Genomic DNA, 288,358 nt, shown 5'->3' on the forward strand with positions numbered 1-288,358 from the left:
TTCACTATTCCAAACCAACCGCCCAAAGAGAGAGAGAAAAAAAACACCGGTCGGGAAAGAAATCTTTATCATAACCGCTGCCACCACCTTCCGAAAGCGTTTTCTCCGGGCTGGCCACCAGTTTGTGGTTTTGCTTCCATCCCGCAAGGTTTTCAAACCATTTTTCGAACCATAACCATATCGTCTCATGCTGAGAAACACGCAGCAGGACACAAGCCACCAATCTCCGCCCGGACGCGTTTTACCTTTTCCTCCCTTTTAAGCACCAAACAAGCCAAGGAATATTACCCCGTCCCATTCCCTTCACCCGCGTGCCGTGGTGCGAACATCTGTGGAAAATCTGTGAAATTAATGCCACAAAAATTACCACTGAATTTAAAATTAATTAAAAATAAAATTTATTGGAAAACTTTCGCGCACCGTTTTGCCGAACGACATCGGGCGCGGGCTTCGGTGGCTAAAGTGGAGCAAGTGAGAAGGCCACGTAGGCCAATCGGTTGGGATGCTGTGAAAGCACAAATTTCTTGTAAGATCTTGTGCGAGCACCGGCCATCCCCTTGCCTAAGGTACGCGTCTGACGCGCCAATTTCCTACATCCCGAGTTTGTTGGGAGCGAGTTTGCTTATGTCTTTTTCCCAAGTCTTTTTTAGTGTCTTGCGGCTTCGGATCATTTTTTTTCTCCCCCAACATCATCCATTCCAGTAAGGTAAGCCACTGTAGGCAGCAAGTTTTCGGTTCTCAGTTCTCAACTACTACCACCCAATTTGCTCGTCCCAGGCAGGCCTCGGGGTGGTGGAAAGCGGACTTCCAGCAAAAGACCGCTTATTAGTTGGCTCACGGTATGGCGGATAAACGTTCCGAGTGGCGTAGCACAGAGTAGAAAAAAATTGTCATTTAGTTTTATGTTGAATTTTATTTTTGTTTTTGCTATTTTGCGCTTTGTGTGCTCTTCCTCAGTATCATATCTCATTATCAAAACGGGTAGATCCAGTTCGGGGTTGAAGTGTGTTGGGGTACCTGTGTGAAAAAGTGGTACTTTATGGATACCAGTTGTTGGCAAAACGAGCGAACGATGAGGATAGCCGATGAAAGAAGAATTTCGCTTCGTTGTAAAGCTGTATGCGCTTTGCAAAGGGTGTAAACCTTATTGTGACCAAGGGGCCCATCACGTGCCGGGGAAGAGGGACAGAGAGAGAGAGAGAGAGAGAGAGAGAGAGCGAGGAAAAAAGGGTGAACAAAACTGGAAAACTGGGAATAAAAATTGGTCGAAAAACACGGACAGTGGAAACGTCCACGGAACAAATGGAAAAGTTTGGAATGTAAATAAAACTATCCTTCCGAAAGTGTCGTTGGAGATTTGTGTCCGTTGTTGGGTTGCTGGTGCTGGACAATTCGTTCCTTCTTGAGGACTGTGCCATCGCTTGTTTTCTCTTATCTTATTATGTCGTCCTTCGTTTCGAAGGTTTACGCACCTTTTCTTTTTGTTCGCTTGTTGTTATTCGTTCCTTATTAGGACCAAAAAACACTTCTCTACAAATCTAGTTTGAACGGTTTTTGGACTGTGTTTTTCGCTATGGTTGTTTGTTACTGCTTGAGCTTTTCGGGTTTTTTTGTGTTGTTTGGTTCCATAAAACTGACCATAGCTTGTACTGGATGGCTAGAGTTCGCGTGGTGCGGAGTTAATCTGCCTTCAAGAAAGCATCTCAAGGAAGGTTAGAGATGGATGCCAAAATATGTAAATATTGAGGAAATAAATACAAAATGAGAACAGTTTATATACATAGAAATACAATATACCAATAAATTTGTACCTTTCTTTGTCTGATATATTTTAAAATATTTTTTTTAAACTTATTAATTTATCTTCCCCATGGGTTGCAAAAAAAGTTTTAATTTACTAAGGAAAAATGAAGAAAAAACAGTTAGAAGTTAACAAAGTACACGGATCGCTAAAGTTGTCTGAAAGAACGAATTGCGGTCGAGCTGGTGATTGAAGTCCGAGAGAACTCTAACAAAAGGTTCGTTTGATCCGTAGCGAGCTTTTTTGGAGTCTAATTAAAGGGAGGAAATGACAACCAGCTGCTCGGGTGAATCTTCGCTGCAGACTTTCCAGTTTGACTATTGCAGACAACGGACGCGTACTCCAAAGTGTATCGCGTTGAGCAACAAACCAAGCCTTCAAGCAGAGAGTGTCGATGAGTGCGAGGCAAGGTCTAACAATCAGACCCAAGGATTGGTTGAACTTGGCTGTAATATGTTCGATCCAACTACGTAGCATTAAGAAGTTGTGGTGATCATACCACCTACTGAGTATCCGTAAGGCGCTACGTTTTTGTAATCAGCACTGTATCCCCAGCACTAAAAATCCCCACGTTATCCTAGCGCCTGCTCGATGGCACCTTGTAGGAAGGATAGGGAACAGCAAGTAACGCTTAGGGCAGAATGATGACGAAGAGACCACGAATAAAGATCGCACCGAGCGATCTTCTCTTATTACTTCGACCGCCGATGTGGACAAATTCGAAGCATCCGAACAGTTGTGCGTTTTAAATCACGTGTATTAAAGGTGGTGAAAGTCCAAAACCCAGCAAAGCCTAGTAGAAGAAGAATGCTACATTTTTAAGACTACCTTTAAGGGGTCCTAAATAGAGTAATTAATTTGTTATTCATAAATCATGATTCAATTTCGCATCATAATCCTGCGATAACTTTTAATTTGAAACACACATTTTTTCACTCGGAGTTGCTTGATAACATCATTTTAATTTCGTAACCAAAATCTACCTTCCGTGGCTAAACAAAACAGCTAATCCTTTAAAATTGTTTCTCACTGGCAAAAAAATCCTTATACGGAAGCAATAAGCCAAACGGAGCAAACGAGCTACAGAGGGAGAGAGAGAGAACACAATGCCACACGCACGGAAGCTACCATGCTGTTCTTCTATATTAGTTCGAAAAAAGAAGCAAACAAAATTGAAGTATTTACTGAATTTTTATGATCATTACAATGGACCCAGCCGCCTATATTACTGTTGTGGAATGGATTTAACAAACACACAACACAGCAGCAACGAAAACTGCACAGCTACAAACACTTTGAACGATGCAGTTCGGAGGGAGTCTAGTAGTAATTTAGCTGGATGGTGCTGGTGTTATGCTGGCTTTTTGGGGTGGGATTTTTAAGACGTGGGTTGAACGATTTTTTTTCTTCCTCGCTCAATGCTTTTGTTACGAAACGGGCGAAGAAAGAAAAAAAAAACGGAACTAAAATTCTTTCCTGTACGGACGCAACGTGCATTTTAGTGCCAATATTTATCCAATGTGTGTGTGGGTTGGCGCTGACCTGCTAGCAACACCAGCAGCAAAAGATGCTGTTTGGTAAGCCAAAGCGCAGTGCTCAGTTATTACCGTTGTTTGGCGCTGTAATCTTGCACCATTGGTGGCCAACGAAATTGGGTTGTGGGGTATGCCACCGCCTTAGTCTCTCCCGTGCTCCGGAGGAGTTCATGCATTTGTCGTTTTACAGTGGAATTTTTGTACAGCTTTATTTTGGGGTGTTGTCGGTAGGACGCTGTGTTTTGATAACGATATGGTCCGGAGTTTGTGTTGTTGTAATAATCTGTATCATTCCAGTTCTGGTTCCGTTTTATGATTTTTGCATGCTCCTACCCGTTCGTTCGTTTGTTCGTTGTGCATATGTATGCGGTTATTGTTTTAGATTGCAAAGCACGATCTCTGCTATCCGCACACACTTCCACACGAAGGTTGATTCTTTCGGAGTTGATTGGTTTAAGAGAATAAAAATGTAATACTAAACCGTACCCTTACCTTGAAAGCGGGAAAATGGTTGGCAAATTGGCTGCGAGTGCGAGTGATAGAACCGGACCGGCACATAAATTCCCATCCGGGTCTGCACCTTACGTCCGGTTCGGTGTGTATGTGTGGACAAAGTGATATTATGTTGTTGATGTCATAAATTTTCTCCACCAAAACCCATCGAAGCTTCACCAACGCCGGTCAAGTTCCCGGTTCAAGTGAGAAAATGTTTGCACCGTGCACCGGGAGAAACGGGAAAAACACACACACCAAATACTTCAAAACCCAGCTTCCCAGCGGTTTCTTCACCGCAAACGAAAACCGTTCACAGCATGGGAGCGAATTCGTAAGGATTGTGTGGCGTAAATTTTATTAGTTTCCAAGTGTACACCATGACCGGGACCGGCAGAAGTGAGAAAACCACCGAGCTTGGATGTCATTTTTTTTGCTGCTACCGCTACTGCTGTTTGTTTGTGTAGCCGTACCGTTCGTCAGCCAACTTACTACTTCATCATTTGAAAGTATCCCGGTTGGTGGGGAGGTGGACGACGCGAGAAAAAAGTCAAGCACAATTTCTGAGGGTGAAAAGTACCATGCGCCTCCATTTCGTAACGGGTACGGGATACTCTTCCGGGATAGGTTTGTCGAGCTGTTTTTTTTTACCTCCTCGAATTTCACCCAGGCACTAAGATAGGTGTGTTTGTATGTGTGTGTGTATGTGTGACGATGAAACTGTGACGCCATGTCGGCTGTTGGGGTAAGGGTATGGGAGGAGCGGGAAGTTTCGTGATGGTAGGCGAAAATTGAAGCATTAAGCCGACGTGCAAAGCAGCAGCAGTAGATTGAGCGCAAAACGTGCCCTGCCCGACTGTGGCAGGACTATCAATGCGGGTGGGCTTAACCTTTTGATGAATTTGTTGTGTGTTGCAGGTGTTGGGTGGAGGTATTCTCAACAGGTTCGTCATCGTTGTGTGGTAAATGTTGATTAAAAGAGAAACAACTCAACGCGCTCGATGTGATGGTGCGGTGTGTTTTTGTGAGTGTGCACCGGTGGGACAATAAATGTAGGTTAGGAAAATAAATAGGCCATTTTTATGGTGCCAGATGGTATGGTAACACCGTGAGATGCTTGTTGTATTATGCAAAGTGTTGCTGTATTGTTTGATACTTGGTTTTTCTCCAGTGCGTAACATAATCATGCATATTAAGCTGTTTTTATTATTAAAAAATAATGGCTTAGAGATATGCTTTTCGGACATAAAAGTATGCATTTGCTAAAGCTAAAAAAATAATCTTGATTTTGCCACATTTTTGTTTGTAACCGGTAAAAAAGTTCATCTATGAATTTTCTATTCAGTTCAAAGCTTTAAACGCCTCAAGGTATGCAATGCCAGGTTGATATTTTCGTCAAACACGCCTAGTTAAGCTTTTTGTTTAACGATAGTTTTATTTAATTTTGAAAGGTTTAATACAATAAGACGTGGTAAGGATTTTGGCTTACTTTTCATATTTTACAAGGAAATGCGTTGTGGATGGAACTAGACAAATTTATTGAAAACTTTTATCTGCATCAATCGTAGTACTTTATGATACCAACGGACCCCATACTTTTCTGGGTGAAAGTAAGAGCTAAATAAAAGACACCGAAACCGTGGGCTAGATATTCCAACCCAAAGAGAGAGTTTTATGTTACTGCTTCAAAAAGTGGTGGTAAAACAAAATGCAACGTTTCAAACGCTTTTATCTCATTTAAATCTCATTGAAAACATTTAAAAACCGTTTAAAACATTTTGTCATTTTTTTAAAGAAATTACTAAAAGCATACAATTGAGCAGTCCAGATCAATAATCACATAAATAATAAATAATTTAATAATTAATACTGTCATGTGACTGCATGTTAAAAACCTATTACCAATTATTGTACATTGAATTCTAACGATCACACCAATGTTTGGTGACAACATGGAGAATGTCGCAAAATATCCCAAGCAAAGGGCAGGTGGTAAAGATGACATCGGCACCGATCTTCACATGGCAAGACCAGGGCTCAAACTCCATCCTACAGGGCAACGGTCCGCCCTGTAGTGAGGACTGAGTATCCAACTACGTGGTGTCCAATATGGTGTCTAGTATAAACCATTTGATGATTGGCGTGATCTGGGAGGTCGTTAAGCTAAAAAAAGAAGACCCAAAGAAATATAAAAATCTTTAAAAATATTACCAGACCGACAGCCACAGACACACTACACTTAAAAGTCAAACGTAAGCCGCGCCATCACCAAGAACCGTTCAAAAATTAAGTAAATATTATGCCATCATTGTACAATATGATACATGACATGTCCTGAAAACTTTCAAATAAAATCAAGAACAAATGTCCTAAGAAATATACACGGATGGACACTCAGGATAGGCAGCCGCGGGCTAGCACTCACAGCCGTGAATAAACAGTGAACAGCCGTCGCAGTTGGACGTCCTTGACTCAACCAAAAATAAAGTGTGCAATGTGTTGCATTTTAATCCGAGTACAGCAAGAATAATCACAACGCTGTGTAAGGGACCATCATAGCGATGGTGATCCTCTCCATGACAACAGATTTTTCCTATTATAGTTTTATTTTTGTAACTCATTCTACTCTTAATAACTACTACAACATAAGACACAGTAGTGTGTACGCGATGATTCACAGGGAAAAAATCTCTGCTGATGTAGGGACAAGGTTTTGCGTTCTTTGTGCGTCCTATCGTGTTTTTTTCTTCTCGCGAACCAGAACTTTACCGTCTCCTGGTGGTGAGTGATGAAATGCATACACAGATTCACTTCACAGTCTGCGCCATTGCTTGTGCCTTTTCTGCAGCGGGAAAGTAAGTCTGGATTGAGTTAATTTATGGGTCTGTTTCGCGGTTCTCGGTGGTGCGTGATAAATAATTTATCACAAACAAGGCAATGGCCGGATGGTTGAAGAATTGTTTCTAAAACGTTACCGTTGGTTAAATTGTTTTTTTTTCTCTCTCTGCAAGAAAGACCAGACTTTGCGTGGCTTATCGGCTCTTATCCTGCACAGGGAAGGTTTTCATAAGCAAAAACCCCTAACTAACGCACGCTCGATTGTATCATATTTTATCCTGCTTTTCTTACGTGAAGTTACCAAGCAAAAAAGGTGTGATTTCTTACCTGATGTCCGTACCGGGGGTTTCTCTCGTTACGTTCAGTTCAGTAAAATGACCAAACCACAATCGTCGTTAGTTGGTTTCTTATTTCTGTGTTTCGAACCGGAAGTACGGTCCAGTGGCCGAGTCAGCAACACAATCATAGTGAAACGTTGCACCAGTGCCACTCCGAAAGAGCCCAGACACAGTGAAGAAGAACCCAAAATATGACACTTTGACCAGGTACACCATGAGCACGGGCTACGGCGCGAAAATTGCCACCTTTCTCTTTTTCTGCACACGATGATGCATCAGCGTTCTTCGGTTAGCGGCCAGACCAGACGACCATTCAGGCCCCACGAAGAAATGTGCTATTTTCCCAACTGGAATGGACAAACAGGATGTTTACTGAAGAGAATGGTAAAAACGATACCGCTTTACTATATAATCTCGATGAAGGAAGGATGAAAGGATACATCCGCAGGGTGAATGGGGATGAACGAGATAGTGAGTGTGTGGCTGCATCCTTCTTAAGCGCATCCTTGACAGCAAACTGGCAATGTTCGCAAGACGCAGCACAATGGTTTGCGAAGGTCGCAAACGCTAGGATGCGAGATGCGCTTGGGTAGCCGTTTAATTAGTTTAATGGTCACCTGGAATTTTCTGCTCAAAATAAATTACTCTCGATACCAGGCGACCACGTATAGCTCATTAGGGCCAGCGGGTTCCGATGGTGGCTGCAGTTGGGCAAAGCTAACCAACGCCCATTACACCACGAGTCTAGCTGCGGTGGTAATTCTATCCGTGGTTTGGTTAGTGTCCAGTTTCGGAAGGAACTGCAACGTTAATTATTTTACTGCAACACTCACGAACAACACACACACACACACCCACAAAACACAAACCATCTAGTCGGAGGTCGAGCTGCTACGGTGGATTGAGTGGCACGTTACTTTAAGCATTTAGTTGTATGCTTTTCCGCTGTGTCTTAAGTAGATGAAACATCAGAAACCATAGCTCAGGCAACTTTGCAGCTTTGTATGTGCATTGTTTACTAGTTGAATGAAGAATATAGTAATAAAACACAGACGCTTCTTAATGAAATTACCACACCGCGTTAGACGAGAACGACAAGCCGACAGGTTATGGTACGAATCAAACGGCTCAATGAAAAGTAAAGTAAAACAGAGGAACGTTCAGTAAAACAAAAACACAAAATTTGAATACACAATGTGCGATGGTGAGCCTTTTTTCCATGTTTGCGCAGATGAGCTTTCTAATTCACTTCTCTAACATTCACGAACCGTATCGTTGGCAAGTCTTCTGGTTTCTTGTTTACGCAGGTGAGAGTTCTTATTTACTTCTGTCTTTTAAGGATTGGTAATTGGCAAAATGAACAGCGAATGACGTCAATCGTCTATGCTTCTCAAACATACGGAACAAACATTAGAATGGGAACAGCAGTTGGATGGTTTTTGGAGTTGGAGTGGAGTTAAATTTCTACAAAGAAATTTGCAAGTCCTGCGTTTCTATCGCTAGCAGCTTGGCTTATAGTTTGATTGAAAGAGTGATCCGTGGACTGATGCTGATGATCGCTCTGATGTTTAATAGTTTACTTACTTACTTCTCAGGTGCTACAACCGCTTTGTGGTTTTGGCCTGCCGCAGGAGAATCCGGAACCGCTCGCGGTCACGCGCCGTTGTCCGCCAAACCGGTTATCCCGGCCTTGATAGCGGATGATTCCACGCCATCCTCCCACCTCAATCTGGGCCTACCACGCATCCTCTGTCCGTGTGGACGGCCTAAAAGAACTTTCTGAGCTGGGTCGTCCAGTGCCATGCGTATAACATGGCCAGCCCATCAGAGCCTGGTGAGCCTAATTCGCTGCATGACGGTGAGGTCGTCATACAGTTCGTACAGCTCGTCGTTATAGCGGCTCCTCCATTGTCCTTCCACATATACATCCTTCCACTTCTGAGCATTTTCCTCTCGAGCACGACTCAGAGGGCTTCGTCTGTTTTGGACAGGGTCTATGTCTCAGAGGCGTATGTGAGTACTGGGACTATAAAGGTACAGTCCGAGCTTCGGCCTTCGTGACAGATTTTTTAGGTAAGATATTTCTTCAGAAAAATAGAAAGAACATAGTAGAAAGACCGGCTGGCCGCCAGCATCCTAGTGCGCAACTCCGTCTCTATGCTGTTTTCGGTGCTGACTTTTGACCCGAGGTGGTAGGTGGTAAAGTTTTGGACGACTTCAAATTTGCGGTCACCTATCCGTACATCACCCCCACGTAGTTCCGGATTTCTTAGTAGGGCCGCTGATGGTGTCACCATCAATTTGGTCTTTGCCTTGTTAATCTGCAACCCGAGGTTTTATGCCGGCTGCTCGATCCTTTGGTAGGCCTCTGCTACCTGGGAGAGCCGCAGACTAATGATGATATAGCAGCGTATGCCAGGATCTGGGTTGACTTATAGATCGATGTTTAATATTTACAATTGATTATGACGGTTCAGTACCATATTGTCTATCGATGTTTAATAGTTAGTGATTTTAATTCTACTACGATATGATACCTTGGCTTGGACAGAAATCATCTGATGTGATGATTGCACTTAATGTGCACTCAATGTTTAACAGTTTCTTCAAAATCTATAAATCCATGGACTTATATTGCTTTTTTTTAAAGTCAATGAACTCAATCTAGTCAGGTCAAGGAACTATCTACATTTAAAAAGAAAGTGTTTCGCACAGCTGTTACCAACTAGACTCTGCACGCTTGACAAGTGTTTAAACTCAAGCTAGGTTTTTAATTTAAAACATTGGTGAACGGCTGATAAAATAAACGAATGACGTCAACCGTTGCCTTTGTGGAAATTCCAAACTTACTACAACTGTGTAAATATTTTCCAAACATCACACAACACCACTTCGAAGTTGATCGGAGGAGGAAATCAGAACTGCGGAGTCATGAACATAGCGAACAGCGACTAGATACAACACCTGAGAAATCTGATTCACGATGTACTGTACACTCTCGTTTAGTTGTTGTGTTTTTACGTTTTACCATCAAACATTGGTAAAAAGCAACAACGAACATTTACGTCAATAACTCACAGCAGTACTACAACTGTCGCTAAACGCCTTTAGTGAGTTCTGGTCTCCGAAACATGCTGTCTTTTGGCGTTGAAAATTGTTTTGTTTAATCTTTTCGATGTATGCAAGCTTCAACTTCATCTAGACTATTTCATAAACAGACAATTTGCTATTCGTTAATTCGTTGTTGACGATCCTTCTTATAAAAACCTCCAATAGTGAGCGTAAACGTTAGGCCCATCATAGACAAAACAAAAGCTGGAATCAGTTTAAAATAAGATTTTTCTGCAATACTGCAATACTGCAGTTTCTTGAGATCCAGAAGTAAATGCAGGAACAGACTGGTTCAGCAAAAAAGACCACATATTTCGGAGCGAAGCAATAATCGCTGCAAGGGACATGTACAGGGGAATGTGATGCGAATTTCTGCGATAATTTTCAAAACGCCAGAAAGCGTAGGGATTGGAGCGTAGACATGATTGCATCAAGGTGTCATAAGCATTGAATTGGCGATGAACAAATAACAGTTTCTAAACTTTTAGCACAAGCACATGAAAAATAAATACCACAACCACAACACCATTTATTACCACGAATCGGGAACCTTTTTTTTCAAAACCTCCTACGCAGATACTGCCGGGCCTTCACTACGTATTGGCACGTTCCAGACCATTTACTGTTTGACTGATTGTGTAATACTGAGACCATCTACAGGCTGTCAATGGAAAAAAGGTTTAAAGTTTTCGGTTTTCGGAGTTGCATTCCGGAGTTTGCAGGCACACCAGAGTTTGAGGGTGTAAAGTTAGGTTCTACTGGACTTTGACTAGTCACTTATAAATAGCAGAAGAAGGTCCACTATTGCTTCTTTGAGGTACAGCTGATGTGCTGTAGAAAGGATTAATTAAAGAGTGCAAGACAATCCAACTACTACCGTTGCGTTTGCTATCCTTTTCGTTAATATTCGCACGCACAGCTGTTGATTCTATCGCTTCTCGATCGCTTCTGATTATTTCTTGTATCTTTGGCCTATTTCAGTATCGAGCACACGCATATTAACTGTATGGGTAAATAACGTTGTCTTTTGTCGCGCTTACTTATCTCTTCGTATTATATCTCCTATAGCTAAACCTATTGGAACCAAAAAACTTTGCGGCAGGGCGCCATTGCTCTTCGATCGTCGCCTACTTGCACATTTTGCTGTGTACTTTGGTTCATCCTCGGTGACGGGGTTGGCTGTCAAACGATCGGCAATGACGTTGATTTTTGTAAACAATTTTGTAATTTTATAAAATATTCATTAAAAAACAAAAAAGAGTCTTAGTTTGAAGGATCGTTTTCATACAGCTGATACTTATTCAAACTCCATTCAAGGTAGGTAGTTGGGAACTAAGGTGTATTATTTGAGAACTGTTGAGAATTCTATTGTTTTTTAATATGGTTTTATTTTGACAAAGATAATAGTTTCAATTTATTCCACCAACCAACAGGAACAACACATAAAACGTTCAACTACAATGGAATAAATTATTTTATAAAGTACATGCCACCCTCCCTTAACAAGACTTGACCAACCAGTTATGGTTTGATAGACAGTCCCGCCCGGTAAAGACCGGTGTCTTTAACTTCTTACACACAACACTTTCCAGTAAAAAAACAGAACAAATTTTTTCAACAACGAGCTACAATTGGATTACATGCTTAGATTAACATAGATATATTTGTGACAAACAGTATTAGTAAAACAAATCATGTAACAACATTTATTAACATGTAAGACAACAGTTTATTTGCTGCATTTCGCACTACAGTGTTGAAAGTTCGACACTATCCACAGGATGGGTATGCACAAACAAATCCATCGAGTTTCTTATCACACTCCGAATCGTCCCATTTACCACGCTGCTGTTCACCTTTCCAGTTGCCAACCGTCAAACATCCCTGGCGTCCACCAAGATTGTTGGGCTCTCCGGGGTAAAAGTTTGTGAAGCCTTTATCCGAAATCTTCTGGTTAAGGGCGATCCACATCCAGCGAGCTTTCCGACCAATTTCAGTGCCTCCGATGTAGTAAATGCCGTCAGGGTTGTTGGAATTGGCCAGTGCAAGCTCTAAGCGGTTTTGATCATCCAGCGACTCAACAGGAGCTAAATATCCTTCGATGGAATTGCACTCATGCCATGCTTCGAAAAAGTCAACGCTCTTCGCGATAACGACGTACCGTTTAGCATTAAAACCTCCACCTACGGATAGTAAGTTTAGCATTAGTAGTTGGATGGCATTCAATCGTCTCCTATTGCTCCCATCTTACCTTGGACGGCATTAAATGCGATCAACGCCACACACAACGACAGGAAGATAGTTTTGCACGACATGTTGTTGTTTGTGGTGAAGCAATAATGCACCAAACTGTGATGGAGAATCGCTCTTGCCGGCGCTATTTATACTCAATCTTATTCGTGCAGAAGTTCTGTTGACGCAGGTGGCTTATGATGTGGCACTCGTTGGTTTATGCGTGTACGATTCGCAATCTCGGCCAACTGGTGCTGCATTGAGTAACAACGGGACAGTAGCTACAAAATCTTTTAATTTTGATTAACAAGAAAAATTTACTTCAAATTTAAAAATGAATGTAGCTGATCCTCTGCTATTTAGCTAACTGTTGTGATCAAAGTATTTCTACATTGGAGTGCGATTCATGTCGACAATCTTATGTGTCTAATTTGTCCTTATTTACAAAAAGTAAAGCTAATGTTAAATGCATAATTTTATTCATCATTTTAACATCTCTTTTCCCTAAGACACGATTAATTCTAACGGCAGCACGTTGTCTTAGTCTGCAACACGGTTTTTAGGCATTTGAATGGCACCTGCGTCAACAGAACATCTGCGTTAAGATTGAGTATAAATAGCGCCGGCAAGAGCGATTCTCCATCACAGTTTGGTGCATTATTGCTTCACCACAAACAGCAACATGTCGTGCAAAACTATCTTCCTGTCGTTGTGTGTGGCGTTGATCGCATTTAATGCTGTCGAAGGTAAGATGGAAGCAATAGGAGACAATTGAAAACCATCTAACTATTGATGCTAAACTTATCGTCCATAGCCACTCCCAAAAGATTCGTCGTTATCACGAAAAGCTCCAGCTTTTTCCAAGCGTGGCATGATTGCAACGAACTGGGAGCCTATTTAGCTGCTATCGAGTCGCCAAGCGATCAAGCGCTTGTGGAGAAAGCGTTGGCCAGCTCTAGCAACCCGAACGGCACTTACTACATCGGAGGAACGGACATTGGCCGGGATGGTCGCTGGATGTGGATTGGATTGCACAGGCAGATTAAGAACTTGGACTACAAGAACTTCTACCCCGGAGAGCCCAACAATCTTGGTGGACGCCAGGAATGCTTGACGGTTGGCAACTGGAAAGGTGAGCAGCAGCGTGGAAAATGGGACGACGCGGAGTGCGATAAGCAGCTTGATGGATATGTGTGCACACACCCCGCATCTTGAGCAATATGCGCTACAGTAAATCGCCATTTAGGCAATAAAATGTAAAAATGTTTGTGCATTCCGTGCAAAAATTGTTTTTGGTGATTCGAAACGTATTTACGGCACTGATTGAAAGAAAAGAGCTCATATCGAGTGAAGCCTTTTGAGTAGAGATCGTCACTGTCACTTTGCTTACATGATTGAGTTTTATTTAATTACGCTAATGATGTTGATCATATTTGCAAGTTTGCTACACTACTTACACAGATTAATCAGAGACAAACGAAGAGGGGGTAAACCTGTTCATTATTTATAATTTTTGTTCCAAATTATCTTTGTGCACGTGTTTTTGCCGGTACAGTTCGTCGATTAATTGAAAAAATGATGTGTCCAAATGCATTGCATAACCATTAGGCGCATAACGTTTCTATGCGTTGCATTAACAACTCCCCCTCTCCATTGGCGGAAAATGGTGCTGTTGAGCCTCGCTAATCCATCATCCATTTAATGTGCTGATTCCATTGACACTTGCCCCAACTTACGTTATTTTGTTTATCAAAAACGAGAGCTTTATTGCAAACGTACCTTACAGCCATCTTTCAACAGTTCTTAAGATAATCCAAAATTGGCAACATTCTGTTTAAGAAAGCAAACGAGTAAGACGTGAGAATAAAATTGAAAATTATGGTTCAATCATATTTTTATTATCATTTTGAAACTACAAATGTTTTACCTAAATACATGGAACAATTAATATTTTCTAACAAGTAAGGAACAACGTCTTTACTTCTTTTAACGTCAAAATTAACTTTTAACGCCACTGATGTCTAATTGTTTACCAAAATTGCTTACAGTTATCATCATCAGCGTAATCACGATCGGAAATGCGATAGTGGAGAAAAACAAAAATGTACAAATGCTTTACCGAGGGTGGACGAACGTATAGCAGGAAGCAAATTATTCCATTCATATTGCTGCCTGTCAGTCGTTGGCCGTTTGGGTTCTGTTCCATTAGGCTCCCAGTCAAATGTGAAACTGTTACTCAATTATGTAAATGACTTTCATCACGAAACCCTCAGCTGAGCTGTGAGGCAGTTGTGAGCGTAAAAGCGGGAGTAAGAGAATAGCATATTTGTGTTTAGGGAAAGCAAGGGAAGGGAAACGCTCAAGAAGCTTGGTCCACACCACACCACTAAGAAAGTTGGCAAAAGGCCATTCAGGCTATGATATTTTAATAACCGATTACAAACACCTTCGTCCTGTGTCCTGTGGAAGGGATGGCAGGAAATAGTAACCGCGGGAACTGGGCATCCGGTACTTATCATAAACATGACGGGTGTATCATAAATCTTGCCTTACTTCTGTCATAATTATCGCCCCTTTCCTTGTAGTGGCTGGATGAGGTCTCAATAATTAGATACAGTCAAAGTTTTTGTTTGCCAAGCAATGTTTCCATCATCCTAGCACGTTTGGGATGCTCCCGCGTCTGGTTTGTGGGTGAGCTGGTAAGTGTTACTGGGTGAGCGTGTGTATGTACTTGATATATGAATATCGGCTGGATGTCGTCATCGGGTGGATGTCGTTTAGACGGTGGTAACTTTCTTTCCTAACACTTTGGACGCACTTTTAATGGCGCGAAGTTAGATCTAGCGAATCTAGTGTTATGGTCAAAAGTTTGGTTTGCATTGCCGCGGTTTATGAGTCCCTTGGTGAAAGTTGGAGGCCTATAAAAGCTACACGTGCTTTGTTACTGTAGGCGACTGTGGTTTTTTTTATATCCACATTTGAAGAGTGCAAGCTGAAGAGTGCTTACACTTGGGTGGAGGTGTCTGCCCGATGTATATATTTTATGAATACAAGATTCATCCTTGAAAACTTGAGCCGAAGTATAAAAATGAAGAGAGAAAGCTATCAAGTAGTAATAGAAAGGGAAAGATTGACAAGAACTTTCACAAAGGCTCGAAACGACAACCACTGAGATTCGTTTGTCTGTCTCGAGTAAAATAGAATAGCTTCATACTTTTATACGATCGTATGATGTAAAACCATTTCAAAAGCAAGAAAAAAAAAACTATACCTCTTCCTCGGCATCTGGGTGCCAAAGCCGACGCAAATTGATTTGGTGCAAAGTTTTATAATTTGATCAGCCTTCGTAAAGATTTATGATATTTTTATTCGAAAGTTCATAAAACACTGAACTGCTTGCTGCCTACGTACTCCAATGAACGAGATCCATTCTGATCCTGTAACGGCGACTTGCTCACGATTGCCATCCTTCTTTAGAATGGAGCCTTTTACTCAACGGTGCGTCGTTACTTGTTAGTGGTCGGGAAAAGTTTTGCCATCATTTGTGCTTGAAGTGCTGGTTACCATTTTTTTTCCCTCGAGTCCATTCGGATTTTCTCTTGGAAATTTGTGTGGAATAAATAACATGATGCACAACTAGGTGGGTTGAAGGTTAAGTTGTCTGTACCTTTGCTGCACCCGGTAAAGAGTGTAATTTTTTTAATATTCAGGAAGCGCATGAAGGAATGCAATTGGAATGTTAAATGTCTGAGGAAAGCATTCATCAGTGCGTTCAGAATGACAATAGGAATGACACGGTAGCATTTGACTATACAAAATGATGTTATCGAAGAGATTTTTTCAATTTCAATTAAGTGTTGAAGGAGGTTGGTTTTAAGTTACATAAATACATAATTTCTTCCTTTTATGCTTAATATATCGATTTTTATATGCAATTTAAAAGATGCTTAGATTTCGTTTTACAGTGTGGTGAGCTCACGAAAATATCTGCGCCTAAATGTATGCAATGGTTGTTTTACATGGTTATTTTTTCACCTCAGCTTGAACCGGTTCACGTAACGCTTCTACATCAACCCGTCGTCTATAACATAAAACTATTAATCTATGAGGAAAATAAAACAATCTCAAAGCTCTTCATTCTACAACAAGCATCATTTGAGTGTTTTCAACATTTCCTACTTCATTTTTCTTACAACCTGTGCGCCACTAAACCTTTCAGAATCGATCGGACAAAACAACGTTTCCCGCTGGCTAATTAGTACCGAAAGATGAGTTGCGAAAAACTTTTCGCTCAAATAATATTCACAACGAGTACGACAATAAATTACTAATCTCATTCGGGCCACAGGCACGGCTGCTGCTGCAAAATGCACTCGTAAGAAAAGGGCCTTTGCCATCATTATCCGCAAGCGAGGAAAAAGTTTTTGACGAAAAGTTTTATAGCTCGGACTTGGATGCGCTGTCGTGTCTTACTATGAAAGGACACAGATAAGGAAGAATTGTAGTCCGAAAGCGTTCAGTGGCCCAGGAATGCAAAAAGAATGTACATTCAAACACCAGTTTCACCAGTGAAAAGAGATCGTTGTTAATTAGACCAGTGTAAAAACAAAGATTGACGAGCGCGAGAGTTGAATTGAGACGGTCACACGGCCAGCATTTGAAGGATGTGTTTGTGTTGTTGAAGTTCCATCTAGCAAGTGTTGTATCATTCTGCTGAACTGCTTGTTAGCAAAGTTTTTGTACCGAAGCAATGCTGTGACTGCTGCACGCTCACTGAGAAGGGAAGACGTAACGGCAAGACATCACTGCATGCTGCATTGTTTTCGGTTTGTCGAGATAGCTATGAAACAGCAGCTTACGCATCGAGATGAGCTGATAAGGCTGGGGCTTGGTACGGAGAGAAAACCCACGGTCTTACACGGTTGGTCCAGAAAAGAGTTTTCCCAGCTTCACGAAAACAGAAAGCTATTGTCCACCAAATCGTAAGGCTTACGCAACTGGAAGCTTGGCGTGTGATTTGCAATGATGGATTTAGCTTTTCGGGGGTGGATTTTTCACTGCAGGGAGTGGAAATTGGGGCCTTCTATCACATTGAATCTAAGTTCGGTGGGTGTTTTTGTTTTTGCTACCCATGTGAAGTCATGTAATCAGATTTTTAGCTAATATTGTCTATTCTTATTAGTTTATTGATCGTTGAACATTGATGAAAATAAGATGAAATCGTATTTTGACTGTAAAAACTACTTGACGAGGAACCTAAGACGTTAAATAAAATGATTCAAAATATGTTTTTTTTACACAAAATATCTGTTTTATAATTCTACATCTCTTACTAGAACATCTCCTTGATTTATCTCTGCACTCGTACGAACCAAATTCTGGTGCAAAATTCCCCTGCTCTTTCCGATACAAACGAGATGGGAATGTTTTTCTCATCGGTGCGAGAAAATAATTTTTCTGCCTCAAGGAAATGTAATTGCAATGAAAAATATCTTTCTTTCTTTTTTATACTAAATCCAATTTGGAATTCAATTTTTCATTCTTTTTTTTATTGATGGTAATAAAAGTAGAGAAGATGATACTAGGTGTTCAGTCGCGGAAATTTCGCAGGTTATTGGTAATTGCAACCTGGAAGAAGCTTCTCCTGTAGCTGTAGCAATTCAGATAATGATAGGAGCTACCGAAAAAATCACACAAAATTACATAATCTTTTATTTTATCAGCTAAATAATCTGGGAGGGAAGAGAAAAACTAAAGATCAGTTGTGCATCTACTGGTATGTAATTAGCATCGGAGCATTGTACTACAGATCAACATCAAAAGTAATCTCAGAGCTTCTTAGACTTTCCCTAAGATTGTACCAATTGCAGTGATATTATAAAACAAAAATTTAAACACTGTGCCACACAGCTACTCAGAGCGCCAGATAGTTTCCGTTATCTATGATGTACTTGAGTGACAAAAATGTAAATATGACGATTAGCACCTTCACCGGGGTTTTGTTGGAAATCCATTAAACTGGGACACGCTGGGCCAAAACCTTTTCTGTCAGGTTACGAAATTTAAACTTACCGTCTTCAGTTGCCTGTCTAGATTGTGGCAATTGTTGTGGTGACTACGAACGAACAGAGTCGAGTTCTTAGGTGCTTACTTGAATTCTTTGTACAATTTACTTCCCCAACAGTAACTGGGGCTGATCATTTCCCTGTCCAAAGCTTGGGATGGTTCGGCGAATAGTGAACCGTATCTTTTGAACTTTTTTCCACCACCGAAGAGCAAGCAGGAATGCAGAAATTCTCAGTCGGGACAGTTCATAAAATGATTTCATTACCAAACTTTTCCCACTTTGTTCGTTGTTCGTGGTTTCACTAGGATGGGAAATTTGCTTTACTTACAGCTGGATCATCCGTTGATAAGATCCAGCTGTCGGACTATGGTCGAGCAGCGATAGCAGTATGGTTAATGGCTTGTTGCATTATATTGGAGCATACTTAACGAAAACAAAACCCCCTCACAATTGAAACAAGCAGTTAACGGTGCACTAGGCAAATAAAGTGTCCCTGAATGACGAAAAGGAAGCAGCAGCAGAGCACGTACTGTACACGCTAGGTGTTATGATTCACTCCGTTATGGAGTTGTTTTTTTCGCTGTAACTCCCCGAACAAACTCTCCTTGGTGGAATTAAAAAATATGGGCTTTGTACGACGGTGAATAGATTTTGTTTTGCTGTTGCTAGAAATGTATGCAAAACCAAAACAAACGAAAAGAAAAACATCCTCCGTTGACTTTCTGGAACCGGAGTTCCTACAACTCATGTTTACGTCCCACGTGGCTCGTATGAAGTGCGCAAAATAAACTATTTAGAATTGTGTTTGCTTTTCTTCGGAAGGTAAAGTTCAATCAACCGAACTATATCATTAGCACCCCTCCCCGCCTAGAGTGAACTCAAATCTTTTCACACCACCATTCTATGCTGAAAACGAGGTGATAATTTGCTAAACTTAATTTTCGGACCAATTTCTTAATGCTTACGTTACAACGCGCGCATTGGAGTCTTTCTTTGACTGTCAAATTTAATAGTTTATTCGTTTTTTACGTTCAGGGTTTTCCTCCGTCCCGTTTTTATAATAATATATATTATAATCATTAGTTTATAATCGATACCACAGCTGTTCAGTTGTTTACTTATTACCTCTGGTTAGTAACCTTTTTTTTCTCTTGTTTTTTGCACACTTTTCTAGTCCGTTTTTTTTTATCGAATTATCAGTTTTTGTTTTCAATATACCTTAGCTAAACAGTAACAACAGACTTTTATCGTTTTTTGTTTTGTTTTGTAGAGTTTTGTGTGTGTTTTTATTTTGTTTGATTCGCTTTTCAACTTTTCAATGTATTTTCCTTTTTTTTCTGGATATTCTGTTATACAAAAAGTCATGTTTACCACATGGATCGACAGATGATAATAGCGAGACGATGCGTGTGAGATAGTTTATCATTACCAACGAAAAAACCCAAGGAAGAACAGGGATTTTGCTTCTATTACTATTTGTTTTTGACACAATGATTTTAACAGTGAAATATTGCTCCTTTCCCGATGTGTTTCGATAGCTCGTTGTCTACTCATACACACACACACACACAGTAGTACAGATAATAGAATAACGAATAACGATTTGCGTGGATAACAGACAAGAAAACGTACATAAAAATTCCAATGTTTCTATGCGACTGAGGGAACGTGAACGTGTACACACACACATACACACACACACACACACATAAAAAAGGTATTTGTGAATGTGTTTGTTTGTATTTTCCATATTTTTTACAAAATGTACAATTATACTCAACGCACTTCTCATCAAAGTAACCGAAGCGATAGGTAGGAATGATTTGCTTGCTAAATCCAAATAATTTTTGCACCAGAACAATCCGGTGTAACGGGAGAACAATTCCGATATCGGATCTTCATTCCCATTCGGGTGTTAAGCAGTTGATTTGTTTGTGTATTTTTTATCCACAAAATTAACGCATCGATCCGTTAGAGGGAAGCGAGAAATTTTGGCAGTCGGATGTGGGATGGCTAACAATAGGAACCGAAACCCTAAAGTTCATCCAAAAACCTGTACAGAGCGTACACTACTCATCCAGCTTAATAAAGGTGGGAACAAAAACAAACCATCGCTCTCTCTCTCTGGTTGTTGTGGGGTGGATTTTTTACCACTGCACAGGGCACCTTATAACCCGTTCTGACAAGAAGTGGAATTTTGAATTTGTTTTTGGCAACGCATGTTTTTCCCTAAAGCTTCTTCTTCTGCCACCCGATTCAAACTGATCAATAAAGGGATGCGATTTCGGGGCGATATGTAAAAGTGAATGAAAAGCTTTGCTTTTCCCTTCTTTTTCTTCCACAGAAAACAATCAAAATAACAAAATAAAAAAAACCGTGAGCTTTGCAGACAGGTATTCTTTTGGTGTGTATTCTACTGCCTATTAGACCCCATTCATCGTATAGCGCATATTTCGTTACATTTCCATTATTATAATCGTTACTGTTATGCTGTAGCTATTTTCTCAACCATCTTATGGTTGGTTGTTTGTGTGGTATTTATTATGTGTGTTTTTTGTTTTTGAATGCTTCGTTTATTATACTCTTTAATGCGTTTCTCTTCTGCTCCATTTGCCAACTACTAGAAGCTGCTTGATGTGTGCAATGTTTAAGGGGTTTTCTTTGCTTTTCTTGTTGCTATTAACACATACACAGTACTCTTACTACATTTAAATCACTTGACGGAACTTAAAAACCTCTCTTTCTCCTCGTGCGATGCGCAATGAACCATTTAAAATAAAAACATAACTACAGAGAACAAGAAACGTACATCACAATGTGCCCGATGCGCAAATAAGTATCGATTTGGCGTGGTAGAAGCTCTCTATCTATTTCTTTTACAATTTGCTCGTGTGAAATGGTTGTGCATTACATCACTATTACTTCTTTGACTATTGTTTTGTATTTTAATATTTTAATATGTGTAGCGAAACAAGACTTCCCTGCGGCAAGATGTACATGTAGTTCTGGTTCTTGTTTTCCAATTGCTTTCATGCGCAATATAATCATTTTTTTCTTACTTTTTCCTATTTACTGGCCACTAGAATGAACTAGCGATATCTCCACATCAATATAGAAAGAAAAACCGGAAAAAGTTGTATCCTGAGGGAAGTTCTGGGAGTTCGCAAGCAGAGGGAAAAACGACGAACAGAGATAACAAATTTAAACTTAAACGCAACAACAACGGGCAAAAGTATCGCGTGGTATCATAACTGAGAGTACAAAACAATTAGATCAAACCATAACACTTCGTATGTAGTGCAGTGTCATAAAACTTTGGCCTCAAAGCTTCATCAAAAAAGGTTGGAAACGTTTCCACACCGTTGGATGAAGAACGTATTTAACTATTGTGCTAATAATGGTTTTCCTCCTATTCGCATATTGTCGCCTAACTTCCTAACAGGCAGCCGGGAATAAAGGTTAACAGTGGAAACATAACTCAAATTTTAGCTCACCCCGAAGAAGAGCAGCTTAACAGTAACAGAAGTTGTGAGTTGGTTGGTTGGGAAATGGTTCGTTATCAGAACTTTCGCCAAATTTCCGCTACGCACACGAGATGGTGTAGCTTGCCTATGAACCTCAACATTCGTTTACATTTTCGTCAGGTTTTTATTACTATTTTACAACCATATTTTACTGATCTTCGAACTCACGCCCCCATCGAGGAGCGGTGAGGATCAAGTGTATGTGTGCTGCTAGTATACTATTTTCCGCTAGATGAGTTTTGCGCTTTCTAAGCGTATCCGGGTGTTCTTAAAAAAACTTAAACTAAAAAACAAAGCCCAATCGCGATCCGCTTCTTGCTTGCATCTTATCATCCTCCTATCGGCTACAATATTTATCCTGTTTCGTTTGACACTCCGCTAGGAACCTAGGCCGTTTCGTAGGGCGTTCGTATAGTTGGCCCGTTTAACTAACTCACTTCACTCGCGCACTTTCACACCTGCATCATGCACACGCACACACACTCGACGATTCGCGTCCGTTTATACAGAAAAAAGAACTAAATTTCCTAAACCTTATTTGCCTAAGCGCTAATAGTGTCCAACTAGTCCTGGATCGCACTAACTACCACAAACACACGCACACACGCACGCATGACTATATCAATTAAACTATGTACAGAGTTCGGCTTCGGTCGAAGCGCGTCGACGAGCCTGTTCTCGGAGCACCTTGTTGCTGCTGTTGGTGGTAGTGGTGGTGGTGGTGGTGGTGTTGTTGCTGATGTTGCTGGTGATACTGAAGCGGACGGTTCGCGGGATCCCCCACCATCGAGTATCGATTAATGGCGTGCAGCCGGGCATGCCGCTCCTGCAGATCCGTCCTTCGCCGGTACGCCAGTCGCTAGGAACGGTAGAACCCATTCCTTGGCACCGTATCCGTCTCGCCGAGCACGTTCGGAACCTCGGGAATACCACCGGCCACCTCATCTTCCGTCGATTTCCTTATGCAGTCTCGCACAGCCTGCAGCACAATGGCCACGCGCCGATCCAGCGCCGTCAGATGTGGTTCCCACAGTACGGGCGCAATTGGATCGATCGCCATCGATTCACGCATCGCTTCCGACAGTGGTTTCGGACCGTTGTGGTACCGCAACAGCGTTTCTAATGTGGACGCTCGGATCAAGCAACACTGCAGTACCGGCGCCAATATGGACAACTCGTCGTGGAACGGTTTACCGAACCCACGGCCATGGTCAAGGTGTATCGGGAACGTGTCGTTACCGAAGATTTTGAACGTTTCGTAATGGTGCCGGTCCATGTTGCCGGTGAGGAAGTCAAACACGGACATGTCCATCAGGTCGAGCAGCCGGCGACCCTCGTCGTACGGTGGAATGTCACGCACCATCGTGCAGTAGTCGGAGTCCGTTTCCCACTGTGCCTTTCGGCGCTTGTGGTACGAGCGGCGCCACGGATGACGCCACACCTTGCGCTGCGTGTCGTCCTGCGTCGGCAGAAAGGCGGCAAACGAACCTTCCAGCGTGTCCGGATTGCCACAGATTGCGTGTGACGTATCGCAGTAGTACGAACACTTGCCGTGGAAGCACAGATTGCTGGACGGCGATACGAAGAACGTCTTCAGTAGAACCTCATCACCCACCTGATAGATTTCGGTGGTGATGTTAAGGATGCGCCCCGTCACCGGCATTGCTCTCCGGAAGCCGAGCAACCGGTCGAGGTGGAAGGCCGCAATTTCGGCCGTGTGTCGCTCGTAATCGGTGAAGTAGAAATGATTCGGGAGGGTTTGCTGTTCACGCGGGAATCGCATCGGTTTGAAGAGTGCGTGCACATCGTTCGGATAGTCGATGATCAGCTTCAGCTGTGTGCCACCTTCCTTCTGTACCACGTGCAGGATGGGTAGCCGGATCATGTCGTCGATTACCGCATTCACGAGCGTGTCCTCCCGGCTGTACAGTTCGCGCTTGGAGATACGCAACTGAAACCGCTCTAGGTTGGATGCATTTGGACTGGGCCGCAGGTCCAACAGTTCGCCGAGCGTTGGATTTGCTTCATCCTCATCGATTGGATCGTCCGTGTACGATTCTTCGCGTACAATAATCCGTTCGAAGGGTTGTGGGGCACGATGTTTGCTTGCACGCGGTGCCACCACTAACGCCGTTAGATCCTTAAAGCGATCGTGCGGTGGTGGAACGGTGGTAGTTGATGCCGACTTGCCGGGATATCCCGGACCGGATGTGTCGGTGTGTCCGCGGTGTTGGGCTTGCGCATTTGTCGTTAGATATTCCTTCGAGCCGGATGCATTGCTTTTCGCCAGATACTTCCGGTGAAACTCGTTGTAGATGCCGCTGCGATCCTGCTGATTCGCGTACCGGATACGGGCGTGTGACGGGATAAACTCACCCCTGGACACACCCAGATCCATCTGCAGGTCGACCACGAGCAGTAGCGTGAAGAGGACGAGCAGGGCACCGAATCCGAGCGCTAGCCGCTCGCGCAGCTTTTTCGACCGGATCCAGTACATGATGGCCACGGCGGAAGGTGCCTGATGGTGCTACACGGTCGGGGCAGAATGCTCAAAACACTGTCGTCGAACCGTTCGCCACGGTTACTGCGCACTGAGTGGCAGCTGCCGCTTGTGGGGGGATGCTAACTAGCTGCTCCACCGTATGTACGTTACTTTTAGCACCTACATACACCTTCTCCAACGTCAACACTGTCGTGGTTATGACCTCCCGTACCACGAAATACTTTATTTCCAACTCTTCACCGGAATGGTCTTGAACACACAAACACAGCACTACAGCATAGGGCACACCAAATTCAAAATAATAAGTAAAAACAACACAAGGCCCAGACCCACGTACACAAACACACACAGGCAGATTGCCGTTTCACCTTCACAAGTGGTGCCCTTCTATGGTCGCTTGGTCGCGAGAGGAAAAAAAAGGGTTTCACGCTTATCACTTTTGCCAATTGAATCACCTTCCCCCACGGCTAATCGTCCGGATGAAGGGATCACTCGTACGCGATCATCGCGCTACCGATCGCACACAAGCTTGATCTTAACTGATCGTTTCTTATCATCACACCCGTCGCGCTGATGTGAACGGACTCGGGACCCATCAATAAGTGCTGCACTGTCGCTAACGACACCATCGTCAAACGGAAGACACACTCTGGTCGCGGTTTCTGCTGCTGCTACCGTCGGCTGTTTACACTGGACGCGATCGTGTTGGATGGTTTTTTGCCAAAGTCAGCATTTCAACTGTTTTGCCATCCACCAAGGCATTCCAGACACCAGCCACACTAAAACACTTGCCCGACACCAGTATGCCACAGTTTGCCACAATGGAACGTGATGCGGTAAAAGTCAGATGGTCCCCCACTGCCGGGACGGGGAGTTTAGTTTGCGAATGACTCGTACGGTGCGCAGTTAGTTCTTGGTGCGGACGTTCGAAGCACCCGCTCGTGTTTGAGCATTATATTACGATTCGCACGCAATAGTCAACACGGGAATACACGATCACATACACAACCACTGACAAAAACGCACATCCCTCCTGTGCGAGGGATGGGGATGCTGATGTTGGCCGATGATAAGAATATGGGAGAGTTGTCCGCGGATGTCCGCTGAACAACAACGCTCTCGTGCGATCAAAGTTAGGCTTCCAGTGATTTACATAACACGTTCGTGGTACCGCTTCGTTCACGTCCCAAACAGCCCCAAACGGCGGAGCCGTAGATTGCGTTGCAGGTGGTGCTGCTACTCGCGACGCGTTTCGAGCGAAACCCGATCCAACACTGGTGCGCTGTTCGTGTGCGCGGCGACGCATTAACTATCGCGCGCCGGCTGTAACCCTTCCGAGCAGCTGTGTGTGACGTCCGAGACTGGCGCTCTGGATATATATTTTTTGGTAGGCTGCTCTCGCGAGGCTGGCTGCTCTCGTGAAGATGGTCCCCGAACGCGTGGAAGTTGCTACTACGCGGAAGCTACTAGGCCCACTCTCCGGGAGAAGCTATAATGCTGCAACCCACTAAAAGGGGAAGCTTTCGATTGGGAGGGAATGTTTTCCTTCGAGGTTGCCGCTTCGGGATGCGCTCCGACGATTGCGTTAGTTCCGAACGCTTGGCACGGTATCCGAACGAACGCTGGAACCGACGAAGACGATGATGAAGATGATGTTGGAGAGATGATGGTCACGAGTGTAGTGGTGTGTATCGAGGTTTGGGAACAGATCCACTTAGACTGACAGCAAGGGAGCTTGGTAGACCCAAAGTCCCGGTCGACAGATGCCCAATCAATATACGGTTTTTTTGTTGTTGTTGTCGGACACCTTACGCAGAGGCGTATCTGTTCGCCAAGGTGTCTATACAATGCTGAAGCGCTTAAATCGGGGTGGTAGAATCGTCTTCAGGGAGAAAGTTTTGTTCTCGATCATACTCGAAGCTGCACACGCGTCGATCACAGATCTCGATATCTCCTATTGGGTCGATTGGGTGGGACTCTGGAATTAGAACGCAAGAGAAGAGTAAAGGTACGACTTAGATACGATTCTCACAACTGCATGCAACAGATTAAATTTAATGTTTTCCTCTGCACTATGTACACGTGCGCCGTTTCTCAAGTGTAGTTAGTGTTTGCTTTGTTGGTGTAACTCTTTTTTTTTTGTTTCGGGACGTTGCAATACACCGGAGTTGATAGGGAGGGAAGGGAAATTATGATTATAAGAACAAGGCCCCACGCATGCACGCATGTGTGCATGATGATCGTTGCCTGATCGTATCGATCGCACACAGCAGCGTTCACGAGTGATGGATGCGAACAAAACATCGTGTACACAAGTTATGCGCGTTTGGCAGATAATTACTGCTTGACCCATATATGCATATTGCTCCTCCTGATTGGGCTGACGATTCGCGCTCGCGCACTCACGGAGTTTTCGCAGGTAGTTGCTGTATGCGTATACTCATGGTTGTTTTTTTTTTGTTTGATTTTCATTTGTTTGATTTGTTTCCCGAGTTGTGTAGGCTGTTTTTTTTTTGCTGTCCGTCAAGACGGCATTTATCTTCGTGCCAGTTGCATTTGTTGCAGAGAGGCATCCGTTTCGTGTGATTACGGTTATTACTGGTTATTTGTGAGTGAGATGCCCACCGAAATGTTCCCATTTCGACGAGGTGATTAGATTTAATTTGATGCACCAAGCGTTGACCCCGTTTCCCACTGTTTTAAGGTGTTTTCGCGAAAGGAAATACACACATACATATCGCTGATCAGATGGAAAGGGACCCAAAAGCACACAGCAACAACACAAAGCACCCAAAATTGGACCATTCTGTAGGTTAAGTTTTGGCATGCAAAACTAGGCGATTTCTGGATCTGGACCCCGGACGGGAAAATGGAGACGGACACATTCACACACGGTGAACCATTTCCAATCGGGAATCTTACGGAGGTTGCGTTATACTTTCAAAGGCAACAAAACATTCACACACCCAGGGGGAGAACCGATTAACGATCGCCAGAAAGGATGCTCTGGCTGATCGTGGTTGAGTGTACCGATCGCCACACATAAATCATACTCAACGGTTTTCTTCCGAGTCGGTGGGGCGTGGGGGCACGCATGTCAGTCAGTTTCGCTCCACATCGAGGGATTATGAACGTGTACCATGATGTACGGGCGGCAGTTCAAACGGATTAACGCGAAGGCATCTCACCGTGCCGATGACCGATGACTGCTTCTACCCGTACACACACACACGCACACTCTCGCGCGAGATTTACCGGATTCCCACCCTAGCGATTCAAACTGTAACGGAAACAGCGCTTGTTTGGATGAGGAAATGACCGGAAATGCAAGCACAAAACGGTTGCGCGGTGCTTACGGCCAAACCCGGCACGGTGTCGCTGAGTGATTTTTGTGTGTGTGTATGTGTGTGTATGTTTTTTATTCGTCTATTTCATTTATACTGTTTCTAAATTGATTTTTGATTGTTTTGCTCTCGCGTGTATACGACGGAACTGCGTTGCCATTTCAACGGTCAATGGTGCCTTTTTGTCACGTTGTTACTATTTGCTTTTATTGGACTTTTTTTTCTATTTCTGTTGGATTTTCCAACCGGCTTTAGCCGAAACACATAATCTATCAAACTTAATCCAATGTTCACGCAGCAATTAAAGGAGACGGAAACTGCTGCTCCCCATCTCACCGGGACCAATGCCGGCAACAAAGGAATGGGAAAGGAAATTTGGCCAATTTAAGGGTATGACAGTAATTTGTACAATTAAGCAGAAAAAGCAACAATTATCAACTCAAACCCAAAGGCCTGAATACGCGTGGTCTTGCTCTGATTGAGTTTTCTTGACTCCGCGGTTTTATCGATCCCTCGTTCCTTCTCCCGCGCGATCACCGCGCCATGCTTTTTAGCTGGTGCTTATCTCATCGATGAACAAGCATTAATCCTCTCACCCCAAAAAGGCATAGTAATTCTAGCTAACGGACCGTTTCGGAAAGCTTACCACCAGGGGTCCAGCGGTTAACAGCCGTTAGCCGTGTAGAACCGCTAGCGCGCAGCGTAAGGAAAAAGAAATAAAAATTAAACATAATAAAAGAAAGAAACATGTAGAATTATCGTTCAAATGTGGTATCAGAAAAACACGTACGGTTATCACGCGTTGATGTATCATCGTTGCATCGTCAAAGGAGCATTTGTGCCTGGGCCGACCAAGCCGGCCGGCCGGTAACATAAAATGAATCACTTTCCGTGCGGGACACAACATCAGTCCCGCAGGCCGCTGCTACCGGTTAACGATAATTAAACCCCTGCGGTGAACCCAGACGGCACGAGAAGTGGAAAAGATTTTTCTTTTCCAGAGAAGAGAAAAGCCAATCAAAAGCGAAAACTTGCTTAAGCGATAAAGATGTGAATCTTGGCCAGATCAAAGATCAGAGTGGCCTCGGAAGTTGCGCAACCACAGTTCACGTCACATCTAAAATGGGTCTTAGGATGGAGGTGGTGATGTACGGGAGAAAAAAACGGCACGTTTGGTGGGGTACTGCGGGGATGAAAATTCCCAAACTTATCGTCTCGGTGCCATCTTTATTGCAGGACGAGCGGAGGTGGTTGTTTGAGGATGTAACTGAAACCTAGAATATAAAACCACACACACCAGAGAGAGGTTAGTCCGTAAGATAGACGGTTAATCATTAACGGATTATGGCTCAGAAACGGAAAGGAACGGAGAAGTAGTGGCTTGTTGCCTCTGATCGGGATCGTACACTTGGAAGGTCTCATCATCTTACACACTGATGTGGTTATTGTTGTGGTTTTGGAACGGGTTAATCTTATTTGTTGTTGGTTGTAATGGAAAGCTTTGCATTGTTTTTTATCCATGCATCATAAACTGTAAATGTTGTTAGGAGATTTTAAAATAACTATCTCGTTAAAAAAATGTTTTACGATCGATCAGTTCTGGATCTTAGAATCACTTAGAAACACTCAATTAAAATCGTGAAAAAACTCTCAAGATTTTGATTCTTAAGATTCAGATTTTAGATTCTTCAGCATATTTTCCACAATATACAGCACTTAATAGTGCCAGGCTGCACAGAACAAAAAAAAACAAAACCAACGTTATAATTGCTCACGATCCCCTAACACAACAAGCCTCCTGATGGTGAAGCTTTAATTGCTGGCGATGAATACGATCTGGCTCTCTCCTCGATAGGCGTGTAGAAGAGTTGATCTCATTTCTTTCTGTTTTGGAAGCAAAAGCACAGTCTGCACACCGATCGATCGACTGTGGTCGACGGGAAGGTGATAATAAATCATTACCACGATCGATAAGCCACCCAGAAAGAGGAACCCCCTACAGGCGAAGAGGATTGAAACCATTTCTTTCCATTCGTATCGCTACCTTCACTGTACGGGATTAGTGGTAAACCTTCTAATTATTACATCCATGCGCGCAACGATATTCATGATGATGTATAGAGCTGTTTTTCACTTCTCCATCTCTTCTTGTAAGCTACCACACCAATATTTATGAGTAACAAGTTCTGACCAATTGGAACCACCATTCCACCCTGCAGACATTCAAAATCGTGCACTGTACCGTTTGGCCTGCTTTTACTGTCTGTGGGCTTATTCTTTATAATCATTTTCCCACTTTATTTGACGGTGTTGTATCATTTTTTTTTTTTTTACATTCTCCCCGAAACTACAAATTTTGAATAAGAATTTAATGTCGAGGCTCGTTAACAGATGCAAAGATGCGGCCGACTGTTAAATGGATAGGAAAAGGCAGCTACCGCTGTGCCGAAATGTAATAGCGAAGGCTTCAAAGGTTTGTGGGTTAATGGGTAGTGTTTTCATTAAAATTTCTTCCAAAGTTGGTTGCGCGAGTTGCGCAACAGTGTGATGTTACGGACAAAGAATTGGAAGGTGGAAGAGTAAACCGAAAGGCAAAACAACAAAAGCAGCAGGAAAAAAACCTGTTCATAAACTAAACCGGAGGCTTATGGGGGGGTTTCCGGTGGATAGTTAGCGGGAAATGTACGGAAATGTTAAAAAATTAAAGATGCTTCACATCCATGATGTATCATCAGTTTGCCACGACTTTGACCTTTTTCCAGAGTATGATTAGTATGTCGGAAAACTTGTAGCAGCAGTCGTTAGAAAAATAGTTTTAGTATGATATGAAGATCAAACTATAAATATAAGTGGCGCAAGCTACATAGTACAGCATGGAAAATGGATGTAATAACCAAAACTTCGACATCCGGGATTCGATCTTCATCTGATCCCTCCGATTCCTTGGCTTTACCAATGACATCGACATCTGCTGCGTTGTGGGAGGCGTACAGACGCGAAATCGATTGGATTGAGGACCAATACGACGAAGACAAAAAAAAAATCTGCTTGCCGGGGGCTGTTACCGTGATGGTAAAGGGGGTATAAGAGTTCTGATAACTTGGTACGATCGTAACTTAGGACAACAATGTAAGCAGCGCAATCCTAGGGCGCGTTGTCCAGGAAAATCGTGACCATTTTGATCTCTACAAACACCTGCGTTCCAGAAGTCTCCAGGAACACGCGAAATTCACGATACATCGTACCTCTACGGTTAAGAGTTATGTACGTTGCTGATGGAGGACGCCAATGCAATCGCCATTTTCGTACGGCGAGTGCTAAGGACTATCTTTGGCAGTGTGTACGGGCAGGGCGTGTACTTTCCCACACGCCCTGCCCGTACTGCACTGCATGAACCACCAGGAGGGGTCAAACCTGTAAGAGATCGGTCCTGGCAATGCCATCTAGACGTGCTCAACCCTGAGCAGACCAAGAAGAAGAAAAAAAGAACCAAAACTAAAACTAACTCCCACAACACTTGCGATCCCAGACAAGATGTTTGTTCATCTTAGTACAAAGACTAATGATACTAAGCCCTCTACACCTCTACGGGGAGTGATGTGAAAGGAGCAGCATATTTGGAGCACAAATTGCATTGACCCGCTGACAACGTCCATCGCTTACGGCATCCACGTGAAAGGAATCAACGATCGTCACCACAAAAAAAAAGTGGCGCAATTGCATAAACGCGCTGCAATTGACCTAGCCTTGACGTAGATCGGTGTTTGAACTCGTCTGCTGGGATTGTGTTTATGCTTCGTTTGTTGATTGCATTCGATAGTGATGCTTGATAAGAGAATGCAACTATCAAACCACGTTTTGCCTTGGCTTAGGACGGACAAAGGACGGTCGTTTGCTCAATGAGCGATCCGAGTTTAGAAATGAAGTGTATCACAGGTTTCATTACACAAAAACTAAAATCCATTTTATCTCGCGATTACCTGATGGTGAGATCCAGCAGCTTGTGAAACAGTGTACCATTGATTTGGACCAGGAAATCTAGTTGTAATGCCTCTCTGCTAGATTATTTGGTACAGAAAAGCAGGTATGAGTCAAATCATTTTGACTTGAGCTCAAGGTAAGTTACCTGTTGTTACTTTTGGGAATTTGTTCCTTCAAACTAATCTTATCGTACACGTTTTTATTGCCCGTTTCCATTGCCCAGAACGTTCATTAATTATCAGGTGGCTGCTAATCGCACCCCGACGACAAAGTCAGAGATTTGTAACTTAAGCCTCTAGATACAAACATAAATCAATCGGCAAAATACGTTCGGAATACGAGCGGACAACCGATTACGAATCCGAAAGCAGTCTTAGCTTTCTGCCTGCAAACCACGATCGCTAATCAATCATTAGACTGTGAATCATGAGCAAGCGAACATGGCCATCTACCAACCCCTTTCTAGCGATAAGGTGCTTGCTCTTGAGTAAGAAATCGCAGAGGAAAGAGCATCTCTGTGGTAGTGAATTCGTTATTCAATTATCATTTGTTGCTTTCAGCCTTGCAGAATACATTGTTGGAAACTCAGACAAGTATTTATTTAAATGGTAAACAAAGTTAAGCATTCAATATCACTTTCTTCAACATCAATTGCCCAGACGTGTCAAACCGCTAACGTCTGCGTTCGATATCTTAAACGCTCGTTATCATTGTGATAACAAACGTCTCACCGACTCTACGTCACAATTCTCTCATCAACGTCTAGTTTAAAGTGTGATACACATTACATAATGCCTATCAACGGTGCCACTTGCAACACGATGCTATTGCTTGATATCCTCTCCGTCAGTGCCGTGTTCGTTGTGACGCTATTTTATCTCTCCAAACAAACGCCAGCTTTTCATCAGTTGTTTCGTGCAGGCCTTACTTTACACATTTAGTGCACGACACGTACCCCAGCCGAAATAAAAACCGAACCACACGTCTGGCACGATATTTACACAGCGTGTTTTAATGAGACGATCTACTCTACTTTTCATTGTGATGGTTTTGATTAACCTTTAAAGTTCGTGCGTTTTCATCCGTTAAATCGCATTGCAAAGATGGTGGAAAAATGACGTGAACCCCGGTCCGCCGATATGCTAAAGTTTTCCACCGACTGACCTGGAAATGTCGCTCTGTTTTCGGGTACCGAACCGTTTCCCACTGGACGCTTGGCGCGTAGGTTTCTCCTTCGGCTCCAGACATTCCCGTCTAATAAAGGCTGTGGTTCTGTTTGCGCGGTGTGCTGTGCGATTGTGCAGCCGATTGCGTAGCCTAGTGGTACCGTTTTTCTCGGGTTGCGGTGACATTCAATTATAAAAGCCGGGAGTGTGTTACGCTCATCGGCCATCATCCTCCAGGCACCGAACGTTACGAAGATTATCGCGATGAACAAACGTACAAATGAGTAAGTTGGTAAGATTTTCCCACCCAGCAGACTTGCTGCACCGTTCCAGGTCAGGTCGCGGGCCTCGTTTGTGGTGAATGTTTTCCGACGTAATCGCTCGCTTAATTTCGTACCGGGTCTGTTGCGATCCACCATCGTCCAGCTGGTGGTAGCGCAGGTGTGTAAAGGTGTCGCTCGTGTCCATCGCATCGTTTTTTTTTTTTTTTTTGGTTGCCAAGCTCGTTGTTATGGTGTTAATTTCCGTTCTTCGGTTCTTCATACACCGGCCACTTCCTACGGTAAGTGGTTGTGTTTTGGCTCCAATTTTCGGCCCCATTGCTTCGTTAAGCGTCTCACGTTCACGGGGGCCACTTCGTTGCTGAGAAACGATCATCTTGTGACATCCATTACCTGCCGGCTCGACCCAAAAGAGTTGGTCGAGATTCGTGAGCCACTTTCCCGGGGCAGAGAGATGCGTCCGAAAAGAAAGGAACCGTTTTTCATGTCATTTTTTTTTTTCTGCCAGGAGGAACGCGTGTCTAATTCTTGACCCACCCATCGAGTGCGAAGAGAAAAGTCGTCGAGAGACACACGAACACAGACACACTCAACAGCGGTGAGCCTCATTATCGCAATCTTCATCATTGTCAGGCGCCGGGCATTCGCGTGCAATCAGCGTCTTTCAACGCATGCGGGTCTCTTCCGACGCGCCGACCTCGAAATCGGAAATAGAAAAATGGTGGGACGTCGGCCAAAAAACAAAACAAAAAAAACAAAAACGGCGACCAACAAAACGGGACGATAATGCGATCCCTCGTCGCTTTCCAAGCGTTCCGATGCGTAAGCGTAAAGGAAATGGATGGTCCACGCGCGTACATTACGGAGAATGAGAAGGTGGATTGCAAAAGGTGCGAACCGATTACATTATGCCACTACCCGTCGCCCACCCAGTTCCTCCTTCCCCCATCCGAAATGTGGTCGAAAAGCAAGAGTGAAGAATGTGCGTGAAAGGAAGACAGGAAGAAAGCGAACACATTTTCCGTGCCCTGTCTGATGCAAAGTGCGAAATTGACCCAATTACATCTCGACATAATTTCTTCGGCTAAGACTACGCCATTGTGGTAGCGCTCGTTTCTAAACTGGCCTCGAAAAATTGTTCAAAACCATAATGCGAATTAAAGCTTGAGGCCTCCTCGAGTTGCAGAGCCATACCGCAGCCACAAGTATCATCGGAGATCGTGATGCGTGATCTCGGCCAAGGAGGCTCTCTGTATGTGTGATAATTTGTGTGACCTTATGTGGTGGAAAAGAAAGAAAACTCTATACCCCCCAAAACGAACATTTGGATGGTGGAAAAATGAAAGAAAAGCGGACCGAGACAAACACGATGTGAAGCCCTTGCGCGACTCAGAAGCGAGACAAGGGTGTGCGCTAATGTGCCGTGTAGCTGGCGGAAGCTTTTTGGATACATTTTTTTTCTAACGAGGAAAATCGAGCGAATGAAAAAGAAATTTATCGCCAACCAAAACCAAAACAAAACGAAACGTTCCGCGCCGGGAAAACCAAGGGAGGGGGGGGGGGGAGGTTGGAAAGGAAATTCCCTGCGATTCGTAGCATGGGAAGATGGAGAAAGCGAAACTGTCGTGCAACAGCACAAAAGGGCTCGGAAAAATGCGTCGGATTTTCAAATGGGAAAAAGCATAGCAAAAATGCACCTGATCCAAACGAAACTGGCAAGAATGCGAAGTAACGGTTACGCGCCACGCAGTGACAATGGTGGTCCCGTTTGCACCCCCTGTCCGTAAAGATGCCGCAAGAGCACCCTCGAAGCTTACAGAAAGTGATCCACGGTGAATGGGGAACGATCGAAGGAAGTGCGCAAAATATTTGACGGCTCGAAAAAGAAAGTCAATACGATGAGGCGATTGCAAACTGTTTTTCCGCTATTTAGCCACACATATGCCAAAGGCGCGATTTAGGTACGTTTGTAGAAAGATAAATGGTAAAATGGGATGTTTGTTTTACTTGTTGGCGTAATCAGTTGCTATAATTTTACAGATTGGTACTTGATTTTGAATAATCCACTTTCGGGTAAATCGAACACTGATTGCCTTTAAAATGTGTTTAGGGTGCTCAAGCTAAATTTGACAGTTATTTTGCTCCTTATAATTCTACAGTGGCGCCGGACTTCTCACGGTAAGACCGGGGTTCAAATCCCTTCCGGACCGTTCCCGTAGTGAAGACTAACTATCGAACTACCGTGGAATGACCTCGGAGGTCGTTAAGCCAAGAAGAAGATCAACACAAAGCAATACATCATTCGAAAGCTAACAGTGTGTACGATCAGGCGAAAAATGACGCTTGAGGCACAGAAAAAAATATTTAGCCCACCCATATTGTGGAAAAGCGCCGGAAAGCAACACCGGGAAATCATCATGGCGTGTCCCAGGAAATGGCAGTGAAGCCTTGCATCACTAGAGTGATCGCTTGTGTTTCAGCATAAAATGGCTGGCTGACAATGTTTACGACTTCATCTCTGCAAATATGTGGCCTCCTAACTGGCCGGATCTTAATTTTCTGGGATACTTTATTTTGAGGTGCAGTTGAAGGTGGCACGAATCGATCGTGCCACCAACACCAAGGCGAAAAAAAAATTTGCGGCCTTTTCCAGGGACACGATTGCACGGGCTGCTCCAGGTTCCAGGAGTCGGATTGAAGCCGTTATCGATGCCGGTGGTGACTATTTATGATGATTCAAATAAATAGCATGATGAGCTACCGTATCTGAAGATTTCCTTTGGTAAGGCGAGTGCCGGTGTTCACACAGCAGGACCGGGATTCAAATCCCATCAGAACCGTTTTCAATAGATGGCCAACGTGAACTAAAATGTCGTTAAACCAGAAAGTGAAAAAAGACCTTTTTTTTCCCTAGGGTCAGATTTTCGAATTTGGCTTGAATTACCTACATATGTGTTCACTTTCTTAGTTAATAAATTTCATTATAACAAAGTTCAGCTGAAGGATAGTAAAGCTTGTACACAAAATTCCCACTGAAATGCACAGTCAATAAGCTATTACACCTCGGCCTGTAGTCGATTCGATTCCCCCAAACCACCAAAAGCCACACACGAGCTTAGTTGATAGATTTTAGCGTGCAAAAAAACCACAAACTCGCAAAAAAACGAATGACACTGCAAACTGTCATCATTCATGTTCACATTTTGCCTTGTGATGCATTTTTTATGCACAGCCGGGCATTATTTTGCACCTGTGGTGTATGGTTTGCGGTGTGAGTGTGTGTGTATGAGTGCATTTTTCCACTTGCTACACTCACCTCCATTGTTACCGATTTTCCACCCAACCACTCCGCCAACTTGCTACACTTTTCGTTTCCTTCGCACTAACAGCCATTCGCCGTATGCGCCTGTTTCACAGTGTAATAGCGTGAGGTGCGAATTTGATAGCGTCATCGTGTGGTGTGCGAACGGTTGCTATAGAACGTTTGCAAGAAAAGAGAAAAGCTTGGCGGCTGCAAAACGGAAGAACACACACACAAAAAAAAAGCGAAACAACAACACTAAACAACAAACCAGACCAGAGGCTTCATAAATCAATCAACCGCCAGCCGAATGGATTTATGGTTGCTGTCAAGGTGAAGGCCTCTGGGGGCCGTCATCGCACCCAGCGAGCCCTGGAGATGCCAGCTGCGGCCGGCGATGAGTAGATTCTATACAATTTCCTTCCAATAAGGCTTTTTTTTGTTGTCGCACCTTATTTCCACACCGTGCAACATAAACTACAGGCTCTTGGCCGCTCTTGCCAGTCTGAGACCTTACACTGACTATATCTTTTAAGCGTGTCTTTTCATGTGAGTAAATCTTTCTCAAACGGCTCACCACCAGCGCTTTCACTATCGATATGCGCCGGAGTACAAGCTGAAGTTATCGGTTCGGATGACGTATCTATCAGCAGACGTCTATTGTTTCACGATGGTCGTCAGAAGGTTGCTGCTGGAGCGTCGCATACCATCCAAACGATAAGGGTTAAAAAATGTTTATGGGCAAAGCCGGTTCGTCACATAAGCTGAAATATATTTCCGCTCCGTAACAATCTATCCGCTTCGAGTAGATTGAAAGCCCTAAACCGATGCAAACCTGGTGTGCAAGTGGGATGCAATTTATATCGAAAGCTACAAATAAATATTTAATTATGTTTGTACAAACTATATTGGCAGTTGCGTAGATGAAGTAGTCGCAGTACTGTAGTGTTTCTGTTTCATCCTTATCCACAGAGTTCTGTGTGCCGTTTTGTTTTTTGGTTAAAAATATTTGACGAACGACCAAACTGGTTCGATTTGATTTTTGTGTTATTTTAATCTTCTTTCTTCTACGCGTTTCACTGCACAACTTGCCGGTAGGATGCAGTGTGCTGCTTGCTGTTTGCAAAATATAAAGTAAAATAAAAATTGCATATTTATTTTCAATCGTCCCAGGGGGTCACCATTGTCAGGCCGATTGGATGGTACGAAAAGTGAATTTTTGAACGTGTTTGCACAAACGATCATACACACACACGTACACTGCGTTGGAACACTTTCACACTAATTCTACGGTACCGAGGTTATGTACATTTGGTTTTGTTGGCTTTTCGAGTGTTGAAATCAAAATCAAGCTTTTCCCAAACATGGTCAGCGTTTCAGGGATGTTTGAATGTTTCGTTTTTGTTTTGTGTGTGTGTGTGTGTGGGGTTTTTTTCTTCTTTCAATACCCACAAAACCTCACACATTGGTTTTGCGTTTTTATTCATATTTTAATGCTCTTCAATCACGGGCAGAGCAGCAGCAACAAACACGGTGTTTTCTGAACAAACATTGATTGTAATTGATTTTTCACGATTTATTCCCTGGTACGTTGTGCGCTATCGATTGGGATGGGAAAGTTAGAATCGGTTTGACCCTCTCTAGGGGTACAGTAAAACAAAAAAAAACTCCCCGGGAAAACCATGTTTCCGAGGGCCAAAAATTGAATTAGATTAAGGAACGAATCAAACGGAGCGAATGAAGAAATAATATTGTTTCGAATTTTATTTCGGTTCGTGGCGAGTATAAGCGTTTTGTTAAATTTTCTAGCAATATTACAGCCATCACTAATCGAAAATGGTTAAGCTGCTTTATAGAAAAGCGGAATTGTAGGAGAGCCATGGAAAAAAAGTTTAAAAAATAATTAGCAAGCTATTGTGCCGCTTGAAAATCTCATTGCTTAATAGTATTTGATGCGCACATCTTGTGCTCACTGGACGTTGCAATTCTGTTCTGATTTTGGAAGCTATTTTCTTATGAATTAGTTTATATTGCACCGTAATTCAGCACCTCCTTCCTTCCTGCCTTCCAGTGGGAGTTGTTTTCAACTGATTCAAAATAGAACACATAAAAATTGCCTAGAATTGTGCAAAAAGCTTCGTTTGCAGGGTGGTGCTACAATTATTTAACTCAGTGTATAAATAAATCAGAAAAAAGGAACAGAGGGACAGATAATGTGAACCTATTCTGAAATAAATCTAATGATGATGCAAAAATTAATATTCAAAACAAATATATCGATGTTGACCACAGCAATCCAAGGCTCGCAAAATTGAAAACCTTTGTACGAAAACGAAAACATATTTCGCGCAACATTATGCCCACACTGCTCCAAGCTCCTTTTGAAACCATCCTCCATTGTACTTCACAGCTTCCAGTGCGTGCGAAATGTAAAAGCAACATACTCCAACGCGATAACATACTTAACCGAAGAAGTTATTCCACTTTGTTAAACCCTAGGCAACAGGTATCATCTCCAGCAGGGAAACACATTAAGCAACCCCATCGAACCGTAACATAAACAATCGCAACGCTGTACGCCCAATCTACGGTGGGAAATCTAAAGCAGACAGTTCGGTGCAAAGTGTAGGAAAGCTGCTGGTGAAGGATTTGGGAAAGCTCAGGCCAGATAAGTTTGGGCCTCTTCAAAAGCCACCACTCATTTGAAGGTTTTCGGGAGGATGTAATTAAAAACAAATCTCGTAAGGATTTGTGTTGAATCGATGCTGAATCTATGCTGGAGTGGTTGATACGCTATTTACGGTTTACTGTGCCGTAGTTAGGATTTTGAAGTGTAGCGTCTGTAGGATGAGTGTCTGCAGTTTGCAATAGCAGTTTTTTACAGGGAGAGTTTACTGAAGACCTATTATCCCCTTACCGTGCTGCAGCTGATTTGCAGTAAACGAATCAGAGCGCTGGATTTGCCTGTAGGGTGAAGATTGGTTACGAAAGAAAACCTCCAGCCGGAAACCAGTTGTTTCCGATTATGAAGGGGATATCTCGCACGGGGTTTAAAGTTTTCCTGTATATCACACGACCGCAGACCATATTCATCCTGCCCAAAAAATGCTGCACGGTGCTGTTACCGAAACAAAGCAACAGCAAACTTAGAGAAAGTATGGATCAACCATCAAGATAGGGGTTGTATCATGCATCTTATTATGCGTTCGAGTTGAAGCGAACGAATAAATTGAAGAGCGAGAGGTTAAATCAAGTTTCTAACCAACCGAACCGGGAAGATCTGCGTGTTGGCGCGATTCGGATCGAGAGCGAGAAATATAGAGATACGTGAAATAAGTGGAGCAAACTTGTCACGAATATGAAGACATGCAAAAAAGGGTTGATGTTGTGGCAGCCACAGCACCGACAGATGAGACGATACCAAGAGCGTGGTGAAGTAGTTTTCTTTGGCACTGTTTTTCCTTGTATGAAGTGGAAGCTTTTGAAGATCCATCGCAGCGCACTCGCATTGGAGTGGCCGGGAAAGATAGCACTCTCATGTAAGCTGACCACAAACGATCTTGCGCTGGACGATTGCCTTGTTCATAACAAAAATAGTCGATTACTCTTACACAATTTACACTTGGTCGGCAAGCTAGAAAAGCATCATCAAGGGAAGAAAAGAGGTGACTTAATGGTTCAATTACGAATTGTTTTTTTTTTTTCCTACGAATGCGCTGCACCAATAGTCTGGGTGGGGAACTCTCATCACTGGAGCAGAAACGTCTTTATGTAACGATTATAACTTCATAAACGAGGCGGCACCGTGTTCGGGGACGCTTTGTAAAAGAAGACATTGTACATTGTTTGCAGCCTTGGGTCGAAAGCATCAAAAGAATTTTCCGCCTGGTCTAGATGTATCCGAGATCATTCAAGAAATGGAAGAAATTGTTCTTAAAGCCCGTACTGCACAACAAAGACGTACGCTGTTTGATCGCTTAACCGCGCAAGAGAACGTTCTTTGTTGGCGTAATGATGAGGTTAAATTAATTCGCTTTTCGTGCACGTACAAACAGTCGCTTAAACGGTTAGGAAAAAAGAACTGTAACTACGATCGTTACAAAGAATGCTTTTGAACACACATAGTTTCTTTGTTAACGATATTTACGAGAAAAATAATCGTTTCAAAATTTATCAAACAAATAATGTTTGTACGTATACACGTTCGTAAGTAAACGTACAATAAAAGAGCAGCTTTTGTAACATTCTGATAGTATTAAACCGTTACACACCTGTCCGGTGGTGTAATAAAACGAAATGATGACATTATCGTTAAGAGCATCACCGACCAAACCCATCCAATAAAGATACCAAAATAGTCTACCTTTCGAACACACACAATCGGGCATCGAATTTACAATTTCGTAACCCGTAAGTAGCTGTTCTAAGCCAACGAAGAAAAAAACACCACCTCAAAGCTGCAGGTGCTAACAAATGGTAAAACACCACAAATGTACCGGCTGCGGTTTATGTGCGACCAAAAAACCTCCATTCGTTCGGGAGGTGGGTATCCCCCGATTAGGCATCAGCCATGGCTACGGCTTTTCCAAACCAAGCCCAGCCTCTGTACCATGGCCAACCAACCAGCCTGGTCGAACCCGGCCACAGAAAGCATCATTCGCGGTTGAAGTGATTTGAAAAATTGATCAATTAATTGGACACTTTTCCGGGACGGGTGGCTACCGGCTACGTGGTGAGGCGCGAAAATTGGAATACCCGACACGGTTTGGCATTATTTTGGGTTCTCACCTGCTGGCGGCGGTGGTGGCAATGTTTAGTTGTGGCATGGTGATGCTGCAAAATGGGGCTCCGTTTGGCATTGGGCTGCTTCGCCATGGAAAAAGTGACGATCGCTTGGGTCGGAACGAGGGAGAGAGAGAGAGAGACTACATCTGTGGCAAATTGGATCGTGCCACCGGAAGCGGTGTCTTTGTAACGGTTTTCAGTACGCTTAATCGATCCAATTTCCGCTTTCGGCCTCGACCTTGAGCTGGTAAAGTTTTTTTGCATGTCAAAATCCATCAGCAGGTGCTGGGGTTGTTTATGAGAGCAATGAGATGTGCTCCAACATTAATCTTAACTCAACATTCAAGATTTTTTGAAAGTAAATTTTAATTCATCATCTTCGAGGAAAGTTGCCCTCCAGTTCTAGCACATATTTTTACTGATCATTTTCCTAAATGGCTTTCAGTTTGTTTGATATAGAACGGCTGATTTTAGCTTGTTATTGTAGAAAATTTTCGTTACTAAATTTTTGTCTGTTAAATTTAAATCTGCAATGCAGAATGGACCATACAACTTCAATTACTGCTTCTTTCTGCAATGCACATCACACTACCAGTGTATTTGCAACTTAATTTTGAACAATTTGTTTTTCATTGGCCGGAACAACAATCCCAAAATGTCCAACAATTTATTTCTCCCCAAAAAAGCACTAACCCTCTACGCGTGCATTTATGTGTGAGCGTGTCAGAAACAATTTCATGCTCACTTTGCACGTCAATGTATGGTCGCCGGAAAATTGTTTTACCACATGTTCCACAAAAACCCAGAATACACTAAACCACTTCCAAACCCATTTTTTTTCGACTACACACACCAGCGTCACATTTTCTTGTCGTCTGCCACGAAAAATTAGCTTCACATGTTTCACCGTACCGCCAGGTGTCCCATATCGGCCTCACCTGATCGCGAACGATGTAACGGCTCGATAGTTCATCGTGTAGTACATCGTGTCACTTTCCACCCCAAAAGCGAATAATGATGATGATCGTACCCCCGTATCCCAACCCCGGCAGTCCCGGAAGAGGGGCTCGCTCAACCAAGCACCCGGGAGCAGCCTGCTTTTTGATCCACGCTTTTCAAATGTCCCCATTTGACACGTGACGCACAGAAGGTACATGCAAACATTGGGCTTAGCTTAACCGCAAACTGCAACACAAACACACACACACGGTGGCTGTGGTGGTAGCACAGCATCGCTGCGGGAGAGTTCCGAATCGATCAGTTCAAGGTTGACGCGTCACGCACGATAGCACATCTCGGTGAAACCTTTGCCGAGAGCGCAAACCCTCTACACATGTACACGCGACATGGATGATGCCGATAAAGTGATGCGTTGTTCCGATATGCACAAATAGGACATGATATTCTCTCCGCCGATGGAGCCCTGCTTTGCTGGAATGCCTGTTTTTATGGTCATTTATTTTTGGAAATTGTTTCTTTTGGAATTTTTTCTTGTTTGGACATCAGAGTCGCCTACCACCCTCGCTAGTGCTAAAAATTTAAGCTTCAAGCAAGCTCACCAGCGGTGTGGAAGCTGCCAATAGTGTTGGGTAATGTTTGCTATAAAATTGCGCTTCAATGTTTACCCTTACGTCAGTGTTAAATGGCGTGGAACAGATCGCACCGAACGGGGTTTGCGCGACACTTTGCTGTCGAAGCTAACAATGTGGTACGTAATCGGATGAAGCGGCAACTTGTTGGATTTAATCATGTCCCATATTATTTTCTTGCCTTTGCACTTCATTGATATGCGCCTCCTAAGATGCAATGGCTGATGTAGGCGCTTAGAAAGAGGTTCAAGGTTGGCACAATTATACTTACAAATATGTTATACGAAGTTGGATTGACAACCCACTTTGTCGAATCGTTTTGTAAATGGTAGCTGGAAAGAAAGAAGAAAAACCTGGTTTAGTATACTATTACAGGAAATGTTGTACTAGCAGAATGAAAGAGATTCCTCTTCCCAAATATGATGTTCTCCCCAATTTGTACACGAAAGTGAGGCTTGCTCCGTAAAGATTCCCGAAAGATAGTAAACCACATTACTTTACCATAGACAATTAAACACACATTCGATGTCATTATGCTACAAAGCCATCTCACTGTGTAAACGGTTCAACTACCAAAGAAAGGGTTAACATCGAAACCTTTTGCCCCTCGAAACCGCATCACTGTGGTGCACAAACATTCATCTGTGTATCAGAGCTAATAAATCTCTCCCTGCTGGTCACTGGATCGTACAAAACTCCCCCATCCCTCCACAAGAAGAAAGCTAATTGAATCCGGAGCACCACCTTTGCGTGACGCAGTAAATTGCGCCCCGGATTGTGCCACCGGCGCACAAATCAAACACACGCTCCATCCCGCTTCCGCACACACGGGCGCGCGCAATCAAATTTACTTCCACCATCGATCGGCTCGGTTCGCGATCTGGTCCGCCTTGCCGTACACACGCAGGCCACAAATTTCGCGAGTTAGATGCCAATATTGACACAATCAACCCCGTAAGCATGCTTGCGCGGAATGCATCCGCAGTGTATTGGTACCCGTGGGGGGTGGGCAGGGATTGGAATGTCATTAGCGTCCGGCACCAGTAGACATCGGGCGACGCATAAGGTACCTGGGTACGGGCAGCAGAATAAACAATAACGCAGTTCCTCGCTTCCACATGCCACGTACTGGTGCGCTCGTACCCGAATGGTTGAATAATCAATCCCTTTCGTCCGGCTTGCAGGACCACAATTCTAATGTACATGAGTTACCCCCCACCCCGCTGGAGGCATCGCACTCGGGCAGAAGCACATCCAAAACCTGCCCAATGACGAACGTGATGATCTGACGATACGGTAACCGGCTGGGTGTGCCAAGCGCACAGAGGCACAAATCCTCTCGAGATCCTAAATCCTTCCATCCATCGCCGGGTCACGCACGGTACGGACATCCCTGCGCCGTGTCAACCGCGGAAGTGCTACACCGGAAAAGGCTAATTAAGAGCCAGTTGAAGCTCAGGCTCAGGGCGGCAGAATTTGCTCGACCATGCGCGTCACTGGTCAGTTGGCTGTTGATTGCATTAGCTCGGGCATGCATCGGAGAGTTCGGGCGTGTGTGTGTATGTGCGTGGTGTCTGTTTGTCCGCATATACATGAGACTGAACCGACATCATAACACACCAAACTTGACCCCAAACAGCATATAACTAGGGGATAGGATTGCGATTTGTTTGCAGTTCGTTTGGTTACTGCTTTTTTCGCCCCTCTCGCCCTGTTTTTTTTTTGTTTGTGCTCCATCTTGCACCTACTCGGTGGCTACTAGAGGATGCTACACAGCCGAGCTGGCAAACCGAGTGCATGGTGTGGAATAATTTGCCACTAATTCGCGTATCATTCGCACATCGCTCTAGGGATACATGATACGCAGAGCACAACACACTACAACATGCAGCACGCAGAAAGAAGTCATTTCGTTTCGTTCGCTGGCAAAATAATTGGATTTTCATGATTGATTGAGTTGTTCTCGCGGATGAACCCCGGTGCGTTCAAGCAGGCGAATTGAAACTAGCTACACATACGCTATAAGTTTCTGGGCCCTAAACGAGAAAGAGGGACGAGAGCGCGACGTAAGTGTGTGTTTGGCAATTGCCCGGTAGTGTTTGCAAAAAAGAAGCTAACAACGCTACATTGTACTGGCAAATTTGGACAGCAAATATGTGGAAACGTATTCGAAATCTTGGTAGTTGTTGTCTTTGTACGGTAGATCTACGATTGAAAAAGAATGGTTCTATTGAAATGTGTTATTTTAAAGTTTATATAAGTGAAACAGCTATCCTGTGTGACGAATTTATATTCTTATAATATAAATCGTACATCAAAGATTCGGTGCACCTTGGAAAATTCGGGTCGGGTTTATTTTATATATCGGGTTTTATCCTGGTGTTATCGTAGTTCCCTTCCCTGGTCTCTGTCCTAAAAATTCTATCCTTTTTAATCGCTCCCGCTTTCCTATTATGTTCTGCCTTGTTGTGTTCGTTCGTACTTCCTCTGCTGCAGGATTCACGTCCAACGTATTGATCGTGATCAGGAATCTTTCATCAGGTTTGCCATACGAAAATTTGCTGGAAGTTTCTCGGCCTCTGTTCTACCTTCTTATGAGTCCAGATGTCGACTGTTATTCTTACGCACTCTGCAAGATCGTCTTTTCCTTGCCCAACTCTCATTCATCGCTTTCCTTCTGCTTGATCTCCTAGATACAAATACTCTCCTCAATTCATCTCTATGTTCCATATCATTCTCTGCTCCCACTTCCTCCTCTAATTATCTTTAACAGGCGCTCTGTGGCAGGTTGCCTCCTCTGATCTGTACTATGGATAGTTTCAACCTATCGGCTCACGACTTTGACTTTCACACATCTTTATAATCCTTCCGTCTAATTCACAAAGATAGTAAACTTTTAGCTTAGCAATTTTGGTTAGGTTATCTAGTTATCAAGTTTGATTTGTGTAGCCACAAGAATACAGGAATTCTTTTGTTGTATTCCATTATTCTTCTTAACGACCTCGTCAGGTGGAATGGCTGGCTTACTAGACTAGCTTGGATAGTCAATCCTCTCTACAGTGGAACGGTCCCCGGATGGGATTTGAACACTGCTCCAGTTGTGGGAAGACCGCAGTTGGCTCTACCTCTCGGACCTCCCCATGAACTAATTATAAATTGCTCATAAAATTATTTATATTGATAAGAACCGGTAATAAACATTAGCAAATGACAATCAGAAATTGACAAGCACAAACGACGCTTACATGGTTTAAATTCTTTAGATTACAGCCTTGGCATTGATGGCTGCTACACACATGTCTTTGCATAAATAAAAGAAAAACCCCGAAGCTAACGTTAACTACGAAGTTGTAGCCAGATAAAAGTAACCTATTAAAATCGTATATAAATCAAGTTTGTAACACAAAGCGTTGAAAAGACTATATTGAAAAGAAAACAACGACTGCCAACCTACTTTTTCTCTCTACTCACTCGAGATGTGATCACCAGCTCTCGACAAGTGGGTCGGATCATAGAAGATTTTATTGCACCGCACGGGCCACAGTCAGGCCACAACAATGCAGCTGCATATTTGCATTCCGCTCGCGCAAATCCGCATTGCCGGGCGAGTTATTTTTAATGGTCAACCGTCAAACGTTTATCGTTGCCCACACGTTCCGCGTTGCGTTCACTGCTTGTGTGCTGGTAGTTATTGCAATTAAACGAAACAAATCTTTTTTTACATGTATATTAATGCCACACACAGACACACATTCAAACAATTTCATTTCCGGTTGGGTGTAAATGTTTGAGTGCGTGTGTCTTGTTACTCGACAGTATATTAGGCCAAGAGTGATACCAGGACGGGTTAAAATGAATGGCGAACGGTGTATATTTATTGCAACCGGTTTCTAATACTGTTGCCATACACGTTGCTTGGCTGGAAAAAGATATTAAAATAAGGAGCTAACGTTGAAGCTACGTGAGCCTCCTCAGGTGATAATGTGCGCAGCTTAAGCTTGCTTCTCTAGAAATTCAAAGCAAATAAATCTAACCTTGTTCAATTGTATCGCCTGATTTTTCCAATAGAAAGAGTAATCTACTCCATTTCTAACAACGTCAACGAACGAGTAATTGATTGTCCAAATTCATATCCGGCAATCCGAGTGGCATCATACCAAAAACCTTAAAAAATAAAATAAAATAAACAACTGGCTAAGACAAATGTGACCAACGATTAGAATGCTTTTCCAATGTCACCTGTGCAAAGAATTATTCACGCCAGGAAACCATGCAATCATTCTGCTGTCTGTCTTGCCTCACATAATCTGTTTCTTTTGTGATTCTCGTGTGCCTAAGCACCCGTGAGTCCGGAGGACAAATCTTGGCGGCATTGACTTAAATCACACTCTCAAATCGTTGCGACGTGACTGGATTGGAATAACAAATAGCGCCATGTGTAGACGCAGTAGCGCGCCCGGTCCCGATGGATGGTGTGTATAAATCGTCCGAAATGTCGATCATGTCGATTTATTCCCAGGCTGTAGAGAAGATGTTCACAGAAGGCCTGTTACCAAATCACTTTGGTTTTTGGGGAATGGAGTGCTGAGCGAAAGGGGAACGCTTTTAGGAATTTCTAATGCGAACCCTGGCTAGTAAATAAAATGCAAACTCATGAAACGTCAACCATCTCAAGTATCGAGAGTATCATAGAGGCCAAAATGTTCAACCGTCGCGACAAACGTTGCTATGAGAAAAATGGAACAAAAAGATGAAACTCCACTTCCGGCTTTGTCCCTTTCGTTGCATTAATGAAGCGTTCTTAAGCGACACCATTGTCCCGGCATTTTCATTAGCTCCAAACAGCTCCAAACACCGAACACGTGTGTGCTAAACCCGTTGGCGTTTGCGTTTGAAATACAAAATTCAATTCAAACCCTTCAAGGCGGATTCTTGTGCTGGAAACGGTACGCTTTCTTGCAAAATTACATTAATGCAATTCCATTAGGGGCAAACCTTTTCCACCGGTGACAACACTTTCATTTGCGAATTGAATAACCTGCCATAACGCAAAACGGACGGCGTAACAATGGACGGCCTCCGGCATTCCCGGCCAAAGGTTCGCTTTTCTCCCGAGAGCTGCCAACCGCCGGGTGGGTAGGTACCGGGCGGCATGTCTTAAGGTTGTCACAATTAATTACAACCTAACCGAGGTTTCAGTGGGCTTTTCGGAAAAACTATCGCTCATTTTGTAAGCGCCCAACCCGGTGGCCTGGTGGCGCGCGCGGTCGTAGAATCTTCTCTGGCGAGATTCGGCAGGAAGCCACCGTGTTTACCGGCGCACGGCTTCCCTCATCCTCGCATTTACGCGATGTCATTACCGAGCATTGGCAATTAATCAACCGCCACCAACAATTACCGGGGCAGATGGAAGTATGCGCGGACCTGGGCTACGCATTCCGGCAGTCGAGCTAATTAAAGCGTGTCTCTCTTTAAACAACGCTTAAACAGCGCTCGCATTGTGTAACCGTCATTCACAAATGGAGAGAAAATCACGGTCCACGGAGTACGGGCGTACCGAATTATTGAAACACATATCGTTTGTGCCGAACGCCACCCTCATGCCACACATTGTGGGAAACCGTACTGCCGGCATCAATATTTCATGTGCGGCGATTGAAAGGAGCCCGTGGGAAAAAGCTCACGGTGGTTTGGGCACTGAGCGAGCCCTCCGGTCGATCTTCTCCAATCATTTAACGTTCGATAGCCGCAAGCGGGTCCCGGGACCGTAGCTATCCCCTGATGGGATGCGATGAGGCCTACCACCGAACATGGCATAGCTCTTGTTCGGCTTCAAATCATCACGCCTCCACTTCCCCCTTACTGGTTGCAGCGGAAAGCGCAACGGGAGTTGCTTCGCTGTACCCACTGCCGCAGGTTACCGAATAGAACGCGATTTCTCACTCCCCATCCAATTATGAATATGTGCTTAAACTACCTAAATCAACTCCTTTCGAATTTCAAATCTTAAGAAAAAAATGAACCAGAATTCCATACCAATCAACTGACTGTACAGACTGGCAACGTCTGGATACGCATCAAAATATCTACATTCTTTCCCATCTTCCGTTGCGATTCCCAAAACGAGCTCGTTAACAAGCGTTACTATGCTTCTAGTGAAACGTTCCTAGGGACCTAGAATTAGTTAAGGGCCAGTGTGTTGTCGGAAGTTGTGGAATTTACCGTTTGCTCTGCTAGAGCCAAATCCACCGTCAAGTTTGCTAATCCAAGTATACAGTTCGGGTATTGATCATCGTCGACTGAGAATGGAGTTTGGCCGAGTGTCGAAAATTATGTGTCCCAACAGTTTCAGCTCCCAAAAAAAAAGGAGCCCAAACATAACCAACTCAGCATTTCGTTAGCGCCCGCTTAGAACTCGGTTCAATTTCAACGAGATTCTTAAAAACAAATGCTCTACTAGCTTTACCGACAACTTATCCTGTGATTTCCCCACAGGACGCTTCTACGGGTTTGTGGCTGATTTATCCGATTTGCATACTGCACGCAGAGTTCTCACCATCGGTACGAAAGCTACACGATTAGGGCGAATGAATTGTGCAAGGTTCGTGTTCGTTATGGTTATTAAGCCGTATCAGTTCAGTGGCAATTTAGTTTCTAGAGTGCTGTACACGTGCGTGTACACAACCAATCCCTACTAGCTTGGTCACATGGTGCCGTTCGCATGGCGATCTGCATGGGGACAATCGAACGACCCACGTACTATCTCGTCAACTGCATGTACCGTGCCTGCTCATTCAAAAACACGAACATAACAACATCAGAACATTTCAAGACTATCGGAGATGGATGACGCTCGGTGGAGACACGTCCGGTCTGGTCTGTTGGTGTCACAATTTTCCAACGAATATCTGTACAAGTGACACATATTCTACATACTTCCCTCTCTCGAATTTCTCTCTCTCTCTCTCTCTCTCCTCTATACACTCGAAATGCTTCCATCTACTGGCAAAACATGTTTGTTGACGGACGACGATTCAACTGCATGCAAACACTCGCTGTACCGAACCGCCGAAAGGTTGCCCATTTTTGGTCCGAAAGCCTCGTACGGCTTTCGGACCCCAAACGGTGACGGTAGGCACGGATTGGAGAATGAACCTGCCATACTTGCCTGGCTGCGACAGCTTCTGATTTGCACTAATAATAAACATATTTATTTTCGCCACCTCCACAGAGCGTGGGCCCCGCATTACGTGGAAAAGCCACCGGGGACGGATTAACATGAACGCAGCTGACCAGGACCATCCGTTGGTCTGGCAGCTCGCTCCCTCTGGTCAATATGCTTTGTGTGTGTGTGTGTGTGTGTGTGTGTGTGTGTGTGTGTGTATGTGCATAGTCACTGGCCGTTGATGATAAGGCAAAAAGTGAGCAAGTGAAGACGATGTGGCATGAAGTGCACTTCCACTTTTCCGGTCGTTCGCGGTTTTCTTCCATATCCGCGTCAAAACCTCTCACGTACACATAACGAACGCACACACAGACACCGTGCATTATGATGGACACTTTATCTAGCGAGCTGCAGATTGCAACTGGCTCGAACACTGGCGTAAACTGCAAATCGGGCACCAGCCTTGTAATACCACCATGCTGCTTGTTTGGTTCTTCGGGGGCTGATTAATTATATCATTGTTGTAGTAACAGCGTGCCGTGAACAGTAACATGCACTTTCGCAGCAGCAGGATGAGAATGATGTGGCCTTACAACAGGGAACCGTTGTAAGTAAATCCTCGCGTGGCATGGCATGTCCTGGGAACGGCCATTCAAAATCACACCACTGGAAGACACTGCGATAAGCGCCATTTTTCATGTGTTTTTGCAGCGGTATGGAGAATGTGAAACATTCAAAGTAAATTTCTGAAGTTGTTTAAACTTTTTATGAAATGACGATCTGGAAGGACTTAACAAACACACTTTTATGATATTGAACTGTTTGAAAATTAAATAATTTGAATTTTGAGTGTGGTAGACTTTGCGGGTGACATCATTTTTGTGGTACATGATACCACAAACAAATTGTCATGATATGTGTACACAACTTACAACGCAAACAAGAATACTCGTCACAGCACAAATTTATCAACTGTAAACAGGCTGGCTTACTAGACTTGTTGATACCACGTAGTTGGATAGTCATTCGGTGCTGCCGTGTGCCGCTGTCGCCTTACCAGCGGATCGATCCCGAATTTGCCAACACTAATTTCTTGTAATAAGTGGAAACAGGGTTTCGATCCGCATAATGAAACTTTTGAATCACTCAATATAATTTTTCAAATGGATAGTCGATCGAGATCGCATTCATTTAGGGGAAATTTGCAACTTGACTGAGAAATTTAGCAATTTTCTGTAGTTGATAAGCTGTAAAAGTTGTTCTAATTACCTTCGTTACATTATAATGAACCATCTACATAGGAAATCAACATGATTAACGACCGTATTTTTGCAACATTTATCATAAGAATCATTGCTAACTACCGAGGACAATCCACCTTTAATGATACTCCAAACAACAATAAAAAAGAACATTTCAAGTACTCAACACACAATAGTCGGTCCCCGCAGATAGAATCTGACACGCTAGCTAATGACCATTCCGTGTTACGAGCTGATTCGATTACCGATGGCTTCCGGCAAAATAACAAACCCAAACACACCGCCGACCCGGGGGTGACGGGAAGCAGAGAGCAAAACAACGACAAAAACACCCAAGAACACTATCGCAACAAACGACTGTGATGTAATCAATGCCCCAGGCGATCGGCATCTTAATGCCGATTGACCCCATATTGTACCGAAATTGTGCAAATTTGGTTTGGTGCCAATAGAAGGAAGGAGCAGCAACAACAACGGAAAAAATTTCTCACCAATCCTCCGCCGGTGAGGTGCGGATTGCGAAAACGGAAAACGTTGCAAACTGGTCTATAACGCCAGCCGAAGGCATTCCTGCAAAACGTTGGGCAAATTCAAATCAAGGCCTGGCGGTTCTGAAACCGGCTTCATTCCTGGGATTAAGGCAATATCCATAGGAAACGCTCGCATGCCGCACCGGTTCTGAGGTCGGTGGAGAGTTCTGCAAGTTTTCACATTGACACCGATTTCAGGTGCCTCAGGCAGTATCAGAACCATACGGATGAGTGGGTTTTTGGGATTTTTTTAAAATTCTTTTTCGATTGGAGTCAGCATCACCTGGAGCGTTTTATCGAGCGCTAGAGGAAAGAAGCGCCATCGATGAAATATATTGCCGTTGACGTTCGTGGGGCAAAAACCCCATAAAGAGTATTATTTCATTCACTTTTGGCTTGGTTATTATCATTCTTACGTGCAATGCTTGGTGCAAAGACAATCCGCGCGCAAGGGTCATCCACACGAGCAAAGTTCCCGTTCTCATCCATCAACCGTCATGCTGTCCAATTAAGCTAATGTGACAGGGAAATAAATGAGTTAATTTGGTCAGTAAAAGTGGGTCAAATACTTATAAGCTGACCCTTCAATGTATCTACCGTCGATCTAGGTTTGCTTTGCCAATCCAATCGTCCCTTACAATTTCGGACGACCCTATTCTGTTTCGCTGGGTTTTAAAATTTACGCACCATTTGAAAGTTGCTCTACATGGGGTTTTTATTATTTCCATTTTAAAATGCATACTTTTAACCTAGACGCTCGTGTGAGCGAGTTCAACAGCGCAAAATACGTTCAGAAAGAGGTCCGTCCGGCAGACATTCACTAGCCAATCATGCCATTTGTTGACTCTATGAAATCAAGCGGGAAAAAACCCCCCACAGACTCCATCGAAACAGGTTTCTGAGGCTCATTTACACCGAATGGCACCAAAAATACGCATCCCGTCTTCAGGTGGGATTCGGGTATCGGCTGTGGCGAGTTCAAACAGTTCACCTGCCCAATTCCAAGGTCTGTGTTGTCAAGACGCGCTAACCATTCGGGGAGCGAAGAAAAAAACATGCTCGAAAACATCGCTTGTGCAGCAGCAGTAGTAATAGTGGGGATCGTGGATGTCTTCCGTCCATCGCACTCATAATGCCACGCAAACACAATCATCGATCGGGCCGGTATACACGGCCGTGTGAGAATATGGTTCCGTCGCGCGTAAGGCCACCGAGCGGATCATTAAAGTTTCATTTGGTACAACATACGGTGTGCGGTCGGATTCCTTTACGATCGACCAACGTATCCACGCGATTCATCCAATATCCGTTCGCTCATCTCTGTTTGCCATTTTGCCCTGGCCTCGTGGAACAACGAACCCGGGGCACTTGCGTCGGGTGTAGGAGGTGGTGTGTACGCATGAAAGAGTAAAAGTTTTCCACCAGGGGTTTCTCATTTCACTCGCTTTGTGGCATTTTGTACGGGTGTAAACATTTGCTCGATCGCTTCAACTTCGCATCACGTGCCGAAGCCTGTGGTCCGGTAAGCGGACACGCACACGTTTCATGAGTGTTATTAAAACGTAGCTAATAAATCACATTTAAAAACGTATGCCGCCATTGGGATTTAGGGAAAGCTGATGGTGAGAAATTTATTCTGAGCAATGTCTGTCGACGCACAAGAAATCAAAATCAAAACTGGGATATGATTATTTAAGCTGTTTTTTTGAACCAGATTGATTGAAGATTGTGATCAGAAAATAGGAATACTTGGGCAGGTTTGCTCCATGGATGTTTTTAAGTAAAAAAGTCCTATTTGTATCTAGTTTGTGCCAGGCGGCCCGGGGGTGCTAGAGGGTGCAGCGGCGCCGATCTTCGCATGGCAAGACCAAGATTCAAATCTTATCCAGACCCGTTCTCCCGTAGTGCTACGTGGTTATAAGTTCTAGCAAGCCATTCGATCAGACAGATTCGACTTCTAAGGTCAGCGTGACCTTAGAAGTCTCTACCATTGCATCAGTTTTCGTAGAGAGTGTGCCATAAATTAAATAAAATTGTCTTCAATAAGTATACAGCAAAGCAACAATGATTTTAGAATATCCAATAGAAGAGTCATTTTCATGCACTAAGAAGACAAGCATTGTAACAAATTCACTTTCTATGATGTGAAGGTTAAGTCTATGATGAAATTGAGAAATTGTAATAGACCCCTTAAAAGCCTGGAAACCAAGTTAATGATTTTTTTGTTATATTAATAAGAAGAAAACTAGATTTTTATCCACTTTCCTGCGGTAGTGCTAAAGCAGGCAACCAATGCCATCCAAATTGATGCAAACCCATCTTCAACTTCTGCCGGCCGGGGTCAAGAGACGATCGCGAACCGCAAACTACTCGCCTTCCATCTGACTCGCCAACAGAGACCCACCATTACCGCGTGTTGCTTCTTCTTGTCTTGCAGCCATTAGCTCACCCCGAGAAGAAAAAGGAAAACAAATGGAAAACAAATCTGTGCACCAGGTTGCCACCACCATAAAATGCTCCAATGACGTAAAAGTAAGAGTGATGCAGAGTGGCACCATAAAAAGGAGACCGATTGGGTGGGTGGCAAAGCAACGAGTAAAAACAACATCTTGCCAAGACGGCGTGCCATGATCCGATGATCCGTTTTGCCATTGTGTGCGCTCGCCACTTCGCAATACACCGCACCGAGGTTAGCGTGAAGTTATGGAAAAATGTTTGGAACTCAAGCGCGCTAGAGAAAGGCCGCGTCGCTCGGAAGTTTGGCCCCCGGAAAATGCCACTAGTTGGCGGCACCGTACAGACGGTGCTGGAAAATGATCTCTTCATCTTTTCTGATACGCCCGGCAAGCAGGATTAGCGTCGCTGAGGGTAAACAAAAAAAAGGAAGGAAGGAAGAGAGATCTTTGTAGGCAGGCAGGTGAAATAATGAACCTCAAATATGATGCCACCCGTATGCCGGGGAGAAACTTTTTTGCAATGTTAAACGAATGTTTTCTTTGGGTGTGTACTTTTTTTCTCCTTCAGTACGCGCATCTTGTGGTTTTTGTTATTTTTACCTCCCCCGCCCCGTATTATGATAAAATTTGTAGCGAAATGATGAAAAGTTTGCAGCAACCTCCACACACACACAGTAAAGCAGGCGTTTTGTGCCGAATTTTGGCCGGGCAGGCAAAGTCGTAAAATCGCATCACATTCGCTTTCGGGATGCAAATCCGGCCGACACAAGGCACACGTTAATGATGGATTAAAAGTTTTGTTCTAAGGCTTTATACGGTTTATATCGCCAAAATGAGTGATTTAATGTAGACGCTGGGTAGGTACTTGAAAAAAATATATAAAAGCTTTTAAGCTTCTTAGGATGCTTTATTAAAAAAAAAAAAATTCGCTCGTAAAAAATTTTAATTATTGTAATTTTAAGAAGCAAAATTTTAAAGAATAGTATTTAAAATTGATTAATTAGGAACGAAACGAAAGAAGAATCTTACAGAATTTTGCAGGCCAATTTTAAAACATAATTTCATTAAAGGACTTTTTAAGAAGGCCATAACAAAATTATCGTGTGAAATATAAATAAGAGGATAAAAAACATTAAAAAAATATGTTAAAAATTCAGTAAAATTCACATTAAAATGCGATTTACGTTCGGAAAATGCTAGCATAACACTATAATATAAGCTTTAAAATAAGTAAATTATTTAAATGTAAAGAAAAATATGTAGATTGCTTTTATTTGATGTTAGGACTAGCTCAATATGTTTTTAGCGTTCTTAAAAATAAATAATGAACCAATCAGTGTTTAGGTAACTGCTTGAGCGTACTTTAAAGCGTACATTTATTTATTTACTTATTTTATTTACTTTAAGTATGACGACTTGCGCCGTATTTCGACACCACATGTGATGACTTTGTATATAAACAAGATTATCGGGGATTTCCTCCCAGTTTTTTTTTTGTTGCCTTATCCCGACCATGCTCGGTTTAAACCGTAAATTTATTCTACATTATTCAACACGAGCTACGTAGAAACAAACTGCCTAGAATCATGCATTGCAATGGAAAGAAACATTGTTTAAATATCTGTTACAGCAGATTTACGTTTAGATGCAATCAATCTTGTGCTGCATGCCCTCTTCAACAAGCCTCAACAAAATGCTTCATGAATATTGGACGAGCTATGCTCGGTTCTAAGGCAAAAAAAGAAATAGGACGCGTTGCCATTCAAACTCAATCGACCCCCACCACCACCACCACCACAAGAATGGGAGAAAAGTCGTGAATCAGCATTTGGCGGTGGGAAAACTGGAAAAAATTGATTCAATGGCAGACTAGCAGCTCGACCCAGCGCACACTGGGGGATGTACACCTCCCGCAATGCAACGAGCCGTGCAAAACGAAGAAACGAATGCAGCCCAACGAGCGCAAAAGCCCCACACAGTGTGCATCGCAGTTTGTAAGATTGGTTCGTTTTGTGTTTCCTTTCCCGGCCCCTCCTCCCACGACTGGGTCTGCGCACCGTCTCTTTGCAGACCACACGGACACTGACCGCGATCATGGCTGACTGCACATGAATGCACTTTTCACGCTACTCTCGGGTGCGAGCACCGAATAGGCTCGGTAGGGTCGTGTACTTTTCGGGGACTCTGGGTCAGTGGGTTTTGAATGTTTACGACGGTGCACATGACCGACGATGCACGTTGCCTAGGTTGCAGGCGAAGGAGGGAAATGCTTGTGGGAGTAATGTGCGTTTCCCTGCGCCAGGTTGACAAGTTCGTTAGGATTGGCAGAGAAAAACTTGCCGCTCGTTCGACTGACCCACTTTCTCGTCCATTTTTCCTTTCGGCACGCTATTATCCTCGTCGTGGGTAAATTGGATGAAAGTGAACTGAATGGCATTCTCCTTGGGGTTCACACAATTGTGCGCTCGCAGCTAGGGACAATAGAAGTGTGATCGGCAGACCGTTCAATACAATCAATCCTCGGCACTTGGCCAACCACAAACATAGAAATGTAGCTTCTTTTTTCTTTCAAACTACGATGTCAAAAAGTCAACCGAGAATGTGACTCAAAAATTGTACCAAATTAATCAGTGTAATTGAGCACGATGCATATTCAATTGTGTTGCATGTGTCGCATGTTTATGCTTTTCCCCTTTTTGGGGGTTTCGCTTTCGTATCTTCCACACGGCGCGCTCTATCGGTTGGTATTTCAGGAGGTCTGAGCAAGAGATCGAGATAGATTTCACTTCTCACACACTCGTCGTTCACTGCTCACCGCCGTGCGTTTGCTTTCTCCTCACAGCACTCCTCTCCGGGTGGGGACTGCTGCCGTATCCAACACAATGCACCACTACACCGGGTGATTCGGATCCACCGGAATGCAAACGCATGCCAGTGCACCGATACGGAACGGAATTGGAGGTAGTGGCAGAAAATAAACAAAAAGTGAAATCCTACCACCAGGCTCACCGGGGAACGAGATGTCTCATCTCATCTCACTGTGATGCAGCTTTGATCGAGCAGTGAGTTGTGTTGCGTTCGGTAGACACCGATCGAAGAAACAGGTTTTACTCATTTTTTCGAATGAGGAAGAACATGTTTGAATAAAAATAGAGAGCAAGAAATATTCGTTTTTTTTTTGCTAAAATAAAAGCTGAATGCGAATGCGGATGCGATTTTTATATCAGATTTTTTTATTGCTTCAAAAAAGCCTGCAACTGGATGTGAAATTGATATAATTTTCTTATCCCAGTTTCATACGTATTATTAACGACTGCATTTTAAAATTTATTAGTAAGGAATACAATTAAAATAGTTCGTAAATCAACAAAACATTCAATGTTATGTTTATCTCACATGCTAATTTTATTAGAACTAAGGGAATGAAGTACTTTTATGCTACAGTACAGATGCTGATGCTGCGTGAGCGACAAATGCGAGAGAATCGAAGAGAGCAACCATACCATGATTTCTCTACCTACATCCGACAGGGTTGGGCAATCTAGCATACTATGGGAGCAGAATATTATATGGGTGATTGGTAAAACAATAAGAAAAGTTGGACATCTTTTTGTGAACTTAGCAGAATGTTTACAAAATTAAACTTAAACAAACAGCGAATAAACTCGATGAACTTATTGCGAAAATTTTATTCACAAAATACAACCATGATTCTGTCCAGTCGTGCGTCCAGACCCGTTTCCCATTACTTCTGTGAAATTAAATTAATTTTAAAATACACAACGCCAGGGTTGCGCGACCCTGGACGTAGGGTACCGTTGTTTCGAACTGACACAAAATCAATATACCCACTGCTCTCACCTGTTTTCCTTGCATCCACAAACACGTCTGGGCAATTTGATCAATCTTTACATGAATGAAGTTTTCGTAATAATTTTTCGCGTTTCACAATCTAGCAGAGATGCTCACCACTCGCATTTGACCCTAAAAACACCGCATGACCTTCTCAATATCCCACATAGAACGTCTCACTTCTCACGCACTGTGTAGTTCGATATTTTCACGTCTGCACCAAACGTCAAAACAATGCGCACCACACCATCGCCACCACCATCATCACTACACACACACACAAAGCAACCACTGCATCAACCGAGACGATACGAGCGATGTTGATAGAGGGATTTCTTAAACAAATCACATTCTGACACTGGATTGAGGGTTGGAATAAAACGGAAATAACATTGAAAACTACGTCGCGCACAGCGAATCGATGACGTACGGCAGCAACAGCAACACTCCGCGATTGGGTTATTTGTGCCCGTCTGAAACAGCAGTCCGGCCGATTCGATCACGTTCGGAATTGAATTGTACAGCCAAGATGGATTTTGGCCAAAGTACAAATAAGGATGTAGGAAAGCTGTACGTCGTCGTCGTTTCCTACCCAGTTTCCAAAAAGCTTTCTTACACAAAGATGCACCTTGAGCTGATAACGCACAGACAAACTCGCGGACTGATAGCGTGTGAAATGCGTGTGAGTGCGCTGAAGATGAGCTCGCACAGCAATTCGGGTGAATTTGCGCACGCCAACCGATGGTGCGTTCGAGCTCTCACATGTGGTCCAGTCGTGTAAATCCTGGAGTATGGGAGGATAACATTTCGCGTTTGTTTTTTCTTAATTTTTATTGTTGGACAAAGCGCAAAACACACACGGATCGTTTCGTCGCGGAACACAACACAACACAGTCAACAAAACACAGCGGTTGCTTTCAGTGCGAACAAACAGCAGTTGACGACGGGCATGAGAGAGAGCGAATGAGCGAGAGTGAGAGAATGGGTTTTGTGAGTAAATGTGGAGTGCATGTAAATTTGAAACCGAAAACTGATGGGCTATGCGTGGCGTGGGATTTAAATTTGGGCTTTCGAAAAAATTTCTTTTGGTGTACATTTAACTTAAAATCATTATGGATCAACAAAACTGTTTGTAAATAAACAACAATTTAATGAAAAAAATATATAAAAAAGGACGATCTCCAAGCCATTCATACAGCGGTTTTATTTTTACACACTTTCCAAACCCAAGAGAGACTTCAAAAGAGAAATCGAAAAACCATGCGAGAGAGCAAATGCTCAGCATAATTTTATTGAATTTTCTCTTTATTATTTTTTAATTTGCACACTGGGAACATAACATGCGTTAAGGGGTAAAAATTTGTTTGTTAATGAACAATTTTCTATTCTCGATCGATAATAATAAGTTTGCGATCGATTACTTCCGTACCTAAAGGCAATATTCAAGACGCGTTCATTCAAACAAATTCAAAAAGTAATTTTTGTGTATAAATACTAAAACACTATAACATAACCTATAGTTCATGTGATAAGCATTAACAAGAAATTATAAATTTATTTTTCATCTGAAATGCGTTTATGTAAAACAATAGTAATCTCCAAAATTGTCAACAGCGATAGAGCTTTCTTGTGCTCATGATCGTATGCTACAAAGACAATGCACATGTCTCATATCTTACGATGGCTAGGCTAACCACAAGGAATGTTTCCACGACCAGAGCTAAATGTCAACAGTTAACAGCAAACCCCCTCACTGGATAGTGTGAGCTTGGCAATGGAGTTCCCGCCCGCCCAACAATCATCTGTTAACGGGTGCAACATAACGGCGCGAAACGACTAGGAGGTAGTAGTACGTGCGCTGTAAAACCGAGGTGCAGCCCAGCAAACTGGAGGGCTGGGAAACTTACTTGGCGAATTATCTTGCCCGTTGATAAACTCGATTCTATTGCCCATGGTCAGGGTGCGCGTGTTGGTCGACGACACAAGGGAACATTGAGAACGCGTTCTGACTAACCCTTAGACTAACGGAGAGCCCTTCGTTCTGATGCGTGGGAAGTAGCGTCTTTAACACCGTTCTTAGCTTTCTAAGAAACCGAAGGAACTACTCTCTGTGCTCCAATCACGTCAGATCGTGACTGTGTTCTTTCTGCTGTTCTATTTTCATACCTTTTTCTTCCGGGTTCCTGCCGAGTGTGGCGGTATCAAGATGGACTTTTTGCACTTTCCTTTCTTCGCGTGCATCACGTTCGTCCGAGGGCGATATGCAAAAGATTGTGTGTGTGTGTGTGTGTGTGTTGCAATAGTAAGAAAATAATGCACCTGTCACTTGGCTTTTTTCTTACTTCTCCGCGCCACTCGAGAGCGTTCGGTTGCGGACAAAATAAGCAGGATAAAAGTGGACAGAGAGCATCAAGTTGGGGGAAGCTACTTGAACGGAATGGTACGTTTTGCTACAGTTTTTAAAAAGAAGCACGTTTTTCTAGTGGGTATTTATTTTAAACTTCTTCGTTGCACTATTTTGATTCGACTCTAGTCTTAGTGCTTCACTGTCTAATGCAGCTGATTATTGTACGATGCTCTGAGTGACAGAGAATCGTCGCAAGGCGTTCCTTTTACGACGTACCACCGTTCTGACCAGCATCGGTTTCGGTCATCTTAGCATTGCATCGTCTTGTCAAGGAGTTGCCTGTCGTTATTTTTCTGTCCCCAGCGTACACTCGCTTCCAGTCCACTCGCATTAGAACGACGACGACCACGACGACGACGCTGACGATGATGATGAGTTAACTCATCGTACTCAATTGCTGTGAACTGGCGGGGCGGTCTTCTGTTCGTCGTGTCCACAGCTGTTCCATCTTCAATGTACCTCGAGCACCGGGCTGAAGTGCGTGACGTGGGACCGGGCTCTATGCTGGAAACGCTGGACGGCACACATTCCTCATTGAAGCAATAACAATTTCCTGTGCAAATTTAAATTAAATCGTTCCAGCGGTAAGTGATGTCCGGGGCTCCTGTACGACTGTTTCTTCTGTTTTCTTTCCCTACTGCCATTTTACCATCCTTACCTCACCTGCTCCAAACATCCCAAAAACCTAACTGAGGCTCAGTTTACTTTGAACTTGCCGCTCAGTAGTCAAGCGTTTATAAAACCGTTTTGAAGCGTTTCAAATGAAAGGCTCGGCTTTAGAGGAGCGTTCTGATGCGCAGAATATTACCTCGCACGAGTGGCAAACGTAACTTGGTAACGGGTTCTTTAGGAGCTTCAGTTAAACGAATGAAGATAAAGAAGCTTCTTGCTCAGTGGACAGTGGTTATGAGAATTTATTCGAATTTTATTGCTCTACTTAGTTAGTGATTTGTTTTCAGCGCTGTTACTATAATGTTTGATTAAATTGGGCTCTCTGGTGTACACTTCTTGCTGCTAACAATATTATTATTTTTATATTCATGAACAGCCGCCTCTGAAAGGCTCTATTTCCAAATTTTACGTTTTTATTTATTTCACCATATCGCAAAATAGGAATTCAATACAACCCGTATCAAATTTCACTTTTCTTTCGCTATTGAATCGCTAAATAATTCCACCGTTCGCCAATTTGAAGCACTGTTTAATTTTACTGGTTTTCTCCCAATCCATATGCATAACCTGGGCAGTCTAATTGCTAACAGGTACGCACGCATTAATATTACCGATTTCAACCATCTACCCTGCGGTTTATAATTGCATCTGACGATAGCAAAATGTATCCATATCTTGACACCGGACGGTAAGGAGTTAATCAATTTGCAAAAAGATTTATTACCACCAGACAGGCGTTATGAAGCGTAAATTTTTCTCTCCCCTTTAGCATTATTTTCACTTGATGCCCACTTCATTGTTTTAGCCGAAGCGTTGCACGGCGCTTAACAGTGAAAGCACCGAATGACCTAAAATCCGTAACGCATGCGATAGAACCTCGAGGAAATGTGTCAGTTTTTCCCTCACTTTTCAATGCATCACGATCTGCAACGAGATACGGGATGCGTTTAACCGCATGTTCGTAACGATCGGTCCCCTTGTGGTCGGTGTCGGTGTGGATGGGTTACGGTTTTACAAATTATGGAAGAAAAAAACATATTGAAGGTTTTATTCGTCACGTCAACGCACAGCACCGGCACGTGCTGATCTCTATCTCTTCTGGCGGTAATGTTTTGTCGGAGTATGTTTAGGGTTGCGCGGTAATAGCGTTAAGGAACACAGTTGTGATACACCCACCAGCCATGCAGGAAGGCTCTTCTATAGAGGCCGCAGGGAATCAACAATGTGAGCATCAGTTTTGCCACTAATTAAATTACCATTAGCGCACACTTGGTCACGCGATTAATGCTTTTTCGTGTAAAGCTTTGCATTCAAAAGAGCGACTTTCTTCTTTTTATCTTTTTCTTTGTATTTTTTTCGTCATCTTCTTCAATAGAAAAAAAAAAAACAAATTATGGTTAATTAGATAAAATGATTATTTATGAGAATCGATGCGTAAATGAGCGAAAATTTTCGTGATATTTTGCTTCAAACAGAAAATAGATGTGTAGATTACTGATGAGCATAACACCATTTTTGAAGGAATCAATTCACTCTTACTCCTTCAATATTCGTATTAAATTCTTTTAATAAATCTTTCGAGAGTCGTTATAGTAAAGATCACTCTGAAGGAGTTGATAGTCGAGGGATTCGAATCGAAAAAAAGGTAAATTCTAGTAAAAAAAAAAAAAAAAAAGAATCAACTTAAGAAACCTCACATCAGCACTGTGGAATAAATTCAGCTGTAGCCATTTAAAGCTCATTTTTCTTTTGTGTCGACAAGCGAACAAACTCTCAAGCCATTTAAGAAAAGATGTTTAACATTAATTTGTTTTGCAGTATGGTAACAAACGTTAAACATTAGCATTTTCCTCGCTAGAACACAACTGTTTCAGCTCTATTCATGAAACCCATGCTCGCCAGCCTTTTTTACAGCATCCAACACTAAACGAATTACAAACATCACGGCACTTGGGGGAGGGTGCCTTAGCATCCATCCACCCAAACTGGCCCATCCAACACATACACCTTCAAAATGCGCACGATCCGCGGCTGTTTGCTTATTATTTTTCGCGTCTCGATCTCTCGGTCTCGCTCTCTCGGTCTCGGTCTCTGTATCTGCACATTGTGCCGGTGTCTTCGAAATTATTCATCTTGCGAAACAATCCACCTTCGTGGCCGTAGCAGTGCCGTGCGAGATCTGCCCACCCCAAAAAACCTCGGAACCTAGAGCGCGATCATCCTTTGCACGAAACTGCAACCCTTGTACCGTGCACACCGCTTCGTCAGACCATCGAAACCCCTGCCTTTGCGTGCACCGGCGAACCACTGTACGCCGACCAGAACCGAACATAAAATTGTGGGAACATTGCATAATACGTTTCATTTCCACCTCGCATCGGGCCCAACGGCACACCAAACCATCGGTCGATGGTACTATTCGGTACCAGTTTGGGGCGCCGAAAACAAACTCGCGTGGTGGGAAAGGTTCACTCGTGAGAAGCTCTGCACCGGGGTTCGTGCCGGGGGTGCCAGGTTCCGTGAATCTTCCAAAAATACCACTACCAACATCGAGAGTGGCAAAAACCACACAAAAACGCGAACACCGATGGAGTTCGCGATGGAGTGACCGAAAGCACAAAGTTCATCGGATAGGAACCGGCGCAGAGACTCCTCCGGGGTTGGACAACCGAGCAGCAGGGAAATTAAAGGGTGGCACCGAAATTGGGTAGCTGACGCAAAATGGAGTGTGTATATCAATTAGACACCAGTAACAGATGAGCGTGTACGATATGGATCAACCAGGTAGTTCATTTTCGCATCACACATCTGCTTGAAAACGGAAGAATTGGTAAGCTGTCGTTGCGTCAGGTTAACCCGCGAGTGGCACAAAAAGGAGCTTTAGAATTGTACTAAGTTCACTAAGGTACGTACACTCGCTTTATCAACAGAAGACGTTTCTGGGGAATAGCACCACCGCCTTATACGCCTTATAATGAACTTCTTGTGGTTAGCGGTTACACAATTGTACTGTGATTTTCGGAAACTATTTCGGAAGGAGTTGCAATTAACAGAATAAAATTCAAACTTTCTAAGAATTAATTTCAATCACAACTGAAGAGCTACATTTGCCATCATACAAGGAATCAATTTAATTCGGTTTTAGAGGAACCGGAAAACTGAGTTGGAATGGTGTATTGGAGGGCATTATTAACATAATTCAGCAAAGGCTAGTAATTGGCACAGGCGACAGTCCATTCGAAATAATAAAAAAACAGTTCTTTCAAATAATATTAAATATCACATATATCTGAGAAACCGTCAAAAGCATGGGACAGCGTCAATAATCCTCGGGTTACCCGGTAATACAGCAAATATTTCAATAACAGAAATAAATAAGCCGTGTAAAAATTAATAAAGATAAAAATACCAACCTAATTAGCAACAACTTTGTGTTACAATTTACCGTTTACCCGTCCGAACTCCTTCAGACTGTGGTTGATTGATTTTTCAGTAAATTAATAACCATTCCTAGCAAAGGTTGTAACATTTTTACTTGGAACAGAATGCAACAAAATCCCGCATGGCGAGAGACAACTTGTCCTCTCCATTGAATGCATTTCGTTCAATCCATCAGCATACCAACGGGAAAGGCATTGGAAAACGATATACTTTCGCCGTCGGCCAGCAGCTAACACTGTTGAAGCACTGATTGGATCTCCCACCGGTTGGTGTGGTTCAACTGAGCAGTGCCATCGATAAAACGCGACCAGTCGATTACACGGTCGGTACGGTACGTGAAATGCAACAGTGACACTGCAAGCCCGCGCGAGCTGCACTCGATTGTACTTCATTTAGGGGTACTGGTAAGCCTCAAGTGTCGGGTTTTACGACGCATGTAAAGTGGCCGTGTGTGCAGGTTCGTCGCCCATTCCTTAAACCCGTGTTCGCGTGTATGCCGGCATATGTAGAAGCATTTTCATTCCAACCCTTTCGCATGCTCACGGTGCATGGATCGTTGCCCTATCGTTGCCCTTTTGTTCGCCCTTCCTGTCAATTTGCGTCCAATTTCGAAACTGTTTTGTGTACGAGTGTGTCGAGATGCAAGCAATCAAAACTAATTCCTATTTGTCTCCCCGGCTCTGGCCTTTATCTCATCGCCAATGTTTTGGAGCGAGAGCGAGCCCTGTGGAATGCACAACGATGCACATCGGGAAGCGTTACAGCCAGCGTGAAGGAAGAGTTTTGCGCTCAGTGCGTTCGGGCTTTGCCCCGTTCATTTTGTAACATTATTCCCAACGTCTAGTTTGGTAATTAGTTGGGAGTAGTTTCGGGCATTGTTTCCTGAACAGATTGATATGTTTTTAGCACATTAAATTAGCGCTTGAAGAGGTGCAAGTAATCAGCAGCTTTTTCTGCACAAAACGCTGCAAGAAGTTTACGATACAATCCTGTGCTAAAACCCCTTTTGTTTTTCAACACCCTTTCGTATCACCTGCTCGACTCTAAAACACTTTGCGCTTCACTTCAATAAGGTTACTGCAAGAGTAAACGATTTCATTCACTAATTAAACAAGCAGCAGCGTCCGATGAGGAATCTGTTGCTGATGGTTGATGATGAATCCTTTGCAGTAGATTTCGAAATTAAGATGCACTGGTTTGCATAGCTTGCCACACACGTGAACAGTTTCATGAGCAAATTTATACGGAAGCCTTGTACAAATCAAGAGAAACGAGAAGGAAGTTGCATCGTTTCATAGAATTTGTAGTCCAGTGTAGTGAACTATTCAATCCTGGAAATCCTGGTACGAGAACAAGGTGCATTACTTACAACAACTTACAGAAATACTGTCTTATTTTTAGTAGTAAAATAATAAGAGGGAAAAATATAGATTTTTTAAACCCTTGCAGGTTGATTGACAATTTGGGGCTGTACCGTCATAATTAATTTTAAATAAAATAAAACCCGGACACAATTGTCAAGCCAACAACTTTGTTACATAGCAATACAGACCGTATGACCGGACGTTCTTCATTAATTCAAAAAAACTTTGTTATATTAAATGAAATTGTATCGCGTTATTTTATTTGCTCCGGAAATTTATTAGCTCTAATTCATCCAAAACAAATAAAATCGGAATTTAAATTTAGTGAAACCGGACAGCATGAAGGAAATATTTGCATTACGAATTTAACAATTTCAAGCTAGCTAAGCTCATCGATACCGACGTGTCCTACTGAATGCTTTAACGCAACGCCACCTACCGGGGAATGGGCAATTAGCATTTTGATTTACCACATGAGTAAAGCTCAACTCGTTACTTACTGATTAAATCCGTTACGCGAATAAAGCGGGATTATGGTTGATTTTGAGTACATCGCATCGAAGATAGAACGTTCATTGCTGTAATCTGATGATCAGTTTTATTTGCCCTTCTTTGTTTTTTCTTTACCCAAACAAGAAGATTCTTATCGTTCGTTCGTGTGCCTGTGTGTGTCTGTTTTGTAGGCAGCTAATCAAACAAATCTACCAATTAGTTTTTATTACAGAAAAAAAATGGAATCACTTGTAGAAAACATAAATGCACAAGTGCTCGTACCTTAACCATTCAATCCATCCAATCCACCTTCAATCCGCACAGTCGGTGGCTTCAGGCCGGTGGAATCGGTGTAGCTGATAACTTTGTGCCCTCGATTCGGCACCACACCACACTCGAACTCGTAAACATCGATGCGACAGCGTGCGGGCCTAAGAAGGTCTGATAAGAGGATCGAGTACCGCGCGAGCCCCAAGATGCAAGCGCCTGGAGAGCCCCATCGTACGCGCGAGGTCGATCGTTTGTTTTTACATTCGTCGTTTTTCCTATTATATCAGCCAGTTTTGTCTGTGTGTTTGCTGTTCCTTCTTCTACCGGTCCTGCGATGCGCGAGCCTTGCGGCTGGACCTTTTCCTGATACCCTTGATCGGTGTGTGACATTAGTACGTAATACTTGCTGGTCAGTAATCAGTTCACTTGCGTCCGTGTAACGTTCCGGTAGTTGCTGTGGGGAATTTTTTCGAGGAACTGTTTGTTCTGTCAGTGAAACCGAGTGTCGGTAGTTACTGCTGATTGTTCCGGGTGTAATAGTGGATAAAACTGAAACAGATTTGCTAAAACAAAGACCTGTTAGTGAAGTTCCTGACTGCATATTTCTGAGCTGTTTATAGTGATAACTACAGAGGTTTAGTTGCTAATCGCAGAAAAACAGTGCTTCAATTGATCTTCACTTCTTAAGGAATACTTTTCCTGCTCACTGGCTATTTAGAGGTGAGTTTTATCTTCGTATTCGCCCTCTTCCCCAACGTTGCTCATACAGTTAAAACGGTTCTCCACACATGCTACCCTTTCACTATTCTATAATTCGTGGTTTGATTGAAGCTCGGCAATAAAACAAACAGCCCCCTCCACATGCAATGCTTCCGATTTCATACAATGTATCAACGAAAAAACTCGCTTACAATCGAAGAAGTCAGCCAGCTATAACAGAATGCCGTGATGTGGCTCACCACGTGGAGCTTAGAGCGGCCAAGTTAGCGGATGTTCTTTTCGACTTTCTCCACACCCGTCACAGCTAATGCTTGATCCTCTGCTAACGTGTGCCGGAACACACTTGCAGGTATCATAACGTTTGTATGATTTTCGTTAGAATCGAATCAAACGGGGTGAACGAAGACAAAGACCGGGCGGACGACGGGTGGCAACATTCGGTTTGACCGAGTTTTATTTTCCATCCCCGTACGGCACGCTAATGGGCCTGGCCCTCTACGGCAAACGGAATGCAATCACCATCGGATTGTTTTGCTTGATGATTTACTACACCCCAGGAAGCTGTTTGGTAGCTTTCTGAAGGAGTCGTACTTTTACGATTGGATTGAAGCTATTCAAAATCGTAAAACGAAAACCTTTAATGGCTTCTTCGGGAGGAGTGTTTTCTGCTTGCTTTTCCTGCTAAGTGTGAAGAAGTATCGTTGCTTTTTTTTTTCCTCTCCTCTGGTTTTATGTGTAAGTAATTCCGTTCTTCAGCACACTCTCAAGACAAAACTTTTATCTATTGCAATTGAAGTGAGCGAACTGCACTACTTCCACGTTACATTCGTGACAATATTTTACTCTCTGTGCTTCGCCTCCATCTGCCTGGGGCAGAGAATTGTTTGCAAAACATGCAGCGGTGCTGGTTAAATTAAAAATTAAGCAAAAGTGCAAAAGCACCACAAGTTTCGCCAGTTCGGAGGAGAGACAAACAGAAAACAAAAGCAGATGCAAATGAATTATTTACCGACGGGCTAAAATTGAAATCACTCAGCAAAACCGTCCCGAGCAGTTCCGCGCAGTGGACAGTGGGAAAAAGTGGGACCCCAAAAGCACCCCAAGTGTTCGTATCCCCGCCATCTATTGCTGTGCAACACGGAAATGCAGCACCGAAGGGATGCAACGCTTGTTACAAATTGGGACGGACCAAGGAACAGAGATGCGAAAAGGGTTTTGTAGCATTTAATTATTCTTCGTCAAGAGCTTTTTTTTGTTGTAGCTGATTCGCTGTTCGCTCTGTCTTTTCATTTGGGGAGGTTTTTTTTTCTTTTTGTTCGTTGGCTTATAAAAGTTCGTTCTGGTCGTCTCGTCTATTTGAATGTTCCCTGTTCGGTATGTCTTTATTTATTACCATGAATATTCACAGCCACAGCGCTTTAGCTCGTCGTGATGCGAAAGTCATGCTGAAGTAAAGAAATGTAAAATATAATGAACAGATTAAATATGCGCGTATGACAATTTGCCGAAACCCTCCACAGCGTTAGGGAATGGTTTTTAATGGGGAAGTTTTTAAACCTAAACTACAGAAACGTGGAAAGCAATCCAGCTGTGTATCGTGCTCACCAAAATAAAATCACATCCGGACGAATGGACGCACGAGTGAGACTTCCAGACATCATTATGCTGTTGTGTCTTGTTTAGCAGTGTTCCTTTGCTCTTAGGCGGTAAATCGTGTACCGAGACCAACCGCTGGAAGGAATTAAATCATAATTACAACAAGACACTAATTAAGTGCGCCCACCGGTACACGGGCACACTTGCTAGTTGCACTTGTGCAGCTAATTGAGCCGGAAAGCACGTTAAAGAACACAGAATTCTGGCCACATGCTGGAGTAGACGAGACATCAGAAGAGGTACAACACTAGTGATGATTTGGCGACTGTTAGACAAAGGAAAGTTTGGACATGAGTGATGTGATGGAGAAGATTCCATCTTTTTTTTCATAATTAGGGAACCAAAATTTAATCGACACACCAAAATGAAACTTCCCACACGGTGCATTCGTAAAAAGGATTCCTCGAATACAAGGAGCAAAACAGCTTAAGCCTTCCATGCTGGAATTATGCAATCAAGCGAAATTGTGTTTTTCCTAATTGTTCTTTTCAATTGAAACAATACTTCACAATTCACTGCCGCCTGTCCTGCTAGTTACGAGTGATTTGTAGCAATTATACTTCAACAAACTACGGTGCCCATCTTGCAATGGAAGCTTTTTCTTTTCCTTGACTATTTCTCATTACAACTACCTCATCAGCCACCGGCCCGAACCAAACGCGTAGGGTGTTTGAATGCAATCAGGGAGCCAGGGATCGCTAATGGATTATACACTCAATGGCTGTCGAGAAACAAATGAAACTAAATTTGTTGCCTTCATTCGTCCCTTGGGATGCTGCTGGTACCGATCGATTATCATCCCTAATGGGTTTATCGATGGTACCTGTTCGTGTGAAGTGAATACAAAATAAAAACAAGCAACGAAAGCAACAAACTAATTCCACCGTTGAGCGCAACCATGAGAGCAAGATTGGCAAATTTTCAACCCACTAAAAGTCTACTACTAATTGATATCTATTGACAATCAACAGAATGAAGCTTCTCGAGCGGTTAGGTACGAGCTGTCTGAAAGGGTGCTATTAAATTACTTCTACCGCGTTGGTCTACCGTGCATACGATCTTTCGTACTTTCGTGTACGTAAAGATGTGCGGAACTACCGCGGGAAAAGGCTCTCACACATGCAGGAGCATCGACGTGGGGTCCTATGTTGCCTAATAGATTAATAATAGCAATAGAGAGCTAATTCGCGCTGATTGTATGTTTTCGATCGTGGGGCAACTGATTGAGGTGGGTGTTTTCTTTACCTCCTTCGTTTATCACGTGAGATTCTGTTGTGTGTTTGAGTGTGTGCATTTATCTTCTTTTTTTAATATAATGCCTAGGAGAGACTGTTAGGCGGATGCCCTAATTATTAGTAGGAACCTTTTGACAAGATCTAGCCCTATGCAAGGTGATCGGTAGGTTAAGCAGAAGAGTTAAACGATAGTCAAAAAGTGTAAACTCAGCATGACTTGGCAAAGCGAAAATGTTGGTTGAATAATATTTGGTCAGCAGGATAAATGGGAGCGACTATTTTCGCTCCCTTTATATGGTAAGAGGAAATGGAAAAAAGATACTGTAACTAATTGAATTGCAGTTTTTTCATTGGGAAATAGATAGTTAAAAAAATATTTCTATACTTGGTCTTGAGCTATTTATTAGATGCAGCAGCCACGCCAATCTTCAAGCGCTAGGACCGATGTTCAAACCCCATTCCACACCTGTCTTGTGAATACCGGCGGCGTAGTCGCATGACCTACGGCTAGGTTGGCTCATCAAGAGGCTCTTTGTGCTATGAATATTGTTGAGTTCTGAAGAGAAGAATGTGACATAGTTTTCTCTGATTGTGAAACACAGTTTTAGAGGAATGGTAGGACAGCAAAACCCTGGTTTCCACTCGATCGACTTTGCTTTTCCGGAATTTCTATAATCTTACAGATGTTTGCATGACCGAAAAAACTATAGCGAAGTTCGTTCAATGTTCTCGTCGTAACTACCGTAAATAAACTGATGAAGCTCTTAACTTTTGGCAGTCCAACCACTGACCGATGCACCAACAACCAGGTGGCAAAATAATCGCATGAATAATCGGAACATTTTTGTCGATTTTGTTATGCATACGCTACTTGGGGGTAGAGACGATAGCGGCACCATTCTCCATACTACAGAACAGAGTATCGAATCCACTCCGGATTAACAAGTCTATTAAGCCACTCGATGGCCGGCATGACGTAGTAGATCACTTCGCCAAAAAGAAAAAGCAGTAGATCACTACTCCCTGCCACGTCGCTTTGACAATTGACAGTTTTTGTCCCATTAAATTTTTACCTATTTTATCAATTTTCGAAATGCTCAGCTTATTTAGATATATTTTCCGCTTCAACTTCGCACAGATTTCCATGATTAAGGGGCACTTTGATCTCCGAGTGACATTGAGAGTGACACCGTAAGTCAACTGATGAAGCTTTCAAATTTTGACAGTACGTAATCAACTAGGATACAATGAACTGACCACACCGTGACAGCGTTATCGCTTGAAAAAATGGAACATTTTGTCGCTTTTATGATTGTTTACCATATTAGCTTTTAATGCACTACTTCAATGTAACGGAAATTCAAAAATATAACCATCATTGGTTACATTTTCTATTATAAATAAATACGACAGTTTTTTCAAACAAATGATAAATCAATACAAAACCATTTCAACAATACATAATTTTAATATCAATAATGTATTGCTTCTAGCAGTAGAATATATAAACTTATTACTTATTTATACTTATTTTTATAATCAACAAAGACTTGAGCATGCTTGTCTAGCTATATATGTATACTAGTACAGGATACTTTTTAGCATATTCTTGTAACGTTTAACCGCTTAATGATGTTTTACCGCAAAACCAATCTAAGAAGCGTACCATTAGGATGAGTAATTGCAATAACGATGACTCACACGCATACGCACCGTCATATGCATATAGTGCAATGCATCTGCATTTGCACTAACGCCGGGTCAACATACAAAAAACTACCCTTTGAAATACTACCACCAGCAGCAGCAGCAGAAAGATTAGCGGTTGTGAAATTCTAAAAACAAAACGGTAAGAAAATAATTTACACGCTCCGTGTACACGCGTGTATGCGGTGTCGTAATTTGCTGTGCCGTGGTTTCGAAGACACTTGACGGTCGGTCGCCAGGTTTTAAATACTTCTAACGGATGTTTGCGTTCACCTGCATAAAGGGTTTTCTTACGAGCCGCCTGCCACTACAAAACTAAGCCCTCGGCTCGACAAGATGCGATGGTGGACGCTTCGCACAGCAAGGGAACCGAAAGGGGATTGCTTACAGTGCCAATGAAAATGCCTCACTCACCTGTGGCCGTTGCAGGAAGTAGGAAGTCTCACCGGTGGACTCTGTGCGTGTAGCCGGTGCTGGGTTGTCGTTGGGCAAACGATGGGCCGGTTGGGCAAAAGTTAAGCTTCTATCGCGGCCAGCTCTTCAGTAATTATCAGCGGCAGCTTTCAACACGATTTAGTTAGAATTTCACCACCCATACGCTCACCACCCGGTCCCTGCACGGCCCCGTATGGCTTCCTAGCGTGCAAAGTTTCCATCCATTTCGATAGGAGGGGGCCCCTCCTACTGCTGTGGGTAAAGATTGCGATCGATCCCGGCACGGCAGCTAGGATGGCCAGATGGTGTGAGCGGGTGTACTGAAGAGATGTAATGAATGCTTAAGCTCAACACCTCTTACGCCGGGCGAAGAGAATGATGCGCTTTCCGGGTGCAAAGATTTCAATTAAGAAATCTCCCAGCATAGCGAAGCATTCGGCTGCTGGCAGCGGGGTTTCGCTCGTTTCGTCGATTTTCTCGCTCGAAGGAATGCTTGGTGAAATAGCTTTTCCAAGCGGGCGTGTAGAAATGGTTCTTCACGTCGAGTTTGTCTTGCGCTGGAGCGTTTGTTTCACACGAGCAACAACATCACAACACAACACCGAAGCTAGCACACTTTGGAACGACACTTGATGCAATTGTGATTGCGTTCAAACTTGAGCACTGTGATAAGGGAAAAAGCTCGTTGGCCGCTTCATCGTGAGTTAGCACCACTAATTCCACCAACTGTCACTCGCTCACTAATTCAAACTCACCGATCGAACGCACACACGCCGCCAACGGATAACGAAACCTGTCTCACAGGTCAAACACGCTCCGTTTGCCTGATCGAACAGCACAATTTCCTCACGATCACTCGGAACGTGACGGAATTGACGCAAACATTCACGCACTCACGCCCCGTAGGTGCACCAATACTTGGCCCCGGGGATCTATTGCATCTGAACCGTTGCTCTAGCTCTTTCTCTCGTATCGAGGCCGTCCATACTCTCGCTCTACACCTTTATGTTATTTGATCTGTCTCTTGAATGCATTGGCGCATTTGTGTAACAATATGTCTTTTTTGTTGTTGCATCCCCCCCTTAAACACATGTGTGTGATGATGTGTGGCCCACCCCTGTGAAGATTTGCAACGGGCACGGCAAGTGGTAACGTTTAATCCTCCCCGAATTTCGTTCGCCAACCCGAACGAACAAAACGACGAGATCGGCGAAGATAAGGCGCCAAACCGCACGAAAACATGGAGAGTTGGAGAGTTTGGGGGCTCTCCCCGGGCGAGTGCTGCTCGCTGTGAAAAGATGAGCTCTCACAAAGGAGTGAAGATTTATTTGGTGGCCGTAAATTAATTAAGAAGCCGTTACGAGAGCATTTGTGGCCACCACCAACCAACCGGGCTATGCGTCTAATAGCGGGCAAAGGCCGTGCAGGTCGCCTACGGCGATGGTCTAATGGCGGTCGGACTCGGGGCACTGATGCGTAATGTGTGCTTGTTAGTGTTTGTTGCGAAGATCGCGCCGAGAGGGTGCGAATTTTTGTTGGGATAGTAGAATTGAGCTCAGTTTTAAAACCTATCCTATCAAACTGAGTTGTTCCAATGGCACTGAGGGTGTCAATTTTAATTGCCAATTACAGCTGCATTCGTTTGTTGGTTGAATGAATAATATTGTGTTGTCAGTTCGTATAAAGCTACAGCAAGAGTAGATCTTCAATATTGATGAGGTTTTCCGATGACTTAAAATTCGCCTCTATTCCCTGTTCGTAAAAACAGCTTCTAAGCAAAAGTTTGTATTGTCAACAAGAACTAGCAAATACTCCAAACATGCTCAACCCCAGGCAAATGCCCTTGTTAGGTTAATAACTGATCGTTGCCATGTAGATACAGCGATCACGAAGTTCATTTAATGCATCGTTTTTAGAATTAGAAACACCTGTTTCGTATTCCAGTGACGTCTTTCGATCGTCAATAAACGGCAAGTGCAATCGTCTATCAAGTGAGCTGGCAATGCCGTCCATTGCATGCTGAATTAAGTGCAATCAATTTATTTTTCCAACAAGCTACAGGTTGTAGTCAACAGGGGATCAAAAGCGTTTGATATCGCACTATCCCCACGGAAGTAGTATGCCCGCTACCGCTTTAGTCAACCATCCAGTTTGATGGGTAATGATCTCTCACTTAACCTTCCTAAGTTCCGACGCATTCATCTGGCCTATCGCACAATCGATCGATAGGAGAGATGATGTTCCTTTTTTTTAAATATTATTATAACCGTGCGAGGAAAAAAGAACCCACAACCATCTCAGTAGAGGTTATTCGAAAGGTCACACTTAACGGGAAAGTAAACAATCACACGTTGACAGGTCAGGCGAACGAAAACGTCAACACCGATTCCGTTGACAGGTCCACTAGAGGGCCTAGTAGAAACTGGCAAAAAAAAACGCGACTCTTAATACTCTCCGATCGCTGAGAGGTACGGACCCGTGCGAAGTGATGCATTTTCGCACCACCATCTTCTGCTCATGTGCGGGCACGTGCGAAATACTAAGCGACCGCGTATGGCGACCGGCGATAGCCGAGTTTGACGTTACGCGTGAAAAACCCGGTCACAGGGCTAGCTGCTGCGTGGACAGCGGGGCGTGGAGAATTTGTTGCAAATAGTGCAGTTTAAGGTTGCTGTTCACTACGCTCACGCGCACCGGTTAGTGGAACCGGTACCCGATACGTACGTACGTGCCCTTGAGAGTTGGTTTCCTTTGCAGCGTTTGGTTGTTTGGAACCGAGTACACTCATATACACATACACAGGAATCTTGACCACGGGAAAGGGTGTGGTCCGGTTGAGCGTTTTTATCCCTTCCCTCTTGCTACGCGCGGCCGGTAGAGCATCGCGTCACCGGTACACCGAAATGCCAATGGTAGGGCGGAACGGTGTGATGTGTGCATGCCTTACTAGCGCACAACACTGGTATAACCTGTTCCGAGTACGAGCGAGTGGTGCAGACTGGGTGCTGCCACATGACATGCATTTGTACACCACCTTGCTTCGGTATTGAACTTCACCGTACGCCAAGGATCAATCTGCTCCGGTCGTTCGTTTCCAGAGGTCGTTCGGAGTTCCGGTTTCGCTTTCGTCGTACGGTCGTCGGGTGAATCGTTTACATTCCTTTTGAACGGGGAGTCGATTGGAGATTGCCTACTTTGGCCGACTTATGACACGGACACGGTACCACATGTTATTGGTTCGAGCGTAGCAGAACGGATATCACACTGGATGACTTCCGATGCTTGTTGGCAGGAATGGCGTTACAGAGCGTCAAGTTTTATTCGGGTAGGTTTACAAATCGAACTGAGAATAATGGAGTTTTACAGTGTACACTAAATATGTGTTTATGGTGAAGTGAAGTTCAATAGAGAAGGAAATGAATGAATGTTTTTATCCGAGGACTCCTCGTGGATATAAAGAAGCAAGAATTGTATGTACTACTATCAGTTTGTCATCATGGCGTCTAATTTAAAATATCTTTTCAGAAGTATGCTCCATTCAGCGCGAAACGATTCTGCCTCTCAACCTTGCGATGGAAGCTGTTGCTTCACCTGAAAAGCCACAAGATTCACGATCATCGTACGGCTTTGTTTCTAAATCTAAAACCATCACAAATCTCACCCACTGCCATGACAGCATGTTGTTTCGGGAGCAATACGCGTCGCACACTTTTGTCTCATTTATCTTTTGGCCCGGTTTGGCCAAACACAAAAGGCAAACCCAAACAACGTCTGGAAAGAACCTTGCAAATATGGAACCCAAGCGTTCCAGGAAGGTGCGCAACGAGATGATGCAGTAGATTAGATAAAGAGCGTTAGTAAAACAGTGCCAGTAGTAAAACCAGAAACACATAAGTAACCAATTCGGGCTTTATAAATACGCGTCTGGGATGGGACTGGTTCTGTGTGTTTGGCAAAATCAACAGCACGTCCCAGCACACAGTACACAGTGGTTTCGTTGTAATAGAGACGGAAATTAAGCTTTCGATGATACACAAGAATGTAACCCTTTCGCCCTTTCGCATCACTTTCATAGCGTAGACAACTCGTGATGTCGTGCACTCCGAAAAGCACTCCTTCGTTTGAAGTAGCTTCAACAGCCAATTCCACCGAATATTTGTCCATACTTGCGCGTTATCATTTCGGCCTAAACTTCGAAATGGAAGCTCACTAACGCAGGTATTTCATGGTAAAATATTTTCCGCTATTACCAATGATAGGGCCACCCATCTCCCGGGCGACGAATGCCACCCGAAAGGACATCACCATTTGAATAAAGTCCAAAAAAGGAATGGTTCCATCCACCACTATACGCACGTGTTTCACCGTCGTTGGGGTTTCGGGAGGTTGTTGCCTGGCTGCCATGGAGAATAAATAAATCATTTTTATGCCAAATACGCACTGAAAATTGGTCGCCAAAGCCGTGACCTCCGCGGATCGCCGTGGTGTAAGTGCGCGGAAAAGGCGGTCCGAAATAGGGCAAGAAAAAAAAACTTCATACAATCAAGCAGACGCGAAACAAACACGAAGCGAAAGCAACACATCATCATACGGCGAAGGATGGCAACAGTGGTTGGGGGCGCGCCTGCTGTCCGAAATTGGGGAAAATGAAATTGAATATAAATTACAGGATTTACGACCGGAACGTACGCAGCGATGAGGAGCTAGGAGGACACACAGGAAGCAGGAGCAATGGTTCCGTCCGCTAAATTGAGGATTAGTATTTTTCGTTCACTAGTTCCCATTTTTTTGTTTCTTTCGACTGTCTCCATTCTCTGCTCGGTCCTTCTGTGCCTGATCATTGTGTTTGGTAAAAAAAAGAAGAAGAAAAAGTATAGAAATAACCCGCGGTTCGTGTGCAAAGTGTAGCCTTTGTCGTGCACAATATTTCTATTTCTGATTCACAACTCATCTCCCCATCTCCGGTTCACTTCCAGCAGATTGAAGATTGTTCGTGATTGAATATTTTTGTGCGAAATGGTAACGATCGAACACCGGGAATGGTTGCGTGTCTGTGTGTGCCCTGTCCGCTGGAATCCGGGAAACATGCCCACCTCTAATAGGATTCGAATCGTTATTTTCCACGTTCGATTGAGAAGGGAATCGCTTTTCGAACGGGCAACAGTTGGTAACGCTTCGTTTTGATGAAATGTTTGCCAATCCGCACGCGTCCGAGCCTAGAGCTTCCGTTTGATTTCCTTCACTCAACCGAACCGACCGACCCGGTTCACAAATTAGACACTAAATATGCGAATAATTGGTCCAAAAACCCGGGACTGGGTAAATCGTGGATTCCGTCCATTAGAGGGACTGTTTTGAGATATTTTTTTTCGACATAGTGTTGCTTCTGCGAGGACACACGATGGGGAAGAGTGTCGGTTGCTGGGCTGTTTGGTGTGTAATGTGCGGAGGGGGGTTTTTTGTTGTTGTTGGTATCCTGAGCGACAGCTAGACAAATCATTTGAAAGAACAGTAAATAATGGATGTATGGATGTTATTAAAGCTCCAGCTTCACGCAGGACAACGGCGATGCCTTGGTTACCAATTATCGAAATTTTCCAATATCGATTCTCCTGCAGACGGTTGTTAGATTGGGGATGAATAACCGGGCTGAAAACAAAGCATAATAGGTTGGGTTCGATTGAATAGGAATGTTTCCTCTTCATTAGCGAATGAATTTAACTTCAGAAGCGAATGAAAGGGACATATTGTGTTGGGCTGTAGTATTCTAGTTTAACTTGAAGGACAAACTATTTTGTTCAGTGCAGAATAGATGCAACTAATTAATTGCAAGCAAAACAATATTTTAGCATGAAATACTAGTAACAGGATGGTCTTGACTGAAAGAATAATAAAACAGGTCTGGAAAATGTATATATTTGTTGTAATTAATTAATAAAAGTTCAATAAATTGAATTGCACGCGTTACGTAGATTTTACCGGTTCAGGAAGCGTTATTGTTGAAGATGTCGTGTCGCTAGCCTACATTTAGGCGTATACTTTTTGTTTGAGCGCAGCTTACCATACCCAACGTGCGTTTTTTCCGCTCATGAATATTATTATCTCTTGTCGTTCAAAATAATCAATTTTTAATGAACATATGGTCACTTACAAAACATTTAAAACATATTGAATGTGTGACATACAGAAAATAGTACGCTATCTTATGATTCCTTTCGTCAACGTGTATTCGCTTCAGTAATCAATCGAACCACTTGACAAGTAATGTGATAGCGCAAGGGTTACTGTAACCCAATATATCAGCGTTATGCCGGTAGTTAGGGCCGCTGGGTATGCTGGGTGCTGTTATCGGATGATTTTTACGCAAAGTAGTACGCTCACTAACCGGCCACTCTTCACTCGGCACGATACAATAATGTTGTTTGTTGTTGGATGCTTATGATGGTGTTCGTGGCCTGTGTTATCTTGGCTTAATTCAGCGACCAAACCGTACACGGCAGTGATGGGTTTTGCACTAATCGTACGCACCACCAACAAAAAGGGTCGTGTGTGAGTGTGTGTGTTAGTACGTGTCAGTTGAGCTATAATTGAGCTGCAACGATATGCTGGATGTGTTGATTTCTTCACTTGAACCGACGGATCTCGGTCGATCGCACGCGCTTGTGTTGCTACCATCAGTTGATATCTGTTAACCAAACGCGAAGCGCCACCGTGGTGTAGTTGGTTGGTTTTTCGTGTGATTGTGCTGCATTTGCAAACAAACAATTAGCTTAACTGTGTTACACAGCGTACGAGTACGAGCAGTTGCGTCTGGAACTAAGTACAATGTGCGTGGTATAAGTGTTAATTTTATTTTATCCACACGGCGCATCCGCTGGCTTGCCTGACTGTACAGTTTAAAGCTTTCCTACCAAAAAAAAAAAAAAAAAACATTCTCGAACAGCTGTATGAACTGTTACAACATGCATTATGGTTCCTCGCTGTGTGTTTCGTTGGAATTGGAAAATATTAATTAACCGCCGCTGAAGGGTTTTGTTACAATAACCGCATTTGGTGATTGTTTTAGCCTTTCAAATTATTTTCCACTCCCTTTTTTTCTTTTAAATGAAAACAAAAGGATCATAAGAACCGGAAGGAAAAAAATGTGCTGGGTTGTTTACTTGCCTTGATTGATTGTGTTATGTTTACTGTTACTTTATGAAAAAAATTAAAGCAAAAAAGTGATCATTGGATTGTTTTGCAACCTTTTTTCTGCCTGTTTGTTATTCATTTGTTTGGTGTAGGGTGGATTCATTTTCAAGAGGATTTTATCATTTTTATAATTTCAGTGTGCATTACAAGAATAGAAATAAATTTTCACAATAAAAATAGGCTGTAAATGTTCCTTCTTGGTTAAACTATTCTTTTCCGTTATGTTATTACTTTGCCAAAATGAATGCCTTTGCTAAACATTCACTACAAGTTGCAACACTAACGTAAAAAAAAAGCACATTTTGTAAAAACAAGGAGCTATTTATTCCTGCTTCAAATTAACCTGAATCGACCTACTCCCACAGGTCATTAGTACAGCTTCACGCTTGCTCCCGAAGTTTTTCGCCTATTGAACGCGCCCACCCTGCTAACCCTTGTGCGACCTGTGCATCCATTTATTTCGCAGGAATTCTGAAGAGGACATCGAGATGCTGTCGAGAGTAATTAGTTTTGATGAGGTTGTTAAAACATCAATCGAAACATTCCGCAACACGTTCGGTGCCGAGCCGGACCTGGCCGCTTGTGCCCCGGGCCGGGTCAACCTGATCGGCGAGCACATCGACTACAACGATGGTTTCGTCCTACCGATGGTAAGTATGTGCATGGATGGGTGGTGTGCGTGTGTGCATGACTGAGTCAAGCGAAATTCCTGGTACGCTCGGGGAAAAGTATCTGTATTCAAATTCACCCCGTTGGCCTCCCGGGACATGCAGACGAGAAGTGCAGGCGTCGGTGTGATGGAGGAGGGAGAGTAGCATGTAAAACATTAGAAAAACCCTTGTTCCATTCGTCGTGCTGATCGTCGAGGGTCCAGCCACCCAGCCCAGCATTCCTTTTCGCCCGGCAAAAGCACGTCCAAATCGTTTCGTTTGGAAGCGCGTTGATGAGTTTGGTGCCGGAGTCTGGATGTGCAACAGGACGGTCTGTCACAGCATTACGAGTGTTTCATCCCCATCCCGAGAATAACGACAGCGTGTGTCATTTGAGACAGGCAGCCGAGAATCAAACTCGGGGTGAACTGTGGTGATGCTTCAAATTGGTTTTTGTGGCATATTTATTTGCATTGGGAATATAGGGTTCAGCGTAGGTTCGTGATTAAACATAAATTGACATCAATCAGTTTTGTCAGAGCTGCTGTTCAGAAGCAATTAGTTGCCGATAAAAGGTTGAGGAGGTTCTTTTATCGTTTTGATTGAGATGCTGGTGGGAAATGTGTCATTATAATTCGAACTCCATAATGATCCCTAATGATCTGAGATATGGGGCGGTGGTAGTGGCGATAACGACGCAGCAGGACCTGGGTTCAAATCCCATTTGAAATGTTCCTTGAACTGGACTATCCCTCTATGTAGTATTATAGATAGCCTAAGTACGCCATTCGATGGTCGCTGAGACCTAGCGAAAATGAAGGACAAGAAAAGGTGAAAAGGTTAAGTTGAAAATTAGATAAATAATAGAAAATAATATTAGATTACACGTAGTTCTTTTCTTCAACCTCATCTTCCAATATGAGCTCAAATTCTGATACTATTGAATTGCTCCGAACAATACTTCAAAGGTTAATAAATTTTATAGCAAACCAATATTGGGGGCCACAAATCCACCCGCTGAGTGGGGGAAATTATGTCAACAAGGAAGCGTGCAAAGCACTTTACTTTCCCGACTCATAAAAAGTCTGCTTGCCCGGGAAAAAAAAAACAAGAAACAAGTGGAAATTGAATAGACAATAGTAATAAACCATTTCCAGCCGGTGGGGTATCGCTCACCAAACATGTGCTGTAAAGGAATCAGGATCATCTGAAGGGGCAGACAGGCAGGCACGTCACGAGCGGAACTTCGATCATATAGCCAACGGTGCTATTAACGCATCCACTCTATTTGAATCGATTTATCAACCCAATCCAACCGCGTTGACGCGTTATCAGCATGAGGTCGCATTTATCTCCGCCACACACCAGACGCTTGGTAGGCTCGCTGATGAAAGAATAACACTTGTTGGCATTTTTATCACCACGGCGGCCCACACGATGATAGGTGAGACAAGGGACAGGAAGGCAAGGTACAAGGAAGTAGCAAAGAGCAGTGCTATAAAACATCACTTGTTCCGCTCACCTGTTGATGATACATGTGGCATAGAAAAGGTACGACATTCAATGCGTAAATGCCCAGCTTCACGGTTCAGGGAAAAATGGACAAAATAATGATAGGAAAATTGGTTGAATTACCTCATTTTCTTTGATGGTATGGTTTATCGTATTCGGTTCCAATCTTGTAGCCCATAATGATCAAGGAGTTACGAGCCCCGCTCAGGAAGAAAAGCTCCTTTACGAACTTATATCCTGCTTGAGAGCAACTTCAATTAGTGGTGCAGTAACAGCAGATGGAAAGGTGCTTTGCCTGCTCATCGGTGGTGGCTTACACTTACACGCATCGAATACTATAATCCGATTCATTCGAGAGGGGTAGAAAAAGGGGGGATGAAAGATACAGAGCAGTATGATGGTTACGGAATCGAATCCTTGTTGGTGAGTTTGTTTAATCGATCGAGTGTTTATTAGCCACTCAAGAAATCATCAGCTGACGGGTTATTGATACTTTCCGGAAGTAGTTCGTGCAAATTTATGTAAGTCAAGAAGGACTATAAAATAATATTTAGAAAGCTTTAGTCTAGGCTTTAGTTTAGATAAGAGAAAAGCTTGTTGTACCGAGCGGTGTTAAGTAGGACATGTATGACAGTCCAAGGATATGTTGATTGATAGGCTTAGCTGATGATGTCACCTTTTCATGCTGCCATTCTTCCCTTGGGTAAGATTGACTAGCCAGTTACGGGTATAATGAAGTCAAGGAGACCTTTGCCAGCAATTCAGACCTCTTGAAGTTGGAGAGCCTAAGAATAAATATCGAAGAATAAAATATCGATTACTCCTTAAAATGGAACAAATGCCTCTAGACAAAGCATTGGATAATACGACACACATTTTTTTTGAATTAGAAAACGTATTGGAAATAAGCAAAAATCATTTAAAAAAGTTGTTGTAATGAATGCCTCAAGAACAGTTTAACGCTACAAAAACAATATTTAACACAATTTCAAAATGTAAACACTACTTCGAAAACTTTAAACGATTCACTACTCACTACTCGACACGATAGACATTCTGAAGACAACACATGCCCAACACACTAATTTCCACGCGAGAAGTCACGGCGACCGTACATCACCATACATGTGGTCCCAGTCAACAACCAAACTAATTGTTTACTCCCATTAATTTCTTCTTCGCGCTGCCTGGCGTCTCGCACCGTGCTTCATCATCCGCGGACATAACCCAACACCGAACAGGCGCTCCAGCTGGGTACGGTGATTGTTGGACGGCGTAACGGAACCGACACGACCTGCGACGTCGTTACCTGCTCCGACAGCATCAAGGAGGGTACGAAGCGGGCCCAATTCGACAGCAGCACCATCGCGAAAGGATCGCCCAAGTAAGGCTAGCCATGCTTCTCCACCCATTCCGTCTACCGCAACTGTCCATCTCCCTGTCATCCCCTCGCCATACATTCGATGCTTTCCACTAGTTAATTAATTAGACACCGTTTTACGGATTGCGGCCTCGCGCACGCATAATTTGCATTTGCACACGCGTCCTTAAACGGACGAGGCGACCGAGCGCCATCGTGGCGCAGGTGGGCTTTGCAATTGGCAATGATAGCAAAACATATAGAGCCAATCGCACCCAGCGTTGGCCAAGCGAAGGATGCGTAGAAGGGATAGAGAGAGAGAGAGAGAGGAAGAGGGACAGGGACAACGAGACTACCAGTTGCCGGTACATGTACGGTGCGTGAAATTCCGCACTGCAGCAAGCGACCGCGATCTCGAACATATACAAACATACCGGTCCCCCCCCCCCCCACAACATGGACACCTACGGTGATGCTGAAACGGAGCGCGGAGCGAAAGCAGATCCTTGTTCGGTATTCTTTAAAATGGGTTTGGGACCGGCCGGCTCCGTTCCGTGGATCAGTGGGAGGTTTGTCGTTCGTGTGTTTTTACACCTCGCACTATTTCGGCATCGGACGCTATTTCTGAGAATTGATACGTAGGGCACAGTGGGCAAGTCATTGTTGGGATGCAGTCATTATGTGACTATTTGTGAAGGATAACGTGACACTTCCCATGTTGTTTTAAGCCATATATAGTGACGGACAAGCAGGACCTAGGGCCTGATTAGGCCACCGGCAAGTGTGAGGAATTATAGGGGGCACAAAAAGGAGGCATAAGGGGCGACACCGTTAGAAAACCGCAAATGAACTACACTCCTGTTATTTTTCACGAAGATGAAAGGAACTTGCTGTCTGCCAATCCTGCTATGCCCAAAACTATTCAACTAATAGCCTTATTTGGCTAATGAGCTTTATGAAATCTTGATTTAAGCAATGATGTTTTTGTTTTCAAAAGATTAATACCAACAGAAATGAACTAGATTCGTAGAAAATTGGCTAATTTAATGCCAATTTTTATTCTTTAACAAAATTTTCTAATCCTACATCCCGGAGATTTTTAACGCATTCCCGAGTATTTCCCAGTTTTTTAAATTTATAAACACATATTTTCAATTTTCAATAAAAAATGGATTGTGTTCTATTATTTTATTCTATTATTAAAAATGGATTATATTCTATATCATGCTCGTAACGTAACTTAACTTTGATATAACATTAATTAATTTTTTTGTTATTTATTTATTTATATTTGAATATGATGGCTCTCTGCCTTACAAAGAATTTGTCTGTGATAAAATGTTTAAATATCAATAATATCTGGAAAAAATATTTAAGCTTTCCTTCAGAAAGAATTAAGGGGGAATGCGTCAATAACCCTTGGGTGGGTGGAAATGCAATTCTACAGACAAAGTGTAGAACGGTGACAAAGAAAAACCATCGTTTAAAACACAACTGTTAGAAAAAACTATTTAAAATCTAAAAAAATATCCAAAATAAAATTAAAATTTAAATGACCGATATTAATCGCCACAAAAGCTCACTGTTAGCCACGGATGGCCATTTTTCATAGGCACACGGTGCAACATCGCTCGTGTGTTTGTGTGTATGTGCTCCCCTTCTTCACATCGCACTCCAATTTCCATTCTCTCCGGCAACCGTGGACATGCGGAAAAGAAAATGGCGCGTTCATTTTCATATTCATGTATTTAAATTAAATAATACGACATCAAAACTCGCGGAAAATTCGCGCGCATAATGAATGTGCAAACGTGTACATAATTCATGCAAACTTTTGGCGCTCACCCGTGCGTATCACGTGGCCGTGGAGGGCTCGCTGGCTGGCTGGCTGGCTTGGGCAAGGTTGTGCTACTGCAGGCCGAAGCGAAGAAACGTGTTGTCGTGTATGTTTCCCGTGGGAGCGCTCGGTTTCTTTTCTCATTTTTTTCCCTCGGCTGTTGGTTGGGTTGATATTATTGGTGCCTTTCCTGGTTCGTGGAAGACTAAAACTAATCGGCTCACATCGTCCGGCTCAACTGTCCCGTGTGTGTCCTTATATTTGTCGATGCGGGAGGTTTTATTTATGCCGAGGATGTTTTTTTGTTTGTTTGTTTGCTTCTCACTTCTCGCTCACTCTCGTTCCGTTTTGAACTTTTCCCATTTCTCCATTGAAAGCACCCCACAAAGCTAAAAGTGGGGCGCTAACACCTCGGCAAATACGGGGGATTTTGTTGCTCTGTTTAGAAAAGTGCCCCGAAACACGGCTGCTGGTGGGATTTAGTGATTTTTCCGCCCCTGCCAACAGCAACGGCAACGAAAATTGATTAATTTCCCACACTTTCACCGCAGTGAGAATGACAGCGTGTGTTTGGTGTGTTTTGTTTCTTGGAAAGGGTAAAAAGGATTTTGCGAAAAAGGGTATCCCACTTTTTCCGGAAAACCACCATGACCACCAAAGCCATTTCCCAGGGTAGAAAATGCTTTAACGGCAACCAAAAAGGGTTCGTGAAAAAAAAACCGCTCATCCAGACTCATCCAGAGCTCGAATCCATCTGTAGCCGAAAAGTGCACCGGTGCATGCGTGGGAAAGGTTGGCGAAAACATGTGTCATTCCGGTTGTGCCCGCAGTGCTGGAAGATAAAATTTGATTAAGGTTCTGGCGAATCCTCGCGATCCGTGCACGGTTCGGAATGCTCGCTGGCCGACTGGTGGCAGAGACAGTAGTAGAGAGCGCTGTGTACATACGAGTCGCCGCTGGAACCGTTTGTTGTCAAATTAACCGAGAATTATTTCACTCGGCCACTAGACATTGCGGGACGGGAGGGTGGGTGGAAAAATTAAGCATACTTTCGCTCCCTCGAACGCAATGCACTGACACGTGTGTGAACAAATAAGCGTTTTTAAGAGACAGCACAGCGCACAGCATTGCCATGAGTAGCATCAGCATCGGATGAAAGTATACTTTAGCGGGTGACCAGTTAGACGGTAACATAACGCACACACGTGCAAACATATGCCACACCACCCTCGGGTGGATTACTAGGTGGATTCGCCAGGGATACGCATCCGAAGGGTGATTATCTGCGATTAAGCCACTGATAGAATCCGCTTGCCGGATGCTGAATGCGCGATTTAAACCGTTCCTGGTATTGCTTTCTATTGAATTTGTGACTGATGTGTTGCAGGAAGAGGATTTTCTCCATGCGACAGGTGGTTGTTGGGCGTGTTTCTGTCGAAAACGTTGTGCTAGATTAATAAACTTTTGTTTTTCGGGAGACCTCTGCGGGTAGTGTTCTAAATAGCTTGATAAGCAATCTAAAAATAAATCTATTCATAGAAGTAGTGTCTCGCTCATTCAATGTTGAGTTATGAGGAAAAATTATATCATTTACTTTGTTCTTTAATTAATTGTTTATTTATTCTAAGTAGGACGGCTTGCGACGTACTGTAATTTATTGTTTATGTTGGTTTCTTAATTGAAAAAATGTCTTTCATCAGCATAATTATTCCCCAAAGACCCTTCTGCACCTGAATGTAGGATTATAGTAATTATTTTTGGTACGACGATTTCTGTAACATTTATTACCTCTTTTCAGGCAATTCGTCTCACCTGAAAATTAATTGTTTTGTCGATATTGCTAACAACGTTCCAAATTTCGTATTTCTTTGGCGATCAAGAGTATTGAACTTGTGACTAGTAATTCTTTATCTTCATCCTTTGGCTAGATTCTACTGTAACCTGCTTAGATCTGTACAGCTGAACTGACCCCAAAAGAAGAAATGTTAAGACTTAATCGTTTACTGACAAGATTATTTTCACTTAAGCTGGTTGAAGTTTCTTCCTTCAGATCGTTCCTGGGTCGATCGTCAGACGCTTCATTGTCGATCGTTAGGTAGTGCTTAAGATAAGCCTTTCCATAGAGAGGGTCTATATCAAAACCCGATGTACCACAGCTCGGAGCTTTTAGTGAGACCCCTTTGTTTTTTATACTGACAGTGTTTGTTTTGTAACAATTTCTTCGCTCTTCGCAACATTTTTCTCAGGTAAGCCTCGTCTGCGTCTGCCTACAGGAACTGTACCAAAATGTTCGGAAGCTTTCCAATGCCCTGAACTAGGCGGTTCAATTTTGAGACAATCTGAGATACGCTGGTTCGAAGCCTTGGTTCCAATCCATGTTTCCATGCCCATCCATGTTTTCCATCACCTAGAAATAGGCTAAAAAGAGTTATTGTGGTTTGCTTCCTACAGATTCACTACGCCTTAAGAGTCATTGAAGAAATCAGCTATGATGCTAACATTTCAAACTGGTGGGAATTGCTATACTTTGTGTCGTTTTTCAGATTCAATGATTAAAGTTTTTTTTTTATCGATATCAATATAACTATCAGTGGGTGTATGTATCTGTGAGTATGTCAGCAAGAAAATGAGTCTCTGTTGGTACACATTTTAATTTGTAAACCAGATCAATTATTGAAAGCAATTATTTAAAGCCTCACAAGCGCACCTTCAATCCATTTCACTCTTAAGCAACTAATGGCCCGCGCAGGAAAGAGACACATTGATCACTCTTGTGTTTTAAAAATGCTCATAATTTAATGCATTATAAGGTCTTTTTCATCCTTACGCCCGTCCATTGGCAAGCTTTTTGTTTATCTTTCACCATAAGCCTAGTGCTGGCTCCCGTTCTTGGCCCCCCGGCCGGTTCTTCCCCTACAACTCCATATACCAATTGGAACTCATTTGAGCGAATCGAGTTAATTGCATTTATAATTAGCAAACTTCAACCTGTAGCATCCTCCGCTGCCGAGTCCCGAGTCCCGTGTGCCACGCCACATTGTTCAATGTTCACGCCCGCGCTCTATGTAATCAATGTTTCGGCACCGCGGAACGTACAGCACGTCCAGCAGCAAAATGAAACATTTTTGCAAACGTAATCATTATAATTGCAATCATCCGTTCGGCGGGCGATGATTTGCTGCTGTTTTGTTGTTATTTTCGTGCCCGATTTTAAGGCTCGCAGCAAAAGCACCAACAAGCGCCCGGGACGGTGTTCCCTGGGTTCATGATTGTTTAACGATACACGCACGCACACATACACACCGTTTTCGTAACCGTAAAAAACCCGGCAAAAGAAAAGCGGAAACGGGGAAATGTATCGGGATGCTGTAACAATGCTGTTCACGCTGCTGATCATATTTCAAGCAAACAAACAGACGGACGGAAGATCAAAAACGAGTCCCTGGGAATCGGAACCGGAACCGAGTTAAACGGGTTGGAAAGCTAATTTCGGGCTGTAAATGTAATTGAAATCGAACCGTCGAGATTGAATTTTCGGCACGCCTGTACTGCAGCGCTGACGACTGATTAGCCCAAACTTTGGTCAATTTAATTAAAGTTTCAAATAATAGTAGCCCTCGAGCGTGGGCTCGCGCGCCCCTCGAACAAAAGCGGCAACAATTACGATTCATTTGTATCGTGTTTGATCATTCAGGCCGAATTGGTGTAATAATTAGTTGCAAAAGTGTTGCATTTCTCACACCCTGCAACAGCGAAATCGTGCACAGTGTAACGCGACGAATGGGAAATAGATTTATATTGTGTGCTTGGTTTGTTTCCAGATGGCTAAACTACGTCAAAGGTGTGATGTTTCATTTCCGCCAACCAGTGCCCGGATTCAATGCGGTTATCCACACGAACGTGCCCGTTGGCAGTGGGCTTTCCAGTTCGGCTGCACTTGAGGTGGCTACGTTAACGTTCTTGGAGCTGCTGACAGGGAAGAAAGTGCCAAGGTAAATGTTTTGTAGTCATTTTTTTCCGATACCTCGATACCGGTTGATGTTGATTGATTTTGTGTTGCTATTTCTAGTGCGGCCGATGGTGCCAAGATGTGTCAGAGGGCTGAGCATACGTTTGCGAATGTGCCATGCGGCATAATGGATCAGCTGATAGCGATTGGTGGTCGTGCTGATCATGCGTTGTTGATCGATTGTCGGTGAGTATGAAACTTGATCCTTGTATTTATTCTTTTTTTTAGATAAGGTTAAACCTCCAGGTGTCTTGGGATATTATTTCTGGATTCCTTTTTTTTCGGTTACAAGAAATCTTTATTTTAAGCCCTGGGTACTGCCGATTAGCAAGGATTAAGGAACTTTACTTCAGTAAACAGACGCGCCCAAAGAATCGTTCAAAGGGTTACGATCTTGACCCTGATGTCAGCTCGTTTTATAGCCTGCCAGCAAAGGCTCGATTCCTGGATTTTTATTCAGTCTAGGTATAATCTGCCACGTTGGTAGAATCTCTTCATCAGTGTAAAATCCTTTGACCCACCGACATCTGCCAACAACCTCTGCTATCCACCTTCGTTAGATGCGTCATCCAAAACTTCCTTGCTCTGGCACATCAGGCGTAGATTGTCCTTATGAATGGGCGTCGTAGCGGCTACTCCAAAGTTCTGTCTTTCTGTCGCAAATATCTGGCACTCAAGGGAAAGAAAGACATTCTGACTCTGATTGATTGACGCATGCTGAGCAGTGGGCCGAAGGTGTCCGAGGCTGGATTTTGTGTAATACGAAGAGGTCATGGCCAGTTAGTAATTACTAGCCTGCTTATTTCCTTGACGGACAGTCAAGACATACGTACAAGGTGTACGGTTCGCATGAAATTTGATACTTGGTTCAATTTAGTAAAGACTGGCACCGTTATCGGCACGGCTACTGGAGCATTCTAGTTACTAGGACTGTTACTTTTAATTTCTTACTGTCTGTAAAGGTCTATTGTTTCGCATCAACCAATTATGAAGCTTTAGTTGTCTAATTTTCACTCGCTGACACTTGGACTACCGAAGGTTTGAAGGTTTTCTATTTTAATCTCTTGGAATGCTTAGCGCCAGAACTGACTGAGCTACTACTGATAAAATCAATTCAAATGCTGTTTATTTTTATTTTTGTTTATTAATGGAGGCTTCATCTTCGAAATCGCCGGATTCGAAATCAAATCAAGCCAGAAATGACAGGACAAGAACTCTTTTAGCTTAAGTGTAAAAAATAGAAGTAATTTATTTGTTATGCTATTAGCAAATTCTAGCACAAAAGTACATGTGGGAACGAGAATATAAAATGATCGTCGCAATACATTGCAAATTCCGCTTGTTAGTTTGTCACTTTGTAGTGCAGATAGATGATGTATTTAAATTTAATAATAAAAAACCATTTACCTTAGTTTTGCCAACCATAACTAGATATATTTCCAAAGTATCGTCTCCAAAGTTGTCCAAAGTACTTTGACGACACACAAAAGCGCTTTTACCGATTTACCGAAAAGAAAAGCTACTTTATCTACAACATTACAGCTGCAAGAGGTTCTGAGCAATGGATTTCATGAAACATGACAACTTTGAACAACACTCGGCAACAATAGCCACCATTCTATCTGCTCTCCTCTCGGAACTATTATTTCATTCATCGAAGGATTATTTAATACCACTCGAAAGATCCAGCTGCAGCGGCGTCTTGTACACCGGTGAACAATCTTTTGCATGCACCGGTTCCAGTGCAGCTACAAAAGAACTTCACTCCACCGCTTGCTGGCCAATATTGCTTTCACACACACACACACACACACACTGCTTCCAGCCCGGTTCCGGAACCTGGGCTGGGGCTAGCAACACGTGTTGCCAGTACCAGGAAACGAGAGTTTTGTGATTTTAAAGCATTATCCCAACGGTGACACGGTCCACGGAGCACTGTGGTTCAGTTGTGGCAAGCTGGGGAAGCGATCGAGTGTCATTTCGAGTGGATCGAGTGAGCTGGCTCTTAATCCTTAATCGCTACGGTTTTCCCGGAATTTTGCACGAACTGGCCATTTTGAGTAGCAGTTCAAAAACCCGGCGTCACTTGACGTAATGTTCGTCGAAAAAGGCGACTGCTTGATGCTTGATGCGTGAGGTGAAGCTAACATCGGGACGAAAACATATCGTGTGTACGTGCCCTTAGAGGGACAAGAGGCGCAAGGAAGGGGGAAAACGGGGTGATGCAAGCCGGTCCGGACACATGGCAAAGGTGGGATAACGCTTTACCCGGATGCATATCTCTTTAATTAAGGTGCACAAATGAAACACCCCCGTGACAGCTATCCGTCTCTAATCCTAAAGGAGCATGGAGATTCGCCGGAAACCAACGGGGAACGGATGGAGTGCTTAATTCTGGGCTAATATATTCGCAGATGTGTTTCGAAGAATTTTCTCTGCCCAGATGGTCGGTAGTGTTTCGACGGGGTATTTCGATATCGCTTCGGGGGGTTTCTCTTCGAACACAGACAATGCTTCAACTTGCTGGACAATGCTGTGGGATACGGTTGGAACGATTTGGTTCGTTGAATACTGAGAAAATTGGCTAAAATAAAATCCAGGAACCGGAAATGCAGGTAAGAACTGGTTGTCCACACTCTTAATCCTGGCTCTATCATCGGCAGCTAAGCAGCATGCATTTAGCAACGAACGGAAATTGCTTGCAGTGAGATTAGATTGCATTTTCCTTCACTTTATTTGCTCTGGGAGTGGTTGCAATTTTTAACTAACAATTTATAATACTTTACGAGAACGGTTTTAACAGACAAGAAGCAACAATTTTCCGCCCTTTGCATCTAGTGAGATAGAGAAAGAGAGTTCGCATTTCTTTCGTCGGTTGTAATTAATTCAAGACATGCAAATGTCCCTGTTTCCTTAAAGTGTGCAGCGTCCATGTGCAATGTTACCGTACCGGATATCCTGTACGCCTTTGTTTACTTATCCACCCGATGTACACAGGCGCAGAAGGCAGAAAATCCGACATGTCAAGACACAATTTGTCAAACCGGTCTTATCTGTCTTCCGGGGGGGCAAAAGGGTTCGAGAACGCCCTTCATTACCCTGACCCTGCTACATCACTAGCCCACCAAAGGTGTCGGCTTATCGGGTAGAGCGAGTGAGAGAGTCATCATCGAAAACTTTGGGCGTGTGTAGCAACCGAAATGCCATCGCTCGGACTGAAGCGATACGTTTTGCAACCGGCAAACAAAACCGGACATAAGGGTGAAATACACAGGAAGACATTCATTACGCCATGCTTGCCGTTGCTACTGTTGCTACTGGTTGAACGGAGAACCGGATCGGAAGCGGATCGAATGCACCGGAAAACCATTGCACACGATATGCACACTGTGGCCGGTGGGATGTGAGGGAAGGAAGAGAATGTGACGGAAAGCGGGGGGGGGGGGGATCTAAAAGGCCAATGCGTGTTAACATGGGAAGCGGAAATATGAAACATGCCATCGGTAGAAGTGCCATGCAGCATTTACTTTGTACTTGCGAAGCCAGAGTTCCACACGGGCTCCGGTGGTTTCTAATCAGTTGCGTGATCCGAGTGCCAGCTGAGCGTATTATGCGAGCTCGAAGCACGTTTGACATTTGAGTGAACAGAACTTACATCATTTCTGCAAAACGGCAAGCAAATTACAAGGCACAGCGCGAGCAGAGGACACTGAATGGGATCCATTTTTCCTGCACGAGATACAATCGTGCGGTGCTTTGGTAGGACAATTTCTACTGTTAGAGGCGGACAAAAGGGCTTACAATAGGCGAGCAATTCCTATCTAGTGGCAGGCAGCTATAAACATTTCGGATTGATTAGTTGGATTCGCTGAGAGTTGGGAATTTATTTCTTATGCTTATCCGTACACATTGCTAAATATAATTCAGTTAAAAGTACAATTCATTCTTGTGTCGAATGTGTATGCAGATTGTCTAACTTGCAGGCGCAAACAGATAGCTTATTTTATTTGCACTGTACCTGAAACTATCCAATTATTAAACTAAAATTGCACATTTTTCTTAAACCTTTCATGTTCATACTGTCATTTGAAATTGTTTTATCGTGCAATAAAATTTCAATCGAAAAAATATCCTTAATGAGAGAAGAAAATACACCATTTTTAATTTGAATTATTAAATTTCAAATTCAAAATTTAAATTTAAATTTGAAAATCATGCCAGTTACGATACCAGTAACCTTGTCCATAGGATGCTTTCCTGTTACTAACAGTCGCTCCCAGTGGAAAATTGGCTCCGAATAGCCGAGATATTGGCGATTTTCCACGGGTATGTTTTGGTTTTTCGTTTTGAGGTGTTCGACAAAAAGTGGCGTGACTCAAAGACGCATCCAACGGTATGTAGGGCGCCAGGATCGGAACAGGAATGGCCGAGTTATCGCCGATTTTCCACGGGAATGTTTTGGTTTTTCTGCAATAGCTGCGCGGGGTGAGGAGGGATCGTTTTGAGGTGTTCGACAAAAATGTGCGCGGCTCAATGACGCATCCAACGGTATGCCGGGCGCCAGGATCGGACAAGGAATGGCCGAGTTATCGCCGATTTTCCACGGGAATGTTTTGGTTTTTCAGCAATAGCTGCGCGGGGTGAGGAGGGATCGTTTTGAGGTGTTCGACAAAAATGTGCGCGGCTCAATGACGCATCCAACGGTATGCCGGGCGCCAGGATCGGACGAGGAATGGCCGAGTTATCGCCGATTTTCCACGGGAATGTTTTGGGTTTTCCGCAATCGCTGCGCGGGGTGAGAAGGGATTGTTTTGAAGTGTTCGACAAAAAGGTGCGTGGCCCAAAGACGCATCCATCAGTGTGTCGGATGCCAGGATCGGATCAGGAATGGCCGAGGTATCGTCGATTTTCCACGGGAATGTTTTGGTTTTTCTGCGATAGCTGCGCGGGGTGAGGAGGAATCGTTTTGAGGTGTTCGACAAAAAGGTGCGTGGCTCAAAGACGCATCCATCAGTGTGTCGCATGCCAGGATCGGACAAGGAATGGCCGAGTTATCGCCGATTTTCCACGGGAATGTTTTGGGTTTTCCGCAATAGCTGCGCGGGGTGAGGAGGGATCGTTTTGAGGTGTTCGGCAAAAAGGTGCGTGGCCCAAAGACGCATCCATCAGTGTGTCGGATGCCAGGATCGGATCAGGAATGGCCGAGGTATCGCCGATTTTCCACGGGAATGTTTTGATTTTTCCGCAATAGCTGCGCGGAATGAGGAGGGATCGGGTTGAAGTGTTCGACAAAAATGTGCGCGGCTCAATGACGCATCCAACGGTATGCCGGAAATCATGATCGGACCAGGAATGACCGAGTTATCGCCGATTTTCCACGGGAATGTTTTGGGTTTTCCGCAATAGCTGCGCGGGGTGAGTAGGGATCGTTTTGAAGTGTTCGGCGAAAAGGTGCGTGACTCAATGACGCATCCAACGGTATGCCGGTCGCCAGGATTGGAGCAGGAATGGCCGAGTTATCGCCGATTTTCCACGGGAATGTTTTGGTTTTTCTGCAATAGCTGCGCGGGGTGAGGAGGGATCGTTTTGAGGTGTTCGGCGAAAAGGTGCGTGACTCAATGACGCATCCAACGGTATGCCGGTCGCCAGGATTGGAGCAGGAATGGCCGAGTTATCGCCGATTTTCCACGGGAATGTTTTGGTTTTTCTGCAATAGCTGCGCGAGGTGAGGAGGGATCGTTTTGAGGTGTTCGACAAAAATGTGCGCGGCTCAAAGACGCATCCATCAGTGTGTCGCATGCCAGGATCGGAGCAGGAACGGCCGAGTTATCGCCGATTTTCCACGGGAATGTTTTGGTTTTTCTGCAATAGCTGCGCGGGGTGAGAAGGGATCGTTTTGAGGTGTTCGACAAAAATGTGCGCGGCTCAATGACGCATCCAACGGTATGCCGGGCGCCAGGATCGGACAAGGAATGGCCGAGTTATCGCCGATTTTCCACGGGAATGTTTTGGGTTTTCCGCAATAGCTGCGCGGGGTGAGGAGGGATCGTTTTGAGGTGTTCGGCAAAAAGGTGCGTGACTCAATGACGCATCCAACGGTATGCCGGTCGCCAGGATTGGAGCAGGAATGGCCGAGTTATCGCCGATTTTCCACGGGAATGTTTTGGTTTTTCTGCAATAGCTGCGCGGGGTGAGGAGGGATCGTTTTGAGGTGTTCGGCAAAAAGGTGCGTGACTCAATGACGCATCCAACGGTATGCCGGACGCCAGGAACGGACAAAGAATGACCGAGTTATCGCCGATTTTCCACGGGAATGTTTTGTTTTTTCCGCAATAGCTGCGCGGGGTGAGGAGGGATCGGGTTGGAGTGTTCGACGAAAAGCTGCGTGACTCAAAGACGCATCCAACGTTATGCCGGAAATCATGATCGGATCAGGAATGACCGAGTTATCGCCGATTTTCCACGGGAATGTTTTGGTTTTTCCGCAATAGCTGCGCGGGGTGAGGAGGGATCGTTTTGAAGTGTTCGGCAAAAAGGTGCGTGACTCAAAGACGCATCTAACGGTATGCCGGTCGCCAGGATCGGACAAGGAATGACCGAGTTATCGTCGATTTTCCACGGGAATGTTTTGGTTTTTCCGCAATAGCTGCGCAGGGTGAGGAGGGATCGTTTTGAGGTGTTCGGCAAAAAGGTGCGTGACTCAAAGACGCATCTAACGGTATGCCGGACGCCAGGATCGGACAAGGAATGACCGAGTTATCGCCGATTTTCCACGGGAATGTTTTGGTTTTTCCGCAATAGCTGCGCGGGGTGAAGTGGGATCGGGTTGGAGTGTTCGACGAAAAGGTGCGTGACTCAAAGACGTATCCAACGTTATGCCGGAAATCATGATCGGATAAGGAATGACCGAGTTATCGTCGATTTTCCACGGGAATGTTTTGGTTTTTCCGCAATAGCTGCGCGGGGTGAGTAGGGATCGTTTTGAGGTGTTCGGCAAAAAGGTGCGTGACTCAAAGACGCATCTAACGGTATGCCGGACGCCAGGAACGGACAAAGAATGACCGAGTTATCGCCGATTTTCCACGGGAATGTTTTGTTTTTTCCGCAATAGCTGCGCGGGGTGAGGAGGGATCGGGTTGGAGTGTTCGACGAAAAGCTGCGTGACTCAAAGCTGCATCCAACGTTATGCCGGAAATCATGATCGGATCAGGAATGACCGAGTTATCGCCGATTTTCCACGGGAATGTTTTGATTTTTCCGCAATAGCTGCTCGGGATGAGGAGGGATAGTTTTGAGATGTTCGACAAAAAGGTGCGTGACTCAAAGACGCATCCAACGGTATGTAGGGCGCCAGGATCGGACAAGGAATGACCGAGTTATCGCCGATTTTCCACGGGAATGTTTTGGTTTTTCCGCAATAGCTGCGCGGGGTAAGGAGGGATCGTTTTGAGGTGTTGGGCAAAAAGGTGCGTGACTCAAAGACGCATCTAACGGTATGCCGGTCGCCAGGATCGGACAAGGAATGACCGAGTTATCGTCGATTTTCCACGGGAATGTTTTGGTTTTTCCGCAATAGCTGCGCAGGGTGAGGAGGGATCGTTTTGAGGTGTTCGGCAAAAAGGTGCGTGACTCAAAGACGCATCTAACGGTATGCCGGACGCCAGGATCGGACAAGGAATGACCGAGTTATCGCCGATTTTCCACGGGAATGTTTTGGTTTTTCCGCAATAGCTGCGCGGGGTGAAGTGGGATCGGGTTGGAGTGTTCGACGAAAAGGTGCGTGACTCAAAGACGTATCCAACGTTATGCCGGAAATCATGATCGGATAAGGAATGACCGAGTTATCGTCGATTTTCCACGGGAATGTTTTGGTTTTTCCGCAATAGCTGCGCAGGGTGAGGAGGGATCGTTTTGAGGTGTTCGGCAAAAAGGTGCGTGACTCAAAGACGCATCCAACGGTATGTAGGGCGCCAGGATCGGACAAGGAATGACCGAGTTATCGCCGATTTTCCACGGGAATGTTTTGGTTTTTCCGCAATAGCTGCGCGGGGTAAGGAGGGATCGTTTTGAGGTGTTGGGCAAAAAGGTGCGTGACTCAAAGACGCATCTAACGGTATGTAGGGCGCCAGGATCGGACAAGGAATGACCGAGTTATCGCCGATTTTCCACGGGAATGTTTTGTTTTTTCCGCAATAGCTGCGCGGGGTGAAGAGGGATCGTTTTGAGGTGTTCGGCAAAAAGGTGCGTGACTCAAAGACGCATCTAACGGTATGCCGGTCGCCAGGATCGGACAAGGAATGACCGAGTTATCGTCGATTTTCCACGGGAATGTTTTGGTTTTTCCGCAATAGCTGCGCAGGGTGGGGAGGGATCGTTTTGAGGTGTTCGGCAAAAAGGTGCGTGACTCAAAGACGCATCTAACGGTATGCCGGACGCCAGGATCGGACAAGGAATGACCGAGTTATCGCCGATTTTCCACGGGAATGTTTTGGTTTTTCCGCAATAGCTGCGCGGGGTGAAGAGGGATCGGGTTGGAGTGTTCGACAAAAAGGTGCGCGGCTCAATGACGCATCCAACGGTATGCCAGACGCCAGGATCGGACAAGGAATGACCGAGTTATCGTCGATTTTCCACGGGAATGTTTTGGTTTTTCCGCAATAGCTGCGCGGGGTGAGGAGGGATCGTTTTGAGGTGTTCGGCAAAAAGGTGCGTGACTCAAAGACGCATCTAACGGTATGCCGGACGCCAGGAACGGACAAAGAATGACCGAGTTATCGCCGATTTTCCACGGGAATGTTTTGGGTTTTCCGCAATAGCTGCGCGGGGTGAGGAGGGATCGGGTTGGAGTGTTCGACGAAAAGCTGCGTGACTCAAAGACGCATCCAACGTTATGCCGGAAATCATGATCGGATCAGGAATGACCGAGTTATCGCCGATTTTCCACGGGAATGTTTTGATTTTTCCGCAATAGCTGCGCGGGATGAGGAGGGATAGTTTTGAGATGTTCGACAAAAAGGTGCGTGACTCAAAGACGCATCCAACGGTATGTAGGGCGCCAGGATCGGACAAGGAATGACCGAGTTATCGCCGATTTTCCACGGGAATGTTTTGGTTTTTCCGCAATAGCTGCGCGGGGTAAGGAGGGATCGTTTTGAGGTGTTGGGCAAAAAGGTGCGTGACTCAAAGACGCATCTAACGGTATGTAGGGCGCCAGGATCGGACAAGGAATGACCGAGTTATCGCCGATTTTCCACGGGAATGTTTTGTTTTTTCCGCAATAGCTGCGCAGGGTGAGGAGGGATCGTTTTGAAGTGTTCGGCAAAAAGCTGCGTGACTCAAAGACGCATCTAACGGTATGCCGGACGCCAGGATCGGACAAGGAATGACCGAGTTATCGCCGATTTTCCACGGGAATGTTTTGGTTTTTCCGCAATAGCTGCGCGGGGTGAAGTGGGATCGGGTTGGAGTGTTCGACGAAAAGGTGCGTGACTCAAAGACGTATCCAACGTTATGCCGGAAATCATGATCGGATCAGGAATGACCGAGTTATCGCCGATTTTCCACGGGAATGTTTTGATTTTTCCGCAATAGCTGCGCGGGATGAGGAGGGATAGTTTTGAGGTGTTCGACGAAAAGGTGCGTGACTCAAAGACGCATCCAACGGTATGTAGGGCGCCAGGATCGGACAAGGAATGACCGAGGTATCGCCGATTTTCCATGGGAATGTTTTGTTTTTTCCGCAATAGCGGCGCGGGGTGAGGAGGGATCGTTTTGAGGTGTTGGGCAAAAAGGTGCGTGACTCAAAGACGCATCTAACGGTTTGTAGGGCGCCAGGATCGGACAAGGAATGACCGAGTTATCGTCGATTTTCCACGGGAATGTTTTGGTTTTTCCGCAATAGCAGCGCGGGGTGAAGAGGGATCGGGTTGGAGTGTTCGACGAAAAGCTGCGTGACTCAAAGACGCATCCAACGGTATGCCGGACGCCAGGATCGGACAAGGAATGACCGAGGTATCGCCGATTTTCCACGGGAATGTTTTGGTTTTTCCGCAATAGCTGCGCGGGGTGAGGAGGGATCGTTTTGAGGTGTTCGGCAAAAAGGTGCGTGACTCAAAGACGCATCTAACGGCATGCCGGACGCCAGGATCGGACAAGGAATGACTGAGTTATCGCCGATTTTCCACGGGAATGTTTTGATTTTTCCGCAATAGCTGCGCGGGATGAGGAGGGATAGTTTTGAGGTGTTCGACGAAAAGGTGCGTGACTCAAAGACGCATCCAACGGTATGTAGGGCGCCAGGATCGGACAAGGAATGACCGAGTTATCGCCGATTTTCCATGGGAATGTTTTGTTTTTTCCGCAATAGCTGCGCGGGGTGAGGAGGGATCGTTTTGAGGTGTTCGGCAAAAAGGTGCGTGACTCAAAGACGCATCTAACGGCATGCCGGACGCCAGGATCGGACAAGGAATGACTGAGTTATCGCCGATTTTCCACGGGAATGTTTTGATTTTTCCGCAATAGCTGCGCGGGATGAGGAGGGATAGTTTTGAGGTGTTCGACGAAAAGGTGCGCGGCTCAATGACGCATCCAACGGTATGCCAGACGCCAGGATCGGACAAGGAATGACCGAGTTATCGTCGATTTTCCACGGGAATGTTTTGGTTTTTCCGCAATAGCTGCGCGGGGTGAGGAGGGATCGTTTTGAGGTGTTCGGCAAAAAGGTGCGCGGCTCAATGACGCATCCAACGGTATGCCAGACGCCAGGATCGGACAAGGAATGACCGAGTTATCGTCGATTTTCCACGGGAATGTTTTGGTTTTTCCGCAATAGCTGCGCGGGGTGAGGAGGGATCGTTTTGAGGTGTTCGACAAAAAGGTGCGTGACTCAAAGACGCATCTAACGGTTTGTAGGGCGCCAGGATCGAACAAGGAATGACCGAGTTATCGTCGATTTTCCACGGGAATGTTTTGGTTTTTCCGCAATAGCAGCGCGGGGTGAAGAGGGATCGGGTTGGAGTGTTCGACAAAAAGGTGCGCGGCTCAATGACGCATCCAACGGTATGCCAGACGCCAGGATCGGACAAGGAATGACCGAGTTATCGTCGATTTTCCACGGGAATGTTTTGGTTTTTCCGCAATAGCTGCGCGGGGTGAGGAGGGATCGTTTTGAGGTGTTCGACAAAAAGGTGCGCGGCTCAATGACGCATCCAACGGTATGCCAGACGCCAGGATCGGACAAGGAATGACCGAGTTATCGTCGATTTTCCACGGGAATGTTTTGATTTTTCCGCAATAGCTGCGTGGGGTGAAGAGGGATCGGGTTGGAGTGTTTGACAAAAAGGTGCGCGGCTCAAAGACGTATCCAACGGTATGCCGAACGCCAGGATCGGACAAGGAATGACCGAGTTATCGTCGAATTTCCACGGGAATGCTGCTGGTGGAATTTCCCGGTAGTTTGTGGAAAATCGCCTTAGTTCCCTTCAATATTAAAAATCACGTTTTGGAGTGCTTTCTAAACGGTATTTAAAGAAAGAAACAAAAATGAGATCGAATGAATTAAAATTGAAGAAAAAGTTTAAATTATGCCGGAAAATATTTGTCTTGTCGGAAAGAAATTATTTTTCAATCCGTTTTTAAATTTTCCATTTTCTTCCTCCTCGGATTCATGCTCTCCTGTTACTCCTGGTCGAATTTTGCCGCATCGAAATTGGCTCGGTTTTGACCGAAAATCTGCCACTGGCAGCGACTCGTAGTAACAGGAGAGCATGATTTTGAGGAGGTAGCTCGGGTCGGCCGAAAAATCGAAAATCCAATCTTAAAATCCAAAGTCAGTTTTAAAAGTTGTGTCGGAACTTTTAATTTGGGAATCAACTTTTAAAACTGACTTTGGATTTCAAAACTAATTTTCGAAATTTTCAACCGATACCAGCTACCTCCTCGAAATCATGCTCTCCTGTTACTACGAGTCGCGCCTGGTGGCAGATTTTCGGCCAAAATCTAGCCAATTTCGATGCGGTAAAATCCGACCAGGAGTAACAGGAGAGCATGAATCCGAGGAGGATGAAAATGGAAATTTTAAAAACGGATTGAAAAATAATTTCTTTTCGTCATGACAAATATTTTTCGGATCGATTTTAAGTTTGTCTTTCAGTTTTGAGAGTTTTATTGTCATTTTTGTTTCTTTCTTCAAATATCGTTTAAAAATACCTCCACAACGTGATTTTTGGAAATTTAAGGCAACTAAGGCGGATTTTCGAGAATCTATCGGAAAATTCCGCCAGCAGCATTCCCGTGGAAAATTGGCGATAACTCGGTCATTCCTTGTCCGATCTTGGCGCCCGGCATACCGTTGGATGCGTCTTTGAGTCGCGCACCTTTTTGCCCAACATCCTAAAACGATCCCTCCTCACCCCGCGCAGCTATTGCGGAAAAACCAAAACATTCCCGTGGAAAATAGGCGATAACTCGGTCATTCCTTGTCCGATCCTGGCGTCCGGCACACCGTTGGATGCGTCTTTGGGCCGCACACCTTTTTGTAGAACACCTCAACCCGATCCCACCACCCCTTCGTCCAGTTATTGTGGAAAAACCAAAACATTCCCGTGGAAAATCGGCGATAACTCGGCCATTCCTGGTCCGATCTTGGCGTCCGGCATACCGTTGGATGCGTCTTTGAGCCACGCACCTTTTTGCCGAACACCTCAAAACAATCCCTCCTCACCCCGCGCAGCTATTGCAGAAAAACCAAAACATTCCCGTGGAAAATCGGCGATACCTCGGCCATTCGTGATCCGATCCTGGCATCCGACACACTGATGGATGCGTCTTTGGGCCGCGCACCTTTTCGGCGAATCCAAAAACAGAGCACAACTTGGCTAAGCAAGAAAACAGATCAAAATATGCATGAAATTTTTGTTTAGAATGTAATTCGTCAGTTGTTTCCCATCCATTCCTGTTATTAAATTTCCCAACGAAGCTTCCGAATCCGTGCTTGTAAATAATGCCTTGCCTTCTGCAAGCAAATTGACTGCCAGCTCAACTACCACTAAGGTGTAAATGAAGGCGCTTTTAAATTTTACCACATCAAACCAACCGTACAGAAAGCACCTGGTGAGCTGCAGAATCGTCCGCAAGCTTGACGCGATTACATGGTCGCTTCTGCCTGGTGTATGTGTGTGCCTGTGTGTTTGAAGATCGAAAGTGTATGTGTGTGCAAGCTCTTCTAGGTGTAACTACACCTCACAGCCAGGCGTAGCTGTAGCAAACTTATGGCGAACGGAATGTTAGGAATGGAAAAAGAGAGCTAAATGCTTCTTGTTTCAAGGCATTTGGCCCTTCAAACCACATAGCCATAGCGATGAGTGGTTAAAGGGAAGGGACACGGAGAGAATGCGGAAGCGTCTAGAAAGATGAACTCGATGTGATTATAAAATTGCTTCTACCTTCCTTTACACAAGCTCCCGGAATGCTCAGTACTCTGTGTATTGTTGTGTTCTGTGTTAGACATTCGTAGAATCTTTGACGATCGAAGAAAGGCAATAGTTGTAACTTGGTGCTGGGAAGTCAGTCACCGATCTGCTCTTCTTCGGCGAAATACGATAGTTTTACGTTGGAAGGAAATTGCTTCACACACATGCACATGTAGAACGTCGATTTCACTACATTTCTTGCAATTGTGTGATAATGCAGACAGAATTATATCAAGGAAATTGCATCAATTTTGCTCTCCAAAAATAAAAGTAATGAATCACATCGGAGCAGGAAGACTGAGTGATTCTGATATGAAAAACTTTGTAAAGTTGTAGGCATTATAAACCCGAGAGCCCATTGTTGGCTTTCTTCATTTATATTTTGACACCCAACCGTCGTTTTCAACCAAATTATGTTACAGCAATACTGTCACTAAGCAGAAATCTCTCAGAAAATGACGTGACACTGCTTTTAAATCAATATTTGATACATGGTCCCTACTGTGCACCGTACATACATTGTACTGCTATTACAAAGAATGGCTCTTTTCAGTTATCTTTGTTCCACGTATAGCACTTTTCACTTGTAGTTTGCCATCATTACTTGCTAATGTTATTAAAACTTATTTATTTGATCGTTCACCTCTCAGCAACCTCGACACGGAACCGATTCCATTCGATGCACCCGACCTCGCAATTCTCATCTGCAACTCTAACGTGAAGCATGAGCTGTCCTCGAGCGAATACCCGGTAAGACGAAAGCAATGCCAGGAAGCGTTGGAGCTGATGGGACTAGAAAGCTACCGGGATGCAACGCTGGACCATTTAAAGGGTGAGCAGTGCATAAGCGAGCGTAATTAAAATTTTTCAACAAACTAGGCGTTTCGCGAAACTGTGTAAAAGATTAAAGAATTTCACAACTAACATACGCACACGTGTTTTTAATCACTTTCTCCGGATGTTTTCTGCGTGCCTTTGATTTGATTATTGCACCGTGAGCAGCACTGGAGAGCACGAACGAGCTGCTGGTGCGTCGAGCCCGGCACGTCATTACGGAAATTCAACGCACGAAGCAGGCAGTCGAAGCACTCAAGGCAAAGAACTTCATTAAGGTAACGTTGTAATGTTAATTTCTCACCTGCTAACCATTAACCACGGTGCGCCGGGTTGTTTGGAAATTGTGATAGCAATTACGAGCTTAATCCGTCGTGGATGTGAGCAGATCGATTGATATTGCTTCACAGCTACAGGTGTGAAATAATGGATTAATAGAGAAGCATTAAAGCAATAATGTTAAGGCGTGACAATTGGGCATATTGCGCGCGGTTAATTGGGAGGCAATTGGAAGTTGTGCGATTTATTTAGCATAATTTGCCGATTATATCGTTTATTAAGGTCAAACGGCTTCATGATTTAGAGTTCTGAGATCCTCCGAGAGAACAAACGCGTTACTGTTGCTGCGTCTTGATTTTGGGAGGAATGAATAATTAAAATAATTAATAATAAGCGCTACGATCGACGCAATGCGGATCGCCATTGTTGTGCCGATCGCAGCTAGAGTTTTGAACAAAAATTAAACAACGCTTTCTCTCCCTCTCTCTCTCTCTACCCATTTTTTCTTTGCACACCAGATGGGCCAGCTGATGAAGGAATCGCACCAATCCCTGAGCGAAGACTTTGAAGTATCCTGCTACGAGCTGGACCAGCTGGTCGAGGCCACGATCGCTATACCCGGTGTGCTAGGATCGCGTATGACCGGCGGTGGTTTCGGTGGCTGTACCGTGACGCTGGTCGAACGTGCCACCCTGGCCGATGTGGTGAAACAGATGGACACGATTTATTCGCGCAAAACGGGTGGCAAATATCGGGCACGCTTTTATCTTGCCCAACCCGGCAACGGGGCACGAACGATCGAGCTGGCCGATTATCTGCGGTAGATGCGCCTTTTTTTCCGCAACGGAGAACGAGGTGGAATTTTTTCCAGTCGACATTCCATGATTTTGTGCTAATAAAATAACAGTTTTGCTATACCTTACCTGTAATAGGTTTCTTGTTTTATTTTCTTGCTTTACTATATTACTAAAGAAATACATGAGAATACATAAAGAAAAGGCCAAATTTTGATTGGTTTGTTTCCATTTTATTCATTCTCTTTTTTTTACAAAAACAAGTTGAACATTTTGTCACCATCCGTCTCCTTTTTTGTTGCAGTGTTGTGTGCTTTCTTTGTTGCCTGCATCGCTTTTCTGGCTGCTTTTGAGTGTTTGTATGTGTGTATGTATGTATGTGTGAAGGGCATGCAGTTCGGCTTATGTATAATGGTTCTGGATGCAATTTTCTTCACTTCACTCCACCATTGTTTGTTTAGCACTTTTTTCTTTTCCTTCCTCTCTTCAATTGGCTTTCCAATTTTCTTTCATTTCGTTAACAAGTGTGCCTCGCGCTTTCTGAGTTTTCCATCCATTTTGATTTTTGTGTTGTTATGTTTTGTGTTGCGTTGTTCGGTTTTCTATGTTCAACTCTTTCAACATCTGTGTGCAAGAGAGTGTTTGGAGTTTTTGTTGTGCCGAGTTTTGTTTGATTTCGTTTAATCTCAGGCAACCAACGCCATTTTGTCGAGCATTTTTTTTTTGTTCATCAGTATTAGCTTTGTTTTGTTTCGTGTTTTACGTTTTAGTTTATTTGTTTGACTTAAAAAATAATTAAATTTACCTAGTATAACACCATATCACCCCTGTTTTCCATTGTTTTTGTGTTTGTTTCCCCCTTCCTTCCTTCCTTCGCTCCCTGTGTGTGCTTCGTGTATGTGTGTGTGTGTGTGTGTGTTGAGTTTGTGAGTTTAATGCGAGTGTATTCACGTTGCTACAACGATGTTCATCTCGGGCCACACTTTTACTTTTCGAAGGAAAACAAAATATCACCCCTCATGTAGCCCATTATCTTCTTATCGGTTGGGGTTTCATTGCTTCCTTCTCCCCTTCCTTTTTGTTTTTTGTTCACCTTTACACGCTTACCGACCGAAGATGGGGCTTGTTTTTCCTTTTAATAATGATTTTTTTTTCGTTCTATACACAATGCTCAACAGCTTTTTCTTTGCAGCAGGGAGCAGGGTTGTTCAAAAGTGTTTGATTTCTGCTATTTTCTTGTGTTGTTTTATCTACTTTCACTTTTTTCCCTTTCTTCCCGTTCCGGTTAGGCGTGGTTGTTTTTTTTTTTTTGCTTTGCCGTGCTGCTTTAGACGGCTTTGTTTTGTTTAAAATAAAAAAAAGTATGTATAGTTCAATATATATCTATTTTAAAGTATGTATGTATATGGATATATATAATATTTCCTAGCTTCTTCCATCGCCGTTTGTTTTGCCCTTTCGTTTTGTTTCTCCCTTTTTTCGGCAGCAATTTTCATCATACGGCATTTGGGGTCTTTTTCTTTAAGTCCCATTATGTTTCCCATTTGACCACTTTCTTATACCATTTTGTTCGCAAGAGTTTGATTTAAAAGAGTGGGTTTTGATTTTTTTGCGTTTACCAATCCTTTTGCTTTCTTGCTGTTCTTGTGTTCTTTAAGCACAAAACGCACCACTTTCTGTTAACCATGTTGTTCGTCACACAAATGCACGCCAGTTACACAAAGGCTAATTGAGCTCAATGTTTGAAAAGAAAAAAAAAACGTAGAAAACGTTTATTAACGTTTAAGAACGAGTGAAAATAATTATACAAAGAATTTTTTATACAAAACATAGCAAAACAAGAGAAGAAAACGGGAAAAGAAACAAAAAAAAAAAACAAAACATGTAAGTTAAAAATGAAAGGAAAAACAATTAAATAAATTTACTAATATAAAAAAGAACTAAACAAACCTAGACTGTTTAGGAAAAATACAATAAATGAGTCAATTCTAGCTTAAAAAAGAATAAAAGAAAACCACTCATATACGCATACGCACACAAACACACTAAAATAATGCACAAAACCTCAAATGCAAGGAAAAGAAGGCTTTCCACGGAAAAATTTTCCCACAAAAAGAGAGCAAAAGGATAAGAAAACTCACCATTACTCATACAGCCACAGGACACGGAACGGAACGAGCGTTTGCCACAACTATATTTCTAGCAAAGCCAGTGAACCAAAATGATGAATTCTCTGTCACGTGTGGGCAGGGCTGTGCGTGTATTGTTCCGAAGGGATGCCGCCCTATGCTGGCCTGTGAATGGTCGTGGTTTATTATCCACGTGGCTTCGGCCCTGACCAGTACCGGGTTTCGTGATCCGCGCTTGATGTCCTATTTCTTTTACCTTTCATGGGAAAGTTTTTCATAACCACACATACACACACACACACATGCACACACACACACATACACTCGAGCAATCATTCAGGGTAAACACGCTGACTGTGTATGTGTGTGTATTCACACCAACAGTGCACCCCGTTTCCAGTCTTGTCAGACCTCGTGTAGCGCCTATGACACTGATGAAGTTGATGACGAAGGAAAGGATGAGAGAGACGGGGGGGGGGGGGGGGGGAAGTGTAAAATTATGTTCATTTCGCTTCTAAATACAGGGACGGCCCCCTCCACCGGTTTGCCTAGGTCCGGGTGGCGGTGGTCGCATAGCGGAACGTCCTTTTCCCTCGTGCGGCTGCCATCGTGGTCGCCGCCATTGCTGCGGTTGACCTCCGGCTGTCAAAACGTCCGCCACGTTGCTGCTGCTGCTGCTCATCCTCATCCTCATCCCGGCTGCCCGAGATTTCGCCACCATCGTACGCGTCATCGTCCTCGTCGTCATCCTCCTCGTCCTCCTCCTCGTTACCATTATTTACAATTGGTTCCAGTAAATCATCGCCATCGGCCGGTATCGATATCCTGGTGGTACGGCTACCGCCCGACGGTGGTTTCTTGCCTAATTTATTATACTTAATTCCAGTGTACATCGTTTGGCTACGCTTCTGCTCGGTGTTTCGATGCGTTGAGGGAGAGCGCGTTGCGGTTTTGTTTGAAGCAATTTTGTTTGATTTGATGGGATCGTTCGTTTTTATCGATTAATCGGCCGGTGATGGAACGAGAAAGAAAGAAAGAAAGAGAGAGAGAAAATAGAAAATATACATTAATATTGTTTGGAATTGTAGTACAAGTTTGAGTTCGATTTAAATTGAAGAATCAATTTGTGATGATTAAGGGGATTTAAAAAGATTCCTTTAATAGAATTTAGAATACAAATTAAGGACAAATTGCCGAAACTCTGGAAAGAGTGGCTTTCATCAGTTGCGAAACAGCCTTTTGAGATTGAGTGGGCATAGCAAAATATTAATTATTTTGTGATTGCATATTGTCAGGTGAGATATTTAAAAAAAAAGGTTTCGAGACTTTTATTGATAGCTTTGTCAATAGAAGGCGCCAGAAGCTTGGGGATTCTGTCATCCCTGATACAATAGGTACCAGGCGTCTCCATTGGACTTCCTTATTATTCGCAGAGTTACATAGTTAATGTTGAGAATGCGATAAAAAGACTATCAATTATCACAAACAGTAACGCAAGAACCTTGTAACAGTTGTTTTGGGTAAATTCTTAGCAATCACTTGTAAACTTATGAACAACATTCAATAAGAAATCAAACATGTGTTAAGAGAAAAACAGCAATTTTTCTCAATATTAACGTGTTTCGTTTTACAGTAGAACCACCGGGCTTCTCAACCTTTCTAGAACCGCCATATGGTACAATTTTGTCCTATACGTTATGCTAACATATTTTTACATGTTTATTATTACCTAAGGGTTTCTTGTGGTAAAATAATGCATAAACATAATAATTGGGTACAATAAAGCTTAGTTAGTAACTCAATCAATAATTTAGAAAAGTCGAATTGAGGAAACCGTATAATCGAATACAGGGTTACCTAACAAAGGATATCAAGGCCAGTTTTCTTTACACTAATATAAAATTATAGGACTTTTAGTGATAAACGTTTATAATTATTCGTTACAGGGTTGAACGACAGTAAATCTAGGCTTAGAGCTGTAAATCAATACAGCTCAGTACAGCTTTAAACTACCAAAAGAAAAGGACAACGCTGCTAAAGCAAAAGGAATGCCTAGATTATTTCAAGCATCTAACACATCTTTGGGTTTCAAAATATTACATTGCTTCATCAGAACCTGGCTCACATGTAACGCATACGTACGAAACACTTTTAGTACTTTGTTTGTATACTGATCTATTGCATGTGAAGCATTCGTTAGCTCATTTGCCCTCGTGGCAAGACATTTGGACCTAGCAGCGCCGAAGAGAACCTTTAGCACCTGACACAGGCAAGTTAGCGTTGGTGCTATTATTTTTTTTAGCGTACTGTTTGGCAAGTCCTTCGCCTAGCTTGAAAAGAAAATTGCGTTTAGATATCTTTTATTTTGTTAGTTTTTTGTACAAGGCCCAAGCATCGATTCCCGCCAAATCCAGACTATTAAAATATGAATAAATAGCAATAGGCCGTCCTTTATAAATAAAAAAAATGGGATACACAATTTTATATGGGTGCATTCGAAATATCGTTAAAAATAAATAAAAATTTCAATGAGGTGTCATGACGGCAATCAGAATAACACACGTTTTTCAAGTGCCATGAGACAAAAAAGGACGGTACAAGTGGCTGTCGTCGCTGAGTACGATAAGGAAAACTCTGTACGGCTCAAAGCCCTAAGCTGAAATCGGCGATCGTGCAAAGTGCCGTTAAAAATCAAAAACATAATGTTAAGCCGTATCTGATCAGTAGAAACCGAGCTAGACAAGCATATTTGCATCCGGTAAGGGAATCACAACGATAAAGGACAGGAAATAATCGAAATAGCATATGCCAATTAGGGGGACATAGGCATTTGAGGTTGCTTGAGGATAAGTCTACATAGGCGGCGGTCTTCAAACGGCAAGACCGAGGTTTAAATTCCCCCGTAGTGTGATTGCTGACATTCCAACTATGTGATATCGGCAAGTCTAGTAAGCCATTTGATGACCGGCGTGACCTAGACAGGTCGTTATACCAAGACAAAGAAGGCGATTGCTGAGCGATCGCACTATGAAAAAATAAAAGGAATCACCAAAACATCTTCAAAAAAACATCGCTTGTTCGCAAATAAGGAAAGAAATTGATAAATAAACTTCAATTGCATTCAAAGACGTAGCTAGGTAGCTTGTATCTAGCGATCTTGAAAAACCCATCGTCCTGAAAAGCGTCGACAGTGAAAACAAAGATCCTTCGATAGAAACTGATCCTGGTTTATCCAGGAAAAGGCCCAACGTCCGATCTTAGCTGATCTGATACGCACCAAGAAGGCTAACGGAAGAGTTTCAGGATTAACTAATCTTCTTTTGATGAATCTGCCAATGGCGAACCCCGTCGTATTTCCCGGAATACATTTCTCAGAGAGAAAGCGCTAACACGTGTCAAAACAGTCTCTCAGTACTTAATATGAAGGGTATGTCTTGGAGCCTGATTACAGGCAACATTCTCTTCCAAAAATTAATCACTAAACGTACTTAGACTCTTACTTAAAAATCCCTTTTTTAGGTGGAAAGGTTACAGCATTTGGGGTGCTTTTAACCCAGATATACTATACACCGGGCGTCCCCATGGGTAATTAGATCTCTCCCAGCATTATTGGCAAATCCTTTTCGTAAATCAAACCTCGATCCTTCGTAGAAGATTCAATTTTTCTCTGTTTCAAATTTATGCCTCTAGCAACAAGTTCAGCTTTTTCTTTAATCTTGCTCCATACGTATGCAGGGAAGTAAATGAAATAAAACATTAAAGTTTTTAGTTAAGTACTTGACTGCTTCTTGCCTAATGCCTAATAAATCTTTTTTTTATTGAAGCATTCAGTACAGTAATTACTTTCTGCAATGGCGGAGAGGTCACCCTTTTAGAACATTTTCCTTTCTACCTGTTTGAATGATGAAAAGCCATTCGAGACAAGAGGTTAATCTTGTCTACGCATTTGCAAATTAGTTAATAATTGGTAGTACTTGCTATTAGAAAATTCCTAAGCTCTTATACATGGTGGTAGAATAGTTCTTGTGTAAACAAAAAGAAATTAGGATTTGATGTTGCCTGTTGTTAACTCCTACAGACAGGATAGGGAAGCTCATTTTATAAAGAGTTTAAGAACTAAGTGAAGCTTATGATTTTAAAAATTCAATCAAGAGTCCACCCTATCTGAGATTTCTAAGAACCTCGCTCGTTTGCAATATGATGCTCCACACGCGCAGCATGCTGGTAGTATATTTCTCCACACGCAAGGCTAGTTTGCAATATGATACTCCGCACGCGCATCTGACATGGCTCAACTACGTGGCTTATGGAACGTTTGAACTGTCCAAAAATGTTTGAAAGACCGAAAGATTTGAAAACAGTCCCCAATATCAGTTTTTAACAGTATTATTTACATGGTGATTGCAGATTTTAAGACTTTGTTTTTCCAACGTGGAATAGCTTGATGGTTACACACTACCCCAATGACCTGTTGGTCATCCCTGGCAATCCTTTCAGTATCGCAATCTGGTACGTTAAATTCAAACGAATAGCATAAGCTCCCTTTAAAGCGCACAACACATGACTATTGACTGTTCAATTCTTCATCATCCCTTTGACATTAAAGTATTCTTTGGGAGCTATTGCTTGCTTGTGTGCCGCATAAAATAGGGAGCTCCGAAATTTGATCATTCGCCCCAATGTACCGACAGGATGCCATAAACAAGGCACCAATTTCAGTTTGCGGAAGAGCAAACTGGCCGAAGGGTTCCAAACGTTCGATCCCACTACCGGCCTTCTTGCTCCAACCGAACACTTGTCAACGTTGGTTCGATTATCTTGCACTCCCGGCATTCGCTTCGGAAGAAAGACATTACGGGGGATTGGGAAAGCTACGACCGCCCGAAGGTTTCAAATAAAGGCAAGGGGCTCGGATCAAGGACTCTCGGTGGAATTGATGATGGTTTTGCTGTACAACAACGACCACTTGGGGGGAGGTGGCAAACATTACGGCGCCGTCCAAAATCGGCCTGCAGGGAAAACGCACCCGGGGTAAACCACCGCCGCCGTAAACCGGAAGCGACGATGTTGGCTTAGCGCGACAAATTGATTTGTGGCTTGTTGGCCGCGAGCGCTAAGGTGAGCGTTGGGTGGGGTACGATATGCGAGCATCCTGTGAAACTTTCCACCATTTTCCTTTTGCGCCATCGGTGATGGTGGAGGTGGTTTTTGGCGGCTGTGGTTTACGCTGTAAAGGGTGGTGCGCCGACAAATATCTTGCTCGGTGTGGTTTTTCTATTTCCTTCGGCTTGCCATCCGTTTTGTATCGTAAATCAAAGCCGAAAATTGCGGTCGCCCATAGCATAGCAGTTCCCTTTTCGGGAACCCATTGACGTAAACTTCGCTTCAAGAGCGTCAATAGCTTCGAAACCCATCGGCCCTGCCCTTGAAGGATACAGGTGGTGGAGCAACGGTGCAAATCCTTTAACATTGTTCACTTCTTACCGGCGGACAAGAGGAAGAGAAACGGAGCGGGCGAGCTCATCGCATCAGATTTAATCATATTTCCGATTAAACATCTTCTCCGCACCGTACCGAGCCCGGTAACCGTCGGAGTGGATGGATAATTGGAATTCCCTTTCTCCAGCGCGCCAGTATCCGATTTTGATCGAAGCTTCGCTTTGATTTAGCTGCTACTCTTAGAAACCAGTCATCTTGAGCACTTTTGGATGGTGATTTATCGACGCAGGGCACGGTATTATCGTGTACCGAAGACACATCACGAGGTTGAAAGGTTTGCGATCCGTTTGTGGAGATAGAAATGGAGCGGAAATTGCGAGAAGCGTCTTACATTCGTTCAATCTTTCCAGTTTACCCTCTCAATTCAAAGATTGCATCTTAAAGCACAGCAAACGCCACACGTGGCAGGAATGTTTGTGAATGTTGAGGGGTTATATGCTTGGATCGACGAAATGAACTTCATGCAGTACACGTGATAGCTATGAAGTGGTAGCAGGGTGAATGTTAATTAACGACTGATGATTAATAAATTGAGCAAACTGAATTTACTATTACACCTCCCGATGGAGTGCAGCAGTACAGTGATCAGGATGGCATATTGGATTAATTTTGCCGAGGCGAATAAAATTGAATGCTTGATTTAGATTCAGTTAAAAAATGTGATCTTATCATACGCGGGAACTCACCTGTAAAACGGTAAATATCACTACAAACAGGGTAACAATTAGCAGACAGCCGGACACGGCGACCACCATCAGCGTCGGCGTGGACGTGCTTGTTAGGAACTGCTGCCAGACGCGACGCGACTGGCCGGCTTCTGCGCCCTCGCCGGGAACGTTCGCAGCACCACTGTTGCTCTCCTCGCCGAACTGCAGCAACTGTTGCTCGGCTCCGATGCGTCGTTTGCCGGCGGGTGATGCATTAATGCAACCACCTGCAAAAGCAACGAAGCAAACAGACACGTACAGCGACGCATTAAAGAGGCGCGGTTTATTGCATATCGACAGTGGCACACTTACCGGTCGCTTTGTCACAGTGGCAGCAGCTCTGATCATCGGGCGATGCGTCCGCCGCACAGCAAGGCACACATTGATGGTTGAGTCGGTCGAGGTGCAGCGGGAAGGGGCAGGTGAGGCAGGAGAACTGTCCAGGACCGCTGCACGTCCGGCACGACTCGTGGCACGTTTTGCATGTTTGCGTCGGTGGATCGTAGTACTGCGAGGCGAGACAATCGATGCACAGTCCGTTCTGCAGCATGCTGTGGGCTGGACAGGACGTACAAGCCACTGGACCCGCTCCTAAAACCAGACAAAGAGGAAGAAAAAGGATTGATTTTAGCAAACAAAAGCCACCTTTTGGAAAATTGCATACGTTAAGGCTATTTTTCAAATTTCATTTAAAACTTACCGTTGCAAGTCTTGCAGTAATGATGGCAACGCTGACATCCGAACTTTGTCTTAAAGAACCCTTCCGGACATTCGGGGAAACATTCACCACCCGCCAGCTGCCACCCTTCCGGACACTGTACGCACTGGTTTCGTCGGGGACCACTGCACGTGTGACAGCTTAGATAGCATTTAGCACACGTTCCACGATCGCTGTAATAGCTGCAGAAGGGCAAGAAAACATACGGCAAAAACCGCACCTTTACAATGTATTCTTCGGCGCGTTTCGAGACGGTGCTGCTACTAACTTACCCATCGGCACACGTCGTGCGACACTCGCCGCTCTGTAGCTGCAAACCCTTCATGCAGGCGGTACAGTTCATGCGCGAGACACACTGGGTGCAGGTGTGCAAACACTTCGCACACACGCCAACCTCCATGTAGTATCCTTCGTCGCACACATTTACGCACCGTTGGCCCTGGAGCAGCAGATTCGAGGCACAGGTCAAACACTCATTCTCCGTCGGTCCGGTGCAGGTTTCGCACGTCGAGTGGCACGGATGGCAGTGGCCGTTTTCAAAGTATTCAGCTACAAAATGAAAACACAGAAAAAAAAGGAAATGACAGCACAGTGTTAATTAATTAGCATGAGATAATTAAATTTGATTTAACGAAACACGTTGATATGGTCAAATCGATATGGATTGTTATTTTTACATAATAAAACTGGTTTCCCGATACGAAGAAATACGTTCAAAAATTTGCCGCCAACATTTTTAATTGAAACCACTACATTTGCTATTGTTTTCTTTGGTTGAGCAAAAAATGCTAATTACAAGTTATGTTTCGTCAGAATTTCACAATTTAATATTCAATAAAAGCGAGCCACAAAGAAATTAATCATTTTTCAGTGTTTGACCGTTGTCGGCGGTCAATTGCGCGCACATGCACACATTTGCAGAGGCTGACATATACATTACATATCAACTATTTTGTTTGATCGTTCGTCATATTGCAACTTATTGCCACTATTAAAATCAAACAATTCATCTTACATTGTGCTTGTGGTGGCCCCGTTTTAATTTGCTTCCCTACACGCTTTCGGTGCGCCCAAAAAGGAGATAGTGCGTTTATTTGAGCGATAAAATTAATCATCAGAAAAGTGTACACATTCATCGAACTCGCGCTGAATGGACAAACGAAGCGACCTTTTACATTACGAGCCAATGCGCTCATAACTTGTACTCGTATCGGATCGCTACAAGCGTACGATTATGATGATGAGCGTAAAAAGTCATCCCTGCACCGTCATCATGGCAACAGTCGGAGCTTCTTTCAGCAGGCTCACAAAAGCTCACTCGTGCAGCTCTCTCACAGCACAGCATGACAGTTTTGAAATCCCGCGTTGCATGTTCGTTGTGTGAGCGTAATGTGTTTTGGGTTTTATTTTTCTACCGATGGTAACCATCATCAGTCCTGTCTGCTGTTTTTCCACGCCTGCCGTATTCCCAATCACGGTGCTCCTGTTGGAGATGTTATCATCGATTAGATGCAAAGCAGCATGCAATCGTCACAATATGGTGAAGGTTTGCATTCGTTTCAATTACGGTGATATGCATCGTTGCACACACGGAGATGCATCGGTAACGATGAGGGCAGTCTCGCATTTTAACGAGCACAAAATTTACACCCGGACGCATTAATCGAAACCGGGGCGCCGTACAAGGGTGTGTACTGTTGACGTGTGGTGGAGTATTTCCACCCGTATTTAAGCATTATTAGAAGCACAATGCAATGCTCTAGCTAGAGCCGCGGTCCGTGGAAAGGAAAATCATGCTTATTATGGAGACGCCTGGTAGCTCGTAAAGATTTGAACGTCCATTTACAAGCGCACGGTTTAGTGAGGTGGATGGAATTGGTAACAAATTAGTGCGCACTGTGAAAATGTTGAAAAAGAAAATCATGCACCATGTGCACCGGGAAAGAGATTCATTGGACTAGAGAATTGGAGTTCATTTCGATGGTGGACCTTTTTGTTACTGCTGGATTGAATGCGCTTATTTGACGTGCAAGATGAAAGTAATGCATTTGTGTGGTGCATGTAGGCTGATAGTAGCAGATGATACAATCATTTTCATAATTTTACTACCATATAGCTAAAGCCAAATATGGAAGTAAAAGCACTCCTTACTGCGCGCACCATGTGCAAAATGTAATCGAGATTCAAAGTGCAACGGAGCACAAGATGCGACGCACGACAAGACATTCCATTTTCCACCCAAATGGACCGAGAAGAGAGATCACCATTGAGTTTTATCACGAGAAATAAAATTGCCATTACACTTCGCTTTGCTCGTGCAGGTCAATCGCAGCCTCGGCAGAGTGTTGAGTAGTGCAAAAAGAATACTGAGGCTGTTTTTTTGTATCATTTTGCATCCATTATTGCTTCCATTGAATCGTACTGTACGGCGTTTAATGAATGTAAAAAATGGCAATTTTTTTTTCCGGACACGTTTTACCCTTCGCAATTTTTCTGCCAGCTTGCGTGCGAATGTGACAATCGTTGGTCAATCGCGTGAAAGTACGTTTTATCGTGGCTAAACGGTTTCACCTTTATAATTGTGCATAAGATTTTCCACCACCTAGCCCACTCACCAACACACACGTAAAACGTTTGAAAGGCACTTACATTCGTCACAGTTGTTATTGCCGTTCGCGATGCATTTCCCCTTCCGGTTCATGGTCCAGTTGTCGTTGCACGTCAGACAAACGGCCCCATTGCCACAGGTGGCACAAACATGCGGGCAGGCAATGCATTCGTGGCGCTTCTTGTCCCCATAGTAACCGTTCGGGCAGGCGTTCAGGCAGCGACCTTCGTGCGCGAACCGGCCGGCCCGGCACAGGATGCACTGGCTCTCGGATGATCCGTTACAGGTGGCACAGGACGGATGGCAATCGGCACAGCTGGAAATGGAAATCGAGAGACAGAAATTGAGGATAAATTATTGTAGTAAATTTATAATGTAATATAATTTTAAGAGGACAGTGTGGTTATAATTCAACTTATCTCTGCTCTATGGTATATGAGATAATATAAAAATTTTCCATGTTACAGTTTATACTTTTCTTTTATCCATTTTAATTCCGAAAAGATATGAACGCTTGTAAAATTTATAAAAAAAAAAAAAACACTGACCATTGAAAAGCTCTCGATGAAAAAGCAGATCTGAACATTTTGAACTGCTTGAAAAACAATCATACAATGTAGCAATATTTTCACTTCGTAACCGATGCAAAAAGAGCAATTCAAAAAAGAATTATAAATGAAGTGACTCTTTTAATCTTTTCGGCGGATATATTCACTCATCTGAAATAAACTTTAGCCACCAGCATTTAATTATATTTATTGATATGGAAACCGCATTCGATACGATTTAGCACAAAATAATGAAAATAGTGACTGCGGTTCTGTTAATCCTCCCATTTATAACTATCATCACAATGGATCAGAAAAGCGACAGCCCGACTAATTGATCATTAGATGGATCTGCTAAAAAGGATAGATCACTACCGTTTAGCTGTAGTGTTTGATGAATATTTATGACTGCAATGAGCTAGCAATCTATTTTATTTTCCTAAAATTAACAGATAGAATATCGCTTCCGACAATCGTACACAATGGCAAAATGGATATTAAATCTAAAGGTAAACGTTACAGGCAACCAGACAAGCGTAACAGTGGTACGAACGTAACAGTTACGAAGAAACCAGGGCATGCGGTTTTGGCAGCAGCACTCAGCACTTTTACGATCGCCAGATGTGGGCAATAAAATTTAACAACGAAACAAAGCACAAATGCACAAGACAGGGCGGTGTTCTGGTGCGCTTTTCGAGAGGCTACCGGTAGATGCAATATTCGTAATACAGCAGCAGGGCCAGCCGGAGCTAGCAAAAGGAAACGAATGCTTTTTGAGAAACACACACACTGAGAGGGCCATGGGAATGTAGTGCTTCTTTTGGAACAGTAACGTACGAGAGTTTCCTTCCGGAGCTTTCCAACACACGGCCGACAGCCGAATAAAAACAGTAGGAAGCACTTAAATACAGATAGAATTTTTATGTACACCTCAAGCAGCATAAATTATGCACACACGTTCTTCCCCCAATTCCTCCGGCATGGCGTGCATTCGGTCCAGGATCTGGCCGGTTTTTGACTGGAAACAACAGAACTCCTACCGGGTGTGTGTGTGTGTGGGCTGGTATGCAGGGCGTTCCGCATGTATGAGTTATGTTCCGCTAACCATCCGGTACTGAGGCACCTGAAATTGACTTTTCACCACGCTAGACCACCCACACATTCACATGACTCGGTGCACGTCACTACATTACCGCCACCACCGATGGTAAGTTTTCTTCCCAACTCCAAGGAAATAGCTGCCCGGTTGGGTGCAAGTTTGTCTCAGAAAATGTTCTCCAGCTCGAGAGCACGGGTTAAAAGACATAGAGCAGCGTCATATTCGCATTCATGTGTCGCTAGCTGCTTCGGTGCCCGTTTAGCTTCCTTCCGTCGCCAAGGATCACACCGGCGCACGTAATTGCCACTTTCGCCACCACGACTTTCGCTTCCTTCCGTTGGAGCGCGGACACAGTGGTTCCGACGCAGCACACGACACACCTTCGTGTCCTCGCATAGCCATTCGTTCCAGCATGTGTCATATGATAATGAAATAAGGGAAAATATGAGACCGGTTCGTATTGCCAGGAAGGTTTTTGGGGTAGTCGAAGCGAGCGCGCACATTTCTAGCATTTTAACCGTTCCCGAAGCAAAGGGGTAACTTTAATCGGAAGCCAAACCCGGCACAGCGCTGTCACAGTCGCACGCCTAAAGATGTGTCGCGGCACACAGCAGGGACGTCGCAAAAGATATGTGTCGGAAGGGCGCACTAAGGCGAAACGCGACAGCAAATTGCGATAAATAATCGTAAAAAAATATGAAGTGACAGATAATATTTGCTACCGTCACTGTTGCTCCCGGAACGCTGACCGTAACCGGGTCAACTGTAGCACTGGGGGTGCGGTGAAGCTTCGGGATGCTGCGTTCGTGTGTAGGTAACAGCTTCAGCAGACGTCAACAGGAGCGATGGCTAGTGTGTATATTGCGGTGTATGTGCTCAAGACGGCATGAAATTTTATTTTCAATTTTTATGACCCACTGTCGTGCGGGTGCAAACTTCCCCCTAGAGCAGCTTTTCTCTCCAGTAACCAGGAAAAAAAATAAATAAAGCAAGTTGACACTGGAGGACACACGTCCATTAGCTCGGTGGCGGACGCGACAAGGCGCAAGCAAACAAAAGCGCACCTTGCCGTGACGCTTCCGAAGAGGAAGAAGTACCGTTCGTATGCGCAACATTAGTGTCAGCTGGCGCAACGAGCTTTCAACGGGCCGGAGGTAGGTCTTCTAGGGTAGATGGAAGGATAAGGTCGTTCGAAGTGAAGAAGATTTTAACGAGCGATAGCATAATGCGCGAAACACTAGCATCAGCAGGGATGCCTGTTAGGAACGATGGCAGCGAGTGAAGTGTCACCCGTGTCTGAAAGTCATTGGATGTTGTGAAAAGCTGGAAGCTTGGCGAAAAACGGGAAGTTAAATAATGTTGTTACGGGCGAACTGCTGCTTCACGGATGCAGCAGAAATGATTTTGCTGTTGCTGTTGTTCATGTACGATGCACTGTGCACCACTGCATTACATCATTCTTGCATTCGCTGACGCTCACGGTGGCATTAAGATGTGATGGGATAAAGTAAAGTTATTTATTGTGGGGTTAGAGAGTGGGTCCGCATAAAACAAAGGGACCAAAGGGACAGAACCATTTCAAAGTAATCAGTGCAATGGAGAGATTTTGTTGATGATACAGTTGATGAATCTTTACAATTACGTAGAAAAGTGTAAATGCACAACACAGAGCGGAGAAGAAATAATGATAAAAAAGGACAAAGTAACTATTGTAGTTAGCGATTTAATTAAATATTTACAATAGAGTATTGTGAAACAATGACGGCTACAGGTCGGCAATTGCCAAGGTTTAAATAACATTTTAAAGTAACTCGCATACTCGTTCTCGCACTCCTTGCCTCTGTCCTAATGTGCTGAACCATGCACAAGTCAACCGTTTTTCGATAGCCAAGGGCTTAGGCGTATGGTTCGATAGTGGCCTTTACTCCACGTTCCACATTGATTTATGGTTCCTAGAGCCTGGGAAACAATGGATATCCCAAAACGTATTATTTGTGACTTTTTTGACCCACTGTCTTTGAAAGCGTTGTTGATTGCTGAAGTATTTCTCAGTAATCTGATCAACCACAGCACGGATCCATATGAACCGAATCAAATGGTCGATCTTGACCCTCTTGATCGATTGAAAAGATGCTTCGTCTCTATTTGGCTCCACCCCGTTCCTTGTCTCTAATCTGCCCGTTCGAATCCGTCTCCCTCTAACTATCCCTAGGCGTCGTACCTCTGTCGGTCGTAATGATCCTTTTTTTATGAGTACTCCTTTTGTTTAACTCATTGTCTCATGTATTTGATTTCCTCTTTTCGTTTCCATCCTTCCGCTTCTGCTTACGATCTTCTTCTTAGCACTTAGCCATTTTTTGGCAATGTATCTATTTTCAGGTACAGAGCAAGCTAAACAAAATATATAACACAGCCAGATATTAGTACATGCTACACACATCTGTGATTTCAGATCAATTTTCAAGCGACGTCAAAATCGGTCAGTTTGATTACAAAAATGGGTCAACCGAGAACACTCGCAAGTGCTATTTTCGATTCGGAGAAAGAAATCCAAATCGAGATTGGCACTATATTAGCACTGGCGCTAAACCAGGTGAAAAGCGTTTTATTTGTAAATTATTTGTAAGTAATACGATAATACGATGTAAGTAATACGAACTGTGACGAAAATGGGAAACATGAAATTAATTAGTACTTTGATTTAATTAATTACACCTTTTACATTGTTTAATTTTTATAAAACAATGTTGGAATTTTTATGAATAATTCTTTGAAAATTACAGGAAACTTTAAACTTGTTGTTATGTCATGCCAGCCTATCTAATGCTTATTGCTACCAAGCAACTGGATCACAGTCAGTTCTCATTAAGGAGTAATGGTCCGGATAAAATTTAGTTTACGGTCCAGCTGTGGTAGGACTAGCGCCGCAGAAACCCGTTGACAAAATATATTAAAAAACTCTGCAACAATTCGTATTTTAGGCTGAATTTGGCGCATTTTGGTCTACCGAAAAGTGGTACAGTTACCATACTATTAGACTAATGAAACTAAATAAAATTGCTTCTGATGAATATGAAAGCGATTTGATTGAGAAAAGTTTTGTAATCAATGATGAATATAGTACTCATTGATCATTCCATTTTAAACTAATTTTTCTCCGAAGAAATTATAAAATATTTACATTTTAGAATGCCAATGAATGCTTGTACAATCATCATAATGAGATCAATTGAACAATCAAACATTAAGCAATACAGAAAAAAATGATTTAAATTTTTCAAAAAAATAGTGAATGATCCGTAACATATCGAACACATAGTAACAACTTGTGCTAAATAATAGCAAAAGAAACCAAAAAATCATTTACACAGCCCAAATCAAGATAAACCGATTGCTGTCATTATGAAATTATTCATTCCATTTTGCAATCTCATTACCAATCGCTTGAATCGTGCACGACAAAAGACTCCTCACTTTTCTTTCGCAACATTGAAAGTCGTTTGCAACATGATAAGTAATGCTGCAAGGGAAGATGATGAAGAGCTAAAAGCAACAGGAAAGGAAACAACGAAAGAGAACAAAAAAAAAAAACACACACAACAAAACCGAAACAATTGTAAATTTCAACAATCGATCGAAGACGTTAACCGCAACATTCAAAGTACGAATCAACCAACGAAGCATATTCTTATTCAGCGCTTATTTGGCGCAGCATTATTTGTTCCGTCGAGAAGGAAAGATTCACCCGTTCCGAGCGGGGTTTTTCTTTTTTCTTCCCACCAATAGAATTATACGCTTCATTCGTCGATCGAGTACCGCGTCGTTTGGAGGAACTTTTACTACAAATTTGTGTTTTACTCTCTTTTGGTCCCTCATCCTCTCCCTTTTTCTTCGATCCCCCCTAACTAGTCATTCTGTACGGTTCGTTACGCTGAACGAATTTAGCGAACGATTTTCCTGTGGCGTTACTTTGTGCGTTTTTAACCCACGGGGTTTCTTACGATCGAATTTTTGTTTTGCTTTTCATCAAAAAAAAAAAGAAGAGAGAAAGGAAAAGACCTAGAAAATAAAAAGCAGAAAATCAGAAAAAAATGTCCTCTTGGTGGAGAAGGGATTCGTTGGAATAATATTGTTTTGCCACTTTTGTTGAGCTGTGTCTTTTTGTTTGTTGGCTCCTTTCGTTCTCGTTACACGACAGAACCTTACCGATTGCCAACTGGCGGCATAAAGGAAATCCGTCGTCAACAGAAACGCTTTTGCCGCAAAAATATACTGCTGCCTGGCGCACAAACGACAAATTGGGTAGGAAATGTTTGCTCAAGAATGGAAGTGAATAGTGCAAGATCGTTCCAATCGTTTGGTTTGAATCGCTATTGAGCGTACTCTTGCGATGCTTGCGGTTTACGAAAGGGGGCTGGCAGGGAGACCAATGCTCGAAAGCTATCGATAAGTGACCCCTCGGGGGAGAACAATGACCATAACGCGAAAGGGACGCGGTCGTACTCAATATCCGTCGAGTCAAAACAGCATTTGGCACGGTGACAAACAGTTCGTTTTGTGGGAGAGATTCGCCCGTTTTCGCCAACCTTCCATCAAACCAGCTATAGTTTGTTGGTAACTGTCAACAGGAAGAGTGTTGTAAATTTAGCAGAAAAGAATTTCACAAACTTTGGTGCAGTGTAAACTTTTACTTCACTATCTGTGAAAATGTATTACTTTTAAAATCTTTTGTATCTTAAACTTGACTGCGCTTGATCCGCAACCGACAGTAATGAATGGGAAGGATCTATTCACACCACAACGTGGGAAGGATCTATTCTGTGCAACGTGCATTTAGGCTCGCAACCATCCCAGGAAGACCAAATTATGGCGGGTTCAATCGAGCACATAATAATGGAATATCCGAAACGGAAATAATCTGCTCGCTGATGCACAGCGGGAGCTTGAAGAGACGGAGATTGTCGAATGGAAATCAATAGAATTACAGCCAACGGGATCATAATCGAAAATTGGCAGCAAAATGGCACACCACTTTAGCATAACACACAGTCAGAGCGTGAAGAGCATGGAGTAAAATCCGGGGCTTAGCGAATTCTTTTGCATCGCTCGATAGAACATGGGACAGAAAGTGAAAAGCTTTTATAATTTTTTTTCATCCTTACATAGGACACTCAAAGGACACCGGATGGGGGCACAAGATTTGCTACCAATAGTTTAATGTAAGCCCTTTTTTTTTTTGTTCGACTATGCCCGTAGCGACCGTAAGCAAATTTAGACCCATCCGTAAAATTACGCAAATCTTTATTTTCTACACCCCTCCACAAAAAGGAAGGAGTAGAGATTTTCAAGCTTGCAAAAAAAACGAAAGCACACACACACACCTCACAACCGGAGGTCTGCACATAAAAAAAAAAACACAGGACGTAATCCGATGCCGGACAGGATTAGGTGCTGGTACCCTCTCCCGGTGACGTTATGGAATTTAAATTAATTTTGTGTTGGCGCATATTTTTTCCTACTCTTCTTGGCTGCGTTTAGAATTAGATTTCTTTCCTCCAGCACTGGTTGGGACGAGTGTTGTATGTGTATGTGTGTGTGTGTGTGGGGACCAGTTTTTTTTGTTCCGTGTTGGTTTCTTCATCACCTTGCAAAACACTCGGCAGGCTAATCAATTATGCTTGATGAGAGTTTGCTTTTGTGCTATCTTTTCCATTTTCTGGCTCACGAACCTCATCACAAATGCATTGGCAAACGAAATCTGCACAGCTAATCCATCATCCGGCCACACAACAGCTAGCCTAAGCTTTCCCCTTTAAACGGGCTCGAGGCGGGAAAAAGGTCTACACGATTAAAGAACGTGTAGAAGTGGGCAGCACAAGCAAAAGGAAAAAAAAAAAACACTCGGGTTTAGTGTTCCAAGAAACAATCGAAACAATCGATCCAATTTTTTGTACAACCTAGCCAGGAGCATCGGTTCGCAGTAGATGTTCCCTTCCCTAAAGGAAGTGGGTTCCCATCGTTTGGAAGGGAAGGGAAGCATTAAACGTAAAACGACACACCGTTTATTGTGCAGCATAAGCATTATTTTTACAATCGTCACTTTAAAACTGGGCGAGCGAACCCCCCCCCCCCCCCCCCCACCCCAAAATGTGACGATCCCGGGAACGGGGTGTGAAATGAGGTGCAAAAATACACATACTCGTTACGCAGGACGACACCGTGACAAAACCCCCCGAGGGGTAGGTGTTCCGAGTGTGGGTGGAAACCGGAGAGTCTGAGTGAGTTTTGTCACGTTTGCTCACTTTCCTCCGGAGGAACGAGATGTAATAAAATTTTATTCATAAAATAACCGACATTTTTTTGTTGCTGTGTTGCTTCTTTACCAAAAACCGACTCGATGCTCCAATGGTGATGAAGATGCGGAAAAGTGAAAGAGGGTGAAGAGGGAGGGTGAGTGTGTGCTGCGGGGTAAGAACGGTTCGTGACGCTTTCGATGTTTCCAACTCGCACATTCAATATGGTACCGATGTGGTGTAATATTTTGCAAAGCGAAAGGAAAAAAAAAGGGACAAAATGGCAAAACACAACGTCAAGGGAAAATGGGAAAATTTCATCAAAAGCAAATTTTCTATTCGACAGCAAACCGATAGACAACCTACCCGGGAGCACTCTGCCCTCCGGTACTGCTACTACCACCTTTGCTTGGACTGCTGCTAATTCAACGTGTGGCGTATCGTGTGCGATACGGTCCAATTTTCTCCATTTTGTTTCCATTGCGAACGATAAAGAAATGGTAGCGAATCGACCACCGTGGCGTGGTGCTTGGGCTGTGTGTCCAAGGACATCTTCAATGGAATATTAAATGATTGCTTATCTTGTTTTCAATTTGCCCTGGCACGATACGGTAACGTTGAGCACCTGCCTCGACGGTCAACCTCCTATCCTAACCGCGCCGGTGGAAAACTGACATCCAGAGTCGAGTCTTCTTGGTGGTACGTATTGTAATGCAGATCGACAACTGTCAGCACCAGCACCACCACGGGTAAGTGTGTGCAAATTTATAAGAATAATCTTTGCTTGTCCACTTTGCTTGTCCGCTAGCGTCCATAGCCGACACAGTAAGACGAACGAACGAAACGGCCAACGGAAATGGACAACCTGTTACCGTTTGTTTACAAGAAGTTTAACACCCCGTGGAGCTACCGTGAAGGGAAGATGTTTCTTTGTCGGTGTTCTTTTGTGTGTTCTTGAAGAGGGGAGGCGAAAATAATCAATAGGGAATGGAATCGATTTTACCGCAGCCGAGAAGTTAAGACACTGGCCGTAGCGAATGGTGGTCCGCTCTGGCAATTGAATACCTGCAGATTACTTTGTGCTGTCATTGCGGAGGATGTGTTGAGAAGTCAACTATAGGAAAAGGGAAGGGCAGTTGTTGTTCGATAGACTTTGTCGACCATAAAACGTTGGCAATGGGCTGCACAAAAGGACACCCTGTTACGTAGTGGGATTATATTGGATTGGTTCTAGTGATGCTGCTGTTGGTCGACGGGTGCTCTACACCCGGGCATGGTCTTACCTTCATGTGAACAACAGTTGCACCACACTCTGTGGCTTGTGTGGCAATTTTTGTTTACATTCAGATAAAGACATTTCGCTTCAGTAGTTCACACTCGCAGCAGGCGGCTAGCCAGGTGGTCCAGCACACTTGAAACCACTCGGTCAAGCATGTTAATGCCCTAAAATAATACTTCCGTATCAAAGGTGCTTCAGGACGGATTCTAATGGTACGAACTGGCTACGAGGACACTGCCCTTCTAATGGTTCTTTCTTTAGCCCTCAAGGCCGTAACCTACACATGTTTCCCGGCGATGGTATAGACTTATGGAGATTATACATCCTCTTCCGGTGAAGCGATCACACCCGTTCCGACAATATTATTATAGTCACAGTGTTTTACTCCTCTTCATACGGTAGTCTTCGGAGTAGTTTGGGATTCGTACGATTTTTGGACCCGCTTCCGAAAGCCTTACTCAAACTGAAGCGCACAGACAGGGGAGAGTCACATAGTGGATATGGTTTTTGTTTTTGCAACTATGTCGCTCGACGATGTTAACGGAGACTTAAACCTACGCCGAACCAAGAAAACTGTAACACAAGGACACCTTGGGCCCAATAGTACTTACTTGTAATCCTCCGTTTCGTAGGTGTTTTTCGGGCAGGCGGCGTAACAGCGGTGCTCATGCATAACTAAATGATGATCACAGCTTGTACAGTAATCGGGCCGGTCCTGGCAGGAGGCACAGTTTGCCTCGCACGGTACACACGTTCGATTATCGTAATCTGAGAAGGAGTGAGTGAAACAAACAAACAAAAAATCGGTTAGTTACCATCGTTGAAAATCGTTTCTTCGGTAGTATTCAGCACAAGTTGACCCCCGGAATTGCCTACACACAAGCGTTAGGAGTGCCGATGAAAGGGGCAAACTAAAGTAAACAGAATTAAATTAAAGTAAATGACCGGCTTGTCTTTGACCACCATAGTGTGATGGTGAGGAGCCCTCGGCTGGCCCACTATACTATGATTGCCAACAAGTTGAACGTTGCAAAATCCCAACTTTCCACTATGCGATGTACTTTTCTTGTGAAGTTACGCAAACATCAGCATCTTTGCTGGATGGGTTTGTTTCCATCAAAAAACGCGTGCTCTTATGCTCCTATCGTTAGGACATGCAAAAAGGTTACACAATGGTTCCCACTATTGGGTCAGACCGGGAGAGAACATTGTGTTTACTGTAATGGGAACGAGAAGCGAGCAAAACGAGTGGAGACCATCGCATGCACTTAATCTACACAATCACATTCTTTCGGAAATAAATTCCTGTTTTCGTGTTGGTCGTGTCGCCCACAACGGCACGCTTTTCCTCGAACCGATTAGTCTGAAGATAATTGAATTTACGTTTGCCACAAACACTGCTAGCATGCATATACGTATCGAGAAGGCTAGAAGAGTCGGCACGCTCACGGGTCGGATTTTTGCTAGTTACCACCGTTCCGTTCCACATGCTAGAGTTCCAACGCGCGTCATTGTTTGTTCCACAGTGAGGCAACATCCAGTGCGAAAGATCAAAGACAACTTTCGCAGCCCAATTTCCTTCGCTGTCATTAGCACACATTTGTCAGGTTGCTGATGGTTGGGGCTGTGGGGATGCTGTCTTCACCATGCAAATGTCTTGCAGTTTACAACCACAAATTAACACACCCTCGCTCGCTGATGGTACAACCCACAGTTCGCGACCTTGTGCAGGGAGCAGCAAGGAACTAAACGCCTGGTTACGGGATAAAAGTTGGACGATAAATAGTTCCGCAGGGAATTATTAACAAGCTGCCGGATAGCACGATGTTTTCGAATGAGTATAAACCGAAATTTATAGTATGATTTGTCTTTCGGTTTGCCAACCTTTCGTATGCCTTTGTGTATGCAAAATCGAACGAAATTATGCCGATAAAATAAAAAAAAACTAAAGTTAATTTCCTTTCTATACTCACAAGCAAGAATGCAACAAGTCTCACGATGATTCTTGTCCACAGTAAACTAACCTCGTAAGCTAAACCACACAAACCCACATGTAATCTTCCTTAGCATAGCGATATTCAAACGAAGCACCTTTTGCGTCGGAAATGTCTTAACGGACTGTTAAACGTTCAGATATACACGGCTCCTCGAACACCATCTGCTGAGTGGTGCTGTAATGAATGTGAGAATTTTTGCAAATAACGCCTTGGGGTGCCGCGAGCACATTCCAATCGACAAACATTGCGTGAAATACGGACAGCAAGCAGACCTGAAGTCAAGCATGCGAACGGCAAACAAACAGAACAAAATTCCGACCGCCAACCCCCGCCTCACCATAGCCAAATTTGGCGCCTCAACACGGTACGGAAAACGTGTCCTCCGGTTGGCATTAAAATTAATAATTATAAATGACAAACAAACATAATTAAAACAAATTACAGCAGTGCTCATCCGAGTGATCATCATCGTCGTCGTGCTGGTGGCGCGCTCCGGTGCTTGTGACATCGGATCGTGCGCGATGGGAGTGAAATTACAATTTCCCCAGTTGTAATGCCGACCACCGATGTACCCACGCTTGATGGGTATCCAGCCGCGGCACCATCCGTACCAGGACGCCAAAACGAAACACACATTTCTCCTACCATCCAATCACGTTTCAGCGACGGGTTGGGGGCATTCTTTGCCTTGCGGCCACCTTTCCCATTCTTCCACCAAAACGAATGGAATGGAATGAATCCACGTCCGGGGCTTGCGTTCCGAAATCGAAAAGCGAAAGATATTGTAGCACAAAGTACGGATTAAATTCATACACTCGGCAGCCACGACGACTTTCGGCCGGCGGCGACGACAGAATCTGTGTTTTCTGTGCTTTATGTTATCACAGCCAGGCCGCAACGGCCACACATACACACTCACAGTGCTTAACGCCACTTCCGCCACGGACGGTATGCGTTTGTATAGCACACGTTTATGACACTCTGGCACAAGCGGAAATGGAGTTAATAATATAAAATCTGTACCATGTACATGCGATGGGGGGGATGAAATTGGTATGCCGTTTTCTAACACTATAGCGCACACTTACTTTCATAGTATCCTTCGGGGCAGACCTGCAGACAGACGGCCAAATCGGTAACGTACAAATGGGCTGGGGCGCACGTCAAGCAGCTGTCCTGGCCGGCGCCGGCACACGTTTCACACGACTCGTGACAAGGCCAGCAGACACCGCCCTGGTTCGGGAAGCTCCTTGGGGGACACCGACTTACGCAGGTACTGCAAACGTGAGCAAATGGAAGCATACATCGTTAGTAAAGTTTTGAACAACCTGCGTGCCGGACGCACTTCACTTACTTGTCCAACCGGTAATGTTTGCAGGCGACGCACTGCGTTGGTCCCTTCCCGTAGCATCCCTGTTGATCACACTCGGGGTCACAGTCGTGCAACACCACAAGCTTGTTGTTCGAGTCAGCCATCACGTTCTCACGCTGTGCCGTTGGAATGTTGTGGCCGTTCAGCGTTGCCACCGTCTTATCGATCCCACTGCCAGCCGCACTGTACAGGTTCGGGTAGTTCATGAAGTTGTTGTACAGATCCGACTGATAGTAAGCGGCACCGGCACCACCGAGCGAACCTGCCTGCTGGTTAATATCCGTTTCGGTCGGAAACACGAACGGATTCAACCCGGAGTATCCAGGCGCTCCGGTACGCGTGCCCTCCGACTTGAGCCGGATCGGGTCGGTCTGTGTGCCGTAAAAGATAAGCTGCCACTTGGACAGGATGCCAGGCTGGCTGACGCGGCGTGGCCCACCGTTCAGAATCTGTAGCGTCCAGCGACCCTCCGCCCGTTCGCCCCAGAAATGGACGCTCAGGAACGGCCAATCGTCAAAGTTGGACTTGGTGATATCACGCGGTCGCTCGAACAGCAGCGTTGACGTCGTACCCATGGGTGACGTGAGCAAGATGCGCAGATTTCCCCGTGGGAAGAATCGTAACGTGATCTTGCACTGGACGTGCTCCAGATAGCGCACTTCGTTCACCGTACCGGCACACCCATTCACATCCATGTGCGTCTGGAGCGTGTAGCCTACGGACACTTCGATCGGACGATCCTCGTTGATCTCGCGTGACTTGCAGATATGCTGCGAGGGCACCGCGGTCCACTGTTCGGCCAGACTTACCATTGCGCCCGCATCCATCAGTCCGTAGCCGAATTTGTGACTCACCTTACGCTTGACACCGTTCAGTATCCAGCCCGGCTCTTTCTCGAGCGGATCTGACCGTGACGTCAGCACGACGAGATATTGCATATCACGCCAGGTAAGGGCCGGGTTAGCTTCAAGGGCAAGTGCCGCTATGCCGGCAGCCAACGGGGCCGAGGCCGATGTTCCTGTGTGTTCTACGGTACAGATCCTATCAGGACGCAGCGAACCGTCCATGTCGACGGTAGCGACACTCTTGTCATGTCCGGGCGTACCAGAACTGTAGGTGGTTGCAAGTGTTGACGAACATTCCTCCAGATACCACGGTTTGTAGCTGCTCGAAACGAAACGGCGTGCATCAGCAAACGGAATACAATAAAGCATTGATGTAATGAGCAAACTTACCCGCCCTGAGTGGCGCTCGAGATCGATAGGGTGAAGATGGAGTTGGTGTAGCCATCGCAGTTGCAGCTGTCCGTATAGCGACCACCGTTGCCCGAGGCCCAGATGAAAATCGAACCCTTACCCTGCCGGCCACTGGTGACACCGAAGATGAAAGCACGCCGTGCCAACGGTCCCGGTCCATCCACCGTTGAACCGTCGTCTTCCGGGCCCCAGGAAGCGCTGTAGATATCGATGTGGTCCGGATTCAGACCGAGCGCTTTGGCTTCCACCGCATCGTTTACCGTACCATCCAGCATGCGTACGCCTGTAGCAAACGAAAAAAAGAAACGATACACAACGTGATAAGACGTATTACTCTTGCAACACAAGAAGCCAACTCCCGCTCCGACTGCAGCTAAATGTTTTACGAGCAAAATTCTAACGAAATGACGTATGCACCGTTTTTCCTAGGAAAATGTTTGCGCTAGTTGTGTAAGTAGATCATGTTTATCGAAAACATTCCACCAAATCCCACCGTCAAGCCAATGAGGAGATAAAAATAAATTCGCTTACGAATTATGACATCTCCTTGGTTTATGTTGCTGTCCCGCGAGAAATTCACGGCGACAGTCGGAGAGCGTTTGTGCCACCAAAAAAATAGGTTCCACTCGGGGCGCTCATGGGTTTTCATATCCTTTGCAGCAAACAAAGAATAGAAGAAAGGTGATTAGATGCGGTTGTGTGATCTTCGTTTGGCGAGGAGAAACCCGATACGGTTATCGGTACACCAACGCCATCAAGAGATGTATGCAAACGTGATAGCAACAGTGCACAGTGGGACAGTTCAGAACAAACATGAATTGATATAAGTTTAAGAATGAATCTTTTTCCTTTTCTTGGCTTAACAACCCACTGTAAGTCCTGCCTGCTGGCCATCTGATTGGCTTACTGATACCACGGTAGTTAGAAAGTCAACTACGGGAGAACAGTCTGGATGGGATTTAAACCGCGATTATGTTGTGCTAAAACTTGTGCCTCTACCACCGGCCTCAAAGACAACCTGAAGGCGCCACTTTATATTATAAAAAAAATGAAAAATAAATCCTTCATGAAGTAAAACGATACTTAGTATACAGCTCGTATTCAACTTTAATCCAGATCGATTAAGCCACAGGGGCGGATCATAGTACAAGCTTACTAAGCAGATGCTTGGGGCCCAAAACTTTCCATTTTTGTCGAAAGGATAATATAAATTAAAGTTTAATGTGTTTTGTTACTGACTACAAAGTACCAACCGAATGATTTTAAATATGGAATTAAATAAAATACAACAATATAAAGAAAATCGAGCACCTTTCAATTTTTTTTTCCAATAAAATGTAACTCACCCTTTCAATATATTAGGCTGAACATTTGGATTCTCCTTAGCCAACTATCTGACTATCAAAACATGTAACTAACTTTACAATTCTAAAAATTTATTTTTCCGAAATGTCCGCACTCAGTCCTAACGTGCAGCGGTGAGTTAGGAAAGCGAACAAAAAAAAAACCTCCATTCGATCCCAGCGGCACCGACAACCAACAACAGCGGGGTGTCGAACAAATTGGAAGAAATATTACGACGCATCCCTCCCCGAATGTGGGTGAAAATATGCGCCATGCTAAAGAAAAATGTGGTACCATAAAATATGTAATCTTCTCGTGATAGGGAATTTCGTCGCAGGGTGTTTGCATTTGATCGGTGTGTTTTGTGTTGTTTAAACAATGTATGCTGCTTCCATTTTAGATTTTGGCTCGCTCTTTATACTAGAATTCGTTCTAATAATCTTTAGCTTCTTTCTTAGAAGCTTAGAATAGGAATTTCCGCTTTGCATGCACTTTTTCGTATAGAAGAAGTACGCTTAAAAATAGCATTTTGAGCTTCAGAAATACTCACTGTAGGCAGCATGGATGAACGCACGCACGCAAGTCGCAACTTCATCTTTCACTTACACAACCTGATATATTGAATTTTATCGCACATTTTATTTCCGCAAGCTTTATGCTTTTAACGGACCAATATTGTTGCTAAACCCCCGGAAAGATAATCAAGGATCCTCAAATATAGGATGGGAAAGAGAACAAAAAAATAAATCCAATCAAATCCATTTAAAATTGATCAATAGTGATTGATACGGTCGATTTACCGGGAATAATCCTAGGCACATTCGCACGCCCATTGCCGGGGCAGATTTTTTCAAGGGTATAAAAAAGGGAAGCAAAATCTACAACTGCCCACAGGTATTAAGAATAGGACCCATTTGTTCCAGCTGCTTAAAGGTAATCTGATCTTAGTTTGATAAATCGTTCAGCCGGCCAGCAACATTTCTCCGGAAAATTGATAATGGAAACAAAATGAGTTGCTTTTCGCGTCCAGCAAAGTTGCCTTGTGCGTGTTTCCCTTTCTGCCGCTTATCCAACATGATGCGTGAACATTTCATCGAATTTTTATTGCAAAAAAATACACGCTTTGCGACACGTCGACGGAGCGAATAGGAGAAAAATGGTTCGCGTGCCCTTGTACGATGGGTTGGCATTTACAGGAAAACGCGCACACACGCGCCATAAAATGAACTGCGTTCGCATGAAACAACTGAAGATATTTAATCAAAATGCCTATTACACCCATGTTTTCTGTGCTTTACAAGTGTGCTGGAATGCTTCGTTTAGCAGGAGCAGCAAAAACCCCGTAATACAATCCATATACTTAAAGGGACCACTTTCCCTAACGCACAGGATGCTTCCTTTCTTGCCCAAGATTGCTTCATCAATGATGAATGAGTACGGAGGCAGCAGGAAATAAGGGAAACACAGCAAATTAAATTGACTGCTCTACTTTTGATTTATTTTTAACCAATATTTTCTCCACTATACTCTTTGTTTCTAAAATAAGAAAACGAAGCAAAACTTTAGTATCTACCTTTGTCAAACTTTAGGACACCCTCCGGTGTCAGGGCATTCATCTTTATTGTACTATTACAGATATGTGATGGGATTTTTGCTTTCTAGAATCAAGCGTGATGAATGGACCAAAATTTGTTTCGCACAATAAGTTACTGTAAAGTTTCACACGCAAGGACTGTTAACGTTTCTTTAGTCCCATTGACCGGTACGTTCACGGTGGGAAGCATGTAATGTAATGATCGATCACGAATGGCACAAAACCTGTGTGCCAACGGACGATGAGGAAACGTGCATAAAACAAAACGCAAAAAAAAAAAAACGGGCCCAAAAATTAATCTCACCCTTGATGGATGTGCAACAATACACTGCTTTTATGGTGTTAATAGATCGTGCGGGCCGAGAATAATGTTGAAAATTTAATAGAAAGTTGAATACGCTTTTTTTACGGCACGCTTCATCCCACTCACCGGGGGCCTACTGTTGACATGTGTCAACAAAATTTCCACAACCTCACCATTTATCGCACACGCAGGCTTGTCGGTGCCAGAAGCCTTCTGCATTCTGGTGCAGGAACTAGGAATCATGATTGACGGATCGGGTGGAAAAAGTAAACGTTGGCACCGGCGGCATATGCAAACACTTGACCAACCGAGGCGCCATTGTGTTCCAAAAAAAAAAAAGCTCGATAATGGACACACATTTTCTCAACCCCATAAAATAATGGCGTAAAATGGTCGGTTTTCCTTTGCTTTCATTAGACTATGTTTATCGCTCAATTTTACTTTGTGCATGAAAAGAGCCAGCAAAAAAACAATGCCTTTCAGGATCTACCAAATGCGTGCACAGACACATACAGTCAAGGGTGGAAGCTTTTGTGTGCGGGAGTTTTTTTTTTGTTGCTTTCGCAGGGTTGATCGTTACATTAGGCAGGTTGTTGGACCACTTACCACCGATGCTAGCGTTGTATGCCACACCGACCCCGCAGTACTGGTTGAAGGCGACGGCCGCTACTTCGCCGGCGCAGCGCGTTCCATGCTTGTTGTCACCGTTATCGCGCGGCATCGGGTCCGAGTCGTTGCCGTTAATGTCGTACGAAGCGTCCGGATCCTGGGAAGAAAGATAGCAGAATATAAAGAAAGCCAACGGTTAGAATCTGGCGGCATCCGACGGGACAGAGAATGTGCTTGTAACAAGCGTCGATGAACAATTGTTACCGTTACCCAAAAAGACAATCGACGTCGAGATAACGAATTGAAAGGGCAACTATGGAATGATTGGCAAGTTATCAGGCAACCCATTTAACAGCTTTTTTGTACGAACAATTCCTGACCAGGTCGAGCAATAGCAACAATGGATCGATTTTTGCACATCCTTTTGAGCCGGTAAGTTTTGACGTAACGCGTTGTGTGCGTAATATTGTATTCAATCGATCGGAACCGACCGACAACAAAAACTTCCTACCGGTTCCGGTTGGCATAGATTACATTCGAATAAGCAAGAGGATTTGGCTACGGTCAGTGTAGCGAGTCATTGTATTCTTTCCAGAAGTAGTTTCGCTTAATTTCCCTTTCCCGTGTGATTCGCCAGGCGAGCTCGGAATTGCAATAAATGTATAGTTAATGCGACGGACTATCGCTTCTAGTGATTATTAATGAGTATTGGACGTTGAGTGGCTACGCTGAACGATAATGCCCCACCGAGCAGCGGAACAAGAAGGATTATGCGCACGAAAGCAATCGATACACCAGAAATGGAATGTAAATCCGGACTGTATGGAGAGGAGGGTTCACCGAAGGACTAAAGTGGATAATATGCTTAAGTTCCGAAAAAATATAGCTTGGTATTCTGAAAAGCTTTTCGTACCGGTATTGTAGCTTTCTGCTCATATTATATTGAAACGTTTTTGACAAAAAAAAAGTATTATGTGCATGATTATTGCTTCTTTGACAGGCATGTAGCAGTAATTGTTTCCTTAAAAAAGATTCCGGTTCTCTAGCCAGATTAAATTCGACAACACATCTTTTCAGGTATAGGCTTATCGCTTAACCCAGCAGCTTATCCTACTCTGCAGAGTACATTTCTCCAAATACTTATCCATACCCTGACTTTGTATTGAAGAACATATGAGTTTGAAGATTTGTAGAATTTCTCACGATACCATCCCCACCAAGAACTTCCTACAGACGAATTTCCCCGTTGAAAGGAATCGAGCTCTAAAAGCGATGCATGCACATTCCCATTTGTTAGCTGGCTACCAACGCAAAACACATGGTAATAGACACATTGCTTGAGGTTTTGGGCGTAATTACCCACCCTGATCCCTTCGCCGAAACATCCGGCTTGAGGTAGAACGTACGGCGTACAACTGTGGCCACAGCCGGAAATGGTGGCTATCACACGTAAACGTCTTCCTTTTGCACGGTATGCTTGAGACTAACTACCCGTGTACCATCGGCATCGATAGCTCAACCGAATATTAGTCTCACTAGCGCTATTAATTTTCATAATTACGACCTTAGCACCCGGAGGTGCTTTTGGTGGCCGAAACACCTTATACCATTGCGTGGGATAAGGCGAAACACACCTAACCCGACCCATTTCCGATGCCTGTTAGGGTGATATGATGATAATAGTGAATGTTGGTGCGGTCAGAAACAATGTTGGTCGAAAATGCGACGATACGACGGTGAGCCTCCCCGGTTTGTCAATGTATCGCCCGGCATTCTACGCCCTGAGAGCTCCTAGGGCGGCCAGAAGGTGCCTATTAGAGGCCATCACTCTTGCTGACGATGCGTCCAGTAGCGCCACCTCACACGGCTAGCTGCTGGTGGTGGTGGGGGTGATGATGATTCAAGCAAGACCGGTTCGCAATGGCCGGAACCGAACCGCAGACCGGAAGGCACTGCATCGTTCGCTCGGGTGTTGATTTATGAAACGTAATAATGTATTATTTGAAACGATCGTTCGTACAACATGCTGCCACGTGACCTCGTGGCCATATTGTTACGGTGGATTTGGAGCGGGGTGGCTTTTTCGTTCGCAGGATTTGTTTCTGCCCGCTGGAGGTTGTGCGCGCACATTCCAGCTGTCTCGCGCGTCTCACAAGCTTCACAAAGACAAGGATAATGAACTAGAAATTTGGCATATTTTATTTATCCAGCTTGTGCTCGTTTTCAATCGCAAATAGCACCGCCCCTGGGGTTTCTTTCTTCACTTTCGAATGTGTTTTGCCCTTTTGCCGAACCCTGCAACTGCACAATATTGGAAATGCTTAATATTGTATGCAAATTTTCGCTGGCACCGAAAAGAAAATCATCCGCGTTTTTGTGTCTGATACAGCAAGGATGGTATAAAATTCCACTACGGGCAGAGTCGGAAGGAAGTGAATTCCGCCACGGTTGTATCGAAAATATGCAAACCGTGTCCTGCTTGGTTGCGGTATTTAGGTTCTGCTTTTTTCCCCCTGTTTCTTTCGCCCTCCGTTACAGTCTGATTGCGTTTTGCAAGCGTCGATAAAAAGAATCGTTTAAACCGAAAACGAACGAGAAGCGTTTCACGGGAACCAATTCCGCGTCGGATTTTATGCTCCGTTCTTCTCTACTAGGTTCTTCACCTCCTGACGGCAGGTGAAAGTGATTTTCTATATTATTTGAACGCTGGTAAAACTTTTCCCCTGCCCGACCAACATGACGACGGGTGATGCAGACGATAAAAAAGCTTCACATTTGGACGGCAAACCGGTAGCCGGGCCGATAGAAAGGCGTCTCGGGAGGAGCGCGTATAAGGAGAAAATTCGAAACGATAAAATAACAGCCACTCGTGGAAATGAAGTGGGCCAGTGTTTGCTTTTAAAGGAAAGTTTTCATACATGAAACACTTTGCAGGTAGGTTGCAAAAGCGTGCGAGGGAACGAGCTTGGTTGCCGGCAACATAAATGGGTGTAAATTAAAAAATACTTTTCGTGTTTTGCGAAATTTTTTGGCATAATTTTTCGCTTGCCGTACTGCGTACGTTATTGATTGTAACGATTGATTTTTATCGTGCAGCAATTTGCTGTTGAAATGTCGTGGTAATAGCTGTGTACATGATTTGCATACATGTTGAGCGAAATTAAGTAATCGAAAGTTCCGGCATTTTATCGTGAGCGTAGAGTAGCCCGTGGGAAATGGAAAATATGGTTTCTCATCCCCTTTTGCGGGGATGAGAAATATTATGAATTCATTCGTGCTTAAGTGCGGAAACTCTGAAGAGCAAGTTTTATCAACCCTGTTCCATTTATGTACCGAAACATGCGCAATAATTTGATTAGATTATCTGTTCAATCAATAAAAATAAAAACTTAACATTCAATACTCAAAAAAAAAAAAACCTAAAAAACGAATATTTAACCTTTTGGATGTCTTGAGCGGAGAAGATGTTAGGGTCCGTTATCCAGTGACGGATTCAATTCTTCGGTGGTCCTATACGCCATATGCAGATGTGAGAGAGGACGAATGAGGGACGGTTTTGACTTAGGTAACCTCATCGCAAAATTCTTTTCTTCACCTACGAATTTTCGGAACGTTTTGAGAGATTTCAGGGCTCGTAACACATGACTCCCGGCCAAAAATACCATAATAAGGCTAATAAGCCTAATATCCTCCTGCTAACATGGGGCCTCCCGTGCGAGACCCTGACTACGCACTCACCTACTGCCAATCTGTTTGAATCTGCAAACCGGCGAGGTGAATTTACCAATCTGTTTACTGTTAAAATTGTTAAACTGGCTTGAACATAAAAGAATGACGACACAGTGCATATTTATACATAAGTTATTGAATACAAATATTGACGCCCAGGGGTTTAACGGTGGTGAAGCGGCAACGGCGCGGGTCTTTCCACGGAATAAGTGGGATGAAACTGCCATCCGGACCGTTCCCCCGTAGTGAGGAATGACAATCTAACTGAGTCGTTGACCGGCGTTATCAAGCAGGTCGTTAAATCGCGAAGAATGAAAAGAAGGATAAGCAGAGTGACGTCCCGTCAATCCTAGAAAAGATCAACTTTGAGGTTCCCTCTTATGACACTCTAATGACCCTATAATGAATTGAATGATATAAGACTTCTCTTTTCACTTTCAGAGCAGACTTTCCACATTTCTGTGCAGTTTAGTTTAGTGTTTCCTCTTTATTTCCTTACGTTGGCATATACTGAAAATAGTCTGAGGCGAATGAAGTCTGAAAGACCCAAAGCATCTCTAAAATAAATTTAAAAAAAGTTGGCAAACCGTTAATAAGCTTAATGAGCGATCTTTTTGCGTAGTGCTTTTTAAAAATTATGATAAAATGGGATGCAGTTGTGTAGGATTACAACAAGGTTGCATAACTTGGTAATAATAAATGTAACTTCAAATGTACAAGAACCAGAGATAGAAACGGACATTTAACCGTAGAAGATAATTGTGTAATATTAGACCTAGATAAAAGTGCACTCTGAATGTCCTCCTATCCAACCGTTGTTCAAAGCACGAACAACGCAAGGTTCACTGCTACATTGCTAGTTGTTTTCAATAAAGGTTCTAATTAAAAGCACAATCATCCATCAATCGTTCTGACGCAACATAGAATGTGAACCCGGTGAAACATAAAATGTAATGAAACATCATCTCTACCGTACAACAACGACAAACCTTACCGCCTCCAGTTGGTGGAAACGTGTGGAAAATTAAAGCAATTTTCACCTTCAACAACGATCGCTTACAACAAAGCCCGGTCAATGGCTCAATCAACCGGAGTCGTCGTTGCAACATCTGCAACTGCGAATCGTTCTGAAACAAACAAATAACCCCTCACATACACACACAACCCTCGCTGTGCACTCCGAACGCCGTGGAACAATAACTAATAATAGATTGGTTCTAATGTGAGCCATTTAGCACACAAACACACACGAGCGGTAATGTGAAGCAGGGATGGAGAAAAAGAGTCCTTTCAGTAGGTACTATTAAACATTAATTTGATGCGGAGGGCAGCATGATTTGCCCCAACTTGATTCAGAGACCGGCGAGGTAGCATGGTTCAGTTGTTTCAATGAAATGTAGCGCTATACACTACCCGTGCAAGATTTGTAACCATTTTGGAACAGGGGTAAGTAAACATGGAAGGTCAACTGCCAGCGCTCCAGGGGAGTAAAAAGGCTACAATAGAGGGATGCTGCATATGTGCAAAAAAAAAGCATACCAGAGGCATGATTGAAAAGAACGGGTGCGATTTAGAGGGAGAGAGAGAAAGAGAGAAACAAGAAAGCAAACAGGAAAATAAATTATAAACAATCTATCATACTTTACACACGACACATCCGTTTTCAACAAAACGAATCGTAGCGCAGAGAGCAGCATAGCTTTTAGCAATCGTCCTGCCGCTTTCTCGTTCGCACATATCTACACAAAAAAAAGGGAGAAGCAGGACCTTGATGGTCCTGCAGCAACCAGCAAACTATTCAGCACAATATTCAACAGTGCACCGGCGAGTCACAGCCGGTTTTTGCATTTCCAAATGACAGAAACAAATTGAGATGACCAAAAGAGTGCTGTTTGCCTTTGCCCGTTACAAATTCGGTTTCTGTTTTTGTTTCTCTTTTTTCGTTACGTTCGTTACTGGGTCGGGAAACTATCGCTCGGCAGTGTGTTTCAGCTTTCGTATCCAGCAATGGAAAAGCTGCTTTACCAACCATCCAAACACGTTATGCTATGCGGGCGTTGTATTGGGTCGGTTATTGGGGAGCAACAGTATAAGCATAAAAAAATAAAGCCAAAGAAAATAAAGAAATTGAATGCATCCGTGCAAGCGCAAGAATATTAATGCTTTTTAAACAAATTATATCGCTCACGTAACTTCTCGTTTTCCGGAGCGAGCGCCAATTTTTCAACCCGTTTTCTCCTACAGCGCTGAATCATCATCAGCATCAGCATCACAGAATGACTCGAAAGTGCAGTACAGTTCTTAACATAAATATAGGAACACTTGGTTTTTTTAAAGAAGAAAGCAATGTTCTAGCGATGTACACATACTTTAAAATGGTGTATGTAAATTTCCTCCTTATAAAATGACTAAGCGAACATTTTTTTAAAGAAGGAAACAATGTTCCATTTATGCTGATAGAATAGTAAGTTGTAGAAAGTAATAAAACATATATTTTGTTATATATATTTTAAATTTAACTATGGCAATGGCAATGGCAAGTAAAATTCTTCCTTATGACTTCACGAATACGTGCGAAAATTATTTTTCTTTGAAAATGAAATGGTGTAAAAAATCTTCCTAAAATATCAACGGCATTAGACAACCTTTTTTAAAGTTAATATATTTTCGAACTGTTTTATTGAATGTTTTTGGTTTGCTGTCATGCAGTTTATGACTGCATACAATGTACAAACAAATAAATTCAAAAAATACAAGCAGCGTAAGACGACCTTTCTTAAGGAATATATATTTTCGAACCGTTTCATGATACCTTTTTGGTTTCCTGCCATGCAGTTTATGACTTTATACTGTATAACAAAAACTAGATACGCTTTTATCATGTGTTTAAATTTTTAGTATTTTGACTATTGTCTGCTTTTATTCTATTTTTTCCGTATTGCTTTTTCATAACCTTTCAAAAAGCATAATTGTATCGAAGATCAGACACTCATAAGATGTTCAATGCATGAATAAGTGTAGGGAAAACTAGCTAAAAATTCGATTTACATCACTTCCCATACTTAAAAATATTCAAAATTTACCGCAAAATTAAACTAAAAAATTTTTTACTGCTCACAAATATTAACTGTTAGCAGATGTTAGAAAAAAACATATCAAAATTTATGATACTACCTGCTCGGCTCGTCATAACTGTCATAGTCGTATAGTTATGTTAAGAACTGTATTGTTTTGTTGCATTTTCTGTTTCACCCACGACACGCCAAAGGCCTTGGGTATGATCAATAGTAAAAACAAGACCAAACGGAGGGACTACCGAAAAGCATCCACACAGAGTTGAAACATTATTTTCCCTTTTTTTCCTACAGATGTGTGTGATGGCGTGATGATAAATGATACTGCAGTCAGAACTGGACGCTTCCAATGCGGGCCTATTGTTTCGTAAACAGTAATAAACATTCATTCAATTCACGGTCCGGTACGGTTCCAGCGCATGACGGTATTTTGAAAAATTAGATACCCTAACGATATTAATTTTGTCAATTAATATCAATTTGTTGTGCCAAACGCTTGGTATGTTCGTTCTAACGCCATATTGGGAGTGATAAGTAAGTTTTACCTGAACAATCCACAACGGAATGGAATGGCATCCAATTGCAGCCGGATGCCCTTTTATGTCACACTATTCACCCTTTTCTCAAGCTTTTTTCCAGCCCTTTTCCAGCACTGGATCAGTAAGAAAGCTGGCAGGGCTCACGGAATACATTTGAGTACAGCGTTTAACCTGCATTCTAATGTGCTCGACTTATCCGGCTGCCTTCAGCCAGGGGAACTGTTTTCCTTCAGCGTACGAAACTACGGAACTTACCCATTGGTGGTGGAAAACCGATCTAACCTGGCCTAAGGATATCTTCTGACACTCTATTCTTTACGGCTGCGTTATAACCCAAGCCCTAGCCATGATGGCAAACCTGCAGCAAAAACTGGCACACCAGCATACCCGTAAAGGATCATTCTATCCTTGAAACGAGTGGAGAAAGTGCCCGGCCAAAGGAATCCTTCCCCGGGCAAATTTGTCGGCATGCACGTTCTTCTGCATAGTTATGCCGTCCTTACCTGGAGCGGAAACTTGAAGCAGTTTGCCGGCCAGCCGACAGAAGCTGTCGTTTCGCACATCGATAGAGCGCATAAAAAGCGGTCGTTTTCTGTGCAACCTTTTAAAGTCGGTATTTGATCTTCACGTGCCACGATCTTTTTCAAAAGTGTGGCCCTGCGGAAATGGGTGCTTAAACTAACCTTATGTTTTCTTGTGCTACCACAATCAGCACCACATGTGAGTGTGTGAGTGTGTTTGAAAATGGGCAACCCACAGCAACAGTGATGAGTGAAGCGGGGGGGTTTGTGGATGTGAAACGGAATGAACGGAGGGAAGCAATAGGTATGCATCGTTTACCGTACCCAGTTCAGTTACGGTAATGATGATGTGAGGATAGCAGTTCGTTTCTTGATGTTTCCTGACGGAACGGTTCCTCGAGATGATGATGAAACATACAGCGAATGGTTCCAACAAATGCACATCCACATCAGCTGCGTTGAGCTGAACAGAACGGTGGAGTGAGATGTTCTTGATCATGAACTTTATCCTTTTACTTCCTTTCATGTCACATGATAACGTCACCAGAGCTCCACAACACAATATGTCCGATTCAATGCAAACCGTATTAAAGAAGGCAAATGTTTTAATCACAATCAAGACTTTAAATAAATCTCTTCCGAAAAGTACAGATTGCAAGAGAAGCAGTAGCTCTTGGCCTCCGTTTTCCATATCGTTTTTGTTGCACCTTCAACCTTAACAGTCACTCAAAGTACCTATTCAATCAGTCACAACATTAAAATAAGAAACTACTTCTGTGATTGTATACACCCGTCTTGCGGGTGAGCAACCACAAAAAAAGATCCATTTTCTCTACCCACACCAGTACCACTTATCCAACGTGCAACAAAGTATGGTCCAACTTTCGGCAAAAAAAAAACACGCTATTCAATCTATTCAATCTGTGCGCACCGCCTCCTGAACGATGTGGAAAAATGTACACAGAAAGCATCTGACCTTGCGAGTAGGAACAAATTTACGATACCAATTTAAGACGAGGTTACCGGTGTGTTTTGTAGAAAATCCGTGCACACGCCCACACGCTACCGGATGCAATTGGCTAACGATATGCAACTGTTGAGGATGCAATTGCGCCACCGATACATTCTAACAAGCAGTGCCCGGCTGTGTTGCCGATGTTTATCGTGGCGCGATGTGTACGCCACACAAAGCTACACTTCAGCCGTAGGAAAAGCAAAACGATTGGAACGATGGTTGCCCAGACACACTTTATTCGCATCACAGCTAAACGACTCCTGAGGGCTACATTGAGGTTAGATGAGCTTTGAGCCACTGGTGAACTCTTACCACCAACAGCAGCAGGAACGGGACTGGCAAACTGAGATGTAAGAAGCGGAAACAATCTTTTATGCAGCGAAAAAAAAAAACGAGAAGAGCTAAACCTTTGCGAAAGGATAACTCCCGAGTGCAGGAAAGGATATATTGTATGCTTTTACCGCGTTCGGTTCACTTGCGCCAAAATAACAACAATTCGCAATCAAAGCAAACAAATCCACCCACCGTGGAATGGAGCGAGTCTGAGGGGGGTGACTGCAGGCTGACAACGATCGTTGCATACCGAATCAGACGAAATCAGTGTACGTTCATGCGGCGGGTCTACAATAACCTTTTCGTTTTGCCTCCGGAACGGGTTTCCCTTCAAAACCCGAAAGTCGAAACAAACCGCTGGCGCTACACAGAGACATGGGTAACGGAAAAGTATGGTTAGGCGGAAAGGATAGGAATTGGAGTTCAAGCAAATCAAACCCACAACCTTCCCCTCCCCGCCAACTGGTTCCAACATCGTGAAGCACGCTGATTCGATTTTCGCCGGTGGCTCGTCTTCATTTTCCTAACAATGCAACATTACCGAATGGTTTGCCGTTGAAGTTGCTTTGATCGGTTGAATGAATTTGGCCCGATTTTCATCATTCGCGTTGCCATTGACGTGCGGCACAGGGAGTGGGTAGCAGGACCTCGACGATGCTTGATGATGGATGCCATCAGCGACGGAATTGTTACGATTTGTTGGCAAGGAACACTACTTCGGACGCACGGCGTATAAAACATATCATTTGCGTGGTGTGTGTTATTTTTCTTTTGCGGAGGGATGTGGAGACGCCAAACATTGTGGAAAGGTACTGTCAACGTGTACTTAGAATTTTTGATTGAATCGGATTTCTTCACTATTTTTCCACATGACTGACGGAGTGTACTCGTACCTATATTGATAGAACGATCTAAGTTCGGAGTACGAGTTGAAGGAAGAAAGATATTCTATGGTAATGATGATTTGTGTTCAATTATTGGACGTGAATTAAAAAGCACGATAATTTTAGTTATAACGGGTTGCCAAGCTAAATGTTAACATATTTCGGAACGATGTTACGCACGCTGAATAGTTTTATACTCACTAATTGCGCGTTAAAACATTATTGAAGCATTGATCATCAATCATAACTTGCGGCAGAAGAAAACAAAGTTGAAATGAAACATTCAACATGTACAAATCGATTGGTACATATCGAGATTTCCCAACTGCCATTACCATCCGGGGCCAGGAACAATGATGAAAAGCAGAATTAGTATTGCAACTGCCATCGGTCATGAGTATGGCGAACCAAATCATGTATAAAACCCGTACGTGATTTGGTCGCTGCCGTTCTCCAGTTCTCCAGGCCAAAAATGCCATTCGAAGAAAAAGTGTCTGAAAAACAGCCCTCAATTGCCCATGATTGATACAGGTTAATCGGAATCCATCCAGATGGTTGGACGGTTTGGTTTGCGGTTTATTATTCTTCCGAACCCCATCATCCCAACCTATCATAATTCACGAGCTCATCAACGAAGGTGCCATATGTAGCGTGTAGTAGGAACATGAAGCTGCTATTGACCACATTATACCACCTTTGACCTCACGCGTCCAGTTTTTGGCTTTCCCACACAGTTCCGGGGAAAACAAGCAACATGCGACTGACGGTGGATAGCATTAATGTATTCCAAATATCGCATCTACTTCAAGGATCCGAACCTTTCGGCTCCTGTTGCTGATACGTTCACCCGCCAAACCACGAACGTCGTCAGGATCAAGTGGCAATCCAAAGTTCGGCCGGGATTGGTCCCGCGGGAGGATGAGCGGGTGCGAGGCCTTGCCAAATCGTATCGACATATGGAGTGAAATAATGCTTTTCCTAGATTGCAGATGGTGGTTCGGAAGGGTCAGGAGAAGACGGCAAAGAATGGCGAGGTAATGGACCAAAGCAGCTGTAGCAACTTCGTGGGATATCTGTTTGATGAAGCTCGGACCTGACTCCCCGTTCGGAAGTGACCTGCTTCGCATAAACAACACCGGAGCCAACAGAATTATGATTGATGGAAAAGGAGAGCTTTTTTTTGGGGAGGTGGAATGAGGAGTGAGTTTGGCATCGAAAGCATCTGGAGCATAGATTAGGAAGAAGCTGAAAAGAGCACCAAAGACATGCGCTCGAATATCAGGGAGCGTGTGGTGAAGTGTGTGTGTGTGTGCACTAAACACAGGCACGTTTTGCTGATGTGTGGCCGAAGTCGAAAGGCAAACAAATAGCACTAACTAACGTTACCTCTACCAGACCGCGCCCGGTACAATGGAAGTGCTGGAAGAGTGAAGCCCTGTTGAAATCTAAAAGCCTTCGGACAAGGGCAAGCACCAAACGGTGGAACATCGGGGTACAGAACGGGAAAGAAAACATCCATCTTGGCCGGCAAAAACAGAGACGTATCCCACAGGGCAGCAAGGGCACATTCTCAGGCGTTCCCTCTGGCATACACAAGGATCAAAACCGTACCAAAAACCAGAGCCCTCCTCCAACGCTAGCTGTCTGTCAAAGTTTGGCCTGTCGACATTTTGGAAGGAACCGCTACCAGTGTATGCGGACGTACACATGTGTCGGATGTGGGATGCGGCTCCCGAAAAGGCTACACTACACACACACACAAACACACTAGAGCCAGACCAGGACCGACAGTTTTCCCAACACGCTTTTGCGCTCAATTTTCTCCCACCTGATTTCCGTACCGACAACGGAACCGGAACGGATGGACATTAGAGTGGCGGATGGACGGGGGATGACCGAGGAGGCCAAGCTGCAGCCTGGAAAAAGTGCTGGAAAAGCACCGGAAAAGCACCGGAAAAACGTGCCTCACTTGGGCAACGAAGAAGAAGGTTCGATTATAGTTAGCGAGAGGTCAACGATGTTGAAACGGTTCATGGCGGCTGACGGTGAAGCTAATTTGATAGTTTCGTTTACAGGACTTTTTGGTAGTTTCATTGATTGACTGGCGAAACCATCGTGGCAAGTGTGTCAAGTGGTGGAATGATGAAGTGCACTAGCGAAAAAGCAGGCAGATCCCCACGGCCAGTCAGCACCGGCAAAGCATCGTTATGGGGTTTACGGTATGTTTGCAGACAGGTCTAAAAACTATCGAACGAAGTTTTTGGGATGAGCAGTCATAACTTAAAATGATGCTTATCATATTTTATTGATTCCATCCATTACCATCCATTTAGGGTGCGAGGATACGTTGAACGGTGTATTGGTGAGAGTAGGTTTTAAATAAGCACTCAAGTCTTTTACAAGGAGAGTGTCAATTTGGTAACATTTGAAGGAGCACGTCCGGAGCAATGTTGAATGTAATTTAATTATAGCAAACGGTTTAATATTGGCGTCATTTTCACCTTTGTAAAGAAGCTTACGGAGGTCACCGTGTGACTTACTAGAATCCCTGATGCCACGTAGTTGGATAGTCAGTCTTCACTACGGGAGAACGGTCTGGAAGAGATTTAAACCCCGGCCCAGCCGTGTTTAAATACCGACGCCGTTCCCTAAGCCTTACATTATTACTCGCTTTATTGACTTTGACTACCCTTTGCTAGATAATCAGTCTCGCATGGGCAGCTGACGGTCCGGACGAGGTTCGGTATTCAGTCCTTTCTTGTGAAAATAGGCATTGTTGAAGCTACTACTACCGAATGACCCTTGCGGTTTTAACATTAAATAATATAAATATGACATACATACTGTAGAATTTCGAAGAATTGATAATCATCTACAGGTATTACACTATTCTCACGACCACCAAATGCTGTGAATTCTCAACTCATAGCTTTAAAAGCCTCGTACAACAAAAGCAGCATCCTGACGGCGTTATCTTCAATGGTTATTGAGCATTCATTTGGAAATGCCGATGACAAAGGTGTCAACAAACACACGGATGTCAAACCCCGCTAGCTGCCGGCTCTCATCTAACAAAATTAAGCGGAATTCAATAACATTCCACCGTTTGTACATCCGCACATCTCAGGTACGCCGGTACCGTACGCCATCATACAGCACATAAGAGTTTCATTTATCTAAATCGGAACTTTTCTCATCGAACTTTGAGCACGTGTCATCATCACATTCTCATTTGCTTATGGAAACACACACACACACACAAACACATCTCATCTGTCGAGTGGTAAAGCTTGATTCCTATCTCGAGCGGCTGGTATGGTACCAGCATTTGTTAGCTCATGGGTGCTAGAAGTTTCGTGACTTACAGCAGCCTCGAGTCACCACTCGAGCAAACAGCTGTCAATGATGAGCAGCAGTAATGAGCATAAATTGAGCTGATATCGAACTTGGACCGCACTGTTTAACTAAGCGGGATGGCGCCAGATGACGCGTGTGTATTGATTTGAAAGTGGGTGATGAACAACCATCAAACAAGGGTACAACATTTTAAAGTAAAGCAAACCGGAAAGCAGTACAGCAGTCGGTAATGATTTCGGGTTTCTCGTTTGAAGCACTTTTTCCGAATACTATCAACTCCAGGGCGAAGTTCTATCCGTTGGATAAACTCTCTTAACGAACGTCTTGGAAAGGTCTTTCATGTATTGATTGAAAAGGTTCAAATATATTTACCAGTCCTTCGAAGGTAGTCTTTGTTGGGTAAAGCTGCCGTGAAGTTTTTCCATGTATTATCCAAGGAAGGTAAAAGTATTCGATTTCAAAGAAAATCAACCATCTTCCACAACTGACAGTACATGGAAAACGATGACTTCCGCTTCAATATCGCATATGGAGATATCGCATGTGATGTGTTTTTGTTTATATTTTCCTTAAACAAAAATGCTTTCGAGAGTACTGTTTAATCTACCGAAAGCCAAGCACATCCAAGGTGCTGCCGCTTGTCTTTTGCAGCAAGCAACGGATGAAATATTTAAAGCATGTTTGACGTAGTACACAGGAGCAAATGTGTAACTCTTTGATACGAATACTTGCTCTTTATTGTTGTTTGCTGACGATGTCTCCATACCGAAGAGGAAAAAAGTGGGAAGAACAACACGAGTAATGCTGATGTCAATGTAAAGATACTACTGTTTCAATCGTTTTGTTGCTTGTAATCCGATTAGCATCGGCAGCAGAAAGGTGAATATTGCGCACAGATGAATAGGCTGAAGAACTTTGCATACAAGTTGCCCGCTTTATCAGCAGCAACTCGTTACGCTGAGTTACAAACTCAGTACGAGTACAAACAAGGACCTCGATAAAAACGTACCATTTGTGTGGTGATGGTAAACTAAAAAGCAAACTGTCAGCATCTTAGAACGTTTCCCTATTTTTCACCCGTTTCACCATGTGGTTCTACCTGCAGTACTCGGTGCTATAATGGGAACAAGAAATTTAATCGCATAGTAACACAGAACACGCTTTGCTCGCAAAGTAACAGTGGCCAGCGCTGGAGACAACGAAGTAGCACCGAATGCATTGTATCGTGTATGGACCAACTTGCACAAATGACAAGAGCGTGCATAGCTTAACCTAAATGGCACTCAGGGGACCACTAGAAGAATGTGAACACCATTAGAAAGTCAATGTGATGCAATTTTTCTGCACAATTTTTAGCGTGTGCACAATTTGTATAGTTGCAGAGCAATAAAAACAAGATACATTTTTGACTAAATATTTATGATATTACTTAATATTCTATGAAACTCCTTTAAGGTGCTTGTGCTAGCGTGTCACTTTAGTTTAAAAATGTTATCCAAAAATAGTTACTCTTATTTTATGCACCACTCTCAACACATTAGTATTGTCGACAACTGAATAAACGTAACGAAACACAGCCACTTTAATGAACTGTTTCCATAAATAATCATCCGTTTTACTACCGCTCATAAAACCCTCCGTTCGCAACTAAATCTACCAGTTGCTTCTAGGCTGTTGTCTTCACGAGGCGAAAATCAATTCCCAGAAAACAAATTGAAAAGTCATTTAGAAAGAATTACGGCTTTGCCCAAGTGATGCATTACCAATTTACACAACATTCACCTATTACCGCTCCGAGCACAGCACAATTCGTTACACCCAAACCTCGGAAACATTCGCTGAAGAATCGGGCGACAGATAAACGGGCGGCATGCTTTTGCTAATGAAATGGATTCCATCGTTAATCCGATTCGATCCGCGCGCGCGTACGGTGGAACGCCGTAGCAGCAGAGTGTGAAAACATTCCAACCCTTGGTGGGTGTCGAGCATCGATAAATCATCGCTTTGTGAGCTTTTGTTGCCCTTTTGTCCGCCCCGTAAAATGTACAGCAATTGTTTATTCGTGTCGCAGATATTGTATTGTTTAGCGAGCCTGAGCTTAAGACAATTGGCAACGCTGAGCTAGCAAAAATCGTTGCGGCTCTAAGCTTTAACATTGCATCGCGCGAAAATTGAAAGCAAATTTAATGGCACCAGCTGACGTGTATAGATCGGAATCCACGGAATCGGATTTCGTTATCTCGAGCACGATTTTTCTTGAGAGACACTCAGTCCCGACCAACCTGAGATGGGATACTTCGTCCTTTCGGACGAAAACGAGATGTGAAATGAATAAAAATCGCAAGGAAATCGTTGGGTAGTTGAATAAATTTGCCTAGACTTAGGTTGCCAGCGGAAGGAGAATCAGTTCGATTGGTTTTGTCGCCTTATCTGTTTGAACATGTACCACAGCAGCAGCCACCAAAAAGCTGGGTCGAAGCCCTTCTACGAAGCGAACGAGCGCGTGCGCTCGTAACCCGCGTAGATGAGTTGATCCCATTTTCATCAATTCAAGACTATTTCGCGCCATTGGTCATGAATGGGTTCGGGTGAAGATTGGTGAACACACAGGGTGGGCCGTTTTCTCATTTCGCCAGCCTTTTATCATCTCGCCCAAAACACGACTAGCGACACGACTTCAAAGCGTATATCCTGTAGCATATCCTACGGACGGGCTTACAAAAGGACGTGGATGGAACAGGGACTTCATGTGCCGCCGCTGCCACGAACACCGCCAAACCCTGTGGGAATGTGGCGTTTACATGGATCTTAATTTGACAAGTATCGGATGATGGAGGAATGAGTGTAGGAATGCGTACGATCGGTATGCTGCCGTTGGGTGAAGGAATGGGAGCTATTTGGCAAATGCCGCCCGGACACGATTTCAAACGCGCCAACCAACGATTCGCATCCGCGGAGAAAATACGGTGGAAACGGATGGGAAGGTTAATTTGAATAATGAGTTTTAGAGCTTTTATCGAGTTTGATGCCTGTTTTTTTTTTCGCCATGCGATGAGAATCGACTACGCGCGGGATTAAGAATGAGAGTTCGAGATACATTTGTTATGGAACCATTCGGGCGCTGATGATGAATGGAATTTGTTCGTTTGTCGTGATTTGTCATGGTAAGTTGGTCGTGGTAAGTTACTGGAATTGTGGTGCGGAATGTTGCAGATATGCATTTATTGATAAGAATAAATTCGATACAAAATTACACAAATCTGGATTTAAAAAGTGCACTCGAAATACGTATAAAAAAATTAGATGAATAACTGGATTGAGACAGTAATGAGATTCTTATTTTTGTTTTAACGACCTACCAGGTTACGGTCGGCCATCGCAAAAGACCTGCTACCGAGACTTCTTATTGACAACCACCCAACACAACACACGTTGGATAGTCAAGTACTCACGACGAGAGAAAGGCCCGAATGAAATTTGGACTCAGGCTGCTGTGGCCTCTGCCACCAGACCATTAAAGTATGATTATGATGTATGTTTAATATAAACAATATGTTGAAGAGTTCAAGAATTAAATCTTCATCAAGTACCAAAGTTCAACCACAGATCCACTACCGAGCCTACCCGGGATACGGCAACGAGTAAGGAGTATATGCCTTCATATTAATGTTCATTGTTTCAGTCACAAAAGGTGTTGACAATACGGCAACGTGTCGTCATAGTTAATAATAAATCAATCAAGTAGCAAAGTTGATGATAATTCAAAGAAAATTTAGCTATGCTTTGAGCCCTATAAAAACACCTTTGTTTGAGTATTCATGTCGTTCACGAAACTCTCATCAATTTTAGTACAAAACCAAACTAAACTCGTTGGGATTCTGTGCTTTCAATACTCAGCCACACGTTATGTTAGAACTCATTTTACACCACACCGTGAGTTGTACACAAACTTTGGAAAACGGAATATTCTACAAATATAATCAATTTATATTTACGCTTCCACAATCAATGGACGACTAGGTGAGGCAGGATTGATTAGTATCGATTTCACTCGATTCTACCATCACATTGGCGCACACAAGCGCATCCTCGCTAGTGGCGGAAGTGAACACAATTGGCGTCCGATGGGCATGCACGCATGCATCGAACGGAACGGAAACCACACGCTCTTCATCTTTATCATCTCAACCGGAATCATACGAGGAAGTGCGACTTCCGGTGTGGACAGGCGCGTTTTAATAGTGATCTATCTGGTCTACGGGCAGCAGGCGCACCTGAAGCTGGGTACTTCATTTTCATAATTAACTCAACCATTGCAACCAGCAGAACGAGTGCGATGCTTAGGGAATCAAGTGCGTTCCGGAACCGGAAGGTGGTACAGTAGTACCGTAGGCGTGTGATTGTGTGTGTATGTGCGTAAATGAGCAAAAGCGTTTTGCTTATGAATGTAGGCCACAACTAATGATCAATTGTACTTTGGTAGAAGAGAACTAAGTACATACGAATATTTGTACCATAATATATAGGAATGTACTATGAAGTTTTATTTTTCTTACTGCTCCTATACTAGGTATTTTGCTTGACCAGATAGTGTATCGGAATACACATTCCGTATACTATAAATATTTATTGCTTAGTATCAATGCTGAGAAGTGCTAGTTGCTGATTGGCTATTTCACGAATCAGAAAACGAACGAAAAGTGAGAACACACACACAGCCCCAATACTGTTATTAAAACTGATGCGTGTTTTTAAAAGGTTTCAGAACCGGATCGTCCGGACCGCAGTCTCTTGATGAAGAATAGTACAATAAATTCGGAGCATAGATTTTGAGAACGTCCACCAGAGAGGGTCATGGTTTGCGCTGGTTCAATTTGGCAAGCCGTGTGTCCGTCCGATGAATGATATATAATCTCGTGAGTCATCGTTTCGTGAAGCTGCACACGGCATGGCTGCATGTCGCATCACACGGCAGGACACTCTCGAAAGCGAAACGATACCGATAATGTACACAATGCAGCCCGAAGCGGAAACCTCTAAATCCCAAAGTCGTGCCGGGGCCAATGCGTACCGATGGTCAGTGCTGGAAACTTCCAAGTCATCTCTGCCCTTGGTGTCCGGCGATAGTTATGCACGTGACGATTAACCAAGCGAGAAGCTTTCTGTAGTGTAGCATATTTGCAAACGAAATACACACGGGACAAGCGTAACGTTTTGGGGGTGCTTGATTATGATAGGAATATAGCACAAACGTGCGCATGTCATCGGCTATTTGTTTACGGTGCCGGAATTGTGTCCGCTTGTTCGTTTGTGGAGTCTTTGTTCGTCATGGCTAGGCGACCGATAGTCATCACCAAAATGGCTACGATATTGGACCGGAAATCGATCAGACAATCTGAGCGATTGGAGCGCTCAGAGTGACGCGCATCGAGTAGATTTCCTACGGTGGATCAAATATTTATCCATCAGAAGAAATTATTTCCAAGAATGAATTTTTTCTCTCTGTTCAAAGATATCATTGCTGTTCGAAGTATTCGGCAATCCAAATAATCTGCCCTAAATGCTGTTTAGTATGTGCAATTGCTTTACAACTCAAATGTGCTCAATGCAAAAACGGATGATTAAATTTGTAAGGGCTAAAATGCAAATAATCTTTACTTACGTAGTTGAGTGCCAGATCCGGATGGTTGCGCTGGATGCCGTCGTCGAGAATTGACACCACGACACCCTTGCCAGTGTAGCCCTTCTGCCAGGCCGGCCCAACGTTCATGTCCGGTCCATCTTTGGCGCCACCGTTCTGTAAGGGGAAAGAGATAGAACACCACACATATGAGTAAACCGTTGTCCATCGTGACCGTCGGCAGATGTGGAAGCGGATGAAGCGGGAAGGAAAAGGGATATTGGACGCTTAAGTTGTCATTAGCTAAAAGAAGACTTGTCCGGAAAACAAATTTCCCACTAACGGCCGGAAGGCAAACAATATCAATGTGAGCGCTAGGGAGCGCACCAGAAGAGCGGAGTCGTTGAAAAGTGGACTTGTTCGTATGAATTAACAGTACAAGTAAAGACAGGGATATTGAGGACACAACATAATGTTCGTTCTTGGGAGCGAATCTGTGTCGGATGGAGATACACTTTTCCGATGCTTAAGCTTATTCGAAAGGGTCAAACTCCAGGGTGACCGCTCATGTGAATGCGTAATGTAAGGGCCGTTACATTTTAATTTAGTTAAAAACACACACATGCACACACGTCTACAGGCAAAGGCTTTGTGAGCGAAACTCCAGTTCATGCCGGAAGGATCATTACCATGCTGATTCTGGTTTTTGAAAGGGAGAAACCGAAGTGGTCGGACGAAAAGAAACAGGCCCAATGCCATTGTCTCGTACGGGGTATTCTGATTAAATCTGTCGACAAGCACCGCCTTTGCCGCCTTGCCGAAAATCATCTTGCACTCTTTCAGACGCTTTGCAAGCGTCCCGGGCTACGTTTAAATATTTCTAACCACCATCAAATCAGTGCCGGATGGAAAATGATACTACCAACTCGATGCTCCTTCGCTCGCTCGGTAGGCGTACAATTTACGCCAATGAATTTACATTATCCTTAAGAGCAATCTAATGGAACTTTTATGATACCGTATGGCTACTGGTTATGAGGTTATGGAATACTTTTGACAACAGACTCGTGTGATTATGACTCTAGTGATTAGAATTGGGTTATGATAGTAGTTTTTATTTTTGTTTAATTTAAGTTTAAGTATTACGAAACGGTGACGTATTCTGCTATGATAGTATTTCTCTTCGCGTATTGTTGTTTGGAAGACAAGTTGAATAAGGTTTTTAGTATTTCGTGAAGCATAAAAAGAAAGGAAATAAAAAGGGTAAAATTAGAAAGCAAATTACTGATAAGATACTGTACTATAACGCGAGAAATAATGTCTAGTGCTATTACCACAATTAACACTTGGTTAATAACGAAACGTTATTAACATTAGAACTGGTGGTTACCAAACAACTAATTTTTATGATCTGACTAACATTTTCACATAACCGAGTATGCCCGGTATAAGGCAAAATACAAGGAGGAAATGCCAATGGATTCCAATGGAAACGGAAATGAAATATATGTAATTTGTCAACAAATGCGGCGTGACCATACGGCAAAGAGCCGTCACACTGGAAATAAATAAAAATGAAAAATAAAATTTACAAATTTCTTTGAGTTCGTATACTTATCTCAATATACAATGGATTGGTTGTTTCTTACATCAACATTAAAAAACCATCAAATAGAACAAGTCAATAATTTTTCCTGTTGTTTTGCAACCTCGACGATTCAAATCGTTTAGAGCATAATGATAAAAGCATAATTTTACTGCAGCCATTGTCCTCCGGCTTGTACTAATAAAGTTGTTAAATTATGCTTTATTTCTTATGTTTATAAATTATTTTCTAGTTATATTGCAAGGACTACGTCTGTCGGATATATGTAATCTAATTTTTTGTAACAATTTTGCATTGAAATACACTATTCATCGTTCTACAAACCACCAGTCAAATGACCGGTTAAGGTAGAACTGTCCATGACGTAAGTTAATATCAATATTAGATTAGGTTTAAAAAAACTAAATTCATAGAAATGAGCATCCAATTGAATGTGTAAAAGTCATGCATCAACATCGGCAGAATTGTTTGACTATGAAACATAAATCCACTTTTTTTTAACATAAAAAAGTAAAAAAGTAAGATACTCCTTTAATCTTTGCTGGGAGACATTCGCTGCTCCAAGCCGTGAAAGGGCACCCTATCCCGGGTGTGCTCAATTAAATAAATCCAGTTGAAACGTATGAAACCAGTCAAAATGTCCTGTCTGGTAGTTCTAAGGTTAAATAGTAATTATCTCTAGCTGTTTATCACTCTCCTTACAATATTTTTCATATTTTATTTTTATAAATTTTTTTTTGGCAACGTGCAATTTTTTTCGGCGGTAAGTCGTATTAGTGTGATATAAAAAAAATATTTTTTTTATTTGTTGACTTTCACAAGTGAATATTTGATAGATTGTTGTTTATACTCTTATTGAATCAAACCATCAATGGGGACTGAACAAAAAAGTTCATAGCAAAATTCTTTACATCAGGCTTGCTGCCCCTTCTTCTTGGCTTAACGACCCTTAAAGTGATGCTGGCCATCAAAAAGGCTTACTAGACTGCCGCTACCACGTAGTTGGTTAGTCGGTCCTCACTACGCTTGCTGCTTATGAAATTCTAAAACGATGGTTTTGGTTTCTTTTTTATAAAAAATACATTACATTGTAACGGGAACGCCTATTCACTATCAATGTTAACCTTCGTTATGAGTGATTTACACTGATACATGTTGTTCATCATTCGACAAAGCACCAATTCAAATTAATGGTCAAAGTAGAAAAGCCCATGACGCAACCTTATATCGTTCGGGTGTATGAAGACTTGAGCCGGTTTTTTTATATATCTCTTGTCGTTTCGAGGCTTGAGTGCTGCTTGTTCCCTTTGAGTATTAATGTACTTATAATCAAAACATAATTGTTGCTGAAAGGTAAGGAACCTGTCAAGACGACTGATCTGGGAGTTCAAGTTTTAAAACTGAATCTTATTGCTTTTGAGTGTGTATTTTCACGTGTCTTACATGTCGTACGATAATTCAATCCAGCAATGACGATCTAAATATTTGACATCCGAATGCGGGGCATAAACTCGTATAACAATTATTTATTATTTAATCCTATCTCACAAGCTACTAAATCCGAGAAAAGATTGCCAAGAGCTCTACTTACAAAATGAAACGAAATCAACCTTCTTATGTGCTCTTAAGTAACCTGGGTGAGTGTAAAGAAACAAAATAAAAACATTCTTTATTTTTCCTACCTCCTTCCATGAGTATAATTGTGATTGCGTTTATCTGGATGTCGTTTGGATTGGAGCAAACTCAAGATAGGCGTTGCCCACACGATTGCCTCATGTCTGCTCCATGTTCCTCCACAACTTGTTTGCAACATTCAAACATTTTACCCCTTTTTTGCGCTTTACCGAACCCCCTCGCCGAAAACCTGTACGCGGAAAATATTTCTCGACTGAGCTTTTCGCTAATCGGCTTTCCTGTACTGTTGTTCTTGTGTCACTGCAAACAATTTTCCTTTCCCGCAGCGTGCCGTCTTACGCTGGTGTACGGGGGCACACATAAAGTGGGACATTTTAGTGATGACTTTTCACCGAGATAGTCATCGTCTTGCACTAGGCCGGTCGGGCTGGCAGATCCACATGACACACGGTCCCGTTCTGGAACGTGGAAGAAGCTCGCGCAAAAGTATGTGGCACACCGTTGCCTGTTGGACAGGGACATTCGGGTTTGCTCAGTATGCAAATGTTGAAGCAAATTCCATTTTCGTTAGTTTGACTTCGGTGGAAAACGTTCACCGCTTGTTGTTTGTGACAGGAGCAACTTTTCTCGCCTAAGACACAACGCCGTATATGTGTGTGTGCTGCACAAACAGGACCAACCCAGCAACAGCTTATGAATGTTGCAAAATTCGTGTCGCGCTGATAGTTTGAAAATCAAGTTTATGCTCATGAATGTACAAATTTTCCCGCTTTTTCAAGCCTCACACACTAATGCCGGAAAGTGGAGTGAAGTTTTACACGGTACACACACACACACATACAGCACATACATGGATAGGGTTGAGAAAACAATTTCACTTACGGGACTGACGATGACTGAGGAAGGTAGTTTGAAGCAGGGATGACAGAAAGTCGCGGAATGTACAAATAACATGTAAGAGAGTGTATGCTTGTCCGGACCATGAGCATTCTATATCATTAGTTTTTTTTTTCATTGCGCAACTTGTACGCTACGAAACGATTGCACACTTCGTTTTTCATTAGGCTTAAGCATTGCTGAAAAACGAAAATTTTCGTGATGAATTTATGTTGCAACACACACTAAAAGACACTAGCGTAGTTATACAAACATCCGCTACACAGGAAAAAAAGTCTACCAACGAATAGAATTATGGGCGAAGTTGCTTAATGAGTTTTCGGGATCACATTTTAAAGCTATAAATCATATTCATTCGTGGATGAAAAGTTTTAAGGCGCAACGCAGAGCAAAAAAAAAAAACTATGAAAAAATAGCGTAAGAGAATTTGGCACAACATCTTCGCTTCCACCAACAATTTTTCCTTATTTCCCACTGCAGTTTTGCACGCTGGTGGTGGGTTTGCATTTAGATTGTTTCGCCTTGCTGTTATTGCTCAAAATAAAACTCAAATTAATTTCTCCTTCCAATATTCCTATGGCCATTTCCGTGGGGCAATTTCGTTAAATTTCTGGTAGAAAACAATACAAAAAATACCCCTTAACGTAATCATAGCACGAAGAAACAACAACACCAAAAACGCCAGTTAACGATCAAATTGCTGGCAGGAAAAAGAGTCGCTTAGTAAAAGGGCCCGAACTACGTGGCTCTCTGTTTCTTTTTTTCTCTCTCTTTCCCTGCTTGTAAAAGAGTTCGAGGGAAAACCGCGGAAGCTAATTACCGTTTATGGGTCGCGGGACAAATGAAAAATGAATTAATTGAGAATGTCAGCGAAATGCATGTTTAATAAATTTATTGAGCCACGACACGGAACACAGAACCCCAAACGCTAACCACACGCACGGCGGACCAGCAAGACCCCGTGACCAGTGTGGTGTACCGAACAAGGAAGGGAAATTGAGCTGTTATTTGAATGGTCGTATCACTGGCCCCTCCACCCCCCCGGCCTGAGCCCCGGGACACATGCAGTTTGTGGTTGTGTTGGTTTAAGAGAATGATCGTTCAACTTCAGAACACGGGCCAATTTAAGGATCCTTGAAATGGGGACACACAGATGAACTTACCGGAGCACACACAGCACAGCCCCATTTCTGCCTCAGGAAGTGTGCGTATCGGTACCGCGTTTGATGTTTCAAATGTCGTTTCTGGCTTCCCTTCTCTCGAACAGCGGTAATATGCATAAACTTCACATTAATTATGTACCGAATTCAATTCACCCACTGCACCCTCTCGTTCCCAGCTTTAGGCCTGCCACGGAAACGCACATTATTTCGCAATTATAGTGCAGTTTGTTTCACGTTCGATTCATGAACGCTCATTCGCTTCCCACCGGGCGGATTTTATTGATGGTAATGTGAAATTCGTTCACGCAAAACACATCACGCTGTGATTGTGACCAATGGATACTTGCGAGGAGAAGTTCGTGGGAAATTCTGCCACTTTATTACCACAGAGTACAAGTAGCAAACAGAAGTTACGTACTGCTTTCGAACCGCCCACCATCCCCACCACCACCAGTTACTGGCGAGCGAGCGGGCAGAAAATGCAGATAATTTCGATGTAAATCGAACTTGCAACACTGACTTCCAGATTGATGGGTGGGATTTCCACCCAGGCGCACCCAGTTTTGTTTTTAATCCCACCATGGAATATGATTTACATGAAAGGACATGCCTATTGGGTAGGACAGCGACATGTGGCACGCGATGTCAAACAAAAGCCTCCAAAGCATTACACTGTCTGCCCTTGGTTCTCGGCTCGGTGCTCGCCGTTTGATAAATCGTAGGATTTAACGGCTTTATTGGCGGTATCACTATTAGATTTGATCAAGCTTTGCTTTCACGAAGATGATCTGCTTCCCGTTTCACTCCAGCACCCCCTTGCACGCAACCCAAAACGCCTAATCAAACACTGGCAGGGGACAGTTTGGGTGAAAGATGCCCTGCTTAATGCTTACCACCGGAGGTTGGGGTAGGATTTAAATAAATCATGAGTGTGTGGTTCGATTTATGCCACAAGCCACCAGCCACCCGGTACGCCAAGTTATAGCTTCATCAAGCGGTAAATACCCATCGTCCTAATGTATTGCTTTGTGCGAGGTTAATTGTCACCGCTGGGATGTATGCGGGGAATGACTCTTCGTGAATTAAAGCGCGCAGGTTGCACGGTCATTTGCTGCAGAGGTTCAGCGGGTTGTAAATTCCGACGAGCATAATTAGCTGCGATACGTGGGTGTGTAAATTGGTAAAGCACTCCCCCGTAGGCGATTGAGACGATTAATAAACATACGGAGGGAATCGAGGTGTTCATTTCAATTGTTGCTCAATTTATGGGCAACTGTATTTGCATTAGTATGTAGTGCAAATTGACCAACAAAAGTGACACACAACGTGAGTTGATTTGGTTTCAATTGGAGCTTCTCAATTGCTGAAAGTTACTTATTTAGTTTTTTTAGTTACCAAAAATGTTAAAAAGAAGTAATTAATAAGATTTCCAATATTTCACAGTACCCAAGCCTCAAGGCTAAAAAAAACAAACTTTTTAAGGTAAGAATATCACAGAGTTTTAAAAAAGCGTAAGAATCCTTGAGATGGTATCAGCTATTTAATTTGTCATAAATCAAAGCTGTCCCGACAATTGAGAGTAGGAGGAGAACGGCAGTTTTAGCCAGCAAAAAAAAAGACGAAATCCGAACCGGAATTGACACTAATGCTTGGCTCCAATCTAAACATTTCTACAGCCAAACCGAGAATAAGACGCTGCAAAAACGTCTTAATGTAACGTTCTGTAAATTTATTGATGTGTGAATGAGCCTTGCAAGAAAAAATAAAGCGAGATATGTGTAGAATGGAAACCCAATCTTCCCTGCGTTCAGAAGGACCGAGTTCTTACCAGCAAGGATTGAAAGGGCAATGGTAAACTAACTGGAAAATTTATGTTACTTTTTGTGTCGAATCCAGTACGAATGCCAGGGGGAGCAGCGGTGCCTCGTTCGGTTGGGTTGGGTACGAACCGAGCGAGAGGCTGTTGATGACACTTTCAAACAAGCAAGTTATCTCTTTGCCAATTTCGCAACATCAAACGCGAATAGAAGGAAGCAACTTTTCTGTGGGTTCAGTTTTCTTCGGGTGCTAATATTTACGACCTTCCGAAAGCGGAACGATTACTTCAGTGAGAAGGCTGGAGAAGGAACAAAAAAAAAAAAAAGGATGGAAACCAAGACATCCTAAAGAAATGAAGAGCGAGTCGAAATTTATGATATACGACCAACGACCGAAATGGGAAACCGAAACGTACGCGGCACCCGAGAGCAGCAAAAATCAGGAAAAAGGATTCCATCCCTTCGGTGAAATGTATTTAACAACGCTTTTCACCGAGCGGTTTGAAAAACAGGCAAACAAAAGGGAAAATCTATCGATAACGAGCAGCCTATTTTCTATCTTTGTGTAACTTGTGACAACCCCACACACCAGGGAGGTTGGGCATTACTTTACAGCACTGTGCGAAAAACCTTCCGAAAGCGACCGTGGCCAACCGAACGCAATGAAACCGAAAGTGGTAGACGTTTGGGCGGGTATGGGGAAACGCGCAGGATACAGTGGAAAGTCTAAAAACCGAAAAGGAATACAGCGCTAGGAAAATGGGGCACTTGTGCGTTAAAAAAGTTGACTGCGAAAATCTCGTTTTCAAAAAGTAATTAAATTCAAACCGTTAAGCTGCGCCGGTGCGAGTTGTTGGTTTTGCGTATCGGTATTCAATTTCGTCCACCCTATTAGAAACTCTTTTACCCCATAGGCTTGTGGATGGTGGTGGTGGTGGTGCGAAGAAGTGCTTCCATGGAGAAGCCTTGGTTTCGACTCATCCCAGTGCCACTTACGCGATGGTTTGAAATTTATTTTCACGCGACTTCCTGTGTCGAGGAGTAGCAGGGTCATTAGTCTGGCGGATTTGTTGAGCCGGCTAGAAAATGTATTCCGTTTTTTTTTTGCTGCCTCTCCTTCATGAAGCTGAAACACACACACAGCCATATCCATGCAATGCATTCCATCCGGCGGAAGCTTTCGAATGCCTTCTTCCGGTAGCGTTTACACCCGAAACAGATGTGTGTCGCAAAGGGAAGAAGAAACCAAGAAGGATGCTTTGAGGCAGCATGTTGGAACGTAACGACAGCGAAGGATATCACATTTCAAGCGAACGGGAAAGAAAAACTCCCACCGTTTACAAACGCTGCTAGCTGAGCTGGGAGGGAAATACATAAATCAAAAATGCTCTCGAGCAAAAGTCAAACATCGCAAACCATTTTCGAAAGGATTAGCGAAGGTCGCACTGGCAAAAGCTTTACGGTCGTACACGTTGGTGTCGTGGAAGTAGTAGCTGCCAGCAGCCGGACGTGAGTGCTGAGGATGTGAAAAGATGTGTGAAAAGTAGCGTAAAAAGACAAGAAAATGCTCCAAACACATCATACACGTGCGTCGTTATCAAATACGTTCGCTGTTTAGTGAGCAATGGTAGAGCTGTCCGTAAGCTTTAGAGTTGCTGGAGTAAAATTTTCAAGCGACTTTCTTGCGCAACAAAAACGCGAGACTTGAAACAAAAAAACACGCCAAAAACCTGCCGACGAATACAAACATAAAGCTGCTCATCAACGAGTGCCGAAAAGTCGTGATTTTGCTCTTGTTGGAGTTCGTGAAACTGGGGTCTACAGAAGAACAATATTTGTGCTAAATATTTCTTGTTGAATTTCTAGATGATTATATTTTCCACCCGTTCTGTATATTTTCCTTTTTTGGAACAATAATGCACGCATACTTGCACAAAAGCTTCCGAGCGCGAGAAAGTTCACACAAAGTGACGCGATTTTCACTAAACACGCATGCAGACTTCTACGCGCATTATCTAACTGGTGATCTTTTTGGATCATTTTTTTGATTTGGGGCTCACCCACCCTCTTCGTCAGTGGTACGGTCACCTTCACCGTGCAAGACAATTTTCTTCCGGCGGTGTACGCCTTGGTTGTTTTCCTTTCTAAGCCAACACACGGTTGACTGAAAATTCGGCACGGTGCGTGTTTACTTTGATACGCACATGAAACATGGCTCCTGGGGTTGACTCAACCTGCGGCTGGATACGCAAAAATGGGGTAAACAAATTACTTCTCAACCTTGGCGTGCACAAGTGATAAGAACGTTTGCTTGGCAAACGCAAACGAGCCAAGCAAAAAAAAAAAAATTGCATTAGGAATGAGAAATTGATACACAGCTGATTGTGACTTGAAGAGGCGAATATTGCTGGAACTGTGCAAGGAAAGAAATTTTTGCTCGTAAGATGTACTTTAATTACAAGGAGCAATTGCATAGCATTTGGTCGATTATTTCTGTTTTTTTTTTTTTGTTTAAGGGGAATAAAAATTCATTTTCAGTCTAGATTAATGCAATCATGGGTTGGTAAAAGCATCCTTGAAAAGCGTTAAATTAAGATGCGCGAAAAATCAAAAGCTCAAACAACACAATATTAGTAAAAAAAAGGGAAACAGCTTGCACACACACATCCACAAACACACACTCAAAACAATGAGATGAACGTAATGGAGAAGAACACCTACTGCACTCACCAGGTACCACTGTTCCTTGAATAGTGGATCGGGAAAGATGTTGTGGGTGCTCGTGTCACGGTAGGCCATCCTCGCACCGGACACGAGTGAGCGGAACCCTGGAAATCGCACAAAGTCCTGATCGAACGTGCTATAATCACGCTTGTATCGGGGCTTCTCGTGCTGCTGCTGTACCCATCGGACCTGCAACGGGGAAACGTAGGAAAAATATTAACAAAAAGGATTAAACCGATCAATTTCTGCATGAGTGCATGGCACTGCAACGTTCACATACCTCCGGCTCAGTATTGAGAGCATTGTGATGCACATCGCTACGATCGAGCGAACGTTTGCGGACGTGATTGTGATGAAACAGATAGTAGCCTTTCAAGGGACCGATCTGAAAATGCAAGAAAAGAAAGAACGTTTGTATCGTTAGAACATTTACTACTGTTTAATTTTTATCAATTTCGTCCCCATCTCTTAATGTCACATTTTAATCAGCAAGAAAATCGTCTCCCTTCAGGGTGGTTCGCTTTACGCAACTTTAATACGAGTAGCCGTTGCCGCTGTGCTCCTTTTCTTCAACAATTCCTGTCTTGCTTCAATGGAAAAGCTTGAAGCGGAAAAGCACGTACGAAGCGCACGTGAATGATGCTAGGACATCTTACACGCTGCAACTATTTCAAGAAAACGATGCCTGCCTGCACAAATGGAAGCATCAGAAATTGGATGCAGCATGAGAAAATAGTAGCTACCGTAGTGTCGGCCTTCTACAGCAGAGGTCAGGAAATTGGCAAAGCAGCAAAGGAAAAAGCCCTTCTTCCTCGATGAGAGGAAAAGGACATGAAGAAGATAACAATCTCTTGCCGAGAATGTGTGCTGGGCTGAAAAGGATGTGCTGGAACCGATCCCTGATCGGTGTGTGAGCAGTGTACAGCGAAAGGATTTTCACTCTGCCGCACGGAACTCAAACCGCTGGGATGTGTGCGATTCTCCGGAAATCTCGAGCTATTTGATTTATTTTCCAATATATCAAGTAATTTAAACGATACACGTCCCTGCATGGACCAATATTTATGGTAGCGAAGAAGATTGCTACAATTTCACTGTTGGCAGGTTTGTTCGCCGAGGGAACGAGCGATTGGTTCGTGTTTTCGATTCGATGCTCCAACCGCATGCCGTTTCACACTGCCAGGTCTTTGGGTTTCTATTAGCAAATCAAGTGCGCTTCCGAGTAGCAGGGAAAGTGTGTGTATTCTCTATTCACATCTGACACCTTGGTACTAGACATGGGAGGGAGGCTTTTGGGTCTGGCAGTAAGTACTTGTTCTCTAGATGAATATCCCAGGGTGCATAAAGTTGGTGTTTGAAGCAGTTTCTGTACCGAGAACGTTGAGATAGGTCAAGGTATCGAGCGCAATAGTGCTGATTAAATGATTGAGTGATGATCGATTGAAGCAAAACGTACCTGTTTTACAGTAAATAAAAACAGCAAAAAAGTTTCGATAATATACACAAAGAGAGCAACCAAATTCACTCATATATCAATCAATAATAATTTCCTTCGCCAAGACACTTCACCGGTTGGTTGCTCAAGCATAATTCATTTACCGGATTAAATCAACTTCAGAAGTGGTTAAACATTTACGACCCATTGCACCAGACGCAAGCACACGCGGGCTACAGATGCAGTTTTCCTCTCCCCCTTTTTTTTTTTTGCTGCATCGGATCGTTATTTAACACTGTGCCAGCCAATGAACCAATGCGCATACGGTGTTGCAGTTGATGCAACATTGCAATCAGCTGCATCGGTCAGATCACGTTATGGTTGTGGTGCAGTAGCAACTTTCAGTTTCAGACCAGTGGGGCTGAAAAGAAAACCAGCAAACCGGTTCTCAGCTTAACTCTCGCCCGGCACAGCAGTAGAGTAGCGCGTGTAACGATGCCGATGTTTTAATACGTGTTGCAATGCAGTTCCGCAAAACGTACTAAATTATGCTCATGGACGAACATTTATTGGTGAGAGTTTGGGAAGAACGCTGGTTTTTTTTTTTTGTGAGATTCAATTAAACAATAAAGAGATGCTACAGAATAATAGATATAGTTCTGGATGCTGAACTCATCAATCCATTTCTATTATAAGCACGAAAAATTGTATTGATGCAATCGTTTACTTCTTGTCAGGAAGATGAATCATCATCTAAATGTATCGTTAGACTCGGAAGCAAACGATTAAAGCTTCAGGTTTATGCCTTATCGTAGTTAATATTGATCCAGATCCATCGCCCCACGGGTGGCTTCCACGGCCATTTGCACACCATTGACTTAATTTCTGTAAGGGGCATCATCAGACCAGTTTACAACTGATTGCGTTCGTCGTGTAACAAGTTTTATGTAAAGATGATGAAAAAAATGTCTCAATCTCGATGGCTACGAAGGTAACGTTAAGGCAAGATGGACAATTAGTTTCGCCCGCTGTCCTGGACAATTGTCGAACGAAGAAAGGTCTCCGCTGGTAACCGGAAGCGATCGTTAAACGACATTCGATCCAGTTATGGTCACGGAAGTTTGCAAAAGTAAAGCTCGATGTTGCTGTGATGTTTGATGACGACTGGTAGCTGCGGTTTTTACGTGTGTTATAGCCTAATGAATTTTTTATGGGACACGGAAACGATTGCTAAAAGAGCATTTGAGATTGTTATTTCTTAAAGTATTGATGAGTTTGAACCAGTTCCCACAGACTTATTTATTAAATCGCAACAAACATTGGAAATTAAAATCACCAACTACAAATGCCGGACACAAAATAAACCATTAAAATAAAGCTTAAAAATAATTATGAAATCATATTTCTTGCCCTTCGTGTTGTGTAACAAAACGAACTACGAAAACAACCCGATGTTACTTCGCTCGCCCTGAACCTATTATTTATGACTACGGGCAAAAGGTCAGCAATCAAAGTGCAATATTTCAACTGAAGATGATTCCCCCGGTGCGTACGGGACCAAAATGTGAACGGAAATACTACCTAAAGCCACGTGATAATACCACGCCAAAGTACCGACCACCACTTTTTCATTTTGTATCGCACAACCGAGATAGTTCGACGGCCAAGAGATACTAATGGAAAGCATTTTTTGCAGGTTTCGTACAATGTTTTATGGTGTATTTTAAGGTACATGCGAAATAAAAGAAACAAAACATGGCTCTGTAGTAACAAAAAGCTTTACAAAATCGAGTGATTCAATACTTTTTGAAAAGTTGGAAATTGGCCCAAACCGTGTAGATTTTTTTTGTTCGTGCTGTTCGTGCGAATAATGCTCTCAAAAATCGTGCGTTTCGGGGAGAAAAATGAGTTCGAGCTTGGATGTATACCACATCCACAATAACACCTTCCCTGTTTTGTAGTGTACCTCCAACAACAAAAACACTTAGCCAAACAGCCGCCACCAGCATCACGATCATACTTGGGCAGAAGGCAGAGAAATTGCAACCTATCTCTCAGTACCGAGAAATGGCAAAAAGTTGGGGCCCAACAAAAAATCCGAAACAGTAGTCGGAAATGTGCAATCGAAGTCTCACAATCAGTCGCCCGATAGCACTGGTGTTCGGTGCAAAGAGCGAGCGCTATGGGGGGGGGCTTCAGCTCGTAAATTGTGGATTAATTTGATGATGGATTGCGCGTGTATGCGCGTGGTGCACGGTGCAAACGACGGTGTTCGGTCTATAATAGCTACCAAAATGCGCGGAAAGGTTTCAAAGGATCAATCCCACGTTGGGAGTGGTGAAACAACAAGGTACCGCGCGTACGTCAGCAACGTAGGTACCACACATGATCCTACTACACATCATCCAATGAAAACCAACAAATTATTGCCTTTGCCGGCTGTGCCCCTGTAATCCCGATGATAAGAAGTCGTTTTATATATTTTTTTTTCCGCGGCTTTTGGCATTATGGATTGGGTCTGCCGGATGGGTTTCGAGACAAAAAGTATGAACAAACGAAAACCGATTTTATTTATTGGTGTATTGTAGAAAAAAGTGTGATTTTTGCTAAATAAATATAAATACAAATGCCAAACTTATGCTTACTGGGTAGTATCATTGTGTCACTGTACTTTTGCTATTCAGTTTTATTTCTAAACGTGTTTGCTATTTTTACTTTTTCCTCCAGTTCAGTTGATCGACAAAAAAGCTCAGACAAAATTTCGGAAAATGGCGGAATATTTTTTTTTTTAGTTTAATATTGTTCTTGCCAGTAGGTCACTCTCGAAAATTTCCATGATGCAACCACATCAGGAAACAAAAACTATTAAACTGCATACTAATTAATATTTTCCCTGCTTTGCTTCGCATTAGGCGTACGAACGAATTGTCTTCATACCCTCACACTGTAGTTTTGGTCTCACTAAAGCTCACTTGTTCATCAATTTGCTGCCTATCGATAGCGCCGCGTACCTCTATCATAATGGCGGAACGAAATTCAATTAAAAAGTTTTCCTCCTTGACCGTAACATGGCGGCGTGTATGGGGCAGACCCAGCAACCCACCCTTCCGGACAGATAAACTGATAAAGCTCGAATTTCCTGCCAATATGCGCTGCCGCTGCCCATGCTCCGCCACGCTCTGCCATTGGTTGCGATTTAATCTTACCCTCGCTTTCAGGATCCCAAGATTCTTAGAACAACAAAACAGACAAAACTGTCAAGACTGCGATAATATTAAGATATCAATATCTTGGTCCCTTCCAATCGTGCCATCTGATAACGGACAAGACCCTTCAGCTTTGTTGACATCACTCTGCTTCTATTTTTTTTTGTTCCGTTTTTTTCTTCGTTTCGCTCGCACAAAAGCACAGAGCTTTAAGGGTTCACGTTTCTAAGACAACGCAGCGTGTCTGTCGGGCAGAAAAAAACGTAATAACGCGGCCCTGAAGCTTCGCACGGACTATCAGAAGAGGGGAAAAAAATGTGCAAAGCAGAAACGGCACCAGCTCGATTGGCCATAGGCGCGAAGCATCAGCAAACGTCTCCGTCAGCCATTTTGCCCGACAGGCCTTTAACAGTCAGGAACAATGAACAGCAAAAAGGGCGATATCTCATCCTCACCGGCAGTGAGGCATGTCTTCTTGTCGATGGACGGGTAGGGTAAGAGAGACAGAGCTGGAGGGAAGTGGGGAAGCAGAAAAAATACTTTATTGTCTTCGGTTGTGGGAGCAAAACACGCCAAGCAAGGACCAGTAGCGGACAATTTTACGCAGCAACATTCGCACCGGGCGCACACCCTTCCATACTAGATCCTTTTCTTCCGTGCGTCGGTCGCGGGTCTCGGGCGTTAGCATGTCATTTTGCGAAAAGTGTTCCCGGGGAAGGCTGCCAAGACGCAAGATGCTGCTGTTGCCGTTGCGAAGGGCAAGGTGGGGCGGTACACTGGCAGAGTGGGAATGGTTTACGGTTGGATGAATTTGAAGAAAATTATTTCCCGCTCATCGTTAGCGATGTCTGGTGCGACTGCGAATGGTGAATCGTTTGTCGCAACAGTTGTTACTGACGTATTTATTCCGTCCCAACGTATTATTTGTGTAGTTTCTTTTCTAAGCATCGTTGGCCGTATTATTATAGCGTAGTTGATAATGTGCGACATCGGTTGAAAAACGGATGCGCTGTTGGCGTCAATTTTAAATTACGTTAAATGGCAGCATAAGCGAAAGAGAAAAAAAAACTATAAATTCGAATCAAATAAGGACTTTTAAATATATTTTGAAAATTGTATGTTCCCCTGTTGGATTTGAATTTTTAGACAAAACATTAAAAATAAAATAAAAGAGGCACAAACAAGAACTATCTAACAGTGTATGTTAAAATGATCTATAAATCAACAGAAAAACACAAATACTTCTTTTACATCTTCGTCTTCCTCTTGGCTTAACGACTTACTAGGTCACGTCGGTCATCGATTGGTTTACTGGACTTGCTGATGCCACTTAGTTCTCACTATGAGGGAACGGTCCGGATAGGATTTAAACTCCAGTCCTGACATGTGAATTGCCTTGTGGGCTGACATACATCTTATTTGTCTTGGCTTAACGACCCTAAAGTCACGCCGGCCATCAGATGACTTACTGGATCTGGTATCCCACGTAGTTGGGTGGGTCACCGTCAAACATTTATATACATCTGACATACATCTAGGCATCAAATTAATGTTTCCCCTTTAACTCTTTTGATAGATCCTTTGATACACCCCATTATCATTATCAGTTAATTCATCATAGACTATGAGGACAGCAAACGAACATTTGTTTCTTTGTAGTCAAAACTATGGTACACTTCATCAGAATTTATCTTAAAGAATCATCAGAGTGAAATACTGCCAGTGGTGAAGTGTCATACATCATGAAGTTTTTCATTTGTTTCAAAAGTCCCCATGAACTGGCGAATTCTCGATATGCATATCCGCATCTCAACTGAAACGTATCACATCGGTGGTGCAAACTAGAATTTTCTAAAGAAATGAAGCGCAAAAAGAGCATGTATCTTTTTAAAGTGGTTTACATTGATAAACACAAGATACGCAGCAGCTTTCCAGCTGTGGTAAATTTATGTTCATCCTCATCGCATATAAAACACGCCACTGAAAAGGTAGTTTGTCGTTGTGGTGCGAATTATGACTTCTAATTAAAACCGCAAAACATTTCCACGATGTTGAACATCATCACATTTGCTCACTCATTTCGCCCTAGTTTCGCAACCCGTACGTAAGAGGGTCCTTAAATCCACCGGTGTTGCGACATTGATAGAGGAAGCTTGGGAAAGAGGTGGAAAAAAGAAGCTTTCGAGAAGTACAGGATCACAGTCCTAAAAACCATCGCCACAGCACTTGCGTGGTAACGGTGACATCACATTACCCAAGCGCGCCACAATATCTCGTCTTAATTATCCACCAAACTTGAAAACGTTAAGCATCACCAGCGGTAGAAAAGAATACAACGGAAGACGGCATAACCAGGACTACGGTGCGTGTACACCGTTCAAACTAGCACAAGGACATGCGAGACGTATGAGACACCCGACGACGACGTCTTCCCGATGTGTGTAGTGCCCTGTCACAGCGAACGTCAGGTAGCATCATATAATTAGACGTAATTTCCAGCACCCATTCAACGGGCCGTCACGCCTGACTCGATCTGGTGTGCAAATTTTCCACTAACAAGTAACGTAGTCGTCGTCTTTTGTGCTCGAAAAAGGAAACCGGCGCCACCCGGCGTCACATATGTTTTGCAGCAGTAGCAGTCCTTTGTATCTGTGCCCCCAAACACGAGTGAAAATTCAACCGGTTGAAGCGCGCTTCATTCGTCCGCCAACCCATCGAACACACGGCCTCGGGAGACAAAAACCGCGAGCCACCATAACGAGCCGGTTGTAGCAGACTTGGCGCACTGTGTGTGCGCCACAGAGCGTAATGATTTGCCGTCGGATTTAAAATGCAAATTAATGTAATACATTTTATCGTTTGCCGCCACGGGAGGAGACACTTCGACATGTCTTCGGCGAAAGTGGCGAACAACTAGTGAATGACGAAATGAAGTGGGCGGCAACGAGTACGAATGAACGAGGGCAGTGTGTGTTGTGGTTTTCAAGAAGCCTTACTTTGTAATTGTGTGAGGCAATTGTGTGAGGTTTGTTACGACACGGCGACGGTGCAGGAAAAGCCTTGCCTCTGCTTCCCATAAGGCGATTGTGGTGCGGTGGAGTGAAACCAAACGAGTGTGAATACAAATCAGAGTTAATTCGCAAACAATTTTGAAGTACGTGCAACATGCCGCGAAGGAAAAAACTGTCGAATCTTTACCGTCGGAATGATGTAGACGGCTTAGGCTGGTTAATAATTAACTTGCGAAGAACAAAAGCATCATGCGAGTCCTTCAAGGTTCTGCTTCCAAGGTTCTTAAAGTAATCCCTCTCTGGTTTAGTGATAAGACCTTTAAGGTCTAAACAGCATTGCTTATATTGAAGTTGAGGGCATAGGAAAAATAATACTCCCTAACCATTCCCACCAGCGATTCAATTAATTTGAGTTCAATCTTCAATAGACTCTCGCTCAAAAAGTTCAACTCATTTAAAATAGTTTGCATCGTACACGGTCATTCTATTCATCTTCTGCTTCGCTTTAAAGCTAAAGAAAAAAAAACAAAACACAAAAACATTGTGCTGCTGTACGACACGTCTACTTTAGCAACACTTCAGACTGTTCAGGATGTAAAAGAGTTGAAAAAATAACACTTCTAGCGTTTGTGAGGAACAAAAAAAAAAGAAGCAGAGATGAAAAACATGTCACCACACTTTATTCGCTACGATTCACCAAGAAAGACATTCCCTAAACCTGGAGCTATTTTGCTAAATCGCACGCTTCCTCCTTGCGAGCTGCCACACAATCCAGCATCCCTGACCTGGAGCTGGTTCTTTAGTCGCCTGAACTCATCGCCCAAGCACTTTCAACTGCGACCCACGAAGGGTAGTGGTTTGCAGCACGTTTACAGATGTGGAAAACTGCATTCCTGTCCTCCGCACACCTGCACATTCCACACATCCAGACCGGATGGTATTTCAGTCGGATGCAAAAGGATTCGCCAGTCAAGAAAAAGGAATGATCGTCTCTTCTGCCAACATCAACCCACATGCCGCAATTTGCCGGAGAAAATCTTCTCGAAGAATGCTGTGCGGAATGTCCTGGAGCAGTGACGAGTGAGCTAGAGCACGTTGACTGTGACGGGGAATGTGCATCGCCTGCCCTTGGGACGGTTTTGTAACTACTGCTCGTTTTCTTACGGTTTTCCTGCATGTGATCGACCTGTTTTTGCTGTTGCTAATATTCTGCTCAACGACACACTCATCTCGAAAAGCCACGGGTGGGTTTCCTTTAATACGATAGAGTACGCTTTACCACAGGTACCCGGGTGCAGTGGTAGCAACTTTACAGCATCTTCACCTGTGGCTGGTCGGTCGGATACTTCACCAACAAGGTTTATCTTGTTCGTAAGGTAAACCATTAAAATATGGCAGATAAGGAGGTGGAGCATCTGATGCGGAAAAGGTTTCCGCATCATCCTTTTAAATTGTTCCAGTGCTTTTCTTAAAACTAGGCTAGAATCACGGTAGAAGAAAAAGGACAAAGTACTAATATTCGTTACGAGGAACCGCTTTGGAGTAACACTTCAAGCGCTGCTTCTGGAGAGTTTTGGCCCTGGAATAAATGGGAACGAAATCTAACTAACCGAGAGTGAAGCAGCGTTATTAGAGCGAAGCAAAGAGCTTCCCGGGTGCCGGGGTCATTAGGGAAGATTTCATTAGTTTCTTCAAAGGCTGTACCATGAGAGCATTAAAAGCAAACCCATTACTTATATTCACAGCAAACTACAAAAAGTTGTTTTATATGTGTGGATCGTGCAAGTACATACATACAAGTTTTGCAATATTTTTCCACTTTCCAATACAATCATCCGTCAGTTCGTGTTATTTTGCCATTATTCTGCCTTTTTCCGAATTTCTGACTTGACAGTGCTCTTGTCCAATTGTTAATGGACTTTTATGTTTTTGTCCTCGCCGTGCTCAGACTGAAGTTTCTTATCTTCAACAAACGTTAAAGCATTCTGTGCCTCAAGCTCTGTTTTAAGACTCGCAATGACTTCATCGACCACTTTCTGTGCACCGACACATGGACAGCGTATCCTTGAGTTGCATGAGTGTGTGATTTTGCGCCGTAAATTCGGTGCTCCCGCGTCCGCTAGAGGCGGGCGCGGTTCGATGAAGATGATAAATAAATGTGATATTTCCGTCCCGGGCCCGGAAGCGATGCAAAATGAGTGGCACGTGGTTGACCGGTTTCGATTTTCATCTGTCGCTGGGCAAACGACCGGGCGGCACTGTGGCGATGGTAGTGTAAGGGGCAAGATTAATGTGATCGCTACTCGCGAACTCTTCGGCATCACGAGCCATCTTAAATTACTGCTCATAATCGCACGTTCGCAAAAGAAAATAGCCAAATCCACACTGGCACTGTGCAGGAGCCACTAAAGAAGCACGTTAGAAGGCTCGAAAATCGGCTCGAGCTGCGTTACGCTTGGCAGAGGGTTACGGTAGGTTGAGTTGTGGCAGGATATGGTGAGCAAAGTGATAAATGGTTGTGGCAAGCCGCGCGAATGATGTTTGATGGACGTGTTTTGGGTAAATGGATGTCGAAGAATGTCAATCGGTGGATCATTTATTATGAATGCAACGGTTAGTGACCTTCGGGTTGGTTCGTTGCTGCTGGCTGATCAGGATTGTTCGGCAGGGTTTCAGTTTTCCATAAGAATGTCTGGTGATTGAGGTCATCGTTGGAAAATATTTTTTTGGAAGAACCTTGAGCAGATTCGTTAAAAATATTTCTAAACTTTTAAATAAAAAAACATTCCTAATTCGTCGAAAAAGGACGAATCACACATTAAAATATTAGCCGAAAACCATCTATATTGATAATCCTATCCTCTCTTGTTCCCTCGTTAGTCTGAAGTTGGTCGATCGTAATCGGTTATAATAATGATCGAAACATCACTGTTATTAACCAACACAACTGTTGTGTTGTGGTACCCATAAGCACCGTTAAGGAACGTCATTATACCTCATTCAACCCATTTCTGGCTAAATCTTACGTGACCGTAATTGCCGGATGTATCGTTTCAGCTCCGTACCGAGCGTCTAACATCCGCTTCCATGCCGATTGGGTTTAGTTTCAAGAAGTTTTCTCTCGAGTCATTCCAAACGTACATTCGACAGCATTCAACGGGATGATAATCCCATTTGAAGGGGCCTTCTTTTTTCGGGCGCTTGCCTGGAAGCCTCCTTTCAAAACCCTACTTCCGAGAAAATGCGACGTAGCGAGGCTTAATATTTTGTCACTTTCCTTTCATTGGCTCTCGCGACGAGAAAAAAAAGGTCAATCTCCAGAGACCCGGAAGCGGACAAATGTCTTACGCTTTTCAGCCGATTCGGATGCCGAATCGGTTTGCTTGTGCGCCATCTTTTCTCATTTCATTATCCCTTTTTTCGGCACAATAATGCGAGCAAACTAGCGCAACATTAGCGGGGGAAAATGAGTTCGGCTGGCCGAGTTCGAAGCCGGAAACAGCCGTTAAGATGGTGTCATTGTCGCATCATAGTTGTTGTGCCCATTCCGTGGCCTGGAGGGGTTATTTCTGGACGGCAAATCACGCCCGCACGATGAGCGTGAAAGGACAATCACCGGGCAGCAAGATGGAGTAGACATTCCTTCTGCTTTGTGTCTATAATGAGAAGGAATGAAAAGCAGAGAAGCGACAACGAGGGAGCAAGCCGAAAGCCACTTCAATCGTTTTGCTACATCGACCTAAAACAGGGAAGCTGATCGTGTCTCACCATTTTTTTATTTTTTTTTTTGGTATTGCTTGGCTAAATTGCTGAGCGAGTATCACTTGGAAAATGTTCACATTTTTTCTAATTCCTCCGAGTTTCTCCTCCCTTAAAGAACGATCTTCAAAAGGGAAAACAAACTACGAAAGAGCTGGTACCAAATAAACACCATCGAAGGAATCAAGGGCGGAACCTTAGAATCCCTGCTGGCTATAAAAGCGAATGCGAGGTGATGAAATTTGGCACGAGCATTAGCAAACGGATAATGTTATTAATAAGTGAAGGCAGTGGCGATTCCAGCTGACCGGATGCGGAAAGAGGACTCAAACATTTTTAAATCTTTCAGCAGAGCGGAATAAACCCAAATGTTGGAAAGCATGAGCATAATAACAATAATGAATATTGCTTTCAAGCTGTTGACTGGGGTTGCCAAAGAAACCTTTTCGGTTTTATCAATTTAAAAAAAAATCTCTACAGCAAGGGTTTGTTACGTGTTTCCTTTTTTTGCAGAATTGAATATGAAGATGACATCTGTGCGAGAACAAATGGATTACATATAAATTGATCTAGAAGTTTTCAAAGACTGCTTCAAAACAGACAAAATTTACCTTTTTCATTAAACAACAGAGTCTAAATCGGGAACTAATCCAACTAATCCAACTATCGCTAGACTGTTGGAAATAGATTTAAAAGATTCCAAAATAATGATATCTAACAAGCCATTTCTGCTATCAGTTGTCCCGAGCTATCCTACATCGCTCGACCTGTCCTTATCATAATGCACTGCCATCTTGTCGATCCCATTGACAGCGAACGTTCAACCCGTCTAGATTCACTGTAGACGGGACTTATTTCGTCTACACCCCGTGTAAGAGTTGCCATTGAAATTTGAAGGAAATTTGGTTCAGATCAACCCCAATGGATCCTCTTGAGCATTGGGCAGGAGGGTCGAAACAAGAAAAACCCCTTTTAGTGTTAATAGGATTCTAACGCACCATCAAACCAAACCTAAGCTAAATAGTCTAGCAAGGTTGGACAAGGAATCAAGGACGAAATTGAAAATTGAATGTTGTTCAGAGAATATCCTTCAAAGCGGCTTGCATGCCAACTGACTCGCGTAAGACAAGCTTTTGCAAAAAAAAGAGCCTGATTCGCAATGTCCGTGTCCAAATATGGGACGAACGACGATGTTCAGTTTCACTAACTCACTTACCACACATCCTGCTCGAAACGTGCGACGGCGGGAAAGTCCTGCTTAAAGGATCCCTTCCCTTTTTTGCACTTGTGCTATTGGATTAAGGAAGGAAAGTGTTGTCACTGGCCGCATCAGCCGAAGCCCACTTTAATGCAAAGGAAAATCATTCACCAAGAGAACGGGAGTAATAGAGAGAGAAAGACACACACACCAGAATGTTTTAACGGGAATGGATGTATTCACAGGGCGGTTAGATAAGCTTCGTACCACGAACAGAAGAAAGGAAAAAACTATCACTAAATCTAGGTCCTCGACAGCATATCGTTGCCTCATGTAGTCGAAGTGAAACGAAATGATGGGAATTGGACATCGAGTTGAATTTTCGTATATGTGTACATGAGTCTAGCCATGGTACATCGCCAAAATCGTCGTCGTCGTATGTCGGTCGCCGACTTGGACGTAGCCCACTTCCGTATTCGTCTTGAATCCACCACCCTACGGAGCAGTCGAAGAAATTTGGCGCGAACAACCGGAGCATACGACATCCAACCGATCACTACAGCTGCAACACCAACCCCATTCGGGAACCCCAAATTTACCAAATCCAACGAATTTTCCAAGCCACCCAACTCCGTCTCTTCCTCCCTCCACATCCGTTCGCTTCGCTTGAGGGATAATGCAATTTTTGTCGAAATTGGATTTTGGAGAAGTTCTCTTATTATCCTGCTCCACCCAGCACCGGGCAGAGGATGCTTTCGGGTTCCTTCGTGCACACGACAACAACACCAGCGAATCCAATGATGATGATCCGGAAATGAGGAGGTTTGCAGCGAAATTTGTTTCACTTCCTTCCGCCATACGGCTGTAGCAAACCGCGACGTCCTCTTTCGGTTATTCCGAATTTCTGTTCACTCTGGCCGTGCCGTGAGCTTCTGATTTTCCCGTTTACCACTTTCAACTGGCTTTTCTAAAGACGTCTCATCGCTTGCGCTTCGATCGTGCAAGCTCTCGTTCCCGTTCCTGTCGACCATCATCCATTTTCACACTTCGTTTGCTGCCAATAGTTTTGGTGCCCACACCACACACACACAAAACCCGTTGCAAAACGTCGAAGAAAGAGGTTGCATAAAAATTTAAATGAGGCTAAATAGACTCCGCCAATCGTTTACGGTGAGGGAGGATAACTTGCGGCAGGAACGTCACTGTAGCTTTGCACCGAAATGCCACGGTCAGTAGCTTAAGCGGTACCGGTTCATTGAATTGTATTTAATCGCACCGGTTAGCAGTCGACTCTTTAAAGCAGGAGATGGTTTTTGAAGCAGAAAAGAGAAAAAAATGGATCTCTATTCTGTACTTCGAATGAAAGTATCGCACACGACTACACTTGCAAAAAAGGTAGGTACCAACAAATGGCAAAGCACTGCCAATAATCGATGAAGTGGATTCGTAAGCTTGCCCTTTTTGTTAAACCATTTTCGTAGAAAAAGGGAAAAATAAAGATGCGTTTGCGAAACGGCTGAAATGAGCTGAAGGAAAATGTGCCAATGAGCTATTTAATTTGATGTTTGACACTGATTAAGGCGTGACACGACCACAAAACGTAACGACCGTAAAAGCAAAGTAACAGCAACCGGTCGGTCGTTACGGTCGATGTGTTTTCGAAAAAAAACGGATTAACGCTTAAGGGTTTAATATTTGTGTGAAAGGTTTTTGCAATCATGATCGAGGTGAAGATCTGGCGAAGAATACCTTTTTTGCTTAATCCATTGTGTGGGATGATCTGAATGATTTTAAACTGTGATTGAGTGCCATAAATGGCTAAAGAAAATTTGTCCGATTTTAAAACCTAAATTTTAAAATAAAATAACAAGCTGAGTCAACCGAAAAAGAACGCACCAAGGGTAAAAAAATTAGGAAAATGGTACCGTTTTACTACACTTTTGCAAGTCTGCAGAACAAGTTCCTAGTATTTAGCGCCGCGAATAGTTTGGTTGTTTCTCCAACGATACAGTCCAGCTTATGCTGCACGAAAAGCACACTGAGGTTCCGTGTGCTTTCGGTTGTTCGCAATTTAGTGGCTACGGCTAAACATCTTTTCGACAAAAGAACTAGCGAGACGATCCGGATCCGCACAAGGTACACCGGGTAGTTGTAGGCTTGCCTGCTTCCGGTTACAACACTTTCAGTCGCCCATTAATCAAGCGCCAGCGTTAATGTTTTATGACCACCGTACACACTACGTACAATAGCAATCGCACGAGAACAGGATCGCGCGAGAGTGGTGTAACGTAACTTTTCCGTGACAGCCTCCCAGCGGCGGCCCCAGTGAAATCAACAAAGAAGATTGTCCAAGATAGAACGTGAAAGTTCATAGCAAATTGTTGCTTCCCGTCAGCACCGAGTAATGTGCTAATTAATTCATTAGTTTGCTCGTACCGTCAGCGACTAGCCCGCAGCACTTCACGAGTCAAAATCACTATTTCGAGGTATCTTCGCGTTTCATTGATCTAGAGATTTTGGTACCATTTAAAAGAAAAATACTAGTTTCACATTCACATTTATGAAAAGCAGAGAAATGTATGCTTATAAACGAAAACCAAATTTAAATCATTTTTGCTTGTAAACTGCCAAAAATGATTTTAATTCTTTAATTCTGAGTAGCGGTATACTCAGCCAGGTGTTCAGCAAACACAACGCACAACAGCAACGCCATCAAAAAGGTGTGCTTTAAGGCGCAATGAAATAAATTCATTAGAAATGCTAATCATTCAATTTGTGCGTCAAGTTCTAGGTAAAATTTAACTTAATTTGATGTGATTTTCACACTACACCGTGTACACCGTGTGCCTTGCCTCAAGTGCCACATTGATACCACATTGACAGCACCGATGCGCGACTGCTCGTGATGCTTACCGTGTTGGTTGGATGCCACGGTACAGCAAACAAACGATCGTTGATTGGATTGGATTTCCATCAACCGATAGACACACACACACAGCCGCACACGTGTACGCCTCCACTTCCGGCACGATTGTTTTTATGACATTACGGTTTCCGGCGAAATCTAATCATGAAACTGCAATCAACAGAAAAACGCTTACAGCGACAGTAAGTGAGAATGCATTTACGTTTATCACCCCAACAACACCCTAAACTCTCTGTCTCTTTCTCTCTCTCTCTCTCTCGCTCTCCCTCTCTCTCTCTCTCTCTGTCTCTCTCTGTCTCTCTCTCTCTCTCTGTGTGCTTTTATCTCTTTTTCTCCTTCATTCTTCAATGCAGCATTTCCGGGTACTAGCTGATTGCCAAATTTGGTGCAACCTGCTGCAAACGTTGCAAGTCTTTATTCACACATGCTGCCGTCGTTGAGAAATAAGGCTGTCGAAACAGAACCGTTTGCAAGGATAATGCAATCAGATGCTGTGGGGAAGGAAACCACATTACGACCTGGCGCATGAGAAGGTAGATCGGGGTGCATCACTTTAAATGCAGGGCTTGGTGCAACAATTTTTCTATCGATTTTGCTTACATTCGGGTTTGAATTTTAATGATAGTTTTTCTTGCCTTACCAGTACTTAGTTGTTTGTTAAATAAAACTCGTTTTTCTTGTGGTTCTGTACAGTTGCGTTAATGCGGGAGTTAAAATAAAGAATTACCAGGAATAAAACGTTCCCGGAAGATGTTTCAGAGAGGGTTAGTCAACATCTTCTGGCAGAGCGCAAAGTGAAACGAGAAACAACGGCTTTGTCCGGAGCATACTGAACATGTCTCGTTGCCGTTGTGAGAACGCAGACCAACGTGAAAGTGAACGAGGACGGGGGATGTTCCATTTTCCGTAGTCGTCACATGCTGTTATGATTATAGGGAATACCAAGATAAACCTCATCTTGTTTGCCCGGTCGTATTTTTCTTTCCCCAGCCAACTCCATTTTCCCGCACTCACAAACACTCCCCCATTATCCTTGGCTGGTAATGCTGGGTGGAATCGACGGGAATGCTTCCTTCCTATGGACGTACGGTTGCAGTAGGTTAGCGCGTACCCGGAGTGTTAAGGTTCGTAACTTTCAACCCGTCTTTGTTTGGCGCACGTTTTGTCCAAAGACACAGCAAACAGCAGCTATTGAGGAAGTGAAGCTAGCCGACTTCTCGCGTTACCAAACCGGAAACCATCGGAAAGGAAGCCGTCGAAAATCATTGCACCGTAGACAGCCTGATGCTCTCCGCTCAGTTAGCTGCGGCAACATTCTTCGGAAAGGCACGAAACCATCGGAACAGCACGGCTTGGGGCACCACCGTTCGTCGCTCCCTTTCGCACAAACACTTGTCACTAATATTATCTATCTCACACTCCTGCACTTCGCCCACGGACGGCACGCAACGACGGAAACGAGCGTCCGGGAATGGAGAGAGGGTAAATTGCTGAGGGTATAAAATTCCGATCACGTTTTTATTGTCTTCGCATTTTCGTATGACCTAAACTATTAGGAGCGAAGAGATTTTCTCACTCTCCCACGCTCATTGACGGAGGGGGGCAAACACGAGGACGGGATAGAAACATCTACGCCCAAGATTTGCGGTCCTGAGGACTCTTTTTGCCGTCCGGCGAGCGCTACAATCTCACATGCCGGAACCAAAGGATGCGGGTTTACGGTTCCACCCTTGAGCGTATTATTGGTTGCATAACACAGCTATGTTCTGTTTCTGCTAGCGTGCACATTCACACTCGTGTGACGGTGGGACCGGCGGAATGAAACAAACTATCGACTCCTGTTGGAAGGAAACTAGCAACTAGCTGAGGGGCTATGAAACGGTTCAATGAATAGCTCATTTCAGCAAATGAAGATGTAAATAATAAAGAGCGAAAAATTCGACTCTTCAGCTATAGACACGGGCTCACGCAAAAAAACACCGCCGTGACTTGAGAAACAGAGGGGCCTGTCTATGATTGGTAGATCAAGGCTAGTAGTCGATCATTTGAAAAACTATAATAGAAGATTTTTTAAAGTTTAGTTATCAAATGTTGAAGAAAGAGTATAATAATTTAATTGTTTGTATTGAAAATCAAACCATCCAAACTATGAAAAAGAATTTGATGCTCAAAAATTTATCAATTTCCGTTTCATGTCACACAGTTACAGTCAACACAGATATAGAAACGACCCCAAAACAACACAAAAATCACCCTTAAAATTGAATCATGGAAAAAATCACATAAAGCCATCGACCCGAATCGATCTCAAACGATGTTTCATCACAACGAATCAGTAGAAAAAGAAACTGTTTATTTATTCATTCTCTATGAAACATACACACATACGGAAACGAATGACAGAAGATACACGCTATAAATAAATTGGTAACGGATCATTTCCCCTCGGTAACTGCACAAAAAATAAAATACTTGTGAGGTTTAAAGGCGGAAGCACCACGTAAATTCTGAACAGGGCGCCAAAAAAACCTTCCTAGGAATTCATGACAGAAAAGTTTCACGGCCGAATAGAAAAAGGAAGAAAAAAAAAATGCCAGAAATATGTTCCGAGACCATCTGTGGTGGAGACGCCTTGCCATTTGTGTGAAAATGGAGACGCCTCATCCTTCGCACACAAACAAACCAAACTGACTCGCGTATCGAGTGCGTCAACTGATGTCGTCATCCACCCACAGTTTTGTGTCGTTTGTGTCAATTTTGTTAGCGTATGTTGCAAGAAAGATCGCTGATCGAGTGAATTATACACAATAACAGACGGCATGAGCAATTCCAGCCAAAGTGAAACAAATCATGCAGTTGGACAATATGATTAAGCAGCAACCGGTTTTCTATCACTTAGAATACTTCATGCAGTTGAAATAATCATCAGAGTTCTCGCTTAATGTGATCCTATATGCACGCAGTTTTCTATAAAATCAACAGTAAATAAGTCAGCAAACCATGGAAAACTAACCGAACGGATGCAGCTTAATGACACTGGGTTTAATTATTTAGTGCAAACAACAGAAACTTTGCCGCCAGTGCGGCATCCGGCAACCGACAGAAGGTTCTGTTTGTTCAGCTGGCGTTACTTGGCACCATTTTGCTCACCCACCCTGGGTTTTAGAGGACGGAGGACAGAAGAAAGTCTAATGAGAGATGGTAACGAATTACAATGGCTATGGATGAGCGTTTCATAGAATTTAAGCATCAGTCATACTGTGCTGTTCTATGCAAATTCAGCACCCACTGAAAAAAGCTGTTCAGTGTTAATGAACTGATTATTCCTACACTGTACGATACAGTTACGAATTTGACTTTAACCATTTCATCGGGAACAATAAAAATCGAGCGACTGCTTATTTGAAATTAAACCAAAAATGTCATCAGTATAAGTTTGAAATTTGAAAACTCTCAGCTATTAAATACGATGTTTCGTAAAGCAATGATTAAATTTTTGGATCAATAAATTTAGTATCATTTAAACATATCATCAGCATGGCGGCGTGCATACGACAGCTGATAAAGCAAGAAATATTCAATGTTAAGCATCAAGTTCCCCATTTACCCTTCATTGTGCATTGGAGCGTGATAAAATAAATCGCATAAACTTTGTAAACAAACCCAGCCTAATTAATTTATGAGCTTTGTTCCACGACACTGCACAACATCAAAGAATGCCACACTTGTTCGTGGAACTCCCTTTTAAATACTGCCAAACACCCACACACTACAGCCAATTACAACACCCAGACCGTGTACGTGGCTATCAAATGTGACACAGAAATTAATTACATAATGTGCGACTTTCGTATCGCCAGTTAATATCGGGCTACAATGCAAGGTGGCATTGTTTAAGGTCAAGAGAGTTTTCCTCGCTTGCAGCATAAAATCCGCCCTAAATCATAAAAGAGCACCGGAACACAGCGAAGTGTGGATAAGCTGCTGTAAAATGTTTGGCACGGCTCAAACGCAAACGATGTGATAGGAAAAACGGTTTTACCAACTGGCCGGAAAAATAACACACGCACAGAAGGAAAAAAAATACGACGGAATGGTAAATTGTTGACACCTTTGCCACAAACAGACACGATCATACCGTGATGAGTCTGACTCGTTGACACTGTGTTTGTTCGCCCGCGCTGTATGGTGTCGAGATGTCTTTCACTTCGGTGAATAAATATTCTGCACATGACATCGGTGACCGGATTCTGTTTGGTTGGACAACTTTTTGTTTTGCATTGTTTTTTTTTGTACTGTTATTTTTTATATATATAAACGGATAGTAATGTGCCTGAGTACTGATTTTAACGGCTGCCATCAAACGCTTTCGTTGAATGCTGGGGGCACATTTTAATCACATGAAATATTGTGGAGCTTTCATTCAATCCTTCACTACCAATAGTACATCAAAGCCCAAGCACAAATGGATGCCATGACAATGGTTGTGCAGAACAAAAGCTTTAACTGCATGAATGGCTGAAGCACGGATATTGTATAACTGCAGTGGAAATCAGAAAATCACTGTAACAACGGATTAAATCAATGGCAGAATATTGAATTGTGGTGAACGCTCGATGTAGTTACAGCTCATCCAAGGCGGTTAAAACGTCTTAATACTTATCTTTAGTATACGTTGGTAAATTCACTTCTCTAGTGAATGTTTCTGTCTATTGTTTAATGATTACCTGTAAAGATAAGAAAAGAGTAGTGTTTTAGTAAATTAGTGTTTCCAGTTATCACTAAGAAGATAAAAGAGATACAAGGTAATGTTTCCCTTCCCACAGTAAGTGAATATTAGGTAAAATGAGTGCCTCAATGAATTTCACCACCCCGTAGAGCCATCCGAAAATAGCCCTCTTAACGAAAACATTTCACAAATGGAGCATTAAAAAGTTTCACCATTACAAAATTCCATTAGAGCTTTTATAGGAACGCATTTGCTTTGTAAAGAGCTTCGGAAGGAGCCATTTTCACAAGCAAATGCTACCAATTTTGGCTAGGTGACTAGTTAAAAAAGGTGCGACAGGGCAGGACACTCCATTTTCTTCCAAAGCCTTACCATTCTATGTTTCTTCACGTAAAAGTTTCAAGACATAAAACGATACCTAGCCATCAATGGACACACGAACACAAATGAATATAGACAGAAATGATCAGGTTCCGGTTTGCCCGTTTTGTTCTTAAGAAATAGTTTTCAAATTCAAATAATCTCTATAAAAGCTTCTCGGCGGTTAGCATTACGCTGTTGTCTGAAACTGATGGAAAAAGAAAGAAATCAAAGGAAAGAAAACTCCGGAACGTAGATACTTGTTGACAACCGAGCAGCAGGAAGATGTAAGAGTCCCCTATTCCACATTTGTTGACAGCGTCAAACGGAACCTCGGGAGAAAAATAAAATGATGCAAACCTTCCCGCTCCTGTTCTCGGAAGAGACCATAGCTACGGTCAATAGGGATTGCTTGCTAGGGTGGCGCCACCGGAAGACGGAAGCGAAACGGGAAAATAATGACATGTTCGTGACCGTGAGAGGAAGAGCCTGGGCAGAAAGGATGAGCAAGGGACGTACCTAGACAGACACCCTTGTGACCCGGTTTGCGGCGCGAAGGAATAATCTACGATGGCGGTCGTTAGTTACGGTTTCACAAACATTCGAAACCGAACTCAACAAACCATCCGGGCGACGGGTGGAAGTGCTAGTTGGCGAACGCCCCGGTGAGAAACACCAACGACCAATCCTGGGTGTAAAACCGAGGCCAAGAAAATAGAAGCGGAGAAGAAGAAAAGGTAAACTCTCTCTCTCTCTCTTTTCCTCTCGACTCTCGATGGAGTCAACCTACGTCGGTGAACTAAGCCAAGGGGATCGGATATCGCCGTTGTAATGGCAAGAATAACTCGAAGGATAATAATGAACTGTCATAAAAGACTTTTCATACACTCCCTTCCCACCGTGGTTCGACTGCTCGAAACTTTGCCCAAGCCCAAACCCATGTCAGCGGCAGCTCGACGGTGGCCTTATGGCGTTCGCTCACGCACACGTGAAGTTCCAACTTTGCCCAAGCTCGCAGCCGTGCAGCAGCTGCCGGCAGAAGATTTCCATGCACCCGAGGGAAAAGATTTTTGTTGCGTGAAGATGGCTTCCGCTTTTTTCTGCTTCTATTTTTTGTTTTAGTTCTATTAAAAAAAACGCCAGAATCGAGGCTCACAAGGGCGAGCATCATATCGTGTTTTGGTTTTTGATTTTATTCGTGCCCTCTGTAAAAAGAGACATAGTTCAGGTTATTTTTTTTCCTTCCGAGCATTCGCACTGACAGCAGAAACAAAGTAAGAGATGATGGTTTTCTTTTTGCCTTCATAAAAGCGTTGGTTTAACAAAGAAAGACCAACTAGAGAAGCATTCGCTGGAGGAAGCTTACACAACACAAGTGATGGAAATGGTTCTGGTGTAATGTGGTAATGTACAGGATGGTGTTTCGTATAAAATGTGAGAACCAAATGATGAAGCCGTCAGCTTGCAACAGCTAGCAAGCAAAAGTGTGCGCTGTTTACAAAGACGAAATAACTTTCGTTGTTTGACAGGAACGATGGAAGCAAGAGTAGCGGTAAGAACGGAGTAACAATCCGTTTATACGATTAGAGTCATCTGTTTGTTTTGTTTTCGCGAAAGGTATGGATTAGTATTATTTTATTATTACATGTTTCGTAATTATATCTAGGCCAAATTTCTTATTATATGGTATAAATTTACATTTTTTAAACTGCAATCAAGAACATTGAAACATTGCATTGTCTCCCACAATTATGATTTCGATAGCTGACATGATCAAGTGGATAGTTAAGCCTAAAGGAAGAAGATATGGACCTATCTTGAAAGACCGCCAGTGCTGTCGCATTTACCACTGAACTCTCCAAACCCGGTGATCGATCACAAAGCATTTGAGTATCGTTCCTATGGGTGGAAGAGATCATCCTATTCCAGCCATTGTTCTGAGAACTAGTTCATGTGACTCTGTGTGCCAAACCCAACATGTCATTCTCCAACGTTCCACAATGTCAGCATCCTTGGGTATGCTTAACGTATGTAACGTATGTAAAAAAAATTAATGTTAGAGTAAATATAGCCGGATTTGTACGATTATTGGAAAAAAGCTCTCAATTATTCTATTATTATTTTAGGTCCCGAGTGTCTTATCATACTTCCAAATCTAACTAAAGTAAAGCTCGCGTTTTTCGATAACAAAACCGCATAGCAAATCAAATACTGTGTCGTTTAGTAATTAAGAATTGAATTGAAGCCTTTGAAAATTAAAATTGATTTTTTTATACGCAAACACATTTTTTCGTAATTGTTATAAGTAAGTTACGTATAAGAAGTTATCATGAAAAAATACGGCGCCGAACCGTAATGCTCTTGCTTAACAAAACGTATTTTTCCATCCGTCAACTTGTCCGTAGCGAAAGAAATATCAGAAACCTCCTTAAATGTTACAGTGTTAAGAATCCTGTTTTGTAGTTAAATCATAGTTTTTGATCAATAGTTTTGTTTTTTTTTAAACACAAAATCAACAACAACAAAAATAAAAAACAAACAAGCTTTAGAGTTCTATGAACAATGGCAGGTTGTGAACAAAGTATTTTAGTACCAAATTAAGATAAAACAGCTCGAATAACTTTTCAAACTCACTAAAAACGAGTAGATCATGGTCAACACACTCCCTCTGATATTCTGATATTTTCCCTCCCGTGACCCAATGCAATCTTGAACATCTTTTGTGCGACAGACAGCGGATTACATTTGTTTCTCTCGTATCAGTTGAATAACCGAAACGTTCGATAGCACCCGACAAACCTAGAGTTGTCCTTTTGCAACGCGAACTAATTCCATCGGTTGTCCTCTGCGCAAAAGTAATCAGAACACACTAATAGGATGTTCAACAACTTCCTATAATGGTTTCTATCCTACATATCTATCGTGCGTTTGATCGTTGTTAATGATATTTGTTTCCACCAGGAAAAGTTTTTCTGCCCTTCGCAAAGAAAATATTATCACTGCAGTAATCAACAGCCTGCCAGACGTCATCAAGTCGACAAAGTATGTGACTCGGCCTGATCCCCTCATTGCTCTCGGACGTGATCGGAGTGACACACTTTTCCGGTGCAAGTAAGTTAAAAAGTAAGCCTTCGTTCAGACAAGGGCCTCGGGAATGAAATTTTCCCAATATCCCGCAATTAATTTCTTTAGTCAATTTCTTCCCAAAACCTTCCTTCGTAAGCGTGAAGGGAACTGAGATAAAAAAAAGTTCTTTCCACTCACAGTCACACCATCAATGACGAAAAGAGACAGGAGCTGTAAAAGTTTGATAAGATCTTTTGATTGAATTATTAATCATGTTTTATTAGATTGAAAGATGGTTAAGGTCGATCGGCGCCCTGCTTCCAACAGCACGCAACCTATTGCTTCGTCCGTGCAGCGAAATCTTGCCCTCAGGGAGGGTTAACACCAGTGACAGGAAGCCGTAACAAGAGGCACCCGGCAGTGTACGGTGGGCCGGTAGAAAAGTTTTTCGTCACGTCCACGAGAAATCGAGAGAGCGTGCGTATATACAATATATAAACCTAGGTAAGTGTGTTTGTAAGAGCTAAAGTTGACTTTTTACTTTCACCGCTGCCCCAACCGAAGCTGTTAGGATCATATCAGGATGGATGGAGACTGTTTGCTTCAACTCGCACCATCCCTGAAACCCTGCACAAACCTAACGAATTGGCGTTGAAAGTTTGACTGACTTCCAATCGCCAGATTGTCGTCGACTTTGGAAGGATTTAAAGAACGCCAAGCGGATTAGGGAATCCGTTTTTGTGGATAGAAGTTCTGTTTCTGGAAGGCAAAGGAAGCAGACATCAATTCGCCATTTTTTTTTTTAAAGGCTGAACTTCTGGAAGCCTACGGTGTCAAAGGATCCTGATTGGGGTGATGACTTTTTAATTGATTTATTGGTTCCTGGCCAAAAAAAAGGCCTCAATTTACACAGCACTGGAGCCGGTGAGCGATTGCGGGAAGATGGACAAGGTTTGTTGATTTGCGGCGTTGAAAAGGAAGAGGAAAAGATCCGGAAGGAGAGAGAGAGAGAGAGAGAGAGAGAGAGAGAGAGAGAGGAAGAGAGGTGTGAGTGACCCGAGGATTATAAGTTTTCCACGGGTTCATAATGTGTAAATTTGATAATGTCATCATCGCCGGATAAGCAGCAATATTTTTTTGTTTAAAAAACGAACCATATTCCATACCGTGCTCTTAATCCAGTGATAAATTACTTAACGAAGGGTACATTTATCAAGTTAATTTATTTTTGCCCATCTCATTATTTAGACGGTCCGCTTTATCGAGACACATTGCGTTTATTTATGGTCAACAGTGGAAGGCGTACGAAAAGGATTCAGTTAGAAAAAATGTAACAATTCACGGTTTTGTTGTTCTGGAAATAGCTTAAACTTCCCAAGAAATACAAAACTACAGACAACGATAAACGACGCATTAGTAGAGCAAACAAAACATTGAAAATGAATCTATTTATCGCAATGCTTGATGTAACAGAGATGTAAACCACATTAAATCCATCTATTTTGGGCAACTGTCACTAAATGATTTTCTATGACGTCAAAGTGTTTCTTGTTCCGATCCACACAGAACACAGGAATAACATTGACAAAAGAAAAACCATCGAAATAAAACGAAACAAACCAATCTCTAATAACAACCATCAGAAACGCGAACGGTTCGGTGGCAATGATTAATAATCTAAAGCCAGCCAACGGTCAGCTCGTTGAAGCTACCCACAACCTTTCGTAAGCCGTTTGACCGAAGCGTCCAGTTCCTGCAGTATCACCACCACCATTCACTAATGTGTAACATGACTGTGTCTGCCTTAACGGGGAAACTTGTTGACTGAGTTTAGTGACTCGGCGAACGTGTCACTGTTTTAGCTTTTATTTCTTGATTTTCTTTGCGTTTCGTTCAGTTCCATACGCCCGATGCTCATTAATGAATGCGTCATTACGCAACAAACACAAAAGTTTGCATCCAAACAGGTATCGTTTCCAGGGAGATATAGCGTCAGCCGTTGACTGTTTGAATAAAACATGCTTAAGCAGGTGATGCTTTGGCTTCTCTCAATACCGGTTGCAGGTTGATCCGGGTGAAACCGAAATGGACCAATTGGCCCTGAACTATCACGAGTTTAAAATTCGGAACGGCAGTTGTTGTCCTTGATCTGCAACATAAGTTTTATCCAAAGAGAGCTTCAAGACACGGAATGTAGTTCAACCGAGCAGGCATAATAGATTTTCGTTTCAATCTCTTGCTGGACAATTCAAAACAAAAATTAAGTGTTTCTATATTTTTCGTTCTATTTTTTGTGATAGCCAGACATTAAGTCAATGGTACATGTGAGGACGGTCCCAAAGATTTTCGACACACTACCTTCGGTGCACAAGATCGAATGCTGTGACACATCTGGAGATAAGGAAAGTTTGCAAAAAAAAAAACAACCTCAAGACGCCTCATCATTTCTGCTATCGATTGATGACATGGCTCTCTCAACATGCAATCATCGGTAGCGCTCATCAGCAGCCATGCCTAACATCGATAAGGACGTCACGGTAGAACCAGCTGGTCCCTTTTGCTAACGACCCTCTAGAGGAGGGCTGATTATTACGCACATCGGAGGCGACATCCTACATCCTGTCGAACGATTTGCGACAGTACGGACGAAATCTTATCCTGCCCATCAAAAACCAACACGAACCACGGAACGAATCTTTCACGCACACTGGCATGCATCCCAAACCAATCCTCGCCCATCGCCCGGAGACAATACACTGCAAAAGAAGCAACGCACCATTTCTTTATCGCCGTCGCCCGAAAATCTACCCTGCATTTTCCCATCCGTAACGACGAACAGAGAGGCTGGCTGGTGTTCTCGATACCGGATCATTAATAAACATGTGCCGATCTCCTGTTCTTCCTGTATTCCGTGCGGCCATCGATTGCCCAGACACCAAAAGGCGGCGCCATCCAAGGACTGGGGAGGATTGGCGTTTCGTCTGTACTCCGTTTCGCACCAGCCTCGCTAGAGCTGGGCAAGCGCTAAACAACGCATAAATCCGTCGATGACCTCTTTTCTCGGTGGTTGACAGCGGAGAGACACGAACAAAACGCAAAAAAAAAAATGAAAACAAAACAGAACACAAAGACCGGAAGACAGATGTGTCTTTAAGACTTTGGCTGTGTATTCGTTTTCTATTGCGCTTCTTCCTGACTCGCCGCTGGTGAATTCCACCAATGCGGGAAAATGCCTAACGAACGAACGAGCGAGTGTGCAAAATGAAAGATGATTGTGATGAAAATGGTCATCAGTTTTCGATTACGCACCCAGTGCTTACCGGGAACCATGTCGATTGCGTTGACAACGAGCGAAACGAAGCGAACGGTTATCGGAGTACCGAGAACTACCGGCACTAATGAACAACAAATCGACGCTGCGCCGTGATCGGATATGCACTTTTGTTGTTTCTTGAGAAAAAGTACATTAGGTAGTTTGTTATTTTACCGTTTTTTTTTGTTAAATGGCATCAAGGATAATGATTTTTTAACACGGATTTGAATTAATTGTTCGACAAATAATAGCACATAAACGTACATTTAAATCGTATAGCAAGCTTTTTAAAATAACTTTCATTTTACCCTTCACCTCGTTTAGAAATTATTTTCAATACTTATTTATGAAGGTATCGTCAGGCGATACGGTACATGTCAAGTGCAGTGAAATAAGCAATAGTTATCTCAGTATACTCAACAGACTCCTTCTCCAAGTGCACACTTTGTGCGCTGCTGCTTCAACCATCAATCACTAAACATCTAGAGCCAAAATAAGTCAATGGGGACCCTCTTCATTGCGACTTCACCAGTTCATCTCTGCCAGCTACCGATCCCAATGGATTGCAACAATCTGCAACATTGCCACTTATGTGCCGCTTGCCACCATTCCACCCCCGTTGGAAATACACCCGTGAGGGTAAACGGCGCACTGCCATTCGGGGTTCAGGTTTATATGTTTTCAATCCCACTATCACTCATGACATCATTCAATCCGTTCGACACCTGACATCTGCTTGCGATTTATTTCCCTTCTTTTTACTGCTTTGTTTCTGGCTCTTTCTGCACTTCTGGATGGTTTTCGTTTCATTTGCAAAACGTATACTATGTACACAATGCTCTGTTTGCCGTGCCTCTTGGCACAGTTCTGCTCGAAAAAGTTTGCTCCGATACAGCACTGGGGATTGTTGTACGCTTTTCTTCACATCCGTCAAGGTATGCTTTGCTGGTTTAACCTTGCTCTTCCTTTGCGAGCTGCTTTCGAGAAGCCTCGTATCGGTTATTGATGGGACGGGTGAGATTGATTTTGTGCTTCTAAGATTTTGCACCAAACCAGCTCATGAATGGCAGTGAAGAAACAGTGCTATTCATGCATTGTTGAGCTAACAGTACATGCCAGGTTTTCCAATGCGATACTGTCAGCGAAAGTGTGATGCAACGGTCCCTGATGAAAACATTCATTACATTTTTCTTTTCGAAACTTGAAATCGTAAGTTAAGGAGACGTAACGAAGGAAAAGAGATACCTTTTCTTGCACCATTTCTTTACACTTTTCGTCATTCGTCAAGAACGATGATCCTTCACTGTCACGAAACTTTGCTTAACATTTCGTTTTATTTTTTAGGCGTGTTTTAGGAATCTAATGTCAAAAAACTAATGTTTTAGGGAAACTGGCACAAACCAAATAGACAAAATTATCTGCAAAGTAAAATGAAGAAAGAATGGACTAGCATTTTAAAAGATTTTCAACAACAAAACAGATCATTTGAGCAATAAAAATGACACATACACAAAAGGTAAATCACCGTATCATCAGTCCGACAGTAACATGTGTACACGATGCTACATCCTTTAAAGGATTATGATTTGTTTGCCAGTTTTTCCACGCCACATTCGATTACTGCATCGCTTCCCACAGCACCACTTACAACCCCGACTACTACTGAAGAAGGACTATTTTTGAACCGAACCGGTACGACAAAAAAAAACCATCAAAATGTCATGACGTGATGTTTTGCCGCCTCTATTCGTAGGAAAAGCCTTCCAGCGTTCCAGAGCCACTGCTTGGCAAACGATTCGTCGCCAAGTGAAGGTGGCTACAATGAAGTCAACGCGATACGGTAGATACCGCCCGGAATTCAGCATACCGTTTTAACCGCTTATGGATCACTGTGTTGCTAGGTGTGGTTTGATGAAAAAGAAGCACTTTTACCGGTACTGGACTGGTTGGTGTATCCGTTGTGCAGGGCTCAAACATCACTTATCAATCAAAAACAAATTTCACCCATCAGCGTTGGTGCGGCAGAATTGTCAGACGACCGGCTTGGCGGTGGAAGAAATACGTATGGTGATTGAAGTATTTCCTTCTGCGTTTGCATGACTGCAGGCGGTTTATGAAGACGTTTTTTTTTTCTTATTCTCTTTCTTCTGTCACCATACCAGTGCTTCATTTTGCATGGATGCTGTGTCATCGAGCGTTGCCGTACCAAAGCCGACCAAATACGTAAATAGCATGATCATGTACAGTGTACAGCGAGGGCAGCATCGTGATGTTTACTGTAGAAGTCTTCTTGTAACGGAGCTGCTTCTGAGAAGTGATTTTTTTGTTGTGTGTTAGTCTGGAAATCATTACTTCGTTTTTTCTTAGGTTGAAAAGTAGAAGCAAAATATGAATAGTATGAAATGTCTGTGCAATAGGAAGAAGATTCAATGAGCGATTCAGCTGCTATCACATCAAAGTACAAAAATCGTATGGTAGAATCTAATCAGTCTTGAGTTCTTTGTGCCCTTAAAGCAGCTGTTGTAAATCTTTTTTAAAGAGGTTCTTGAAAAAGTTAGCTTGTACACTGATCAAAATAAGAATAGCAGCACCATGTGTTGTGCCAAATCTTCGGAATTTATGATTCGATTTTGCTTTTTCAACTTTAGAATATCATGTCAATCGATGTGAATCTTTTTGAATCAATGTGTTTTGTTAATTTGTTGATTTATTTATAAATTTAATCGATCTCATCGATCTCAACAGACCCCATCAGGTTCCTTGGAGTCCACGCCAATGGACACTCTTCTTGAAGAGAAAAAGCTCCCAAAATTATCAGTGAACTATAATCCATGTTACAACGCGTCTACGATTATACAGGGTTTACCGTCTAAGTTTGGACTGGCTGCCCACATTTTTTGACTTGCCGCATTCGGTTTTTGACTCTTCAACCTTCGGTTTATTACTTGCCGCGTTCGGGGTTTGACTGGCTGTGTATGTTTTTGAATGCAAGCATCGGATTTTTGATAGGGAGCATTAATTTTCATCCAAATGATTTACGACATTAAGAAAGATTTTCTTAATATTATTGTGCCATTTCAAGATGTCATTGCTTGACCTTTGTGGCACATCTGTTGCGCTCACTGCAATCTTACTCGAAATTGATATTCTTATCTCTTCACTAATATTGTACAAAAATAAGCTAATATTGGGGCGATCCGGTGAAAGAGGTGACAGTCATCTACCCTTTCTCATAGCTTAAGATGCTGCATTCAAAACCAAAAACGGTAAACAAAGGATTTTTTGCGACTTTTTATGTAAAACTTCACCTTTTGCAAACATTACCGTCCAATGAATCAAAAACCGAACCTTAAACTTTGCCAAACACTTTGCAGGAACTAGCTACACTGGAGCTAATTTTTATCATTACTTTTTTTGCAAAAACGCACAAAAATCTCAAACTCAAAATGAAAAAAAGAACAACTTCGTTACAGCAAACAATTTATGCTTAAAGTTTAATCGTTATGATAACAAAATTCTACACACAGCTTTTCTCTTTGCCTTTTGTTGAAATATTTCCTGCGAACCGGGCGATCTATAAATAACTCAACAATATCAGTTAACTTTCCCTTGAAGCCAAACCGAACCGAGAGAAACTCATCAAAAACACATAATCCTATGAATATCATTATGATCCTAAATTATCTTCGTATCCAAGCTGCTGCTCCCCTCACACCGGTAAGGCGGCTTCAATATAAACTCATCGAAAATATTGCTTCGGATAATTACACCACCAAATACATATGCAAGATTCACTCGAGCAGTGGAGGAAAACCGAAACCACCGATCGTTTGGTAAGCAGTTTTTGCTCCACTTTTTCGAAAAACGCAAAGGCAAAAATTCTGCGGCCCGAGCTGGAGTCCTGAACGGTGGGATTCTTTTTGTTTTTGTTCGCATTCTCCGGACGCTTGCTCCGTAACCGCGATGGCGTTGGCCTTTCTTCCCTAAACAAAGTATTCCTATCACATAAAGCAAATATAGTATGATAATGTACAACACCATCAGATTAGATTGGAAATTCCGTCTAGCTACTTCGCGAGAACGAACAGTACCGAGCAGTAGCAGCGAACGCTTCCAATCTCTACAGCAGAAACCCGAACAGAAGAAAACAGTGGCCAACAAACAAAAACAAATCCGATGCACAGAAAAAGTAGAACCATTGCTTATACAAGAGAACGCCATAATTCTCGCGCCATACATAAGAAGCAAGCGTGTGGTGATTCCAGAAGGTGAGCAAAAAATCTTGAGAGAACAAAAATTGGAACAGCAAGAAAAACGAAACGGACGCAGATCACGAAGCTTATGACCCAATCGTTGCTTAAAAGTTAAGCACTGAGCTGCAGAACGGACGGCGACGAACTGAGCAAAGCTTGGAAAAAAGGGAGCGACACTGGATGTCTGAAACGCCAGAGAATGAGGTACACTTAATCTATGGCCAACTTTAGCGCTACCATCATTGTCCGCACAAAGTTAAGGATTGCAGGAGTAGAGCAGAAGAAGCAGCAAACATTTTCGCAAAACAGAAACAGCACCGTCATCTCCAACAGGCAGTGCCATGAGCCCAGCCCAAAAATCGAACCACCAAAGCAGCAACATGGTGGCCGGGTTTCGCCATCCCAGGGTGATGATGACGCTGTAGTCCGGGACTATTAATTTTGTGCCATGTATCGATCATAATTTCCCGTACCGTGCCACTGTCGCGAACTTAAACCTTAGATAGGTTTCGATTCCAGGATAGCTAAAACGTGCATTATTCTTCGTTTTGCGCGAGCGAGTAAGTGAGTGTGTGTTATTAGTTTCTCCCAACACGCTAGAGTACGGGAACAATAACAACAAATGGATGAATTTGTGCGCTTACTTGCTGTTGTGTGGAGTTGATTTTGCTTTTTTTTTATTCACGTTGATCAAAGAACTTGCTTATCCATCAATCCATTTGGAAGGCTGACGAAGCAAAAACGCAAAAACGCAAAACCTTTCCGATAACTAAAGGCTTCGGTAAGGGTAAGGAACCCGTAAGGAAAAAAAGGCGACATTTACTGAAAATACAATTACTTTGTTTTATGACGATTAGCTCTCTTGCACCGAAATCACACGACCAGTCAAATTCACCGAGCGTGACCGATGTACGACGTACCAAAGCTGATAAAAGAACCTTACACTAACAAAGCGCGATACTATTTATGCTGCTGGCTAGTCCATTCCCGGAATGGGGAAACTCCAGGACACGTCGTGCTGCAGAAAAATGATCCAAAGTTTAGCTGACTTCAGTATCCGTCGGCACCCGAGGGAGAAGTAACTCTACTGATGACAATATGTTTCATTAGATCGCCTGACATGGTGATACACGGTACCTATTCCGAAGAATCCTTCGCCATCGTGTGTTACGTGCTACAATTTCCTGGCGGGGTGGGGGGTTTTTTTTTACGACACACCAAGCGAACGCTACAGCGAATGCGCTTTCGGCGTTTGTCATCTAGGCCATACTCGAAGGATATCCTTGCCGTTGTTTTAAGTCTACATCAGCAGGTTCCAGCGGATGAGCGTTTGACATTGGCTTCCAGACCAACACCCACTCTAAGCCATTATCGACCATAAAGCGATTGATTGATGACCGTGTCCGTTTTATGCGCCATTACGACACGCTGGAGTGGCAACGAATTTCCATCTTGCTTCGTTCAATTTTTCGCTTCCTATGCTAGGGCTGTGTATAAAAGGCAACAACCGGGTATCTTTACTGTAGCGGCAGGCCTAAAAGATTATAACGTAACTACTACCAATATAACAATGTATTTTTGGGTGGGTATTTGTCCGTAAATAGTAAGTCCTATCAAGAAGATCACCCGAAGATACAAGGAAATGGATTGTGGTTGCACAACAGCGGCGCATAGCTCGATGAGCTTATCCTTGATATGTTCAAAATTATAGTAAGATAGCTTTAAGCATAAAAACGAATAGTGTTTACCAAGTATTTCCTATATAAATGGGCAAAATTCCATTTTCCGATAACTACTTTCTGTATAAATTTTGTCCGTATCTCTTCTCTTCAACTATAGCTCACTCCCGCTCCCTCTCCACCCATGTCTACGTCTGTTTTCGTACTTGACCAACTGTAGGTACACTATTCTACCTCTTTAAATACATAAATAAGCTTCAGAAGTATACTATGCCTTATGGCTAAACCCCGTCTTCTGCTGCTAGCACACCATATGTACAAGTTTTACGATTACTTATTAATCCCCAGCCACGTGGGAGCAGGGGAAAACGGTTCACCGGCACTGGGTGTGCCGTAATCAAGAGATCGTATATCGAAAAAGTTGCACGATGTACACACGTGCACAAACACAATTCTACATATTTACGCAAATAACCACAATCCCCAACAGCGGAGAGTGCAGCTTCATCAAAACTATCGAAAATCGGTATAAGCTTGCATGGTTGCGGTGGCGCAAGGTGTGGTATCTGCAGGGAGTGTCTCCAAGTGCCTGGAGCGGGTTGGAAAACCATAAGGGAAGGATAGAACTAAATTTTAGATACTTCGAAGGACGCAGTCAACTGGGTAGAGATGAGCTACTCATACGAGCAGACTTAAGCACAAACTTGCAACGTTCGGTAGTTATTATTTGAATAATGGCCAGCAGAAGGCCATACATTATAGAACGGGAAATCGAAATCGGCTTCATCTTAACGTGTTGCACTAAGATCTTCATTACGATTATGCACAGTGTGATTGGTTGGTTTGGAATAGATCACACACAGTCTCAAATGTACAACCATATGCGTGATGAGGTATGCGTTTGATGCATGGATTATTAAAAGCAGGAAATAATTACTACACAACTATTGCATAAAATAATACTTTAGGTAAACAATTCTTCAAATATAGAAGAATATCTTTCAAGAGCATAAATCACATATTGTAGTCAAAATGACTGTTGAAAATCACAGCGAATACCGTCACAGATTGAAAGGATAGAAACATTCCCGCAAAGCAGTCCGGAAGATAAATGTTTCTTATTTTATTTTAAAAAACTTTTTTTTTTCAAAACCCTTCACAAAACGGGACTGCTTACCAAATTGAAATTAAACACAACAGCACGAAACGAAATAATCCTCGTCTTTTGCACGGCACACACGTTTACGATCGATATGCACAGAAGCAAACGGGAGTTTGGGAATGTACGGAATGAACCAGGAAGAATGGGTGAAAATGAGATTTTCCACAACGCTAACTACAAAACCTTCCGGGAAATCCAACACGAGAGAACTAGTTGCCACTTGTTTCTGTGGAGCATGTGTGTGCTATTTGTGTGGTAAAATCCACAAAAATTGCGCCAACACTGAAATGCTTTCATCCCAAGCTGTAAGGGTGCAATGTGTGTGTGTGTGTGTGTATGTGTTTTGTTTGTTTCTCATTAGGTATTTCGAATTTGTATTTTTGTTTCTTGTGTATGCTAACTACTCCACCAACAGCATCGTAATGGTCACAATCTCTCTTTGTGGTTCTATTAAAGCTTATAGTTGTTGGGGAAATACATATCAGAGTTGTACCATTACTATGGAAAGGGAAGAAATTCTATGGGATGGAAGAATTATAATGAACGCAGCAGACAGCAGCCTTCGGTGGTAGAGTGTGAACGAAACACGCCGTTAAAATGGTATTTGTATGTGTTTTTATGGATTTTAAATTAGCTTATGTCTTTATTCTGTTATTACTATGCCCACGGTTCTTTCTTGTCTTGTGTTTCTAGTTGCGCTCGCTGTCATACAAGAAATGTGGTAGAAAGTGTGCGGATGAGAGCTTTCTCAAGCTCTAAATACACATTAACCCTGGAACGTATCCAAATCTACCAGGTATATATTTTGGTACGTGTTTTTAAAACAGAAACTGCTGAACCTATCTTCTCGGTTTAGCCAGAGCAGCTGAAAGAAATGTTGACGAAGCGCGTTCCTCGAATGGGAACCCGGAACGCAAATGTTGTCTGCTGCCAGATAGAAGGATAAAGAAGTCAAAAAGTTCATGAACACCCTCGCCATATGATCTTGTTGGAGACGCTGTTAAAGGGTGCTAATTTGATGTCTGATTCTACTACACGCTCCCACCGGATAGGACATTACTGGATGGAAAGCCCTTGCCTAGTATGCCAAACCCAAAAGTTCGCCCGAATCCCGGGCATATGATCGAGTAATTTTCAACTTATATCACACACCCGCTTTACATTCATCGGTAAAGGATGTGCGCGGGAAGCCTGTGCCGAAAAGTGACTCTAATTTGAATAAATTTATTTGCCTGTTTTTATACGTCGGTTCCAGTCACGTAACTTGCCAACATATTCGCTCATCGCTGGCGCACACCGGAAGTGGCGCAGTTTTGCTGCGAACGAACACCAACCCATAGTTCCGGATGTGTGTGTCTGTGTGTGTGTGTGTCTGTTGAATAAGCAGCAGCACGTACCAACACACAACACCGTCTGGGCAAGTGGAGCATCGGAGCACAACTTCCGGCGCGAAGGGAGAGAAAACTCGCACCGGAAACGTCAAGGTCCCACCCGTCTAGCTGTAAGACATGTTCGTTTTTTTTTTTATTTAGTTATGATGGTAGTAGTGCTTGTAGTTTGCGTCGTTGTCGCTGCCGAACCGGGCAAGGGATGGCAATTTTTAGTGGGTTCGTAAGGGTTAAATGGTAACGGCGCCATTTATGCACGAAGCCTCCGAGCACCCTTTGGTGTTGGTGTGATGAATTTACTTACGACCTGTATTGCTCCATTAAACGTGTTTGGATGTGGCACTTAAGCATGCCCCTACCGATCGCCAGGCCGGATGCAATGGTGTTTTTCGCTCAGCGGACGGGCGGTGACGGGTTAAGTTTGATTTTTATAACCCCTTTTCGCTTAGATAGGGACGAGCCGAGGTAGCCATCATAGCTGGGTAAGTTTATGAAAAGATTATGTGAAGGGCGTTTTGTAAAATGGGTTAATAAACATAAATAATTGGTAAAGCGCCACAAGTTCTTACAACACCTTAGAGTATAGCTTGAAGTGTGTGAGAGATGCTCCAAAAGAAAGTTATCAGTGATCTAGCAAAAGGCAAATTTAAAGATAACTTCAAGACGCTTTTACATATAAGCACAATTTTACTGCTGATTGATGAAAGCCAAGCATCTCATTCGAAAAAGTATAGATTTAGGAAACATTGCTGTATTCTTTTGTTTTCGTTTATCAATTTTATACCAAAAAATTAAACTAAACTAAGGTAGACTAATTTTATTCGACGATACTTATTCATAACCTCAGATGCGTCGTTAACGATACATATAAACTCTGGAAACTTGTTCCTCTAACGGATAATTGATATACGCAATAAGCTCAAGTGTTTCCAGAACGAATCCCATCACCAAAAGAAACTGCTTATCAAAACAGTCAAAGTTGTTCATTATCATGCAGATTCAGATGTGCTTCAAGTATATTTCCTTCCAACCAATCCAAACACCGTGAACGGACGGCGACCAACTCAGCCCCTTTCGGCACAAAATCGCACACTTCACCAGCCCGACGCCGAACTTCTTCAGCTGAAATAGTCTGAAGTAGTGGAATTTGCTTCGCTCGAGTGCTGTTGCCATTTTCCAGTGTCAATCTCGCCGGCATCGGATGAATCCGGAAAAGGATACCGTCGAGTGGAAGCTGAAAGCAAGTCCCGACAATCACGAGCCCCGCTTCCACAGGAAGCTACCAGGGTGGCTTGGTGGTTTGGTTTGCCTTTCCGAAAACGGTTTAATTGGTATGGCACAAGTTTTTCCACCATCAGCATCCATTGTCTCGGCGACGAAGATACTTGCGGCTGTGTTAACACAGCGCATCGGGTCTGCTCATCCTTTTTCGTACCGCTCGACGGTTTCGAAGGCCGTTCGATGGTTTGGGTGGTACAAGCGTGCCAGTTCTGCCACAGAACGCAGTTTTCCGAATTCAACTCTTCCAACCAACGGCAACCCGAACACTGGCTAACGAAGAAAACACGCGTAGGATGGAACTTTCCCCCATCGAGCTTTTCTTTTGAGCTGTGTTTTTTGTTATTGTTTTCGTTCTGGGCAAAATTTCGTCAACCGAGTCGAAGATTTTCAACGTTTGCTTCCGTTTCGTACCCAATGATCTCTACAGCAATGGCTTTCCTTTCGAGGGTCAGTAATTAGCAGTCAATCGATTTTGCATTCAAATGAGATTCAATACTGTGTTCGATTCAACATTCATGACAACGGAAAGCGGCAAATCTTGGAAAACTCCCACCCTTAGAACAAAAGGACTTTCGATTGAATGGAGATGGATTTTAATTCCATCATCGTGGCATTTTCTTTATCGTCCTCTTCTTTTACCATCGCTCTTCTTGCCCAGCTCTGCTGCAGGGATTCAATCAGCGCCACCGTTCGGGTGCCGTTGTCTTCAAAACAGCTAGCCCGAATATTTGATCAGCGATCCCGCTACGGTTGAATTAACTTTAAATTAACGGACCCTTCTTTTTTTTTACTTCAAGCTAATTTTTATTCTCTATAACCGTATCTTTACTTCTAGCGCAGCAAAAGTAGATGGCTCAGCAGATAACCGAAAAATGCCATTTGCGACAAAGAAGACGCCGTAATCTCTGGCAGCGCAAGAACAAAAACCTGCGGTAATAGTAATTTGTCACTAATTAAAGAAGCCTCGGCTCTGTTTGATCAGTGTGGATTAGAGATGCAAAAATTATGCAAATTGTATTTCACCATCAGACCACCAGGTTCTTAATTGGCTAGGTGACTTTCCTTTAAAAGAAAAAATACCCCCAGCTACTTGTGGCCAACCACATAATGTGTTCCACAGAGTGTTTACTTAGGAAGGAACGGTGTATAGGTTTCAAAAACCAATTGATTGTGTTTCAAAATTACTACCAGAAACCAAATTGATTTTTGTCTAAATTACTTAACGCAAAGATTAACAAGCTCTTAAATATATTCGCCTTCTAACGACGCACACTCGTAAGATACTGAAGCAGACGAAAAGCAGTTTCCCTACCAACGAAACGTCTATCAACAAATATCCTAAACTTCTAGAAAAATGTGAAGGCGTTGAACGATGCTGACAAATTGAAGTACGTGCCAAGAATGGAGTGTACAAACAGAGCCTACACCCCAGTCCGAACGGCTTCTTGTTGTCGGATAAACAAACCGACACTCAGCACTTTCGAAAGCACTGTCGGCTAAGTGCATGGGTAAGTTTGCTTGAGCGGAGCGAAGGAGTTTCGGTTGGGCTTATACGCAAGAGACAACATTCTCACTTTTTTCTCTTTCTTTCTCCGGGGAGCACCTAAAGGGTCGTTCCGGGATTCTTTTAGCAATTCAATCTTGGTACACCTCGAATCAAAAATGCACGAAGGCCGTTTAGATAAACTAGGGACCTTTTAATAATAGCACAAACGTGCCCTGGTTGACCAGATTACCGACACCAGGAACAAGTTGTACATGATTTTGATATGTTGTATTTTAAATATCCAACAAATAACAACGCTGTTTTGCCCGAAAGCATTCTCGATTATGTCAAAATTTAATGCAAAACCGTGTACCGGGTCGCTTTGGTCGCTTTACCAAAAACCTGCATCAGACTGTGTCTGAATAAATGATAAATCAGCATCAATTTATCAGCTAACCATCGGGACCAACGCAACGGCGCGGCCAAGGAGGAGCAGAATTTACTTTACGAACATCGATTTATCGTCGGAGAACGCATCCCATCCGGTCGCACACACACAAAAAACAAATCTGAAAATTGCCATCGCTCATACCCCGCACGTTTGTAGACTTTTATTCGCCGGTTTTATTTCTTCTCTTTTGCGCCCGAAAGGACGAAACCAGCCCGAGGCGAAATGTTCGCTCTCTCAATCAAAATCCTATTAAACGATTAGCCCGCTCTAAACGGTTTATGATTATACATTTTAATATTCATTTGCCTATCAGCCGTCCCATCCGAGTCATACCCGTGTGGCAGGGCGTGCTGGCAAATGGTTGAGGCTTGACAAATTGTAGCAACGATAAACTAGCGCATAAAATGCTCACATGCATCGTGCTAGAGCATGCTCTAGCGACAATCGGGAATGAAGTTGTGGGCTTCGGACGTGTGTGCGCGGTTCCCGGCCCTTTCTAAACAACTATGCAGCAAAATGCATTCCCCTTTTTTGCTCCCCAAACGCTGCCAATAATGGATGTCTAATGGTGTTGTAATTTTGTCACATCCGCATCATTGTCGCATGATGATTTTCCGGCCAGCGGTCACTGTATGACATTTCGCTGACCTTAGCCGACCTGGAAAACCATTTCGAAAGAGCATTAAATGCATCACCAGTGTCACCTACCTGTCCCATATTGCTGAACCCGTACTTGTGTGCGATGGAGTCAGCAACATCACCACCCCGCGGAATATAAACAGCGAACTCGTTCATGTAGATGGCGGCTGGCCGCGCATTTTCTCTCTTCGGTTTGGCTGCATCGATCGCTGCGAGTGGTAGCGGACCGGCTACATACTCCAGCAGCCCAGCATTGATCTCAGCCGGCGTAATTAGATCATCGCTGCTAACGTTGTAATTGGGCTGCACCGAAATCGGCCCATTAACGCTTCCATTAGCGATGGTTGCGTTCGGTGAGGCGTCAACCGCGTGCAGTGTGATTGCTAGCAGCGCTACCAATGCCACATATATCCACCGGGCAGCCATATTCCTTCCACTGCTAGCGTGCGGTTCCGGATAAAGGCTGTGCACTGGTTGACGTGCTGATCGTCTTTGACTCACAATCGACGAGATTATGCATGATCGCTGTTGTGCTTGTGGTGGTGACAGTGCCGCCATGTTGTGCGCGTCGCAGGTCCTAGCTGGTGTCTGCGGTCGGGTCGCAGCGCTGACAGCAGCAACACCGTTTGCGGCGGAATAGCGATGGGCAGTTGCTTTTGAAGTCGTGCACACTTGGCGCGCTCATAAACGCTGGCTTTTTCTTCGCGGACTACACACTTCACTCCAGAAACACACACGATCACGATCGGCACGCAGATCAGATAACAAATATACCTACGGTTTGAGGAAAACGTGAGACAGGAGTCACAAGGAAAATGTACGCGATAGGGATTTTGAGTGAGGAGAAGATCTGGAGGTGAGGGAAAAAACGAGGATCAGTAGAAGGTGACAAGTGCTGTTTCTAGGAAATGCGCACTATCCAACAAATGGCACGCACTGCGTTTTGTAGCAACTCGTTTCATCCGAACATCATTTTTACATGTGCGGAAGCGTAGAACGTGGGACGTTTACTTTCAATTCATCATTTTGAACAAACTTTATTTTCTTGTGCACGATCACTGTTACGCTGATGGACATTCAGTAGCTTCGATCTGAAAGAGGAAATAGAAAAGAGAAAATAGAAGAGTTAATTATACCGTCAGAGACTTTAAGTTAAACTTTAAATCGAAAACTTCGGACATGCATTTATTTATATTATTAAAAATAAACGAAATTTGTTGTCATCAGGGACTTAAACTTAAGGCTTCATAGAGGGTAAACCAAGAACGACTTTCACGTCCAACCGGACTTCTTTTGATGCATAACAGAGCCACCAGCAGTACGCAAACATTTATACTTCAGCAACCGTGACCTACCAACCTGATCTCAGCTCGAATGAGCGACAACATCAAATTAAGTTACCCCCAGTAGTAGCAACGGCTACCGCAAACCATCGCGACAGGTCAACCATAATCCTCCGATTTTCCGAAACGAAGAAAATGGAAAATTTAGATGCTCGCGTCACATTGTTGCATTTCGCCTTCACCAGCTGCAACCCGCTGAGCGGTGGTTAATCAAAATGTAAATCACAAACGCAGCATCACCCGGGCTCCATTAGTGCTGCCCCGTGGTTAGACTTCTCGCTAGCGCCCGCTACCCAAACCATTATTATCTTTATGGCTCGCGGGCTAGCTTAATGCCACCGCCCGATAAGCCTGTACCGTAGCTCTCACCTACGAAATGGTGCCGGATGGAAGGTGAATCCTGTCGTAGTCTTAGCGGGCTTGCTCACTGTGAAAAGCGAGCAAAAAAAAAGAGAGACATTCTTCTTTTCCATCTGCTTCTTTGTACGGTGCTTGATCACGCAAGCAAACAATTCGCTCAAGCCTGCGCTCACACAAAATTCCTAGTACGTGTAGTTTTGCACCGTTCTGGCTGGATACGGGATACCGTGCAATCCCTGCCTGTGCCTCAGTTGGTTGCTGCTGTTGTTGCTTAAAGTCTCACGGCATGCCCAACCATGGTATACCTTAACATGATTTGCGTTGGTTGTGCTTTGTGAGGGTAGATCCGTACATTTCCATTATGACGCTATCAGTGTCCACGGTAACACTGCTCCATGCCCGATGGCTATCTTGCAAAGTAATAAGATGTAATCAACATGGCCGAGGCGCGTACACTTGCTCGATGTTTCTTTGTCTATGCCTACGGTTGTGGCAATGTTTGCAGCGTCCAAGGCAAATCTCGGCGACATCATTTGCACTTGCTTAGGTACTGTTGGGATAGGATCCCCGGAGGGATTTCTTTATCCACTGTGACTCACTACTGCTCTCTGTGTTTGCGATTGCAATGACCCCATGCACGGGAAATAGATATCAGATTTAACAACAATTACGGCGCAGCTATTTTTAGTGGACTGCTTTCAATGAAATTTGTTCAAAATAGCACTTTGGGCGAGCTATATTTAAGTAGAATTTTGTTATTGTAAATAAATAATTAACTACAATACGCTCGAAACACATTTACAACGTTCAGTAAGATGTATATAGATATTATGTTCAAATTATTGCAAAATTTCAAAGTTGTGAAACAAATGTCAGACGCTGTTAAAGTTAAGGGTTGTTTTTGTGCGACAACCCAATTATTTGTCCCCAAGGCAATAACATCCCAACATCTCAATGTCACTACCAACATCTTTGCAGTGGTTGAACTTTTTAATTATAAATATTTAAATGTTAATTAATCCACTGAACACACGACACGTACTTCTGACGCACACGAGCGCACGTCACAACAAAACACGGATTGGCGGAAAAGCATCCAAATTTTGGCCTTCACATTACGGCGTAACGAACATGTTTCTTTCATTCCTACATCTTAAAAGAACCACCAATTCAGTTGATTTACAAAACCGTCACTTTGCATCACTGCCGGGTGGATTCGGAAAGCGACTGCCTTTACCCTCGTACACTCTCTGTCCCTCTCTCTTTCTCTTTCCATCAAGAACATTACCACCGATTCGCTCACACTCGCGTGGCATGGGATAGCCATTATTGCCCCGCCAAAAAACCTCCCCGACGCTCGTTCTAATATTTAAAACATAATCAACATTTGTCAGGTTGATTGTGCCACCGGGCGCCGGAAGGCTCCCCAGTACTTCTCCAGACACCGACCCAGATTTTCGTCGTTCCACTCGAAAGCTGTTACGCGCGCAGGGAATTACTGTACGAGTGTGTGTGTGTGCATCTTTTACCGTTTTCCATTCCTTTCCGGTGTACCCAAAAACCGTTTGGTACTAGTTCTTACATTCATTTGCGTTTCCTTTGGTATAACATTTTACCTGGTGCTGGCGTACCTTTCCATCTCTTGTAAAATGCGTGTTGTTATGCCGAAAGCTGTTAAAAACGAGAAGAAAAAAATCACGTTCCCCGCTTGATTTTCTTTTCTGCCTCTATTTGCCACTACTTCTTGTAGCTTTTTTCTTTGCTTTCTCTTCAATCGTTCTAATATTTGACAAAAAAAAAAAAACACGCCGAGGAAAAACAACCATAACGTGGGTCCGCCCAACAGGTTTTTGGGGAATGGTGGCAGATACGCGGGAGGTTTTGTCGGAACAGCTCACAACCATAATCCAATTAAGAAGAATGAACGATGGCGGCAGGCTGTAGGCAGACCTGCTGTAGGGTGAGCAGGCACGGTTCTGTTTTCTGTTGCACGCAAAACGCACGGAACGTGTTTTTCGTGATTTAATGTAGCAAAGCTGGATCGTTGCCCAGGTGGATGGGCTGAATAAATCTTGCGAGAAAGTGGCATAGAATTTAAGAAGTTCCGATCTCCATTTCCTGATTCCAAGGCAACTGAAAAGGTGACCAGCGGCAGATGAATGCGTACTAAAAACACCTGCCAAGGACGAGAACGAGAAACATAACGCGCCAACACAAATCTAATCGTCAGTACACCAACGATTCTCGGTGGGCTTCCGTTCCTTTGGGGCAAACTTCTGCGCCTGATCTAATGGTAATTAATGGTAGCTTAGGGTATGGCAAGAAGATGGCGACCTCGGTCAAGAAGGAAAAAAAAAGAAATCCAAAATAAAAGCTTTGAATAGTACCGAAAAAAAAACACACACACACAAACACATGCACACACCAGCACAATTATAACGATGAGCTGCAATGACTGTTTCTGGCAGGTAATTTACCGTTTTTCTGCGAATGAATAACATTTTTCCCCAAAAAAAACGTGGTCACATCCACGTGAATAATTCTTAGTGCATTAATTGTTTTTAAATACCTTTCAAAAGTTGTGTTGATCATATGTGTGATTAAGAAAACATGTTTGTTGAGAAATATCAAACATGCTTGACGGAAAATATAGCAGTCTGTATCGAATCGTTGAAGTACCATGCGCCTCCATGAGTTACTAATATTTTCTTCCCGTTTATCAAAGATTTTTTTTTTCATGTAACATAATCCATCAACAGTAAGAACATTGATTACTATAAGTAAAGTTCTTCTTTTCTATCGATTTTTTTTTTTAATTTTACGCTTCACAAACTTGAGGCGTGATCTACAATAATTTCTTGAATATGATCCGTTCTATCTTTATAGTTTATTTCATTCATACAATCAATTTGCAGCATGTAGAAAAAATTATATTATTTTATGCACTTCAACAATTTCTTTCGGTAAAACAGCCAGGTTGTTCTATCGGAATAAAAAAATCCACAATGGACCAAAACATCCTTTGCAGGATGATAGGGTAATCTTAATTGACAAGGTTAAACAATTTGGGAGCCTCTCCTAGTTCAACAGCACTAGTCAATGACTTTTACGTCTGATAAGTGCGTATAAAATTTTTCTAGCACTTTAAACAACTCAAATGTGTGCACTCTTCTGTAAAACAATGTCACAAAAGCGTTTATTCAAAATTTTCACCGGCTGAACTGCAAATATCGTACAATAAATCCAATAGTAATTCTCCATCAGTTTTGGCTGCTTACTGCTTGCTCAAAACCTCACTTCACAATACATATCTTACCTAGATTTAATGTGATTTGTAAATAAAAAAAAGTCTTCTCTGACAACATTTAAGTGACATTATGAGCGACCCTTTTAATACTTTGCATTACTTAGCATTCGGTAATCTGTTTTGATCCGGCCCCTACACCACTTATAGTCGGCCCAATAGTCGGCCCAGGTTCGGGACCCTTTTTACACACCTTTATTGCCCCTTTTGGGTGACAGCTTAACCCCGGGTCCCTTTTTGCGCTCACTTCTACGCTTGGAACGAATGTTCAGTTTGAAAAAGTAACACTGGAGACAAATCCAGAGACCATCGGAAAGACGTATCAATTATTAGTCCATTTCTCGGAAACACTCTTTCGAAATGCTGAAAATATTTGTGTTTTTGATGTATATTTACTACAGCAGCTAGAACAACAGTAGCACACACAAAAAAAAACCAAACCTCCAGACACAAACACATTTTTCCTTTTCACATACAGAAAAGTCGAAAAAACACGTTCGCATGAAAGCATCCTTTTTCGCCCGGGACGTGCAAGAAGTGCTGGCGCATTAGAAAACGGTCCACTCTGACGCTGATGTACCGGAGCGGCAACCAGGTTTAGATAAGCTGGGATGTTAAAATAACAAAACCATCCGCTCATTTTCCCAAAAACCAGCCCACATTATTACCATTCCTCGTATTGACATGAGCAGAGCGTGAAAAAGTCCGTGTCAGGCATGGTCCACTCCGACCAATCTCGACACAAACCTATCCGGCCAATAAAATCCGAAAAAGCTACCATTCGCTACGGAATGGTGCAGCAAAAAAAAATAAAGGACAGCAGTGGGATAAGTGAAGAGCGCACACACACAAACAATGGCGTTTTTCACCTGTGGAAGCCGAACTCAAACCGACCGTTGAAAAGCAGCAAGCCATTTACTGCCCTTTCTTGGAACAATAGGGAAAACTCACGGACCGTATGATTGAAGCGGATTGCTGGGAAGGGACAAAATGGGTAAGCGAGAGAGAGAGAGAGGGATAGAGAAAGGAAAGAACCCTACAGTCCGTTCGATGTTGTGCCAAGTAACGACTTACTTTCTTTTGGGTGGTAAGGTGAAACGAAAAAAAAAAGGCCCAACCAACATCGCATTGTCTTCCATTTTGGTCAAACGAATGGGGCGGGGGAGAAAACGTGAGTAGTACATAGCGAGCTGTGGAAAAAGAAAATGCCACTTTGAATGATTAATCAAGGGCAAAAGGGCAGAAGTAAAAATCACTTCAACTATGCAGGATCCCGATTTCCGACTCCGGCAAACAGGCGAGAGAGTTTTATACCCGTCAACAGTGGCAACCGGGGCAGGCTAACTTATGCGCCGACGGGGATAAAGCAAACATATGGCCAGGCGACCATTTTCCATTTTGGCCTTTCGACCCACCGCTACCGAAAGGCAGCAGAAGCAGCGAGCTGGCTGTCGTGATAGATGATCTGCAGCGTGCTTTTGCCTGTGGGGCAGAAAAAAAAGTCACTTACGCCTTAAATGCAGAATGGGTTTCCTTTTGTGTGTGTGTGTGTGCGCGCGCTTTCTGCACGTGAAATGAAAGGTTGCGGCGCAGCTTGAAGAATGTAGCTGGAGGCGTTTTTTTCCTGCTTTGGTTGTCGATTTGCTCACTTACGACCATTGCTACGCCCCATAAAGCACATGAAGTGATGTCCTCCTTTCCTACGTGACCCCATGTGTCATCAGCTTGTGAAGCTTTGGTCTTAGAGGGCGCAGGATAAAAAAATAGATAATGTTCATCAGTGTGACCTACACAACCGACCGATGTTTGGCCCGGCTACGGTCAGACAGCAGTCATTCGACCGTGTGCACGAGCGTAAGGCGAAAATCCTTCGAAGAAACGGGATAAATAAACGGGTAGGTATAGGAGAGACTTCATGAACGCAACTCACAGATGCACACACCGTTCCCATGAAAGCAGCAGGTGTTTTTTGCTAGTGTAACGACAATTTGTAATAGTGCAAAGTACCTTTTTTTAACGTTCAACATAACCACATTAGGAGGAGCTTTCGTTAACGGTAAGCTGCAGTTTGGTGGAGATGTTGGTGGATTTCTAAAGACAAACAGTTTATTTTTAAGCAAGAAGCAGTGTAGATATTTAGACATTTTTGTACCGAAAATTTTAACTAAATTTTAAGCATTTAAGCAACTGTTGTCTCCAAAGCCAGAAAAATGAACAATCAAAAAACACCCCACAATGGATTTTTTCCCCAATTCGTTCATATTTATCCGACAGAAATAATTTATTCAATCGGTTGCGCTGGATCACTCACTCTCGTGACAGCAAACAAACCAACCGATGCATATCCAAATCCTCGGCACCAGCCATCCATACACCATCCGGACGTAAGAGTGATTTATTCAAAAGCATTATCACTCACCATACACGACCAGGGGCCCCGGGTTCGATTGTTTGCCATTTAATTTCCGTTCCCGTTGAATGTCACTGCTGCCATCACGATTTTGATGGAGTTGTGCTTTTGGCACTATCTTCAGCCAGTACCTACCGACAGGCTTCATATTTAATGTCAAATGCATGCAAAACGTAGACACGTAGATAAGGACGTAGAAATCACACGACGGAGATAGCTGCTGCTCCTGCTAATGCTGTCATCTTTTCTTACCGTATGTCTACGTTCATGCTTCCCGTTTCGAACGGGATAATCGGGGGACTTGAACGACAAACAACAAACACCAGCAAGAACACCTATCGAACATGGGGTTAATTTTGCAATTTTCAAACACTGCACCGTCTGATAAAAGATGACTGTGTCAGCACACAGCCCTAAAGTATTTTGCACCTCCAAAAGACACTCCAAAGCACAGCTGCAGCTGGCTTTCTCCGGATGAAAGGTGATACTACCGAAAAGGGAGATCCATCCATCGGTAGCTTGCGTACTGAAGATGTTTCCGTGCCACAAAAACATGTCAAGCAAATCGATAAAAACAAGATATTGATACGACAACACCCTAATGCACCCCGGGAATGGCTTGGAAAGGGAAAAAAGTGAATGGCGCTGGTTAGGTTACCTCTTGTTTGACATCAAATATTGAAGACGCAACCCGTTCAAACGTTTTGACGTTCGTACGAAGTGGTAGTCAGGGGTAATGTATTCAAGCACCCTAAAGAGACATACTGAACGTTGAGTACAGCGCAGAGTCATTGAGACTCCATGTTGACACAAATTTCTATATACACTTTCAATAACTCTTTACCACTTCATCTTACGCCTCTATGTTTTGCTTAAGGATTTCTTTAATTATCGAAAATAGTATGGAAAAGGACTAACAAAAGACAATGAAAATGACAATAATAAAATTGCATACACATGCATAACATCATGATAGCAAATTTATTTCCCATTAATGGCCATTCACCATCATTCTATTCTTCAGAAATGTCACTATTATTTTAGCACTATCCCCGTCAATGGAACTCTTTCTTCGTATGTTTATTTTTCACATATCTGTCTCCACACGTGCCACATTCTTACAGCACTATAACCTTCCAATCGTACGCGCGGCCCGCCGGCATCCAGGGACAGAAAGTAAATATTAATAAACTTCCCACTCGACGGTAATTGACAGTTTGACGGAAATCAACTGTCCAATTACATAACAAATGACCGGCCGTCTCGAAGTTGCCGCAGTAGCAGCAAACTGGACTGGTCACCTTCCGGCACACGGCATTTTCATCATAACGATACTGGCATGTGTGTGTGTGTGTGTGCACAAAACGAGCGGAACGAGAAGAAAGCGGCCGAGAAGTGGTTCAAACATCTGGCGCAGCGGATGCATATGCGGGGAGAGTAGGCATCCGTCTTGCTGTGGTCAACCGACATGACGGAAAGTCAACAAACCGGGGACACTTCCTACATCTTGCCCGTATTCGATCATCAAATCATCTCTATTATTCTTCACACATTACACACAGGACCGGGCGTACCGGACGGAAGGTAAAACTCCCGTTTTTCCGGCCAAAGAACATTATTCATACGTAGATGCACCATCTGGTACCGTCCGATATGGTAGACCGTATGGGTGGGGATGGTTGTATGTGTGAGTTTAGGTACAAACTCTTCCCCATTTCCCATTGATGTATATGTGTTTCCTTTACCTTTTTTTTAACAAGCACGTGTGTACGTGCGCTGCCATAGTAGATCCATTAGATTCATCATGGTTTTTCTTTTTTCGGAACGAAAGGTGACAGGAACTGGATAGTGGAGAGGACGAACCAACGAAAAAAAAAGCACACAACGCTTCCTGCAAGACATTCGCGTAAATCTACCTATTGCCTTGGTTATGTGTTTCGTCCATCATTCTCCCATCCCATCCTTCAGGATATTCCTGCATACATCGTACTGCACACCGCCGGTACAGATAGATGAGACATCTTTCTACCATTAGTCATCGTTAGATGATTGATAGTGGCCTTTTGCGGTCGGTAACCACCTCTAAGATGGGAACGAATGTGTCTTGGCCGGATGCTCTAGTAGCATTATGACGGCGAAGCTCTGGCAGCTTTATCATAATATTTTACTTTTTTGCTTCCACCAACCAACACGCTGCTTGGTGTGTGCTGAAAACATTCCAGAATATTCATAAAAATACGTCTACAAAAAAACATCTCGATTCAAGTTTCATTTAAATTTGAACACGCTGGTTTGGACTGCCAAGTGAGAAACGATGCTTGAAGTAGGAAAAGTGAGCAAAATGCATTACTGCGCAGCGATATATCACTATCAGGAAAAGAGTTTTGACGAACTGTGAGCATGTTATCATGCGATAAAAATGGTTCGTGGTTTCTTGTCAAAGGAAGTTTCCTTTTTTTTTACAAAAAAAAGTCTTGTAATGACGACACCTCACTTATAACAATGATGGTTGGAAAACACTTAATCCCTTTCTGAAGAAAAAAAAAAAACACCCATTTAATGAGCTTAGTTGACACTCTGTGTGCAGACACACAGCACGGACGACGGATGACAGTGGTTTCAAAAACACTTGACAGTAAAAAAAAAAAAAGGTACGATAGAATCATCTACCGGACGTGGTTTCAAACGTCAGGCGATTTTTTGAACTCTCAATTCAATCAATGTCTCACTCTAATGTGTGTACGAGTTTGTGCGTCAGGCAAACAATTTTATTTCCCACTTCGCTTCTTGGAAGTGTCCCATCCCCCTAGCGCCCGTATACCATCTACGACGTGTTTGTGGCTGTCTGGTGATGTCGATTCGACCGAACAGCAAGCCACCACCGACCGTCCGCAGACGTTTGCGTTCGCGTGAGTTCTCAGAGCATCCCTTCACAACAGACAAGCACTTCGGAAAGCTGTCATTTGAGCCTGACGTTGCTTCGTTTGGATTGAATGTTATGATGTGTGTATTATATTGACATTGTACCGTACTTTTTGGCCGGGAAGTGGATTCTTGCGAGCCCTGTCGGTGGTTTTGTTTCGTTACCAGAAGTCCCATACCACGGACGCTTTTTGTCCGCTAGAAAATTTTTGCTCTCAATTGTCAAAAATTGTACCAGCTGTGACGCGTTGTACGTTAAAGCGCAGCACTATCTTTAAAGATTGCTAGCTAACACAATCATACAATCGACTCGCGTTTCAGAAAATCAATCCGTTACAAACAATTTCTACCACGGGCGAATTTTTCAACCCGCTAGACGGGTGTCAAACATCCATAGAAAATCAAATTGGATACGTCTTCCAACTTCGACGGGAACGCAGCAATAATGTTGGATATCTTTCCAGGGGTGAACGTGAATGATGGGTTCGGCCGAACGCGCCTGAGACGAACCCCGTGAGACGAATATCTTGTCGAAGACTCCAACCAAACACCAACGCTTCCCAGTCAAACCCACCGGCTCTTAGCCGTAAAGCTGATTTCTTGTAACGCCATCCATGTCAATCGAGCTGCGAATGAATTGGAAAGAATTGGCCTGGGATTTCGTCCGAAATGTCATCCGTTTGCCACCTGCCAAACTAACGTTGAGTGGTTTGTATGCTTTTTTACACTTTGGAACATTTTTTTCCCCTTCTTGGTGATGGTGAGTTGGCAGAACAAAACCGAAAAAAAAATCGGTACGTGTTTGATTCGAATCACAAATCCTTTCGATAAAGTACAACAGACCACTACATCGCATCACATACACGTACAAACTACACGGTGGGATGTGCGGTCGAGCTACAGAAAAGGGGAGAAACCAGATTTCGTTCCGGCCTGATCCCGTACCTTCGTCAAGGATTTGCCAGGATGGGATTTGGCAAAGGATTTTCCCTATTATTTAGTCGAAATCTGCTCGAATATTTCTATAAAAAAGCAGGGAAAAAACACATATACATCCTCAAATGAAAATGCTACCGGTACGTCAGACCAATGGATGGAGAGGACTTGCGTTGTGTGTACCAATCGGCAATGCTAGAAATAACTGAAGCAACTAGGAAATCCATCATTGCTTATCACACCGCACAGGCGCCAACGAGGGCACTGCTCGTTTGGTAGAATATAGTTAGAAAATACGCAAAACTTTCACCAGAAACTATTCTAAAACTAGAAATCGAACGTACACGCTGTTAGGGTGAAATGTACACTTTCACCAGATATCGACGGGCCAAACACTGCATGCATATTGCTCGATCCCGCGCTCACCGTTCACCTCCATTCGGATTGCACTCGAAAGGTGCCTTATACGGTCGCGATCGGCGAAAGTTTGATTGGATAAAGTTTCTAATCGGCAAAAGGATTGACTGCAGCAGCAGCTTCGGTGTCGCACGGTACAGGGAATGACCCTTTTACGGTTCGATCTCCGATACGCAGTGCACTGCGAGTCTGTGGCAGAGCCAATTTTCCTGTCACAACGTGTCCGGTGGCGCAGAACGATATACGAAAAGTTTCGCCATAACCTGATGCAAAGCGTGTTGTTTTGCGAGACCTGTGCACTAAGGTGTGGCCGATATGCTTAAAGTTTTATCCGTAGCGTGCCGGTGACATGCGGGGTTGAGTTTATGCTACTTATGAGAAAGTCAACAGAAACTACAGCTACTGTATAGCTTAAGGAGAGCGGTGTGTAATCCAGTTTGTGAAATGAGCAAGTACAGAATACCATACCACAGAATACCGTTCAAGCGATCCAACAAATAAATCAATCGTTAAATTATTGGCAGCTAACAGAGAAATAATTGCTAGAAATCAGCAATAAAAAGTTCTACTAACTTTTTATCGCCATTTCGAATTCATTTAACTACAACGTTTTACAAGTTTTTTTTTACAGAGCACAAAACAATAATACCGGTCTTCACGTGGCAAGACCAGACCCGTAACGAAGACTGACTATTCAACTACTTAGTTTCAATAAGTCTAGTAAGCTATTCGCTGACTAACTAGATCTAGAAGGTCTTTAGTTCAATCGTAAAAAGAATCTGAAGCACATATTTATATGTGTATATATCCGAAAGCTCCACTTCAAACGACCTCAAACGGCCTTCAACAGCATATCGCATGATATACTCTTGAAGAAGCTTAACAGGCTTCGTTTTCCGAATATTATGATGAAGTGGCTGCAGTCTTATATAAGAATATTATGATGAAGTGGCTGCATGACCGTACATACCAAGTAAAATACCGGGTATGCTTATCTAGCCACTTCACGAGCAGTTCTGGAGTCTCACAGAGAAGTACCTTGCTGTTCCTGTTATATGTAACCGATGTGTGTAAAGTCCTATAAAATAAAATAAATGATAAATGCTATCTTAAGCATACGGACGATATGAAAATACTCACACCAGTGAAGGCAATTGAGTGTAGTGACAATGTAGTGTTAGATAAAAAACTGACATTTGTGCCTCACCTCGAAAAAATTATTGGTCGCGGGAACAAAACACTAGGGTTGATATTTAAGATGACGAAAGACTTTGACGATCTCGTATGGGTGAAAACACTGGTCTGCAGTTTAGTTAAGCCCGTTTTTGGGTATGGTTCGATCGTTTGGTGCCCTGATGCCGCAACATGGGTAAATCGATTAAAGGCCTTTCAACGCAAATTTTCCGGATACACCATTTCAAAATTAAATTGGAGGGAATGTACCAATCTGCCGCGCTACAACGAACGCCTGTTACAGTTAGATTTACAAGCGCTAGAAAAACGACGAAAGATCGCACAGGCCACATTTATAGCAAGCTTGATTCTAGAGACAATTGATCCACCATCACTACTTAACAAGATCAGTCTGTTAGTCCCTCGCTTATGTTACATGGTTTTAAATGTATAAGGTTTTAAAGAAGGTTATCTAATTTTTTTTCTGATTTATTTCATAAGATATTATTGTCACGTTTAAATAGAAAATTACTTGTATTCACGTGGCTTGGAACCCTGAAGGAACATTTGACAGTGTATTAAAACCCTGTCGACCATTTGACAGAGTATTAAAATGACTAGACAACATAGAACATTTTCTCCATGAATTCATAATTTTATAGGATTTTTATACGGTTGGACACCTTCGCCGAATTACAATACGTTGTTGCGCGTTGAAAAAAATTACCAAAAAGGGTCGAAAGGGATTTTATTTTTGATTCAAATAGTTCAAGAAAGTGGATTAAATAGTTGTGGTCCTATTTATAACATTTAATAAGTGTCATTCAAGCGCTACACATTTTATTTGACCCACTATTCAATACTTACTTGACGAAACTACCTTTCATCATGTTTTCCCTTCGACATCAATGCGTCAACAGCGGCGTACATTTACAAATAATGATAATTAAATATAAAAAATCCCTAATGAATTTAAATAATGTTTTTACAAAAATGTTGACATGAAAAATCTCTATAAATTCAAACTAATGCCACGATCCACGAAAAGGCTTTAGTTCACAAGTCACAAATAGCTTTTACTGTTTTTTTCGCATTTGATCTTTTGCCACTCTCTTCCAACTAAATCGCGGCGCGGAAATAATGAGACAACAAAAGAAAACAGAACAAGCCAAAGCATCTACCACCACAAATCAATCGTTATCCAAAGCAGGTCAAGAAAGAATCGATTTTAAATTATCCTCATCTAGGGCCGGACTGCTCTAGCCAGCCCAAGCAATTTAAAATGCTTTTCATTTCGCACATTTTTGCCAACATTTGCTGCTGCATCATCATCTTGCGGCGAGAGCGTACCGACTAAAAAGGGAAAGTCAGTCAATCACTGTGTGTTTGACTTCATCATCCTTACCAGGATAATCGGAAGTGGAAAATCAATTCCGAGCAAAATGGCAAGCATCACTTTGGGGAAACACTCTCGCAACATGGCCATTCCTTGGTCGGGAATGATTTTCCAACCTGCGTAATGGCTGTTGGTGTCCGACACCCTGCCGCCAGTTGAGAAAAAAAGGACATCAATCATGTTGTGTAGCAATTCCTTGTGCCTTCCCAAAAACAGACGCTATCATGTTACGATTTGCTTTTACAAATTTTAGGCCCAACGCGAATTACGCTTCGACCGTTTTGTGTTCTGTGCTGTGTAGCGTGGTACGTTAAACAGCTTCAAACCGTGGCTCGTTGTTGCAAATATCGAATTCGAGCTTTTATTTGTGCAAACCATAACCTTTTATTGACATTTCATAACAATACTTCAAAAGTCTAGAGCTAGAGCAAGAGAGCACATGGACATGGATGCTCTTTTAATGATCGGCATGAAAGTTGTTCATCGCAGTCGAAGCAGCGATATGTAATAAGAACTGAATTTCGTAATGTAATCTACTGACTAAACTGCCCGCATGCGGAACAATATTTGCTCTGACTGCACAAAGTCAGGAGTGCAAACCAACCACCGAGAAGTGCGCTAGTCGAACGACCCATGAAGGTAACTGATCTACCAGCTAGTGAGATCGCTTTTCATTACGGTCCGGCTGTGGTAGGGATGCTTTTTCAATCCGCTTACAGAACATAAACTTTCTCCATGAGTTGGTTTCGCTTGCTAACCGTACGACCAGATTGCCGATTGTGGTCGATTCTTTACGTACCATGTACCAAGTGTGTGTCTATTCTAACTGTTAAGGGAGGAGGTTAGAAAACTGTGTGATAAAGTGATTTTTCATACAGAGAACACTGTTCATGAACTGTTACTAAACCAATGTGTCTATAAATCAAAGCAGAAATTAAACATATATCATTAAATACATATAAAATCTTTGCTTCATTTCGTGTTCCAGCTAGCGTGAATAACGTCACTGTATCTACTGACAAAAAACCAATTTAATTTTATAAAAATGACAATTTATATTTTAATCTTAATTCTAACACCTATTTATGCCCTGCAAAACGTCAAACACATAATAAAATCAACGAAGAAATTAAAGTTTCTACTCATCGGACATGTTTAACGTTGCTAAAATGTAAGTAAATTTATTATCAATTTGTCTCTCTGTCTCAGCTCAACAAAACCTAAATTAACTAAAACCTAGCGTTCCCTATCTTGTTACCTGTTGGCCACAGCCAAGTTCAGTATGGATTTTCTCGATGAAAAACTGCCGAAAAGCGACAAAAAAAAAAAAACGCTCCGTAACCGACCGTAGACAAAATAGTGATGATGAGTCCAAACGTCTACAAAAGATGGAACACGCAAAAAAATACCCTTATCGCAAATTAAGCTAACGCTTCTCTGAGGTTGCTCCTATTCTTTCGCCTGAATTGCTTCCAATTTATCCTTTGTAGCTAACACACCACCGTACTACGAATTGCTGCTCGCAAGACACTTAAAATGCACTATCCTTCGCTGTCAATGTGTCCTATTTTTTGTGCGCTTTTTCCTCACTCTCACTCCTGGAGATGAAGATTAGCCACCTAGTGGAAGCACCGATGGACACACCCGGTCCACAGTGATCATGCACAGTGCTGGAAACTGAGAGCTGGAAGCATCAATTTGTACATCCCATTTTCGGTTGTCTCGTTAAAAGATCTGCATAGTGTTTATTTTTTTTTTGCTCTGTCGGTTTTTACCTTTGTTTCCTCCCTTTCTCTGTCGCCCCTTTTGCAGTTGCTTTTGCTTCAGGTACGGATCAGTAGTATGAAATAAAGACAAACGAGAAAAAAAAACACCACAAACCCGTCCAACACAACCAGCAGCAGTCGCCCACCACTTGAGCATTTTCTTCAGAAGGGAAGTACGAAGCCTTACCGGGGTTTTGCTTCGGTGTGGCCACCATTTTGCTCAATATAAATACAAACGAGCTAACGGGCGATGGTTCATTTTTTTGACCTTTGTTTTATTCAATTTCCATCTACCTACACACTACTATCTGCACTCGAACAGGTTTTGGCATTGTTGAAATTAAAAACAAACTCGCCCGGCCATGCACTCTACCGGCAGGAAAACGGAATGGTACAAAACTCTCGTCTAGAACACACTTTTCTTATTCGATCTTTCCAGGGTCTCTAACGCCTCCAACCGAAACTTTTGTCTCACCTTTTTAGGAAATGTTTTGCGTACGAAGAATGCTCTCGAGAGAGAGACATCTAGACGGCGGGCCAGCAAAAAAAAAAACACATCAGCCCTTCTTTATTTGAAGGATTCTTCAAACCTTCTAAGGTACCTTTCATACACTTCATTGAGCCGCCTTGTATTTGTCTAGTGCATCTGCATTTGCTCCCGGCAACCGACTTTTATGTGAAATTTCCACTTCATTTGTCGGATGGTGCACTTTTCTGCTGATCTCTTGTACAAACCACCCTCACCTCACTCCCCTTCCAAAGGCCGCCCATTGTTATGCGAAAGGGTGCAAAAGACCTGAATGGAGTTTTGCGTTTCGTTGTTTTTCCTATCGAGTGATACACTGCGAGGCTTGTGCAGAACAGAGCAGTGTGCTTCCAGCACCGAAAGCAACCTATTAATTTGCCTTCAATCATCAAAGGGAAAACTGAATCAATGGGAGAGAAAATTGAAAATACCATTTTGCTTCTTTCAACAGCTTCAAGTTGGCTCTTTTCGATCCTCTTCAGACTGTCGCGCTGACGGGCGTTTTCTGGAGCGTCTTATTGGTAAAAGGGAAAACAAATTTTGTTCGAGACAGTTTAAGACTTCTTGAAGAAGATTTGAAGATTTCTAGTAGGACGAATCAAGGTAAGCAAAAGTGTTTAAAGAACTCATCGAAACTTGTAGAGAGGCCTAAAAAATAAGAAATTCATTACGGCATCAGAGATTGGCAGTTTGACTATTATATCCGTTTTAAGAACTACATAAATGCCTCCATTGGACTCCATCATAACAGCGTTATCAACTTCTAGGATTTTCGATTGAGGAACTCTAGAATTAATTTACAAACTGACTCGTGACTTGGACGACACATGATGTTTAAAAGCTCTGTACAGTTCCATCGTAAAATCGCTTCTCGCACATACTCCATCGCAACACGCTGTGCGTAAGCTTAGTTGGATCGACATATTTTTCAGCGCTTCCTTCGTCGAGCATTGTCAACTCATATGCCTCGCGAGCCTTTAGAACATCGACGCTATGTGCATTAGCAGCGCCAGATTTAAAAGCAGGACTACTCTTAGGCAATATCGATAATCCTTATTCATTTCGTTTTCGCTTTTCCACTGGACCTCTGTACAATTTTATGTATACTTATGGCTTTTTGAACCATTACCGGCGGACTTGCAATAAACAACAATCATAATAATATTCGAATTCATTAAATCATTCGAACCATAATCATAGCCAGAAGGATAAGAGGTACAATGGAGCCAAATAACATAAATTCCAGAAAATAGAACATAAATTCCACAAATTCTTTTACAATCAGCTCCAATATGTCAATGCAATTCCCACCATCATTGCCTATGGAATATTGTTCCTTACATACGTCAGAAGTGGTAGGCAACAAAATGCAGTTGTAGAAGAAATTCATGTGTTAGAGTATTGAAAAAAAGAACACATCATTCTACTATCCACATCCCTACCGTTTCTACCGAGCACAAACATCACCACAGAAACGGTACACACGAGCACAAAAAAAGTAGATAGAAAATGAACAAATTTTATTAGATTTTCAACATGAAGACGCGAACGTACTGGCCCTGCCGAAGCATATGTTTGTGAGTGCTAGTGCGAGAGCACAACGAAAGGAACGGCACCCTGCTCGCTTGGAAACAGAATACGTACCGGAGGGATGATCTACGTTTGAAAAACTTCTTCCCGCAGAATCATTCACCGCTGGCAGTGAGGCGCGCATTGAAGCAAAAAAGTGCCTCTCGATCATGTTGCTAATAGTGAAATGCTTTCCGGCATCTCTCGGTCGGTCGGGTACGTTCCCCCGCGACCGGGCAAACCAGCGATTGAAATGTAGCGAAAAGGGTACGTACCGACGGCAGCTTCAGCACAGCATCAATATCGATAGTGATGATGGAAAATCGCATTCGAATGTACGCGTTGAACCTATGGACACAAGCAACAGAAGCAGCAACGAAAAAAAAAACCCACCTACGAGCTCCGGATACAGGCGAATAAATTCTGCTCACCGTCATCGCCTTTCCACAAACATGCTCAGACACCCTGATGCGCTTATGCACGTGTGTGTTCACGCTCACGGACGAAGACAGCTCTTGAGCCCATCGGGATGAGCTTTGCCGCGCCGCCACACGATTGACCCACTTTCTGGTATGTACGTACGATTCCACATACATACGTACATACACACACCGACACATGCCAGCATACCGCACCAGTCTTGCACAGTAAATGGCGATAGCAACTTCCACACAAGAGCGTTTCGGATGCATAGCTTTTTTACCTTTTTTTTGGGGGGGGGAGCAAAAATTTCTACCCAACTACTCTTCCGGCCGAGAATGTTGCTTTTCTTGCAGTGGCCTCGATCCCTATTTTTTCAAACTATTTTTTGTGTTGCTCCAACTACTATTCCCTAGCACTACCGATGCACCAGGCACACGCTGGTGCACTGGTGTAGATGTGTGAGTACAGGTTTTGTTGCCTTCCGTTCCGTTTTCAGTCGCTTTTTCTATCCTTTTTTTTCATTTGCTTCCTCTAGGCTTCTGCACGCTCTTATCGGGCCACAAGTTAGATGGTGAGTGCATCCTGCCGGAATTGGAAAAGCAAGGGCGCACGGGTCTCCCACCGGAAGCTTTCATAGATGATACATGGGAGAGAAAAAGAGTGAAAAAAAAACGCCAGCAGCCGGAAGGTATGGGATACGAGCCTAGTTTGCATCGTTAGGTGAACGATTAAGGAACGAACCGGGACCTGACAATATTTACTATTTTGGGAAATATATTAAAACCGATACAATATCCAAAACTACATCAGACGTAAGGCGTCCGGGGAAAAAGTTCAAAATATGCGCATGGTATCAAGCTTTCCATTACATTAAACTGCGAAATAATGTTCATCCAGCATGGCCAGAATCCGGGAGCATCTGCTGCTTTTGTTCAATCGAACCACCGCGCCATAATATCACGAGGGCGAATATTTTATCCCAAAACAGGGGGTAAAAAACAACTCCGTCTCGTCCTAGATGCTTCATGCCGCTTTTTTTTCCCCCAAGAAATCATAGATCACATCACCACACAATTTTTTTTTTGATTTTTCGATGCTATAGAAAAACCTCAGCCTTACGGCAGTGCTTAGAGAATCGATTGGACCAGCTTATTGACGGCAAGGGCAACTCGAAATACATGGAAAGCATTAGTTTTCGTGCCTCGTTAGAAAATTTGGCATTCATGTCTATTGCTCTAAATTAAGCACCGTGTCGCAAAAACACGGTCACTTCTTTCAATGTGTACGCTGTTGCATATCGTTTTATGGTGGTTTTTCACCACACCGAAGTAATAGTTTTTTCCCAAGCAAAATGATCAAAGCAAATCAAAGATGAGTCTAGTTTTCGTGTTGCTTCCATCGTTTATCATCTTACTCATATTTGTTTCGATAAAGCGTTGCAAAAAGCGTTGTAAGCTTTGGAAATTTAAATAGAACGTAACGATGTTACATTATCCATGAAATAAAATCGATGATTTTCATTTCTAAGAATACTTTTACTGCTCTTTTTTTTTCAGAATAAGCGAATGAAGTTAATAAGATTAATGGAACATGTTAAATTTATCAGAAAAACTTATTTTAATTTTTTAAACAGCATTTCCATGGAAATCGACTCCAATTATAGCATTGATTGATAAAATAATTCCCAACATTTCAAATCCAATTTTCCAACCGGCTCTGCAAATAAAGCCCTACGTGGAGTGTTTTTTTAACCACAAACCTTTCACAAACCGTGCGTCAAATCCAATAAATCACTTGATTAAAAAATTTGTCCCCATCCCCACCCGGGGTCCGGAGCATGATAAAATGTCCCTTCAACCGAACAATCTCACCAGGGAAATTCCACACACTCGGTGCCTCAGCAAACACAAATAGCTCAAGGAACTGTTGCTTAGCGTTGACCATGTACACAGCGGCAACGAAAAAGGTCACTGTGTGAACCGGAAAACAAAAGGAAAGAATTCTCACTGCAACTACCGCAGGACACCCTGAAGGCGCCCGCCGGTTCGACAAAAGCGCTGAGGCCACTGAGGTAATTTTTCCGGCACCCATCGGTCTTCGGGGAAATCTAGGACTCGGTTCGGTTGTCATACAGAAGGTCGGACATCGGGCGCCATCGGATGTTACCATTAAGCATACGTACACACACATATACATACATACGCAACTGTGCAGCTTCACATCCGCTGGGTGTTCTTGCTTGCCCAGTAGAGATCTCTCTTCTGGTGCCGCTGATAAATGTATGTTAATTAAATTTATCATACATTTTTCCACTTCCGCTTGAGGCCAGTTTGAGCCGTGGCAGCAGCAGCAATTCAGCCACAATCACACACAAACACACAATGGGAGAGAAATGTCTCCCCAGGGTTGGTTTGGGGCGTGATGAGCTGTAGATGTTGAAACGGACCGCGACACAGGGACATTTTCGAGCTCGGCATCTAGCAAAAATGAAGGGCGGACGGCTCGTACAGAGTGGAGGGGGGGGGGGGGGGGAGGGGCACCCAACCAACCGTAAAGTAGACTTGCACCATTTGTCCTTGCAGAGTAGGAAATAAGATTACGGCACCGGGATTCGGCTTCGCTTATCTCCAGGAATTGGGTCCAACGGTTCCGGCATTTGATTTTTATTTGCACTCTTGCACAAGCAAAAGGACTGTGGCCTAAGGCACGGAACCGAGGCGTCTTGTAAATTAGGTAATATTTATTTCCATTTCGTATCAAGGACATGGCAAGGTAATGGCAATCTGGGCCCCCCCGGCCCAAGTCGTCTTTTGGGGTAATCCGCTCCCAGGTGGTTCCTGGAAAAGGAATGAACCAACTTAATTAGCACGCGTTCAATTATTACGCTGGCTCAGTCAGCACTAGCAGCAAACTAGGATGCAAGGGTAAAGAACAAATATTTGTCCCATTGATGGTGCTGATGAGCAAGCGATAACTAGAACAAATCGAACACAAAGTATAGTTTGTTCCGCGTTTGAAGCTTAACACTTTGACAATATTTTTTTGCTGAGTGCCTTGCGTTGAATACACAATAATCCACACTTCATCTAATGCCAAGAAGAGATGTCCCGATGGGCGACCTCCTGTTAGCTTAATGTGATTTAATGTCATAATTTAGATAAAGATAGTAATTAAATTTTAGCCTCCTCGAAAGGACGGAATCAGACGTTGGTCTTATCGAATATGGTGGACGCGGTTTAGATGACATTTTGGAATTGCTCGCAGGGGCCACACAACAACACAGACACGGCTAAAGAAAGATGATGTTTGCAGTATTGCCGAACGCACGGAAAGTTTGGTTAATTAATATCGCCTTGAGATATCAGTGTGCAGCACCACCACGCCAACAAAATTGCACACTGGAAGGGATCAAGGGATTGTGGAGGTAACACGTGAGGAACGAGCAACAAACGAAAGGAAAGAAAACACAGAAAGCATCCACTCCGATTCGCTTGGAAAAGTGGCCGCACTGGGTCGGAAAAGCAGCGGCTTAATTATGTTTTCTCCTTCGGCAAACAGGCAAGCAGCAAGGGCCTGAAGGGCTGCTTCTTTTCACCCTCTGATTCTTTCGCACATACACACACACAAATACACGCCAACACACGTGCACCGCATCCACCAAAAAGGACAATACACAGCGAGCATTTTTGGCGGAAGACACAATAGCGCCTCGGTTGCGTTTCAGCAATTACCACGAAACCGAAAAAAAAAGAAGAAGATAAGAAGAATAATTAGATTTTTGCGATTTTACGGCCCGTCAGCATAAGTATGTGTTTTCTCAGGGGTTTATTCCCGGCGCGAATGCGAGATTCGGTCGGTGTTGTGGTGTGCGGCAGCGGCAGTTCGTTTGGGAAAAGATGTGCAATAAATAGAGTGTTGATGAACAGTCGCCTTAATGTACTTATGCCGGCAGCGGAGTGTGCCGAACCTTGCACGAGTTCGGAAAGGTGAACATTTATTTTCACATTCACATGCCGTTTATTATGGGGCTCGAGCTTTTGATTACATTTAAAGGAATTAAAATACGATGTTTGATTACTTTTTAAATAAAAAATCCTTTTCTTATTTTTCAAGGAATCTTATTTAATGCGAAATCCATAGACGAGTTTACCCTTAATTCTGTTTTCTCACATCAAAATCAATTAAAGTGCAGCCAAGTTGTTACGATATGATACTGCTTCTTAACGCGATCACGACTTCGCAATAAACAAAACAGCATGAATTGATCTGTTGTTGGAGATGTGCACATTGCGCCGTGAGAATATGTTAACAAGCTCATTAGAATTCCGCTGGTAGGATAAACACGTCTGAGAGATAACTACAATATCGAACAAGCGTCTCATCTAAACACGATAGTAGCGAAATACAGCCAAGCAGCTTTTGAACTGGTTTTTTTTTTTACTTAAGTGTTAATCGATGAACAACTTGAAACTGATCAGTATTATCATTAGTTAGTTAATTAATTATTAAGGTGCGAACATCTTGCACCATTGTTAAAATGCATTGATATGAATGCGAATCGAAAAATTGATTTTCAAACAAAGTGGTTCGATCAACTGCATGGTGACAATGCAAAAGGGACACTCATGAAATCCCTCAGAACATCCTCATCACTGATAAAATTCAAATTCAAGTTTTTATTTCTCTTCGGTATCGATTTCAACAAAATATGTGGTAAGTGAAATTACACTGTGCATAATTGAGTTCAATTTTCTCTCCCTTGTATTTGATAACGACCAACAGACGCTTTTCGAAGTCATTGCAAACCTGCTCGCACAACTTAATTCGATATTTCATCCCGAATCTTTACCAAACACTTGTTTCATATTCCTAGCTTGTAGCCTCAAATACCGAAGTCCAACGAGTTCAACACCAGACAAGCCACAGGCCATTCGGATGAACTAATGAAGCAAGGCCCGGTGGTAGAGGCGACAGCGGCGCCGTTCTTCAAACGGCAGTACCGGGGTTCAAATCCCATCCGGACCGTCCCCCCGTAGGGCCGAGTGACTATCCAACTACGTGGTATCCGAGAGTCTAGTAAGCTATTTGATGGCCGGCGTGACCTTAGATGGCCGTTCAGTCAAGAAAAAGAAGAATGAAGCAAGGCGAATTCTCCTAACACCATTCCTTCAACGAATGATACTTTGTGAGCTGGAGCGGATTCCTGTAGAAAATAAAAAAAATGTTTTTTTACAAACAGTATTTTAGTGCCACGGTTCCCTTGATGTCGGCTTTTAAGTAGTTCTCATTGTTAAGTTTTTCCTCCTGTCAATGAATAAGAGTGGCAATTTCCCTTTTCACAATTACAGCTAATGCATTTTGGTATCGTTGGGTTTCCGTTTTATCGACTGGCATGACAGGCAATACAAGTTCTATTTACACGATCATTTTGCTAGTTCAAGGATGACTCCAGAGTTAATAACTTTTCATCAGAAAGAATAAAATAATCAGAAAATACTCATAATTTTGATAGACGGTGACGATACAGAGTCACTTGAATACTTGTATCATTGCTTTGTAACCACCCTTGTTATAATTCTAACGTTAACATTTTATTTCGTTGGATCCGTCATACTCAAATACAAAGAAAAAACAACATTATTTTGTTGTTCGAAACAAAGCCAATAAACTTATGTGATCATAATGACTAATTCCATGCGCAGTAACAATCTGGTCTGCTCATTACCACTGATTGCGCACGGATATTCAAGTCATCAGAACAAGTCATTGATTTCCAGTCTCAATGGCATTCATGTCTTAATATTTTAGAAGATGGTTCGAAACAATTATGAGAAAAAAGTTCAACTCTATCAGGTTACAATAATATAAGATTACAGGCTGGCAAGCGTATGACCAATTTATTCGTTGAATTAGTTGATTGTTATTCTATCAAACATCTTGACTTATTTTTCAACAATAAACCAGAAGATATGCAAAGCGACAAAGGAGACAGGCTCGTTGTCGTATTTTCTAAGCATACCATTTCCTAGCGCATAAAGAAAAACTTCACATGCTCTAAAACAAATGGATATCATACGATTTCAAACACTCGTAAAAGCAGTAAATAAAAGTGAAAAAAAATAAAAACATAAAAAACTGCACCGCTAAATCGTTTACACTGCGTACAGCACACAAACAAAACGTGAGGAATGCAAATTAGCTATACCCCATCTGATTGCTGCATTGTTTCAGAGCGCCACCGGAATACATATTCACGCTTGTGGACGTACGCGAACAACCCATTTTTCAGTGAGTAAGAAAACGAATTCTGTAGCATTTTTTTCTGCAAACTATTGAAGAATTCTACGTAAAATGGTAACTGAAGTGTGTTTCAATTTGAGCACCATAAACGAATACTAGAATTTTTTTTTATCTACCTTGCGGAAAGCTCTAGGATATATTGAAGTATTTCGGGCAGGAATAAAAATTGAAATTAATCTTCACCATTCTTTTGCTGTTGCGCTACAAACATAGCGCATCATGTGCTTCCGGAATTTAATTGAAGAATTTTTCCTATCTCTTGTCCACGGATGACAAATTACTCTGCCACCTACCCAATCAGATTATTGATCCAAAGCAATGAAAAGCTGCAATTCCAAGGCAACAAAAACAAGCAAACTTTATGGAGTAATTCCATTTAAATATGGAACAACATTCGAACCAGCGACCGAATGAACCAGTGTTGGATTTTCACTTCATTGGTGTTAATTGAATTACGAATGATGAACCAACATTTCAGCGAGATTGTAACAATTTTGACACATTTTTCTCGTTCCGACCCGTGCTGTTTCGTTTTCGTTTTCAATTGTCTTCCTGTTGCAGTGAAGGACAGAAGTGTGTCATGGTTGTGTTTGTCAATTGACATCGTAACATTTTACGAATTGAGGAGAGTTTGGTCGCCCCACATTGAACCAGGCGATGAGTAGGCAGGTATAGCGCAAAATGTGATAATTGTTTTTACATGAAATGTTCCATTTTCCTGTTAATTGTTTGATAATATCAACATCTAATATTAAAGGTATTTCAACTTCAAGGTCGTGTTTTTATAGTGATTAATTGCACAATTTTTTTCTTTCAAGATATTTACACATAAATGTGCTTTATAATCTGATATCGATACAAATCGTTGAACACTAAAATAAAGAACCACACCACTAGCCTATCAATCTCAAAACCGCAAGAAGTGATACACAATACCAAAGATATCATACAAATCAGCGCTTTAACGAATTCCGTCGCTATTTGCCTTCAATATACACACGCAGGACTGCACTGTGGACGATGATCAGTGCCGAGCATTGTGCAGAAATTGTCTGCACCGAATGGTTGCTGGCTTTACCCGTATTAGACGGCGGCACACCAATTCCCAATCTAATCTATATTTGCAAACGAATTTTCGCTCGTTTAGTGCTATTGCATGGTCTGACGGTTCGACTTAACCTAGCGCCACTGGAACTCGAGATCACACTGCCCAGTTATGCTGCTCGCAAAAGGTAGGACCACATACATGCTACGTTCATCACATGGAAGCAAATTTAGACGCAATGCTTTTTGTACCATTCCTAGCCACTAGGGAAATAAACAGTACGGTCAACGGTGGTCCACGTAGTCTGCACGCAAATCACAGAGCAATGGCGATGGTTCTGTTCATTTACGTCTGCGGTACCGTGGAATGTATACATTTTTCATCATCACCATCGTCATCAAGTTGACCGGTTTGATGCTGTTTGCTCATCATTCCCGATCGAAAGGTATCTTTAGCGCCACGGTACACAGCCCGTGCATTGTGGCCGGATTGCAGGCCACCAAACTACACATCAGCGATGGAAATTGGATCATGCTTTAAATGAGCAGCATTCGAGTGGAGGCCAAAGTCTTCGGAAGCGGATAGACAATCAAACGGTAACCGTATGCTAAAATAGGTAAAAATGGACTGCCGACTTTCGATCGTCAACGATTGATAGTGATGTTGTGAGAACAGCTGTGGAGAAGTTGAATGCTAACCACGTCACGTTATGGAACGCAAATCTCACCAAGGCTCAATAACGATTTTAGCGTGGGCCACACTTTGATACAGCTTGTTTGACGTGCTGCGTTTGAGATTGATTGTCCACTGAGCTGATCTAGTGTTGGACGAATGTCTGTCACGATGGTACATTCGGATTGTGCAAATGAATTGGATTATTCTAATGCCATGGTGACGCTTCAGTACGGGCGAGCCATTTTTATGCGGAATAGTATGAGTAAGTTAGGGCGGTTCGGCGTTAAAGGCGACCACGGCGTCGGACTCCAGGACAGCAGATACATCAGGACCGGGGTGCAACGCTCATTCGAACAGTTTCCTCGCAGTGAGGAATAACTATCGAAATATGTGCTATCAACAAGTCTAAAAAGCCTTCGAAGACGCCTGGGCTCAGTTTCCTAATGTATATTTCAGGACAACAAGGACAATAAATTCTATTTGATAAAGAATTCATAAGATATTTAATCAATTACTATAGTTCATAACAATTCTTTCTAAACTAACATTTATAAAACACTTTTACAATACAGCCAATTCTTATTCCATTACAGTATAGTTATAAACTTCCAATGTTGCCATCTTCCCAAAGAAAATACAATTATGCGCCTCAGACCACTTCAAGCTTCTAGCATTGATATTTTTTATCTAAGTGCTATAGTTAATATTGCTAATTACAGTCAAAGGGTCCAATTATGTTCACCACTGACCCTCACTACTTGCTGCATAAGTCTTCTTGCGTAACTGAAATCTGTCAATTGCTTCTTTTTTTTTTCTTTGAAAAGATTGATCAAGTATCATGCCGGCTTCTTTCGGTTGATTACAAATCGACGAGCGTGTCACGTGCATTGCAAGGAAATAAAGTCATTTCCATTCCATGTCAACAGCAAAAAAAAAAAAACATAAAAACCTTCCCGATGACCAATCGAATGCATAACATGGTGCACCGGGCTAGTATAGGGGGAACACCATGGGAACACCATGGATAGGGACCTTCGTACAGATGATTGTTTCACTTAGGGCCGACATCACATTTTTCAACGCAATCCAACCGATCGGTGTGCTGCAATGTGCAACGCATGCCAACACCATACGGTAAACGCAACCACCTCTACTTGTCTACGTCGCAACGATCGCCACTCATTGCCTAGTCACATTTAAGCGGTTGTGTTTGTATGTGTAAAATTGTAAGGTAGGTCATGGAATACTCTGCAGTCGATAAAAACCCCCAACGCTGGTGGAGCCGAGAAATCAAAGCGGTCGCAATGAAGGGAGAGTTGAAAAAGCGTTACACCTTCCTTACTGCAATCGTGATGCAAATCGTGTCGTCCTGTGTTAATCACAGAGCGTAAGCTTAAGCGGGCTCAACGGTCAAGTATACATGAGTACATTGCTTTCAATAGCACGTGCAGAGAGACATCTTCACCGTACTGTTCGTCCATTGAATGCGAACAAGCAAGCAGTACAACATTGTAATGCACCTGCAAGCTGCTAATGAAGCACAATCTGTTTATTCAATTTTTGCAAGTTGCTTGCTCTGCAAGGAAGATCATTCAATTAAAATCATCAGGTCCATTCGATAGAAAGTGTAATGATAAATCAAGGATTATCTAAATTTGTTGTACCCAGTCAGGTGCAAATTATTTAAACAGTAATACAAAACCAGACAAAACAAATGTTGAATTGAAACCAAATTCTACAACTACCCTTGCCCATCCGATTCTTCCAAACGCCGTCCTACACTAGACAAAAAACATACCTACTGTCAAGCACATATTGCATAACGACAGGGTGGCCTTGCGACAATCGAGCGACATTGTTGGCCTCGATTTTGCACCGTATCTTGTGATTTGACTCGGTCGTACGTACTAACCCCATCGTCACAATGTCACCGTTCGCGTGCTAAAATGCATCGCAACACAACAACTCTCGCAACGCGCGCTTACCGCAACAGCTAAGGGTTGCCACACAAGCGGTGAGGGGAGGAATAGGTGACAACGCAGGTATAGCTTAGTAGCGGTGGCTACAGAGGGGGGGGGGGGGGGGGTCCATGGTATATGCATTCGCTGCAGTTTCGCTTTCACGACTAACGAGTGTACGAGTCGGCAAGCTTTTCACTATTTTATCCGACCAGTTCCAGCGTACCTAGAAACAACGTGTAGTTAGACGAGATACAGAAGTCTTGTGGCTTTCTTAGCCTTGCCGTTGAAAGCCCCTTCTTAAGTTGCGATGGGGCGGGCGGGGGGGGGGGGGGGGGATAAAAAATTTCGGTCTGCGGTTTGTCGTATTAAAACAACTGCGGCAACCGTTCCTGCTAGGCGCCTTCATTTATGCATCCATTATGTTTGATTTACGTTACGTTTCGAAGCCATGGTTTAGCCGATGAGCAGCACGCGATCGCGACGAATTGAACAAAAACCATCAAGCACAATGGGAAGCGTGTTCGCATAAGTCAAGAATGGGAGTGTGAATAAAAGTTATGACCCGTTTTGGAAGCATTAGTTATTTTGTTTGCCCATGCAAAGCGACTTGTTTGCACAAATAGATTTAGATTTTACTATGATTAAGTGCCGGCGAGAGAGATAATTTTGTGCAACAGGAATAATGAAAATAACATTGAATAATCATTTTATTTTTATATTCAATGACTACGGGCTGTCCGCAGTTTGGGGAATATTTCCTCTCTATTACCAATATTACCAATAAAACATACTTAAGTTAATTTCGAATTGAAATATCAATAAACGAGAAAGTATCTGAATATCCAACTACGTAGCAATCAGCAAGTTTTGTAAGCCATTAGAAGGCCGGCATGACCTAGAAGGTTGTTAAGCCAAGAAGAGCGAGTGATCCTCCCACAGTTTTTGTTTTGTTTTATGTGAGTAATAATTAATGCTCAGAAGGTAACAGTTACAAAACTGCTTGAAGAATTTATGAAATCCAGCGCATCCATTCGTATGAATAGTTAACACTCGAGAAAATCATCCCTGCCATAGCAATAACAAGCCTTAAACTATCTCTTAAACAAACATTCTTCTTCGAAGAAACGCAACAATTTAATCAGTTGTTTGGAGCTACGGGCAGGAACTTCGAAGTAAAAGCATGTTGATAGTTCATTGTTCAAAATCAATGCAAGTAACAACAAAAAAACTATTGAATTCTACTTAATCTATGATTATACATTCAAAAATTCGCAGAAAAACAAAGTATGCAAAAGGGGTTTTCAAGAAACAACAAGTTGTGTAAGATTCGGAATCAACACAAACGCTTTGTTTGATTCATAGGAGTGCATTCATTGCTACTATGACGAATGCACTCCACTATCAGATACTTACAGCAATCAAAAACAATTTCCAATTCTACGAAAAGCGATTTTTCCACGTACAAATTTCTTTCGAACATTACCAAAAATGGCAAGCAAGATTTAAAGTTATGCATGTATTTAATGTTCAGAGATGTTGAACACATTCATTTCATTATGCCTCAGCTTCAAATTTGTGTGATGTATACAATAATACTATTTAAACCAAGAACCAACAGCTTCCTAAAACTTTAGCACCGAAACATTCCTTAACAGATCATATTTTAACCGATGAATCTGCCCCATTCAATAAGCGTACAAAAGTGTCAGAGTTGTCCACTTTGTTTAAACATTCTACGGAAAAAAACAACAGCCTCACACAGACACACATACTGTCAAACGTAAAACCGAAACCGAAAGGGAAAACTGATGGAATATATAAGGACAAACTTTACCCGCCGATCGTAAAACACTCTGACGGAAGTAACTATCATCTCGTCCTGTGCTCGCTCTGCTTTCGTAAAATTTCGTAAAAGTGTTGCGAAGAAAAAAGGCAGACGATAGAAAGAAAGGTCGTATATCCTTTTTTTTATCGACAGTTTGTTCCATTTTTTTTTTTTTTTTGCTCTCTTGGCGGTAAATCATCAAATGATCGGTACGTTTCCTGTCCGTCGTAGCCTGTCCGGTTGGTGGCTTCGTTGGCTACAGATGATGGAAACTTGCGAAAGATGGAGTCATAAAATAAATTTCCCCAATCGTACTACTTCTGGGAAACCGGCGAAATGGAGAACCCAGGGGCGACATTTTATGACACCGTTTGGTAGAGCGCCGACAATGGCGTTGTGGCGCAACTGCAACAGTGGTAGTGTTTCCTAGTAGTTGTGGAAAATTCAATAGTGTAATAGTAAAACTGGTGATAGTTAAAGAAGTAGAACTAACAGTAGTAGCCGTGGTGGTAGTAGTAGTAGTAGTTGTAATAGTACCATTCTATAAGCGAGTTTTATTGAACCGGAACGCAGCCCTATCACCATCTAGCTGGAAAGTTGGTTGCGTTATCGATTTCCGGTTCAATGCCAGAGGTTTCTGCTATTATTCCCTCGTTCTTGGCTTTTCCCATAAAAGATGGAGTGTCTATGAGCTTCACTAGCAACAACACAACTGTTTGGTGGGTGTAAGTGGATCAGGCTTAACTTTATTTACAGTTCTGCTTAGGTCTATCTTTAACCACTCAGGAAGTTCGGATGCGTCTCTACAAATCTTGGATACTAAAACGGTATGTTCTGCAACACATGCACATATTAATTGAATTAACATATTTCTCGTTGGTTGTTTACTGTTACTCTTTGCCTTTTTCGTCATTCTTTCTCATTTATGTGGTTTGTTGAATTTGCTACTTTTAATATTTTTTTTTCTTTTTTGCTTTATGCCTGCTTATAATGTTCCTTTAAAATAAATGGATGGATAGGCATGGATAAACAAACTATAAATATATAAATCTATGCTTAATATAATTTATACCCTAGTTTTTATGTATCTATCCAATCTTACTCAATTTTTATTCGAGTTATTATCTTTTTGAAGTCGGTAGTATTGTATTGGTTTACGAAAACTCAGGTTTTTTAAACGGTGTGGGTTTCGGGGCAGGTAAAGCGTGGGAAATATGGGAATAAAACAGATGTATGCTCCAAAACATTTCACAGTATGTTTTTGACATTTTGAATAAGTTGTGTATTGTTTTGTGTATTTTGCATTTGAAAAGAAACTCAGAACAGATATTGGAAAGCTTCAAGTGGCCTCGGAATAGCAACAGTGAGTATTTGGAATTCTGGACAATATTGACTAAAACCAGACAAAAGTCTGGTTGATTAGTAGACAAGAGCTTTGCTTTCCAATGCCGATATATCTGAGCTTTTACTAAATTATAATTGTCGTCTACTCATTCCTCAAAAATGTTTTATTTTCTTATAAAGATTCACAGCAATCGCCTGCAACAGTTGCTGAACTAATAAATGCAAAATCAGTCAGGCAGGTATTGAAAATTGTCATTTCTGAAGGGGGTATCAAATCCTTCTTCAAAGCGTCTTTAATTTATTAAAATAATAGAAAAAAGGATGTTCATCGTTTGCCTCCGGTGTAAAATATTCCTTCAAAATTCTCACTATCTCTTCATACCATGCGTTTGAATGCGAAATCAGTACGGTTAATTACAATGTGTGCATTTCACCATGCACATTCCTTCACTAGCCAATTTACCAACTCCAGCAATCTCGACACGATTCTTAACGAGTGTGGCTAAGGAAGCCAATTACAAATTCACATTTCTATCATCATTCCCATATATCTCATGCAAATTAACATACTTATCAGATCGTCTCCTCTAGCTTTACCCACTCGCCAATAGGATCATTCGCTCCGGCTACGGCTCAACTTGGCTCAACCTTCCGATTTCGGTTTTCAATGTGTTCAACCGAGTGTAAACAACTATTCCTACTACGGTGCCATGCTGCACCGAGCAACGTAGGGCAAAGTCTTACATTTCCGTTCGAATGCATCCCATTCGACTTGCCAATAGCAGCAGTCGCTTCCAATTAATCGAAATTCCCTCAGTACTCGACAGATGCGGTACTTCGAAAAGATGCTTCCTACCGTAGGCACAAGTGTGCCTGTTGCATCTTTCCAGAATTTTCAATCCCGTGTACAGTACCCGTTGGTATGCTTCTGCACAATGGCAACACGCACGCACACGTACATTACCATGGGAAGTAAGAAATTGCAATTTCATTTGCCAAACTACAATCCCCCTTCATCCCCCAAGCATGAATTGGGATTACATTGTACTTTTCCTAAATGATGAGTCTTGTCGTCGAACTCTGCCAGCAGAAGTGCTTTTCGGAAGTTTAGTTGCAGTTGAAACATACACCCCCTTCAACCGGTACTCGGTATGACAATTTCGCTGCTCAACGATTCGCTCACAAGCGGCCCGGTTAGAAGAACATATCAATCCACTATTGGAAAAATTCATTCTACCGGTTCCCCAATTACATTGCAGATTGAATAAAAAATTCGAATCCGAATCCAGCCAGATTTTAGTTTGCAACCAATTTGCATACATTCCCTGGCTGTTGGTTATAAACCTAGCAAATTGGGGACAAGCAATAGTCCCAAAGCAGTACCTCCGTACACCGCATATTTCGGGTGGTCCCAGGATAAAAAAAGTGACCCCAGAATGGTAGATTATTGAACACGTCGTCGTTCATTCGAATGCTCGTCCAAGCTAGTGGAGTGGATTCAATATGTTTCCAATCAAATCTGTTCTTCGATGTGCAAAGCAATTCGTAAGATTGAACATTCAGTCAACCACAAACCTTTATTTGGGAGAATCTTTCATCAATTATAATTTTGAGGATGGATGAGAACGTATGACTGATATTGGAAATAAGACTTCTGTCAATATATTTATCACATTGATGCGTTGCATTTATTGTTATCCGCAATTACCAACAATCGTTTACAGCACAGTTTATGCATTATTTACAAATTCTAGGCTATGTTGAGGCATGTTTCTTAAAGGATGAAATAAAAGCATGAACCTTTTGTTCTAAATAGCAACATGAAATCAATCAAAATGTTTTTCTCTTAAGTCCAACCCCAACTGCCCACTCGTAAGTGATGCTTTTACACTGCCCTCGACCAACCGCATGATTGTAAAGATCTGCCAGCATTTGCATACGTTAGTCAGTTTATATTGTGCTCACCAGCGTACCTTCCCCCGTCCTTTACAGCTGTGGATGTCCTACCATTAGTACCGAAAACAACACTGTTCAAGAATGATTGCACGGAAATGGTATTGTAGTTTTCTTCTGCTCTTGAACGATATCTACATCCACACAAAAACAGCATGGAAATACTTTCGAACACATCCTCTTGCAGGATCAACCCGCAACAACATGCAACTCACTTTCTTGCCCATTGACCTACACAGGAAGGAAGGAACAAATTGATAGCTTCTATTTCCCGCTTCCGAGCCATACGTCGCGCCCAAGCCGACTGGACGTAAAGAGGCTACGGTCCGTACTGTGTCCGTTACCCATACCACTGCGCCACTATCGCCTTGCCGGTGTGACGAATCGCAAGTTATGCTAATTATGTCGAACTGATTCGTTATGTAAATTGATTTGAATTTATATTCATTCGATGGCTCACCGACGACAATTTGCTACCGGTATTTCATATTGACAAGCTCTTTCCAACGTGCCGTGCGAATTGGTTGCTGATGCGGGCCCCACCAGCAGCAGGAGATATCAGTCGGGGCACTGGTTGGAGGAACCTTTGCTGCAACATTGCGACAAACGTGAATGCATCGTGCTGTGGAACGGAGCAGAACGGGACGGTTAACAAGGGTGAACAGTAGTATAGTGTGCCAGATCAACTTGACAACATCGATACTGACTTCCAATTGCTATTCAACGGAGAATGATACGTTACATGCGGGGCCAAAGAAATATGAACTCTCGTTCAGGCGCCCGCACGCATACTCTTGGAGGAAAATATGTTTTCTTCTCGAGCACATAAATGATGTGACAACGAAGCGACAAATTATGACAAACAGAATGTTAATAAAATGGATGTCATTTCAAAAGCAGCATATCCGTTACAGATAATTTAAAAGTATAATGAGTACGAATAATATTTTCCAAAGAAACTTTTCATGTTTTCAGAGGTACGTTCAAACTATCGAAAATTATACAGAAATCATTTAAGGTTAAAATAACTCCATCCCACTCGTATTCTTGTTTGATACGCAAAAGTACATAGCAAGACATAAAAAATAATAAAAAAAGAACAGATCAAGTTGAACACAAAGCAAGAACGAAATCCATTCCCGTAGATGATTCTAATTGTTTGCGAGAAACGCTCGTCTTACATCCTAAACGCCCACCGTCGTTAGACAGGATTCAACTCGATCGAAGGGTTCCGCAAAGGCGAAACAATGAAATTAATTTCTACGATTCACCGACTTTCGTTACGCCATCAACCGCCCCGGCTGAAGAGGAACAAAAAACAACGCAATGCTTTCAAGCGATTGCTTCAACGAACAGACAAGTTTGTCTGTCGTTAAAGCGTGAAGTAGACATTGCTGATTGCATTGCAAAAATAAACGAGAATTTTCAGTGCTTCATCCGAAGTTGATTTTACAAGGATTTAAAAAAAAGTGCTACTCAAAACACAGGAGAGAAATCTTACCCAAAACAGTAAAACTAAACCACTAAAAGCAGAACAAAATGTAACTTCAAAATTTGACGGTTTGTTCTCCTTAAAGTGGTAAACTTTTCAACAATCCTCGATTCTAGTAAAAGGAAGACTTACTCATTCTATTCAACAAACGATATGCCGCTTGATGAAATGCCAAAACTGCCAAACCGAAATCTCTCATCGGAAATACAGTTTTTTTTTTTTGCTGTTATTATAGCTTTTCCCACGCTCCATCTAACGTTTCCCTACCTGTTTCGAAATGATCATAATCACGACACAATAAAAAGGGTCCGGACACGGAACTCTTGAGTAGAACCATCAGAACCGCGAACAATGCGAACCCAAATCAAGCTCCACTGCTCTAGCCCACACGTTTTCAATCGTAACTGACCAAAGTAAATCACAGGGCACGAAAAATGTCAATTAGGTAGGATAAAAGGGCTGACTGCCGGCCGGACCGGGCAGGCGGAAAAGTATCGCACATTTTCCAGCCTGGTATTTCCACTCCATTCACGAGTGCGCTGCCGGTTAATGCTGTGGCATTACCTGATTGCTTTAACGAGATCGTCCTTCGGTTCGTTAAGTGAAACAACTCAATTAATGGGTTCGCGTAACGCGGACGCACGCATGCCGGTAACAATCGGGAGAACATATTATCAACGCCCAGGCATCATCATCATCAGCATTATCATCAACGCTCATTTCTGTCGGGCAGCATCACACCCCCGGTGGGGTGCATTGTCCGAAAAGCTGCCATACGGCGAACGGGAAAGCTGACTCCGTTAATGATAACATCAACGCCTACAGTGAAGCTATCCTCCTGTCCCCGTGGTACTTCTGCACCTGATGCGTTCGATGTAATGTGTTCGCTTGCAAACGCACTGTGTCCCAGTCGTTGCAATTAGTCACATTATTTGGGATGAAACAGTTCTGCGATCAGGATAACAGCATGATGCTGTAACGAGCGTTCGGGAAGGTTAAATAGCTAGCCGCTAGGTGTGTGTGTGTGTGATAATAATGATGGCTGGTCAAACTACCGATTTGGGCCGATTTATGACCGCACTGTACATTCGTGCATGGCGGTTCTTACATGGCACGCGTGTTACCTTATTTTACCATAATATGAATATTCCTGTGCTTTTAGGGAATTTGATGAAGCTATTCTTCATTTCACTTGTGATTTCATTTAATTACTATATTTAAATGCATTATTACTATTGCAAATTATAGTACAATTTAATGCTACTGCTCCCTGGTTCGATCTCTGATAGAGTATGCGAGCACAGTGTGATCAAGACTTTCTTCACCGGATCCTTGGTGCGGCACGAGTCCATTCAACGTAGAGCCACGCGATCTGCCAAGCATTTCAGAGATCGTAGCCTGGACTAAAGGGACAGGTGTCTGGTTGCTTCAGTTTGACGGATACGTGCCAAATGCTTCTAAAATACCGTAAATTGCCTGTCGCCGGCTACACCGAGACAGCTATTCAGTAAATCGATTTTAAATATTTAAACAAACAAACCATAATTTTAATTTCATAGTCTCATAGTACGTTGAAGATGATTCCTTGGAAAACTGAGTTAAACACAAACAAAAGCCGAATAAATTTGCAATAGCTCTTGTCTGTAATTTTTCTACCTCAAAATGAAAGACCCTTTCAGAAATTTGACAAGCATCTTTCGGTGCTTATTTGAATGAAATATTTATTTTACGTAAGCTGTTCAACTGACTGCTCTCGATAACCTCTCTAATAAAACTTTTTAATCAATCTTTTCAGAGTATAAATTTTTTATCGCCTTTTAAATATCATTTGAAGGAGAGAAAATCCAACAAACATGATTACATAAATTGTAATAAACCATCGGTTACAGAACGTCGTGACAAAGAAAATATTTAGCAAGCTGTCATGCAATGCGAACGGAAGCCAATGAAGTACTTCATTGGAATGTTACAATACAATCATCGGTACATCCCGCACAACATACAGCCAGCACAAGCTAAACCGGTACCATCGCACGGAAAACTCTCATTCCTGCACCATTGATAACACATCCAACGAAACCCCAAACGCAAGGCAGCTTCTTCCGTCTAACGACTATTAGCAGGAGCATGAAGCAAACAGCATCGGTACGGTACTCGATTGAGCGCCGTATCTCGTAAATTGATGGGGACAATAATGTATGCAATGGAAACGATGACAGCTCATCTCTACCCTGCCTTCCTGTACTTGCTCTAGTTATGCTCCATTCTTGGCATTAGCATGCGCTCATGCTAGGACGCCGCTGCATGCGGATGAATGTCGCCGCCTACGAGAACGTTGCAACACACATCTACCGAACGGATAAAGGATACCACATATCAACTACGCTGTCTCTAGCTTAGTACACACATACATACACAACCCACTCTAGGTTTCGTGACCGGAAAATGCAAGAACTCGATCGACCGATTCTCGATATCTTCCGGCTGTCAAATTCACAGACGACGTGGGCGGATCCACCACCCTCCGCGCCAGTCTTCGCGTCACCACCACCGGATAGAAAATACGCTGTTCCTTAACGTTTCTAGTTGTGTGAGGTACTGTCGATCGAAGGAAGGGAGCCGGGTGCACTATACACACTTTTTGCCGTGCCCCACGAGAACGTAACGAAGTAGATAATGTGTTATGAAAACACTTCACCGTGAAGCTGTCAGCTTCGGATTGACGTCTCTGTTGGTTGGGAAAAACAAAGCCAAACGAATGAAACCAGCCCGGTCCTGTCGGAGTTGCATCCGGCGAGCAGGAAATTAAAGTGTGGGAAGAAAAACACAAACAAAAGCGGGTCGACAGTGGTATTCGTAATAGTTTAATCAAACGAAACAAAACCTTAGAGTTGTCGTTATTTATGATTTTCTTTTAAAAAAATAGCAGGATTGTTTGAAAGAAGTGGAATGGTTTGAAAAAAGCGGAATGGTTTGAGAACATTGCTGTTGTAATTCCAGTGAGAGGGGAGAAACGATTTTGAGAAATGAATTTCTGAAACTATTTCAAAAATGAGTAGATTGTTCACTAATTACTGGATCAAGAAATTCTTAGCTTCAAGCAAGCATTAAGCAGAACATGACCATGTTCAAGCGTACCTAACAGTACATCAAAATGGCGCTTATGCGCTATATTTTGCGCGTTCTCCATTAATATACCAATTAAAAGCGATACTACAAACCTTCATCACAATTCAGCATCAAACCTAAATTGTCTTCATCCCCTGTTTAGTGCTCCATTTCGTCCAACCTGTTCGAAGGTATTGATCCTACCAATCCACCCGATAAGCGCTCATTGACCTGAAATGAGAAACGATAATTTCATTAGCAAAGCAACAACTACAACTGCCGGCGCGACGTTGATGATGATACACTGAAAGCAGCAGATTGGCGAGCAGTACAACCTTTTGCTGCATCGCAGGACAAGACATTCGCCGTTGTTTTACAAAGGCCTGGATCAGATCACAAGCGCACTTAATAGGGTCGGCCAATTTCATTACAAACAATATTGGATCATTCTTCTCGTTTGCAAGTGATTATCATGCTGTCCCGACACGGTGTCGAAAAACGAGCAACAACAGCTAGAACGTGTAGCAGTTGAAACAAATTTTCACTCCTTACACCACAGTGATCCGCTTGTGTCTGCGCTTTGAAGGCAGAACTGATGGCAGCAAAAACTTTCATCATACTTTGCACACCATTCGCGGCGACACGAGCCCCGGTGTTCGATTGAGCGATGTGATTTGAACAACTTGCTCTGCGGACGAAATTCTCACTACCATCGTTCCCAATTCCCTGAACAATATTTCTCTGCACGCTGAATGAACCCTAATTGAAAGTGACATAATTTAACATTCACTGATGCGAGCACGGTCGTGTTTGTGCTGGAAAGTACAACGAACGAGATTTCCCGGTGCTCATTTTAAGTTGGCTTTTCCGTTCCCGAGGGATCGTACTGGCTGACGGACATTTGGCTGCCGATCCCGCAATTCGTTGAGCAGATTTTCCTTGAAATGCATCACAACAATCTGCGCTTGGTAGCAATTAATTTGCATCCGTATTTTTTTTTTGCTAACTGCTTGACCATGAACTTATTTCAATGCTGTTTTGCATATAGCATTAAAAATGGAGTTGAAAATTTCGTTCCGAAAAACGGTTCCCAGATTAAAATCTAGGGTGGAAGAACACACTGAACTTCCTTTCCACAACCTAGCAGCTATAATTCAACTTAATGCGTTCGATTATTCTACAACGACCTCTCCTGGCGATGACTTCCACACATGCCTATCGAAAACGATGTTAGAAATTTCCGTACATGTTTTATCTTTTGCACTGATGCTCCATTACATACGACCAGAAGTACAAGAAAATCAAATAAACGAGAAAAATTACACCACCACCGTACAGCTGCAAAAAAGCGAACCAAGCACGGAGCTGATGACATCATTCCAAAACGACGAAGGTGGCATGCAACAGGATGTGGGCCTCTGTGTCTGCGTGTGTGTATATTAACTGTAAGCCCGTAGAAAAAGATAACACTGCTACCGATTCCGTTTCCGCTCCCTAAAGTATCAAGCACAGTTTTACACCCTTGCAAGAACCGCCTGCAAAAAGGACAGTCAAATGAAGAAAAAACGTTAACGTCGCTGCAGAACTGCCGCGAATACTCTGGCTAGCAAGTGAGCGTGAGAAAGAATGAGAAATACCAAGAGCAGACTAACAATCTAGTAAAGTGGCAAAGAAGAGCAACATCACCAAGAAGAGGGATCCTACGAAAAAAAGGTAAAACCATGCAACTTCCGTTTTTTTTCGCCTCTCCATCGTGCATTTGTAAAACGATGGATAGAAACGCGCACTAAGTACGGTAATATTACACAATTCTTCTGTTGCTATTGCACACCATCCGTCTGTGGAGGCGATAGTGGGCCGAATTCGAAATGCGCAGCGAACTTCAACCACAGCAGCAACAACAACAAAAAGCGCCAGTAAGCACACCGAATGACACAAAAACAACGGCCACGAAAATACTTTGAGCTAAGATAAAACGGTTCACTCTACCGGACGATGTTTCACCGACAAGCAAACCCGGAAGAGGAAGAAAAAAAAGCGTGCGAGCAACTGTGAATCGGTGACAAACCGGGAACCTGAAAGCACAAGATCTAGAAAAACATCCGAGACGAGGAGTCGCTGAGAGAGAAAAGATTTCGTTCTATCATCACATGCTTTTCTCATCGACATAAGTTTACAGTCGTTTCATGTATTTGGCGTTCCTTCGAATATCTATGACTTTTTAAACGTTTTCTTTACTGTCAACCACTGTGTGAGAAGAAACTTTCGACACTGCTAACAGGAGGTAAACTTTCACGATTATATACTCTGCTGATAGTAGGTGTTTTTGGCTTCAATTGTGTTTTGTTTTAGTTGCCTAGCCGTTACAGATCAAGCCACATTTTTAACACGACAAAGTGTGCTATAAAGGGGATGAAAGCAGGCAGCACATAACTTGTCCTTGCGGGTGTTCGATGGAATAACATCTCAGACTACATTGTATGGATCTGTTTGCATTCATTTTCAGGTGGTTTGGTTTTTTAGTGCTTTGCGTTCTTTAAAGCTTTGAGCCAACAAATTTCATGTTTTACACTGGAGATATTTAAGATTTAATAAATCGGCAATACGGCGCAAGTCGTCATTTTTTATATAAATAAATAAAATGTTTGAGAATTTGAATAGTAGAATAACAAAAATTTGTGGGATAACTCTGTGGGATGTGAGCAAACTGAGCAAACTGAGGGATGGCGATTTATCTTGTGGAGGCTCATAGCTAGCAATGGGATCATCAGACCACTGAGTACGCTTAAGGTATGAAGCTCAACAGCAAGAATATCAAAATTGTTGATTCTAACAAAAATGGCAACAGCCTTCATCAACATCATCATCATCATCAACAGCGTTGGGAACAAGCAGAAGGAAAAAAAGGACGACCCAAAATGACGCTCTTCTACTCCACATCAATCTAAAGAAAATTCAGTTCTAGCTTTACTCTTGCATGCATTGCATTGCATGCATTAAATTCCCAAAATATGATACTCTTAAACTTAAAAACTATCTGAACCTTAACAGAACACCACCCATTTTGCAATTGCTGATCATCAGCTTTATTATTTCCACCAATTCAGGAAGGAAAATGCATTAAATTCCCAAAATATGATGCTCTTAAACTTAAAAACTATCTGAACCTTAACAGAACACCACCCATTTTGCAATTGCTGATCATCAGCTTTATTATTTCCACCAATTCAGGAAGCTTCATGTGTTCATGTTGCAGTAAAAATAACTTAAGCTACAGCACAAGAAAAGTGCTTCATTCGATTGAACGTGAAAAACTACTAGCAACCTGCAAAGTTCGTTAGGAAAACCTTAAACTTCCTTGAGCGAGATTTTTCCCTCCCATTGTATGTATACTTTCAAATGTATACGCAACGTGCCAGAACGCAGACAGTTAGAAATTCAGCAAAAAAAAGCACAAAATTTCACTTTACACTTTTCTCCACGTTTACCCATCCCGCTCCATTTAAACCTTGGCCCATGAAGCTAATTATAATAATTTTTATTCCACCACGTGTTTCCCAACGCGCACAAGGTTTGGCTCGTTTTGGAAAGGCGTTTCTTTGCACTAGCACCTAGGCTTCATGGCGAAAGAGAATACGCCATGAAGACGCCACGAGATAAAATTTTCCGTCCACATCGCGAACACATCAGCGTAGTGAGAGGAAACTTTGCCCCACTGCTCCAGGACCGGGCGCCTCCATTGCTCGACCCAACCCGGAGAGCAAATTAACTACCGCACGATAACGTGGCTTCAAACGGTTGCAGTTTAGTACAGTTCCTAACCGAAAACCTCTTGCAAAACCCGAGACTTTTCAACCTAGCGCAATGGGAAATGATGATTTTACTCACGCAGCTGGCCTCGGCGAAAGAGAGAGAGAGGGAGAGAAGGTTACGTGTTTTGGAAGTTTTTCACCAAACCGACCTTTTTTTTTTTGCCACAACCCTTACCATTTCGGCAGAATGGAATGAAATTATCCACCTTCACATATTCCGGCGCTCGGCAAAGACTCAACAATAGTAAATAATATAAATTCTCATTTAAAAGTTAGAAATTTCGAATTTATTCCCTTCTCCGTTCGGTTGGGACGTGTGAGAAAAACTTTCACTCGGAAGGCCACCGAGGCACACCAAAAAGAGCCAAGGGTTGGTAAACCGGGAAATGGGCACACGTTGCTCTACCATTCCCGTAGCCAAGTAAAATGTGCATACGTTTTTCCTCTAATTTAATTCATCCTATTTGTTCCTCTTTTTCCCCTTTTCATTCTTAACATAATTTCAGCGAAAACCAGCGCTTATATCCTGCTGATAGAATTTCAGCTGTGAAGTGAAACATTCTGTTAGCCAACTGACGACGCTAAGGCTCAATCTACTCAAATTGAGTTTCAATTTGCTAAAAATTTCTAGAATAAATATTACTGCTATGCTCGGCGAGCTCTGCTTCCCCGTTTGGTGCAATACAAGGTGCATACTGATGTATGATGGATGATGGAGAAGCACGTAGCAATGTAACGGTGGCCACGCTTATTTAATATGACGAAAAGTTTTTCACTGAACAAAACACAGTTTGCGTAATAATAAAGGAAAAGCTTTTCAAATAAGCGTCACAAATCCGGCAGGTTTACACACATGGAATGCTCTAAAGAAATTTGATGAGTTTTTTTCGATATTTTAAATCAAAGAAAATTGTTTAACACTACCAAATTTTTCAGTTTCAAATATAACTGAAAATTGTCTAAAACTTTCGAATCAAGGTAACAAAAAACAAAAATTATCAATCTATCGTGCCATAACGGTCTACGACATCTCTGAGCACTTGTCACCACGTCACAGCGCATACCATATGTGCCTTAAACTAGCGTTACAAACGTAGTTTTTGTAACGCTTTTTACCGCTTCCTGAGCACCTATCGACGCATCAATCTGAAAATTTAATTCCATTTGCGGGCATCAGAGCTAACGATAAACAATCTCAACCAACGGCGACGCACTCGCTCGGTATGTTACTCCCGGTCTGGCCAACCGGGACTAGAGTACAGTGACAATGGTTACCAGACGATTGCCAATTTACAGACAGAAGATAGGATGATGCTAGCCTACGGGCTTCCCCGGCCAGGATTCGAAAGCGGAAACGATATCTGTAGATCCACAACCTCCCGCTCACTCCCGTCGCAGGTGCAGGCGGTACACAAAAACGCTTCCCACTCACGAAACCCGGTACGAAGGTTGACCGATGGGTGGTGGGGTTGGATTGTAATTAAATTTTGGAGCTCTCTAATAGTCTTCGTGAAATTTCATTATCAGATAAGGTGCCCATGAGGGAGTTTCGCAAGCCAGCAAACATTAAACTCTCCAACTAAATGAATAGCGAAGCGAAGCGTGTATGAGAATAGCGTGCAAAGGAGTTGCTTTATCTGCTAATCAACCACGGTTAGTTTTATGATTTTTGAGCTTTATACGGATACGCAAAGGTCCGGTGGATAGGAATAAGTATGAAAAAAAAATCAAGCGAACCATACAAACCAGCACTCCAGTAAAATATAAGAGGATTGCGAAATTCGCTGCTACACATGGGAGCATAAGCCTTTTCCGCCCCAAAAAATAGCCCCATTACCGTTTGTCCACTTGATAAGCATAGGAAAGGAAATTATATTTGTTTCCGGCGTGCAAACCGTAGCACACTTTCCTCTAGTACTGTGCAAATGAAGCATACATCGCACACTAGTAAGAAGCTGTAGAGAATGTCAATAACTATCGATAGAATATTTACAAAGGATTGCATAAGCAAACAAGACACACTCAATCCATTTACATTCTGGCTTCATGAGAGCAAAATCCACTTCACATGGTGCTTCTAAAACAAATCACCAAAATGTCAATATTCAATGACGGTAATGTATATTCTGGTTAGTTGTTCCATAAAATATATTTTACCCGTGCAAAGATTAAATTAAAACTCTTTCAAACCTTTCATGCAAAATAACAACATGAATAGTGTGCAAATAAATAAACAACTGTTGAACAAGTTAATAAGCCGATCCGGACGCTGACGAGTGGAATTCTGGCAATGCTTTTATTTGACATTTATCTGTTTTTATTTATCTTTGTATGCCGTCGTTTCGCTGCTCTCCCGACCCGAAGTGCTATTCAATTTCATTCGACTCAATCGTTACCAGCCAGCGAAGCGTACATGTCCGCTCCTCCAAAAACTGGTTGCATTCTATTAGCCACAGCCCTCTTGACCGGCATCTTGCAACGAGCATATTACAACACTTAACTTCATTTTGGAGCTTCCTCTTCCGTACTCCCGTAGGCAATCGCTCACAAATCTTACCCTAACATTCTCACAACTATCCGATAGTGCTTCGTTCCGTTTTGCGAGATGATCTGTTTATTTGACAAACAAATAATCAAACTTCAGCTCCTCGTATCGTAGACATTCTGCCCGGGCAACGTTTCGATCTGTCTAGAACATAAATATACGCTACACACACACGGTTCAAGGATATGAGCATCTATATTTAACCATCCTTACATCGAAATTCCTTCCCGAGGACCAACACAGCTTACCCACGGAACCGGTGGATGGAAAAAAAAGCAGAACGGGACATAAATTTCCGCCCCATTCTTACGACAACATTGCTTGCTTCGTACTTGCCAGTTGAAGAGTCTGTGCAACGTAGGAAAAGTTTTTCGAAGTAAATTTTAACAGAAAAAAATCATGTAGTTGAGCTTTCGAGGAATGTTGTCGGTTGAAAAATATAATAAGATTCTTGAAAACTAAGAAAACCGAACGATAGGAGTGTAATGGCCATTGAATTGCTACTTCAAATAGTACAAATCTTGATTTTTTTTATAAACCTAAATGTACCTTACGATATGTTCTTCTTTCTCAACAAATACTAACGCTTCAGTCATCGGAATGCTCCCCATTAAAAAGAGCCAGAGCATCAACTTTTTACTGCTATCAATACATGGATGACCACTGGACCGTCATAATTAATTATAAATAAATAAATACATGGATGACCACAAGGCTACCAGAAGAAGCTTTTTATTAGCATTTCATACTATGCCAAATTCATCACTTCCCATTTTCGATCGAACGGTAGGCGATGTGTCTCAAGAGCACGCCATTACTTTCAAGTGTTAACACGAACATGGGGATCATGAGCCATCTTCCATGTTCGTGTCATTTTCTTCCGCATGGTAAAAGAAAACGGTGCACCGTTTTGCCGATATTTTGTAGAGTAGCCTGCGAAGCGAAGCTGCAAAATGACGACTGTTTATGTCATTTTGCCAGCTTTTCAACCAGACCCATTATGGGAGCAAATTTATGGTTCGATCATGTGAAGCAACATCCTTCCGGGGATGAATCGTTTCAATAAAGCCGACAAGTTATGGGACAACGGAACTTTCACTTTTTTTTTAAACGTATTGTTGTGACTGGACTGTTGACTGAACTTAATCTCATGGACACAATTTGTTAGAAATTCAATAGATATACTCTAAATCGTAGAACTTCATATCCCACCATTGGGTGCAATCAATAAAATCAATTTCTATTCAAACGACTCGACGCAACTACAAACTGTTACTAGTGTTCGTTGGGCATCCGTTTCACACAGGAGCTTTCCTCATTGCAAGTGCAAGCATTCTATCGATTGCATTATTATCAGTGAACAAGAAACATTTTACACCAATCATGTTGCACCTACGCTTCCGATCGAGCCCAACGCAGATCTTCGGTGACGATGACACATCGGCTTCTGGGGCTATTTTATAGAGAAAAGCAAATTTACAGCTCCTCTACACGCGTACGTTCCAACCGTACCGGCAAAACCCTGCCAACGCATAGCTGCTACTGAAGCCGCCCACTGTTCTTGAGTGATCTGTGGAGAGTACTTTAATTAAATTTCCATCCAGACACCACTACCGATCCGGCAGTTTGCTACGGACACCAACTGCAGAATTGCATCACAATCTCGTTCCGGCAAAGCGAAAAGCGTCAGCTACTGCCTGCCCGGCCATATAACAAATAGAACAGTGGCTTCGCAGAGCGTACCGAGTGTCATTCTGTGTCTGCACAACTCAAGAGACGTCTTCTTTGTTTTGAATGTCTATCTGCAGAAGGAAAGAAGGTTTAATTTCGGTGCCCAAGCAAGCCGCTGGTTGCGAGATGTTGTAATGTCTGGTGCTCAAGCGTCATCCCTTGACGGAAGCATACATAACCATGAATGGCAGTAGCAGCAGCAGCAGCAGCAGCAGCAGCAGTAAAACCCGGAGCCCAGGATACCAAATTCATTTCGTATCCGGTTAACTGCTACACCGGGACACGGAAGAACTATCGGGCAAGTTACGACTGGTTGGAATGTGTTTCATTGCACACGACAGACACCATATCGTACCGGCGCTGAGTGGCGCACCGCATCTCCGGTGCCTTTTGGGGGCCAATGATGTTCGACGGTTATGCTCGTTTGCTGCAGAGTTTGTTTGATACACCGACGGATAATCGGTACGGTGCTTGCGTAACGAACCGAAAGCCTATATTTTTAACCGAGCGTGTTAAGCGACCGATCATTCACTTATTTGATCGTTTAAACGTGAATTAGTGTCATTAAAAGTTAAGATAAAAATGTCTGGAGATATATAAATAAAAATGAAGCAAACAGTAAAGAAAAACCAAAAATTCTCAAATAAAAAAAAACAAAACAAACAAATCAAAGTACTGTTCAACACTTGTAAAACACATTTAACGTAATGGGAGTCAAAATTGTGTGCAAATTTAGTATATACCATATGTTTCAAAAACTCACGCAACAAACGCATACACAATCAAATCATAAGCGTTAGCTACCGAGCCCCAATGCAGACCTTAGCACCGATTTGCTTTTTCTAGGTTATGATCGTTTCTCACCGCACCCACTACACAGTCCCGATCAGTCGTGTGAAGTATTTCTTCAGTTAATAATTGCAAACGACCTTTCGTGCGGCTAAATATGCAGCCCTCGGCATCCGAACAGATCTTGACCTTTTGAGGGAGCATTTTCTGTGAGCCATTGCTGTGCAACCGGTGGCCGATTCTAAACGCAGCTTCAAAGAAACAGCGTTAATCCATGCCAAGGGGAATAATCTGAGTTTTTAACACACTGCCTGTTTTTTCGACTTTCCACCAAAGTTTTGCACAACCGTAACATACGGCAGTCATCGAAAGTAAAGCATATGTTGTACGTTAATGAGTTTCACGTTACCTACCATCGTACGGTTGACTGCATTGTGGTGAACGTTTTGCCGGGAAGACCTTCACGCGGGTGCAGAGTGTGGCGACGACGAAACGCTACCGTGACATAATCCGCTACGCTAACACCAAGCATCAACATAAACATGCACCCATCAGCACAGGGTTTTTCGCTGGTAAAGCAACGGCATTCGGAGCTTTCGGGGCCGGTCGTGGCATTAACGAACACCGACGCATGGCCTCGGCGGCAGGCGAGATGGCCCGTTACTCTACAAAGCAGGACAAATATTTACTTCTAATGACGATTATTAAGCACTTTTGGTGTTCAACAGCGCAACACTCCACTGGGTGTACGGTAACCCAACACTCAGCGGTTATGGAAAAACCAAAACAAGCTTTACCATGCAACGTATGCTAAAGAACACGACACGTTGAGAAAGTGATAGACACATTTAACTTTTTTTTCCAAAAGGAAAGTGAACAGATCCAACCGGAAACTGACGTGTGTTAATACTTTAATGAATTCGTTGGACTTTCTTTATTTTTCGGGTAATTTTTCATACCCAAAAAAAGCTTTTAATTTCAAGAACACAAAACGTGGGTATCCGGAAGTTTTCTTACGCTTTCTCAGGTATTTTTATTTTCGTTCAAAGGTTCCTGTCCCGAATACTCTTCAGCTGACTTGTGACCCTTGCTACAGATTTCGTCGGAAGCTACCAAACTGGATTTGTTGGAGGCAAATCGACAACCGACCAAATCTTCACTCTACGGCAGATCCTCCAAAAATGCCGGAAGCACCAGATCCCTACGCACCACCTGTTCATTGACTTCAAGGCGGTCTACGATACCATAGATCGGACTGAACTATGGAAGACCATGCAGCAGTACGGATTCCCTAGAAAGCTGGTAAGGCTGCTAAATGCCACTATGGACGGGGTACAGTGCAATGTGAGAGTTTCGAGCATGCTGTCGGAATTGTTCGAATCTTACCGGGGTCTGAGGCAAGGGGACGGACTCTCCTGTTTGTTGTTCAACATTGCTCTGGAGGATGTCATGCGAAGCGCGGGCTTCGACATCCGGAGCACGATTTTCACCCGATCTCTTCAATTCCTTGGCTTCGGGGATGACATTGACATCATCGGACGGACATCTGCGGCAGAGTGCGAGGTGATCGAGCCCGATTCGGAAGCAGAGTATCAGTTGACGGCGACGATCTCGAGGTGGTAGAGGAGTTCTGCTACCTTGGTACGATCGTAACTTCAGACAACAACGTAAGCAGCGAAATCCGAAGGCGCATTGTGCAGGGGAATCGTGCCTTCTACGGATTCCACAAACTCCTGCGATCCAGAAGGCTGCAACAACACACGAAATGCACGATTTACTGCACCATGATACTGCGAAGGAGACTGAACCACGGGCTAGCTGAGCTGTTTGGCGGTGCTGATATGCTGACGGTAATCAAAGCCGGAATGATATGTTGGCTGGGGCACGTGATGAGGATGCCGGACTCATGCCCTACCAAGAAGGTGCTCGTCAGCGACCCGTTCGGCACGAGGCGTAGAGGAGCATAGCGAGCTCGCTAGCTGGATCAAGTGGAGTCTAACCTGTCGGAGATAGGATACAGCCGTGGATGAAGGACTGCAGGCCTAGACCGAGTTTCCTGGAAACAGATTGGTGACCTGGCCATGTCGACGCGACGTGCTCAATCCTGAGCAGGCCAAACAGAAAAATAGTATTTCCTACTTGCAACTTGACTTTGAACTTACATTGAGTCAAATTTTTATTGCATTTCGTTACAAAAACATTGCTTACAAAATTTTACGAAAAAGAATAATATTACTTAAAAGCATGTTCCAGCATTAAAAACATTGCCCTAAAATGGCCAAAAATTGAGAAGAAAACCTCGCGAAAAAATCAATCATAATTGGGCTATCGTCAATAATGCTCGGGGCATAATGTATTCAACGATTTATTTATCTACTTTGTTAAAATTCTAATGGCTCATGAGAACGCATTGGCACAGAGTGACAAACATACAGATTAAACTTCAATTCCCTACATTTACTAACACGAAAAAACGCGTTTGTTTCCCTGCAACCAATCACCAAGCTTTGCGACTGTCTGACGTGGTACTTATGCTTCCAATTCACATTTTCCACAACGGTGTTGGACAGGCACAGTATCGCAACACACAACCCCATTCATTGCCTTTCGGACAAAACCGAGCCGACCAAAGAGACCAAATTCATAAATTTAGCACCGTTCGCATCAGCAATGCAATTCCATCTCGTCGTTACAACTACTAACCTTGCACACCGACAAAAAAACCATACCTTCGTCATGTGGAATGGATTGCATGTTAACCCGTACCAGTGACGCAGCACGTGCACGTATCGTATGAATTACGTACGCATGATACATTTTCGAGAGGACACACGACACGACAAAAAACCCGCCATAAAACAACGCGTTTCTAAGTGATAAAAAAAAACGAACCAGCACACAGTGCAAAACCCGAAACGCAACACAAGAAGCTCAATCCATCTTGCCAATCCTCATGACACACACGCACGACACGCTAAACGAACGAAGTGTGTTACACGCAGATGTAACACAGCAACAGGTGAGTCGTTCACGCAATAATACTTCGTTTTACGCTCCCTTCCTCCACGGCTCGATTGCAATCATATGACATCGAGATGGTTTGTGAATCGCAAAAATCAAACAAAAAATTGAAGTGGAAAGGCCTAAGCGTGCGTAAACGTTTCCAGCACGGGTTGACTCGAACAGTTCGAACGCCCTCGGTCAGGAGGTGCGCAATGAAGGAGCTAGGTCAGCTGTAACCTATAGACGTAAGTAATTGTGTGCTCTAGTTTTCATGCTAAGCCCGTGCAAAAACCTGTTGAACCGAGATTCGAACCAATAACGATAAATCAGGTCGCGGCGTAACATGGGACTCGTGTACGCCATTTGTAACGTCGACTGATCTATCTTGCACGATGCAAAGAAGCAGGAGCAAAACGATTTTTTTTTTATTTCAATTTTACGAAATCAAACTAACAGCCAACAGGGATCAAATAATGAAACTCATCCTAACAGGAATCATTGCACAAGATCGTTAACGGTGGAACGATGGAAACAGAAAACGATTTATTGATTATACACCCACAAACACCATTACTGGCCTGCTCGGTCGGCATACGAGCACGGTTCGCCACCTTGCACCATGCATGACGTCGTTGGTGCGCTAGCCACCTGTTAGCATCTTCGGTTTCGCATTCCCCCAATGATTTTGGCGATTTCGAATCATTTTTCTTTCGCCGAACAGCATAGAACAGCAACCAAGGAATACACCGAATCGCCACTGAACCTTGGTACAAGAGCACAAGAGGCATGAGGGCGTCAGAATCAAATCTAAACTCACACGGGTACGATTTCGACGGGAGCTTGATGGGTAGCAGACGATACAACCATAAAAGTACCTAAGAAAATTCACCATTGCAACCTTACACACCATTCAACCAGGAGCGGCGAGCGTGCTAGGACATAATAATGCTAATCAATCGATCCAGTGTTGGATTCACTCTTTTCCTAACTTCTTCCTACAGTGGCTTGATTACAGTTTCTTGATGAACAGCGTTCAGCTAGCAATCGGAAGTAGTTTATCCCCTCACTCAAAAGCATCCAGTTTAGTAGCGATTGCTTGAATTACAATATCATCATAAGCTCGGGTATCTTTTTTCTCTCACTAATTAATATTAACACATGCTTGCTTTTATGGCATGTGTAATTTTAACCAACTCACTTACTTATCTCCCACAGAAAAAGAAATTACACTTGTCAGGCAACCATCTCTCAATGTTAATTTACGAAACCAGACCCCATTCCGAAGGAAAGTTCCGTCAAAAGGCAACCAAACCCCCGGTTGAAAACCCTGGCTTTGGGCCCAATTTGTTTTGGCCTACCACACCGTTTGATACGATTTTGTCATTAGTGACTCTCACGGTACTAATCAATACAACGCATCCCACAGGCAGTGCTAATGGCTCCGCGCAAAGGGTTTGGGAAATGGTAGAAAATTATATGTTTATCAGTTCATTGTGAAGCTGGGGAATCTATCGAAGAGGGGTTACATTGAACCGCCCTGCTTCAATCGGTACCGAAAGGGGAGTATAATTAAAGGAAATGAATTAAGTGCGCTCATGTGAAATAGAACCTAATTGGTCTCATTTATTGAACACCTCCACAGGGCCGGGATGTGATGAAGTGTTGGAGTCGTCGTCGCCTACTCTATTTCATCGTGCCATGGTTACCATCTTTAATTAAAATGAACTCGATGATGGCACAATTCTTTTACACCAAGATCAGTTTGTAATAATAACATTATTTTTCATTTTATGTTTGGAAATCTCTTGCACCAACGCATATTCTTCTAATTTTAGGGACTGAAAAGGCGGAATGTTCTATTATAATGTATCGTATGTCCATTTGAATGAGGTTGTCCGGTGGTCGAGACGATAGCAGTGCAGGGTCTACACACGGTAGAAGAGCAGTTAAAATCCCATCCGGATCGTTCTCCAGCAGTGAGGACTGATTATACAACTATGCAGTTATCAATCAAGTCTAGTTTCCGGCATGACCTTAAGAAGCTTAACAATAATTTTCTTGTTTGTTTTTAATAATAATACTACTATGTCCGAAGAGGTGACATTGGATGTAAATTTCGCGCACCAAAAGAAGCCTCTTGTTTTTATTTTTCGTTTGTCAATATGTATGGTTTCGACAGTTCTGCCACGTTTCAATTCACAAAATCAACCCGGATAAGAGTGACAATTTGTTTTCGGAGCTGCGCCAAGTGTTTTTGTCCATATTGACCATGTCCAAGTTTGTGGAGCAGCGTGCATGTGTCAAATTTTGTTTGCGCAATGAAATAAACGCGTCGGAAACATTGCGGATGGTTCAAAAGCCTTCGGAGAACAATCTATGTCGATGAAAAATGTGTACAAATGGTACAGTGATTTCAAGAATGGCCATGAGAAGATCGAAGACGAGGACCGTCCGGGGGGACAATCCACCTCGACCGACGACGCCCACGTCGTCCTAATCAAGGATTTGGTGGTCAAACAAGACCAAGGCCTTTCGGAAAGTATTGTGATTTCCAAAGCCTCAGTCAACAAGATCCTGAAAGATGTTTTGGGGTGATTTCGCCTGGTGCCGAAATGCCTGAACCTGCTCGAAAAGCGGAATCGCGTCGAAGTCTGCAAAACGATGCTAGCAGACTACGCTGGAAAGTTGAAACGTGGATTTACGCATACGATCCGGAAACAACGGACCAGTCCAGCGAGTACCATTCCCCGAGCGAGCCAAGGCCCAAGCAGTCGCACCAGAGCCGATCGAAAATCAAGATAATGCTGACAGTATCCTTTGATTAGCGTGGTTCACAAGGAATTTCTTCCGAAGGGCCAAACGGTGAACGAATAGTACTATCTAAGCGTAATGCGGCGGTTGTGGACCTCCATTCGGCGAAAGCGGCCGGATTTGTGCAAAAACAACAGCTGGTTTTTGCACCACGATAATGCGTCCTCCCATATGGCCATCATTCTGAGTGAGTTTTTCCCAACAACTGGCATCCATATTGTTCCGCAACCGCCGTATCCGCCAGATTTGGCACCAGCCGCCTTCTGGCTGTTCACAGCCGCTTCAGAGACAGCGTTTTGACACTATCGAGGAGATAGAAGTCGCAGCGACGGCAAAACTAAAGGACATCCCAGCATCCGCGTTTTCCACCTTGTGGAAGATGTGCGTTGCATCAGAAGGGGATTACTTCAAAGGTTGACTTGACCTTGATAAGGCCTAATAAAAAAACATTTAAGAAAAATAAGTTTTCTTTGGGGTCGAAAACTTATTACATTTAAGTCATATTTATTCGCAGCAAGTATTTTTTTAAATACAAGCTCAACACAAGCACAAATAATTAACTTGTGATTAACTTGATTGCAGCCAAGAATGCAACCGGTTTGTTATGATTGTACTGCTTCGTACCTTACTGAACGAGACGCATTCAGTAGCACAAAAACTGTCCCACTGACTACCAGTTCCAACACAAAAGAGAAAGAACAGTTGCGAACAAGACAAAAAGTGAAGGTGAAATACACCGTAAACCTTACAGTAGCTTAAAGAATACTTACAAGTTATCAAGGTAATGGAGTAAAAAAAAGGGGTTGAATACCGTCGCCATCAGGTTCCGACTTGACCTTTCCGATACTGATGTTCAAGAGAGTAAATTAAGACGATGTAATTCATGACTGCGAAGGCAAAGCCAAAAATAGCAGAAAAACGACAACGTGCACTGCTTCATTGCTCAACTAAGGCAAGCAAATTCGTACGGACAGATGCTAAAAAACTTCTCCAAAGTCTTAAGTAAATGACGGTGAACTCAAACAATACTAATGTATGTGTTTCAACTAGCAGAACACTCCAATTATTTGTCCACCAACAATACTTCTCAAAAACATCGATCGATCGTGCATACAGAAGAACTCGAACAACAACAAAAACCCGTGCACGTCCACAAAATCAATCCCATCTGAACAGCTGAAGGCGGACACAAAAGGCATTAAATTGGCAAATGATAACCTTGACAGCAGATTTCATGTTCAGCTTCACCCTTCGCGCGTAAAACCAATACCTTCTCTTCGGAGCGTGATCATCCCTTATCTGACCGTCGATCTAGAGCCCCGAGCGCGAATTGAAGTCCGCACGCGCAAAGTACATGTGTTCACTTAGCGCAAAAAGCCAAGCGTTCAACTTCAATCGCAAAACTTCAGCCATTCCCTTTCCTGTGCCTTGCGTACTCTCCCGTTCCGCGCTCCTGGTGCTGAGGGGTAATATAATTAGCCGTGCCTTTCTGTATGTCATCCCGCTCCATCTGCCAACCCTCGGGCCATCCATGCTGGGACAATGTGAGATCAATCGCGAATCTGCTCAGCCATCGTACGCTGTGCTTTTGTGGCTCCGAACAATTCCGTAAACCGGAAACGATTATCGCTCGATTGTTTCGATTGGTCAGCCGGGTTGGTAATGATGGCGGTGTCTAGCATCGAGACATACACACTGATCTGTTCTGCGTACCGTACCGCCATCATTACTCACACCACTTCCCATCCTCCTCCCCTCCCCCCCCCCCCCCCCTCCGGATTGCTAGTAATGCATTAGTGCGGCATGTTATTCGAAACGGCGGTTTTCGCAGTTTCTCGTTCGAAATGTCGCGTGTTCGTGTCCATCTACCGTGTTCGGTGGGCTAACGCCGGTCAGAAAAGCCCTCCCCCTCCTCGGTAGCGCTTTTGCAAGCGCGACATTTGCAAACACGAGACAAGCTAACCAGCTGAAAGCGTCTAGCTTCACCGACGCCTGGTTTGATCGTGAAAATGTCCGGAAAACAATTACTGCAAAATCTCAACCCTTCGGCCTTCGCACCCCCACAACGAAGAGAAATCTCTGCGCTCGCATTCGATCAACCGTGTGCACACACACAGTGAAATAAAATCTTGTTCCATCGAAAAGCTGCAAAGGTCGTCTATTATTGCAGAGCGCACAGAAGAGGCCGGATGATGCTCCCCGGTGAATGGAGCCACAACGCAACGACATTGATCGACAGTACAATGGCGATGAGCATAGCGATCCACCCGCCCTTTACACTAGAGTTCGCTCGCCCTCCATCCATCAGCAAGGCCACGGAAAATGGACGCAAATTGGCACATCGCGGCACATTTGCACCGGCAGCCCACCGGGAGGGGAGCGTGTGTGTGTCGGTAACGCAAGCTATGTTTTGACAAATCTTGCTACGAAAACAACAGAAGCTAATCCATTCATCTTCGACATTTTCCGGACCAACAGCTTCGTTTCGTGGAATCACTTCCGAACACGCCACATTACGGGATCGACCATCGTCGTTCCGGGAAAGCTGCCAAGCTCCGTTTCGTTGTAAATCGATCTAGTGGGGCGTCGGCGAGAAGATGGCGCTTCAGGGGCTGTTTGTTTGTTCGCCAAACGGTAAACAGAATCGTGGTGCAGGATGGCTGTACGGTTAGAAGTCAGCTAGCAAATCGCCTACAATTCATCCTCATAATCAATGCAATGGGTGATTTATGTGCCCAGTAGGTATCCGAAGGTTTCTACAAGATTTACAAATATTCTCCCTGTAACTTCGGGTGGAACGCATGTACTCGAACAATATCCTGTAAAAGTATTATTTTATTGAAGATTTTTCCTTACGTTTCTTACGGTGACTTTAAAAATAAATATTTAGAGCGAATGACAACAATTCTGCTTCTGTCTAATGGCCGAGAAAGCTTAAGCAGTTGAACCGAACCATGTGAACAAATCCCGAAGCGTTTGACAATTGATGTGCTAATCTTACAAATTGTTTGTTAATCGCACCATGAACGAGACACTTCAAGAATGATTTGAGTTACTCCCCAGCTTTCATGGGGCCAGACACATATGAATCTTCATTTAAGAAGGATTCTGATCATTGAAGCCTCGGGCATTTAATTTAAGCCTCGAATATTGTAAGAAGACTCGACTCGGCTCGAAACTGAGCCGGTGGAAGGATATGTTCTATCGGAGGCAGTGAAATCATGATCAAACAACTTATATCACATCCCTTTCCCGATCTGCTTCCCTTCCTTCTGCGATCAAACGTTATAAATCAACATGGACGCGCTCTCAACTGCGCTTTAGATAATTTCATTGTTATATTCAAAAGAGTCATCTGGCACGGCCAAAATAGCCCATATAAACGCCCACAATCACAAAAAAATCATATTCCGGATAAACTTTTAGACACCCTACTTCGATAGTCACCTAATTCGATGTGATAGGGGCCTCGACTTACGTTTGTTTGAAGGTTTCTCGAATTTAATTTAATTTCAAGTGTTTTGTTCGACCAATACCTTATGAATTTTGATTCAGTCCAATTCTGGCAGTAGTGCCTTTAGGTTTAAATGGCCTAGAGCACAACTGAACACCGTTTCAGTGTGAAAAGAGAACAAAGAGCAAAACTACTCACCAATAAATCGAACACATACTATATAAAAATATATATACAAACACTGAACATTGATTAAGTATAATTTGCTTGTTGTGCTGTAACATTTCAACCGGAAGCCGAGAAGATTTTCAAATTTCGAAAATCAAGTCAAACGACTGCTTAATTTAAGAAAACACCTACAGTTTTTCAAACTTTACAATTGCAGTAGCCGATTACAATCATTCGGGATAGAATTCTTCATCACTAGCTATGAAATGCTAATGAAAGAAGAATCATGATTCAATAAATACTGAAATAATGTCTAAAGTCATCGAGCCATGTCTTGCGCGATAAAAAAATTGATTCTATTTGTTTAGATTTTTCTTTTCTTGGGGCTATAAAATGCGCTGTTCGACGAACACTTGGGCAAAAGCAAAATATATCATAGCCTCATCCATGGGCAATACTGCTACGGGAACGATCACAAGCGAACATAATCCAAAAAAAATCCGAGTCCTTGCTGTTGATCCATTGATGCTCCTTTAACTGCTCGCCATGGATACGGTTTAGGAATAATCTCTTACCCGCTTTTATCGAACCAAATCTCAACATCACTGCAACCGTACCTGTGAAGTAGAACAAAAAAACACACAAAACAGAGAAAAACACATTAGAATAAATATTAGAACGATCAACTTTATAAAAACAACTTGCGCTTAAAAAACACACACACAAAAACAAAATTACTCAACACCCAAAAATGGACGCTTTAATCCACCGCTCCACATCAGAAATCCACCAGAAAATCAAAGGATCACATCTCATTTCAAGCTCGGACATCCATTTTCACTCGGTCCGGTTTTTTTATACTTTCCTCCCTCTTCCAAACAGTAATCACACCCCACGCCCGCTTGCCACACAGTGTACAAGAAAAGGTACGCGCGGTGTGTTGATCCGCCCTACAAAAATAAATACCGGAAACAGCCGTGTAATGAAATGCGAGCAAAGAGAGCTGTAAAAATTGCGGATACCAAGGATGCTTTCCTTTTTTATACGGTGTGTGTGTGTGTTTCCTTGGCCTCCTCCCTTGTACGTTCCCTTAGGTTTAAACCCAATTCTATCCATCAAGGCAAGTACGTTGAGAAGGTCGACACGATGGGTAAATGGTAACCACATAAAACGAAATGACTTTTAAAGGGGTTTGGGAAATAAAATTCAACGGATAGCCAAGCGTTAAAACAACGTAATCTACTGAACCTGGCAATCCGAGTAACTGTCATGTTTCTTTTTTCGAAAATATAAACCTGCAAATGAACGAACTCGAGCGTACATCGCTGCACAGCGATTCATTTGTGTAGCTAATTTTAATCATCAAGGATATAAGGATATGGATAAGGATAAGGCATGGATGTTAGAATTTATATTTAATATGAGCACAACTTGATAAATAAATTAATAAAAATAGACCATATTTAATGATTTCATCGTCTAATCATCTTTTCCGGTTTATAGATCATTCAAAGAACATAGATCATAGATCATAGTTCATAGATCTTTTTTCTTATAGAAACATTAATTAAATAAGCTCATGAAACATATTCTTTAAAAAAAAGCAACAATATGTCTGATGTGTAAAGTAACTTGCGTTCACTTTTAGTCTTGTTTATGCCAGTCAACACACACTATTAGCACCATGAAAAATTCATAATAGAAATACTCATCATTTCCCCAACTATAAATTAAATTTTAATTTCAAAAAACGATGAAAGTAATTACTAATTGATAGCACCACGGTCCCCCGGGAACTCATCGACTTCCGGCGGAAATTTTTCAAATTATCACAAAAACACTTTCGATTAGGTTTAGCTTTTAGGTATCATCCTTTCAGGGCATCCATTACGAAAATTGAGTCATAAATGCGTGATTTAAGCGAATGGTCGCGATCAAATTGATACGTTTTATTTAAACACATGCACACAAACGCACGCACCTGCTCCAATTCCACGGATAAAACAAAACCCGAGCAATAGGAGGCGGACACAGGTGGAACCAGTCCATTAATTTGGCCACCGGTTAAATGAAGGTACACCACCGCATCATGCCAATAACATGAAACATATCCTTCCCAAAACCCCATTCCGCAGGACACACATACATTCATACCCCCGACCGTCTCCGTACGCGTCGATCCGTTTCGTTCTTTCCCCGCAGACGGCATGAAGAACCAGAATGTCCTAGCGAAACAGCGAATGCAAACAGTAGGCAACAGCAACAACAATATTTGCAATTGAGCACCACGCGTTCCACGTGAGGTCAGGCCGTGTTTGGTCAGCATTTTTATGTTGCACCGGACAGGATATGCCTGCTTGCTGTGTGACCACCCACCCACTGGTGGTGGTCACACGCAGCCCCACACTGGCAGCAATCCATTTCGCATGTTTATGCGCGCCAGGCCAGCTGAGCAATCGTTGGTTGGTGTGTGTCGGTTTTTCTTTTTTCTGTTTTGTGTATCACATTTTCCAGGACACAACCAACACTGCTGGCCCTGCAATCTAGCACCATTGGTACACTGGTGTATCACACAAAACGCACACAACGAACGCGCGTTTCTGTTAGTGGAAATGAAATTTAATTAAATTAATTATTCACTTGAAACAATTTATTTTACTATCCACCGTCCGAAACATGGGCCACCATTTTATTTGGTACCGGTTTCAGGCTTCCACGCACAAAAAAGCGAAATACAACCTGGCTCACGCACCCACTGACGCTCGCAATTCGCCCTGTTTTACGATCACTTTACGCCAAAATTGCCCTGGACTTCCGTGGCTTTGGTGGTTTACGATTTCGGTGGTCCGTACTGTCCACCCAGTCCGGACCGGGCAATGCCGGACTACCTGATAGGGAACAATTTCTTCAGGATATGGCAGGGCACACGGAAGCTACCCAAGGCAGGCTTCCGGTAGCAGGAAAAGGACCAGTGCATTAAACGAAGCAGAGCATATACGAGATATAAGGGTTGCATGTATGAAAGCAAAAGCATAGATTTGATCTGCAAAGCTTCCTTCTTCAGGAACCTTTTTTTCAGGAATATCATAAACTGTACAACGCATATTAACTATAATCTGTATCATAAGAGTAAAAAGAAAAATGAAATATATGCTTCCCATGACTAACAAATAGCTAGTTGTATTGCATGTTAGTCGTATCACCAAAAAAAGCATCCTGTGTCATTCAGAGCACAGACCAATTCGACTAGACCGCTACTACTCTGTTCTCCTTTTCAAATGTATGTGTACACTCTGCCCACAGGATCCTATGACAACCAACGACAACTTCCCCAAAACTAATAACGAACTTAAATACATACCAATGATAAATATTGTTTCACCTCCAGCACGCTTCTGCTCGGGCACAAAATGTCTCAAGAAGTGTTTCACTCCGAAAAACATTCACAAATTTCCACTGTCCGGGCCGTCGGTTTCTGTCCGTGCCAAATGAAATCAACCAGGTGCTGATGATTCTCTGGAGACGGATTCACATTGTCTACGTGTACGTGATGTTACCATATCCTCAACACACCAGGCACACACTATCCTTTGGACCGTTTGTTTGACTATTCATCCGACAGAAGATGGCACAACAAAAAAAAACCCTTGCTGTATCTCTACCACCGCAAGCCCAACAAACCGTAATGAGATTCTCGTACAGTGTGCTTCCAACTGTCCCTATGCAAGGCACGCGATCCATACCTCTCTAGAGAAATACGCCTCCCGGCGGAACCTGTCGTGTTGGGTAATCTCTCCCCGAAAAAAAAAACCCCCGCCCCGAACCAAACCGAAAGTCCAACACGAAAGTAGATTTTAACAAGCCCAACGTGCGATGTTGTGGTCACGAAATGGTTTCATTTTGCCATCCCCTTTCCCGACCAACTTCCGGAAAAAAGAACCAACGGGTAGATTATGCAACTGAGGGTTGCTGCTGGTGCTGAAGCTATATAATTATCAGCCCTTTTATCACTCGGACGGATCTGGGGCAGCTTTTCGTGCACTAACGATCCCTAAATGAGCATTAAAATGAAACAAAATGCACCTTCCAGAGCGGACTACACATACCAAAAAAAAGGAGGGGGGGAGGGAGCGAAAAACTATCACACTAACGTTTCGAAATTCGAAAACGAAAAAAGAATCGCAAGTAAAACGATTGCTCAGACACTGGGATTTGCCGGAAGATTTGTCAATGTGGAAGTCTTTAATTTTCAAATACAATGTCGACCGCTTCGGCCCCGGGAAATGGTCTACATTCGTACGCTTCACTTCCGAAACCAATTAATATACCTTACAGCGGTATCCAATCGAGTGAAACCGGGTCGAAAGACAGCTGGCAGCATGCGTCCACAATTGGAAGGACCTTCGGCTGCAGTATTTGCCCCAATTGGAACTAATTAACGATCGACCAATTCTCATCGATTGTGCACAGTCAAGGTACTATGTTTGGCACCCCGTTTCACTTTCATTCGATTTCTTTTTGATCTATAGTGGTGTCGAGATGGAGGTCGTCTTCGTGCGCACTTTCAAGGTGGAACCGTTTGCTACTTGGATTGGTTCCTTGCGGTATTAGATCAATGTGGTACTTTCAATTGTTGCTTGAATTCGCTTGAACACTCGAAGAACACTTGAAATCATTACGAAATTGGGTAGAACATGTTCTTCCTAACGAAGAGAATCCATTCAAGAAATCCAGCGAATCAAACTTCGCCGTATTATCTCGTTTGTCGAAACTCCCAAGCAGGAAAGCTTTAACTTTATGTTCGTGGTAACATGAAAGAAACTCTGTTTCTCGCAAAACTTTATTTGACGACTCTCCAACAGCAGCAGCAGCAGCATCAGCAGCAGCAGACCACCTTCTACCACCGGGACAGGTGGTTAGATAAGTGACTACCGAAAGGAAACCTAGTCCCAACACACAAAACGAAACAATTTGAAAATTAAATTTTGACTCCAAGCCCAATCCCACACCGTGTGGCGCTGCAGCGCCGTGTCCTTCGCAAAAAGTTAGCATTCCCAAACTAGCCAAACAAAAATTTTAAAAAACTTTCCTCCAACAACTAAGAAGCCACAAAGGCGTCACTGTGCGGTTCCGAAACTTTCCCGACCAAACCGAAACCCGCCAAACCGGCGACTAACCGGTTTTGGTTGCGAGCGGTATATATGTGCGCTCCCTCGTGGCACATAGTTTCACGGAAGTCATGCGGAAAAGGCGACGACTCCTCACCGATTGCTTCATCCACTCGTGCGCCCGTGATTGAACTGAACCGCTACGATTGGATGATGTCGCCAAACAAAGGCCCAACCTTTGCCAGGATCCAAATCTTGTTAAAGAACTCCCTTTGAAATGTCCCTTTCACTTCACTCGGCAAAACTGCACTCAAGTCGGTCCCGCACTCGTGACTCATGTGTTTGCGGAAGTTGCGAAACGCTAAACTCTAGTCTGGTGCAAGTAACCGGACGAGCATCACGGACGGATTCGTTTACGGCCGTCCGCATTCGCTTCAGGAGCGGCGGGGGATGATGATCTTCAGAAAGTTTGTATGCGCGTCCTTTCGTACGATGTCGTCAAATACTTTTAGCGTCAGGCGCCAAGTAAATACTATCTCCTTTCATCAGTGTGACCACTTTACAGGATGCCCCAGAGGAAAAACGTAATCCTTTTCTTGTGCAAAAATTATACGTCTTATGTGATATGAAACAACTTTAAAGAGGTTTCAACTTTTCTGAGTTAGTTCCAAATTTCAAAATGTCCAATAAGTAAAATCAGCTTCAAAAGAATTCCAAACTAATTTCCTTAACAAAACTTACCTAAACCAAAAAAGACCATTCGTCTACACAAATAATCATACTGGTGGTGATGGCGTAACTTTGACAGAATAGATAGATGTTGGTGATAATACGAATTTATTGCTATCCTTCAGTCGAAGCGCCACAAAACCTAAAGCAGGTCCATCGAAAAAATCAGCCCAAGATAAGAAACATCTAAGGGCGCGCATCTGCCAATTGAATGTCAACCAATTTTCCACCTCACTAGCTTCTAGGTTGCTAGTGTATGCCCTTTTTTCCTTGTAGAAAAAAAAAGAAACAGTCCGGAACAAACTGTCACAAAATTCGCAAACAAAGTGTATTAAGCTAACTAAACCGGATGACGGTACGGAGAAAAACGAGCACATCCACGGGCACTTTCTTCGCCGAAAGCACGACGTACGTAAAACAGTTTCTGCTGCGAAGAAGCGAAAGTAAGGCCGGAAACTTAAGCATTTCTTCTTCTTCCGCTCACGCTGCATCCTTTACAACCACAAATCAAGGATTCGCACATACAGACACAACAAAAAAAAAAAAAACACCGCAACACTCCCACACAAAACGCGTGCGCTTCTTTCGGGAGTGCAAACATATTCGCCCTATCTTTACGCCCAACACCAAACAAAACAAACAATACTCTCGCTTGCAAGCCAAACAAACAAACACGCACATATCCATGAGGTAAGAAGCGAAATATTACACAAAGCATAACTATTTCATTTCTTCCGCCGATACAACTTGCCACGATTCGGCAAACCCTTCCCCTGAAGCCAGCTTCCCTGTTGGGGCCTATCCTATCCGTTTGGGGCTTTGCTGTGGAATAAATGTTTGCTTTTCCCACCGTATATAGTGATGGTATTTTTTGCTTTCTTTTGCCCTTTTTTCCATACCTATCCAAAAGAATTCACCCAATCCTCACGCTTCCCCTTCCTCGAGCCACACCTATCCACACCCCATAGGAATGCTGCGTTGAAGATTGATTTTCGGTCGCTCCCGTCTTCGGTTCGACCGTTGTAAACTCCAGGGGAAAAAAAGGGAAAGATAAATCAGATGAGCCTGGGTCTAATAAATAAAGGATCGAAAGGAAAAGTGGAACCCATCGACTCTCGGCCCATGTTTTCGAGAACCCCCCAAAAAAAAATGGACACACACGCACATGCCATGTGACCGAAGGGCATCTTTGTATTGGTTGCCCACCACAGAGGAGATAAATTTCTCTCCCATTGTCGGAACAAAGGCCAGCCAGCATCCTCGGCATATGTGTTTTCGGTGTAAAAGCTTGCGGGACGTTAGTGTTAGTCGGTCCATGTGTATGTGTTTACCAAAAGATGATGTCCTTTATCGACAGCTATCTGTTCGCTCTCTCCCACTCTTTTTCACATGGGAAGTGATACTGCTTTGAGGCTGAGCGTTGGGGATGAGGAAAAATCCCTACCTAAAGCTAAGAAAACCCCTTCCCCGTATAAGAATTTCACATCCTTTAACGTCCTTTCGCGCTCAGCAAACCGGCGAAACGAGGTGTCCTGCACCGGAATGGTTTGTTTATTGAAGGGTAAATAATCGGGCAATAATTCATGGTTTAAATATGGGCAGCGTGAGGCGCACAAGCATCCACGAATGTCGTTGTGTGCCGGATACATATTTCAGACCGTATAAATATCCTTCGATTCTGACGATATCTTCCTGAGCGCAATATTTAAGGTTAGGTTTTCTTTTGAACCTGTACCCTCCAACTGGTCGCACACTCGGAATCTCCTTTTTTTATTTATCCAGCAAAAAGGTCTGCGACTCTGTATCTGCTTATGCAAACATATTCATGCTGGCTGACTAAATTGGCACCTAGATTGGCCTGGCGAATGGCTTTTGAAATATCCTTCTCGGGGAAGGTAGTATCGGTATCTTTTTTCCCCTCCACTCACGCACACAGATTTCGACTCACAGGCAGGAAATTCATACAACTTTTAAGTGGTTGCATCACATTCCTTTCGGATGAAACAGAAAATCTTTCTTCAAAGACGGAGAACTTCTTCCTGCGTATGATAGCTTCCTTCCTTCCTTCCCTGTGGCTTCCGTCTTTTGTGCATGCTTATACTATTCGACAAATACTACAAACACATTCAAAACGCTTCTGCGGTTCATCATGCGGAATAGTAGTAGCCTGTGGTTGTTTGTATTCAGCAGGGTCACACACCGTTTACCTTTTTTGTATCGATTGACCATTAGACCGTGCCTGCTGTGCATCACTTTTCCTACCCAACTTCTTCCCTTTTTGTAGATAATAACACAAATTCACTACCGGTTCCCGTTGATCCTAGTGTAGTTTTCTACCAAAGCGAAAATTCCGTTCCCAAAAACACGAATGCCTCCGTTGACCGGCAGATAAGAAAATATGACTATTTTCGAGAGCGTCCTACGCATCCGGTTTGGGAATTATGGCGGTGAGTTGCCCCGTTCGAGCCCGGAGGTTAAATCCGAACCCCGGAAAGGATAATGGAAAACAAATTTGCTCCACTTTGCTGCAGCACGCTATTAACAATGCACGCCTTTAAGGCAATCTGGGTGGTCTTAGCGCTAGCGTTTTTGAAAGCGACCTTATACCCTCGAAACTTGCGCCCGAAAACTAGCCACCTAAAAACCAAACATGATTTACCTAATTGGGTATGCCTAATTTGGGGATTAAGCTTTCCGGGAAATTCACGCAACTGTTTAAGATGTTTCTTAATGTCTCTCAACCGTCCATCTTGATAGATTTGCGAAAGGATCAAATCGTAATGATAGTGGTAACACAAATTCAATCACATTAAAGGCGTTTAAAGTTGCAATCCGGCTCATGACACCGCAGGACAGGGGTTCAAGTTCCATCCGGGATCCGGTAGTGAGAACGGACTATCCATCTACTTGATATCAGCTAGTCTAGTAAGAGGCCATTCGATGACCAGTGTGACCTAGAAATTGGTCGTTAAACCAAGAATACGAAGAAAAAAGTAGCAATGCGAACAGGCCGTCCTTCAGGAAATTAAAAAAAGCCTTTAAATGTGTACTAAAAGGGAACAGTATTAAAGCTAAACATTACAAATTTTGTATAGAAAGACTCAAAATACAATAGAGCAAATAGAGCCAAAAGTCACTCTCTGTTCTGCTGTCACTCTCTACATTTGTTTTCTTGGGCTTTGGGCCTGTTTTCAGCCCATTTCTGCTTGTTTTCACTCAATAAATTATATCCTCTATTAGCTTTCCTTTAGACGTAGGTTTTTTCTTGCCCGTTGAGTGCTTTTCTCTTTTCATTGAGTTGTTTTGCTGCTACAAAAAGACACATTCAATCGGACTCTTGTTTTTAATTTTTAATTCCTTTTCGCCATTTTACGCCCTTCTTGGTTTTTGCAAAATCAGAACCTTACCGGAACCAAACGAGAAAGTTGCTTGATGGAGAAGAAACCTACACACGCACACACAAAAAACACAAACATATTTTTCTAGAAAGAGACCCACAGCCCACGATTGGACCGATGTTTCTTAATTGGTTCCATGGATCATTCGTAAACTGTCTCTAACGCGCACAGTTTCTTTGTGGTCAATTCATTTTCTTCATTAAACAAACCGTAACCAGCAGTCGAGATCGCGAAAAGCTGAGAATTGAAAACGAAAAGTAAAGGCGGCCAAAGTATACATCAGATCGCAAGTTAACGGTCCCCTATCCCCATTTCGTGAAGTAATTCGGCCTTGTGCACAGGAAAGTTTTTCCACCAGCTTCAAGAGCGAGAGAGAGAGAGTGCTCAAGAGTGTCGACCATCACTTCGCCGGCTGGTTGGGTGCATAATTAGGCCCACCAGGACTGATGGTGAGCAGACGAAGCTGAACGAAAGTAATTATTCGTTTCACACTCTGACCTCGGAGCAAAATAAAGAAGACGGCCTAAAAAAATAAAAAAACAAGCACATAATGTGAAGGCAAATCTTCTCATCCTCGGACAGGCACGGGCGGCCGTACTTGCTGATGCTCTTAGCATAATAACTCATTTTCTTCTCTGTTTTCCAAAACTTCCAACCGGCGACAAATTAGCCTGACCCTTAAGTCAGTCGCCAAAAGGCTACCGCCACCACCACCTGCCCCAACCGAAGGGCATTTGCTTATCGAACGTCGAACGTTGGCCGGTAAGGTTCCAAAAAAACACGACAACGAAAAGCGTTCACTTCACAGTGTCGGAAGGTCGCTTGCCAGTTCGTTCGCTTGAAGTTGGAAGCAGCTTCACAGTTTGCACGGCGCAGAAGATGTTAATGCAGTCAAGTGGACTTGAAAATATTGAGTGCTGTTGCGTCCTTTTGGGCTTCCTGGTTTCCCATTTGGTCTTTCAACCAGCGCTCAACAACTGACCGCTCGCTGTCTGGTGGTTTGGCGGGAAGGTGGGCTTTACTTCCATGGCAGCGTACTTATAAGAACCTTTTAAGTTTGGGGGGCAACATCTGATTGCATCAATTTGTGTAGGTCTTCTCCCGAGGCCAAGTTATTGCCTGTGTTTTTACTGAATCTGACGATCCGACTGACTGAGTGGCTTTATTTTGCATTGGTTAAAAATTATAAGGCGCCCGGTGACGGGGAGTTGGGAGATTTTTTAAGTGCTTTTTGAAATGAAAAACCACCCTCGACGAGTGAACTATTCGATATAGGTTCTTGATGAAAATAACACATTAAGTCAGTCTTGAAATTGAAATATTAGAATCCGAAAACACGGTTTGGCATATACTTTGTCATGAAGTTTGGTTAGAATCCAATCTTAGGCACGAAGAAGGGACAATGCATGGTTTGTGAAAATTCTTGATATTTTTATGGATTTTTTGTCTACTAAAACTATTGTTACATGTATCCTTCATTATTTTAACCCTAATCCACTTTAACCATAACGTAAAACAAACAATAACAAGGAAAAATTCAGCTCCACCTGATGTTATACACAAACAAGACATGTTCTTTACATTTGCTCTTAGAACGAAACGAAACCCTAGCAGCATCCATCAACAAACTAAAGAGCACGATGCAAAAACACACACGTAATGTATAAACACTGAACCAGTAGATAATAGCAAACAGTTTCTTGGAAACTTCATTACAATCCCACCGGCAATTGCAGCGAGGAACATCGGATAAGCTGAGCAAGCTGGCTCATAAACAATTCCCAGCGATATCGTATGTTTTTAGATTCGACTACCAATGACTACCTTTATGCTCACTTTTACCCACATATACACCTTATTTCCGGCCACCAGCACAGTGCGAAAGTCAAGCGTAGTGCCCGCCAGCCCCGTCCGGAACACGCATCCCGATGGGTAAGGTAAATGTTGATCTTTCACCCATCCGTTGTCGTAATGTTCTTACACATCCAGCACACAGTTACGAGAATACGCGCCCGTACCTGGAGGCTGCAACTTCCAGTGAACCTCGCGGATGAGAAGGTTACATGAGCGGGACGGGAGAAAAACCCAGGAAACATATTCTATGAGCACCATCCGGTTTTAGCTGACGCTTATGGCAGAGGTTCACTGCTCGATGTTGTGATAGCAAAAGCTTCGTGACTGATACGAAGTGTTCGCGTACCGCCTACTGATACTGCTTGCTGCATTTAAGTCGGTGATGCTGTCTAGCGAAGGATTAGACCGGAGCAAATTCTTTGCAGCAACGAAATAACAGGATTTCGTCGTCGGGGAGTTATTTTTTCTTTCTTTTCCTTTTCCGCATCTTCCCTCACCCGCCAAGGTACGTTCTAACGCTCATCATTACAATCCTTGTCGACCAGGCTCAGTCACCCGGATTTACATCCCGCCAAGCCCGCCAAGAGAAAGTAAAACACGGACCGCAACCAAAGTATTCGCGTGAGAGTACTGTGCAAACACAGCGTAACGAATGTCGTCATAACGAAGGGGCTACAGTTACATGGCAAATGAAGAAATCGTGCGTGTTTTCAAGGCCGCAGGTGGTTTGAAGGGAAAGATTGAACCCCTTTTTGTAACACTTAAGGCAAGCAAATCAAATGTAAACACGGAAGGTATAGTTTTGTCAATAAGGCATCATACTTTACCACATGCTCAAGTAACATTTCTTTAGATTGTTCGGTACAACGCTCGTCTAAACCGATAGAAACAAATGTTCAACAAATTCCAAACCGTAATAGACCAAAGTATTATACAATTGAACAACCTTTTCATGACTAATGACCTTCCAGCTTCAACGGAAATGCCCTAAAAACATTCCATTTAAAGTAAATTCCAAAACAAAACAACAAAGCTGCTGAACGTGTTATAATCAACGCCGAGATTACAAAACACTATCGTCACACCTGAGACTAGCTGCTGTTATTGTACACGTTATAAATTTAACATAAACACCTAGCTTACAAAACACGATGCGAAAATACACCCCACCAAACAATAGGTATCGAGTACAGTTTCTCACCACAATGCAGACATGGGCGTAGGAAGCGGGCCGATTTTACACCGGTCGGACACATTTGTTACAATCCACTTGAACGTACCATTTTCCTTACCGACGCCAGACACCGTCTGCACAAACGATAACGAAAGCAAACCACAAGAAAATTGAGCAAAAACTCAAGGTTTAAGCGGAACCACGACGGCGAAACCCTCCCTCCCAAGACTCATTTTACACCTTAACCGTCTAATGCTGGGAATGCAGTTTTGCATCATTCGCACCATTAAACGAGCGAGCTAGTGCACAACAACAATTGCCCTTGGTTTTAAACTAATCAAAGCATATTTAATCGGATAATTTTTCACGGACTTACCTTCGGCCAGCCGGAATAGCCGATTGTCCGGTGCAAACTGCTTTGGGAACTTTCGTTCGCTCGATTGCAAAACGGTTCGACCGTGGAAAACCCAAACCAGAAAAAAACTTTATTATCTTAACTAACGAATGTTTCCCTTTCTTTGGCTGCGGTCGAATCATGGCACTGCTTGAAAATCAAGTGATTTTATTATCATTTGTTTACCGCTGAGCAGAGCGTTATGAAATTTGCAATCGAAAATAGTGACAAATTTCACCAATGCATTCATTATATTCTGTTTCATGAGATAAAGTCTGTTGGTAGAAATTGACACAGCTGTTGTGAAAAACATGTGAAGATATTTAAAGACATAATATTAAATGTTAAATGTTATAATTTGAACACATCAAAGCGTGAAAGACCATTAATTTATACAAAAAATACTGAATATTCAAAGCTCTTTGTTTAATAAAGCTTTCCGAATATCGCTTATTTGGTTGTCTTCTCATTGCGGGATCCCCGGCAATCAAAAAGGAGACTCCTTGGTCAAATGTGGTGCCTCCAATGGCCATTTTTTTAGAGGTCTATTTCCTCTCACGAGTTTCTTCGCACCCCACAACAGCTGTGCATGGCCCGCTGGCAAAGCACGTGGGATGAGGACGAACTCGGGAGGTTCCTGCACTCCATCTCGCCACAGGTTTCCCACAGGTATAGGTAGCGCAGACTCCAAGGTTTGTAGCTGTAGCAACGGATACCACGACATTGACCACATCCTCTTGTCATGTGTGGAGTTCGATACGGCTAGACCCGGACTCTTAGCAGCCGTTCGGGCTTCAGGAAGATCCCCAGCAGTACCGATGCGCGATACCCTGAGACAGAAGGGCTACGAATATGCGAATATGATTCTGTTTGACTTCGCCAACGAGATGGTAATCGCCCTTTGATTCCTTCTCTTTTGCCTTCCCAGTTGCCAGTCGCTATTTCAGCCCCAGAGTCGATAAAAATTGGTTTAGGAGATCTGGCGTCGTAACTGGTGACCTTGTCGCTGGCGGAATGTCTGGATTCGATTTTGCAGTAACCTTACAAGGTTATTGTGACTGTCGGGTCCAAGCGTTTTGCAGGCGTCAGGGTCGCCAGCGACAACATTGGATCTCTGAACCAATTGAATTAGGTTTGGACGACGTGAAGTTGTGACTGGCGGGTTTACTGTTGTCGGAATGCGTTAGTTAGATGCTACTGTAGCTTGGTGGGGCCGCCAGACACAAAATTCAAATGCTGGCAACGATATGGAGTGCCAAACACCACAAAGTATCCGCAACAAAGGGTTTTTTTTTTTGGTTGTCAGTTATCAATCAGTTATCAGGTAGTCAGCCTCCACTGCACGATACTCCAAAGAGGCGCTAACTCCTTAGCGAAAATGGAGAGGACAACATCAGAACCATACCTGTCAGCAACAACATCTACAACCGAGCTCACCCAGGATATTAAAAAAAGCGTGAAAGATAACGACCTTCCAACCCCGGCCATCAAATGGCATACCAGACTTATTAACAACACGGAACGGTCCGAATGGGAGTTGAACTCCGGCCCTATCCTTTGAAAATCAGAGCCGTTGTCGCCGAAAAGTAAGTCTCGGAAGTGTAGTTAACTGCGCAGATGAGCAAACTGCGAAAAAATTCTTGTGCCAAATATAAATTCCATTTCCATCAACACTAAAGCACAAGGTTCAATTGAAAATCACTTTTAAAGCTCACAAATCGCTACAAAATCCCACTGATCAGCGTTAACACCAAAGACATCCGAACGGTTACTCCCACTTCCGCGCGACGACAGTGAAGTGAAAATATCTTGAGCCACACATCAGCATCAAGATTACATTCCGGCTAGATCCATCGACCGTGTTGGTCAGCAAGTGAAGAAACCATTCCATACCAGTACGCCCTAAATGTTGGATGATGCCGATAAATTTCCCAAGGCAATTGGGCTTGGGTACGGTATCCAAAATAACAACACTTTATCCACCACTTCAAGCAAGAGTTTGACCGCCTCTTGGCGTACCCCACGTTTCCAAGAAATGTTCGTCTAAACACCCAGCAGCACCTTGAACATTGCTTGCCACATGCCACACCTCAGAATATCAGGACAAGAGCGATGGCACATCAAGGACGGCGAAGGACGACGCAGACGAACGACGGCGGTGACGATATAGCGCCACTGCTGCCTGCCATTGTGCTGCCGAAGCCATTTCACGTGTTCAACGCAGCATGAAATGGTTGCTACCTCGAGATGTAGCGCACCACTATCGACGAGGGACGTTTCAATATCGCAATAGCAATCCACGTGCTGGAATCGTGTCTGCACAGGAATAACAAAATGAACACATTAGTGGCTACGCTCACGTCCCTACCGTTGTTCATGTTAATCACCAGGAAACGAACACTTCCGGTCATTGACTAGCCGCCTGGTCAGGGCACAGCAGGAAAAGCCAGAATGTGTAATGGGTCTTTGGAACTTAGCGCTCCCGGCTCGGCGATACTGATTGAAGCGCATTTTCAATGCAGCGCAAGGAAACAAAACGTACCATATTCTTACTATTTCATACCTTTCTTCGCATGTTTGGCGCCGCAGGATCTTTGCTGCTTTCTGTATATGGTACAAAACGGACCCTCACTTCTGGGTTTCCGGGTACTCGCCTGTTTGCATTCAAACGCTTCAGTACGCAATCGCATAAGCGCAAGGATTAAAGACAATATTCAACAATTTCCAAGAAGCCATTTTCAATTAAAACTGACCTCAATAGGAGGCGATTCCCGGCTTTTATTGACCCGAGCCGTGCCGCAAAAGACTGTTCCTGCTTCAGAAACGGTCCTCTCGCGTCGGCAAATGATCTTGTCAGTGTAGCGCGCTTCAGTGCACTACGGGTTGGAACAAGCCGTACATTCACACACGCCGGATCTATCAGCAACCGCTAACCAGTGGACAGTGTCACCACCATTATGACCTTGTGACCACTCTAAAAAGCATCCTGGCGCAACCGTCCATCCGACTTTATTGGACCGCTCTATCTCGCTCTCCCCCCCCCCTCCCCCCCTCACACACACACACATACTGACTCGTAAACCACACACCAAAAGCTTCTTTATTTCTAGCGTCCAATGTCGCAACGATGGCGGAGCCCTATCGACCATGTGAAGCCAGGAAGGCGTCATAAAAATGTCCCACGTGGTTGGAGGGCAATAGTGCTTTTTCAGGATTTATTGGTCATTTCGCTCACATAATATCGCGCTTGTGGGGGCACTAGCAGGACAAAGTGAGGGTACGAGTGAAGCTCTACGACGTAGCAATAAGCCGGTAATGTACATCAGCAACGCCGTTAGTTCTACTCGTTCCCACTCTCACACAGACACACAGTGTTGTGGCACTGCACACACACACACACAAACACGCGCTTCCTCCCCCTTTTCGGTGGTTTGGTGGTTATTACACTGGCAGGACTCGGTGCACGCAATGAAGTCCTTTTCCAACTGACCAACAAACTCGCCTCATCTAGCAAACACACACACACGGGGGAAATACAAAAGTTTTGCCCCGAGCGAACGACGTAGAAGAAGCAGAAAACAACCTGCTTGCACTCCCCCAATTGAAAGGCAAAGGGAAAAAGACTTTATTAAAGCATGGCGACCATTAAGGGCAGGAACGTATCCGTATCGTGGCAGACTACTAGGTGGAGGTTTTCTTTGGACGAATCACACGGATCGGCCCCACCCCAGCGCTGTGGCGATTGGCTCAGCGATAGTGGGTCACATAAACAGATGATTAAATGGACGGAAATATTGTCCGTTTAAGCAGTCAATTTAATGACGACGAAAAAGTTGCCACGGAAGTCCCGTAGCATGCGTAAGGATCGTGGGAACTTTGGCTTTTTGCAGCAATTTCCAGAAGGATGTAACAAGCGTGCGTGTTTTATTTGGTTCTTTTGAATTGCGCAAATTATTAAACATTTTACAAAACTGTCCGCAAATATTACCAACATTAGCTTCTTCCTTTTCTTGGCTGAAGGACCGCTAAGTTTACGCTGGCCATCGAAAATAACTAAATAGACTTGCCGATACCACGTAATTGGATAGTCAATCCTCACTACGGTGGGACGATCCGGATGAGATTTGAACCCCTTTACACGGCCGTGTACATACAGTCACCGCTATCGCCTAAACCACCGACCAGCCTAGCTAAACTGTGCTAATACTGATAAATAAATTAAATCATCGATAGAGACAACAGCGGCGCCGATCTTCATACGGCAGAGTCGAGCGTCCAATCCCATCCGGACAGCTCTCTCGTAATAAGGAATGACAGACAGGTGACCAACTATTTGGTATCAGAAAGTCTAGTAAGCCATTCAATGGTCGGCGTGACCAAGTAAACCTAGTTGACTTAGGCGTGACCATTAAGCCAAGAAGAAGAGAAGGATATGACCTCCAAAAATCAAAGAGAAAACTGTATGTTGGCCATTTCATTTGTAGTTCGTAATCGAGTTATTGTATCAAAACAACGATACTACATTCAAAAGCCAGTGTCAAAAGCGACATTCAAAAAAAGTGTTTGGAAACAGAGTAAAAAATGTCAAGTAAACTTAATAAGTGGAACCCACCGGAACTATGGAAGCGAATGATGTGTATCATGATGATTCGCGTCGGACACACAAACTAGAACATCAAAACGGCGGCGCAGTGTGCATCAAACACGGTGAAGGATATTCGCAAGCAGATTGAAACCTGCAACGGAGATTTTGTGGCTGTTGTACAATGGAAGGCGGTCGAATTGCTTACGGAACGACGAGTTCTTCGACATTTCGTCGAGCAGGGCCTGAGGCTGAACGCGGACGGTAATGTGAAGCTGCTGGACACGGTCGTCAAGCTCTGGATAAGCAAAGTGGCCAATGGTAGGCCGTAAGTTTGGCAACAAGATTCGGCACCTTGTCATCCGGCCGCCAAATCGCAAAAATGGCTTTAAGACAATTTTTACGACTTTACCACCCCCAAGTTTTGGCCCCCCAGCTCCCCGAACCTCAACCCGATGGACTACTTTGTGTGGGGCATGGTTAAAAAGGACACCAACCGAACGTCCTGCAACACAAAAGCAGAATTAGTGCAAAAAATTAGGACAGTTTTTGCGGCCCTACCCAGGGCTATGGTAGTTCGGGCTTGCTCCAGGTTTCCGGAAGCGGACACAGGCGGTCATCGATGCCTGACTTACTTACATACTTATCAGGCGCTACAACCGCTTTGCGGTCTTGGCCTGCCGCATCAGAATCTGGAGACGCTCACGGTCCCGTGCCGTTGTCCGCCAATCCGCTATCCCGGCCTTGATGGCGGATGATTCCACGCCATCCTCCTACCTCAATGTGGACCTGCCACGCCTCGTCTGTCCGTGTGGACGGCCTAAAAGGATTTTCTGAGCTGAGTCGTACGGGGCCATGCGTATAACATGACAAGCCCATCGGAGCCTGGCGAGCCTAATTCGCTGCACGACGGTGAGGTCGTCATACAGTTCGCACAGCTCGTCGTTGTCCCGGCTCCACCATTGTACTGCCACACATACGGGGCCAACAATCCTTCTGAGCATGTTCCTCTCGAACGCGGCTAAGAGGGTTTTGTTTGTTTTGTTTTGTGAGTACTTGGACTATAAAGGTACAATCCGAGCTTCGACCAGCGCGACAGATTTTTTTAGGCCTCAGACTGTAGAATGGCCGGTTGTCTGCCACCATCCTAGCGCGCAACTCCGTCTCTATGCTGTTTTCGGTACTGACTTTTGACTTAACCCGAGATAGGTGAAGTTTTGGACAAGGGTGGTTCATTTGAGTAATTTGTGCAGCCAACATGGTAAGCTAAACTTCGTAGAAAAACTTTTTTTTTCTAATTTGCTTCATTAAAACCAAAAATTCTTCAATTCCCACGGGATTTATCGTGCACACCGTGTATAACATACGGAACTGATCTGATTTGAACAACCTGCTCAGCTTTAAAATACATCCAATACACCTCAATCGATCACACCATCTATTCCAAAATCAATTTAACAAATGCATCTTCCCGGTTCTATTATGTGCTCTCCAATCTGATTTGCTAATTAATTCACTCTTTTTACACGTTTCTGCATCAAATCTCCTTGACAATAAAAGCGGTGCTTTAGCGGGAGATGCAAGGCTTCGGACGAACAAAGACCAGCCATCACAGCGCGTCACGGTGACAAGCGAAGCACGGGCACGAACCACGACGGCGACAGGCAATGCATCCAATGGCAACGGCAATTAATCCTAATGATGATGGAATGACATCGGAAAAATAATTATTATCATTCGTGCGAACTTCCTGCCGTGCCAGTATAGGTGGTGCCGCGAGCTGAGCAGAAAATTCCATCACGTAAGGATCCGTGATTTGATGGTGGCAGCCTTTCGATTGATTATACCCCCCAGACTCGTGGTCGTCATATTGAATATTGGATTCTTTCAGCGCGTTGGTAGGGGACACAATCATCAACACGATTGATTGAAATGAAACAGATGCTCGATAAAACTCGATAATATATTAGGCGCATCAGAGAATAATTCTACAAAACGTCCATTCACTAAAACACACGGCAGTTCCTTCTTGCGTCAAATCACAATCTACCAAAGCGACATCAGATAAGTTATCGAAATACATCTTTTTTATTCGAATGAAGTGGCGGTTTTTTTTTTTTTTTTGTTTCTTCAGCCCTGATTCTATTGTTAGCACTCATGTTAAATGCCTTCAATTCTACTGTAATTGCCAATCGATGTACGTTCGTTCGCAAACGCATTTGTATTCGCCAGCTTGTTCCAGAGCAACCAGATTCAGGTGACACGTTCCAGGTGCATCTAACATCAAACTGTCAGCAAAAAAAAAAACAAAAGCTCACCAGCCCACAAACAAATACCTCCCAAATGAATGTGCGTGAGTGTCGTAAGCTGGAAATTGGACACACGCACCCACACACACACAAAAAGTGACCAAAGCGACGAACCCTGTCAGCTTTTTCTTTCTCACCTGTCACCACAGCGTGCATACAATCGACTGGCAGTGAACAATACAGTTGGATGGATGAAAATAGAAATAAGCTGGCCACGAGCATCACAATAGGGACTCCCCTATCGACGCACCGAGGTGTGTGGTTCACCGTTCGCCGACAAAAAAGGCGCTCCACAAAAACCCAGGTGAACTCCACCGGGTTTTTTCGCAATTCTCTCCTCCAGCAAACGACACACAGCAACCATGCCAGAAAGAACAACGGAACAGCTCGGTGCTCCCAGGTGCCAGGTGTTGGTGGCAGATGCAAAACAACAACCCATGCAACATATTCGGCAGGAGGCCCACATTGCAAATTCGGGATGGAAACACAACACACTTCCAACCAGTAGGACCAACACCAAAACGCACTTTTCGCTCTCTGCCCAACGCAAAATTGGACACACACACACTGGCTCTCCTCACACTGGAGGGCCAGTGAAAACGCACCACTAGGCAACATTGGTCAATAACATCTTCCGCATGTTTTAAGTCAGAGCCATTTGTTGTTGTACACGTTAGTGTGTGTGCGTGAGCTTTTTTTGCCAAGCTTAATGTCCATTGCTTCCACTCACTTTTCATTTTGCTTTTTTGTTAAATATTTTTCACCGCCCTTCCTGAAATACGCACACAAACGGGTCCTCCGCCCAGCTGAATCAACCATTTGTACACACTTGAGTGTTTCCCCCGTTTTGGTCATCTTTTCCACCCCGCGGTTGTTGTTATTGTTTGCCCCTCTCGAAATGCAAACATCACCAACACATACATACATATATAACCCACGTGCAATAACTGTTTGGGGAGAACCTTCCCCTCACCACCCCTATTTTTTTGCTACGCTACACCACCGTTCCTTCCCCGCAACCACAACCGGTATGCATTCTTTGTCCGACGTACCACAATTGTTGGACCGTTGCGGATGCGGTTGCTAATGGAAAATGGAAAATGGAAAATGGGAATGGAATTAGCCTATTCAATGCAGTTGTTGTGCTGACCAGTGGACGTGTACTAAATTTAAATTGTACCACCTTGCTTGACCGTGTGGACGTTCGGCAAGGCATAGCACAAGCGAGCACAGTGTTACTATGGCTTCGACGGAGGGGCGCGAATAACTTTCCCTTTGAAATTTGTACTATAATTTTGTAAAATAGGGCAACACTTTGAAGTACTCCCGCATTCAGTATGCTTCATTTCACTCGTCACAGAAGGAAATGTATGGTTTTACTGAGAAATGAATTTATTTGCTATAATGTTATCCTCGACGTGGAATTCTATTTTAAGAACCTAATCCATACTGACTGTATTAAACACTGGGGAATCTATTCTCCGTATTCATAATTACCACAACAATAGGGTGCCGCCGATTCAATGCGTTTAGCATAATTTAAAATCCCGAAAGAAAAACTCCAACACTTAACGATACGATATTGTGTGTACCGTTTCATGTGAGCGATTAATCTTATGTGTACTCGGGATGGTCCGGTGATGTAGGCGACAGCGGTGCCAGTCTTTAAACGGCAGAACCGGGGTTCAAATCCCCATCTGGAGCGCTCCCCTGAAGTGGAGGCTGACCATCCAACTACGTGGTATATATATCATAAGTCTAGTAAGCCATCCGATGGCCGACGTGACCCTAGAGGTCGTTAAGCCAAGAAAAAGAAGAAGAAGAAGATGTTATGTATAGAAAAGCACCCCATTGGTGTGCTATATGGAATTTTTTTAAACCTATGAGTCTTATCTCTTACGGAGTGGTTTTGGAATGATCGTGCTTGTTTCAGTTGTTATTAACGATGGAGCTGCATCGTAGACAATTAATTGTCCACATCCACCTAGAAAATTCAATTCAGTCCGGGAGAAAAATAGGAAAATTCATTAAAAATGCGTCTTTTACTTTTTCATATGTTTTGAAACGGTTTCGGGAACGTCAAAGCGTGGCTATAATGGTTAATTCTAGAATTAGAATTAGAATGGAGCTGAAAGATGTTGTGAGCGTTACAGGCTAACCCTTGAACTTCCAAATGGAGATATTGCAAAAAATACGGTGCAGCATAAGTACCGTCAGAAGAATCAGATTCAGTGTGCAGACTACCACTCTTTTCAACCAAACAGAACTCTGAAGCATAATTAAATCGCCTAAACCACATGCTTCAAAAATTGTATGACCAGGTTCTAACGAGTTACGCGGGATGCGTTCTTATAGATGACGCAATGTACATAAAAAAGATTTGATGCAGAATTCTGGCAAAAAAATTATGTTGCCACAGCACGGCACGGGGAGATGTTCCCAACAAATATAAGTTCGTTTTTGCTGACAAACTAACAAACTTTGCTGCAGCTAAGGGGATCACAAAACACGGGTTTTTATAACAAATCAATCTGCAAACTCGACAGTTTATGAAGATCAGTGTCTGGAAAAGTTTGTTTTGCTTTTTAATAAGTCTCATAAAGGCCCAATTATGCTCTAGCCAGATTTGCCGACTGCCCAACACGCGTACTATTGTAAAAAACAGCTACTGAAGTGGATAAACCAGTTGTTCGAAAAAGAAAAGATGCCTAAATTCATCCGTTCATAAAGAAATATATTTTTCTTGAATTTTGTGATAAAAAAAACAAAAAAAAAAACCTTTCCCTTGAAGTAGAAATTATATTTTTACGTTAAAAATTTCTCCTTTTACAGCCTGTGACGAGTGACCGAATTCTAAATGAATGACACTTTATCTTACAACTTCACATACAACTTCTTTACAACTTCCGTAAAGTGAGGCATGCACGATTAAGCACAAGAGTTCATCGATTTATGTAAGACCAAAAGTTTAAAAAAAGCAACAGCAAAAATGTGCAAATAAATCTAAAACCCCGAACCCAAAGACACGACAAAACTTTGCCGTCCAGCTTTGCCTTTTTCCGCCAAAACAAATCATTCCGATCACATGCACTTCCCCATGTAGGGGCACACTTACGCGAACCTAAGAACCATAAACACCTAAATAAAGCTATTTGAGAGCACGTCCAAAGTTTCGAATGAAAACGAAATTACACTTTCCGCCATTACCGGCAGTACATGCTAACCAAAAGACTCTCCTCTGTGTGTGGTACAAATTTCCTGTTGCTATTTTTGGTACAGAAACGCACGAAGTGGAGAAGCATCGCCGCAAGCAAACTCAGACTTCAACTCCAAACGACTTTTTGTTCTAATTTTTGCCTCTTCTTTTTCCTACAAACACGATTTTTACTTTCTTTTCTCTGCCGCACCGCAGTTCAGCAATCTCTCTCTCTCTCTCGCCGAATACTTCATGCCAACTTTTCATATCATTCCCCTGCGGGCGTACACAACGCCGGGAAACAGCGTGGAGCGAAATGTTCGCTCCCAGGATCGGATAACCTGATCAAAGCGAAATGTGGAAATACATTTTTCCCACCCCTCGTTTCTTGGTGTAAGTTGAGCCGGAAAGCGCAAGCGATCGGTGTATCTTGACAAGAAACAAACAAACGGCCCCCGCACAGACACACACACAAAATCGCGATTTGATCGGGTACGAATAACAACACCAGATGGACGCAGACGGTTTCGTTGCCGGTAGCGATTTAAAATTTGTGCTGTAAAAATCTTTAGGTTCTGGTTTCGCTATATCAAGCAATAGCCCTTCATACACACGCGCGCACAATGCACAGCGAAAAAGTTCAAATGAAATCAAAACAACGGAAGAAACTTAACTTTCACCGCCAAAGCATCTTAAATCTTACATCATGATTTGGTTTCCTCCCCCATTTCCAGGGAAAAATTGCCCAGGAATGTTTGCTGCAACACACACACACACCTAACAGGACGTGCCGAGCATTCGTGAAGAAGCGCGCTCAAGTGCGCCATAGCAATACCGAACCGGAAAACTTTGCCCGAACTAAGGCGCGGACAAAAAGAATGCCCCAGAAAAAAGAACTTTACACAAATACTGTAAATTGAACTGACCAGCACTCGAAGGGCTCTGGTCACTCAGTCGTTGTACGCTGGTTGATTTTCAGATTATACATGTCCTCATAGCCACACACACATACCCACACAGCTTATCGAATGCACTGCAAAAAGTAAACCTGTAGTAAATCGAGAGCAAACCCGCTACAAGACTCCAATCGTCCATAGTTCGTGTACTTCTTGTACTATTCCTACAGTGGAGCAGCAAAATAAAATTCACCGCAAGCGATTAAAAACACACGCTGTGTGGTGTCGGACATTTTATTCTACCATCAACCCACGTTGGCTCCGTACCCGGTCAGCTTTTGCTAATCAACAGAGAAAACATTGACCCACGAAATCTTTCACTCCGAAACAAAACGAGCAACAGTTTTGCTTCATCTTCGGGGCTGGTGCAATAAAAAAATAAACACTTGATCTTGCACATAGATGGATCAGTGGCTCATGCAATGTTGTCATTGCTTGTTCAACAAATACAGGCATGCCTTTGTTGTTCTAACTGCAGGTCATTGCGCTTTGTTGAAAGGAATGTATGACTCATAAATATTCCATTACAGTTAATGAGCTTTGATGACAAAATGTGTCTTTGCTTTGTCCAAGTGTTCCACAGCAAGATTTTTTTTATGATTTCTTTGTTTTATTTGACGCGTAATTGATCGTCGATAATCGTCGTAAAATTAAACAGCTAGAATCCTAATTCTTATGCCCTAACGTTTGGCAGAAGCTCTTGAAATCGAGCATTCACTGTAATGGTTGTCATATTGGCTATTCGTTAGATAGCGCATCGAGGCGGCCCGATGGCAGGACGAAAACGACGCCGGTCGTTACACGGCAGGACAGGGGTTCAAATCTTATCCAGACCGTTCCCTCATGGTGAGGAATCGCTATCCCACTATGTGGTATCAAGTCAAGTCGATTGAACCATTCGATGGCCGGCGTGACCTAGAGAAAGATCATTAAACCAAGAAGAAGCAGTCAGCACCGAGAACTTCAAACTTATAGAAAGTTTTTGCTTGATTGAACGCGCGCATTACGGTTGCCAAACGGAAACTCCAGTTTGACTAACGTTTTTCCGTCAGTTCAATGCTTTTGAAAGGGTGTTAAATAAAGGGTGTTTTGTTTAGTGATTTTTTCTTATAATTATGGTTTCTCTTGTCATGAAAAGCCAGTTATAATCATTTATTCGCATAGTTTTTTTTTATTAAAATTTGTTATGGAACTAACTTAAAGGAATTTTTTTTATTAAAAAAAAATTATTTTGATTGTTATTTTGACCGAGCATGCCTGGCATTAGGAAAAATATCAGGGAGGATCTGCCCCGTTAAACTGGTTTATAGAAACAGTCAGCACATGCGGTGTTGACAATACACCGAAAGTTGTCACACTTAAAACAAATAAAATCAAATAAATTGTTATCAGGATCAAGAGGGAGAACCACAATCACCAGTCAGATAAAATTAAATGTCTTTTATTAAAGATTAAATTCTTCAAACAGAATACCTTAAATACAAGGAACATTTATATAAATTTAGCAAAAATTTTAACTGTGCAAAACAATCCCGAAATTATATAATTTGTTGAAAAATATACCAACAATTCAATTCTTTCAGAACTCCTTCGGAACACCACGAAAAACCTAGCAAACACAATCAGATGCTGGCTGCTTTTTTTTTTCAAATCAAAGAAACTAAAAACAATCGCAAAATAGTTTGCCAAAAAGTTTCTCTGCGAAAATTTAATCATACCGAGACAAGCGAGGACAAGCCATATTGGAGAAAAAAAAGCACAAACAACGAAACCACCACCAACTCAAACAACATGGCCGCGTTGCGTTGATCAAACTCTATAAATGAAATTTAAACAAACCAACAAAAAAAAATACACGATAAGAAAAACTCACCCCGAACCACTCTTCCCTTATTAGAATAACTGCCAGCGTCACGGCTAGCAGATGAACCACGCACCCACGTAGTACCCACGGTGAACCGTAAAAGTGATTTACCATCAAAAAAGTTTACTGATTAGTGTAAATTTTTACGTTTAAACGGGGCTAAAAACTGCACAACGAAACCCGTTCGTTGATGGTGTTTTTTTATTTAAAGGGCTTTTATTTGCTTTCCCTTCCACGCTTGTCATTTCTCACCCATGCCATGATTGGGTGGCAAATGCTGAATTGTAGATCGTGGCTTTTTGTGCTGTTGTATGATTCAGTCGTTTTATTTTTTCGCTTTTGTACAATTTCCCCCCCCCCCCCCTCTCTCTCTCTCTCTCTCTTTCTCTCTCTCGTTCAATTCTATTTAACGAAGTCAAAGTTGAACAAACGAAGTGATGCTGTTTTTGTTGAGTTTTATGCGACAGGAGAGGCCTATGTATTTGATTGTACGCGCTGTACGCTGAATAACACAGCTTCACGCTTAGCTTCTTAATATTCGAAAAGCAATAAAGGAGTAAAATATTCATAAAAAAGGATTCGTATTAAATGAACGAAAAAAATAATAAACCGTTCCCAAAATACAACCAACCAAACACACTCACATTCCTAACATACTAGAATAAAAACTGTCCACGCTATTGGATTGACAATTTAAGCGACACTTGGAATGTATACGGTATTTCAGTTGAAGTTTTCTTTTTTTTTTTTTTTGCCTTTTGTTAACCGCACTGGAACGCAACGTTTTATCGGTTTCTGGATTTGCGGATTAGAGAATAACAATTGAAACTGCCAAAAAAATGGAACAAGAAACAACCGCAAAAGTTGGATTTTAGAAATAAAATGATCCAATCTATGGAAAACTAGTTTTCGAACGAGATCGTACGTTTAAAAAAACCATTAAAATAATTGCTTTGAAATAGTAAGAAGTAGTTTTCTTTAAAGGGTGTTTCGGAAGTATAAGCATGATTTCTAAATGACGTTTTTAGTAAACGGATGACGTAAAACAGCGTATTCTTGATATTGTTTGATAGCTTACACTTAAAGTGCAACTAGCTAGTGCATTGAAATTATTTTTCTTTCAATAGCGTCTGTAAAAATGCGTGGCAATCCGGCATTTCGGGAGGAGTCCAGCTCCGAGGATGCGCCAAGGAAGTGGACTAAATCCTGGTCCTGTCGACCAACAGTTGGACCGGGAAGTAGCAAAAGCGTTCACAAGCAAGGAATGGATAGTTCCATTCGCGATCTGGCTCAAAAACTGGGTACATCAAAACAGTAACATCCAATGTGCCAAGGTAAGATTGAATTTTAAAACGTACAAAAAACAAAAGAAACTAAAACGGAGTACAATGCAGGCCGCATGCGTTAAATATCGGGCTAGGAAGCTGTACGGTAAGTTGCTGTGTTGCAAATCCTCATGCATCGTGCGATGGACGATGAGTCGGACGTAAATTTTGACCACAAAACTCTGCCGGGTATTCAATTCTACACCGTGTCTGTAAACCAGGATGTCGAAGAATCCGACAAAACTATATTTCTCGAAAAATTCGGAAAAAAGGCAATGGGGTGGCAAGCCATTTACGTATGCTGGATGATGTCCGAATCGTTTGTGACATTGGAGACGATGAGGATCGATATCGATCGATTCAAAAAGACTGGAAGAAAGTGCCGAAAATCGTTCGGAACAAGTCTGTGGCTGAACCTGATGGGAGGCGAAAGATAAAAATTGCAATCATTAGCATACGATTGAATTGTTTGTGATTTTTTTTTTTAAGTATAGTCCAGAACACACCACAAAAATAGTTTATCAAATAAACATTCACTTTTTGGAACAGGTTTTATTTTTTGCCTAATTTTTTTATCGTACTTATACTTCCGAAGGCACCCTTTATTTATGTATCACGGTTAATAAACTTTCGAGTGTTAAAAATTTGCCATTTTCTCTCAAATTGAGCATTAAACAAAGTTTGATCGCTACACGTGTAATCCACATGTCGAGATTTCATCCAATCGAAAATTAAAGTTTTTATCGACGTAAAATCAGCTCTACAGCTTTGCTTTAAATCTTTTATTCCATCTAGCTTTTCCAATTAAAAAGTGAAAACTTTAACCCCGAGCCTGCCTGCCTGCCTGTCCAACACCTGAGGCCCAAAACCTATCAACATGTGGCCCTATAATGACCATTTTCACCAGGCAGAAAGTGAAATAAATGCACTCTTCGTCGCCTGCTGTCGGAAAGCGGAAACCCTCCAAAACGCTCTGCTAGCAGTGGTTTAGCCTTTTTACTAATACGCTTGCGATACGATAATATAAACGCATAAACACGGTAGGGCACATTCGAAGAAAGTGTTTGAATTAGTAAATTAGAGGAAAATGTGATCGGTTTTCGGTTGGAAAATTCATACAAAGGGTGTGTGTGTGTGTGTGTGTGTGATTCACGAAGCGTGTTAAGTAACGTGTTTATGGACGTCGCTTCACCGACAACACGAAACAACAGCTTGTGGCACAGTGAAAACCCGCAGCCAGACTCAGCTTCTAATCGTAGCCGGTCGTCACACGCACACACACACACACCAAAACAATATCGAAAACCACTACTGGCTCTCGGGGACGACTCATAATCCAAAGTGGCGCTTTTCCTCTCCTTTTAAAAACAAAAAACGAGAGCAACCAAACCGAAATCGAAACCGAACCCTGATGAAGTCATGCGTAATTTCCTTCAGTCGAGCGTAATTTCCGTCGGGTGTCGGTCGGTTGGGTCGAGCGTATAGGTTGGGCGCATTTTCCAAACTCGATCACTCGGCAACAGATAAAAACGGGTGCGTGAAAAATGGAAAACTGCAAGCACGATCGATAGCGGTGCGCTAATATCGTTTTGCGATCGGTAGCAGCCGGACTGCGTGACCAGACGTTTGTTTTTGTGTTTTTTTTTCTGCCTCACATTCGTCGACTTACATTCACATTACCACAGACACACACACACACAACTCGGCCAACTTTGTGTACTGGGTGGCGTGTAAGCAGGGAAAGATTCGTTCGTGAATTGCGCGTCTGTTACATCACAGGCCGGCCAGTCGCCGAAACGGCACTTGAGCGTTGTTAAAAAATTACGCTAACAAGAGATTGCCGGAGAACGATACTGGAAGGCCCACGCACCGTTGAACAAAAAGAGGCCAAACCACATGTAGTCAGGTGAGTGATGACACGAAGCTTTTTAAATCTCTTTGCCATTTGCATCGGGTCGGGGTGTGAATGTGGTTATTGAAATGGCGAGACTGAAATGACACATGCGAACAAGAGGACTTATGAATTGTTTCGAACTATATGGCAGGCATATTGCAATACAGAGGAAGCCGAAGCGTCCCCTTGCCTTGAATAAATGCCTGATGGTTTATACATTATGTACCAAAAGCCACAATTCTCTATACAACATATTTGATGTGTCAATTTCTTCACATTACGACAGCAATATTGCAAAGCTAAAATAGTAAAATATGTTTTGTTGAAGTCCAGATAGAAATCTTAATCCTTAGAAAGGTGACGAATCATGGATCTATGCGTATGAACCCGAAACAAAACAACAGTCGACCGTGTGTGGGCCTTCAACCTCGAGCCGAATCCAACGAAAGTTGTGCGTGGAAGAAGCACTTCTCGAAACAAATGGTCGCCTGTTTCTTCGGCAAAACTCTTCCTGCGGCAACTGTTCCACTTGAAGAACGTAGGACCATCGCTCAAACCATCGCTTATTTGACCGGCCAAAACGTCGATCTGATGGGTCATCCGCCCTATAGCCCTGACTTGGCACCACAATGTCTTCTTTTCATTTGCGCACACCAAGAAACAAATTGGTCAAAGGTTTTTGTCCCCAGAAGATGCTGTTCAAGCGTTCGAAAACCACGTTTTGTAGAGGTATCTCAAGCACAGAGTGCGAAATAGTGCTTCGACAATTGGTTTGAGCGCATGCAAAAGTTTATGAAACATGCTAGAGTAAATTTTGAAAAAGAATAAAACAATTTTTTATGATAAATAATTGCATTTTCATAACATAAAGCAAATAACAGGTAGAAAAAGCATTGTAAAATCTATGCATATTAT

At 43.1% G+C, this 288,358-nt stretch overlaps 5 protein-coding genes and 1 pseudogene across 5 annotated transcripts; 3 read left to right on the forward strand and 3 right to left on the reverse strand.

The window, feature by feature from the left end:
* Nucleotides 1–11,885: 11,885 nt before the first annotated feature.
* On the reverse strand, nt 11,886–12,430 carry LOC126565021 (perlucin-like). Its single transcript, XM_050222162.1, has 2 exons — nt 12,367–12,430; nt 11,886–12,298 (listed from the first exon to the last, which is right to left on the reverse strand). Exons 1-2 carry the CDS (start codon nt 12,428–12,430, stop codon nt 11,886–11,888), a joined length of 477 nt encoding a protein of 158 aa, XP_050078119.1.
* Nucleotides 12,431–12,980: 550 nt separating this feature from the next.
* On the forward strand, nt 12,981–13,562 carry LOC126565030 (ladderlectin-like). The gene is made up of 2 exons (XM_050222173.1): nt 12,981–13,093; nt 13,162–13,562. Exons 1-2 carry the CDS (start codon nt 13,030–13,032, stop codon nt 13,560–13,562), a joined length of 465 nt encoding a protein of 154 aa, XP_050078130.1. The 5' UTR covers nt 12,981–13,029.
* A 9,087-nt stretch (nt 13,563–22,649) lies between these two features.
* On the reverse strand, nt 22,650–24,435 carry LOC126557658 (extracellular serine/threonine protein kinase FAM20C). The gene has a single exon (XM_050213512.1). It carries the CDS (start codon nt 24,433–24,435, stop codon nt 22,798–22,800), a length of 1,638 nt encoding a protein of 545 aa, XP_050069469.1. The 3' UTR covers nt 22,650–22,797.
* A 54,939-nt stretch (nt 24,436–79,374) lies between these two features.
* On the forward strand, nt 79,375–104,517 carry LOC126558185 (galactokinase-like). The gene is made up of 8 exons (XM_050214150.1): nt 79,375–79,379; nt 80,210–80,393; nt 83,147–83,289; nt 88,924–89,094; nt 89,172–89,297; nt 103,231–103,412; nt 103,583–103,692; nt 104,212–104,517. Coding segments are annotated over exons 1-8 (1,224 nt in total). The 5' UTR covers nt 79,375–79,377.
* A 2,647-nt stretch (nt 104,518–107,164) lies between these two features.
* LOC126556692 (furin-like protease 2) lies at nt 107,165–202,809 on the reverse strand. Its single transcript, XM_050212127.1, has 15 exons — nt 202,169–202,809; nt 163,038–163,142; nt 162,755–162,946; nt 152,958–153,092; nt 133,841–134,000; nt 129,972–130,275; nt 128,719–129,900; nt 128,453–128,640; nt 125,979–126,135; nt 116,190–116,464; nt 113,813–114,089; nt 113,523–113,722; nt 113,135–113,413; nt 112,802–113,049; nt 107,165–107,524 (listed from the first exon to the last, which is right to left on the reverse strand). Exons 1-15 carry the CDS (start codon nt 202,655–202,657, stop codon nt 107,165–107,167), a joined length of 4,551 nt encoding a protein of 1,516 aa, XP_050068084.1. The 5' UTR covers nt 202,658–202,809.
* Nucleotides 202,810–254,496: 51,687 nt separating this feature from the next.
* LOC126565041 (protein GVQW3-like) lies at nt 254,497–255,338 on the forward strand (annotated as a pseudogene).
* Nucleotides 255,339–288,358: the final 33,020 nt, after the last annotated feature.

The sequence above is a fragment of the Anopheles maculipalpis genome, chromosome 2RL, assembly GCF_943734695.1.
Source record: "Anopheles maculipalpis chromosome 2RL, idAnoMacuDA_375_x, whole genome shotgun sequence".
NCBI classification, from domain to species: domain Eukaryota; kingdom Metazoa; phylum Arthropoda; class Insecta; order Diptera; family Culicidae; genus Anopheles; species Anopheles maculipalpis.

Coding starts and splice junctions, on each gene's coding strand:
- LOC126565021 (XM_050222162.1), bottom strand. CDS start 12,430: ATGTCGTGCAAAACTATCTTCCTGTCGTTGTGTGTGGCGTTGATCGCA. Junction 12,299..12,366: donor CGCATTTAATGCCGTCCAAG/GTAAGATGGGAG, acceptor TACTATCCGTAG/GTGGAGGTTTTAATGCTAAA.
- LOC126565030 (XM_050222173.1), top strand. CDS start 13,030: ATGTCGTGCAAAACTATCTTCCTGTCGTTGTGTGTGGCGTTGATCGCA. Junction 13,094..13,161: donor CGCATTTAATGCTGTCGAAG/GTAAGATGGAAG, acceptor TATCGTCCATAG/CCACTCCCAAAAGATTCGTC.
- LOC126557658 (XM_050213512.1), bottom strand. CDS start 24,435: ATGTACTGGATCCGGTCGAAAAAGCTGCGCGAGCGGCTAGCGCTCGGA.
- LOC126558185 (XM_050214150.1), top strand. Junction 83,290..88,923: donor ATCGCGAAAGGATCGCCCAA/GTAAGGCTAGCC, acceptor GTTTGTTTCCAG/ATGGCTAAACTACGTCAAAG. Junction 89,095..89,171: donor ACAGGGAAGAAAGTGCCAAG/GTAAATGTTTTG, acceptor TGCTATTTCTAG/TGCGGCCGATGGTGCCAAGA.
- LOC126556692 (XM_050212127.1), bottom strand. CDS start 202,657: ATGGCGGCACTGTCACCACCACAAGCACAACAGCGATCATGCATAATC. Junction 128,641..128,718: donor AAACATTACCGGTTGGACAA/GTAAGTGAAGTG, acceptor TCACGTTTGCAG/TACCTGCGTAAGTCGGTGTC. Junction 113,723..113,812: donor CGCACGACGTGTGCCGATGG/GTAAGTTAGTAG, acceptor GCCCTTCTGCAG/CTATTACAGCGATCGTGGAA.